The following is a 254,295-nucleotide window of genomic DNA, read 5'->3' as shown; positions in this document are numbered from 1 at the left end:
GAATTGACACAAATAATGCACTATGCTAGAACAGAAGGAAATGTTTTTTAAAGACAAATTATATAGACTATAACAAACTATACAGCTTCTTCAAACCTCAGTCTTTTCATCTGCCAAATGGAAATAATAATAATACACCATCTTCATCAAAGGTTTTATAAAATTATACACACACACACACACAATTTAAGCTTGACAAATGAAAGTGCTATATAATTAGAACTAATATTCCATTTACCTCCTCAGAACATCAGAAACTAGTTACCTATTCTTGCATAATATATAATTAGGATACTTATGAAGAATTTAGTTCTGTTCTGAATTTAGTTCTGTCATTATGCTGAAGAGAATAATGGCTCATAATTTGTTTGTTTATAAAAATAGATGTAGCTAGAGATAACTAATAGGCTTGTTAAAGAGCACCTAGTTACACAGTAGTAGAAGACAATGCATATTAACAAAGTTGCAAGACAACAATCACTTTCTAGAAAGAAAAAAAGGAAAAAGGAAAGAAGGAGTAATAGTTGTTAGCATTTAGCAAAAGCCTGTGATGTACTTAACACTTTGCTGATATATTTCATTTCATTTAACCCTCACAGCTACACTACCTTATCATTAATTTTAGAGAAGAAATTGATGCTTAGAGAAGTTAAGCTACTGGTCCAAGATCACATGATCAATAAGACTTATTCAAACCCAAGAATGTGGACTGCATTGCACTTTGCAACTAAGAAATCAAAGAGATGGGCTGGGTGCGGTGGCTCACGCCTGTAATCCCCGCACTTTGGGAGCCTGAGGCAGGCAGATCACAAGATCAGGAGATCAAGACCATCCTGGCTAACACGGTGAAAGCCCGTCTCTACTAAAAATACAAAAAATTAGCCGGGCGTGGTGGCGGGCGCCTGTAGTCCCAGCTACTCGGGAGGCTGAGGCAGGAGAATTGAGTGAACCCAGGAAGTGGAGCTTGCAGTGAGCCAAGATCACGCCACTGTACTCCAGCCTGGGTGACAGAGTGAGACTCTGTCTCAAAAAAAAAAAAAAAAAAAAAAAAAGAAAAGGAAAGAAAGAAGTGAAAAAGATGGAATAAAAACCAAAACATGTAAATTATTTCCTTCATTGTTATAACCTGGGGTTTATCTGGTGATTTTTAAAAATAGTTTGATTGGAACTCTGAGCCCATTTTACTGGGTTTCTGAACTTTAACATTCTCAAAAGTAACAATTTTTGGCCGGGCCCAGTGGCTCATGCCTGTAATCCCAGCACTTTGGGAGGCCAAGGCAGGTGTATCACGAGGTCAAGAGATTGAGACCACCCTGGCCAACATGGTGAAACCCTGTCTCTACTAAAAATACAAAAATTAGCTGGGCATGGTGGAATGTGCCTGTAGGCCCAGCTACTCAGGAGGCTGAGGCAAGAGAATCGCTTGAACCCAGGAGGCGGAGGTTGCAGTGAGCCGAGATCGTGCCACTGCACTCCAGCCTGGCGACAGAAAGAGATTCTGTCTAAAAAAAAGAAAAGGAACAATTATTTAAATTTTTTGATTAGAAATGGTCTTTAGGAAATCATACATGTATGCCAGGTGTGGTGACTCAGGCCTGTAATCCCAACACTTTGGGAGGCCGAGGCGGGTGGATCACCTTAGGTCAGAAGTTCAAGACCAGCCTGGTCAACATGGTGAAACCCCGTCTCTACTAAATATACAAAAATTAGCCGGGCGTGGTGGCGGGTGCCTGTAATCCCAGCTACTCAGGAGGCTGAGGCAGGAGAATCGCAGTGAGGCAGAGGTTGCAGTGAGCTGAGATCACGCCATTGTGCTCCAGCCTGGGCAACAAGAGCGAAACTTCGTTCCAAAAAAAAAAACAAACAGAAATCATACATGTATGTATTAACTGCTTCTGGAAGTGAAAGAATATGATTTGAAAGTGTTTCTTCAAGCCACATATTTGTTTGCTAAAGAAGATATTACTTTAATTTTTATTTTTACTTATGTAATACATCTATATGGTATAAAAATCAAGTACTATTAAAAATTCTCCCTATCCCACTCCCAATTCTCTTAACCCCCAACCTCTCACCAAACCTCACAGCCCAAGGCAACGACTTTTAGTTCTTTCTTTTAGTAATTAAGTAAATATTTATATATATATATTTGTATATTGTATATATATAACATATAACTGTTATATATATAAATATGTACTTACTTATACATATACATAATTAATACATATATATAAAAGTCATATGTATACACAATATACAAATGTATATTAAGTATATATATACATGCACTGTATATATGTACATGTATATGTATATATGGTACTATATATATATATATCTATATAACCTATTGGTTTTCTCTTATGGATAATGATTGAGCTTTCTTATGCTTTACAAAATAATACACGTTTGTCTCCCCATTCATCCAGTATAGGTATATCAAAATTTTCACTTAAATCAATAATTGGTATTTACTGTGTTATGACTACATAAAAATTGTTTACTCCTGAGCCAAGTGGTATATTTTGATTATGTTTTCTCTCTCACTTATCTTTTTGTTTTTCCTGGAATTGTTCATTTCCTTGATATTACATTGGTTTAGTTTTCTGTGTACCGATAGCTACTTTTTCCCCAAATGGCATAACACATTTGGCAAATGCCTCTCAATTTTTCTAAAGATTTATGCACATCCAATGATCTATTACTTTGTACTTTTTTCTTGAAGTTCTCCCTTCTGTGGAGGGAGAAACAAGAAATCCCTAACTCACATTTTCTTCAGTCTGTTTATATTGAGGTAGCCTTTGTTAATGGGAGTAGACTTGTCTTCACTGATTTTTTTTTTAAAGGCATAGTGACTATAACTGCAATTTAAAATTATTACTACTAGCAGTTAACATCTAAATGGATAGATTATGTATATAATTTGATCATTATGGCTACTTGATATACAGTGATATACTTTCCCAGTGGCCTCCAGTTGGCTGAAGTAAAGACAAAGTATTTCAGGCTATTTTTCAGAGTCTATAAAGAGAATCTAAATATGTTTGGATAAAAGCAAGCTCTAGCTAATTTTTTTCTTTCTGATAGATTTTTTTTTCTTCAATGTCTAAAGCTTTTGTTGCAATCAGTGGCTGTTTTCTTCATTAAAGATATATAGCAGAATCAATCTTCTCATTTAAAATATAGTGCCATATATACTTACAAAATAGTTATAATTTTCGATCAAAAAATTAAGTAGGGATTCAGATATGAAATAAGAATATAAAGAGGTAAAAAAAAATACTAGGCATATCAAGATAAAGCAAAAGATAAGAACCTTCAGTGTAAGAAAAGGCTTTTAGTTTCTAGAGGTAAAGGTTTGGGAGAGAATTATTCTCCCTATGATGAACAGTGAGAAAAATTCAATTTAAGTATTTTCCCACCAAAAATAACATTAGAGTGAGTCCACTGTATATGGGGCAGGAGAGGGGTATGAAGGAAGGAAGCTGAAATAACTACTTTCTAAATAAATCTACCAAGTTCTTATAGGTACATGGAATCATACAAAGAAATAATGTAGATTGTCTTAAGAGTTGACAATCTAAGACTGCAGTAACACACATGGAGTACAGGATATTGAGGTCGTTAAATGAGAAAAGACATTTACACTACAGGTCTTGTAATCCTATTTACTTTGGCCTCATTCTGAATTTTTATAACAATATATTAAAACCAAGTTTTTATTTTTATGTTATTTTTATTTTTTGAGAGGGAGTTTTGCTCTTGTTGCCCAGGCTGGAGTGCAATGGCATGATCTCAACCCACTGCAACCTCCACCTCCTGGGTTCAAGCAATTCTTTTGCCTCAGCCTCCTGAGTAGCTGGGATTACAGGCAGCCACCACCACACCCAGCTAATTTTCGTGTTTTTAGTAGAGACAGGGTTTCACCATGTTGGCCAAACTGGTCTCGAACCCCTGACCTCAGGTGATTCACTTGCCTTGGCCTCTCAAAGTGCTGGGATTATAGGCATGAGCCACTGTGCCTGGCTAAAATCAATTTTTTTTAAATTACGTTATCCATTACATCACATATGAAAAAAACAATCACACAACATGGTATGCCTTTGGCAGTATGATATGTAACTTTAATTAGTAAGGTTAATTTACCATTTAATTTTAAAGCAACCAATGCATAAAGATACATATTTTAGTAGTCATGAAAAGGAGAGAAGGTAAAAAAATATCTATTTGGAAAAAAGATGTAATGTATAGAAGTCTGAGGAGGGAAAACCTTCTCAGCTCTATGATATGTAATAGGGTTTTCTTTTCTTCTTTTCATTCTTCATGATCCAGTATGAGAGAAATCATTAATTCTTCTTTAGCTATAATTTTGCAGTGGTAGAGTATTTCCTTTGGATACAAAGGGAAGAGACCACAAACTTGCCACCAAGTAATGTGTGTTCAGTAATCACTGTAGCTAGCCATAATTACAATTGTTGAGTCAAATACCCATAATCACAGTTGTCCAGTGAACCAGATTATGACTGTGTTTATTGTCTTTCTTGTCAGGGTGTCTCTTTTGTCCATTTTCCGTTGTTTGAAATGACTGCACCAACAAAGTTTTGGGAGTTGTTTTGCCTTTATTTTGTTGACTAGAATGATCTAATTGTGAGATCAGCATTGTGGGTTTTAAATTACTGAAATCCATAACTTAATAAAAGATGCACAATCTATTCTCTGTCTGAATGACCACTTAGAACATCTTCTTGCCAGCTTTATCATAAGTTTTGACCATGCTTCTTCTACCCTATTATGGGTATATTATAAGCAATGTTCAACCCTTATAGTTCTTAGTGCTGAATTGGGTCTGTCATCTAGTGTTGTTGAATAGTCTTTACCTCTTTCCAAGGTTCCTAATATGTATATCCAATAGGAAGGTGTAGTATCCACCACATAAAGACATTGGACTTTTTAAAGTTTTCTTGTGGACTTCTACATTCAGTTAAAATGTGTAAGGGCACAAAAGACCTTCTGTGGTGGACAGAAGGGTACCACACAATCTTTAGGGTAGCCCTTATGATTTGTTCCTCCTGGTATGTATGCCCTTGTATAATCTTCTCTTAAGTGTGAGCATAATCTGTCAATTGCTTCTAACTAAGAGAATATGGCAAGGGTGATGAGATTCACTCCTGAATATAGTTATAGTGCATTATATGAGATTCCATCTTGGTAACCCACTCTAGACACTTTCCTTACTGGCTTGATGAAGTAAGCAAGCACATGGCATGGCACTGTTGGCAGCCTCTGGAAACTGAGGGCAGCCTCCAGCTGACAGAGCAAAAATACAGAGCCTTCAGTCTAATAGTTGCAAGTAAATGAATTCTACTAACAACCTGAGTGATGATCTTAGAAGTAAATTCTTCCCCAGTCAAACCTCCAGATAAGGTTGCAGCCCAGCCAATATGCTAATTTCATCCTGTGCAAACCAGGATGAAATCACATCCAGCCCAGCCAATGTGTTGAGTTCATCCCAGCGACTAAGCCATGCTGGAATAGAAACTGAGATAATAAATGTGGGTTGTTTTAATCTTTTAAATTTGTGATAATTATTACTCAACAATAGAAAACTAATAAACCTTTACTCCAGTAGTGGATGAAACAAAAAACATAAAAAATTGAAATATAAAAATCCTATTTTTTATGGCACTATTGCAAGGTAAGAGTTCAAGGGAGCCTTGATGAACTAGAGTCCAGAGAAAGACAAGCTGTTTGCAGGTGGTGGCCTCCATATTGGTAGTTATACAGTTTGGCTGTTTGTCCCCACCCAAATCTCATGTTGAAATGTAATCCCCAATGTTGAAAGTGTGGCCTGTTGGGAGGCATTTGGGTCATGGAGGTGGATTCCTCATGGCCTGGTGCTCTTAGTGAGTGAGTTCTCATGAGATCTGGTTGTTTAAAGTGTGCAGCACATCCCCAACTCTCCCTTGTTCCTGCTCTGGCCATGTGACATGCCTGCTCCTGCTTCACCTCCTGCCATGAGTAAAAGCTCCCTGAAGCCTCCCCAGAAGGCAGACAGATGACAGTGTGACACATCCCATACAGCCTGCAGAACTGTGAGCCAATTAAACTTCTTTTCTTTATAAATTACCCAGTCTCAGGTATTCCTGAGTCACATGCCACCAAGCCCGGCTAATTTTTTTTGTATTTTTAGTAGAGATGAGGTTTCACCATGTTAGCCAGGATGGTCTCAATCTCCTGACCTTGTGATCCACCTGCCTCAGCCTCCCAAAGTGCTGGGATTACAGATGTGAGCCACTGTGCCCAGCCTCACTGTTTTATTTGGTATTAATTATAGCTAAATTTCTTAACTTCTGTGTGTGTGTGTGGTGTGTGTGTGTGTAGAAATCATATATTCTTCATTCTTTATGTCACTAAGTATCCTGAATTAAGCAGGCTTTTGGAAAAAATAGTCTTAATCTACAAAATAGATTTGAATTTCCAAATTGAAAATATCTTTGAAATTGTTATGTTTCTCCAATAATTTGTGTTTTGGGGTCTTCCTAGGAATCTGGCTTGCTGATTGGTGGCTCTAAAGTCTGTTTCACTGAAAACTGCACCAAATCCACCTGTGGAGTGATCTAAATTTCTGGAGCTCAAAATTACAATTAGTACCTTTCCATCAGGACTATTGAAATAATTAAAGACATATTTTTTTTGTCTTTAAAACACACACACACACACACACACACACACACACACTCAACATAATACCCAGCAAAGATAAAGCCCAGGTGAACTTTGATCTCCACAAATTCCAACTCAAAGATGCAGAGTTTGGCCAGAATCAGCCCAGTCACCAACCAATTGAAAAACCATTTGATTGCTCTACATTCAAGTTTCTGTGAAAGATTCAAGCCATTAATACTAAATTAGTAGAATCTGCTACTTTCAAACACAAAAGATTCTTTGCCTATGTCCACATCCTTTTTGGGAAGCTAACAGTAATTCCTTGTTTGGAAGGAAACCTGAAGGGAACCTCCCGACTAGATCCTCCAGTCCTCTTCCATTTACTAACTGCTTTGGGCTATGCAAATGCACGCATGTGCATGGCCAACATAAATTATGGCTAACGATTTGTCACTATTGTTTTATTAACAAATACAATTCAAAGTAGAATAATTAAATAGGGACCCATAGTAAAATAAACATTCCAGTGACCTTTTAAACTGAAAAGTTCTGCTTTACAAACAAAAGAGAGAACAATACAATTACATGATAGTGCTTGTACAGACTTGCCGAATATGTGATGAAGCCTTGACCAGCCGGCAAGTCATCGCATCTCTTCCATCCCAGAAAAGGTTGAAAAGAACAGGACAGCTGTAGTGTCCTCACTTTGAGACTTATTGGTGAATGGAGTGACAGATGTAGAGCCAGTGCCCCAAAGTGGGCAGGACCTGATCCCCAATAGACAAAAGAGGGTGACAGTCTCAGAGTCCCATTTACTTCAATAAAAAGAAATATTTTAAAGCCAGCTGTCTTTTTTTTATACATAAGATACTGATACAAGGCCATAGTTACTGATTAGGTCTCAGAACACCATCTTGCCTGATAATCCATGCAAAATGCCAACAAACAGTTTTTCCCTAACTTATTAGTATTACCTGTTTGTTCTAGCCATACTAGGTATATATTGTATGCTATTGATCTTTCTATAGCTTTAGTACATATCTCAAATAATAAGGGCTGCTCTAAGTTTGTCTTAGGTTTACTCAACAAAAATCTGAAAAGTTAAAATTTTAGTCTCCAAAATATTTCATATCTGTTACATGTATCTTTTCATAATAAACCAAAGACCCCTAGTTTTATTTAATATTCATTTATTGTAACTCCCTATTGACCCAAAGTAACAAATATGTTTAGTAATAAGTATTCTCTTCTCTACCATAAGTGGTACCTTCCTGCATTTTTGTTCTTCTACCCAGGGACTGTAAATGTCTAGAAATCAGATATCTGTTGCTTATATTTCTCTAAAGGAGGTGCTCCATAAATAGGACAAGTCACATATATTATCTGATTGGGTCCTCAGAGTCCTCTTTTGGAGTTGGCTGAGTGGTAATATCCCTATTTTATAAATAAGCAAACTGAGACTTAGCTAGACTAAGTGATAGATCATCTAACCTAATACAGAAAATTAATGGAATCGAAAGTAGAAACTAGTTTTCCCAATTTATAATTTGGCGATCATTTCATATCACCTAGCTTCTCCTAATGTATGAAAAAACATAGCAATTTTATTTAGAAATATTTTCAGGCCGGGCACGGTGGCTCACGCCTGTAATCCCAGCACTTTGGGAGGCCGAGGTGGGCGGATCACGAGGTCAGGAAATCGAGACCATCCTGGCTAACACGGTGAAACCCCGTCTCTACTAAAAACACAAAAAATTAGCCGGGTGTTGTGGCGGGCGCCTATAGTCCCAGCTGCTCGGGAGGCTGAGGCAGGAGAATTGCGTGAACCCGGGAGCCGGAGCTTGCAGTGAGCCGAGGTCGTGCCACTGCACTCCAGCCTAGACGACAGAGCAAGACTCCATCTCATATAAAAAAAAAAAAAATTTCGTTCTCGGCCAGGTGCAGTGGCTCACGCCTGTAATCCCAGCACTTTGGGAGGCTGAGGCAGATGGATCACTTGAGGTCAGGAGTTTGAGACCTGCTGGGCTAACATAGCGAAACCCCGTCTCTACTAAATATACAAAAATTAGTGGGACGTGGTGGCACACGCCAGTAATCCCAGCTACTCGGGAGGCTGAGGCAGGAGAATCACTTGAACCTGGGAGGCGGAGGTTGCAATGAGCTGAGTGGCGCCACTGCACTCCCACCTGAGCGACAGAGACTCCATCTCAAAAAGAAAAAAAGAAATATTGTCGTTCTTAATTTCTTTCAGTTGATCAGTAATAACAAATTTCTCAGGGACAGAGACAATAACCATTAGCAGTTGTCAAAAACCATGTATTGCAATTTAGATTATATATCTCCAATGCTTAAATTCTGATTAAACCAATTCATGTTGCAGTTCTTATTTGATAAGATTAACAAGGCCAAGTACAATGGCTCACACCCAGCACTTTGAGAGGCCAAGGCAGGAGAATTGCTCGAGCCCAAGAGTTCAAGACCAGCCTGGGCAACATGGCAAAATTCCGTCTCTACCCCAAAAACCACCAAAATTAGCTCGATGTGGTGGCACACATCTGTAATCCCAGCTACTTGGGATGCTGAGGTGAGAGGATGGCTTGAGCCAGGAGGGCCGAGGCTTCAGTGAACCATGATCACACCACTGGACTCCAGCCTGGGTGACAAAACAATACCCTGTCTCAAAAAAAAAAAAAAAAAAAAGTGAACTACATAAGAATAAAAGAAAGCTGGCGGGGCATGGTGGCTCACGCCTGTAATCCCAGCACTTAGGGAGGCTGAGGTGGGCAGATCACAAGGTCAGGAGTTCGAGACCATCCTGGCTAACATGGTGAAACCCCATCTCTACTAAAAGTAAAAAAAAAATTAGCCAGGCGTGGTGGTGGGCGCCTGTAGTCCCAGCTACTCAGGAGGCTGAGGTAGGAGGATTGCTTGAACTGGGGAGGTGGAGGTTGCAGTGAGCCGAGATTGCGCCACTGCACTCCAGCCTGGGCAACAGGGCGAGCCTCCCTCTCAAAAAAAAAAAAAAAAAAGAATAAAAGAAAACATTACATTTATTTATTTATTTATTTTTGTCTTTATTTTCTTTTTTTGAGACGGAGTCTCGCTCTGTCTCCCAGGCTGGAGTGCAGTGGCTTGATCTTGGCTCACTGCAACCTCCGCCTCCTGGGTTCAAGCAATTTTCCTGCCTCAGCCTCCCAAGTAGCTGGGACTACAGGAACGTGCCACCACACCCAGCTAATTTTTGTATTTTTAGTAGAGACGGGGTTTCACCATGTTGGTGAGGATCATCTTGATCTCTTGACCTCATGATCCGCCCGCCTTGGCCTCCCAAAGTGTTGGGATTACTGGCGTGAGCCACCGTGCCAGGCCTAAATTACATTTAAAATAACCAAAATAACAGTGACTCTGACCCAAGGAGGTAATTACATATATAAAATTTAATATTCCCACCAATTTTTACATAAAGCTGTATGAATTTCACACCTAACAAACTGCAAAAATTCATCTACATTTATTTGTAAGATGATTTTAAGCTCCAGGAATTTCATGCAGTTAGAAGTTGGCTTTCTGCAGAAGATAGAATAATGCTAATGAGTGAATATTAAGTATAAGACACTAACACTGTAGAGGTAAATACGTAATTATATACATTTCCAAAAGTGGGACAAATCACACATTAAGTTATGTAATAATTCAAGGACTTGTAAGAGACAAGAAGATGTACTTGATAGTCTTTGGCTAATTACTTTTAATTAATATGTCTATATTATTGAAACATATGAGAATATTTTAAAATTAAGCATGCAAAAATATTCAATCAAGGAAAAATATGGATCATTAAAGCTAGTAGAAAGCCACCATTGGAAAGACAAGAGGTTTTACTTTTTTAACCATAAAAGCTAAGTCCAGACATTCATAATTATATCAATTAATTGGCCATTTTGGCAAAATTATATAAATTGTCTACACACACTTCTCAGAGTACATAACTGCCAGTGCTATTTTCTCTTTGGTCAAGTCTATACTAGCTATCAAAATGAAGTGGATAATTAAGACCATTATTCTGATAACTTAGATCAAATATTAAGGTAAAAATAGAATTTTTTGTTTGTTTGGATTGAAATGTAAATGTTCTGTTTGTGTTCTGTAAGCATGTGCAAATGGTTTTGTTTCTTCAATTGTTTTTAAAATCTGGTTATACAGCAATTTCTTAATTAGAATCTCAGGTTCTAAAATTCCCAAGATGCCTAGGTAATACAACAGTATTTTAGAATTTTGTATACCAGTACTGGCTTAAATCTCATTTCCTAAGTTTGTAGACAACACTGATAAAACTTATGGATATTCTGAATACAAAAATAAAATAAAACCATTGGAATGTATTTAAAAACTCAACAATAAGAATATTCTTTATGGTTATGTAGAATACCCTTTAATCAGGATAGGCACGCTTTAGTACTTAGGAATAAAGTGCAGTGATGTTTACCACTTACTTGAAATAGATAAAAGAGGTAAGTTTATGTATGTGTATGAACAAACAAATAATCATATCTGACATCTACCTATCTATTCAGATATAGTAGATCCATATATGTCTGTCTGTCTAGCTATCCATCTACTTAGAAAAATCTAAGCAATTGTCACAAAATGTTAAAAGCTGATGAACCTAAGTGAAGGGAATATGGGTGTTCTTTGAAATTAAATGTTTCATTGTACCATTATTTTCTGTAGGTTTAAATTTTTTGAAAATAAAAAGTTGGAGAAAATGTACATTTTAACCTTTACATAAAGTAACTAATAAATGTTCAGTAACCACCAAATCCCCATGAATATGATACCCCTGAGACTGAAAATTCTGCAGTACCTCATTTCTTAAAATCATACTGTGAAATCTATACTAAAAGATTCTTTCCAATAGGCCTTAAGTGAGCACTTTAAAATATTCCCAAGGTTTCCCATGCAGGGTATAGTTAAAGAGCATTCCACTTGAGATCCTTGCCTGAAAGGCCCTATAGAATTGCAAAGTATCATTATTAAGCAAATGTTCCTGGGCCCTTGGGTGGTTCACTTAAAACACATTTCCCTGTATTGAATATTCAATGCCAAAAGCACACTGTTCAGTGTTAAGATTTGCAATTTAAACCCAGTTGGGAGAAGTAAAAGGTTCTTGTAATTTGCCTATACTGTATTGCATTGATGTGGTAGCTTTCATTGATAATTAAGTTCCAAAAATATGAGTTAGATTGTGTGAACAATGGAGGAAAGCTAACCTTTCTATTATAGCTTTAGCTCTTGACTTCTCGTATTTAAGATTACAGATGCTCCATTAAATCGATTTTGTGTTTAATCTCCTCTTGAAAAAGAGTGAATGCAAGTCCCCAACGTTCTTCCCTTTGAGAGAACCCAAGTATTCGACAATGAAAACTACAAGGCTCAAACTGGATGATTAACACCGCCCACTGGGGATAAGAAAAGTTTAGTGTGCCTCTTTTTAGGTAGTTTTCCCTTAACTAATTCACTGGATTGGAATGTCAAAATATATTTCTCATTAGATTTTCAAAAATTTTTTGAAAAAAAAAAAACAGATTTGAAAGGACAGGGGTGCATTTTAAATGATTCAATTCATTATATTATTTTAAATACATAGATATGCTTTTTAAAAAACAATTGTAAATTTGTGGCTTTTAAAAATTTTATTTAAATCTCCTCTCTGCCTATCATTTAGTTCTTTTCTCTGCTTTAAAATATTTTAGGTCCTTCAGTAAAATATAAAACAATGGAAACATGCTGAACGTAGGATAGAATATTTCGATCGAAATATCAAAAATTTATAAAGAGAAGGTGGGAGGTTGTCATTGTGTCGAAATGAAACTGTTTGGTTCTTTTTTGAATTTGTGCTGGGAAAGACCCATCGCCCTGGTTCTGGCTCTTCAGGGGAAATGGAAACTGGACTGTGGCTTTCTCTGCCTGGCATCTATCTAAACAGCCTTGCTTTCTCCAGCACCAGCAGCGTGAGGGTTCCACTCTAGCATATGGTCAAACTTCTATCGAGAAGATCCAGTACGTATTCAATGCAGAGCTTACCTTCAAAAGAGATAAAACTACCTTGGCAATGAGAGCACTAGCACTGTCTTTGGGATCCCTGCGGGAGATCCTCTCCCCACTTCTACAGTTAGCGGGTGGTGGGGAATGAATGGCATAGCAGTGATTCTCCTAGTGTGGTACCCGGTTCAGCAGCATGAGCGTCACCTGAGAATTTAGGAATACAAATGACTGGGCCCCACCGCAGTCCTACTGAAGCAGAAACTCTGCGGACGAGCCCAGCCATCTGCGTTTTAACTAGCCCTTTGCGTGATTCTGATGTATAGTCGCTGACATAAAAACGAGAATATAAATTTTCTAAAAGATCTTTAAAGTCCAGTTAAGACCTGAAAGGGGACGCTAGCGAAGCAGTAGGTCACTATTGCCCGGGTGGGGTGGGTCCCAAGCCGCCTGACCTGTCCGCGACCCCCTCCCGAACACACGCCCCTGCGCTGGCGCTTCCCACCCCGCCGCCCGCTGGCCTTCGCCCCAGGCCGCGCAGGCTGCCCAGCAGGTGTCAGGTCGGCGGCCCGGGGCGAGGCGGGCCCTCCCGCGGCCGCGCGTGCCGGCTACAGCCCCTCCCGCCCGGCCTGCCCCTTTGTCCGCCCCGAGGGCGGCACCTTCCCGCCCGCGGGGTGTGCGAGCCCTCGGGGGGTGGGAGAGGAGGAGGGACAGGGAGGGAAGGAGGAGGAGCGGGGCGGGCGGCTGAGTGCAGGGGTGGGGAGCCGCCGTCGCGCACCCGACTCCCGTCCCTCCGGGTCAGCGGAGAGGGGCTTTGTGACCGGCCCAGGAGTCCCAGCAAGACAACCGCCCCGGGGCGGGGTGGCGCCTCCCCCTTGGCGGGAGCCGGCGCAGCCTTCCCGCCCGGGGAGCCGCGGTGGCGAGCGGCGTACGGGCCGGGCAGAGCACGGAGCTGGCGGCGGAGCTCGGCGGGAGAGCACGGCTAAGCGGAGGGGAGGGCCGGAGGGTGGGGCGGGGCGGGGCTGGGCCGGGCTGCCACGGAGCCCGGCGCCTGCGCCTCCGCCTCCCGCGCCCGCGGCCGCCGCAGCCCGGGCCTTGCGGGCCGGCGAGCAGGCGGGGACGCGTGTGTGCCCTGGCCGGCGACCTGCGCCGGGTGCCGGGAGGTGCGCAGAGGCGCGGGCTGGACCTGGGACGGCAGGCTGTCTCTCGGGTGCGGGGTGGGAGGGGTGAGGAGGAAGGAAAGGGAGGGGTTGAAAGGCCAGGAAGAAAGGGGAGTGCAAATATTGTGACTGCTGGGGACTGAGACTGTCTGTGGCGCAGTCGGTGGAGATCTGCACTCCAAGCTGGCGGTAGGCTGCGGAGAAGTCCGACTGCCCCTCGTCTGGAACTGTCGCTCTTCCCTCTGACTGCTGCACAGACAACCGTCACTCATTGCTTTTAGATCCTGCGACTGGTGGGGAAAGCTGCCCACTACTCGCCATTTATTCTAGATTCCCCAAGGGCAGGATCTTAATTAAGCTGACTGTTTTCTGAAGAAGCTTCAGCTCCGAGAATCCCTGGGACGTTGCCAACACTGGGGGTGAAGGTGAAGGGGAACCTGTCCTTTTCCTGCTGTGTTCCCCGCCTTACCCCTCGGCCATTGCCTTTCGTTTACTTCTCCAGTCTCCTGTCCTCGTATCTTAGATGGGTCAAAGCATTAAAACGGGACAAACCTGTATGGCAACGCATCCCAGGTATACGTGAAACCGGAAGCAGGAGCACTTCCGAAGTTCGTTGGACCATCGCGGGGAAGCGCAGCTCCTCAAGGCTCCGTGGGTTGGTGGCAGCCTCGGGGGCCCTGCCCATGAGCCGAGCGTGGTGGATGCCGATGCATTAAGTGATCTGGAGACACTCGGTCCTCGAGGTTCTTCCTCCAACTGAGTTATTATATAGACTGGGACGTGCCAGGCCTTTCAAAAGTCAATCAGCATCGGCTTGTAATTTCCTTCCTCAGACTTCTAAACCTACAATCTTCCCACCCATTTCTAAGCATTTTGGAATTTCTGTTCCCAAATCTTGACTGAGGAAGCTAAAGGGAAGGAAATTCAGATCACCGTAGCTTAAGTTAGAAAAAAGAATAGTTTTTTTTACTTAAATGGTAAATCAACAGCAAATCACCTAATAAAAAATATTTATGAATATCTGCGGCTTATTTTTGAAGTTTTAAATTCTATATATCAATTACCCTGTTTTCAGTTAAATTTGTTAAAGTTGATTAAAACACTGAAATCGAGTCAGTCAATAAAATCAATAGTGCAAGTTTCTTCTAGTAAAAAAGATCCTCTTTTGGTTTGACTATGGCTCGTACTAATTTGCTGCGCACCTATTAGTTTCATTTGGTTAAGTATGTCAAAATTTTTGAAATCACTTTCGTTATCTAGGCTTAGAGGACGTCTTGAAACTAAGCAGAAAAATAATCAAAGTGGATTTATTAGTTTTTCCCTTTTTAGCTATAGTTTCAAATAAACTGACATTGGGTATTACTAGTCAAATCGTTTCACTTTGCAAATGGGTTTCCCCAGTTTCAGAAGAGAGGAAGTTATGCCTAGGTTAGAATACTACTAGAAAACTACTGAAGCACTATCTACAGAAAAACTCAAGAACTTTCTGTCGTTAATAGCTGCCCTTTTGAAGGTAAAGGGCATTCCATTTCAGGGCTGTAAATGCCAAGTGTAGACTCCAAAGTAGTGGGTTTTGGTTTTCCAATGTTTGCTTTCTTCAGTGTTGATCAAAGACCAATATGTTTGCCCTATGAGGCCCCACTGAAAAATGTTTTTAGAGCAATTACAGACATAACAATAATCAATCTGTTCAGCTTATTTCTTTTACCTTAAGAAATCTTGCCCCCTCCCCCCCAAAAAGAAAAGAATGAAAGAAATATTTTAATAAAGGAGAGAGAAAGAGGTACTATATTGGCGATTGAGGGTTAAGTGCAAGCACTCCAAGAGAAAAAAAGGTTGATCTTCACTCCTCGGCTCTTTCTAAGACCAGCACTCGTGGCCCTTGTTTTGAATTAAAATGGGCAGCCTCCTTTAGTAGCCAGCAGGGTCCTTGTTATTTAAGATGGAGAATCTTCAGGGCCATGGTGGGGGGAGGGAGCGATGCAAAGTGTTTAGGGGAAATTAAGCTGCAGGGAAAAAAAATTCAGCAAGTGGGAAGGTTCGGATGAAGATCTTGTGGAAAATTATCTGAACAACCTTTATTACTTTTCCAGAATTCATAAGCAGGAATCAAGATCTTATTTCCTCTTAAAAAATAACCTCTGCTCAGAACAAGAGTTGGTACTCATCAAGTCTTAAATAAAAACATGCCCTCTGTTCCATCTAGAAGGGTGTTTCTGTCTGGGATTGGAAGTGGGGACTTGGCACCTAATAATGTAGACACCCTTGAACCGAGTGATTAGCGCATCAAACCAAGTTTCCGACAGTTGATACGGATATTTTATTTCCAGCACCTTCTAAAGTGGAGCCGGTTTCTCCTCAGTGGGTCCCCCTCCCTGTAGGCCTACACTCAACAGCCCTAAACTCAGGGCAGGGGGAGCCTAAGGCGGCCAATGCCTCTCTATTTAAAGGGGGTGAGGGGCTGCATGGACTTGACACCATAAGCAGGAGTAAACCCATTTGTAGCCAAGGTTGATGAAATAAATAATTCGGGTTCCCAGGCTGGGCGTAGTGGCTCACGCCTGTAATCCCAACACTTTAGGAGGCTGAGGCGGGTGGATCACCTGAGGTCAGGAGTTCAAGACCAGCCTGGCCAACATGGTGTCACCCCGTCTCTACTAAAAACACAAAAAATTAGCCGGACATGGTGGCGGGCGCCTGTAATCCCAGCTACTGGGGAGGCTGAAGCAGAAGAATCTCTTGAACCCAGGAGGCAGAGGTTGCAGTGAGCCGAGATCGTGCCATTGCACTCCAGCCTGGGCAACAAGAGCAAAACTCTGTCTCAAAAATAATAATGATAATAATAATAATTAGGGTTCCTTCAGTTTTCATCTAGAACTCTCCAGTCAGCAGCAAAACCGTCGATGTTTTCTTAGCAGGAGAAAACTGCGAATGTGCGGCCCACTGGGACAAGATCTTTGTGAAGTCCTGCAAAACCCCTGAACTCAGTCGTGAAAAATGTTTCAAAAATGAGCGGGGCCAAAGCTTTCGATGGGTAGGGATGAGCTGGCAGGGGTGGTGGGAGAGTGGCAACCCATGACTCAGACCTCTGTGGGGGGCGGGATTCACCCTGACAGTTGTGATGCACCAAGTAAAACCTGAATTCACAAGGCACCCTTTGCTGTGACCAATACAGACGTCCAGTTTAATTACCACGGAAGCTGTCCTGGCTGATTCAATTTGACATAGACGTATGACCCACCTCGTTTACTAGAGAAAGACGGGCTCAAGAGAGACCCATTTCCCTTGGGCGGCACAGGAAAGCGGTGGAGTTGTGGGCAGGCGACAACTTCACGTGTGTGTGTGTGTGTGTATGTGTGTGTGTGTCTGTCTATATAGGTGTCGGTGCATATATTCTTTTTCCAAACATCTTTGGAAGTTGTTTTCGCACTTGTAATTTACAAACCAAGTAAATTTCAAAGAGCTTATACTGCTTTCAGACACCTAAATGCACCTTCAGCTTTCCTCCCAAATTAGATTGCAGCTTTACTTTTATTTTTCTTTGCTAAGAAATATGAGAACTCACCATCTGAACCCCCGTATAGGGCACAATCACTCAAGAGAAGTGAGTTAGTTAGAAAATATAATTAAGGTAGATTTTAAATAAAAAAGTTAAAGTGAAGCATACACAAAAATATCCCAATGTACTTTGTAAACGCATTCAGGAACTCAAATATCTGCTGGCACTAGCAGGTCCTCACAAGAATTCTTTGCTCTAGTATCCTTCAAAATGGCTCCTGATATCCCCACTTCTTAAGAAAATAAAAGTCAGCAAAAGCCTGCACCCAAATTTTGGTTGGGATTCAATATTCTAAGCAAAATATGCTCAACAGATGATAGTAGAGATGAAGCCAGAAAACAACTCCAGCTATTTAAACTGCCAAATGAGACATAAAGCTGCATTGTAAAAATCATCTGGAAAACAGGTTTTCCCATTGAAGTCGCTATGTGTTAATTACTGTGAGCTGGAAGGCTGGAGATCGAACGCCTGGAAGCCGACTTTCACCCCGCATACGTAAACGGAAAAAGTGCTGAACCGCAGCCAGAGGGCTCCTGCTCGGACTCATTGCCATGCATGCCTAGACATTAATATGTGTTCATGGAGGGCTCTTACAGTACGAGGTGTTATTTCCTTATAAAGAAACACCAGGTCTCGCTTTCCATTCTTCTTACAAAATTATTCGCATTATTTATGCTACATTGAGCGATCTAATTTCTTCGTGATAGTCAGCTAATTGCTCTGGCAGGTAATTAGAAGCGGTTTACAACGCAAAGGGCTTTTGCATTGCCCCTCGGATTATTAAGTTGCGCTGTAAATTATACCACTTTTGCTGGGGAAAAATTCTTTTGAGCAAGTTCTCTTCCTGCGATCCGAGATGAAATCGGCTCCCCCACTCATATACACCCCTCCCTAGCCACCCCCACTGCCACCACACCCCCTGCTTTTCCTGGACTCAGAGTCGAATGATTCTAAAGCACGCGATTTTGTTCGTGTTCACTGGGCCGAAATAACGTGGCCATTATGGCCTGAAATGGGCCAGGTTTGAAGCGAGCTTCCTGCGCGCCTGCAATATCCAGCAGGCATGTGGGAAAAGAACGGCTTAAATGGGGACATCTGTTCAGTGCTGCTCATCTTACTCTTAGAGCCAGGTCAGGTTAAGAGAATAACCTGTTCGCCACCTTTTTTCTTGTTAATAAGACTATTAGAAAAAACCGAGCACACACACACAAACAACACTAATTGAGCTGCCATATAAGCAAAGAATCACACACACACAAAGGTAGCAGCTGAGTTACAAGAGGAACAGTAAAAATTAACCATTGAGCTATTTCAGGGGACATCCACAAAACTTCTGTCAAAATAAAATAAAATTAAAAAAAACTTATGTAGACTCAAAAATATTCTCTACACAAATGGACTTGTGCAAGAGACTTTGAGAACTCAAGAAAGCATGGCTAATTTTCAGATTTTCATTTTAATAAAACTGACCTGAAAGTAAACTCCAATGAACAATTTTTTAGGCTTTCAAGTGCTCGAAGACGCCACACTTTCTGGTCATTGGTGTTATTTTGGGTAGTGTTATCTCTAAGAATCTGTTGACAAACCCAAAGTGGGAGCATGCTAGTTTGTCCCCTGGTTTTAGAAAGTGAATTGTATCCCCTTTCACAAATATCACACATTTGTAAACCTTATACAGTGATTTGAACACATGTGTGGTTAAACCCAGAGACCTGGAGCAGCTCCTAGATTATTTGTAATTAAACACAATTCCCAGAGTAACATTTATCTTCCCAAAACTGCGATTGCAATTGTCAACCGTCTGGAGGAGACCCCGGGGTAATCTGGGAGCATTACCTCCTCTACTAACAGAACAGAATGAAAAGAAATCAATAGTGTTGAGGATAAGCATTTAGTAGTTTTTAACTCTGCATGTTAGCTGTAAGAAAGTGATATATAATACCAAAAGAGAAAATAACAGAAACAAATCCATTCTAGGAAAAAAATCAGAGACACACTCATCTGAATGTCTAAGCTTCTCTTTTGCTCTCTTGCCTTGAACGACAGTCACACACAAACACACACCATTCACACTAAATGAGCAAACTCTTTTCCCTACATGTGTTTCCTTCATTTATATGATGAAGGAGAAATACAAAGTGCTGTAGAATTAATTATCAATTTTATCCATGGGCTGGCAGAGATGAATATAAAAAGTACTGTAGAGTGCAAGCCTGAATGTAGAAGTAGCACGAGGCCACATTAACATAGCATGAAGATATGAACATTATGTGTGTTGACAATAAATAGGGAAAGGTGTTTTGTTTTCTTCCTTTAATACAGGCTGTACACAGAGATGGAGATTTTGAACATCAATTTTGGTAAATATCTTTATACTTTTCCTATCTATGAACTTACCTACTACTAAGATGATTGTTTGATACATGGGGAAAGTCCCGCTTGTCTTCTAACTATGCAATTTGAATATCCCAGCTAAAATAAATCAAAGCTGGTAATATGCTAAGTCAGATAAGTAAATCTCTTTTAATTAAAGTGTCCCTAACTTTTGAACATTTTGAAGTGGCAGAGAAGAAAAAGTAAATATTAAGGAGAATGGAAGAAAAATATCAAGTCAAGAAAAAAATAGGAAATGCTCTCTCAAGTGGTCTCATTTATTTACAGTCATCAAGGCAACGCTTTTCATCACCAAGAAGCTCCTGTGCCAGTAGATCAAGAGTCACTATTGCTTCGTTGTGGTCAACAAATGCATCCAATTAAGCACTACCAGAAAAGTAAGGACTCGGCTATAAATGTGGCCGGACAGTTTGGAACCAAATAACCTCACTAATAGAGGCTATTGTTCAGCGTGGAAGTTCCCATTTTCCAATCAGGAAAATACAGCCCTCTCTGGGCTCTGGCCGACTGATCTCTTCCCACCTACGGCTCAACAATCTGCCACCAGCGAGGGGCTTGTATTACCTCTCTTCCCAGGAAATGTTAGGTAACTTCTTAGTAAAACCACACGAAAGAGAAATGGACTGCTAAGGGGCACCCCTCAGGAATTCACAGGTCCACGCCTAGCCAGGTTTTTTTTTTTTGTTTGTTTTGGTTTTGGTTTGTTTTTTGTTTTTGTTTTTGTTTTCCAGCGGGAAGGAAACTTTGACCAGAGAGCTCTCGACGAGGAAACACCCCCACCCAACCTGGCTCAGCTCGCTGCTCCCGGCGGCCGCCGGCGGCGCTCAGCTACCCAGCGATCCCTCTTCACGCTTTATTTAGTAGCCAACACGTCCGCGTGCGAGGACCCCGCACACTAGTCAAGGGGTTGGGGGTCGTCTTCCCATTCTGGGAGAGGCGCAGGCCAGGGACGCAGTGCCAGCACTGCGTTCGCTCTGTCTCCCGCGGGCACCCGCCGGTCAGCTTCCAGAGCTGCATGTCCCTGCCAACGCTCTAGAAACCGAGATGCTAAGAGCCGGGTTTAAACGTACCCTGCAGAGGTACGCGCTACAGTTTGTGTGCATTTTTTACCATTAGGCTTTTTTCCTTTCCTTTTATTTTCTCTCTCTCTCTCTTTTTTTTTTTTTTTTTTTTTTTTTTTTTTTTTTTTTTTTGACGCTCTGTTTATAGTGGTCCACACTTAACAAGTTCAAAAACCGTATTTGGTGTAGATGAGCTGCCGGACACTTGAAAGCCTAGATAACTTTGATGTTTTCCACTATAAATCCCTAATTGTACTTAATGGTTACAAATGACTTTATTTACTTGTCGCTGTAGCTACACATTTTAATCTATTAATCAAACAGCAGAGGCATCTTTCACTTCCTACTCCCGCAAAAGGAAAAGCAGGAATTGAGGCCTCTAATTTGCTTTTAGGACCTTCTGTTTCTTTGGTTGTGAAAGCTAAGACCTCCAGATCCGAGCATTGATTAGTCTTCAAACCTGCCTGCAAAAAACCTTCCTTTCTCCGTTCCATCTAAGGAGATGTTGATGTATATTGTAGCTGCAAGGTGTTAGATATACTTGAGCAAGTTGTTCCCAGGATGTAAATTAGGTCCCAAAAGCTGTTGTCCAAATCGAAGAAACAGAGAAATTAATCTGGGAGACTATCCATCATCACCGGTAATAAAGAGAGCGACATGGATGAGACAGATGATATGATTAAGGGGCTGTGGTCGTTTTAATTAACTTTTTGCTGTCCTGTAATGATCAAACTGGTCACCAGACCCGGTCAATAAGCATGTTAATATCAAACAAATAAAACCAGGGATGATTAAAAACCTCCTAGTTTATTAAATTTGAAATTCAAATGAAATTTATGCTGCAGATGCATACAGAATGCTAATAGATTTTAGCTTTATTGATAGTGGATCCCACAGGTTTGCAAGAAACAGCAGAATATCCATCTACCCCTCTTCCTGCCAGCACATTAAACTTCATATGGGGTGGAGAAACTTTTAATTAATGTTAGAAAGCCTGTACTTCCTATTTTTCTTCCCCCTCTTTTTCAAACATCTATATTATCACAATATAATACTCAAGAGTAATAATCAATATCGTAAAAGTTAAACCGAAGTGTATGCACCCTGAAATGCTTTGCCAGGCAGGCTATATCAACAATGGATTACAGATGTTCTCTCCTATGGGACAGGATTTAAGAATGATTGGGTCACTTCTCCAAAGTGGAGAAAGAGCTGTCATTAAGTCTAGTTTCAAGCATATTTAGATGCAAAATTATGACTGCTAAAATTTTTGGTCAATTATATAATTCTCTTTGTCTTTTCTTTTTAACACAGCTGCCTTATGCCTCATGTCACAAACACTAGCCATTTCTTTTGGGGAGGGAGTGAAAGAAGGGTGGTACAAGAAAAAAATGCCCTTTGACCAATGCTACTATGAAAGAAATAGCTCACTTTTTATATGAAAGTAAGTGGAATATACATATATTTCTAATAAAAAATATATATACATATATATAATGAAGAAAGTTGCACATACACACCTTTGTGGAAATCCCCAAATGCTGCAAGCCAATCTTACACAAACTGAAGAATCCAGTATTTTCATTAAATCCACACCAACGTTGTGACTTATAGGAAGAATGACATATGATTCTAAAGTTAATTTATACACTTGAAAAATCTTAGAATTAGGTAGCTCAAAACTGCAGTCACATGACGCTGGGTTTTTCTAATTCCTGGCATTTTTGAGGAAACAGTGTTAACGCCTCTGTTTACTCTCAGTATCAGCATTTAACTTTTTAATAGTCCTGCCTCACTTCCTTCCAGAAGATAGGAGGATAAAAAGATAAAATAAATAACTATTCATAGATGGGAGCCTCCCCTCAAAGCTGTTTTTCTCCACCTTTGAGGATGATGGTATTGATTAGAATTAAACCCCAAATCTGAACAACTGTATATTAGGCCCTTAAAATGAATATCATTAAAGAAGGAGACCAAAGCAATGAAGTTAATTCTCTTTTATTTGTTAAACGGAGTACCCTCCTTCCCCCACCCCTTCCTCCTTCTGGGCTGGCCTGTCACGCCTTCTCAACACGCTAAAATCATTCAGAGCGGCTTGCAGGGAGAAACACGACATTTATGGTAAGCGTCAGCCCTCAGAGAAAGAAAGCAGTTCATTAATTTACTTCACACTTACTTCAAAGTATGAGAGTATACCTTACCCCCTTAATCAATAGATATGATGTACAGTCAATATCCCCACAGCGTTTAAAAAAGGGTCAGAAATGTACACTCTCACACCACAAACATCAGTTTCAACTCTGCTCAATGAAATTTACACGATACAACTTGACTTCGAAATTTTGTAAACCCTAGGAAGATTTTTTGACATCCCTAGAAGCTGTGAAATCCTTGAGGGGGGTTCAAACACAACAGTAAAATAAAAATGTTTTCCCAGTCAAAACAAAACAGTTCGCCCAGCTAGTCACATTTTAGTTAATTCCATTTTAAAATTAGACTTCTGAGAGCACTTGTAACTGGTTAAAAATATGAACTGTTTTTATAACTTATGAATATTCAATAGGGCTACAAAGACTGGACTTTTTGCTACACTGGTGTTGTGCTTTCTGCGGTTTAAGTTCCCTTGTGGTGGCAGTGAAATTGTAATGGCATTTCTGAAGGCAACTAATAACACAAATGGCAAGCAAATGACTAAACCCCACCGAATTTGAACTAAGTGTATCTATTAACATGCACACACACTCATAGACAGATCTCTGGCCCAATCGCCATTAGACACTGACGCCTGGATAAATGTCCAAGATTTGTCAAAAGCTCCTCTCTATTCTTAGATAAATAGAACCCATATATTTCGATCAAAGTCCTGATTCTTTTCTCAGAAAGAGGCAGTGAGGTTTTCTGTGAAAATTTCTAAATTCCGTAAAACGCTCTTCAATTTCTTACCCAAAGAAAAAACGACCCTCGCTTACTCTCTTCTCTATCTAATCCTTTTGTATTGAAATTTACTCAACACCACGGGACACACACACCTCCTCCCCTAGAGTGAGACGTGCACTTCTAAAGCAGAATTCCACCTCAGGGAAAAAAAAAAAAAAAAAAAAAAAAAAAGCCACGGCATCAAAGAAACAACTCATGGGCGCGCAGGCGCGCATCCACGTCCCAACGCATCCCTAAAAATAACCCTTAGCCTCTCAACCTTTCTACTATTTCGTTGGAGAGCCGGGAAAGAAAAGGTGGGTTTAAAGATCTTCTTCAAAAATGTAGTGACGCTGTTTACCAAGTTAAGAAAAAAAAATCACTCAAGATTTTAGGTACAAGGAGCCAAAGGAAGTTGGCGACAGGGGCAGCGTTTGTGAATATTTATTCACTCAGCCTCCATCAACTTAGTCGGTTTCTCTCTTCAGCTCGACAGTCTCTCTCTTACAAACACACACTTTATTGCATTGTTCCCATTCCCCACTACCAGCTTTGGTGCGCGCACACAACACAAGCGCCCACACACACCCTTCCCTCTTCTCTGTCGCACAAATACACATGTTCACAGCCCTCCTTCTCCCCCAACACCAAACACACTCACCCCCCACCCAGTTGAGTCCCTCTTCCCTCCCTAGGTTTGTCAGTTACACTACCGTACACTCACACCCTTCCCAACACTTAACTGCTCTGTCCCTCTACCCCGCTTTGTCGCACACGCAGTTATCTTATCACACAACCCTCCCTTTTCTGCACTCTCTCCACTCCCCGCCTTTACCACACTGTCACTGTTACGGTGTCACACCCCCATCCCCCCTCCCTCCAGTCTCCGCACTGTCCTCTCCTACGCCTGGTCACACTCGCACACAGTTACATTGTTACACACACACTCATACACGCGAGCGCGCGCTTTGCGCTTTGTAACACACGCAGCCGCCCCCGCCCCCTCCGCTCCCACTCCCCCTTCCACCACGGCGGCAGGCGGCGGCGCCGATGACCTCACGGCGCGCGCGCCGCGCGGCCCGGCGAGGCCGCAGATTGGCTGGCCGCGCCTCCGCGGCACTTCAAAGCCGGAGAGGGAGCTACAATTGTGGTGGAATGGGCGGAACTGATCATTGTATTGCACACCTCTAAAAAAAACACTGCCTCTGATTTATCAATATAAAAAAGATCCTCTGAGAGGAGGAGGGCACTTTTGTGTGATGGCAACTTCACTTCTAGGGGTGAGTCTCAGGATTTTCTCTTGCTGGTTTAATTAGTTTCCTTTTATTGCCGATTGGAGGGGGTTAAAGTCGCCCCGGCCAGGCCACGGGCTATCAGTCTCTCTATTGAGAGCTTTTTTTTTTTTTCTTTAAATACAAGTGAGTTTGGAGAAAAGAAAAAGGGGGAGAAGGGGGCAGAGTCACTTTTTTTCAGCGCAGGAAAAGGTTCGAAGGGCATTTAGACAAGCCACCGCGCAGCGCCTCGCTGCTCCCTGCCCGGGAGACCTGCGTCCAGCCCATTTTACAGGCACCGATTTCGGGGGTAAAGAGAGCAAGTTTTTCCTTCTGGGCAAAGTGCAGATTCTTCCCCTAACCCTTAAAAAAAAATTCTGCAGCCCGCCTTGTCTCGCAGGTACGTTGAACTCGTCTCGTTTTTACTACTGTAGATATGCTTTTAAAAAAAGAAAGAAAGAAAAGCAGGAAGAAAGAGTGAGCCCTACAGTTTGATTTCTTTTGGCCTGGGAGAAACAACCCAGGATGGGTTTCTGGGGACCCGAACAGGTTTTTCAAAGCTCTCCGGATTACAGGGAAGCGCTCTTAAAAGCAATCCAATGGTTTTCCCCCAGGCTTCTCGGCAAAGAAAACTTCCTTCCTCTCCAATCTGGACTTTTTGCTTGTTTGTTACGAAGTGTCTGGGGCTTTGTGTGCAAGAGAGTGTTGTTTTAGGTGAGAATACTTGTCAAACTCTTCTTTAGCGTGGTGCTTGCTCCCGAATCAGACGCCGGCAGCCAAACTTGTCCCCTCCTGTAGAGTAGGAAGCGGCCGGGCGCCGGGGCTGTTGGGGGTGCCAGGTGAGTTGGTGGCGGCGCGCCGCAGCGAGAGATGGGGTGCAGTGGGGCGCTTTGGAGGCTACCGAAGGACTGATGCACATTTCTTCCTTTCCTCCCCCACCGGCCCTTTGCCCACCTCCCCTCCCCCACTCCTTCTCCTCTCCTCCTCGCAGGAAGAACCGAGGTTGGGATCGACTCCTCTGGCCATGCTTGCCGCTACCTGTAATAAGATAGGCAGCCCCAGCCCGTCTCCCTCCTCCCTCTCGGACAGCTCTTCTTCCTTCGGCAAAGGCTTCCACCCCTGGAAACGCTCCTCGTCCTCTTCTTCCGCCAGCTGCAACGTAGTGGGTTCCAGTCTCTCAAGCTTCGGCGTGTCCGGGGCCTCCAGGAACGGCGGCTCGTCCTCGGCGGCTGCGGCGGCCGCGGCAGCAGCCGCGGCTGCCGCGGCCCTGGTGTCCGACTCGTTCAGCTGCGGCGGCTCGCCTGGCTCCAGCGCCTTCTCCCTCACCTCCAGCAGCGCCGCAGCCGCCGCCGCCGCCGCCGCAGCCGCCGCCTCCAGCTCGCCCTTCGCCAACGACTACTCTGTTTTCCAGGCCCCCGGAGTTTCCGGGGGCAGCGGCGGCGGCGGCGGGGGCGGCGGCGGCGGCTCCTCCGCGCACTCGCAGGACGGCTCCCACCAGCCGGTGTTCATCTCCAAGGTGCACACCTCTGTGGACGGGCTGCAGGGCATCTACCCGCGGGTGGGCATGGCGCACCCGTACGAGTCGTGGTTTAAGCCCTCGCACCCGGGCCTGGGTGCTGCGGGCGAGGTGGGCTCGGCCGGCGCCTCCAGCTGGTGGGACGTGGGGGCCGGCTGGATCGACGTGCAGAACCCGAACAGCGCGGCTGCGCTGCCCGGCTCGCTGCACCCTGCCGCCGGGGGGCTCCAAACCTCGCTGCACTCGCCGCTCGGAGGCTACAACTCGGATTACTCGGGCCTGAGTCACTCGGCCTTCAGCAGCGGCGCCTCCTCGCACCTGCTCAGCCCCGCCGGGCAGCACCTCATGGACGGCTTCAAGCCAGTGCTACCCGGCTCCTACCCGGACTCGGCCCCGTCGCCGCTGGCCGGCGCGGGGGGCTCCATGTTGAGCGCTGGGCCTTCGGCGCCGCTGGGGGGCTCCCCGCGCTCCTCAGCTCGCCGCTACTCCGGCCGCGCCACCTGCGACTGCCCCAACTGCCAGGAGGCAGAGCGGCTGGGCCCTGCCGGGGCGAGCTTGCGGCGCAAGGGCCTGCACAGCTGCCACATCCCGGGCTGCGGCAAGGTGTACGGCAAGACTTCGCACCTCAAGGCGCACCTGCGCTGGCACACGGGCGAGCGGCCCTTCGTGTGCAACTGGCTTTTCTGCGGCAAGCGCTTCACGCGCTCCGACGAGCTGCAGCGGCACCTGCGGACCCACACCGGCGAGAAGCGCTTCGCCTGTCCAGTTTGCAACAAGCGCTTCATGCGCAGCGACCACCTCAGCAAGCACGTGAAGACGCACAGTGGCGGCGGCGGCGGCGGCGGCTCGGCGGGCTCGGGCAGCGGCGGCAAGAAGGGCAGCGACACCGACAGCGAGCACAGCGCCGCGGGCAGCCCGCCCTGCCACTCCCCAGAGCTGCTGCAGCCCCCCGAGCCCGGGCACCGCAACGGCCTAGAGTGACGCCCACCCTGCGCCCGCCCCTCTCCCCGACCTCCTCCCACCAAGTCCTCTTGGGCCCTGTCTGTCCGGACTTCAACTCCAGCCTTTCCCTATTGCATCCGACTCGCTCTCTGTCTCTTTCTGTTTCTGCCCCTCTTCCTTCTTCCTTCTGTGACTTAACTTTGTAAAGGGGATATGGACAAGTAAGTAACACGCATCGCTGTCCCGGGCCCTGGCTTTCCCTTTCCACGGGTAACGCTGCCTGAACCCGTTGCAGCCGGAACCCGCGCCTCGTCGGGCCTTTATTTCTCGTTCTCTCTTCCTTGTCCTCCCCTCCTCCACCCCCCAGGTTGTGAAGGGCGTAACTTTTAGAGGGAACGGCCACTGGAGGTAGAGCTGGACTAATCCAGTGCCTGGTAGACAGCGGGCCTCGCGCGGGCAGGAGCGGCTCGGCTGACAAGCCTGAGCGGAGCGGTGGAGAGGGAGAGGCTGGAGGCCTGGGCAGAACAGCGCCGCCCGGGCAGACGGCTGCTTGGTTCCAGAGCCGCTGTACTGAGCACCTCGGCTTCGGAGCACCCTGCCAGGCCCCTGGGCATCGCCGGACGTCCTACTCAGGCTGTCGGGGCTTGGTGGGGGTGACTTTTGGCAGCCCGAGACCCAGAGTTTGTAGAGTTTAGATCTCCCAATGTCAGTCTGCCTCTTTTTCTTTGTTCCCTGAGGTGGAACCGATGCAAGTTTCAGCAAAGGGCAGTCTTGTCGAATCGCTGCAGCAGCTTTCTTTCATCTTTATAGCATATATTTTATTTTTAAAAAAACTAGGGGGAAAATAGCAACCTTCCATTTGGTTTCCCTTCTATAATAGTTTTTTCCTCTAACGGGGAGCAATCTTTCTCTCGAAACTGCTAATATTGATCCCAAAGTTACTTTGACTGCATTAACTTAACTTACGGGGTGGGGGCGGGGGTGAGGGTAGGTGCTTTTTTCTTATGCAAAAATACTCCTTTCCGGTGAGACCAGATTAACTATCTCCATGTTTGTCCTTTTCTACCTCGTTTTTTCACCACTCCCAAACATAACCTCCCAATCTTTTTTGTTAGTCCGGCCGTCAATTGTATAGTACCAATTTCGTAAATTCTCTCAATTCATGAAGATCGTAGGGTTAAACTTTTTTGTGTGTGATTTAAACTTACAAACAAGTGAAGAAGCTATCGTTTATTTCAGACGAGGCTGTAGTTTAAATACCAAAAGAGGGAAAATAAAAAAGAACCTTTGTAAAATATATCTGAACCTAATGGTTTGTACAACTGGAGAATCGTTCTAGATTAGTTACCAATTAAATATAACTCCGCCAGTGTAAGGGTGTGAGGTGCAGTTGTCCAGGAGACGATTTTGTATAGTATTTTTCTTGTACATTACTTCCAGTAAATATTTGAAAATATATTGAAGTAAACTTGATTTTTTTTTTTTGTCACAAGAAAATATTAAGAGTTATTGTTGCAGTTCTGATGAGCTGCAGGTTTTTTGAACTCACTTCTGGAGGTGCAGAGCCACAAACGCACTTTCGGGGCCTAGTTTTGCTCGAATATGAATTTAGATAGGTATCAAGCTGTAACTAAGACAATATTTGATAAATGTTGGATGACATTTAATTTAATGGAGCATGTACTTATTTGCATTTGCTGGCAGTTCAGGCATAGTTAAAGTGAGAGTTCTCCTATATTTCATAATAAGTGGTCTGCCAAAACCCATGTATTAAATAAATTGTCCAAGTGAAACTCGACTAACTTTGGCCTTTGTGTATTTCCTGAAGGTAATATTGTTAACTGTTAATAAATACTTCTGACACTACATTTAAATGTTTGCAGATTCTGCAAACTAATTGCTCATTGTAATGTTGAAATAATTTGGATATTTCACATTGAAATGAAAAGCCTTTCTCTGGAGCATTTTAGATTTGCATTTTAAATGCATGAAATGTAATTGATTTATTTGTAATATTTTAAATGGTATAATAAACTCAGATAAAAGACTAGGCCAGTTAATTTGTATTTTTTCCCCTTTTTAAACTATGGACGTGCATTTTATCTTCAGTTAATTGTCTAATTTAAACAAAATATATCCTTGTTTGTGGTAATATTTAAATAATTACCTTTAAGATGTTAGATGGAAAGATCTATTTGGCAAAGCTGTGTTTTCTCTGTTTACCAAGATAAAGATTATAGTGTCTAAGGAATGTAATTGATTATTTACCAGTAGATTTAGCTCATAGCATCAGGATTTACTGACCTCTTAAAATTTGTACTAAGTCACAATTCAAAGAAATTTCACCATTCTCTTTCCTTCTCAGTCTCCAGAAGGAGTCAGGTTGTTGGCCATTGATTGCATTAGTATTTAAAAGGCCAAGCCTTACATTGGAAGATCAATACATCTAAAATAAAAACATGGGTTTGGGGATAACTTTTGTTGTTAGGAGGTGGAGGAGGTCAAGCTAACAAAAGCTTGTTTTTGGCATTCCAAGTCTTAGCTAAAGATTATGTAGAGGTAAATATCAGTAGTAGATTCCTGTTGAAATGAGTTATCTGTTCTTTTAAAGTCTCTAAACAGCCACCAAAGAAAAGGAAGGTTAAACCTTAATCTATTTACTAGGCTATTGTTCATAGGTGTCAATGATGCCAATAAAAAATACTGTCTTGTTATGTCTAAGTGCATTTAGCAATGGGTGTTCCTGAGCCATACTTTGAAACATAAAATACTCTAAATGTTGATTGATGTTATATCACTATTTCACTATTAGATTAATATTATTATTTTGAATCAAATTGAATAAAAAGTTAGTGTGTTTGGATTCTTACAAGTTTAGCTTCTTTATTTCTGTTTGCAATCTCCCCACCCTAAGTATAGTCTTGGTATACATCTTGAACTGAAAAATTTTCCATTGAAATCTATATATGGTAATTATAATGCATAGAAGCAAGTGAAAATACAAAGTGCTATGAGCACTGTAAATTGAGAGGAAAAAGCAATTAGGGATAAAAGATGTTTTAGAATAATATAGCTCGTGTCCAAGTAGGTGACACCTTTAATCCTGCTGTCTATGCAGGTATTTGAGGCCTCCAGTCTCTATGGTTCTAGACAAACAAGTTAACTCTGATTCTTTGGTATACTATAGTTCTAAATAATGGATTTTAAAAGTAAAATAGTTTCTTTCTGTCACTTTCTTCCTAGGATAACAAGCAGAACACAGTTTAAGTGTTGTTTCTTTTTTATTGAAAGTTGCAATGCTGAGGGATTCGGAAAGAGCGGTTCTGAAGGAGTTAAATGTAGTGGCAGGTAAGAGGAAAGCTGCTTGGTACATTTATAATATCAGTTGCATTACATGCAGAATCAACATTGATTTAAGAGGTGGGTTATGACAAGGAGAAATATTGTCTGGAAGAAGATTTCTTTGGGGTGATTGAAGGGGGACATTTTTTCTGCTGTACAGATGTGCAAACTTTCCCTTTCTTCCTTCTGGCTCCTCACCCTTCTAGCTTTGCTTGGTTTGTTTTGGTGGTTATGGAACAGTATTTCTAGCTTAATTTTCTGCAGGGTGGGCAGGGTTCTTTTGGGAAAACAGAAGATGAGGTACCAAATTGTGATTTTTTTTTTTTTTTTGTTCCTGTTTTGTCCCTGATAAAGCACTTCCTGGCAGTAGCTGGAGGCTCACTCAAGTGAAGTCAAAGGCCAGGTCTCACTTTGAACCAAGGGACAAGCTTCCAGTCTGGCAGATCAAGATAGAGTTAAACTAGTTGTTGACCCAGAAGTCAGGCCAGCATATATCAGCCCACCCTCCAGAGTCTGGAAAGGGCTGCCAATCCAACCATTTCCATTTCCTACCTCATCTCTTCTACAAACTTGAATGTTTCTTCCCTATCCTGCTTTCTCCTTTTTTGGCTCCTTCCTTCCTCACCTTCTCTCTTTGTGGATGATCTCTTTCACTGAGATATGTGTAACTGTGATTTGTTGAGGCTGGATTACCAACTGAAATATTTTATGTAAGAAACTTAATTTAAACCAATATGATGACTTCCTCTCAGAACAACTGATGCTGGAAAAAGCTCCTGAATGGGTTTGCCTTCCTTCCGCCCTGCTCCTACCGGAATCTTGGCATAACTTCTCAACTGGGCTTCCTTTGGTTAGAGAATACTGAAATTAAAATTTAAAGACAAGCAGGTGATGAGACTGGACTCCTAAGTAGGCAGATCGATAATTTTGCTATCATTTTCATCTTCATGGATCTTTTGGTGAGGTTATTAAATGGAATGCTACAGAAGGCTTGTAGAGGAATTTTTTTAAAAATAAATATTGTAGAGGATTGCTCAAAGGTCAGATGATCTTTTTGGCTGATAAATTAAGGCAGAAAAAGGGGGAAAAAAGTGTGGATTTGATTATTATCTGTTTGCTAAGATGGTAAAGATAAATATTATCATGAAGAATTTAAGAATTTTGCTCAGTGTTTTGTACAAACAGCCTCAAAAAGGGATTGATTTGATGCAGGTATTTTGAATAAACTGTGGTTGTTCATTTTACTACTGATTTTTGCTGCTTCTGTCCAAACAGGCATTATTTCTCTTTACACTCCTAAGAAAAACCCAGATATTACCAACATCTTTATCCTTCTCTCTCTTTTTAAAAGTATGGTTTCTGCAGTTGCTTCCTTCCTTCCTTTCTTCCTCCTTCTCTCCCTCCCAATCTCCCTCCTTTTTAAAAAATGGCGCAGAAGATCAATTCTGTGCCTGTATTTCAAGAAAATGGTGTTAAAGTAAGGAATCGAAATATAGTAATGCTGTACCCATTTTAAAGTCAGGGCTTTGGTTTTGGGTGGCATCTTTTGAAGACTGCTCAATATAAATAGTTGATGTTATTTTAAAAATAAGATTCAGAATTTTCTCCCTGTTTATTCCCTGCTTCCGGATTAAAGGAAAGCCGCTAATTCCTTGCCATCCTGGACCCTAGCCGCTGCGGTTTAAGGGGATGCGCGTCAGTGGCCATGTCTTTAGATTCGCTGCTCTCCCTGTGAGCAGAAATGTTGATTTGCTGCAGCGGCGGGGAGGGGGGATCTATTTTTCCCTAGTCCCTCGGCGCATGTTTAATTTAATTTAATTTTCTGCGGAGTCTCTTGGCGGTGAGGAAAGCAGCCTTATACATTTTGCTTTGGTTCCTAACGAACAGTGGGAGAGCTCTAGGGACAGCGGGGAGGGCTTGAGGTGACCTAGAACTCGGAATAAAGCCCCGCTACAAGCTGTCGCTTTTTCCTGGTATTCTAGTACCGTTTTTGAAAGTCCATCTACCGGAAATGTTGCTTTTTTTTTTTTTTTTTTTTTTTGAGATGGAGTTTCGCTCTTGTCTAGGCTGGAGTGCAACAGCGCAATTTCGGCTCACTGCAACCTCCGCCTTCCGGGTTCAAGCGATTCTCCTGCCTCAGCCTCCCCTGTAGCTGGGATTACAGGCGACCGCCACCACGCCCGGCTAATTGTGCATTTTCAGTAGAGACCGGTTTCACCATGTTGGCCTGGTCTCGAACTCCTGACTTCAGGTGATCCGCCAGCCTCGGCCTCTTAAAGTGCTGGGATTACCGGCGTGAGCCACCGCGCCCGGCCTGGGGCTGCCGCTTTTAAAAAGCCCATTCCTCAACTTTGCTTCTCAGGCACCAATTTCTTGCTGCGCGGGAGGAAACGCTGGCAGCGACCTCTGCTTCTCTCGCAGGGCGCTGAGCCGAGGTCCGGCCTGCCCAAAGTTCCCTTCGTTCTCTTTTCGAATGAATTCTGCGAGAGGTTTTGAGCCTGGGAGGATTTCCCTCCCTTTCTAAACGCTACCCTCCGCTTTCCTCTTCCCAGCTCCTCGAAGTGCCCAGTACATTGAGAAAGACCCCGGGGCCCTCCCGGGGAGGGTTCCGAACTGGCGATCCGCACGGTCCGCTTGCACGTAGCAGCGAAGAGTGAGGTGGTGGTCTGGGGTCTCCCCGCGAGCCCTGGCCCCGGCCCGGGCCCGCCGCTCCCCTCGGGCTGCGGGCCGGAGCAGCCCATCGCCGCGCCCACCGCACACAAAGGCACCGCGGCCGCCTCCGCCCGCTGCACGGACAGCGAGCGCCACCCTGTGCCCTGCTCCCGTTCTGCAGCGCGCTCAGCGCGGGCAATGCCGGCCAGACCCGCCCCGCCAGTCCCGGGCCTCTGACCTTGGGCAAACCCACGGTGGGAATGCGCGGGGAGCCTCCCCCCGCCCCGCTCGCCTGTGGGCTCTCAAAAGACACTCGGGCCGGACGGGGTGAGGGATTCCCCTGCCTTCGCTTCCCTCCCTCGCTTGCTCTGTAGTTTTCCCGCACCAGCCCGCTGCCCTGCGCCATCCTAGGGCCTCGGAGCCCGGGGAATCTGTCCCATCCTGTCACGGGGTGCCGCGCTTGATCTTTCTGCCCGTGCCACCGGAGGCTGCTGCGGCGTGGACAGACTCAGATTCTTCTTCCTGAACTTGTTCAGCTTTCTCTCTGTCCTGGCCCACGACTGCCTGCCTTTCTTCACCTCCTGTGCTCTTTTCTTGGCCAAACTGCTTTGTGTTCACTCGCACCCGCCTCCTCTCCCCAGCGACGTCAAAGTGCAGCGTCCTCCATAGGTGGCAAGATTTATTCTTGTCATTTTATCATGGGGTTGGCAGACTCGACGAGTGAAGGAACTTGCCCACATTTCCCCACACTGTTATCATAAAGAAGGCGCAATTAAGTGTGACTGGCTGTGAAAACTCTGCGCTTTTTAGTTTCAGGATATCAAAAAAGTTTAGCTACCCTGGGACTAACAGAAAAAGTGATGGATAGATAGGTGGATGGACACAGATGTAGAATCACTGAACCTGTTGAACAGAACTCTACTGCATTGCACCCAAAACCCAACAACCTCTCATGGGCTTCCTTCCCAATGCTCTTCTCTCCCGACTCTGGGCCTCTGGGTCTTTGGGGACTGCTACCAACATTCTGAAGGTCCCTATTCTGGTGACATCTGAAAGGAGATCAAGATAGATCAACCCTTCGGAGAAGAGCGTCATGCTCCGCTTAAAGGTCTTTATTTGGAGAATGTACCTGCCTCTCCCCGGGCTGCCTGAGGAAAGGAGCTGGCTCCTGGTAAACCTTTCCCCAGCCCCACCCCCTGACTCTTTTAGGCGCCTCTAGGTCTTAGGCCTTCTGGTCTTGGAAGTCATCGCACAGGTTCGGATCTGTGGGTTCCACTTTGTATTCTCGAGACATGCCAAGGATTAAACTTGGCTTTTATGGGTGGTTAGATACGCACTATGTACATGCATTTAAGGCATCCTGTGATGAGGCTGCAGCATAAATCTTCTCCCGCACTTATATTGAAAGAGCTCTCGGAGACGCACACCTGCGCGTGACAGGGCTCCAGTCATGTCCCCTCGTGGCTAAATCCACGGGCTCCACTGACCCCAATCCCCCACAGTGGGGAAGGAAGGAGGGCCGCCTATCTTCGCTTGCAAGCCCCTGCAGCCGCCGGTAGAAGCAATCTGGCTTCCCGGAGCTCCAGGATATAATTGACACGTCCACCTCCGGAGCCGCCACCACTCTCCTCCCTCAAGCCAGCCGGCGATGTGAGCCCACACCCCCACCCCCTCTCTCCGGGGTCCGGAAAGCTGGGAAGCGCTGGAATGCCGCGTTCTCTCACCCTATTGTGCCTAGGTGTTGCAAACCACTGGAGGACAGAGCTTCGCGCTTTGATCTCATGTCCCAGTCATTCTTTAGCACAGAGGGGTGAGTTTAAATTAAATTTCTTTCTCTGCTGATAAGTCGTAATGGGCCTCAGAAGGTGAATAATTATGCAGTAACATTTCATGGGTTGTTGGAGTGGGAATTCCCACTGCGCTGTCATCAAGAACAGAATTTCCCTCGTACGCTCAATGCTAAAAGAAGCTTTGCAAGTAAGCCACAAGTGTCTTTCAAATCTCGATGCAGATGATCTAGTCCTTCCCTACTCACCTTTCTTGCCCCTACAAATCTGTGTCGTCCTTTATTTTTTCATTCGTAGTTTATAAGTGGTTTACGAATACTTTTAAAATCAGTGCTAAAGGATCTTATATTTGAGGTAAAAAAAATACTTAGCTTTGATGATTATGCATTTCTATCAAGACAAAGCACACACTGATGAAAGCTGGGGCCGCATTTTCCTGGGAAAAGGCAGATGAGCCACCTGAGATTTATGTCCAAATACCTGGATTTAGTCTGGCCAACTATCTTCACTTCTTTTAGTGAAATAGTGCTTTTTGGTTTGATTCCTGAGGAGAGTCCGGACCCGAAGTTGCTGCAGGGATAAGATTTGATCATTAGTGTTCTGAAGGTATCTAGTTGCAGTTGAGAAATTGACTTTCCATGCAGGAAGGTTAAAAGGCAAAATGCCTTGGCTGCTTCACTCAAAATAGCCACCTGCCTATTAGAAAATGTGGACTTAATTCTTGGAGATATCAATTTATATTTAATTTCCCTCCAACCTAGATAAAAAAAACAGCATCAACAGTTTGGATATTGTAAATGGGTCATGACATTTTGATACTCAAAAGAAAATCAGACCCTTAAAGAACTCTCTAAAATTGTAATTTAAAAGCACAATGGACTCTTTATTGTTTTGTTTTTTTAAAAAATCCTCTATACCCCCATTCACTTTAGTGCTTCATCGCATAGCATTTTCATTGTTTACTTTTTGTCCCTTTACATGTCTTCCTTTAAATGAATTGAGCTCCCTCAAGCTTTAAGATTTCCAAATCAACACACAGAAACTGGAGCCTGCTTACCAAGTTTTCACTCCTCTCTTGGCAACTAATTTGAAAGGGCTCAAACAATAAGTTGATTTACATTATGCTCATTTTACCCTGAAATCTGTGCGAATGTTGAAAAACCCTTAATCTTTCACCTTGGGTTATCTTTACATCTTTGGGGGAACCAATCCTTCCAGCTTTAAGTTTTTTAGCTACTCCATTTTAAGCGCTGAAATAGAAGAAAGAAAGTAGATCTTTTTCTTTTTTCCCCTAAAGTTCAAGTGATTGTCTAGTTCAACTGAAAATAAAGGATTTGTACTGCCCAATTTTGCACCCAATTTAATGTCCCTAATTATGTGGCACCCTATCATCAGGTTTCCATCATTTCAGGAAGTTTTGTGCTCATTCTTGTACACTGATCAATGCTTCATTTTTCTCTTACATGCCTATCTCTTATGATTATTATTTTTTTTCTAAGCAGGTCTTTCCCCTTTCAATTTAACAAACAATGGCCTTATTGCAGGGAGGTGGGGAGGGGAGCTAGTACCAGGTGGAAATGTGTTTAAAAGACATTCACGTTATTTAGCTTTAAAAATATTATTGAGTTATATATTCTCTTTAACAGAATTTACACAGACTTTTTCTATAGATAAATGAAACTTTTATTTAGGGCAAAATATTTTTTATAACATTAAATTATATTTCTCCCAAAACTTTAAGAAAAGAAAGTTTTTATAGATGACAATTCAGTGGCTTTTTACTATGAGGCAAAGTAACTTTTGCTGTTTCTCCAGTAAATAACTATTTGACTTAAAACTGCAGTGGTTAAGTTTAAGGTCCATATACATTATACTTCCTGTGTCCTCAGTATTGACATATTTTAGTGAGTTTCACAATTGAATGTTGTCATAGCAATGAACAGAGATCATTAAAACAACCTCGTAAATATTTTGGCTACAAATACTGTATAGTTTTCAGTAGAAAGCATATGATATATTAATAATTCATTTCATATGTAATTATTAAATTTGAAATGCATTGCTTAGTGATGTGTTCACTAAGTGTTTTAGTATGTATATCCAGGAAAATCAGATTTGGTGAACTTTTCATTCTTGAAGTTCTGCTTGTTGTTTTGTAGAGAAAATATTACTTTCACAATAGAGGTATAATAGATCCCTGCTGTAAAGAAATAGTATTAATAATTTATGTCCATGAAGGGGTTTGGAACTACTTTTATTATTTTATGCTGCAAAAGCAGTGGCATATTCTTTTTCCCTTCAGTTTTTAAGTAAACTTTTTATTTTGGAATAATTTTAGATTTACCGAAAAGTTGTAAAAATAATATAGAGATTTCCTGTGGTTTTCCTATTGTTAACATCTTACATTATGATGGTATGCTTGTCAAATGTAAGAAATCAATGTTGATATAGTTGAGTTTTTTTAATGAAGAAATAAAGGCAAAAAAAAAATGCATCACCTATCAGTCAGTGGTAGGTTGTAGTTTAGAAAACTGCTGACCATTTTTTTTTTCAGCTTCTTATGATCACCTGGGATTTGCCTCCAAGACAGACTATGTACTAAATTATTAAGTTAAGTAGAAAGCTTTTCTTCACAGATATGTCTTTAAGATATAGTTTCTTATAATGAAGTTTTGTTTCTTTCATGGTTAACTAAAATCTAAGAAAACATATTTAGTTTCATTTTGCATTTTTATTTTGTGTATGGAAGCATCAGATTAAATTTTAAATGGTCCATATTTTCACTTCAAATTATCCAAAATAGTAATATTCTATTTGTCACTTATACCTATTTTTTATCCTATAATTTAAAATGACTTAATCATTATTATTTTCTTTAATGTAGTTACTACAAAAATATAAATAAATAATCTAATTAAATTAATTTCCCCCCGTATTTTAAAACTTAAACTTTAGGATCACTTTTGCTAAGAAACTGAGTTTGTCAGAGTATAGAAACCTTTAAAACTTGCCAGGCGCAGTGGCTCACACCTGTAATCCCAGCAGTCTGGGAGGCTGAGGTGGGTGGATCGCTTGAGGTCAGGAGTTCAAGACCAGCCTGGCCAAATGGTGAAACCTCTATCTACTAAAAATACAAAAATTAGCCAGGCGTAGTGGCACGTGCCTGTAGTCTCAGCTACTCAGGAGGCTGAGGCAGGAGAATCCTTGAACCCAGGAGGCGGAGGTTGCAGTGAGCCAAGATCACACCACTGCACTCCAGCCTAGGCGACAGAGCGAGACTCTTTTAAAACTCAATAGTTTTGTTGTCAAGTTTAGATAAATGTATCTTCTATACTCCATGGAGTAATATATTTGCATATATTTTTATCTTATTTAAGTAAGATTGTAAGGCATTTCATCAAAAAAGAAAATATTCTTTATTTAAAATACATTCTCACTATACCTGGCATTGCCAGATAAAATACAGGATATTCAGTAAAATTTGAATTTCAAATAAACAATAAATCATTTTTTAATATAAATATGCTTCATGCAATATTTGAGTCATATTATTCTAAACATGATTAGTTGGTTTTTTAAAATCCAAATTTAACTAAACATGCTGATTTTTCATTTTTGCTTCTTTTTAAAAAATAAATTTTACGTATCTATAAGGACAAACCTAAAAAAAAAAAGGATTATGTAAAAACAAAGTAGCCTGTGACTGTTCACGAAAGCTTGTAGTAGCATTCTGTACTATTTTAAAAGGGGCATACAGGACATAAAGAGGGTTTACTTGTTATAATACAGGACATTAAGATTTGCTTGTTACCTGGAGGGTGAAAATATAAATTTTATTTTCCTATTATTCTTTTGCTTTTCTTTTTTTTTTCAACTCATTTGGCTTCATTCTGGACTATCCTTATACATTTAGAACACTAGTACTACTCTACCTTATGAAAAACCTACATTTACCTAGCTTCCAAGAAAAAAATGTTATGCCGATGATTGCTGATCAACCTCTCCACTTTCTTTCTAATATTAATGCTGTAAAAAAGGAGATATCTAAAAAAAAATCTCATATCTGTTTATTATATTTTTGCAGTTGAGACTCTATAATTAAGTTTTGCTCTTACAAATTCTGTTCCTCAGGTACTTTACAGCCACCCCCTAGTTGAATCGCTCTCACTTAACTTGTACAAAATGTGGAATCCTGTATTTCTGGAAGTCATATATAAGTTGTAACACTAGTACTTATGTATCAAATTTATTTACTAAGTATTCCATAAATTGTAGCCAAATAATCAGAAGCTAAGAAGTTCTCTGTTGCAGGAGAGTTTCTTTTTTTTCCTGTTGAAGTATGCTTAGGAAATAAAGTAATAACAGTCATTTTTTCATGCCATTTTCCTCAAGAAACAAGCTATTGTATTTATGTAACAGTTTGTTTTCTGGTTCATTTATGCTATTAGTTTAATTTTTCTAATAGTTTTCTATCTCTTGATAATTATTGTGATTATGCCCAGAAGTAATGAGTAAAAGTCTGTATAGCGTATACAGAATACAGGCTAGTAAGGATGAGAGGGAGAGTGACCCTGGCATCTAAGGTTCCTCTATCTTGCCTTCATATACCTTATACAGAATAAGTGAAAACAATATTAACAGCCCATGTATACCAATCAGATAAATCCTTAAAAACAATACAGGGAATTTTTTTACCCATAAACAGAAGATGTATCAAGGATCCAGGCTCAAAGGACCTCTACTCTTTAGATTTTGCTTTTACCAGGTGATATAGCTATTACCATGAGGGTTCAGGAGAAACTGGAAAGTGGAAAGCTTAGGAAATCTTATTTTGGAGGCTGGCTTGATAGTAGCACTCCCTGGGAAGTTAAATAGTGTACAGGCTCCCACAAATTGCCCTACTTATCTTTCCATTTTACTTTGTTTTATAAAACCAATTAGATACTCGTTTGGGTTAATAAATATTTCTTTAAAAATATAATTGCTTCTGTGAATTATAAGGGAAGCATTCATATATAAGTACAAATTTGTCTAATCATATCACCTCCATCCTAAGCCATAGATTTTCCATTTCAGTAAGTTTTTTTGGAGACAATTGCATGCTCACTGAAAAATATAAGAAATTGTGAAGAAGCAGGGAAAACAAATTACCTTAATCCTACTTCTCAGACACAACAATTGTGTTGTTACCTACAATCTTTTTTCTATGTGGTTTTTTTCTTACATACATGTGCAAGATTGTAACCTGCTTTCCCCTCCCCGCCATAATATTAAAATAAATTTTCCTTACTATTAAAAATTATTGGCCAGGTGTAGTGGCTCACATCTTTAATCCTAGCACTTTGGGAGGGCAAGGCGGGCGGATCACTTGAGGTCAGGAGTTCGAGACCAGCCTGCGCAATATGGTGAAACCTGTCTCTACTAAAAATACAAAAATTAGCTGGGCATGCCAGGCACGGTGGCTCACGCCTGTAATCCCAGCACTTCAGGAGGCCGAGGTGGGCGGATCACAAGGTCAGGGGATCGAGACCATCCTGGCTAACACAGTGAAACCCTGTCTCTACTAAAAATACAAAAAAAAAAAAATTAGCTGGGTATGGTGGCGGGTGCTGTAGTCTCAGCTACTCGGGAGGCTGAGGCAGGAGAATGGCGTGAACCTGGGAGGCAAAGCTTGCAGTGAGCCGAGATCGCGCCACTGTACTGCAGCCTGGGTGACAGAGCGAGACACTGTCTCAAAAAAAAAAAAAAAAAAAAAAAAAAATTTAGCTGGGCATGGTGGTAGGCACCTGTAATCCCAGCTACTTGGGAAGCTGAGGCAGGAGAATCTCTTGAACCTAGGAGGCAGAGGTTGCAGTGAGCCGAGATTGTGCCACTGCACTTCAGTCTGGGCGACAGAGTGAAACTGTCTTAAAAAAAAAAAAAAAAAATTCTCTGCAAGCTTTATCTTAAATGGCTAAAAATACTGTATGGGATGCATGTATTAAATATGCATATATTAAAATTTTACCTACTCCTGTAATACTGAATATTTAGTTTTTTTCCCACATGATCAATATTATACACAAGGCTGCATAGAACATCCTTGTGCATGACTTCTTGTTTTAATATCTGATTGTTTCCAAAGGAAGGAATTCCTGAGGAATAAGAACATTTTAAAGGCTGTAGATAGAGATTAGATCTAGATCTAGGTTACTCCCCAATAAGTATGTAGCAGTTTATATTCCAACAAACAGTGGTTTAGAGAATCAGCCCTGAATTCATAATTTTTTTCCTTTTTTAAAAAATAAATGAATCTCATTATTGTCTAATAAATTTTAGAGCCCTAAACTTTTTTTCATGTTTACTTGCCATTTTAATGTCCTCTTTCATGAATTGTTTCTCTGTGGCTATCCTGCTTTGAGAAAGAGAGTCCCCTTGACCACAAAATGAGGTAGAAGATCTGGCCAAGCAGTATGTTCTGTGGGAAAAGAGTGCTGATTCTGGAAGCAGAAACTCACTTCAAGCCTTTGCACCACATAGTTCCTTTAAACTGGGACTGGAAAGTCATTTTCCCTTTATTAGTCCTAGATTGACTACAGTAAGTAGCAAAATGCAACTTTATGTTATTCACAAAGGAATTTTGCGGGACAACCCATTGTTTCAGTAAAGAGTGGATATTATTTTGCATTGTCATATGATACTAAAATATAGATTCAATTGAACATATCTGAATCTTAAATTCTACTAAGTGTCTTTTATTGTGGCAACCTCTATAAAAGCTGTAACTTTGTGACCAGTTGTAGAAACAAGAAAAGACAGATAAAAAAGCTTTTAACTGATTAAAAAGCAAAGAAAGAAAAACTCAATCAATCAATGAGTCTACAGAATGCCAAAAAAACTTAAGATTTTTATATTTTAAAGCCGGGCGCAGTGACTCACGCCTGTAATCCCAGCACTTTGAGAGGCGGAGGCGGGCGGATCACGAGGTCAGGAGATTGAGACCACGGTGAAACCCCGTCTCTACTAAAAATACAAAAAATTAGCCAGGCGCGGTGGCTGGCGCCTGGAGTCCTAGCTACTCGGGAGGCTGAGGCAGGAGAATGGCGTAAACCCGGGAGGCGGAGCTTGCAGTGAGGTGAGATCGCGCCACTGCACTCCAGCCTGGGTGACAGAGCAGACTCCGTCTCAAAAAAAAAAAAAAAAAAAAAAAAGGGATATTTATATTTTACTTTGTTAACTGATTTAGGTAGATATTTTGGTCTCTGGCTGCATGAAGCTACAAAATTGACCTTTAAATCAAATTCATTCATTTATGGCCACCATAGATAATAACTTTGATTTGAATAAACTATGATAGCTAGAAAAAACGATCTACTTAAAAATTCTGGGCCGGGCACAGTGCTCATGCCTATAATCCCTGCACTTTGGGAGGCCCAGTCAGGAGGATCACTTGAGGTCACGAGTTCAAGACCAGCCTGGCCAACATGATGGAACCCTGTCTCTACTACAAAAATTAGCCAGGTGTGGTGGCGTGTGCCTGTAATCCCAGGTACTGGGAAGGGGTCGGGGGCTGAGGCAGGAGAATCACTTGAACCCAGGAGGTTGCGGTGAGCTGAGATTGCATCACTGCACTCCAGCCTAGACAACAGAGTGAGACTTTGTCTCACAAATTAAAAATAAAAATGAAACTTCTGGTATTTTATGGCCATTGGGGAAATAACATACAACAGTTAAATCAGATCTAGTTAATCATTATTTCTAAGTCAAGTTTCGTATATAATGCTATATAATTGAGTTATTCTTCTGCAAGTATGAAGTTCTGTAATACAAAATGACATATTCATTAGCACTTGAAAGAAATGTTACATATCAACACCAAAAGTCTTCAATCTTGAGTTGTTGAGGGGAGAGAAGGGAAAAGGATGATGAGCTTGGACAATACGATTTCTCTAATACAGCCTCAGCTTGTAGTAGACACAAGCTTATCTTATAGTGATGTTTTAAATAATATTTTTGCTTTTGTTTAAAAATAAAAATTAAATCAACAAATACTGAATGCTTACTTATTGTTCAGTAATTTATTTGGGGTAAAAATAAGCCTTGCACATGATCATGAATCACAGTCATAATTTGAGAACTTATAATTGTAAAACAAAAGTAAAATATTGCTTGTGTTATTTCTTTTTCTTTTTTCTTTTTTTTTTTTTTTTTTGAGATGGAGTCTTGCTCTGTCACCCAGGCTGGAGTGCAGTGGCCCGATCTCGGCTCACTGCAAGCTCTGCCTCCCGGGTTCACGCCATTCTCCTGCCTCAACCTCCCGAGTAGTTGGGACTACAGGCGCATGCCACCACACCCGGCTAATTTTTTGTATTTTTAGTAGAGATGGAGTTTCACCACGTTAGTCAGGATGGTCTCGATCTCCTGACCTCGTGATCCGCCCACCTCGGCCTCCCAAAGTGCTGGGATTACAGGCGTGAGCCACCGAGCCCGGCCTTCTTGTGTTATTTCTTTAAGAAAAAAGTCGTCATTTGAAAAAATAATCACCCCATCATCCTACCCTGACTCTAAAATGAACTATTTAAAAATTTAACAATATGTAGGCATTATAGTTTTATAATTTTAAAATGCTCAAAGTGTGTCACAATAACTTAAACTTTGGTCTGTATGTGTACATGTATTTACCCAGAATTAAATCTTATCTATTTTTGTCTAAAACTATTACAAGAGGGAAGAGGTTAGTTTAGTTTTTCCTTCAAATAGAGTTACTTGATTATTAAGCAAATTTAAATGTTGCATTTTGTATAGCATTCTAAAAGGGTTCACTGATGGTGCTAGATAGACTTTTTAAAAAGTAACAGCTCTTTCTTTTAACTGTACATAAGAAATTCAGAATACACCGAAAAGAAACTAAAAAATGGAGGCAAGAGCCTATGTCTTTTTTTTTTTTTTTTTTTTTTTTTTTTTTTTTTTCCAAGACAGGCTGAAGTGCAGTGGCATGATTGTGGCTCACTGCAGCCTCGACCTGCCAGGCTCAAGCGATCCTCCCACTTCAGTTTCTCAAGTAGCTGGGACTACAAGCACGTGCCACCATGCCTGGCTAATTTTGTTTATTTTTTGTAGAGATGAGATCTCACTATGTTGCCCAGGCTGGTCTCAACTCCCAGGCTCAAGTGATCCTCCTGCCTGGGCCTCCCAAAATGCTGGGATTATAGATGTGAGCCACTGCGCCCCACCTCCTATGTCTTTTTAAAACTATTGTATATTATAAGAGAGAAAATAAGTTAGCATTTATTGAACTTCATTAATTGTTCCATCCATACTCCAGTTTAAAACTCCTACTCATGAATTCTGTATATAAAGTGACTGATTTTATAGACAGGGTTTTGTTTTGTCTAGAACAATGCTTCTCATCCTTTTTTGGATTAACAAACTTTTGAGATTCTGACACCAGCTATGGACATTCTCTTAAAAGTTTGCTCATCACTGTACCTCTTTGATGCCACTCAGTGGACCCCAGACTTAGAACTAGAGGTGAGCTGTTGGGTCCTTAGTTTATATGCTCTACTAAGATGTTAGACATTTTAGAAGAATTTACTTGAATACATCTAACTGTTTTTTATCTTTGGCTCTATAATCTACATAGAAAAGAATAATGTAGGAAAAGGTTAACTCTTGTCTGATAGACTGGATTTTCTGCAAAGGTTCCAATTTTCATTGAAGGAGCAACCTGAAATACAATAGATATAAGAGAAAAACCATGGTGTATTGTCTTTCTATTTCAGAAGTGCATGATCAAAATTTCGTGATATTTGCACTTCTCTTGCTGGTTTGTCTATGCTGGGTTTCTGATATAATTTATTAGTGGTCTCTCCAAATGGTTTTATTTTGTCTAGGCTAATGTCATAAGAACTTCTGGTAATATATGAAAATATATAAAATTTTATAGCCCATCACAAAACATCCCAATTTTAAAACAATGTCATTACTTGTAAATGACAAGAGCGAAACTCCGTCTCAAAAAATAAATACATAAATAAATAATAAATAAATAATAAATAAATAAAATAAATAAATTTAATGTGTAACACTTTTTTTTTAGGTTTTCTGAGGATTTGAAAGTGGAGTATTTTATACTTCCAGTCCTAAGCTGTATTTATTTTACAATATTTAGAAAGTCATTCATATGATTAGGAGCCTCACTATATGTAAGCAAACTGCAACCACTTTTTTTTTTTTCTTTTTGAGATGGAGTCTCACTATGTTGCCCAGGTTGGCCTTGAACTCCTGTGCTCAAGCAATCCTCTTGCCTCAGCCTCCTGAGTAGCTGGGACTATAGGTGCTCACTGCTGTGCACGGCTCCAAACCACTTTTGATGACTCCACCTTAGCCAACACTTCACCCAATGCATGTGTTACTACTTTTTTTTTTTCAGTTCAATATTGTAAGTCTGCCTTGGTTTTAGCACGATAAAGCTATCAAGATTTTTTTAAATCTTAACTAAAGAGAGGAATGATACATCAGCAAGTGGGTTGCAAATGGAACAAAAGAATTTCGATAAATACCCTGAAAGTAAAGATAGCAGGGATGATTCAACAGTGAGAGACAATCTGTGTAGAAGCCAGGGTCTAATCTCCCCGTACACTTTGGAGTATGTTTTTTGGAAGGTAGAGAAAAATGAAGAGTCACAGGGAAAATGTGTTATTGCTGGAGCAGCTGTATTCCTAAGGCTTCCAAGCTGTAATTGCATTATGTACAAGATATTTTTTTTCAGAGTGTAGGTAGGCAGAAAAAATCTAGTTTCGCGTTAAAATAACCAAAGAAGAACTGTGTACCTTTGTATTTTTGCAATGTAAGGAGGAGGCAAACAGCAAGTTACTTCTATATGTACAACTCAAAAGTACCTTACTGTTTCCAATTCCATCTTAGAGAGACAATGAATTAGCTCAGTGTGGCCTATGGAGTCAGATTTTTCTGCATTGAATCCTCATTCTGTCACTTCCTTGCTATTTGACCTTGGTAAGGTTCCTTAACTACCCAGTGCCGCAGAGTTTCTCCATTTGGTAAAATTTGAATAACAATAGAGTGTATCTTCTTGTCAGTAAGTTAATGCCTATAAGGCTCAACCACTTATTAAGCCTGATATATGTGTGTTCAATAAATATGAATTTATTTTAATAGTTCTAGCTTATTTCTTCTTCTTCTTCTTCTTCTTCTTCTTCTTCTTCTTCTTCTTCTTCTTATTATTCTTATTATTATTATTATTATTATTATTATTATTATTATTATTTTGAGACGGAGTCTCGCTCTGTGACCCAGTGCAGTGGTGTGGTCTCAGCTCACTGCAACCTCTGCCTCCCGGGTTCAAGTGATTCCCTTGCCTCAGCCTCCCGAGTTCTTAGGAGTACAGGCGTCCACCACCATGCCCAGCTAATTTTTGTATTTTTAGTAGAGATGGCGTTTCACTATGTTGGCCAGACTGGTCTTGAACTCCTGACCTCAAGTGATCAGCCACCTCGGCCTCCCAAAGTGCTGGAATTACAGGCATGAGCCACCTCGCCTGGCATTTCACATTATCTTATTGTTACTACTTCTAAGTGATAGAAACATTCCATTTGACAATTCTCTCTGCATTTCTCAATATCCACGTGGATTTCCAGAGTTATTAATTGAACAATTTATCTTCTCTTTGTTACTTTGGAAGTTTCTTCTTTGGCATCTTTGGGAACATGTTGACCATGCTCTGATTCTTGGTGACCACCTTCCACTTCTCCTCTTTTCCTTTGGCCTCTTATGAGAGACAGGCTCCCTGCCCTCCCCTTTTTTTGGCTAATTTGTTACTCACTAACCCATCTCTTCTCAGGGGGACATAGCTCTAGGAAATTGGAGATTAAAGGAATTTATGAAACTAATGTGGACTAGGTGTAATTCTGCCTGAACTGGGGGTGTAGGACTAGGAATTTAAATTTACATGTGTAGGCCAGGTGTGGTGGCTCATGCCTGTAATCCCAGCACTTTGGTAGGCCGAGGCAGGCAGATCACCTGAGGTCAGGAGCTCGTGACCAGCCTGACCAATATGATGAAACTCCATCTCTACTAAAAATGCAAAAATTAGCCGGCAGGTGGCATGCACCTGTAATCCAGCTACTTAGGAGGCTGAGACAGGAGAATCGCTTGAACCTGGGAGGCGGAGGTTGCAGTGAGCCGAGATCACACCATTGCACTCCAGCCTGGGCAACAAGAGTGAACTCCATCTAAAAAATTAAATAAATAAATTTAAATGTGTATCACTTTTTTTTTTAGGTTTTCAGAGGATTTGAAGGTGGAGTATTTTATACTTCCAGTCCTAAGCTGATTACTAGTGTGTATTACATTTTTAAAAATTGTTTGAGTGTATTCAAATATTCAGTCTGTCTCCCTTCCTTCCTTCCTGCCTGTCTTCCTGTCTTCCATCCTTTTTTTTGCTTCATTTGTCCAGAATGTTCTGGTAATTTAACAGTTTCAACCATTTTCCTAAAATCTCTTGACTTTCAACTGGGTAGAAAATATTTCAGCCATGCATTGTTTTACTGTGATGTAGTAAAGTTAATTAGATGAAATACCCCCCATTCAGTAGCAAATTTTACCTGGCTCAGAAATAATGGCATTCATCATTTAAATATAAAATACACAGACTGGCTTATTAGACTTTCCCTAAGTCTAACAGTGCAGCAGTCAATGCATGCATTTACAGTTTTAAACACCCAATTGTTCGTCTAACTTTGGCTTTTCTGAAATCTCAGTAAACTAACATCTTCTTTAAGCAGATACTCACACAGTTTAAAAAGAAAAACATTTAGTAGGATTAAACTGAACCTTGATAATTAAGTATAAGTCACTAAGAAAACGTGCCCAGCAAGCTCAATTTCACTGGCGATGCTTTTCAGAATATTTCCACAGACGTTACAGTCAAAGTACTATGCTTTTTTCTAAGAAGTGTGCTGCTTTCTCCATTTTTCTTGGCTTGAAATTCTCATATTTCTGCAATTTTCTCCATACAAAAAGTATCTGAATCCCCAAGACTTATATGTGTAAGTAAACACTAAAGAAAAACAGACTCCTACCTTGAGCTGAGTTCAATCTTGTTTTAGGGATGTGGATACAGAATATTTTCTGGGTGTGCCTGGTTAATTTAATGAGACCATGCAGCTGCTGCCAAAATTTTGGTTTGGTCCTCACATTGATCCAGTGCACTCTGTGAGCCATGACTGCATCAGCTATCTTGCTGAATAAATTGTGGACAGAAGACCTTGGTGCTACAATCAACACTCTAGGCTCTGGTGTTAGAAAGAAAAGTTTCTGAATCAGATTCTAACTCTCAACAAGTTACTTAATTTCCTTAAGCTTTAGTTTTCTTTAAAAATAGATAGTATCAATAATATCTGCCATTATAGAGTCAATGTGAGGACTAACTGAGATAATGTACTGAAAGTGACATGCCATTTCATTTTAAAAAATCGGCCATCATTAGAAGCAGTGGTCTGAAATAGTTTTAGGAAAATTCAAAAGTGTACTGGCTTAATAGTTTGTGAAGCTCATATACTTACAGTGTTAACGATGCCGTTTTAACTTGCTGGCAAATAAAATTATTTAGTAGAAAGAATAATGATGCTAAGACAGTAGAATTTAGTGCCAGGTATAGGGGCTCACGCCTATAATCCCAGCACTTTGGGAGGCTGAGGTGGGTGATCACCTGAGGTCAGGGGTTCAAGACCAGCCTGGCCAACATGGGAAACCCCATCTCTACTAAAAATACAAAAATTAGCTGGGTGTGGTGGTGGGCACCTGTAATTCCAGCTTCTCAGGAGGCTGAGGCAGGAGAATTGCTTGAACCCAAGAGGTGGAGGTTGCAGGGAGCCAAGATCACGCCACTGCACTCCAGCCTGGGTAACAGACCAAAAGCCCGTCTCAAAAAAAAAAAAAAAAAAAAAAGTAGAATTTACTATAAGCTTTTAGTAAATAAATCTAGTCTAGGACAAAAGGAAATAGCAGCAATAGAGGAATTTGTAGCACAAGAGAGAAAGACAAACACCTTCCAAGTCCTGGCCCAGCATCAGTGTAGGGTTAGCATGTTGCAATGGAAAACGCACATGACTTGAAGGCCAGATATGTGAGTTTTTGCTCTTTCTGTGTATAATGATGACGTTGGATTGAACTTTTACTCAGCACAAAGCTGTGAAAAATTTGGCTTGCCTTCTCCATGGAATAAAAATTCAAATAGATAGGCTTTGTGGAAGGCTAAGTAACAGCCTTCTGCAAATGCCTGCATCCTCTTTCCTGGAACCTGTGGACATGTGACGTTACATGGCAAAAGGGACTTTGCAGATGTGATTAAGTTTAAGATCTTTTTTTTTTTTTAAGTTTAAGAATCTTGAGATGGGAAAATTATATTGGATTATCCGTGAGGGCCCAGTGTGATCATAGGGGTCCTTATAAGGGTAAGAGGATGGCAGAGGCAGAGAGAGATGGAGGTTTGATGAAGGAAGCAGAGGTCCAAGGAATGCAGGCCATCTAGAAGCTTCTGGAACTGGGAAAAAGAACAAGGAACAGATTCTTCTCTAGAGACTGTAGAAGGAATGACACCTTTGATTTTAGCCCAAAGGGACGGATTTTAAACTTTTGACTTCCAGAGCTGTAAGATAATAAATTTGTATTCTTTCATCATTATGTTTGTGATAATTTGTTACAGCAGCATTAGGAAGTTAATATGGGCTTCATCAGTGTGGCTTTGCTAAAAGGGGGCAAGTTGAGGTACTATTTATAGACTTGAGGTACTATTTATAGATATTTGGTTGATCCATGCATTTTTTATAATTATGGTTTTTAAATGAGCTTTAAAATTTGTGGTAATTATTACAAATGGCAGAGAAATAAATAAAGGCTTGAAAGCTACTGTATACCCCAAACCCTCTACCCTCATTCCTCCATTTCCAATCTTTCCAGTTTCCTCTCTGGACTATTTCCAATCAATTTATAATTCCACTTCACAAACCCTCTTGGAATAAGAGCTCAGAACCAAAGCAATGAATACATAAGTTGACAATAACCTAGGAAATATTTTCATAGAATAGGTCATGTGTAACGCTATGATATACTCTGCATGCTGTGAAACTGACACATTGAGTAGGCTGCGAATCAGTTTATTAGCTATGACCTAAGTTGATTTAACATGAGAACATACCATAACTTGTTTTAAGGAGTGGTAATATATAAAATAGGTTGGCTGGGTTAGTTTTAAAACAGGTGTGATGTTCTTTTGTTTCTTTTCACTGACATCTGTGTCATACCTTATCCTTGTTAAATTGTTTTTATTCCACTGGTATCCTCATTGGTGTTTCAATTATTTTAAGACTCACTGAGCAGCCTTCCCTCTTACAAAGAAAGGGCAGTTTAACAGATAAGATTTGATTGCTGAGAGCTACTGTAACAGCAGTCCCTAACCTTTTTGGCACCAGGGACCAGTTTCCTGGAAGACAGTTTTTCCACGGACCGGGGAAGTGGGGCAGTGGTTTTGGGATGATTCAAGTGCATTTTTACATTTATTGAGTACTTTATTTCTATTATGATTACATTGTAGCATATAATAAAATAATTATACAAATCACCATAATGTAGGATCAGTGGGAGACCTGAGCTTGTTTTCCTGCAACTAGATGGTCCCATCTGGGGATGATGGGAGACAGTGACAGATCATCAGGCATTAGATTCTCATAAAAAGCACGCAACCCAGCTCTCTCGCATGTGCAGTTCACAATTGGGTTCGCGCTCTTCTGAGAATCTAATGCCACCGCTGATCTGACAGGAGGCAGAGCTTAGGCAGTAATGCTAGCCATGGAGAGCGGCTGCAGCTGTAAATACAGATGAAGCTTCACTTGCTTACCCACTGCTCACCTCCTACCGTGCTTCACTTGCCTACCCACTGCTCACCTCCTGCTCTGCAGCCCGGTTCCTAACAGGCCATGGATTGGTACTGGTCCGTGGTCTGGGGATTGGGGACCCCTGCTGTAACACACTAACATTTACAGATGACTCTGATGGATCTTGATCTCTCTGGACAGCTGCCTTCATTGTATTTAGGATTTTCTAGGCCAGGTGTTTTTTCTTTTTTTTCCTTTCCTTTTCTTTCTTTCTTTTTTTTTTTTTTTTTTGAGGTAGAGTGTTCCTGCGATGCCCAGGCTGGAGTGCGGTGGCGCAATCTTGGCTCACTGCAACCTCCGCCTCCCGGGTTCAAATGATTCTCCTGCCTCAGCTTCCCAAGTAACTGGGATTACAGGCATGCACCATCATGCCCGGGTGATTTTTGTATTTTTAGTAGAGACAGGGTTTCACCATGTTGGTCAGGCTGGTCTTGAACTCCCGACCTCAGGTGATCCGCCCACCTCGGCCTCCCAAAGTGCTGGGATTACAGGTGTGAGCCACCACGTCCGGCCTTGTTATGTTGTTTTAAACTGGTGTTTCATTCTTTCTTCTAGTCTCTTGTTTTATAACTATAAGCAAGCCCAGAGGTAGAGGAGAAGCAAAGGGCAAGGACGCTCAGACAGTTTGGATTGAGGTCAATCCAAGTAAGGAGTAGGCTATGAGTCATGACTGGCAGAGATCAGTGTTTACCTTAGACCAGAAGTCCTTGAAACTAGGGAATATGCCTTAATCTAGACAAAAGCCTTGTGGGAAATTAGACTCACAATGTTCTAAAATAAATCAGGCGATGTATGCTCAAATACCAAATTATTTCAAAATTAAATAAATTAAACCAACACATAAACTATGATAAAAGGCTAAAATTAATTAAAATAAAATTAAAAATTTATTTAACTAAAATTAAAATTGCCATCCGAATGGAAAGAAAAAGTTTTTATGGACTTAAACGAGTCTAGCCTAGAAGTAAACTATCGAGTATGTCACCAATGACTGATAATACCCATGACGGAGAGATTCTAATACATGATTGTTGAGGCAAAACAACTGAAGCCCACCAGGTCATCTTTTCAGTAAGTGTGTGCTCATCTTAGTATCAGTAATGCATACCTGCTATGATTTTTGACTTTTCAAACTGAATCACCTAGTATTTATTGAGTATCTACTATATCCAAGGCACTATAAGAAGACAACATGTCTTAAATTCACTGATTTGGTGCCCTGAATAATCTGGCATTCATTGCTTAAAGCCCTTTAGTAAATACCAAGTTGTAAGCTGTACACCTAAGCATGGTATTATTTAATAATTTATAAAATATTTAATGAGCGATTTAACATGTAAAACTTACATTTAAATCTGCTGAAGTATGGGCATAAAGATGGCAACGATAGACACCAGGGACTACTAGAGTGGGGAGCGAGGGGGCCAAAGGTTGAAAAACTATCTATTGAGTGCTGTGCTCACTACCTGGGTGATGGGATCAATTGTATCCCAAACCTCAGCATCATGCAATATACCTATGTAGAAGGAACTCCACATGCGAATCTAAAATGAAAGTTAAAATTATAAAAATAAATAAATACATCTGCTGAAGTACCATTTTGTTTATTTATTTTAGATAAAAATATCAATTCCTAATGTAGCTTCTTTTTTGGGCTGGGAACGGAAGTGGGAAGTAGGGGTGATAGAATCTCCCTCTGTCATCCAGGCTGGAGTGTATTGCACCATCTCTGCTCACTGCAACCTCCGATTCCCAGGTTCAAATGATTCTCCTGCCTCAGCCTCCTGAGTAGCTGGGACTACAGGCATGCATCACCACACCCCACTAATTTTTGTATGTTTAGTAGAGACAGGATTTCACCATGTTGGCCAGTCTGAAATCAAACTCGTGGCCTCAAGTGATCCGCCTGCCTCGGCTTCCCAAAGTGATGGGATTACAGGAGTGAGCCACCACACCTGGCCTAATTCAGCTTCTTTTTTGGCTACAGAATACCTTGCTTTAAGAAAAGTGTAGGGGCCAGGTGCAGTGGCTCACGCCTGTAATTCCAGCACTTTGGGAGGCTGATGTGGGTGGATCATGAGGTCAGGAGTTCGAAACCAGCCTGACCAACATAGTGAAACCCCATCTCTACTAAAAATACAAAAATTGGCCAGATGTGGTGGCGCATACCTGTAGTTCCAGCTACTTGGGAGGCTGAGGCAGGAGAATCACTTGAACCTGGGAGGCTGAGGTTGCAGTGAGCTGAGATTGCGCCACTGCACTCCAGCCTGGGCAACAGAGTGACTCCATCTCCCAAAAAAAAAAAAAAAAAAAAAGAAAGAAAGAAAAGGAGAGTGTAGGACACAGGGCAAGGTGGCTCACACCTGTAATCCCAGTACGTTTGGGGCCTACTGGGGTGGATCACTTGAGCCCAGTAGTTCCAGACCAGCCTGGGCAACATGGTGAAACCCTGTGTTTAAAAAAACAAAAACAAAAATTAGCCGGGTTTGGTGGTGCAGGCCCGTAGCCCCAGCTACTTGAGAGGCTGAGGTAGGAGGATCTCTAGAGCCTGGGAGGCCAAGGATGCAGTGAACTGAGATTGCACCTCTGCATTCCAGCCTGGGCAACAGAGCTAGAGTCTGTCTCAAAAAAAAAAAAGAAAAGAAAAGAAAGAAAAGAAAAGTGCAAGAATTAAAAAGTCATAAAAAGTCATGCCTATAAAACTGATAACTATTGTTTTAATGAAAATGATATATTTTAAACACAACTTTAAGAACAGTACAGCAATTTTAAACCTTTAAATTGTCGGCCGGGTGTGGTGGCTCATGTCTATAATACTAGCATTTTGGGAGGCCGAGATGGGCGGATCACCTGAGGTCGGGAGTTCGAGACCAGCCTGACCAACATGGACAAACCCCGTCTCTACTAAAAATACAAAATTAGCCGGGTGTGGTGGTGCATGCCTATAATCCCAGCTACTCAGGAGGCTGAGGCAGGAGAATCGCTTGAACCCGGGAGGCGGAAGTTGTGGTGAGCCAAGATTGCGCCATTGCACTCCAGCCTGGGCAACAGGAGCAAAACTCCGTCAAAAAAAAAAAAAAAAAAAAAGAAAAACCTTTAAATTGTGGCAACCCCTAAAAAGTAGTTGATCTCTACCTACTTTCTGCCTTCATCAGCTGATAACCTTACAAATCCTTAAAAACTCTTTGGGACCCCAATTCTCAGCATGATTGCTTGGTCCAGTGCAGGCAGTGGCTTTATTGATGAGAATTCTGCCTGTGAAGCGTTCTTTAAACTCATTAAAAATAAAATGGAAATAAAAACTAGCAGGGTTATACATTAGAAAGGAATGTGTTTTACTGCTATCTATAGGTATGGGACAGATGTTGATAGGTTCAAAGGGTAAGCAGGCATTTCAGGTACCATATTTGCCCCTCTAGGAGGGATTACAGAATTGGAGCCTGTGGTGCTCCTGCTCTGAGGTTCTGAGCATGTCCATACTATATTTTTATTTTCTTCTTGTCTACCCTACCCCGGGAAGAGAAGCTACCAAGAGCTCTATATCCATGAATAGCAAAATAACCACATGGCAGTCAGCACCAATGTGTCTAAGCAATGCATCTGATTCTCAAGTCCCCAATCTTATTTTTATTTTGCATTTTAAAGAAAGCAGCATAATATATAAATGGTTTTAATTTTGTTTAACAAGATTTCAATTATTGGTAGAGTACACTTTAGGGAGGCTAGCTAAATGTGTAAATGGAAGAAAATACACTGAAGAATAAAGATAAAATCACCAGGTGACATTACATATTTAAGTAAGTTGAAAATGTAACTCATTTTACCAATATTGTTATTTACACAGAACTTTAAAATCATTCACACATTATATATGATAAAGTATATATAAAATTTAAGGAAATTATTTTATTATAGAGAAAGACGTTTAAAAATTTTCACCCACAATAAAATTAGCTCTTATTTATTATTTTTTGAGATGGAGTCTCGCTCTGTTGCGCAGGCTGGAGTGCAGTGGTGAGATCTCGGCTCACTGCAACCTCTGCCTCCTAGGTTCAAATGATTCTCCTGCCTCAGCCTCCCAAGTAGCTGGGATTCCAGGTGCCCGCCACCAAGATTGGCTAATTTTTGTGTTTTTAGTAGAGACGGGGTTTCACCATGTTGGCCAGGCTGGTCTCGAACTCCTGACCTCAAGTGATCCGCCCTCCTCGGCCTCCCAAAGTTCTGGGATTACAGGCGTGAGCCACCGCACCCGGCCCAAAAGTAGCTCTTATTTTAAGTAAGTAAGTTTTCATAAACAGGTAGGCCTGTGACTTATACTGCCAAACCCAAGGTTTGGAATAATGAATCTTTGGGATGGCTCATGTGAGGCACTTCACTTACTGGTGAAGTAGGAGATAGCTACCTAATCCTCCCAGAAATTTTACATCGTAATCCTTTCTATTCCCTGCTCAACAAAAAAATAGAATAAAATTTAGAGAAATAGTGAATACTTATTGAGAGAAATCCCTACGGTCTGGAGAAAAGGGACTAGCAAAACTACTGTAATATGTGCTGCAAAACAAAATTCCAAGTGAAAGACACTCTCCCTGCAATGCTACAGGCCCCACTCTATCTTACACTGCCTTTGCTAAAACCTTCAACATGGTTAATTGGATAATATTCCCCCTGGAAACATATTTCCGATTTTATAGCAGAAGTTGATGGGAAATAAATTCACCTTGTAGAAAACTGCTTTACAAGCAAATGTGCTAGAATAGTTTTATAAAGTGAAGGATATAAGCATTATTTCACTTACATGAAATAAGCAAATTTTTGCTTCCTTTTAAAAATCTGAAGGTCAGATGGTGTGTGAATAGAACATGTATGTACTTGAGTAGCATGATTCTAGGTATTGATATATGCAATAAAAGAGATCAAAGCTTGCCAAGTAATTATTAAGTACTCCTTCTTTGCATTACACGAACATCAAAATATGTGCTACCTCAACAGCATCACTGCACTGACTGTGCATTCACTAACTTAAAATATATGTCTCGATTTCTCAGGAGCTCTTGATGAGTTCCTTGTTCCTTTATCTTTCCATTGTGCAGAACCACTATCAAATCTGCGTTCTGAATTGCAGAGAGCCTGTGAGTGACCACTAGGCATGTCCTTCCCGTCCTGGCTTTATCAAGGGCATGCTGAACCACCTGGAAGAGAGAAAGACCTGTGATCACCAGTTTGAGTTAGATGTTAGTAAACTTACCTAAGTCAAATCAATTAAGGTAGTCTAATAACCTTCTTTGCTTTATTTGCTTGTCCCCAAAGGAACTGCCCTACTTGTAAAATAATCACCTTACTCAATAGAAATCTAGAAATATTAACTACAGCTGGGCACATTGGCTCATGCCTGTAATCCCAGCACTTTGGGAGGCCAAGGCAGGCAGATCACCTGAGGTCAGGAGTTCGAGACCAGCCTGATCAACATGGAGAAATCCCATCTCTACTAAAAATACAAAATTAGCTGGGTGTGGTGGCAGGCATCTGTAATCCGAGCTATTTGGGAGGCTGAGGCAGGACAATCGCTTGACCCTGGGAGGTGGAGGTTGCCGTGAGCTGAGATCGTGCCATTGCACTCCAGCCTAAGTGACAAGAGTGAAACTCCGTCTCAAAAAAAAAAAAGAAAGATTAGCTACAGATAAATTATGTAAGACTTTCAGTGGAAAAGCATTTGTGAGAATGAATAAAAATGAAATAGTTGTTTATATGTTAGTGGTTCTAAACTCACAGTCAGGAAGTAGTATTTCTAAGTAGAATTATAGTAGTATTTCTACTACAATTTCTTTGAGTAGTTCTAATACTATTCAAATTTCTACTATCATTTCTTTGAGTAGTTCTAAACTCAAAGTCAGGAAGTAGTATTTCTAAGTAGTATACCTAAGTAGAATTGTCTAATTTATTTATCTAATTTTCTCTCATAGATTTTGTTTTGTTTTTGGTAGGATTTAGCTGTAGAACTGTCCTGTTAACATAGCATTTCAGCCAACAGTGAGGTTATGACGCTATATAGAGAAAGTGGGAGTGGAAGGTGAAAACCCATATTTGTTGAATACATAAAATGTTCCCAAGATGGATATCTCATTTAAATTCTTTCAATAACCTCATAAAATGACAGTATTTTTATTTTTCTGATAACTGAACTGAGGTTAGACCAAGGTCATACTGCTAGTAACTGATGAAGTAAGGATTACAGCCCAGATATGTCTGATCCCAAAAGTTAGTTGTTGTTTATTTTTCATAACACATTGTTGCTTTGAGAATCAAGAATAATAATCATCTTCAAGCAGCAATCATGGGTGGATTAACTGCCTGGGCTCTTAGGTCAGATACCCTCCATTAGAATTTAGAGAAGTTACTTAATCTAAGCCTTAGTGTGCCAATCTGTAAAATGGGCATGCTAATACAAGAAGCTCATTCGTCATGTTGTTGTGAAGACTGAGATAATAGCATGTAATGCATACTCTACAAATATTAATGATAACCATTCATTTAACCAATGTTCATTTACTAAATAAGTGCCTACATGTGCAAGAAACTCCTAAGGGATAAGGACATAGCAAAATCAAACAGCTGGAGAAGCTTGCTGTGCAAGTATTTTCTCATGTGTCACTTTGCCTCCTTGTTTCCCGCTCAAACTAGGCTGAGTCTGTAGAAGGTAGAATAACTCTCAGGCTCTGACCCTGCAGTGTAGATTACTCTTTTACCCATACTAATTACCTTATTAGTTTGTTTGGCATCACTGGAATAATAATAAAATTGAAAAGTTATTTTTCTTGGGCTCTTTCCTTGAATGAAAAAACATTTTGAAAATTGGTCCACTTTTGATAATGAGACAAATTTGAGTGAGAAAACCTTTCTGGAACATGAGATTCCCTCTGTCTCAACTGTCTCCCACCTCCCCACCACCTACTGACCTTTTTGTAAAGGTCCAAAGCCTTAATTGGAACTGGTGACCTTAGAACTACAATTCTTTCCAGGCCTTTGTTTTTCCAAACTTACCTTGGTTTCCTCCATGTTATTGGATGCTTATATTTGGTATTATATTCTGAGATAAAAGAAAATGATGTTACCTTCTCACTGTCATTATCGAGGGCTGAAGTGGCCTCATCCAACAATAAAATTTTGGGTTTTTGGAGAAGAGCCCTTGCAATAGCTAGTCTTTGTTTCTGGCCGCCAGAAAGCTGTGCTCCTTTCAGTCCAACTTGTGTGTTGTATTTCTATCACAGGAGCATGCAATTAAGAAAGCAAGTCTTGGTTATTTAAATTAGCATGGCAACTGTGGGCGAGAACCATCTAAATATTTCAAATTTTGCTACTCTTGAAAATTTGTGTCCCAACAAATGTTGAAATCTATTCTTGGGCTTTGTTGCAAATAAATGCTAAAGCCGCAGTAAACACTACCATCTCATTTACATATCCAATCTGATCAGACAGCAGACCTCTGCCATTATGCTTCCACAAAGAAATTTTTCAAATTAAAGCATAAGAAAAAAATTACTGGCAAGAAACAAGTTCACAGTAAACACAAATCCTTTTCCATTAAGTTATACTACCTACTATTTTCAGGTTAAAATGATTCGCAGTAGTAAAAACAACAAGGAAATTATGAAGTTTCTTCACTTTGGCTCTTGCTGAGCCTCTGTGGGCACATCCTTACAGATGCTGGGATAGGAGTCTCAGTGGTACATGCATCTTCCTGGAAATAAGTTAGGTTGACTTTTTTGTTTTTTTGAGACCGTGTCTCGCTCTGTTACCCAGTCTAGAGTGCAGTGGCGCAATCTTGGCTCACTGCAACCTCCGCCTCCCGGCTTCAAGCGATTCTCTGCCTCAGCCTCCCAAGTAGCTGGGATTACAGGTGCCCACCACCATGCCTGGCTAATTTTTGTATTTTTAGTAGAGATGAGGTTTCACCACGTTGGCCAGGCTGGTCATGAATTCCTGACCTCGTGATCCACCCTCCTCAGCCTCCCAAAGTGTTGGGATTGCAGGCGTGAGCTACCGCGCCTGGCCAGGTTGGCGTCTTGAAACAGTCTATTCACCTTTTCAGGCCACTAAGTAGTAATGGTGACATTTAGCACTTCACAGTGTTTTCTTAGTTCCCCTACTTACTAATAACCCAATTTCTCCAGTGTTTCCCTTCATGGAAGGGTAAAGAAAATTTCACACAAATCTTGAAGCCATCATGGTCCTCTGAATCACAATTGGTCAGTACAGTTGGGGTAAGCAGGTTCTTGCCTGCTTTTTAGATTGTCCCATTGACTTTGCTTCCTTTCAAGGCTTCACATTGCTTTCTAGTGGCCCTTGGCACTTTTGTAAGAAACATAAGCCCTTGGTACCTAGACAAGAATGTGTAGATGGATCAGTTCCATTGAGAAAGCTGGTCCAAGGGTATAGCCAGAAAGATTAATCCTGTAGCAGCATTTCACATGTAGCTTGTGATTCCTAGCTGTTCATTTTGTGTTGGTAATCTAGAGAAGCTTGAGGGAATTGCCTTTCTCTCCACATCTGACTGCCTTCAGGAAGTGCATTTTGGACAGAGTTGGTGTCACGAACCTGTGGTATAACCTTATAACAAAATGTGTCTACGTCATCTCAAAGCTTACTTTTCAATTTAACATGCATAGGTGCATGCTTTGTAGCAAAGGACGGGTGTCTGAATTACTAAAGCCTAGTAAAAATATCTTCTCTGACGTGAATGCTCTACAAAGAATACAGACTTTCGCTGTTTTCTCTGTCATTTATCTGGGACTACTAGCAGGCCTTGGGCCCCTTCCTCCTAAAATGCATTTTGTTAAATTTGGAACCATAGATAAAACTGTGTCTGCCGTTCATTTCCAAACACTGCAAAGTTCATATTTAAATGAGGGGATTCAATCTTAAACTAAAAATTGGGAAGGGAGGTGGGAATGATAATGAGCTCGTAGCCCTTTCTGCCAGCCTAGCTTAAATTGTACATGAATTCTTCTAGGGCAGCTGAAGAACATACAAAACTAGGAATCACTTTGCAGTCTTTGGCCTTCCCTGGATTGTAGGAGAGTGTAAGTTTAAAGAACATATTGGATGAAGGTTTTTTAATTTTTTTAAATTTTATTTATTTATTTATTTTTTTACGGAGTCTCGCTCTGTAGCCCAGGCTGGAGTGCAGTGACGCGATCTCGGCTCACTGCAAGCTCCGCTTCCCGGGTTCACGCCATTCTCCTGCCTCAGCCTCCCAGTAGCTGCAACTACAGGCGCCCGCCACCACGCCTGGCTAATTTTTTGTATTTTCAGTAGAGACGGGGTTTCACCATGTTAGCCAGGATGGTTTTATTTGTTTTTTAACAAAGAACCACAGAGTTTCTCTTTAGCCGAAAATTTGAATCCATTTTCTGGCAATCACTGGGATGGTGAGTGCCCCGAAATCACCTCTTTTATGAGAAACTCAAGGGGTAATGGCTCCTTAATATGAACCGGAGCTAAAAGTCAGTTGTGTCCCAGAGGGAACACCAGAGTCTAATCCTAAAGCAACTGCATTCTGGAGAATCCCTGCAGGCACTGGGTTGGATTTTCAGGGTGGTTACAGTGGTCAAAGTCCTACTTAAGGATGTGGCTCGACTGAGAGCTGCCACTGGGTGATACTGTGAAGATTAGTAGAGAACCACACCTGGTGTGTGTCTCAGAGGATCCTTGAGGTCAAGGCGGTGTTGCTTCCACTTCTGTCCTATGCCCCAGGCCTGTATTTCCAAATGCCTGTGGGATATTTCTATGAGATAAGTGGTAGATGCATTACATTACACTCAGCATGTTCTAATTGACTCCTTGCTCTGCACCCTTCTGGTTTGAGCCGTTACACAGATCCACACTCCCTTACCGAAACCGTTGGAGTTATCTGTATTTAAGAATTCTGATTTTTTTTCAACCTTAGAAGAAAAAAGTCTACGTATTATACATATACGATATGTTATCTATATTTAATAGATAATATATTATTTAACACCCCCAGAAGGATCTGGGGAAGCAATGGTAATCAAATACATGAATTTTGTGCAGATGTATTTGATTATTTATTCTAAGTGGGATAAATATAAATAAAGGACTATATTATATCCTCACATCATTTTGCCACCAAATGAATTTTCATCAAACATACACAATTTGTGTGTGGCTTGTGTGTATATGTGTGTGTGTGTGTGTGTGTGTGTGTGTGTGTGTGTAGGGGGAAGCCTTTGGACTCTCATCACTGCTCCGTGTTTTATTCCATGAGGCTGCTCAGTGCATTGTACATTTCCTTGCTCACTTTCCAGAAACAATCTTGAGCCAAGTCCTGTTGATTCCACTTTTAAAATATCTTTTAAATCAATTTTCTTGTTTTAGTTCACTTTGTAATTGTTATTGTAGGCCTTCAAAACCTATCCCTGGAAATAGCTCTGAACTGATCTCTCAAGCTGCCTGTGTCTTTGTCACTCTCTACCGTCATTTACATTGCTGCTAGATGAGTAATTCCAATATCCAATTCCCAACATGTTCCCTATTTAAAAATCTTCAGTGACTCCTTAGTAACTACCAAACTTAAACATTTCTTTCCTTGTGATTTAAGTGCCAGCTTTTTACCTTTACATGCTTATCAAATACCATAGCTTTATATACTCTATTCTTTGTCAATTGGCTTACAGTTCCATGAAAACATTGCCATAGTTTCTGTCTCCATGTTTTTGCTCAGGCTATGCCCATTGCCTCATTATAGAGAATGCCCTTTTAAAGCCTTGACTACTGAAATTCTACTTGATCAATACTCAGATCACCTCTTAATTCTCCAAAGGTCTCCTCTGAACCCCCAGCCAGAAGTGATTCTACTCCCCTCTAGGCTCAGATGGAAGTTTGTTTACCTTCTGTGCACTATAATTATTTGTATGTGTTGATCTGTGTTCATCTTAACTATTGGGCTTCATATTCCTAAAAGTAGGACTATATTTGTCCTATCTTCCCTAAATAAAAGCCCAGTGGTTTGCAAAGAAATGCTCAGTAGCTGTGTGTTGAGTGACTAAATGCATGGATGTTGGGATAGAGGAATGAAGACATGGGGCTGGACACAGTGTCTTTGGGAAGCCGAGGCGGGTGGATCACTTGAAGCCGGGAGTTTGAGACCAGCCTGGGCAACATGGTGAAACCCCATCTTTGCAAAAAAAAAAAAAAAAAAAAAAATTAGGCAGGCATAGGTGGCAGGCACCTATGGTCGCAGCTCCCGGGGAGGGTGAGGTGGGAGGAACACTTGAGCCCAGGAGGTCAAGGCTGCAGTGAGCTGAGATCCTGCCACTGTATTTCAGCCTAGGCGACAGAGCAAGACCCTGTGAAGAAAGAAAAGAAAGAAAGAGAGAGAGGGGGAGGGAGGGAGGGAGGGGAAGGGAGGAAGGAAGGAAGTAGAGAGGGAAGGAAGGAGAGAGAGAGGGAGGGAGGGAGGAAAAGAAAGGGAAAGAGAGAGAGAAAGGAAGAAAATACAAGAAAAGCAAGCAAGAAAGAAAGAGAAAGAAAGGGAGAGAGAAAGAAAGGGAGAGACAAAGAAAGGAAGGAAGACAGGGAAAGTAAATTTTGAGGAAGCAGGACATGGCAGATTGGTCAATCCACAAAGTTTGTAGTAAAAGTAAAAGAAATCCTCAGAAAGCAAAGTGTGACACAATTCAATTTGCTAAATAATTCTTGGAGAGAATTAAAATGAATAATACATTAATGTGTCTTATGTGAAGCCGACTTTCTTCCTATGCCTGTTTTACATATGGGTATATATTTTATGCTTACTGCATGTTACTGGAAGACCTGAACTCTTTCAGACTTTTGCTTCACCATTTTCACACTGCCACTGTGGCCATGTATTTGGAGGGAGTGCTGGGCTCCACTTATTTGCTCAAGAAAAAATTAATTCCCTTTTTTTTTTTTTTTTTTTTTTTTTTTTGAGATGGAGTCTCACTCTTGTTGCCCAGGCTGGAGTGCAATGGCATGATCTTGGCTCACTGCAACCTCCATCTCCCGGGTTCAAGTGATTCTCCTGCCTCAGCCTCCCAAGTAGCTGGGAATACAGGCGTGTGCCACCATGCCCAGCTAATTTTTGTATTATTAGTAAAGACAGGGTTTCACCATGTTGGCCAGGCTGGTCTTGAACTCCTGACCATAGGTAATCCACCCTCCTTGGCCTCCCAAAGTGCTAGGATTACAGGTGTGAGCCACTACACCTTCAGATAAAATTAATTCTATCTGAAGGAAGTACAACAAATTACAAGATTCATGTTCACTTTTCTTCCCTAAAAACCTACGTGTGAGCTGTAACATGTTTCTAAGTGTCACTCTGAGTATACCAGTGCCATTATCCACAGTTGTGGTGGTTGCTTTGGACTGCTCTTCTGAAGGGAGGAGCAAGGGCACCTTTGTTCCCATCTCTGAAACCCTAGGACCACCATGGTTACGAACCCTTTCCGTCCCTTCAGGATAGCACAAAGAATCCAGGTTCAAATGCTGAGTTTCTATACAACTTTAAGAAAGTTATTGAACTTCTTTATCTGTAAAATGCGGTAGTTACAGCATCCTTGCTGTACTATGGTGGAAATTTAGCTTAGTTCTTGGTTCCCAGAAGGGCTGGGGAATGCGTGGCTGGTTTCCTCTCTTCGTTTTTCCCAGCCAACTGAGCATAAGAGGGCAGCCTTATTCTCCCCAGGGTACTAACCGAAGGCATTTAGTAATATGCAGCTTTTCTAGGAATTATCTGATTTGATTTTTTTTAAACTATTTTATTTTGGTATCAGGTTTCCTTATTTTTCTACGTGTTTTTGGGGGAACAATGACATGAAGGTAAATTAAAGTTAAAATTTAAAACACTGAAAAATAAGCTAGTCTTTTAGAAAAAATGTTAAAGGAAATAACATCTTAGTTTTCAAAGTCTGTTGTAAAAAGTTAGCACAGTGGATTTTTGCAGCATATAGTTTTGAGTAAATGTGAGAACTGGTACAATAAAAAGAATAGAAGATAATAAACAATTTAAGAATAAAAGTTAGGCCAGATGTGGTGGCTTATGCCTGTAATTCCAGAACTTTGGGAGACCGAGGTGGGTGAAATTGCTTGAGCCCAGGAGCTTGAGTCCAGCCTAAGCAACATGATGAAACCCCATCTCTACAAAAAATACAAAAATTAGCCAGGCATGGTGGCATGTGCCTGTGATCCCACCTATTCGGGAGACTCAGGTGAGCCTGGGAGGTCGAGGCTGCAGTGAACCAAGAACACACCACTGCACTGCAGCCTGGGTGACAGAGTGAGGCCTTGTCTCAAAGGAAAAAGAATAAAAGTTAAATGGTACAAATATCAATTGGGCAGCATTTCACAATACATAAAACAAACTATCGAGATTATGCAGATAACAATCTGACCACAAATTAACAATGCAGTGAGTGTCATGGTTAAAAAGGAAGTTGCCATTAAAAGACATTCACAGTGTCTCTATATTTATAAAAAATATGTGAATCCTTCCTATGTCTTTAGTACTGCAAACCCTTACCAGAGTAAGGGAAATCCTGTTTGTACATGTAGGCACTATGTAGTATGGAGAAGAGCTGGTGAGGGAAAGAGTATAAAAGTTAGAGAGTATGATGGCTATTGGCCTTCACCAAAGAACAGGGCTCTAGATTATTAGTTGTTTGATATATTGGTTGTTAAATTTAACTATCTCCCTTTAAAGTGAGATAGAAACTTAGTTTATAAAAATCACATGTAGAAATTCGCCCCTACATGAAAATATCTCTATTTTTATTTCATTTAATTTATTTTATGTGTGTGTATGTGTGTTGCAAACACTCAGATATTATAAACACTTAAAGTTACAATTATCCCTCTCTGTGCACTGTTTTTGGATTTGTATCAATGCTTGCACTACCAAAGGCTTCTCTACAGTTAGCCAAGATTTTTGACTTTTCTGAGATTTTGTGCCAATTGCCACAGCCAATACAGACATCAAGGTGATAAAAAAGGATCTTACACTCTAGTGGGGAAGGGAAACACTAAACAAATAACTAAGTGCTCAGGGTAATTTTCAGACTGTGATACATGCCCTGAAGACAAAGTGATAGGGGATAGGACTGGTGAGGACTTTTAAAAATAGGATGTTTAGGGAAAGCCTCTGCAAAGGTAACATTTGAAAGGGCTTGAAAGTTAAGGTGCTACTTGCCGGGCGCGATGGCTCACGCCTGTAATCCCAGCACTTTGGGAGGCCAAGGCGGTGGATCACCTGAGGTCGGGAGTTTGAGACCAGCCTGTCCAACATGGAGAAACCCCTTCTCTACTAAAAATACAAAAAATTAGCCGGGCGTGATGGCACATGCCTGTAATCCCAGCTACTTGGGAGGCTGAGGCAGGAGAATTGCTTGAACACGGGAGGTGGAGCTGAGTGAGCTGAGATTGCACCATGGAACTCTAGCCTGGGCAACAAGAGCGAAACTCTGTCAAAAAAAAAAAAGAAAGTTAAGGCGCTACTATGCCAAAAGCCAACCTAAGGGAGGTCTAGGCTGGAGAAACAGCAAACGCAAATGTCCTAAGGTGGGGAGCAAGTTGGCATGTTCTTGAGACAGGAGAGACCAGCTCAGCTGCAGCAAAGCGACTGTGTGGTGAGGTTGTTGCTGGGGAAACAGCAGGGCCAGATTACAGAGGCTTCAGCAGCCCCTCCCCATGGGGTGTGTGGGCTTTATTCTAAGCGCACAGGGGAGCCATGAGGCAGTTGTGAGCAGGGGAGGGATAGGATCTAATTTGTTTTTAAAAGATCCCTCTGATTACTGTGAGGAAGAAAAATGATAAAGGAGCAAGACTGGAAGGCAGATGAAGAGGCTACCGCCGTGGCGGGGAGGTCATAGTGTGGACCAGCCACAGTGTAGATGGATGGAAGGCAAATAACAAAATGTGAAAGTTAATCCAGTGAATATTAATACATTTTGGTCGTAGGAAAATCGTCACACGAAAATCTCAAACTTGGTTTTTCGCATCTGACTTCATGTTTTACATCTAACTTTAGATTCTGGCAATAAATACATTGTATAATCCAAGGAATACATAAAAACAACTGCATAGGCCCAGTAGCTACTTAGCCTTACTTGGCAGCTTTATAATTCAAGATTTCAGAAATTTTCTTACCTCAGGGAGACCTTCAATAAAAGAATGGATATTTGCTGCATTTGCGGCTTCTTTGATCTCATCTAATGGCACCACACGGCTGTTGTCACCATAGGCGATGTTCTCAGCAATGCTGCAGTTGAAGAGCACAGGCTCTTGAGGAACGATTGCTATTTGGGAACGGAGCCACTGTACATTCAATTCTTTTGCATCCACACCATCAAACAGCTGCCAAAAGCAGATTGGAGAATGGTGTGTTAAGATCACACAACTGTATCATGTTACAGTTCACTGTATTCAAACACACACAAATCATAACAAGAAGGATAGGAATTCAAGCTATTTCAAAGTATAAAGTTACCCAAGGAAGGCTCATAAATCATACGTTGTATAGAAGCAAACAGCGTGTAACTCACTACTGCCCCCTCCACTGTAACAGGACCTGACTTTCTGAAAGCCCAGTAAAAAGTAGGTGGAGATGATACAGTACTCCACATGTAAAGCTGTGTCATCTTGCACACAGCCATGTTTATTCACATAAATAAATAACAACACTCTTAACAACACCATCTCATATTTGATGAGCATGCTCACTACGTGAGGGGGACTCTTCCAGTACCAGGGAAATAGTGGTCAATAAGAGAAAGCTCTTTCCCTTTTGTAGCTTATATATATATATTTTTTTAATTTTATTATTATTATACTTTAAGTTTTAGGGTACATGTGCACAACGTACAGGTTTGTTACATATGTATACATGTGCCATGTTGGTGTGCTGCACCCATTAACTCATGGTTTAGCATTAGGTATATCTCCTAATGCTGTCCCTCCCCCCTCCCCCCATGGATGTAGCTTATATTTTAGCAGAGAGGCATGCAATAAACACATGAACAAATAACTCAATAAACTCAGGAGAGGAAAGTACCCTAAAGACAGGGTAACAGGGTAGAGCGACTGAGGCAGTGGGGAGGGTATGGAGAGGCATGAGAAGGGGGTTGTACAAGAAGGCCTTAAGGAAAGGACGTTCAGACTAAGACATGAACAGTGAGAAGGAGCCTGCAAAGGGGACATTCTGGTCAGGGCAATAGCAAAAGAAAGGTTCATAGGTGTGTTTAAAGAACATGAGGAGACTGGGAGGCTGAGGTGGGCAGATGACTTGAGGCTAGGAGTTCAAGACCACCCTGGTTAACATGGTGAAACCCCGTTTCTACAAAAAATACAAAAACTAACTGGACATGGTGGCACACCCCTGTAATCTCAGCTACTACTTGGGAGGCTGAGGCATGAGAATCGCATGAACCCTAGAGGCGGGGGTTGCAGTGAGCAGAGATCACGCCACTGTACTCCAGCCTGGGCCACAGAGCAAGACTCTGTCTCAAAAAAACAAAACAAAACAAAAAACGTACAAAAGCCCCCCAAAAAACAGAAAAAGCACAGTGCATGATGACGTGGGGAGTGATATGAGAGGAGCTTGGAGTGGGAGGCAGGGGCCAGGGCATGAAGGACCTGATTGATGGCATAGACTGGTATGTTCTAACTGTGGAAGGTTTAGAAGAGGGAGTGTGCTATGCTATGTGCGAATAGATGAGTGTCTCATAGTTCAAGGGAGCCCTTTAGGACTCCCTTGAGTCCCTAAACTCTGTTTTGCAAACACTCATTGAGAATCTGTAAGGGCGAAAAGACTGTACGTTGCAGGAGAATGAGGACTAACATGGCAGTCTGAGTTTTAGGAACTTTTTTGTACGGGCAGGAGGCAGGACAGGAAGCTTTGTGTGGGTGTGCTGATGTGGTGGTGGGTGGTGGGGGGAGGACAAGGTAATGGAAAAACCACAATATAAGGTATAGTAAGACAAGTGCCAGGTAAGAAAAACAATCCTTAGTTTCGAAGGATGGGGAGATTACATTATTTTAGATATTAGAGGCATGACTTCATGGAGCTGATTCCAATAAGCCTTAACCGTGCATAAAGTTTTGACAGTTGGGAGGTGGGGATGAGTGGTGGGAAAGCAGAAGCCTGAACTAAGGAGGTGGAGGACAGTGTTCTCTCTGTCTTAAACCACAACAGAATACGGAGCCACGATGTGAACATTAGACCAGATCTCCAGCACCCATGTTCTAAAGTAATTCCATGGCTAAGATCAACATTTCTGCTGCCAGAATGGTTGAAGAATCTTTGGACCTTTGTGCTTCACTTCAGAGTCCTAACCATCATTTTTGTGATGGTTTGCTTGTCCTCTTAGTTAAGGGTTGACACAGAGATTTTTTTTCTTTTTAACTTCTGCATTGTTTGCCCCACCCAAACCAGTGGGGATGCTTAAGCCCTAGTGAATGTTTAAGAATAGGACTGCTAACCCCCAGATTAGGTGTGTTTCAGTTCTGTCTTACCACTTGTCCTTGCACGGGGTCATAAAGTCTCTGCAGAAGTTGAACAGAAGTGCTTTTCCCACAGCCGCTGCTCCCCACAAATGCTACTGTCTTTCCTCGCTCAATACTGAGGGATAAGCCACGGAGGATGAAAACATCTGGGCGACATGGATAGAAGAAAGAGACTTCTCGAAACTCTAAATTCCCTTCACATGTGTCCTGTGAAAGGAAGTTGACAGAGTTGAGAAGAATGACTTGGGAAGGTTGTAACACACTGTAGCATACTGGCCAAGTTCATTTTGAAAATTGTGCATGTTTCCAGAGCCCTTTTAATTTTAAACATGTATGCATCTCTGTAGAGCTGTTGACTGCAAGTGGGTTTCTGTCACTTTTGTTTATATTTTTTTGTGTCTGTGTTTCTTGTTATCTTCACTACTGACTTCACTGAGTTTCTAAAAACCACTTGCTTCCTTCAGCTTTGCTGCACAGACAGTTCCATTCCGCAGTTGGTTGTTTGACCAGCTTATCTGGGTAATACGTTTTTCTTTTTAATGTGGTTTGTGCTTTACAAACCTTTATTGCTTAATTCAGAAGAGCTGGGGTTCTCATAAACTATATGTATGAGGGTTATTTCTCTAAATTGGGCCATGTTTTATAGTGAAGGTACAGTATGTTTTGAATTCTGATTTATCTTTCTTATTTTATTTTATTTTATTTTATTTGAGAAAGGGTCTAGCTCTGTCACCCAGGCTGGAAGGCAGTGGTGTGATCTCGGCTCACTGCAACTTCCACTTCCCAGGCTCAAGCCATCCTCCCACCTCAGCCTCCTGAGTAGCTGGGACCACCAGCGTGCGCCACCACACCCAGCCAATTTTTGTATTTTTAGTAGAGATGGGTTTTCACTATGTTGCCCAGGCTGGTTCCAAACTCCTGGACTCAAGCAATCTGCCCACCTTGGCCTCCCGAAGTGCTGGGATTACAGGCGTGAGCCACCACACCCAGCCCTATCTTTATTTTCAATTGACCATTATTTGGCAGTGACAGTTGCCTAAACATTTAGTTTCTCTCTGTGCATCAATCTCTTTACTGGTTAATGATTTCTAAACCAATACTCATCTACACCAGGATGTTTAAAAAAGACTTTCCAGAACTATCACTAAATGATTAACTTTCCCTTTATATATTTGGTTCATAAGATTTTAAGTTCTTTTGATCTTTGTGTTCTTCTCAATTGCATTTTAAGTCTTATTAATTTTTGTTGTTAGACTAAACAACTAAGGAGTAGTGGATTTGTGTGTGTGTGTGCATGTGTGTGTGGTGGTAGTGATGGCTGGATTTTAAAACACATCCTTACAGTCAGGTTTACTAGTCATGTTTGACCCATTCTGAGCCCATCATATTATAGGTAAGAAGCAAGGGCAGGTAGGGGTGAGGAGTAAACAAAAAAAATTTTATGATATTATTTTCTTGTTAAAAGAATTTGATGTTAAGATGTGGTTAAGAGATCTAGAAATAGAAAAAAAAAATCTGGAAGGATATTTGCCAAAATTTAAAAGTAGTGTAGTAGTCGTTTATTTTAGTGTAGTGAGTATTTTCCATTTGCCCCCTACAACCTATGAATATTATTTGTATAAAAAATTTCTTTTTGTTTTATTTTTTAAATTTTTTTTGGTGTACTTCCCTCTCTGCATTTGTATAAAAAAGGTTTTAAAAAAACAGAATACCGCAGAAACATGAAGAATTCAATTATTTTTATGTATGCTCTTGTAAGTATTTTGTATAATAGCTCACAGAGGTATTCTAGAAAACTTCTAAATTTAATACATTTAAAATTTATTCTTACGATTTTTAATTCTATTTAATATGAAAAACTCCAAAAGTATAAAAATAGAGAGAAAAATTTAATAAATGGCCCACATACCTATCACCCAGCTGGAATTTCAATATTTGCCAATTTTGTTTGACCAGACTTTAATTTTTTTTTTTTTTTTTTGAGAAGGAGTCTCGCTCTGTCACCCAGGCTGGAGTACAGTGGTGTGATCTCGGCTCACTGCAATCTCTGCCTCCCAGGTTCAAGCGATCCTCCTGCCTCGGCCTCCCGAGCAGCTGGGGTGACAGGCATTGCCCCCACACCCTAATTTTTGTGTTTTTGTTAGCGATGGGGCTTTGCCATGTTAACCAGGCTGAACTTGAACTCCTGACCTTAGGTGATCCGCCCGTCTCAGCCTCCCAAAGTCCTGGGATTACAGGTGTAAGCCACCACACCCTGCCCAGATTTTAATTTTTAAAAGCGTAGAGTGATATTCAGAAACATTTACATACTAAATAAAATAAGGATTAAATTCATTAATTTTATAGCCTTTATAAGAAACACTTCCATAGTCTATGCCATGCCTATGGTTCTGTAAGGACATAGATCAGTGAGATACTCAATTCCTCTGTTATAATCTGCAGAAAGAAATAGGAGTAGCAATACTGTTATACATATAAATCTTAAAATTAAAAAAAAGCTTCTTACATCCTTTACTTTCCAAAATACAAGAACAAAATCTTATTTTGACTGTGATGTATCTTTGAAGCATTCTATTTTGAGAATTTCCAGATAGTCTTATTTCTGTCACTAACAGGCATTCTTCTTAACCATTGTGTAGCTCTAGTAATGCTGTATTTTAAGCTGTCATACATATAAATCTATTAAAATTCTAGAGGGAAATAATTATAAGTTAAAAACATTTAAGTATATACCTAATGGACTATTTTTATTTTAAAAATTAAAATGTCTAGAAAAGTACTAAAATTGAATGTATATTTAATGTATAAGACTATTATTTATTTTGTATTTATTTATTTATTTTTGAGAGCAAGTCTCGCTCTGTCGCCCAAGCTGGGGTGCAGTGGCGTGATCTCGGCTCACTGCAACCTCCGCCTCCCGGGTTCAAGCGATTCTCCTGTCTCGCCCTCCCGAGTAGCTGGGACTACAGGTGCGTGCCACCACACCCGGCTGAATTTTTTTAATTTTTTTATTTTTAGTAGAGACGGGGTTTCACCATGTTAGCCAGGATGGACTCGATCTCCTGACCTCGTGATCCACCCACCTCGGCCTCCCAAAGTGCTGGGATTACAGGCGTGAGCCACCACGCCCAGCTGTATAAGACTATTATTGAGAGATTTATTTTGAAATTATACACCCTACCTATTATTTCTCTTTTAATATTCACAGTCTTTTAGAGTTTGAGGCTAAATTTGTTTGTGTGCATCAATTTAATAGGTATACTTTCCTTTTTTTCCCCTTTGTTTGTAAATATATTTCCCATGAAAAATGGTGTCTGAAGCAGCAGAATATTATTTACTTTGCATATATTATCAGAGAAAAAAAAACAAATAAACCTTAATACGAATCTTCATCCAAGATCAAAACTTTAGTTTCTCAGTAGAATTCAGTATAAGAATCAATCTTTTTTTTCAAGAACATTCTCATAGCATCAGGCATATAAATTAAAAGCATATATTTTAAAATATGAAATATAAATTTTAGTTGTAGAGGTAAAAATTTGATTAAGACAAGACCCCTTTTCCCCGTTTGCAGCCATAAAATTATTTTGCACAAACTTTTAACTCTTTATGTTACTATGACATTATCTTTTGCAGAGTTTTCCAAAGACAGCCTTCATTTAATAAGTGGACATTTATTTTTTATTTTTATTTTTCATTTATGTTACATTTTATTTTTTCAACTTTTATTTTAGATCCAGGAGTATATGCGCAGGTTTGTTGTCTGGGTATATTGCGTAATGCTGATGTTTGGGGTATGAATGATCTTGTCACACAGGTACTGAGTATAGCACCCAATGGTTAGTTTTTCAGCCCTTGCCCCTCTCTCCCTCCCATCTTCAGTGGCCCCCAGTTCCTACTGTTGCCATCTTTATTTGGACATTTAAGATCACAGTTGTGCTTACTGGCTTTTTCCCTTCTTGACTGCGGCTGTCTATATTTGGTTTCTTTTCCAACAAGGCAAACAGATGCGCAGCCCCCGATTTGGCTTTGGAATATTCAGGAGCCAAAACGAGCGTTTCTCCGATGGCCATAGCTCCATATGCAATTGCAGTAAAAACTCTATCAAAAGATAAAGCATTTGAATCTTAGGTCCATCGATCCTTTGTAAAACAGTAGAACTCTAAAAGTAAAGAAAAAAGCAGGCACAGGAATATAATCTTTTGATGTAGACGGCACCCCTAACGCTGAAGACCCACCAAGTTATCTCTTTAAAAAATTTCTACCATGTAGTAATCATTCCTTGCTCTGTACACCAAAATGAACTTTGGAGCTTGGGTAATCTTAAAAATGTCTCTTCCAATTAGAGCCACAGATCAAAGGTCCCAACTAGTGAATATAAAACTTCTTAGTCATCTTGATATGAGGCTTGCTTGCTTGGAGATTTGACAGAGAATTCAACTGACAATAGGAAGAATGAATCTCCAGTAGTGAGATCTGGATTTACACAGTAGATATGATTTTTTGTTTGTTTGTTTTGCATATAATGTAGTTAGGACAGATAACTGAAGCTAAATGACTGGTTATCTGTCTGATATGCTACATTATTTAGAGAGCAAATCATGGGGATCGTATTTTCCTCAGGTTCCCAAAGCAAAATCTGACTAAAAAGACTGAAAGAAGAACTTTGATCTTTTAGGTTTGTTATTGATTATGATCTCAGTTTCAAAACATGTTAATTATAAAATGGTAAGTGTGCAAATGATGTTTGGAAGCACACAGAATATTTACTCGACTGTGGCACAGGACCTGACCATGGTTAAATATTTTCCTCTCATTTTCGATTTCATTTTAGATATGAAAGTAGTGTACTAGAATGCAAAACAATGCATCTTAGTAACAAACCTAACGGCACAATCAGGCTAAAACTGGACCAGTGTCGCTGGCAATATTTAAACATTAGGCAGTAAAGGGTCATCACAGAACCCAGTTGCTTGTTTGCAGTGCTGGATAACAGCAAAGTAAACACGTCTGGGCTCCTTGTGAATTTCTCCCTCAATGGGGCCTATCAAAGGGTAGATGTAGATGCTGATGCAATCTCTTCAGTGACCTAGACCTCAGATCCTGAATCCTGTTGGCTTTACAAAGATCAAACACAGTATAAAATATAAAAACAAAAATAACACTAAAATAATTGTTATTTAGTTCAGTGATGTCAAGGCATTTTTTAGTACTGATATTTACAGAAAGTGTTTAAAGCTCAAAATGCCATTTGAATTATTTGATACCCAGCTATAAACATCAGAAATGGTCACTGAGTTTAGGTAACCAAATCAGAAGGTTTTTTTTTTTAAATGTGTTTTTAATGCAAGGAAAAATCAGACTGTCAGACTTAAGCCTCAGTCTGATCCAAGAATCAGCAGGTGAGCTGGGAAGATAATTGGATTATGAGTTAGGAGACCTGGTTTCTAGTCCCAAAGGGGTAGAGGCTTCTCTGAAATCAATAACTGAGAAAATAGCTTCTTCCCATGATTTGAGATATGCTAAAATCTCTACCTGTCCTAACATTCCCACTATAACAGTAATGGTAAGCATTAGACATAAATGTCTAGAGGCAGACATCCTTGTTAGGTCCCTCTGAAAATGGAAATATTAATGAGAAAGGGAGAAGGGCCTTCAACTCAGAGCTTGTGTTTGTGGGAGGTAAATGACCCAAAGGATGGAGAATGGAGCCGGAAGAAAGGGTTCAGTTAGAGAAGGGAGAGTACAAGCAAAAGCCCTGATACCGTCTTTAATGAGTGAGTGCTGAGAGAAACGTAAGTGGGATGGGGGCTGATGCCGATGAGGGTTATGTTGAAGACCCTGGAGGGGAAGTGTGGACTTTGAGGTGTTGGACTATCTGGGGTTGAGTGAGGGACACTAATCTTCTTCATCTTTTTTTTTTTTTAAGACAGAGTCTTGCTTTGTCATTCAGGCTGGAGTGCAGTGGCATGATGTCAGCTCACTGCAACCTCCATCTCCTGGGTTCAAGCAATTCTCCTGCCTCCACCTCCTGAAGCTGGGATTACAGGCATGCACCACCATGCCTAGCTAATTTTTGTGTTGACCAGGCTGGTCTCGAACTGCTGACCTAGTGATCCGCCTGCCTCGGCCTCCCAAAGTGCTGGGATTATAGGCATGAGCCACTGCGCCCGGCCTAGGGACAGTAATCTTCTTTACGCTTTTTCTCCAGGTGGATTCTGTATAAAGGTAGGCCAAGGCCCACACATGGAAAAAACTGGTCTGCTACAGAATTTGTCCTTACCTAATCAGACCCAATTAGCTAGGGTGAGCTAAACTGAAATTCAGTTCCACTCAACAAGTATTTATTGTAGAATAACCCGTGCTGTAACTCCGTAACATAGTTAAACCATATCCTTCAAATCTGGTTTAAGCTCCTGGAGGCATTTGAACTGAACACCTAACTGGGAGAAATGTACAGGCCAACAATCTCTCATGTCACTGTTGGTCTTGAGGAGTTTCACCCATTTGGGATATATGAAGAGGAGTAATTTGGTATCATGACAAATATTTTAAAGTCACTAACAGGAGCTGTGTGCAGTGGTTCATGCCTGTAATTCCAGCACTTTGGGAGGCCGAGGTGGGTGGATCACGAGGTCAGGAGTTCAAGACCAGCCTGGCCAACATGGTGAAACTCCATCTCTACTAAAAATACAAAAATTAGCTGGGTGTGTTGGCACACACCTGTAATGCTAGCTACTCAGGAGACTGAGGCAGGAGAATTGCTTGAACCCGGGAGGTGGAGGTTGCAGTGAGCTGAGATCACGTCACTGCACTCCAGCCTGGTGACAGAGTGAGACTCCGTCTCAAGAAAAACAGCAACAACAACAACAAAAAAGAAAAAAAAAGCTCTCACACTTCTGTAGCAATAGATTAGCACGGCAGGTCAAATCACAACTTTCCAAGTCCTTACTCAGTAAGTTTCTTTCTTTGATTAGAAGGCAGAGTATCTTTCCCCATAGAGGTAGTCATTAAAATTATTCCCATGCTCATCTGTATATCATCCATATACAACCCAGAGACCTCTTCCCGCCCTAAATCCTTTTCTCAACAGATAGGAGGAGAAAATAAGCAACTAACATTTATTTGGTTCTTTGGATCTTATAGAATGTTTTCATATACAAGATACCATCTAATCACCTAGGAGATAAGTAGAATGGAAACTTATCAGTCAATGAATGAGGAGACTCTAGCTCAGAAAAATTATGCAATTTGCCCAGAAGACATGAGATTGTAGGGTTGGAACGTGAGCTGCCTTCCTCTCTGTGTTTTCCCCTACATGGTCTTCCTTGCAGTGGAAAGCTGGCTGGAATGGTCTTTTCCTACATGTTGGAGTTTGTTACCACTTGCTTTCCATTTTAGAATCTTCTGAAGGCCCTAGATATCAACTGTCCTTTGATTTCTCTTCTTTAGGTCCCTTCAGTGGTTGATTTAGCCTTCTTATCTTGTCCTTGTCTGTCTCTTCCGGATAATCTCTGGGGAGGAGCCAGGCAAGAGCTAGGTGGCTGCCATGGCAGCCAACATGGAAAGAAGTCTTTCCTGTTTTCTTTGTTTTGTGTAACCAGTGTTGCTTTCCTTAACACAGCAATAACACTCACAGTTCTTCCCTGGCTGCCCAGCCTCCTAGGGCAAAGATGATGGTGCAGGCCTAGCTCCCTTCTGTCCATCCTTTATTATGTTAAGGTATCGACCCACTGTTAATACTCATTGAAAACCCACCTATGTTGCTCTTTTGGCCAATAATCACATTATTATTGGAAATACAATGTGGTTTCTTGTCAAGAACTGCATTTGGTTTTTAAGAGAACTAGGAAACACACCCATAAACTGCCTGGTTCTGCTTCTCAGGCAGTTTTCAAAGCTGTGGCTTTTATTATTACTGTATTGAGGGCTGCCATATCTTGATTCTTTCTTACCTATATGCTCTGCTTAGCTTCTTGATAATATGGATAGAAAATATGGAAGAAACTCACAGAGATAGAGAAAGCTTTGCAGTGGGGAAAGGAAGGCTACAGAAACCTCTCCTGATTAGGAATGGTTCTTGGTCGGTATTGCAAAAGGCAAGTCAGCTGGAAACCAGCCGAAAGGGACTAACACAAAGAGATAGGATAAAATAAACTTATTTTGTACATCTAAATCTACACATTTATAGTGAAATAACAAATAGAATGTGTTACCAGGACTAACAAAGGGAGAGGTGAGTGTTTTACTACACATGGGTGCATGAGAACCTAAACAAGAGATTTTCTAAACGCCCCTATGCCTTGTCTGTAAGGTGGCAGAATGAAAATGTTATCACCTTATTTTAAATGCTCATTTCAGATAAACTTCTAGGATAGTAGAAATAGAGACGGCTTCTACCATAAGACATGCGTGTTGTCTTTTTTTTTCTTTTAGAGGCTTTTTCCTCTAAAAAGCCTTGCTGACAAACTAATATTATGAGCACATTAAAGAATTTTGCTGTTAAAACTCCCTTTGTGTATCTCCCTTTCTGAGACACAATGTCATTTTTGAAAGAGACACAGATAATCCATCCTTGTAGCTATAAATTATGCCTTGGAGTAATCTGGAATGTTTGATAAAATGAAGATTCCTGCCCCATACTAGATCTACAAATCAGATTTTGCAGGATGAGATCTAGGTATCTACAGTTTTAACCAGCTCCTAGATTGCTGAGTTGGAAAACCATTGGTTTAGAGAATGGCTCAAAGTGCTTTTTATCTAAGAAGAATTCTAGTAGGAGGGAGTTTTCTTTGTAAATTTCTTTGGTTTAGCTAGTCGATGAGATTGAAAGCTGTCTGTCATCCTAGATTCTGGAAGGTACAGAGTCTTCTAGGCCAGGTATCATTTAGTGTGTCTAAAGGGAGCTTGTGACACATTCATGGTAGTTGGGGCCACATTTGATCTCTAGGACCAAATCCTCTTTGGTGTTGAAGACAAATCTCATCTATTGACATTATGCATAGTGCTATGTTGCTCTTTTGGGCAATAACCACATTTAATACTGGAGGAGAATCCCTAGAGAATCTCTCTTTTGTCCATACTCCAAAAGTGTGGGTACCCTTATTCTGTCTGTATTCTGACTGGATGAAACTCAAAACGTGAGGCTGGGTGTGGTGGCTTACACCTGTAATCCTAGCACTTTGGGAGGCTAAGGGAGGTGGATCACTTGAGGTCCGGAGTTTGAGACCGGCCTGGCCAACATGGTGAAATCTGGTCTCCACCAAAACATGCAGAAATTAGCCAGGTGTGGTGACATGTGCCTGTAGTCCCAACTACTCAGGAGGCTGAGGTGGGAGAATTGCTTGAATCCAGGAAGCGGAGTTTGCGGCGAGCTGAGATCGTGCCACTGCACTCCAGCATGGGCGACAGAGCGAGACTCGAACTTAAAAAAAAAAAAAAAGAAAAGAAAAGAAAAGAGAAGAAAAGTGATACCAGTGGCTCTAGCTCAGATAGCTCTCTATTTCTTCCTTCCCTTGGGGCACTGGGAAATACCAAGGTGGTACTATTCTTTAATTGTTACTCTTATGTTAACAGTCCTTCATATGTTCTGATAGTTAAAATGCTTATGTATCTAGAAGAGACCCCCTTTTAATGAATTTAATTAAAAGAAATTCAGGAAGTATGGTAGGCCAGCTCAGGGAAGAAATTTTATATTGGGGACTTTTCATTCTCATATTTTAGGGCTATAAAATAGCACTAAGCAGGTCACCTGTTCCATTTATATGTGAGGAATCAGCCCAACTTTGAATACTCGAATGTTTGAAAAACTAAGCAAGAATTATTTAAAAAATAATTTCACAGAAATATTCTATGAATGTTTGGCCACAGAATTTGTAATAATAATAATAATAATAATAATGTACGTTGAGTAAACCAAACCTCTGGAATCTGGAACCATGAACTTGAATCTGTGCTCTGCTACTTACCGATTATGTAACTTTGAGCAAGTTAGGTAACCTCTTTGAGTCTTAATTGTTCTCATCTGTAAAATGGGAACCATAGTATTTCACAGGGTAGTTTAGAGCATTAAACAGATAATATACAGCAAATACTTAAAACTGAGTAAAGATTCAATCAAGATTTGCCGTTATAGCAATTTTCATAAGTAATGGAATGGTTGGCAGTCTTGGAAAGCCCCTTAAAGGAAACATCCTAACGGGTGTCATTTGCAGGCATGAAAGTGACTGGCATGATTTTGAGGTTGTATCATTCTTCGACTGAGAAATTTTTTCTTAGCTTTAATCTAAACAAATCTCAGTAGGTACAGGTAAATTCTCAATTCCACACATCATATTTTATATCAATGGTTGCCCTCGATTTAGATCCAGTCCTCCTGCCAAAGCACCTGGTATTAGACATATGGGTGTAGAAAAGAAGAAAATTAGAAAAATTTGTGAAAAACAGACTCCTGTTTTCAAAGTGTGAAGGTGACTCCGAAGGCACATTTCCAGAAATGACTGTACTGCCTAATTATGTACCATTCCAAATCTCCCCCTTAATTTTGATTCAGTCATTCATTCAATAAATATTTATTGTGTGTCTGTTATGTGCCACCCACTTGTTTTTGGCTTTTGGGAAACATCAGTGAACAAGATAGGTTACAACTTGTGCTCAGTCTATGCACTCATAAATATGGAAACACAAAATATAATTTCATAGAATCATAAGTGTCATAAGTGTTGTAAACAAAATATGGTGATGGGAAAGAGAGTGATGAGGAGGGAGGGTTAGGGGAACTACTTTGGACCATCGGTGAAAGTCCCTCTGAGGAGTGGACTTAGCAGGGGAAGCCTGAGTGGTAAGAAAAAGGTAGCTTAGCAAAGCCCTGGGGAATGACCATTCCAGGCAGAGAATAGCAAGTGTGAAGACCCTGCAATGGGGAGGTCCAGGGACAGACATGGCAAGTGTGGGGCTGATGAGTAGTTAACATGGGAGATAGAGGTGGATGAAATTGGAAAGCAACGCAGCAGCCCCATCATGAAGGTCTTTCAGGTCATGGTAAGGACTTTGGCTTTATTCAAATTTCAGTGGGAAGATCTAGATCTTGCAGAATTTTAATAAACTGGTGCTATTGGATTTGTGCATTAAATGATCAGTCTGGCTGCAGTGTGGAGAATGGATTATAGGGAAGCAAGAGTGGACACAAGGACATTGGTGAGGTTGTTGCAGTGGTCCAGTCAAGACAGGGAGGGGCTTGGATGAGTGTGAAGAGGATGAGAAGAATTTTGGAATTAGAGTCATGAGGAATCAGTGATTTATGTGGTGGACAATGGCAAGAGAAGCAACAGGGATGACTCCAACATTTTTGGGCTGACAACTGTGTGGATGGTGGTTGGTGTTATTAGTTAAGATGGGAAAGTCTTGGGGAAGATAACCTTTGGGGAGAAACACCTTAAATTCTGTTTTGAACACATTGAGATATTAGTCCTCCAAGTGGAGGTGTCTCCTAAGTAATTGGATAAGGGTCTTGTGCTCAGGGCAGGGTCAGAGTTGGAAATATACAGAAGGAAGTTATCAGGACACAGGTGGTATTTAAAACTGACAGATTGGATGAGAACACTAATGAAAGTGTAATAGATGAAAGGTCTGGGAGCTCTAAAGCCCTCCAACACACAGAGTCCTGGCTGAAAAACAGGATCCAGTAAATTTTATATGTATATATATATATATATTTTTTTTTTTTTTTCCTGAGTTGGAGTCTTGCTCTGTTGCCCAGGCTGGAGTGCAGTGGTGTGATCTCGGCTCACTGCAACCTCCACCTCCGGGGTTGAAGCAATTCTTGTCCCTCACCTCCCAAGTAGATGGGATTACAGGCGCCCACCACCATGCCCAGCTAATTTTTGTATTTTTTAGTAGAGACGGGGTTTCACCATGTTGGCCAGGCTAGTCTTGAGCTCCTGACCTTGTGATCCACCCACCTCTGCCTCCCAAAGTGTTGGGACTACAGGCATGAGCCACCGTGCCTGGCCTTCTTATTTTTTTTTATAGGTGTGATTACAAAGCAAAGAAAGAGTAGTGACAGAGAAATTGATGAAAACAGATGAAAATTCTTCTGTGAGAATTTGGAAAATCATCAAACCTCGTACATTAGTATGAATATGTTTAATTGGCTTGCTTTCTACTAATACTCAAAACTAGTTATACAGAAGGAACGGGGCCCTGGGGATTAAAGAAGTCTGTGGAAAGTTTAGAGCAACATGAGGAAAACATGTTTTGAGTTTCAAACTATTGGCTTGCAAACAAACTTTTGGATTACAACCAACTTTCAAGCTTGGGAGTGCCTGGATTATATTAGAACAAAGGAAAAACTGGCTCACGGGGGCTGGTGAGCTGAATTATTTATGTGATTTCAGATTTTGTTTCTTGTTAATCTACCTAAGTAATTAGTCTTATGTAATCAGAATGAAACCCAAGCCTAAATATAATTGTGGTTTATAAATTCACATGGGCAATAGTGCACACTATTTTAGAGGCTAGGAGAACATAGGACAGGGAACTTGCAATTTCTGTTGAAATTTTATTTTAAATTTTTTGAGGCAGAGTCTCACTCTGTCATCCAGGCTAGAGTGCAGTGGTGTGATCTTGGCTCATTGCAACCTCTGCCTCCTCGGGTCAAGTGATTCTCATGCCTCAGCCTCCCAAGTAGCTGGGATTACAGGCATGCACCGCCATACATGGCTAATTTTTGTATTTTGACTACAGACAGCATTTCACAGGTTGTCCAGGCTGGTCTCGAAATCCTGACCTTTGGTGATCCACCTGCCTTGGACTCCCAAAGTGCTGGGATTAGAGGCATGAGCCACCACATCCAGCCCTTCTGTTGAAATTTTAAATACAGATATTCCATTTCCATATTCCATTTTATAAGGAAATCTGCTTCCAGGAAACTTCTAAGTGGCTTTGGTGTCAGGTAAGATTTAGGAATACTGGGTTGGTGAACTCTGGACTGTTTTCTTATCAGTGCCTAACAAAGAAACTTCCTGGGACTTCACTTAATGCTTAATAAATAAATAAATTTTCATGTGAATAGAAACTAAAAATTATTCCAAGTTATTCTGAAATTACTTAGGTTTAAATGTCTTTTGGCCATTTCCTCAAATTGAACCTATCCTGAAAATACAAATATGCCAACAATAAGGATATTCAAAGTAATGTCCTGAGACTTGGGAAACAAAACCCAAAGAGAAGTGCCCAGTGTGTTCTGCCAAATAGCAGCATCCTTGTAACAGGTGTAATCTCCCAATTCATTATTGTGAAGAGGCTGATACTTGCATGGATGTGCATTTTTTGGTGGGCTTGTTAAAAATAACATAATGTTACTTTTTTGAGTCAAGTATTGTATGGATTTCTCCAGTTCTAAATGCTTAGCAATGACGTTTATGATGGATTAGCAACATTTCTGATATTTTAGGCTCTCAGCTCAGAATTAATACTCAAAATTAATTTTTCTAATTTAGCAGTTGCATTAGATGTTCCGGTAAAACAAATAAATTCATAATTATGTGACCAGAACTTCAAAATAGGAGCTCCAACCTAATGCTTTGGGAAGAAGCAGCCTCACTGGGACACCACATTCAATTCCAAATGTGACATTTTTGAAGGGAAACACTCATTTATATGTGTTTCTTCTGGATTATTTGCTTAGCAAATAATTCATCCTCACTGATGTACAGTCTTACTTTAGGAAGCCATCTCCACACTGAGAGTTTCATAATGTCTCACAAATTTCCTAAGGGATGAATGACAAGAAGGCATATTTTGCCCCCACATTCCCATGTTCCAGTAAACTGAAGCAGAGAGCAATTCATCTGGGAATTTAATTCAGATTTTATGCCTTATATCAGTATCAGTATTTTACCAGTTATGCTGTACTTATAGAGACTAAATAACAAAAACACTTAGCTCGATTTAATCATTTCACAGTGTTAACATATATCAGAACATCCCATTGTACCCCATAAATATATAATATGTACAATTATTGTCTGTCAATTAAAAATAAAATTCATCCCAATTACCCTGATTTGATCATTAAACATCATATGAATATATCAAAATATCATGTGTACCCCTAAAATATGTGTAACTATTATATATCAATACAAAATTTAAAAATATGTGTATATTTAAAAAAATTCCAACTTAAAAAAAATTCAAGCATACCTTTTCCACATATGTGATTTAAATGATAACTCACTATAAACTAGACATCTTTCTGGTAAATAAGTACATGACCCCCTTACAAGGTTTATGTATTTCCACAACTTATTAATTAATTTATTTATTTTGAGACAGAGTCTCACTTTGTTGCCCAGGCTGGAGTGCAGTGGCGTGATCTCAGCTCACTGCAGCCTCCATTTCCTGGGTTCAATCGATTCTCCTGCCTCAGCCTCCTGAGTAGGTGGGATTACAGGAGCCTGCCACCACACCCAGCTAATTTTTGTATTTTTAGTAGAGATGGGGTTTTATTATGTTGGTCAGGCTGATCTCAAACTCCTGACCTCAAGTGATCCACCCGCCTCAGCCTCTCAAAGTGTTGGAATTACAGGTGTGAGCTACCAGGTCCGGACTATTTCCACGACTTACATGAACATGCCCTCTGGGGTCATTCGTCCAGCTTGAATTAAATAGGCTCCAAATCGAAACCCTGCCGCATAGGCAAAATATATAAAGGCATGGCTGAATGCATAACAGCTTCCAATAATCTGTGCTTTCTTCGAGGTATTTCTGGAATGTACAAAATTTACCAAATAATGAGGCATGAATTATAGCAAGGTCAATTGAATACATGTAGAGTAATAAATAGAGAGGACTTTGAAATGTTATAATTTGGTGGAAAGGCATTTTTCGAATGATGAAAGAGAAAGTGATTTTTTTTTTTTTACTACTGAGAATTCTTTGAGAAAAGACAGATAATGTTATAATTCTTTTCCCTATAGTCATATACTCTCTAGTTCAGTATAACAAATTTAACTTTATATACTGTTAAATGAATGGGCAAAGCCCGTGAAAGGATGGCTAGTGTAAGAGTTAGAGATTTGGTTTAGGTATTTAGAAGGATTTTCTAAGTCTCCATTACAATCTTTCATTAACAGAATAGAGGAAATTAAAGGGTGGTGCCAACTACAAGTATGAGTCCAAAAGAGTAAAAAGCTATCTTTCTGTTAAAGTAATATAAAAAGCATCACTAAGTCAATGTGATAAGGAGGACTAGTTTAAAATTAAAAGTGTAAGTGCATTTATTATGTATATATTCGTATTTAAAATGTAAACTATTTTAGGGATTTAATGTAAAGGGCCGAGCTCTTTTCTCTTGCTGTGTCGCCTAGGCTGGAGTTGGAGTGTAATGGCATGATCTCAGCTCACTGCAACCTCTGCCTCCCAGGTTCAAGTGATTCTCCTGCCTCAGCCTCCAAGTAGCTGGGACTACAAGTGTGCACCACCACACCCAGCTAATTTTTGCATTTTTAGTAGAGATGGGGTTTCATCATGTTGTCCAGGCTGGTCTCTAACTGTTGACCTTAAGTGATCCGCCCACCTCAGCCTCCCAAAGTGCTGGGATTACAGGTGTGAGACACAGCGCCCTGCCCGCAATTTTATTTTCTTTCTTGCGTATGTTATTTCATTAATATTCTTTCAGGAAAATAAGAAAAATGTGCATACTTAGTAACAGACAGTTAATGGTAATGTGAGAGGACCTAAAATATTTATTCTAATTGTGGTTGCCCTCAATTCCTCTTCTAGTTTCTCTTGGTGAAGTCATATGAGAAATTATGACATGACATTATTAGGAAAGGCTCAAGAGCAAATGAATTAGCAGGCAAACCACTGGAGTCATTTGAGAGTACTGCCTTTACAGAACAAAATTAAGTTTTTGAAGTCAGTATGAATCTATAATCACCTGTGTTGAGTCTGAAGCATCTCTTCATACATTTGCTCGAAGGCTTTTTCCCTTGTTAATGACACTATAGTACGTATATTCTCCAAAGCTTCAGTTGCTATCTTATAAAACAGGACAATACAATATAGAAATAAAATTAGTAATGGTTAATCTTTTCCCATTTGTGAATTCTAGTCACTCACACTGGGGACATATTAAGTATATCAAGTCAGTAAGTTTTCCTGACAAATATTCTTAGCTTCCTTTCCTCCCAGAAAATAAGATAGAAAAATGACACTTTTGGATGATAAGCTTAAGGAAAATGTCTTATTGAGATTTAGTCTACTGATCTAAGTTTAACCCCATTCAAGTTTATACTGAATTTCAATTTAAACTTGTTCCATAGACAGAAGAATAAAACATTAGTAAGCATTATGTTCACATGCAAAGGAGCTTCCTACAAATTATGAAACAATTCAAGTAAAAGATAGCAGATGCTAGGCACAATGGCTTATGATTGTAATCCCAGTACTTTGGGAGGCCAAGGCGGGCCGATTACTTGAGGCCAGGAGTTCGAAACCAGCCTGGCCAACATGGTAAAACCCTGTCTCTACTAAAAATACAAAAATTAACCAGGTATGGTGGCACATGTCTGTAATCCCAGCTACTCAGGAAGCTAAGGCACGAGAATCACTTGAACCTGGGAGGTGGAGGTTGCAGTGAGCTGAGATCATCCACTGCACTCCAGCTTGGGCAACAGAGTGAGACTTCTCTGTCTCAAAAAAAAAAAAAAAAAAAAAAAAGATAGCAGAGATAAAGTAATCACATAATTATTTTATTCTAGCAAAGAATTAAAAATAGCAACTTAAAAGGACTCAGGAACATTACAGGAAAGTAACATGGCATGTGGTTATAAAATTCTTTATGAGATAAAGCCATTTCTCATATTGGCGTCTGTGAATGTAAAAAGACATTTAATTCAAATGTGATGAATACTTCTCCACATTTATATAGTTTATAAAGAGAATGCATAATTACATGGGATTCAAAATGGAAGAGAGTTTTGGTTTAGAATAGCTTTTCGGACATGAGAACATGTGTTGGCTTGAAAGAGAAACTTCCTGTTTTCACATTCTGTTTCCAGATTGGCAGAATGGACTGTGGGACAGAGAAGACCAGGTAGACACTTGGCCTTCTCTGAAGAATAACTTGGGTTGTAGGAGGGAACTAGATTTCTGGACTGTCGTGAGGACACCAGGATTCTGCTCCCAATTTTGATGTTGGTTGTTTTAAATTCTCATTAATTTAAAAATGGACTTAAAGAAACCTCCATTTGTAACATTCCATAGTATATGAAGAAAATGGATAAGAATGCTGAAACCTTGTTTGAGGAAAAACAAAAGGAATGAATATAAAAAAATTTTGAGGAAAAACAAAAGGAATGAAGATAAAAAAAGGAATGAACATTAAAAAAATCTCCAATTTTTCACAATGGAGAAGGGATGAATATTATTACAGACCCTTAGAAAATAGTCATTAAGAAAACTAATTAAGCTATTCAAAGTCTTTTTTTGTTTTCTTTTGAGATGGAGTCTTGCTCTGTTGCCCAGGCTGGAGTGCAGTGGTGCGATCTTGGCTCACTGCAACCTCTGCCTCCTGGCTTCAAGTGATTCTCCTGCCTTAGCCTCCTGAGTAGCTGGGATTGCAGGCGTGTGCCACCATACCTGGTTAATTTTTGTATTTTTAGTAGAGACAGGGTTTCACCATGTTGGTCAGGCTGGTCTCGAACTCCTGACCTTGTGATCCACCTGCCTCGGCCTCCCAAAGTGTTGGGATTACAGGCGTAAGCCAGCGCACCTGGCCCATTCAAAGTCTTAAAAACTAAACGTTTGATAATTTTTCCAAATCTACACATGCAACTGAAGAAGGACCGATACATTTTATTAGTCTATGTTCTAAATTGATGTTTAGTAAATTGACTTATTAAAAGCCATAGGGAAATGCCTCCAATTGACTATTTGATTAGAGTTGTTTGTTGTATAGTCTGAGGTTGCTCTAATGATACATAAAGGAAAAGTCAAAGGGCACATATACAGCAAAAGCTCATGACATAAAAAATAAGATGAGGAAAACATAATTAGGCCTCATTAATTTAGAAATTGTATAAATTATTGCAATGTTTAAATTAGACAAGGAGGTCTAAACAACTGTTTACTGTCTCTGAGGCGAATATTTGCTAGGTAGTTCAGACTATACAGCACAAGCAAACAATCCAAGGGTCCTTATCTTGTGCAAAAAAAGGTGGAAAGGTCTAAGGCTCAGGCAAACGAGATTACAGTGAGTTATGTGCTTGGCATCCCTATTCATGAATATGTATGACATTTATGCTATGCCAATTGTGACACATTCACCGTGATACAGACTATAAAGGATATTAACATCATTTTGCTATTCAGAGGATGTACACCAGTGTAGCCAAGAGCTCTGAAACAGTATTAGGAGAGGAACACCCTTTTTTTTTTTTTTTTTTTTTGAGACAGAGCTGTGCTCTGTCGCCCAAGTTGGAGTGCAGTGGTGCAATCTCAGCTCACTGCAACCTCCACCTCCTGGGTTCAAGTGATTCTCCTGCCTCAGCCTCCCAAGTAACTGGGATTACAGGCACGCACCACCATACCCGGCTAACTTTTTGTATTTTTCGTAGAGATGGGGTTTCATTATGTTGGCCAGGCTGGTTTCAAACTCCTGACCTCAAAAGATCCGCCCATCTCGGCCTCCCAAAGTTCTGGGATTACAGGTGTGAGGAACATCTTAAAGACCTGGATGTAGAGTCAACAGAAGTCTCCTTGTTTACAGCGATTCAGCTGCTAAAGGGCTGTCGTGAAAAACAGATTTTGGACCTCTACCAAGATGAAAGCCAAGAAGAGTAAGATAGAAGTCCACCAATAAATAAATAAATAAATAAGACAAGAAAAAAAGAAAGAAAAGGAAAAGAACTGCCTACCACCCAAGACTATCCAAGTACAGGCAGCCTGGGAAAGTAATGTACTACCTGCCACTGGAGGAAAAGGTGGTAGGAGATGGGGATGGACGCTTGACAGGGATGTTGTGCAAGGGACTCCTACTTCAGGTTAATGGTTGGGTCAGATGATGTCTCTTTCAATTCTTAGGTGTTATGATGCCACCATAATGTTTCCTTCAGTCTCTAATATAATAATTATTTGTATGAATATGGTTGATCCTAAGAAGCTTAAATACCTGTATGTCCAGGCATTTTCCAAATGATTAAATAAATTGGTCATTTATGGTCCTGTCTCTAAAGCCTTGTTTTATATGTTATCAATATCAGTGCATGGCCTTGCATTCAGTAACTGCTGCATTGCCTGTTTGTTTTGAAAAATAAAATATTCAGAAGAATTGCTCAAGAAAATTTGATTATTCAATGACCAGAAAATGGGGAATGATGATGTTTGAAAACTTCCCCAGTAATAATGGCTGACATTAGTACGTGCTTACTGTCTTCCAGACACTGTTCTAAGTGTTTTGCGTATAATAACATTGTGTTTTATGCAATATTCACAAAAATTTGTAAGTGAATACTCGTATTATTCCCACTTTGCAGATGAGAAACCTGAAGTCTACAAAGGTTGACATAACCTGCTCATATCACACGTTTGTTAGCATAGAATCTGGATTCTAACTCAGCTAATTAGACTCCAGAGCCTGTGCTCTAAATCATGTACCCTATTGCTATAACATATCTACCTTCTATCCTAAATTGGTCTGTATGCATTTCTCTCTCTATACATATCACTTTACAGATCCCTAAGAGATGAAGTTAATATATCATAAAGATGGTTAACACATCATATAGTTAACATATCATAAAGTTCTGACTGTTTTTCTCTTTAAATGTTACGATGGTGATAACAGTCTTCATTTTACCTTTCCAGCATGCTTAAGTTCTTGCTTATCTTTGTTGGCAAATCCAGTCATTGCTGCGGTTTCAATCATTCCTGTCACGGCAAGTACTGGAGCAATACTCAGAATCAGGAATGTCATCTCCCATCCATATATAAAGGAAATGATAACTGAAAGTCCCATGTTAGTTGCATTTTGTGTTAAGACGCCAATCCTGGAACCTGTTGCCTATAATCAGACATATTTTGGGGGAAAAAACTCAATTAACTTTACATTTACAAGAGTTCCTATTATAGTTCCTTGCAAAACAAGGTAGACTTTTTAAAAAAAGAATTTATACTTAAATTTATGCCTTGAATTTATACTTTGAGATTAAATAAGATACATATTTTTATTTATTTACTTATTTTATTTTTTTTTCCGGGATGGAGTCCCACTCTGTCACCCAGGCTGGAGTGCAGTGGCGCAATCTCGGCTCACTGCAACCTCCGACTCCTGGGTTCAAGCGATTCTCTTGCCTCAGCCTCTGGAGCAGCTGGGATTACAGGCAACCGCCACCAAGCCCAGCTAATTTTTTTATATTTTTAGTAGAGATGGGGTTTCGCCATGTTGGCCAAGCTGGTCTCAAACTCCTGACCTCAGGTGATCTGCCTGCCTCAAAATGCCCTAAACTAAGGAAATATTATACTTTATTTTTATGTCTTGATGTCCAATATTGAGATGTCCAAATGAACTGGATTTTAGTTTAGTGGAATACCATAGAAGACTGTATAGAAGCATGATAGGAACAGACAATCTGAAATTAAATACTACCTCCTTAAAGGGAGACTTTTATGTGGCTCTGAGACCTCTCCTTAAATAGTTTAGCAGGATTTTACAGCCCAGTGCAAGTTGAGTGTGTTGAAAGCTGAAGTTACAGGATTTCCTTTGTCTTCTCAATGATAGGTACATACCCACATTCTTCTTGTTTCTTTACACCCAAACACCCAGCAATAATACAACAACTCATTTGTGCATAAACATAGATACTAACACCCTGCCATCTCTTCAACCCTAACTTACAGATAAGTTCTTGGTAATAAAGCTGATGTTTGAAAATGACAGAATCATAGTTACTATTAACAAAAAACTAAAGAAAGAGTCTATCTTTAGTTAAGCATTTTTTACTATTTCCTATTTATAAAGTTGTAATCACATTTGCTAGGAATTTTATACAAAATCAATATTTTAATAAATACTAGCATCAAAGTACCAGTTTTACATACATGCATAATTGACATGTACTTAAAATTTAAGTTTTTGGAAAAGATGGCTTGAGTTATGCATATAAATTCTTTTAGAAGGTTTTACATATTCTATTTCACGGAGAGTAAAAAGGAAGAGAATGCTATACTTTAGCTTAGGTATTTACTACAATAGAATCTAAATCACCTTCAAAAATGTTCTAAAGTGAATTCTTAACTCCTATTTGAATGGAAAAAATTTGCATTATGGAACCTGTAAAAATGAGATTTTTGTATATTTTTTGTACATTTACCGTTCACACAAATTATCTCTTTCTATTGGTGAAGATATTATAATCATGCAAGGAATAACCCATGCTGTCTGACTCAGTGCTTTTTGGAGCATGAAGCTTTGTGTTGGAGAGGCAAGAGTTGCTATGGAAAGGAAACCAACATGGACAGGAAACAGTAGGGCAGAAGGGAAGACACACTAAAAGTGGGCCAAAATAGGAGAAAGGTCAAAAATAAATAGTAACCATAATTCTCATATTATAGTTGGAGCTAATATATAAAGGTACTCAAAAACTAGCCAACTTTAACTAGGCACTAAATAACCTCTTTACCTTTACCAACTTATTTAATCTCATAACAATGCAAAGAGATGGATACTATCACTAGTCCCGTACAATAGATGAGGAAACAAAAGTAGTCAGACAAAATAACCTGCCCACAGCCATACGCTTGTAACTGGAGGATAAAGAACTCTTTGTTCCCTGAATCACTTGGGATTAAGTGGCTGACCTGATACTCTATCATCCCTGCATACTTAGAGATGATGTTTCATAAACAAGAACATTCTCTCTCTTATCCAAAATACCATGATCAAAATCAGGAAACTACATAACTATCGTTTAATGCTTAGACTTCCTTCAAGTTTTATCAGTTGTCTCAATAATGTATTTTATAGTGAAAGGATATCTACATTGGAATCACACATTTCATTTAGGTGTCAGGCCTCTTTAGTCTCCTTTAATATGGAATAATTCTTCATTCTTTTTTTTTTTTTTTTTTTTTTTTGAGGCAGAGTTTCGCTCTGTCGCCCAGGCTGGAGTGCAGTGGCGCGATCTCGACTCACTGCAAGCTCCGCCTCCCGGGTTCACGCCATTCTCCTGCCTCAGCCTCCCGTGTAGCTGGGACTACAGGCGCGCACCACCATGCCCGGCTAATTTTTGTATTTTTAGTAGAGACGGGGTTTCACCGTGTTAGCCAGGATGGTCTCGATCTCCTGACCTCGTGATCCGCCCGTCTCGGCCTCCCAAACTGCTGGGATTACAGGCGTGAGCCACCGCGCCTGGCCTCTTCATTCTTAACTTGATGTTCATGACCTTGACTTTTTTGAAGATCGCGAGCCAGATATCTGGTAGAAATTTCTCAATTTTAGCTTATCTGATATTTCCTCACAATTAGATTCAAATTATGCATCTTAGAGAAGTGATGCTGTGTTCTTCTCATTGCATCCTATCAAGTGGCACGCAGTTTTGATTGGTCCCATTCCAGGCATTGTTCACTTGTAATAATTAATTAAGATGGTTTCTTCCAGGTTTCTCCGCTATGAAGTTGTTCTTTCTCCCTTTGTAATTAATAAATGTCTTGAAGCACTTTGAAGCTATGTCAAAATCCAATTTCTCATCAAACTTTCAACTTATTTATTGTAGTATGAACTAATGACTTTTAAATTTCTTCAGTTGTTTATAACCTGTTACTATAATCATTTATTTTGACTCAAATTATCCCAGATGTAGCCAGTGGAAGTCCCTTCACGTTGGCTTTGTCCTTTGACATATACCTATCAGTTTTGGAATATGTCCTTACTTTCTGACACAAAATGATTTTCCAGTTTCATCTTGTACTGTCTCTGCCCTACTTTTGGAATTAGTCATTTCTCCAAAGATCCCTGGGTTCTTTTAGTGGAGAATTTTATTTAGCAGTCAAGATATGGTGCTGGTTGTACTCATTATTACTAGAATTCAGTGGTCAGACTAGAGAATGTGTGTGTGTGTGTGTGTGTGTGTGTGTGTATTGATAGGTACAAACACACATTTACATCTATATTTGTTTCTGTATATTTCTTGAAACTCATGAGTCATATCAATACCTCCAATTCCAAGTCAACATTGTAAGGTTATTTCCAGTTTTCTCCTTTTCCATATTTGTTATACCCCTCTTCACAAGGGAGAAAACTGGCTCCCATTGTCTTTAATAGATTGATCTATGTGATTAATCTCTCCATGGGTAACCCATCTGCTCTCATGTCTCCTGCCTCTTCCCTGCACGAACACCCTCCTCACCCTGCTCTGGCTCTGCTTCCCTGCACGGGGCTGCCACCACACTGGGTGTCATAATATCGGGGCTGCAAACCCCAGCCCTACCCCTTTCCCACACTGACGGAAGGCCAGCACTCTTAGCCACTCTATCATAGTAGTGTTGAGTTGAATGATTATGGATATTCATTAAAGTGTATACTTTGGATACGATTTCTCTCATTCCCATTTTTGCACATTATAAATTGGTTTCACTCAGTAAAGATCTAAGAGGCAATATCAAGATAGAAAAGGAGTCATAGTATGAGGTAAAATAAATTTTTAAAATACCTTCAAATATGTAGAATTATCTTTATAACTTTTATAAGAACTACACATTTTATGGATCATCTTTCAGTGGGATGTATGATACTTAAGCAATAAGCTGAAACATAAAGTTCTTTAGTGCTGGGATTAAAAAAAAATGAGGGCCCCTATTTACCTGGAAAGACAGAATTGACCACAGTTTGAAATATATTTTTTGCTCTGATCATGAAAACAGGATCATTAGAAAAAGCTTAGATAAAGTTAAAATCTACATGCTTCTAGACATAAATACTTATACACATTCAGATTTGGTTTATTACGTGCATGCAGTTTTGTATCCTGATTTATTCCTTGTACATTATACTGCAGTTATTAAATATTCTCCAAAAATATTTGGGTTGCCTTCAATTTGGGTTGCTTTCGTTATTAAAAATAAAGATGTAATGAACATCTTTGTGAAAAATCTTTGTTCTCATTTACACCTACTTACACTCAAATGCCCTATTGTTAAATTTCTAACTGGAATTACACCTTAAAAGGTGTAATTCTCCCAACTTGAAGGGACTTCCACTGGCTGAATCTGGGATAATTTGAGTCAAAATAAATGATTATAGTAACAGGTTATAAACCTCTGAAGAAATTTAAAAAGGTGTATATACTCTTACATTCTTGATGGGTATTGCCAAATTGCTTCCCTAAAAGATTACATCAATTTTCACCAAACTATAAAAAAATTAGCATCTTCATTAAAAAATAACCATAACAAATCCTCCCTCCCCCCCAGGGCTCTGCCTAATTCCTAAAAAACTTTGTGGTTTCAGTTTCAAGACTGTATCTGGTGATGACTCAACCATTTTCCAATTTCTCACTAAAACATCTAAGGAAATTTCAAAAAAGTAAAAACACACAACAGCAAACACTCAAAAAACTATGAAATACTGAAAACTAAGATCGACAAGGTAGCCTGGTTAAGTGTTTAAGGGTATGATACACTAACTCTAAGAACCATGGGCCTAAATGGGGATGCCATTTGGCATATAATGCTGACTTACAGTTCATCCCCTGGAAGTTTAAGGATAAAAGAGATAAATGGTGATGTATGTTATAGGCTACATTGTGTCCCTCCGACCCTACATTTATATGTTTAGGTCTAACCTCCAGTTTATCAGAATGTTACTGTATTTGGGCCAGGCGCCGTGGCTCACGCCTGGAATCCCAGGACTTTGGGAGGCCGAGGCGGGCTGGTCACGAGGTCCGGAGATCAAGACCATCCTGGCTAACACGGTGAAACCCCGTCTCTACTAAAAAAAAAAACCACAAAAAAATTAGCCAGGCGTGGTGGCGGGCGCCTGTAGTCCCAGCTACTCAGGAGGCTGAGGCAGGAGAATGGCGTTAACTCGGGAGGTGGAGCTTGCAATGAGCCGAGATTGCGCCACTGCACTCCAGCCTGGGCGACAGAGCGAGGCTCTGTATCAAAAAAAAAAAAAAAAAAAAAAAAAAAAAAAAAAAAGAATGTTACAAGAATGTTACCGTATTTGGAGATAAGGTAATTATAAATAAATAAATTATAGATACAGGGATAATTAAGTTAAAGTGAAGTTTTTAAGGTAGGCTCTAATCTAACCTGATAGATATTCTTGTAAGAAGAGGAAATTTGGGCCAGGTGCGGTGGCTCGCGCCTGTAATCCCAGCACTTTGGGAGGCCGAGGCGGGCAGATCATGAGGTCAGGAGTCTGAGACCAGCCTTATCAACATGGTGAAACCTCATCTCTACTAAAAATAAATTAGCCGGGCATGGTGGTGCGTGTCTGTAATCCCAGCTACTCAGGACGCTGAGGCAGGAGAATCGCTTGAACCCGGGAGGCGGAGGTTGCAGTGAGCCAACATAACGCCACTGCAGTCCAGCCTGGGAGACAGAGCAAAAGTCTGTCTCAAAAGAAAAAAAAAAAAAAAAAAGAGGAAATCTGGACACAGCAGACACTGCATACACAGAGAAGATCCTGTGAGGACGCATAGAAGACAGCCAACTACAAGCCAAGGCCCTCGGAGTAAAACCCAATCGTGCGGACATCTTGTTCTTGGGCTTCTAGCTTCCAGAACTGTAAGGAAATGAATGTCTGTTGTTGCAGCCTCCTAGTCTGTGGTCCTTTGTTATGGAAGCCCGAGCTGACTAACACACTGTCCTTGCTCCTCTGCCTCCCACCCCCCACCATAAGTTTCAGAGTCATATGGACTAGACAACCGGTGAGATGCTGTGGACCTTAAGTTCTTGGCATTGTTGGAGGCCTTCCATGTCTTTCCTTAAATACTAAATGCTCCTGGTGCGGGGTCATCTCAAGCTCCAGATGGGAAGACCAGTCTGGAGTGTGGCGTTCAGGTCGGGTAAGTGCTTGTAAGCCTGGGCTTTGTCGGTAGGTGTTTGGCCATCTAAGCCTTGGGACTGGAGGAGATCGCTGGGGAATCGAGTAGATGGCGAAAGGAGATTCCCTAAGGCTGCGCTGGGGTTCGGCACGCTTTAGAATTCCTAAGGGAAAGCTGTATTGCTAACAGGCTGTAGGGTTCAGCCCTCACCCACTTTGCTTTTCTGAATGAACTCCTAGATTGTCCAGTTTCTCTTCTAGGGAAATGACAAGGGCTCCTGTTTTCAAATTTTGTTGCTTTTCCTTACTGTAAAGCTGACCTTAAGAATAACTTTTCCTCTTTTCCAGGCCCATTCCTCTCCTTACTATGGTCTTTTGAATTGAATACATGTCCCCACAATTCATCTTTAATGTTTATTAATGCATATAAGTGTGTCCATGAAAACTATATGGTAATGCTTTTGTGTTTATCCCTTAAAATGTCCACTAAAGTACTGTGTTTAAAATCTGGGGTACAATAAAAAAAAAATTGGTCTTTGCCCTTGGTTCCTGGAAAGTGCTCCTAAAAAAATACTAAATGCTCCTATAGCTACATAAAATTTATATATATTGTGATGTGCAATCATTGGAGCTATTTTTTAAAATTATAATTATGTGTTGTTGAGAATAAGATATTCATTGTTCTTTAAATATAAAATTTATTTTATCTAAATATTATCAAGAATTACTTGTCATCAATTACTTGATAGGGGGTTATGTTTTGTAGACCTTGATACATGTATTAATTTCCACTTGGAAGTTTCTTTTAATATTTTGAAGCCAATGATTTTTACTTTTTTGGATTTCAATTCTTGGCACAGTATCTATATTGTCGAAAGGATAAAACATATCCACTGGGGCAGTTATTCTTTTCTGTTTGGATATCTCCTATTAGGTAACCATAATATAGTTCCTGATTCCTCACTACCTTCTGTTGTTTGTGTTCTATTAACTTTAAAGATTATAGTTCAGCTGGGCACGGTGGCTCACACCTGTAATCCCAGCACTTTGGGATTACAGGCCGAGGTGGGAGGATCACCAGAGGTCAGGAGTTCGATACCAGCCTGACCAACGTGGTGAAAGCCCGTCTCTACTAAAAATACAAAAATTAGCTGGGCGTGGTGGTGGGCACCTGTAGTCCCAGCTAATTGAGAGGCTGAGGCAGGAGAGTCGCTTGAACCCGGGAGGCGGAGGTTGCAGTGAGATGAGATACTGCCACTGCACTCCAGCCTGGGTGACAGAGAGACTGTCTCAAAAAAAAAAAAAAAGATTATAGCTCGCTCTAGGCTGGGTGCGGTGGCTCATACTTATAATCCCAGCACTTTGGGAGGCCCAAGTGGGAGGATCACTTGAGCCCAGGAGTTCAAGACCAGCCTAGGCAACCATGCAAGACTCTGTCTCTACATAAAAATGAAAAAATTAGCCAGGCACAGTGGCGTGCACCTGGTTCCAGCTACTTGGGAGGCTGAGGTGGGAGCATCCCTTCAGCCCAAGAGTTTGAGGTTGCAGTGAACTAGGATCATGCAACTGCACTCTAACTTGGGTGACAGAGTGAGACCCTGTTTCACACACACACACGCACACACACACATACACCACGCATTCCAGCTCTAGACATTAAAGCAAAAGGAAATGAAGTAAGTAGTAGAGGCCATGCGCGGCGGCTCACACCTGTAATCCTAGCACTTTGGGAGGCTGAGGCGGGTGGATCACCTGAGGTCAGGAGTTCAAAACCAGCCTGGCCAATGTGGTGAAACTCCATTTCTGCTAAAAATACAAAAAAATTAACTGGGCATGATGGCAGGCACCTGTAATCCAGCAACTTAAGAGGCTGAGGCAGGAGAATTGGGTGAACCCAGGAGGTGAAGGTTGCAGTGAGTTGAGATCATGCCACTGCACTCCAGCTTGGGCAACAGAATGAGACTCTGTCTCATAATAAATAAATAAAAGGGGTAGAAAATAAGAAAAGTAAAGACAAAAAGCATGCTGAGCATTGTAGTTTTCATGTATAAGCTTGGGTAGTGTATTAGGGAAAGAAGTAGAAATACTTCACAGAGCCACGCTAGACAAATATTTGAGAGTCATGTCACTTAAAGTTTGTCTAAGGACTATACACACCAACCTAATTTCTAAAAGTATCCAAGAGTGAACTTGACAGATTTTTGATGAGACAGGCTTCTCTATTTGAGTTTTTTGTTTGGGACACAAGAACTTTCTACGAAGTGGCTTGTACTTGCATATCTTTGCTTGCTTAATAAGCTTGGGTTTTCCATTCTTGTGTTAATCTGCTGCTGGAAAATAGAATTATATCCTTTCTATAGTTCATTTTAGTTTAAATTACCACAAACTTATTGAAATGTTCAGTCAGTGCGACCGAGAACAAGCCACAAACCCTGCTTTTCGGTGTTGGTGGTACAATGAGAAAGATCTGAATATATTTCTTCTGTTCCAAGAAGAATAAACAGAAAATAAGAGACTCTTGGCCTCGAGGAGTACTACAAGAATTGAAGGAAAACGGAATGTGGTCTTAAAGACCCAGAAAAATAGTGTACCTCTGGAAAGAATTTAAAACTGGAATCAGAAGAAATTTAATTAAGCTTTCTTAGATTCTTTAGCAAGAGGCACAAAAATACAGGTTTTTTTTTTGAAATTAAGAACAAAAAGTCTTGTTTAATTCTTGAGATAAGTTATTTATGGAGTGTCTACTATGTCTTAGGTACTACGCTAGATGTGGGGGATATCACTTTGATAAGAAAATTATGAAAGGAAGGAAACTCAGTATGCAATTGTAGAAATAAAATGCCATATGGTAGGATTTCTGCTTCTCACCAAGACAGAGTAACAAGGATTTATCCTCTCATCTAAAACCAAACAAAAAATAGACAAAATACATGAACCAGTGGTTTTCAAGACACTGAACATAAGGCAACCACGGGCAGAGGTGGCAAACAAACAAGGTGACCCCTGTGGTTGCTGTGGCTTACTACCTTAAGAGTTTCCAGGTGGCAGTGCAAAGAGCCCAATAGACTCTGAGTTGAGCAGACAAAGCTGAGAATCTCAGGAATCTAAGTCAGCTAGAGTTTGCAGCATAGAATACTAGAGAAGAGAGAGATTCACAGAATGATAAATCGAGATATCTGCAGAGGGTCCTTCTTGAGTATTCAGCTGAGTAGTGCATACATGTCAGGACTGGGATTAGTGCCTGGTAACAGCAGCCAGACTGGAAAACCTTCTGAGCCACAGGGCGTAGGTAGAGTATGTGGAAGGGTTTTGCCTTTGTAGTAGGCTCCACTCCTGCTTGACAAACCTTAAAACCAAGACCCAAAAAGATCAAACTATTCCCAGGTAACTTAACTGTATTCCACAACAAAACCCAGAATATTTATAGAAATGTAAAAATATCCAGCACCAAAAATTTTAAATTCACAATGTGTAGCATCCAGTCAGAAATTGGCAGGGGGTTAGGCATGGTGGCTCACACCTGTAATCCCAGCACTTTGGGAGGCTAAGGTGGGAGGACCACGTGAACTCAGGAGTTCAAGACCAGCCTGGACAACACAGTGAGACCCTGTCTCTACAAAATTAAAAAAATTAGCTGAGTGTGGTACCATGTACCTCTCATTTCAGCTGCATGGAAAGCTGAGGCAGGAGGATTGCTTGAGCCTGCTCCCAAGTCAAGGATACAGTGAACTGTGTTCATGCCACTGCACTTGAGCCTGGGTAACAAAATGAGACCCTGTCTGGAAAAAAAAAAAAATTCCCAGGCATGCAAAGTGGCAAAATAAGACCTATGATAAGGATAAAAATGAATCCATGGACACCAACCCAGAATTGACAAAATGTTAGATATGCCACATGATCTCACTTATATGTAGAATCTAAAAAAGCCAAACTCATAGAGACAGAGAGTAAAATCATGGTTTCTAGGAGATGGGGATTCAGGGGGTTGAGAAGATGTTGGTAAAAGGACACACAATTTCAATTAGGAGGAATAAGTTTAAGAGATCTGTTGTATATCGTGGTAACTATAGTTAATAATAATGTATTGTAAACTTGAAAATTACCAAGAAAATAGATTTGAAGTGTTCTCACCACACAAAAAATAAGTATGTGAAATAATGCATATGTTAAATAGCTTAATTTATCCATTTCATAATGACTACATATATAAAACATCATTTTTATACCCTAAATATATAAAACTTTTACTTATCAATTTAAAAAGCTACTACCAATGTATATACTACATATTAGAATAGTTAAGAGATAAGGAAGCTATAAAAAAGTCCATATTAAAATTCTAAAAATAAAAAATATAATATCTGAGATGAAAAATATATATGATAGGATCAATAGCAGATTAAATATTGAAGAAGAAAAGATCATTGGTTTTGAAGACATGGCATAGAAACTATTCAAAATAAATGCAGAAAAAAATGAACAAAGCATTGCTGAGATGTGGTAAAACTTCAGGCAGCCTAATATATGTAGAATTAGAGTCCTTGAAGGAGAGGTGAGACTAGAAAGACAGAAAAAAATACTTAGATAAATAATGGTCAATAGAGTTTTAAAATTTGGTGAAAACTATAAGCCCATAAATCTAAGAATTTCAGTGAACTTCAAGCATAAGAAACAAGTAGGAAGCTATTTCAAAACCCATCACAATCACATTTCAAAGTCAGTGATAAAGAGAGCATCTTAAAAGCAAAGGAAGAAATATACATTATGATCAGAGGAAAAAAGATAAGGATAATGACAAATTCTTGGTTGAAAAAATCAAACGAGAAGACAGTAGAGCAATATCTCAATATCTTTTTTTTTTTTTTTTTTTTTTTTGACGGCGTCTTGCTGTGTCACCCAGGCTGGAGTGGGACTACAGGTGCCTGCCAGCATGCCCGGCTAATGTTTTTGTATTTTTTAGTAGAGATGGGGTTTCACTGTGTTAGCCAGGATGGTTTCAATCTCCTGACCTCGTGGTCCACCCGCCTCGGCCTCCCAAAGTGCTGGGATTACAGGCGTAAGCCACTGTGCCCAGCTGAGCAATATCTTGAAAGAAAGAAAGAAAAAGAAAGAGAGAGAAAGAAAGGAAGGAAGGAAGGAAGGAGGGAGGGAGGGAGGGAGGGAGGGAGGAAGGAAAGAAAGAAAGAAAAGAAAGAAAGAAAGAAAGAAAGAAAGAAAGAAAGAAAGAAAGAAAGAAAGAAAGAAAGAAAGAAAGAGAAAGAAGGAAAGGCAGGCAGGCTGGGCTGGGTGCAGTGGCTCACACCCATAATCCCAGCACTTCAGGAGGCTGAGGTGGGCAGCTCACTTGAGCCCAGGAGTTCAAGACTAGCTTGAGCAACATGGTGAAACCCTGTATCTACAAACAATTAACTGGACATGGTGGCATGTGCCCAGAGTCCCAGCTACTCAGGAGGCTGAAGTGGGAGGATCACCTGAGCCTGGTAGGTCAAGGCTGCAATGAGTAGTGATCACACCACTGCACTCCAGCCTGGATAACAGAGTGAGACCGTGTCTCAAAAAAAAAAAAAGAAAGAAAGAATGGAAAGAAAAAACTGTCAACCTCAAATTTCATAACTGGTGGAAATATATTTCAAAAAAATTAAGGTGAAATAAAGACTTTTCAGGCATAAAAAACCTGAAATAATTAGTCACTATCAAGCTTAACGCTTTAAGAAAGGTGAAAAAAAGACCTGGATGCAGAAGGAAAATGATACCAATGGAAATAGGTACCTAGAATAAGGAAGGAAGAGACCAGAAATGTTAGCTACGTGAGTAAATACATAGGACTTTACATATTTATTTAAAATTCTTTAATAAAAGATGATTGTTAAGCAAAAATAATTACAATGTAGTATGGGTTTATTACATATATAGAAGGAGACTGTATGACAACAATAGCAAAAGATTTGGAGGGGAAAATGGAAGTACTGCACTATTTTAAGTTTCTTACGCTGTAAGTTGACATCCATATTGCTTGAAGGTAGACTGTGATAAGTTAAAGATGGGTACTATAAAGCCTAAAGTAACCACTAGAATAACAAAACAAAACATTATACTTAGCAATATCACTTTCCTTACTCCTCCAAAAAGAGATGAAATAGAATACTAAAAAATTTTAATCCAAAAGAAGGCAGAAAAATAGGAAAACTGTGCAAAGAACATATGGAATAAAGAGCAAATTGCAAAATGAGAGACTTAAACCTAATCATTTTGATAACCACATTAAATGAAAATGGTCTGAATATCCCATTCAGATATTCAAAGAGACTTATATGCTGCCTGTGAGAATCACACTCTAAATACAGACACACAAATAGAATAAAAGTACAAGGGCATAGTTCACATGGATTTCTTCTTTTGTAAAATGCCACTTGAAGTTCTTTTGTGGATTTTTTATTGCGTGGGTTGACAAACTATAGATTACAGGCCAAATCTGACCCTCTATCTGCTTTTATATTGTCCATAAGATAAGAATGTTTTTTATATTTTTTTAATGGTTAGGAAAAAATCAAGAGAAGAATAATATTTTGCATCATGTAAAAGTGGTATGCAATTCAAATTTCAGTGTCTGTAAATAAAGTTTTATTGAAACACAGTCATGCCCCCCCCCCACTTTTTTTTTTTTTTGAGGTGGAGTTTCACTCTTGTTGCCCAGGCTGGAGTGCAATGGCACGATCTCAGCTCACCTCAACCTCTGCCTCCCGGGTTCAAACGATTTTCCTGCCTCAGCCTCCCGAGTAGCTGGGATTATAGATGCCCCCCACCACGCCCACCTAATTTTTAGTAGAGAGACGGTCTCACCATGTTGGCCAGGCTGGTCTTGAACTCCCGACCTCAGGTGATCCACCCGCCTCGGTCTCCCAAAGTGCTGGGTGCTGGGATTACAGGCGTGAGCCACCACCCCTGGCTACCTATTTTTTTTCTTTTTTTTTTTTAGAGTCTTGCTCTGTCGCCCAGGATGGAGTGCAGTGGCATGGTCTTGGCCTCCACCTCCCGGGTTCAAGCGATTCTCTTCCTTCAGCCTCCCGAGTGGCTGTGATTACAGGCACCCACCACCACACCCAGCTAATTTTTGTGGTTTGAGTAGAGACAGGGTTTCACCATGTTGGCAGCCTGGTGTCTAACACCTCAGGTGATCCGCCCACCTTGTCCTCCCAGAGTGCTGCGATTACAGGTGTGAGCCACCTTGCCCAGCCTTATCTTAACGAACTGGCTGACTGTCATGTTTACCTATTGTTTAGGCTGTCTTAGGTTATAGTGATGGTAGCTGCTAGAGAAACCATATGTGCCACTCTCATCACTTTACCCTGCTTCTCAGCATGCTACACATCTCAGTGACGTGGTTAGAATTTGAGAGCATGTTGAGTTTTGCTGTACTGTTACACTTTATCCTAGTTTTTAAAAATACCATTGCATACCCATCATCTCAAAACAGAAAATAAGAGAAATGTGGACTTTCAATGCCATGTTTTTAAGGAACGGTGGGCTGTGAGTTATTTTGTATTCAAATTAGATGCCACAGCATTGTGTTTTTTATGCTATGACACTAAATAGTGCTGAAAAATACAAAATATGTCAACATTAGCAGACTGAACACTCATCGCAATATTCCCCACTTACAGGAAAGCAGCATTCAGAAAACTAGAAAATATAAAACAAAATATCTTGTCTTAGCAGAATTTCTTCGCAAAACTAAAATATGAAAATGAGAATGAAACCAAAGTAAATTTTTAAGTGGCTTATTCATTGGCCAAGCAAAGAAAGGCACTTATGGATTGTGAGTTAATTATATCATGTTTGATTGTAGCAGTGGAAGAAATGTGTTCAGACTGCGTAACTTATATAAGGCTGCCATTTGGTGAGAACAGTTGCTCATAGTTACAGACGTTGAGAGTAACATCCACAGTCAATTAAAAAATAAGGTAGATTATTTTGAGTAGTTTTTCCTGGATCTTGATGAGTTGACATATGTTACTGACACTGCTCAGTTGCTGGTTTTTTGAGGAGCCAACGTTGAATTTGAAGTAAGTGAAAAGTTAGGCACTATAAATAGTTTCTGTGGAACAAGTACTGCTGAGAATATTTTCAAAGAAGTTGAGGAAAAAAAATAAGTACAATCCAAAGTAGAATCTACTAAGATACATTACAACTGATGGTTAAAATATTTGTACAGCAGAAAACAAGCCTTGGTTGGACAAATTTACAAAGCTTGTGAAAATGTAAAGTGTTTAAGGCCTACGGTTATTTATTATTATTATTTGTCAGCATATATTTTATGGGAAGTAATTGAATTTATCATGCATTATTGGACCAGTAGTGTAAATGGTTAAGTTCATTTGCTCTTGTAAACGTAACCATCTTCATTTTTGTGAGTTTTTGTCAAGGGAAATTTTTGACTTACCTTACCACTCAGCAGTTTGATGGCTTAGCAGTGGTAAAGTTTTTTGCAATATTATGAATTCAAGGCCAAGATTGAAAAACAATTTTTTTTCAGACAAGATCTCACTTTGTCACCCAGGCTACAGTGCAGTAGGACAATTATGGCTCACTGCAGCCTTGACCTCCCAGGCTCGAGCGATCCTCCTGCCTTGGCCTCCTGAATTACTGGGATTACTGATGTGAGCCACTGCACCTTGCTTGAAAACTTTTTTTAAAAGAGCCGTCCTTAACCACTATTATCAAATACTAAATGCCTCTGGATATTAGCTTCTGCTGTAGATTTGATTATCTTTCTTAATTCAACCTAAAACTGCAAGACAAAACAGCAATTATACGCCAACCTTATGCTGTGGAAAAGTCATTTCCATGGCAACATTGTTTGAATCAAAAGTAATGTCAAGTTGTTTTACACACTTCCCATGTCAAAAAGTTAAATTAAGAAATGAGGTTACCGCCGGGCGCGGTGGCTCACGCCTGTAATCCAGCACTTTGGGAGGCCGAGGCGGGCGGATCACGAGGTCAGGAGATCGAGACCATCCTGGCTAACATGGTGAAAACCCGTCTCTACTAAAAATACAAAAAAAATTAGCTGGGCATAGTAGCAGGCACCTGTAGTCCCAGCTACTCGGGAGGCTGAGGCAGGAGAATGGCGTGAACCTGGGAGGCGGAGCTTGCAGTGAGCCGAGATCGCGCCACTGCATTCCAGCCTGGGCGAGAGCGAGACCCCGTCTCAAAAAAAAAAAAAAAAAAAAAAGAAATGAGGTTACCATTGTCCAGGTAATAATATCTTAGTTCTAACTAGTAAACTCACTGGGTTTTTGGAATTAATACGTGAAATAAATGTTTACGATTTATTTGGGCAACATATTACAGCTCTGATGAGAAGAGTTCTAGGTTCTAGCATTGGATGTGTCTGTGGTATATCAAATGCACACTGTGGTGTCAATAACACACTTTCTTGTGGACAAAAATGAAATAAGACTTTTGGTTGATGAAAAGAGATCGCCAAAATGTACAGAAATAATACCTTGTAATTTTACAGAATTGAGTTTCCAAAATAATCTAAAATGGCTTTTAGCTTTAATTAAAGCACATATTACACAGAAAATAGTCTGTTGACAGATGTACTGGCAATAGGCTATTCCCTTGGGCTAAAACAATATCAGTTAAATTGGTTGTATTCAGACAACTATCTAGGAATCATGTTGTCCTATGACTCTATTTCACTAGCATGTTTTTATCATGACTTTCAAAAATATCAAAGCTTTAAAAAATGGCCAGAGGAATACCTTTACAGTCATGAGTTAAAGGTTTCAAACTAAGATTTGTTATTATTAAGGAGCTATTTTATGAACATTCATTCTAATATATTTGATAGAATAAAATATAACTGAAATTACATGATGAAGAAATTGAGATGAGTATGACTTATTTAAGTCAATATGATAGGAAATATGACCCCCAAATTATTATTTCCTAGCTCATCTTTATGCTACAGTGTCCTTGTGAGGAAGAATTCATTTGTGGACAAATAAGTTTGGTAAACAACTCTTCCTTTTATAGAAAAACTGTCCATTGAAATTGAATATGAATCCATCTTTATATGGCAAAGTAAGAATTTTTATAAATTACATTTTATTAGACACAGTCTCACTCCTGAAATCTTTCTTCGATTGTTTTATTCATTAACTTAATTTTTAAAATTAGATTTTTTAAAATATAGAGATAGAGTCCCACTATGTTGTCCAGGCTGGAGTACAGTGGCTCTTCACAGGTACTATCCCACTACTGATCAGCCTGAGAGTTTTACTGACTCCATTTGCAACCTGGGACAGTTTACCCCTTGTTTTACTTTTTAAATTTGGCAACTTTAAAATCTTTCATCAGGATTCCAACCATTTATTCTCTAGCTACTAGTTCTAATGAAAAAGATTTGACTTGTCTAGAAGTTATTGTGAGACCAGCACTTAATAACTGCAACAATGAAGTTTCAAGTGATGAAATGATATTAGTCAGGTGCTTATAATCAGGTTGACAACTATTCCCCGTAATTTCCCTCAGGGACAATACTATTTATTAGTAACAATTAATAAATGTAAGGACAGTAATGTTGGGTCTTTCAGTATAATTTGGTTTTTCAGTTGAAGCAAATATCTGCTAAAAGAAATGTCTCACATATTAATATAGCTGCTGGTAAGAATGCCTGTTTCACTCAAAAGATTCCGAAAAGATTTGAAATATAAGTAGTAAGAGACAAACATTAACACAGTAAAGAAAAAATAGCAAATTTTGTGGAGTGGGAATTCAAATGGAATTATAGGGATTGATATTTCTGCCTGGAGTAGTATACCATGGAATTCCTAAACTCAGAAGTTAATCAGATAATTATATTGTGCTACGGAGGTTAATGCTATACCCATTATTTGATTATTAAGTGAAATTCTATCCACCATCTTTTCATGTATGCCAATAAAATTGAACTCCTCAGCCCTATTTTAGAATCTAAATACTATCTAACAAAATTCTAGAACCTTGCCTTCAAAATTAACAAAATGAATTTCAGGAAGAGATGAAGATGCCCACTTTCCTCTCGAGCTCTTTCTCCATCATAAAATTAGCTTTGTAAACCAAAATGAATGCTTGTGAATATTCACAACTGTAACCCACTTATTCTATTTTCTGATAATATAAATCCGATCTTGCCGATGTATATTAAACAAAGAGGTCTTGCAAAAGTTAAAAAAAAAAAACAACTTAGAACGGTTGCCATATCCTGTGGAAATAATCTCTAAAAGAAACATACAATTCTGATGGGTTGCTTTAGTTGACAGTTTGTTGCTCTGCTAACAAAGCTTCAAGCAACATCTCAGTATTCCTAAACAGAATAAATACTTGTAAGATTTTTCTGTTATTCAGAAGTGAATTATTGACATTTTCCTTTTCTCCCAAATGCATGATAAGGAAAAAGGAAAGCCTATAACTCTACTAGAATTTTTATTTTAACAGAAATAGAAAGCTTTATTTTACTTCAGTTTAAAGTAGGAAACCTTGTTTTCTGCTGCTTTTCTCAGTTAAGATCCCATTTGTTGTACAAAGGTGAATTTTGTTAAAATAATTAAAAGAAAACTAACAAATTATTACTTACCTCTTCTATACTCCTCTACTCCCCACAGCTGTTTAAGCATGACTTTGATACATATTATGCTGGTCATTCCATCACTAATTATGAATATATACAAATATCTTGGTTATGCATATTACTGGTCATGATTACACAATTCTTTTTAACTTGTATAACAAGTAGTACAGAATCATTTCTGATGCACACATGACTCTGAATTGTTAGACATTATTTTAACTAAAATCTTATTTTCTGGGGGAAGGAAAAACTAAACCTTTTTCTTATATTAAAACTCAAAGTGTGTGTGTTTTCATTTCGTTACTTTTCCTTATCTAACTATTTAATTCTGAGCTCTTTTTTCTAACTTATTCTTGGTCTCTTCTTTAGTCCTCTAGTTATCCTATTACAGGTACTAAATATTCTCTATTTTTGGTTAAAAATATCCAGAACGGAAAGTCTTCCTTTCATCTTTCACTGAGAGTTACCTGTTAACCGTGAGACTTACCTGGCCTCATTAATGATGTGGGTCATCTCAGCACAGCTCACATATATGCACAGACACATGTGTGCATTGCATGTGTGCACACCACATACATACATCATTTACAATAAAAACAATATACATACTCCTTGAATTTGTGCTATATCTATGGCTAATATTGTTGTCAAGCCTCCTGTGCTGTTTTCCTTTTCATCAAACCAGGCAATATCCTAGAGAAAAGGAGAATTAACATATGGTTGTCAAAAATCATTTTTTTTATCTGACTTGTGATTTTTCTGCTGTAAATCAGAAAACATTTACCTGCCTCCTCACTCACAGGTACTTAATTCCTATAAAATACTATGGATTGAATGACTGTTGCTTATTTTTTCATGAAGATCTATATTTATATATAAACTGAAGAACTTAAGCCCAAGAGCTTGGACTCATTACTCATCACCACATATAGTATAATAATCAATGTTGAATTAAAATGGTCATTTTCAACCATCAAGTGATTTGTAATTTTATTCCATAAGTCATTTGTGAAAAGCAGACATAATTCAAAAGTAAGGCGATGAAGGCCAGAGCGGTGGCTCACACCTGTAATTCCAACACTTTGGAAGGCCAAGGTGGGAGGATTGAGTCTAGGGGGTCGAGACCAGCCTGGCCAACATGGCAAAACTCTGTCTTTACAAAAAACACAAACATTAGCTGGGCATGGTGGTGTGCACCTGTGGTCCCAGCTACTTGGGAGGCTGAGGTGGGGAGGATTGCTTGAGCCTGGGAGGCAGAGGTTTCAGTGAGCTGAGATTACACCACTGCACTCCAGCTCGGATGCCAGAGTGAGACCCTGTCTCACAAAAAAAAAAAAAAAAGGAAGGCAATAAACAACACAATTTAGAAATATCTTCAAAACTTTCTACCTAAACTAACTAATGATAAAAAGTCTATCTCTTTCTCTTTAGGGGCCATATAATAAAGATTTTCCCTGATGCTTCACATTACCTCCTAGAACTTACAGCAATGGGCGTTGTGAGAAGCTAAAAGGGCAGAAGGCTGTGAAACTCCTGAAGTTAAGAGGTATGCAATCTAAAGAAGGAGTCACGTCAAAATTACAAGCAATAAAAGTATAATGTAATAACCAATTTTATTTTCAACAGCAAATGGAGACAGCACATCTTAGTGCTTCTCAGCCTGAGGAATTCTGATTTCCTCTTATAGCTATTGAATGTTTCCTCACACTCACTGGAACCACTTGTATCTCTTGTAGATTAAAACCATGTGGAAACTGTCTCTGAAAGATGGTTTATTTTTAGTGAGTAAAGAACAAAAAAATCTTGGCTTACTGCAACCCAGCCAGGGCTCTGAGGCCCAGGTAACAGGCAAAACAAAGGCATAGCAGGTTGAGGGCTGTGCCTTAATCACGCACATCATATGTTAGATGAAAACTTTTATGGAGGAATATGGTAGGAGCCAGGCATGATAGCACCACCCTGAGCCACTGTGTTGGGAAGGTGTCTGCATGAGCTTCGGGTCCTAGATGCCCAAAGAGCATCCTATGGAGATTACAGTCTGCACCGGACAGTAGCCACTTTGAAAGCACAATCCCAGGCAAGAGCCTAACATACTGTGAATACACAGCAGCAACAATAATAAACACAGCACTGCTGAACTGAAAGACATCACCTGCTTTTTATTGTGTTCTCTCTCTCCAAAATTAAGATATTTTATGTATTTTCTAATTGGTTCTAGATTTCAACATGACATGGAATGCACAGATCATTTTTAGATACAGTATAAAGTAAAAAATATGAAAAGAATTTATTATTGAATATTACATTCCTGATTCTATAGTAACTCGCTGTAAAACACCATGAATAGGTACATATGTGATTAATCTTAGTCATTATCTGATGTTCAGTTGGCAAGATGTCTGAAATTGCTTTTTGGCAAGACAGCAATTGTGTACTCCAGGGATTGTTTTCCAGCATAGGCAATATATATGAAAACATTTAGGGAGGCCAAGATGGGTGGATCACGAGGTCAGGAGATCGAGACCATCTTGGCTAACATGGTGAAATCCCATCTCCACTAAAAATACAAAAAAAAAAAAAAAAAAAAATTAGCCAGGCGTGGCGGTGGGCGCCTGTAGTCCCAGCTACTCAGGAGGCTGAGGCATGAGAATGGCGTGAACCCTGGAGGCGGAGCTTGCAGTGAGCCGAGATCACGCCATTGCAGTCCAGCCTGGGCGACAGAGCGAGACTGTGTCTCAGGAAAAAAAAAAAAAAAAAAAAATCCATTATATGTAATACTAATTGTTTAGTTAGCCTCAATGGATATTTTTTGTTAAAAACTTTGTTTTTTAAACTTTCAAGTTGAAGAGTACATGTGTAGGTTTGTGATACAGGTAAACTTGTGTCATGGGGGTTTGTTGTACAGATTATTTAAGTTCTTAATCAATTATTTTGTTCGGCCTGCCATCTGACTGAAGAATTACAGCTGAGTTTCATGACCTGTTTCTCATGCTCCAGGACTCATTACCTCAAAGCCTTTTGGAATTAGCTTAGGTAAATTTTGAAGCCCCTTAGTGATCACCATCAATGCTATCATAATTTAAAGAACCCCAAGAAGCCTTAGCCAATCTAATTTAGAGGGAAATGGGGAAAAATAAACTTCTTACATGTTCAAAAACTCAATAGCTCTATAGGTAATTATTTATCATTAAGAATTGTAAACTTAACTTTGAAACACAATGAACGACGAATTATTCAGTGACTGAAGTCAGCAACACTTAGAACATTCTTTTCAACAGGAAGAATCTAAAGTAATCACATAAAATATGGATTTTATACCTACACACACCTGTTTCTTTACATACCTCTACCTCAAATGAAGTTTCACAATGGTTATAAAAAGCACTGCAAGTCTGAGCACGGTTGTTAAATTTTAAAAAGTCTTATCTTAGGACAAAAATCAGGTAATAAGAGTTAGATAAAACTGCACACTAGGGGCTTCCCTTACTATAGACAAAGCAAAACTGTGAAGATGCTTACAAAGAAAGGGCTAAATATACTAGTCTTCTTTTTCTCCAATTTTAAAAGGTAAAGCTAAGAATCAAAAAGAGTGCTGAAGGATGAAGAAGGAAAACAAACAACTTAACTTATGGGGATATTTAATAACATGTGCTAAGTGGCATAGACTTTCTGTGCAAGTCTTTGTGAGTATGTACATGATATTTTAAAACCCAGAGTTTATGGCTTATAGTTTCAAGCATCCTTATTAGCAGAAGCTACTGTATCTAAAAATGTTACAGTCCTAATATTCACATGGCTAATGCTAGACAGAGGATTAATGTCCAGTATTAACCATCAAAATACTAGATTAACCACAGTTTCTCTCATTAAACGGTCTCATGGCTTTGAAATTCTTCCACTAAAAGCATTCCATGAACAGAAAGGAAGTTCAAAGTATGCTTGGAAAAATTAAAATTTATATTCTTCTGTATAAAAACAAACATCTAGGCATTCAGGAAACCTTTTCAAAAGTTTCTAGAAATTTAAAATAAATTTATTTGAACAGGGAAAAAGATAAATTTAAAGAAAAACAAAAATGAGCAGAAATAGTCAACAAATGTGAAATACAGTATTAGTTAATTAAAGTCTCAACTTATTTCTTGGAATATTTGCAGTAAAGACCTAAAGTATTCATAAATTAAAAAATAATAATGTACAACTTTAACATGAGAGGTATGTGCTGGCATCAAATTGATTTATGATCCTACAAGTAGACTTTTGTTTTTCTGGATTAAGGAGTGTCTCCAAATGTGGAACAAGAAGCAGAAATGGGACCTTTTTGCACAGAAGGTGTAAGGTCACCCATTGCTTTAGACCACGGTGTTGCCGTGGGAAACCTCCGACTTGCTTCTTTCCGTTTTGTATCTTGTAGCTCCCTAAGAGTACAGCTGTTGCACGGCAGCCTTCAGAGCACTGCTCCTAAAAGTCATAAGACTTAAAAATGGGTTTTGACGACTCAGTTGGAGTGACAGTAACTCTATTTCTGAAAAGAAATCACCTTGGCAGGAAGCTATTTGCTCCTGCCTGGTGAGCTTTTGTGACAGAAAGTGAGGTGAAGGGCTACTAATGATTACTGGCTTTCAGGGTAACCCAATACATTTTAGCCTCGTGAAAGAATTTTAGAGGTGCCAGTCTGAGACATTCCTTCCATTTGCCCCCAAGACTCACTTCTCAAGATTACTACTTGATCCACCTATTTTTAGTTATTTCACAGCGGGGACTGATCATCTGCGTGAGGCAGGCAGACCTGGCAGCTAGACCGATGTTATCTGAGTTCAGGACTCTTCTGATAAAGGCAGAGAGATTGGCTGCTTTAAGAAGTGTAGAGTCAAAAAACTTAAGCTATGCACATGAATTAGAACCACAGAAATTAACAACTTCTTTTCAGATACATTCCCAAGATATGGTAGCTCTTACTTCTCCTTTTTAATTTGGCCTTCCGTTCTGATCCCAGAACACTACATCATTCATTAAAAGAAAGATTTGTCAAGATGAATGCAAGGAACAATGAGTAGATCCTACATTCTTTTCTATAAGCTGTATTTTTTTAACGTCACACTTTTGGACTTGCTTCTTTTAGAAAAATATAAGACTTCTGACATCAGATTTTTGCTGCTTAGAACAAAAAGAGTGTGCTTTCAAAGAAAGATTATGTCAAAAATTGACTTGAGACAGAATTAAAGCTAGAATGTTTTACAATAAATTTTAAATAAAATAAAAAAAAAATCAACTTATCACTGACCTGATATAACATGGCTTTGAAGGCCAAGTGTCTTAATCTCATCGTTAAAATTTCCCCTGCTCTGCCGTAAAATAATCCCTGAAAAGCAAACAAACAAAAATCTACGTTCTTTTCCTTTGTAACATTTAGTTGATATATTTTTAACTCAAATAGAAAGAATGGCAACAAAAAGTAATCATGCTCAGGCTTGTTTATTAAAAGCTTACCTGCATGAAATAACTGACAAAGCAAATAACACCCAAAATGACGAATATCATGGAATAAATTTCTGCATCATGCTTTAATGTGGTTTTATCATTATTTCCAAACATCTGAAAAGGAACAGATTTTTATCAGGTGTTTGGGGGAAAATATAAAAGAAACAGAAAAAGTGAAAATTTCTGTATATCAGGAGTTTTAAAATACATTTCTTTTTTTTTTTTCTTTTATGAGACAGAATCTTGCTCTGTCGCCCAGGCTGGAGTGCAGTGTTGCGATCTCAGTCTTGGCTCAATGCAACCTCTGCCTCCCAGGTTCAAGTGATTCTCATGCCTCAGCCTCCCGAGTAGCTGGGATTACAGGCGCGCACCACCACACCCGGCTAATTTTTATGTTTTTAATAGAGATGGGGTTTCACTATACTGGGCAGGCTGGTCTCAAGCTCTTGACCTCAAGTGATCCGGCTGCCTCCGCCTCCCAAAGTGCTGGGATTACAGGCGTGAGCCATTGCACCCAGCTTAAAATAAATTTCAACATAAAAATAAAACTATACACACATTTCTGTGGGAAAAAGTGCACCATGATGCTATCATCTGCATACATTATCTATGATAAAAAATAACTTGCTTTTAATTCTCAAACTATGTAAATATGAGATCTGAATAATGAGTCATCTATCTGCTATTATTATCACAGTATATTTCCCAAGAAACCACCAGTTTGCTTGAATTATTATTTTGAATAATTTTTGATCACTCAAGTTTCTTAGTAGTCTTCTAGTTAAGTAGTACCTGCAAGGTGAGGCTTTTTAATGTGCCCCCAGAATTTTTCTTAAAAATTAGTAACATACATACACAGGCATTTATACTGATAAAGTATAGCTGTGCAAATTAGGGAGACTGAAGTTCCAGGCTAGAACTTTAGTTAACATTGAAGAGTAAGCATGGATCTTGTAAGATCCTTAAACACACCAATTGCCCTGAGTCCTTTAGCAAAATCCCAGACTCTTGTTATTTCTTCTCCCTGAGCTGGCTGGTAAGAAAAGAAATTGCAACTATACCCACTAATTGAAAGGAAAGTAGTTGTATTTGCCTATTTTATTTCTTCAGTGTTTTGGAATGCTGATCCAGCACTGGAGTAAAAATTAGAAAACAAAGCAATTTCTTCACTGATTGCCCAGTCAACAAGGCCCGGCCACACACTTTACAAGAGATGCTGGCTTATCTCCTGGGAACATTAATTAACCTTCCTATCACGGACTCCACACTAGGGGCGGCCCACTAAAAGTCCCAATTTTCCCCTTGTGGTTTAGACTGATACAAGCTTGTTCTCTCAGGTCATACTTTCTTTAAATTGCTGAAAGTATTAGCAAATTTATTTTACTTACGGTTATAATTTTTGCAAAGATGATGGAAAATACTGGATGAACAGTTCCATTTAGAACAGAAGCCAATGTCCCCAGAACCACAAAAGGCCATTCAGGCTTGTTTAACTTTAAAATTTTTAATAGAGAGACTTCAGGAAGACTTATCTAAAAATAAAATATGTTGGTTAAAAATGCCAGTTTGTGTGCATAACAGAATCTAGTGAAGTTAGCCCATCATAAACAGAATTATAATGTATAACATCAAACATAACAGACAGCAGGGTAGAAAATATTTTTCTTAAAAAATTCACTGCCCGTATTATTAACGATGACCCTAAAGCATAAAATAAAAGAAGATTTGCCACAAGTGACTATTTGTGCAATATCACTTTTTGGCATTTCACTCAGTTGCTATTATTTAAAAAGTACAGTTAACTCACATGTAATTGTTAAGGGTCACAAAAGAAATGGCAGGTGTATTTTTCTTTACTCTTGTTAAACTGGATGGAATATTGTACTACAGGATAAGAAAAAAATCTAGGCAGAAGCTAAGAAAAGAAAATGTGGAAGGTAAAAGTTTCATTACGATCTCAAACTTGAAAGTTGGAAAGTTTCAAGATGTATTTACAAAAACATTTTCCTAATACCTTGGCTTGTTTTGGAGTTCTTATTTACAAGCAAAATATTGCAATATCCGAGCACATTATTTAAACTCACCAAGACTGTCTCCTCATTTTTCCAAGGGGAGTGGTATCAGTTCCTATCTTGTAGGATTGTTTATACAATTAAGCTTTATTCAGTACATTTGCAACTCACTGTATTTGCAAACAATAAACACCCAATAAATGCTAGCAGTCATTGCTGTTTCTGATGTTATTACAGAGGAAGGATTATGTTACACAAAATTTCAGGTTTTATACAGAGAAAGCACAATGCAAGTAGTCATTCTGGGTCTGCCAGCCCTTCCTAGGAGACGTGGAAGGTGACAAGGGGAGGTAGTGGTCACAGTGGTCAGAGGATAAATAATACGATAACGATCTCTCTTGGCTCTTGTCTGCAATAAGTAGTGTATTTCAGAATCTTAAAAATTCTTCTGAACAGCTTTGTGGTGAGTAATTATTCTGAGTAGGAAAGTAGACAGTGAATTCTTTGGTATTTCATTCATTAAAACTTCCTCATGGCATTCACTCTTAAAATAATGACATTTATGGACCTAATAACCAGAGAATTCTTCAAGTAAGACTATAAAATAGTTTATAATTCTCGTTCTATTCTCAGTGTGGCCACTATAATGCGGACTGTTGTTTGGACAACAGAACTTTGAAATTCTGATGCCTTTAAAGTCCATTTTCAGGGTGGCTAACCCACATTTATATTGGATTACTTAATAATTTGATTGTATCCATCATTTTTCCTGCTGAAGTTTTCTAAAGCTCATCATCAAAAAGGGCACAACATTTCAGCTAGGTCACTGTTCAAAAGAATGTACAAAAATTTAAAAAGTTGCACGCTAACTATCAGGCACTGAGCATGAAACTAAGTGCATTACAAAATTACCTTATTTGGTAAGGAGATTAAGGTTTAACATGTGCCAGGACACCAGTAAATTACAGAGCCAGGAAATTAGGAGGGCTATCTTCCTCCTATAGAACGATCTACATTACATAGGTAATTTAAAGATGTTCTTTTGCCTCTGGGAAAATACACAATAAAAGATTTAAAATGGTATCATTTAAATAGTGTTGTCAAGATAGAAAAGAAGTAAATAAGATAAAAACAAAACAAAAATTTCAGTAAAATCATAAAATAGGCTGTGTTACTTAAATATGAGACAGGTTGTACATGCGTTAAAATAATCTCATACAAAAACATAAAATTATAGACATAAAGAGATATGACGAGTATTAAAAAGTTAAAAAGTGATATCTAAAATATTCTAAATTTCATTTGATACAGCTTAGAGCTTTCTTGAGTTATAGTTTTCATATAACAAAGTGCACATATTTGAAATGTAAAATTTGATAAATTTGAACACTGCTACAGACTCAGGAAAACATCAAAAAAGTCAAGATAATAAACATATCCATTACCCCTAGAAGTTTTCTCCTGCTTTTTTATCATCCCTCTCTCCACACTTCTTAGTTGCCAGTCCTCTTCCTTCCTTCCTCCTGCAACTACTGATATGCTTTCAGTCACTATAGATTAGTTTGCATTTTTAGAACATTATATAAATGAAATCATACATTATCTACTCCTTTTCAGATAGCTTGTTTTGCTCAACATACTTATTTTGCCATTTATCCATGCTGCGGCATAAATCAGCATATCATTTCCTTTTATTGCTGCATAGCATTTCACTGTATAGCTATCTCACAAATTATTATCCATCCACCTGTTGATATAAATTTGAGTGGTTCCCACTTTTAGACTATTACACATAAAACTGCTATGAACATTCATATACAAGGCTTTGTGTGGACATATACTTTCATTTCTCTTGAGCAAATATCTAGAAATGAAATGGCTGGATCATTTAGTAGGTGAATGTTTCACTTTTTAAGAAACTGACAAATTATTTTCCAAAGTAGCTTTAGCATTTTATACTCCCACCAGCTAAATAAGCTCCAGTTGCACCCCACCATCACCAATATTTGGTACTGTCAGTCTCTTTAGATTTAACCATTCTAACAGGTGTATAGTGATTTCTCATTGTGATTTTTTTTTTGCATTTCTGAAATGACTAACCACGTTGGGCATCTTTTTGTGTGCTTATTTCCAATGTGCTCATCTTGTTTAGCAAAATGCCTTTTCAAATCTTTTGCTGACATTTAATTGGGTTGTTTGTATTTTTATTATTGTGCTTTGGGAGTTCTTTATATTTTTTGGATACAAGTCCTGATCAGATATGTGATTTACAAACATTTTCCCCTAGTTTATGGTCTATCCTTTTCATTTTCTTTGAAGTGTTTTACAAATAATGAAGTTCTTGATTTTGGTAATGTCTGACTTATCAATTTTTTTGTTTATAAATTATGCATTTGTTGTTATATTTAGGAGATCTTTGCTTAACACAAAGTCGTGAAGATTTTTTTATTGCATTTTCTTATAGAAGTTTTATTATTTTAGGTTTTACGTAAGGGCTTTAATCCATTTTGAGTTAATTTTCATCTGTGGTTTGAGGTATGGGTTGTGGCTGATTATTTTGTCTATAGATATATAATTGATCCAGAATCATTTTTTGAAAAAAAAAATTGTTAATTGAGTTGCCTTTGCCCTTGTGTTGAAAAGCAATTGACCATTTATGTGTGGGACTACTTCTCAGCTCTCTTTTCTGTTCCATTGATCTATTTGTCTATTTGTATGCCATTGAAATGTTTTGATTACTATAGTTCTATAGGTAATTGAAATGAGAATTAGTAATTAGCTTTATATAGTAGTTGAAACAGAATTGAAATCAGGTAGTATCCCTCTTCCAACTTTGCTCTTTTTAAAAAAAATTTATTTTGACTATTTTGGCTTTCTGCATTTCCATGTGAATTCAATTGGAGGAGAAAGAACATCTTAACTATACTGAATTTTCTTATTCACTCACATTGAAAATATCTTTTAATTTATTTAGTCTATTTTTCTCAGTAGTTTTTCTCTGTAATATTTTATAGATTGCAGTGTGTGGGTTTTACAATCTCTGATCACATTTATTCCCTATAATTTAATATTTTGGTACTATTGTACATAAAATTATTTTTTTATTTTTAATTTCCCACTTCCCACTTGTAGTATATAGAATTGGGATTGATTTTAGTATATTGTCACATATTCTACAACCTTGCTAAACTTTATTAGTTTTAGTACGTGTATGTGTGTGTATGTGTAGATTCCATAAGATTGTTTGCATAAGTAATCATGCCATCTGTGAATAAAGACACTCCTACATGTTCCTTTCCTACCTGGATGCTTTTATTTTCTTGCCTTATTGAACAGGCCAGAACTTCCAGTACAATGTTCAATAGATGTAGTGTATGCCCTTGCCTTGTTCTCGATCTTAGTCTTTCACCATTTAGTATGATGTTAGCCGTTGTTTTTTGTAGCTGCCTTTTATCAGGTTGAAGGAATTTCTTTTAATTCGTTGCTTGCTGAGAGTTATCAAAAAATGATGGGGTATTTTATCAAATGGGTTTTCTGCATTGATTGAGATAATTGGTTTTTTCTTTTTAATTTTTTTAATTAGGAGAATTACATTAATTTCTGAATGTTAAACCAACTTTTCAGTTTTTAGAACAGTCCTACTTGGTGATGATATATTATTCTTTTTCTATATGGTTGGATTAGATTTGTTACATTTTGTTAAGAATTCTTTCGTCTATGTTCATGGCTGATATTTGTCTATAATTTTATTTTTTTTGTAATCTCATTGTCTAATTTTGATATCAGAGTAATGATGTTGGTCTCATAGAATAAGAACTTCTTCCTTATCACTTTTTTTTTTAATAGAAGTCATCAGTAAAGCCATATGGCTTAAAGTTTTTTTGTTTTTTTGTTTTTTTTTTTAGGGAAAAAAGAATTTAACCACAGATTCAATTTTTTAAAATAAATGTAAGAATATTCAAACTATCAATTTATTCTTGAGTGGGCTTTGGTAGTTTGTAAACTTTAGGGAATTTGCTCATTTCATCTGAGTTGTAGGATTTGTTTGCATAAATGTTTTAATAAGATTATTTTATTAGTCTTTTAATATATGTAGAATCTGTAGTGATGTCAGCTCTTTCATTCTTGATGTTGGCAGTTTGTATCTTCTTTTTTTTCTTGCTCAGTGAGTTCAATATTGATGTTCCCAGAGAACCAGCTTTGTATTTGATTGATTTTTCTTTGTTATTTTCTTCCTTCTGGTATCTTAAGGTGGAAGCTTAGTATATTAATTTGAGATTTTTAGATAGTATAGGTGTTTAGTGGTACAAGTTTCTTTCTCAGTATCACTTTAAGCTTCCTATACATTTTGATATGTTCAGTGTTCATTTTTGTTCAATTCAAAACACTTTTGAGTTTCTCTTTTGATTTTTCCTTTGATTTGTGCATTATTTAGAAGTGAGTTATGTAGTTTATAAATATTTCAAGGTTTCCCAGACCACTTTCTGTTATTGACTTCTGACTTTATTCCATATTGGTCAGGTAATATACTTTGCATTTCTTGATTTTTTTTCTTTTTTTTGAGACAGGGTCTTGTTCTGTTACCCAACATGGGGTACGGTAATGCAATCATAGCTCACTGCAGCCTCAAAGTCTTGGGTTCAAGTAATCCTCCTATATCAGCCTTCCAGTAGCTGGGACTACAGGAACATGCCACTATTCCTGGTTAATTATTATTATTTTTTTTTGTAGAAACAGGGTCTCCCTATGTTACCCAGGCTGGTATTATGTGAATTTTTAAAAGTTTATTGAGACTTGTGTTATAGTCCAGAATATGGTCTATTTTGGTAAATGTTTCAAGTGCATTTGAGAAGAAGACATACTCTGTTGTTAATATGTGAAGTCTTCTACAAATGTTTATTAGGTCAAATTTGTTGATAGTGCTATTAAAGTCATCTATGTTTCTGCCGAATTTCTATTTACTTGTTCTACTAAGATTTAGTAGAAGGGTGTTGAAATCTCTGAATACAATTGGAGATTTGTCTATTTGCAGTTCTGGATAAACTGATTCCTTTTTAATTTTGAAAGAAACTTCTTTATCCCTAGTAATGTTGTTTGCTCTAAGAAAATTACTTTGGCTGTCCTTAACATCACAATCTACCTTCAGACAATGTTATATACCACTTAGGAACCTTAAAATATAATACTTTAGTTTCTTTTTCCCAGTGTTTTGGCTATTGTTTTCAAACATTTTACTAATACTTGTCTTAAAAAAACCCATAATATAATGTTCTTTTTTCTTTGAAAAATAAGTATGCTTTTAAACATATCAAAAATGTAAATATACAAACCATTCTTTTATAGTAACTTGTATATTTACTATTACTGATACTCTTCATTCCTTTGTGTATATTCAGATTTCCATCTAGTATCACTTTCCTTCTGCTCAAAGGACTTCCTTTAATATTTCTTGTAGTGTAGGTGTGCTGGTAGTTAATTATTTTAACCTTTAATTTCTGAAAATGTCTGAACTTTGCCTTCCTTTTTATTGGGCATTTTTCTGTAAATAGCATTCTGATTTGAGGTGTTTTCTTTTTCTTTCAGTGCTTTGAAAATATTGCTCCATTATCTTCTTGTTTGCATTGTTTCTGATGAGAAGTTTGTAGCTTTCTTGTCTTTTTCCTCATCTATATTGTGTCAATTTCTCTGGATGCTTTAGTAGTTTTCTCCTTAACATTGGTTTTAAGCAGTTTGATTATGATATACCTAGGTGTAGGATTTCTTATGTTTCTTATGCTTAGAATTTATTGAGCTTCTTGAATCTGTGGATTTTAAGTTTTCATCAAATTGGCAAATTTTTAAAGCATTATTTCTTCAATGATTTGGACTTCCTTTGGGGACATATGTACATACGGAATATAGATATAATAAATGCTTAATGTCTCTACTAACTCTACTAAGTGTGCCATTTCCGGGTCTATTTCTATTATTGACTGATTTTTCTCTTCATTTTGGGTACATTTTTTTTCTCCTTTTTTGCTTGCCTGGTGATTTTTGAATGGATGCCAGACATTGTAAATTTTAAACTTTTGGGGACTAGGTATTTCTGAATTCTCGTAAATGTTACTGAGCCTTGTTCTGGAACACATTTAAATTACTTGGAAACAGTTTAATCCTTTTGAGTCTTGCTATTAGGATTTGTTAGTTAGGTTTAGTGCAGAGTTTAGTCTAGGACTAATTATCTTCCCCTCTGAGGCAATATCTTTCTTAACACTTTACCCAGTGTCTCACCTGCACGTTGTGCACATGTACCCTAAAACTTCAAGTATAATAATCATAAATAAATAAATAAATAAATAAATAAAAATGAATTTAAAGATTTTCTACTCCAGTTAGTTTAATAAGAACTTTTCCTGGCCCTGTGTGACTTCTAAGAATTGCTCCTTTTAATCTTTTCTGGTAGATATATACCCTGCCTCTGGTAGTTTCCTCAATAAATACACTGATCAGTAGTCGGATGAAGACTCAAAGGAGAACCTCTGCAGATCTCTGGGCTTTTCTCTTTCTGAGAAGTTCTCTCCTCTCCGGTTCTTTGCTCTGAAACCTCTGGCTACTTTGGCCTCCTTCAACTCTTAGCTCTGTCTCCTCAACTCAAAGTCCACTGAGTTTCGGGAGGCGGAGTTTGCGGTGAGCCGAGACTGCGCCATTGCACTCTAGCCTGAGCAACAAGAGTGAAACTCCGTCTCAAAAAAAAAAAAAAAAAAAAAAAAAAAAAAAAAGTCCACTGGGTTTTGTCTGTGTTTTCCCTCTAGGCTCCGAGGCCTGAAAACTACTCAGACCTTAAACTGGGTCAATGACAAGTTTCATCTCATTTATTTCTCCTTCCACAGAGATCACTATCCTACTTTGCATGATGTCCAATGTCAGAAGCCATTATTTCACATATTTTGTTCAGTTTCTTAGTTCTATCAAGCAGGAAAGTAAATCTAGTCCCTGTTAATCTATCTTGGTTGAAAGTGAAAATCTCTAATTTTATGTGATTCTTCACGGCAGTTAACAAAAATGATCTCTTCCTTCTTCTGTACCACATTTCTTTTTTGGTGTCTATGATACAACACTCTCCTGGGTTTCCTCTTATTTTGCCAGCCATTTGTTAGGATCCCTTCACTAGTGACTTTTTCTATCCGAATCTAAATGGTGCAGGGTCCTGACTCTCATTCCCCTGTCCTACTCTTTTATCCATCTATATTTTATTTCTCCGCTGACAGCTTTAGTGAGACCAATCAAGTTCATTATTCAGCCTCCATCACCTCCTCTCCGTTCTGCTTTCCCTCATCTTACTCTGGCCCCCACACACTGTTCTCCAAACTGTAGCCACATGGAGTAGATCAGACCATGTGCCCTTCTGAATAAGACCCTCTAATGCAGCAGTGCTTCACCTGTTTTATTTCGTGGACTCCTTTGGAAGACTGGTGAAGTCTATGGAATCCTTCCCTGAAGAAATGTGTAAATATACTAAATGATACATAGGACTCCAAGAAAGCCAATTCCATTGAAACATCGTATTCAAAATATTTAACAAGTAACCTAAAGTTGTGATACAGTTATGAATGTGGTTCATTATTAGAACATAAGATATAATAATGATGAGTGTAAATATATTGTAAATTATCTATAAGGGCAATGTTATATTAAAATTTCTGTGGTATCCGTTCGTGATGTCACAAATACTGGTAATACTATTGTAGTTTGTTGCTTAGATTCACAAAGTAAATGTTACATTTCTATCAAGGGTTAATGGGGGGAAAAAGTTGTGATTTTTTATTCATTCAGGTTAATGGGCTCTGAAATCTATTCAGAAATTCCCTATAGGTCATGAACCACTGTTTAAAAACTCCTGAAGGTTTTTTGTTAGAGGAAGAATAGAATCCAAACTTGTCATGATGGCCTAAGAGGCCCTGCATGAACCGGTCCCTCAGTGTCCCACACGCCTCTCTGCCTACCCCTGTCGTTAGTCATTGGGACCCCCAAATCCAGGCCCTCATGCTTGCTGTGCCCCTGTCTGAAATATTACCACCCCTGTCCTGGTTATTGACTTATTGCCTCTCTGGTTCAAATTCACTTTTTTGCCTAATAAATATTTCTCCTTTACCAGTGGGCAAGAGGTTAAGCCCTGTCAGTAGAGGGTGCCGCAAAGACATTGCAGGAGGAGGTTTTTCTTCCTTATCTTTCTGGTGCTCCCTGGGAAAGCTCCTGCAGGATGGTTTTTTTTCTCCTCTGTTCTGCCTGCATAGTTTTTCAGAGGCAGGTGCCTGCAGAATGCAGCTTTCTCTTCTGTGTGGCCACTGGGTGCTTTCTCTAGCTCTTGGCTTAGGTTACAGAGGCATAACTATGAGCACAGTCCTATGTCTCAGCCAGGTCACTAATGCCTGCACCCTCCCACATGCAGAACTGCCCTAGACTCCTGCAGATGACAATCTTGGCTAGCTTCTTGTTCCAGTAGTGCTCAGTGGCCAGTAGTTTCCCCAGCACCTGACAGGTTCTGAAGCTCAGCACCGTCCTGTGGAAGGTCTCCCTTGCCACCCTTGAGGGCAGATTTCCAGCAAGCCCCACCAGCAAGGTACCACAGCAACTGCTCTGCCATCCAGTGAACCACAGCTGTGCCCTTTCCATTGAGGCCTGCCTCTCCGCCTTGCTGGGAGAGAAGAAAGGGATCATCGATGGGTGCTGTATTTCACTCCAGCGGTAGTGGGGTGCTACTTTTATCTGCTACTTCTGTATTCTTTAGAGGTGTCTTAACTTTCTTTTATTATTATTATTATTATTTTATTATTATACTTTAAGTTCTAGGGTACATGTGCACAACGTGCAGGTTTGTTACATATGTATACATGTGCCATGTTGGTGTGCTGTACCCATTAACTCGTCATTTACCTTAGGTATATCTCCTAATGCTATCCCTCCCCCCTCTCCCCACCCCACCACAGACCCTGGTGTGTGATGTTCCCCTTCCTGTGTCCAAGTGTTCTCGTTGTTCAATTCCCACCTATGAGTGAGAACATGCCGTGTTTGGTTTTCTGTCCTTGTTAGTTTGCTGAGAAAGATGGTTTCCAGCTTCATCCATGCCCCTACAAAGGACATGAACTCATCCTTTTTTATGGCTGCCTAGTATTCCATGGTGTATATGTGCCACATTTTCTTAATCCAGTCTATCATTGATGGGCATTTGGGTTGGTTCCAAGTCTTTGCTATTGTGAATAGTGCTGCAATAAACATACGTGTGCATGTGTCTTTATAGCAGCATGATTTATAATCCTTGGGGTATATACCCAGTAATGGGATGGCTGGGTCAAATGGTATTTCTAGTTCTTGATCCTTGAGGAATCGCCACACTGACTTCCACAATGGTTGAACTAGTTTACAGTCCCACCAGCAGTGTAAAAGTGTTCCTATTTCTCCACATCCTCTCCAGCACCTGTTGTTTCCTGACTTTTTAATGATCGCCATTCTAACTGGTGTGAGATGGTAGAGATGTCTTAACTTTCGCTACCCAACTCCCCATACTACAATCCCCTCTTAATGATTCATTATACTAAACTTTCTCTTTCATTGTGTGCTTTCTATCTCCTGACTGGACCCAGACTAATAGAACTCCCATTAACTCTGTTCTAAAATACTGCTCCATTTCTTTTTCATTTCATTATTGATCTTTGTTTATTTTATTTTATTTTATTTTGTTTTTTGGTTTGTTTTTTGAGACCGGGTCTCACTCTGTTGCCCAGGCTGGAGTGCAGTGGCATGATCTTAGCTCACTGCAACCTCTGCCTCCCGGATTCAAGCAATTCTCCTGCCTCAGCCTCCCGAGTAGCTAGGATTACAGGCATGTGCCATCACGCCCAGCTAATTTTTTATATTTTTAGTAGAGGCAGGGTTTCACCATGTTGGTCAGGCTGGTGTTGAACTCCTGACCTCGAGTGATCTACCCACCTCAGCCTCCCAAAGTGCTGGGATTATAGGCGTGAACCACTCACCTGGCCTATTTATTTTATTTTTATTTATTTCAGAGATGGGTTCTTGCTCTGTCAGTCAGGCTGGGGTACAGTGGCATGATCATAGCTCACTGCAGCCTTGAACTCCTAAGCTCAAGCAATCCTCCTACCTTAACCTCTCTTGTAGCTATTATTATAGACCTGTCACTGTCCCCAGCTCATTATTGATTATTACAGTCTCTTCACTTCCTTGTTTATTTTTCACTGGATTACCACAGTCTGAAAGAGTCCCTTAAAAATATGGCCATTGAGTCACTCCTTAGCTTATTTCGGTTCTTGGTTGTAGGACACTTTCTCTGTTTCCTGCTTCCCCAGGCTCACGGATTTCTATAAACTTTAGCTCCAGGCATTGGCTAACCAGGTTTTTCAGCCTTCTTTTCAGAGCAGGTCTGTGACTATTGTCCAGCTCACCACTTTGTGCTTTTGCTCTAGTTCTGGTGTGAAGAGATATTCCTCCTGTTTTAGAGCCTAGATACATTTTATTGTTTTTTCTCATTTTATATTTTATCAGTTTCCATGTGTGGAGCACGTAGTTGTATCAGATTGTAAACCAATTATATCATTTTGTCCAGAAATCTGGAAATTCCTTTTTAATTTTCGTTTTTTATCTTTCTTAGGTTTTGAAAATCCACTTCATAAATACGGTGAATTTTTAGACCTAGAGGCAGATTTCCATAGTGTTTTCAGCAGTTGCTGAGGGAGGTCCAGCAGCTATCAATAGATGTTTTAACACAGTGTTTCCTCCACTCTTGCCTAGTGTCTCAGTACAAACTTTCTTGTACTATATTCTTAACATACATTTGTCATATGGTATACCATCTATACCATTATTTTTCTTTGCATGCTTATTTATTTAAATAGACTTAAAAAAATAAAATTAGCAGAAAAGGAAAAATGTCTGAGTGTAAATGGCTATAGAGGACCACATACCTAAAAGGAAAGAGTTGTAGCTAAAATTAAAAGCAATGGATTAGCAATGCCAGAGAAGGGCAAGAGGGGTTTTGGGGCAGATAATCCAGGGGCTTCAGGCAGATAATTGACAGATGAGACCAAGGAAAGTGGGCATGAAGACGGGCTAAGAGGAGATTCAATCTCAAGTCTCTGTCAGTCCCAAGGAGAAGAAGGAAACTCTAGTTTGGGAGGAAACAATGGGCCAAGGATAGGTGTGAGATGGTATGGATGCTGGAGGTTAGGGGACTGAAGCTGAGATACAGGGGCAAGGGTGAGGGATTTCAAGGCATGTGAGGTTACAGAGCACCAGGGGCTAGCAAAGGTCGACTGGGTTTGGGAAGAGGGCTGGAGCTCAGTGAATGCGGAGGCTGGGAGAAGCATGGGTTAAGGTGAGATTAAGATGGAAGGGTGTGTTGTAAAAGGGTGCTGCAGAGAATGTTCAGGATGTGTGGTGGAGGCTCAAAGCAGGTGTCGGGCGTGTTAAGAGAAGGAAAGTGGAATTGAGACAGAAAAGTGAGACTTCAGGTGCAGATGGGAACTGCTGGGAGGTATGAGGGGTATCAGCAGAAGGAGAGTCAAAGCAGGTGATGTGGGGCTCAGGCAGAGCCTGGGGCTTTGGGGGTAGGAGTGGGCACAGTAAGCATGGGAACAAATACTCCCATCCAAGTGAGCAAGGCTTCTCAGGTTGTGCCCTGGGACTGCAAGCCTGGGTGGTGTATGTGCTGGGCCTATCTGCATTCCGGGAGTGGCATGCATTTATGCCTCTGACCTGACCCAAATTAATCTTGAGCATCACCATTGGTATCTGTATCACATTTGCCGAGGCACTGTTTTAACCTATGGTTTGCTTCATAGGAAAAACATCATGTAACAGTCTCACGAGATTTTTTTTTCCCCAATAAAGAAGGGCCTCTGATATAAATGCAGCCTTATTAGGCAGCCTTACCTAGAGTGACACACTGATGCTAGAGTGAAATTTGGGAAAGACATGTTTTGTGAGCTTAGTGCTACAGTAAGTAATATTTTACTATAAATAAATTTTAAATTTTGTAAGGATTAAATCAAAATTAGAAAACATGCAGGAAAAACTGGTTGATCGCTGAGCCATTACCTCTTTAGATTGGGTGGATTCCTCAGCCTTGTCAATGAAGTCTGACTTGATGCTCTTCACAGAGTGCAGAGGAAGTGAGTTGGTCTTTCTTTCAGTAGAATATGTCATTGACTCCATCTGTTCATCAGCTTTTTTAATATCCTTACAGGAAGAATATATAGGTTATCATTATAAGAATGCCTTAAAAATTCAAGGAAACTTATTAAGCATCTCTTTAAAGCTGTTATCGCCTTTGCTATTGAAAGTGGCATATTCTAATGTAGTTCTTGCTGAACAGCTTTCAGGCTTGATAGAGAGCTGATAAGTCTATCTCATACTAAAATGTTAGTGACTGACAATAGCTCATTGTCCTTTCTTTTCCAAAGACATGTATAATCACCTGCAGAAAACAATGCCTTAATCCAAGCAATTATATCACTAACAAGGAGAGATCTTAGTAACAGGAGCTTTTTGAGACAGAAGATACTGTTTCTGACGCCTTCCTCCTAGCCATTTCTGGGGCTTATGACCTTGTAGTATTTAGTTGGGTACTTATATGTGAGGCTGGGCCTGAGAGAGACCTTGGGAGACAATCATGCTTTCCAGGCCTGCCCCTGCTACCCATTCTGAACTGTGAACAAAACACAAAACTAACAGGGCCTACTCCTCAACAATAAGAAATTCCAAAGCAATCAAATTAACATTAAAGACCAGGTGCAGTCGTCACCCCTGTAATCCCAGCACTTTGGGAAACCGAGACGTGCGGATCACTTCAGGCCAGGAGTTTCAGACCAGCCTGGCCAACATGGTAACACCCTGTCTCTACTAAAAAGACCACTTTAGTGAAATAAAGGAGCTACAGATTCTCTGTTCATTTGAATGTGGTTTGAGTAAATCAATGACTTTCCCAGGAGGAGATGGGAGGAGAAGGACAAGAGAAATGAGAAGCCCAGCTAAGTTGCCAGCAGGTCTGGCCAACGTGGGGAAGAGATGGAAAATGTAGGTCGATTTAGGTGCACAAGGAGAATGTGCACATGGAAGAGTTTCCAGGGACACGGTGATTCTTTGATAAGCCTAACAACTGTAATCAGTCATTTAAAGGGACAATGAACTTTAACCAGCCCCGGACTATCCAAACATCTTTAATCAGGCATTCCTTTTTGCTATCATTTTCTCTTTTTTCCTGTAAATGTCTCTGCCATGAAAGAAATATTTTATATGGCTTTGAAATTTTTTATTTTTTGTTTTTATTTATTTATTTACTTATTTAGAGAGTAGGTCTCACTGTGTTGCCCAAGCTAGTGTTAAACTCCTCAGCTCAAGCAGTCCTCCTGCCTCAGCCTTCCAAGTAGCTGGGATTACAGGAACCAGCCGTCATGTCCTGCCTTGTTTGGCTTTTCTCCCCTGCCCCCAGGAGTTTCTCACTTTGTGGCAAGTTTAAAATAGAACTTTGACCTCTCTTCATAATACATTTTCTGAGAAGGTGCTTTAATAAGTCAAGGAAATTTTCTTTTCTTGAGAAGGTCGCTGGACAAAATAATGATGACAGTAAGTTTTGATATGTGTATATCTCTACATGTTTATATTTCATTTTCACATACAAACTCACTAAAGCAATATACATGTATATAACCATGGACAGTCTAAATAAATAATTATAATATTAGTCTCCATAGTTTGAACTTTTCTAAAAAGTTTGATAAAATAATGTTAATGTCAATAACATAATAAAATTTATTACACTAACAATAATTCTAAGTACTTCACATGATTTTGCCTGTTTAATACTCACAATAATTTATTAATAGGTTATTACCATTTCCCTCTTGTTAAAGGTTAGGAAATTGATGCACTGAGAATTTAAATAACTTGCCAAGGACTAAAACTATTAGTGGTAGAGTCAACTTGTAGTGACCAAGAGTTCATCATCTTAACCACATTGCTATATTGCTTCTCGGGATTATTTTAGCAGCATTAACTGTGATATTTGTGATAATCACGAATTATCAAAATTGACACATTTTGATACCGCAGTCAATCTTGGCAAATAAGAATGTGCAGATCTTCACATTTCAAAAGTGTTTGTGTAGATATTATGTATGTTACATTTACTGTACCATGCTTAGAATATTATACTTAGTATTAATATTTAAAACGGTGTTGTTATATCTGATTGGGCATCATTTTAGGTAACCAGAGAATACTAATCCATTTTAAATAAGGTGTTTAAAATTTTTACACACTCATCCCACAAACACACCATTTTTGCTTTTTATACATTGTGAAAGCATTTAACTTAAGACCTATAATGGATTTTTAGTTTAATTACAATAAAAAATAAAGATGTACTACTCCAAAGAAAGATCTGACTATACTAGTATTAATAGTGTTTAAAAAATCTTAAAATAGGCTTAATTCGACCAGTTATTTCCTATTATTCCAACTCATATTAGTTTCAAAATATTAAACCTCGTAAATTATTAGGTCTACTGTGGAATAAAAATTCGATTATCAAATAACACCTCACTTTTATTTTTGAGACACAAAATGTGAACTAATATGAAATAAAATGAGAATCAGACAGTTTTTCAATTAATAAAAACTACATTTTCAAACCTATTTTACTGTTATTGCTTCTTAGGGTATGTTCAGAAATATTTCATTTTAGCACAATGGAGAAAGTTAGGGTTTGAAATTTGAAGTTATAAACTTGATGAGGAGATGGAGGCTCATAACTTTCTAAATTTCCTAATTTATAAAATAATAATATTGACATCAAAGATATTATCAGAAAGCTGAAGAAGACCAAAAAGGGTTGAAATCAGTTATCTGTAGAAGAGCCCTTCGAAAAAAGGATGCCTTCCAGGTCAAGAGAAGAAAGCTGGGCGAGAACAAAGAAGAGAGCTAGAGCCTAATTCCCATGACTCATATTAATGTGCCCTAATGAGAAAGTTATGTGAAATCCAGTAGGGTGGATCCATGACACACGCAAGTATGGATCCTAAAGAAGGGGAATTTGCCGTGTGCCTCCAGCATCATCATGCCCCAGCTTGATTGCCCAGTATGAGCTTTCTGGTCCATCTGTGGTGATGTGGTAGCATGCACATAGTAAGGTTTTACGTGTGCATCCCTTCATTCAGCAAGTGTTTATTGAGTGCCCACTGTGTGCCAGGCATTGTCTTAGGTGCTTCCTACATACGTTAAGTCTCAACCCTTCTGCCTGGCTTCTCAGAACGTCCATGATCTGATGGTTATTTTCCAACTCTTTTCCATTATACCCTCAACACTCATAAGTACTTAAGGAAAGCTACCTCCTTTTTGTTTCAGTCGCACACCAAGTTCCTTCTTACCTCTATGCTGTTGTTCTGCCTACCTGAATTTGTCCTTTATGTTCACCCCCAACTCCCACCTTTTAACCTTAAAGACCTCTTCCATGAAGCCTTTTGTGGGTAATATAGCTCTGTCTCTCCCCATCAATCTTGCTTTTTCTTTTTACAACTAATAATATCTATATGCACAATTTTGCAATTTGCCTCTGTAGCTGAGTTTTAAGTCTTTAAGTAAAGACTGTGTGTTATATTTCTTTGTGTTCTAACCAAACATCACAGTATCTTCCACATACAAGTTTTTGTTTGTTTGTTTGTTCGTTTTTTTGAAATGGAGTCTCGCTCTGTCGGCAGGCTGGAGTGCAGTGGCGCAATCTGGGCTCACTGCAACCTCCGACTCCCTAGTTCAAGCAATTCGCTTGCCTCAGCCTTCTGAGTAGCTGGGATTGCAGGCACACACCACCACACCCAGCTAATTTTTGTGTGTTTTTGAGAGACAAGGTTTCACCATGTTGGCCAGCATGGTCTCGATCTCCTGACCTCATGATCCGCCCGCCTCGACCTCCCAAATTGCTGGGATTGCAGGTGTGAGCCACCCTTTCTGGTCACATACAAGTTTTGAAGCCTATTTGAAGTGTGCCTGGCAGATATTAGGTACCAGGTACCCATTAGTTCTTCAACTTTCATCATATTATTGAGCACAACACTGAGGATTTGAAACACTCCATTTCTTTACTGAGGAACTATAAACCTTGGTTGCTTTTTGAAATTTAAGATTATAATTTGCAACTTTTGTTTTCTAGTGTGGTATGATCTCTGAAACGTTAAACCCTGCTGACATAGCATTATGTCACATAAGCATTACCTGTGACATCACAAGTGAATAATATAGACCTCGTTTTGCCATTAGTTCAGCATGTGCTCCTTTCTCCGCCAGCATTCCATCCTTTAGGGTCACAATCAAATCTGCACTTCGAATAGTAGAAAGTCGGTGTGCTACCACGATTGTAGTCCGACCTTTGCTCGCCTACAGAATAAAATGCATAGAAAATAAATAGACATTAGTAGAAATAACAACCTTTGCACTGTTTAAGAAATCTTTGTTGACCCGGCATGGTGGCTCATGCCTGTAATTCCAGCACTTTGGGAGGCCGAGGAGGGTGGATCACCTGAGGTCACGAGTTAGAGATCAGCCTGGCCAACATGGTAAAACTCCATCTCTACTGAAAATACAAGAATTAGCCAGGCTTGGTTGCGGGCACCTGGAATCCTAGCTACTTGGAAGGGTGAGGCAGGAGAATCGCTTGAACCTAGGAGGCAGAGGTTGCAGTGAGCCAAGGTCATGCCATTTCACTCCAGCCTGGGCAACAGGAAACTCCGTCTCAAAAAAGAAGACAGAAAGAAAAAGAAAGAAAGAAAGAAAGAAAGAAAGAAAGAAAGAAAGAAAGAAAGAAAGAAAGAAAGAAAGAAAGAGAGAGAGAGAGAAAGAAAGAAAGAGAAAGAAAGAAAGAAAGAAAGAAAGAAAGAAAGAAAGAAAGAAAGAAAGAAAGAAAGAAAGAAAAAGAAAGGAGGGAGGGAGGGAAAGAAGAAATCTTTGTTGCAGTATTGTTTTAAATATTCAAGTATCTTATCCTTGGGCAGAGAAATTTGGAAACTTTAATAGAATAAGAAGGCCAATAGAAATTAGAATAAAAAGAAAGTCAGAAAGTTAATTGTTTTCATCTTTAAAATGGGGATATTACTTAACTAGTTGGGTACAAATTAAAAGTAATATATATTTTTAACTTTTTTACAAGTATCATTAATATATGGAAAAATGCACATAAGGGTACATACAGATCAGTGCATTTCAAACGGAATTTGCCCGTATCATGGTATCCAGGTCAAGAATCCCATCATTACCAGCACCCACAAGTCCATCTCATGCTCTTTTCAAGTCAGTCGGTTTTTTTTTTTTTTTTTGAGACGGAGTCTGGCTCTGTCGCCCAGGCTGGAGTGCAGTGGCGCAATCTCGGCTCACTGCAAGCTCCGTCTCCCGGGTTCACGCCATTCTGCCTCAGCCTCCTGAGTAGCTGGGACTACAGGTGCCCACCACCACGCCCGGCTATTTATTTTGTTTTATTTTATTTTCATTTTTAGTAGAGACAGGGTTTCACCGTGTTAGCCAGGATGGTCTCGATCTCCTGACCTTGTGATGCACCCGCCTCGGCCTCCCAAAGTGCTGGGATTACAGGCGTGACCACCGCGCTCGGCCTCAAGTCACTCTTAGCACTCACCTATACCAAGGGTCACCACTATCCCGATTTCTAACAGCATAACTTGTTTTGATTTTCTGGTAATTTATATAAATGAGATTGTGCATTGTATACTCTTCTGTATCTGGGTCTTTTCACTCAACATTATGTTTTTGAGATTCATCCATTTGGTTTTATAGAGTTGCGGATAATTTATTCTTATTGCCACACAGTATTCTATTGCGTGACTATACCACAACTTATTTATCCATTCTATTCCTGATTGACATTTGGATAGTTTTTAAGTTTTTTTTTCCCCCTACTATTTATAGGTTGCTGTAAATGTTTATTTGATGAACATATGTACACAGTTCTAGTGTTACACCTAGGAGAGGAATTGCTGAGTCGTAAAGTGTGTATATGCTCTGCTTCACTAGATTCTGCCAAATAGTTTTTCAAAGTGGTTGCCCTATTTTATAAACCCCCCAATAGTGCAAGAGAGCCATGGTTGCTCTATATTCTGACTAAGACTTGGTTCTTTCTGTCTGATGGGTGAGAACTATCATATTTTTATTTGCATTTTCTCGATGACTAATAAAGTTGAACAACTTTTCAAATGATTAGTGACAATTTGGATATTCTCTCTTGTGAATTGTCCACATTTTTTCTCATTTTTCTATTAGAACTGTATTTTTCTTTTCAATTTTCATGAGTTGTTTATATACTGTAGAAGTGAGAACTTTGTTAAATACCATGTATTACAATGAAAGTTTATGTGATTGTCTTTTCACTCTCTTTCTCTCTCTCTCTCTTTTTTTTTTTTTTTGAGATGGAGTTTAGCTCTTGTTGCCCAGGCGGGAGTGCAATGGCATGATCTCAGCTCACTGCAACAGCTGCCTCCCAGGTTCAAGCAATTCTCTCCTGCCTCAGCCTCCAGAGTAGCTGGCATTACAGGCACCTGCCACCATGCCCAGCTAATTTTTTGTATTTTTAGCAGAGATGGGGTTTTACCATGTTGGCCAGGCTGATCTTGAACTCCTGATCTCAGGTGATCCACCCACCTCAGCATCCCAAAGTGCTGGGATTACAGGCGTGAACCACCGTGCCTGGCTTTCTTTTCACTCTCTTAATGGTGTCTTTTCATGAACAGAATTTCAAAATTTTAATGAAGTCCAATTTATCAATTTTTTTTCTTTTACAATTTATGCTTTTTGTGTAGTTTTAAGAAATCTTTACTCCAAGGTCACACAGATGTTTTCCTATGTTTTACCTTACAATCTTTGTCATTTGCCTTTCATATTTGGATGTGATATGTAACACCTGGGATTAGTTTTTGTATGTGATGCCAAGTAGAAGTCAATGTACATTTTCCCCATAGAGTTAACCAGGTGTCCCGGCAGCGTATTTTGAAGACCATCATTTCCCTACTATACTGCAGAACTGCCTTTACCATAAATCAGGTGACAATTGTTTTGTGTCTGTTTTTGTATTCTATTTGCTATTGGGCTGGTCAGCTTGTCTGTCACTGCACCAATGCTATGCTGTCTTAACTACTAAAGACTTAAAACAGGTATTGAAAACTATTAGTTTACCTCTTCAAGCTTATTCTTCCTCTGAAAGATTTTGTGGACTATTCTTGAGGTAATGTGTTTTTTTTTGTTTTTGTTTTTGTTTTTGTTTTTGTTTTGTAAATGCCTAGCACAATAACTGACACTTCTGGCACTACAGATTTGCCAGGGAATCAACAATCGACAGCTAGTATTGTTACTATTCATACTATTACTGTGTTACTGCTATTTACTTTTCTTATTCTTATCTATTATAGAGCAGGAAAATGGAACTCAGAAAGTTAAGAAGCTTGTTCAGGGCCTCAGCCAGTCACTGGAAGGACTGGTACTAAAACCCAGTGTGGTTTTCCCTCTTCTCTCCACAAGGTCTCTTCATTGCAATAGATAAACTTGATGAAGCAGGTGATAATTTCTTTCAAACTTTTTTCCAAATCTATAAGAGAAGGGAACCTCCCAAAGCATTGGCTATTAAGATTAAATGATAATGTGGAAAAGATGTATGATATAATGCTACCTGTAAAAATGCAGGAAAAATATGTATCCTATTATAATTATGTTTTAAAAAAATTTCCCATAAAAAAGACACCTATGTAGAAATATATCAATATACTAATAGTACCTGTTCTTACTTATTGGATCTATGGATTATATTTTTCTCATCTCAGTTTTCCCAATTTTATTTAATGTGCATGTATTGCACTTTGGTTTAAAAGTAAGAAAGATTTAGAAGGGCATGACTCTTGGCTTAATGCTCTGCTGCTGTCATTCTGGAGTTCTTAATAGTTTTTGAAGAAGAGGCTCTACATTTTCATTTTGTGCTGGACCCCACAAACTATGTAGCTGGTCTTGATCATTGACAGAGGTAAAAAGGATTCAATGTGAGTCTACTTCAGCTGGTTTTTCCCACATAACAGATATTAAGGGAGTCATTTAAACAGCGGGACTAGGTAGAAAGAGGGGCAAAGGGTACTTTTATAAACTAAATTAATTAATTAATTATTGAGACAGAGTCTCGCTCTGTCACACAGGCTGGAGTGCAGTGGTGTGATCTCAGCTCACTGCAACCTCCACCTCCCGGGTTCAAGCGATTCTCCTGCCTCAGCCTCCCGAGTAGCTGGAATTACAGGCGTGCACCACCACACCCGGTTAATTTTTGTATTTTTAGTAGAGACAGGGTTTTGCCATGTTGGCCAAGCTGTTCTTGAACTCCTGACCTCAGGTGATCCACCTGCCTCTGCCTGCCAAAGTGCTGGATTACTGGCAAAGGGCAGTATTTTTTGATGGTTAAACATTTATCCAAGTCAGGACAGATGTCAGGACTTTGATAACTGATTTTTAGTCTGATACTAAAAATCAGACTATAATTATTATTCAGCTTCTAAATCTGTATCCTTAATCCCCATTTCCTGTCACAAAAAGTAGGTAGAATGGACAGTTATGCTCCCCTCTAGCAGCCCTACCTGTGCTTCGGAGCTCTTTTCTAAAAGTATATACTGAGATAATATGACTGGGATCAAATTTCCCTTTATATTTTTAATTTAAAAGCAAATTATCACACTGCATGAATAGCTGAACAAGTTTTATGAACAACAGACTAAGAAGACTAATGATATAGGAGTGAAGTCCACACTGTCTCAATAAAAACTCGTAATACAGTTAATCTGACAAATATCATGATGGATGTAACTATAATAATTAATACATTACAAGGTAATTAACTACAAAACAGCAAGCAGTATATATAGATTATAGTGTATGACTTTTATAATGACAAATCTAGTATTCAATAATTTCATCATTTGTGTTTTCTGGAGTTGCAAGTCCTGGGTTTGGATCTTGTTTCTGCCAATTTCTGTCTTGGAGGACTTAGACAAGTTTTTTAACCCCCTAAGTCTTATATTCTTCATTTGATAATAGGGAAAATTACACTACCTCTATTTTAGAGTTATTGTGCAGATTGATTTTTTGTGGTAAGAACACTTCACATGAGATCTATCCTCTTAAAATTTTAAGTGTACAATACAATACAATATTGCCAACTATAGGCACAATGTTGTAGTGTTAATGTCTAGAACTTATTCGTCTTACATAAATGAAATTTTATTCCCACTGAACAGCAATTCCCTGTTTCTCTCCCTGCTCATTCCCTAGCAGCCACCATCCTATTGTCTGCATCTACAAGTCTGACTGTTTTAGACACCTCATTTAAGAGAAATCATGCAGTATTTGTCCTTCTGCGACTGGCTTATTTCACTTAGCATAATGTCATTCAGATTCATCCATGTTGTTCCATATGGACTTCCTCCTTTTTAAAGGCTTATTAATATTTCCTTGTGTAGGTATCATATTTTTCTTTATCTGTTAATCTGCCAATAAATATTTAAGTTGTTTCCATATCTTGGCTATTAGAAATAATGATGCAATGAGCATGGGAGTGTATATACCTCTTCGAGATACTGACTTCAGTTCTTTTGAATATATATTAATATATCCAGATTATTGGAATTAATGTGCGTATTCTTATACATATGTGTGTGTGTGTGTGTGTGTGTGTGTGTGTGTATGTGTAGTAGAATTGCTGGGTCACATGGTAATTCTATTTTTAATTATTTCTGGAACCTCCATACTGTTTTCCATAGAGACTGCAACTTTTTACTTTCCATCAGTCATATACAAGGGTTCCAATTTTTCCACATCCTCACCAACACTTATTTATTTATTTATTTTTTAACAATAGTCATCCTAATAGGTGTGAGATATCTCATTGTGGTATTGACTTACATTTCCCTGATAACTAGTGATGTCAAGAATCTTTTCACGTACTTGTTGGCCATTTGTATGTCTTTTTTGGAGAAATGTCTTTTCAACTTCCTGGCCTATTTTTAAATCAGGTTATTTATTCTTTATTTTTGTTTTTTACTATTGAGTTATAGGAGTTCCTTATATATTTTAGATATTAATCTCTTACCAGATATATGGTTTCCAATTTTTTTTTCCTTTTTGTAGGCTACCTTTTCATTCTGTTGATTATTTCCCTTGTGGTGCAGAGGCTTTTTGTTTGATGTAGTCCTACCTATTTAATTTTGCTTTTGTTGTTTGTGTTTTTGGCATCATATCCGAGAAATAATTGTCAAACTTAATGTCATGAAGCTTTCCCACTACGTTTACTTCTAAGAGTTTTACAGTTTCATTTTAAGTTTTACAGTTTCTTATACTGATGTCTTTAACCTATTTTGAGTTGATTTTTGTGTATGGTGCAGATAAAAGTCCAGTTTTCATTCTTTTGCATGTGGACATCCAATTTTCCCAATATCATTTGTTGAATAAACCATCCTTTCCCCATTGTGTACTCTTTGCACCCTTGTCAAAGGTCAGTTGATTATATATGCATACATTTATTTCTGGGCTTTCTATTCTGTCCCATTGGCCTCCATGTTTATTTTTAGGCAAGTACTATACTGTTTTAATTACTATAACTTTGTAATGTATTTTGAAATCAGGAAGTGTGATGCCTTCAGCTTTGTTTTTCTTCTCAAGATTGATTTGGATATTTGATATCTTTTGTGGTTTCTTATTAATTTTAGGGTGAGTTCTTTATTTCTGTAAAATATGCCATTGGGATTTTGATCAAGGTTATACTAAATCTGTAGATTGCTTTGGGTAGTATTGACATTTAACAATATCAAGTCTTCCAGTTCAGGATCACGGGATGTATTTTATTTGTGTCTTCTCTAATTTTTTCATCAATGGTTATAGTTTTCAGTGTACAAGTATTTCAGCTTCTTAAGTTTATTTCTAAGTATTTTATTCTTTTGATACTGTTGCAAATGGGATGTTTTAGTTATTTTTTCAGAAGATTTGTTGTGAACAGAAATGCAACTAATTTTTTTATGTTGATTTTATATCCTGCAACCTTACTGAATTCATTTATTAGTTCTAACAGTTTGTGTGTGTGTGTGTGTGTGTGTGTGTGTGTGTGTAGTCTTTAGAGTTTTCAAATTTTAAGATCATATGATCTGCCTACTTTTTTTTTTTCTTATTTGACACTTCTTTTTTCTTTTTCTTGCCTAATTGCCCTGGCTAAGAATTTCAGGACTTTGTTGAATGCAAGTGGTAAGAGGTACTATAGGTGTTTTTGTGTGTTTGTATACCATGAGGCTTATATAAAAACCTTATATTTGTGACAGTCTATTTTAAGCTGATAGCAACTTAACTTCAATCATTACATATATAGGAACAAACATAAAGATGACAGATTTCTCCTCAGAAAAAAATGCAAGAAAGGAGACAGTGAGCAACATCTTTAAGGTATTTAAAGAAGAAAAACCCTATAACTTTCAGGCTAAAACTCTATATCAAGGAAATAAATTTTTCAAAACTAAAGGTGAAACAAAAACATATGACAGCTGAAATTATTCATCAGTAGTGGGACTGTGCTACATTAAAGGTTTCAGGTAAAAGGAATCGATGGAAATATGGATATACACAAAAGAATGAAGAACACTGGAAATTGTAACTCCGTAGTGCATGGAGAAAAATGTAATTTTTTCTTATTACCTATTTAAATTTTTTTAAAAACTAATGATTAATTTTAAAAGTTACAATGTGGCATGGAGTTTATAACATATGTAGAAGTAAGATGTCTAATCGCAATAGCTTAAAGGCCAAAAAGGGAGAAATGGAAGTATGCTAATTCATGCTTTTATACTACACATGAAATAATATAATATCACTTGAAGGTAGATTGTCTTAAGTTAAATGTGTACACCATAAACTCTAAAGCCATCACTGAAATATCAAAGTTCTATAAATAAGCTCACAAAAGAGATAAAACAAAATCATAAAAAGTACTCACTTAATCCAAATGAAGACAGAAAATGAGTAAAGCAGAAACCAAGAATCGATGCAAAAAAGAAAACAAGTAGCAAGGTGACTGATTTAATTTAATAATATACTATCAATCATCAGATTAAATGTAAATGGTCTAAACACTCCAATTAAAAGTCAGAGATTTTCAGTTTGAATACAAAAGCAAGACCCAACTACGTGTCATCTGTCAGTAACACATTTTAAATATAAAGAAACAAAGAGGTTAAGACTAAAAGGATAAAAAACTCATACCATGCTAACACAGAGTAAAAGAAAAATGGAGTGGCTATGTTAATATTAGATAAAGCAGATTAAAGTGAAAAGGATATAACCAAAGTAAATAAGTTTATTTCCTAATGAATAAGGGCTCGATTCATCAAGAGAACATAACAATCCTAAATATTTATGTGTGTAATAACACAGTTCTAAAATACATGACACCAAAATATGTACAATTACAAGAATAAATCTAAAAGTTACAGTAATAGTTGAAGAATTAAATACCCTTCTCTCAGTAACTGATAGAACAAGTAGACCATAAGGACAAGGAAGAGATGAATAATAGTATCAACCAACTCAACACAATTGACATTTATAGAACATTTCATCCAACAATAGCAAAATGCACATTATTTTCAAGTGTACACAAAACATTTACTAAGAGGGACCATAATCTGTGCCATAAAACGACTCTTAATAAACTTACTTGTATTCAAGTCATACATGAATACTCCCTGACCGTAATGCAATTAAATTAGAAATCAATACAGAAAAAATATCTGGAAAATACTCCAATACTGAAACCAAATAAAATTTTTCAAGTAAATGACTTCATATGTAACTTAAGAAACAAGAAAAAGAAGGGCAAGTTAAACTCAAAAGAAAAAGAAAAAATGGAAGAAAAGAAATAAAAATCAAAGCAGAAACCAATTAAATACAAAAGAGAAGAATAAACTCAAAGACAGACAAATACATCAATATGACGCAATGGAGTCAACAGTCTGGAAAACAACTCACACATATATGAACAACTGATTTTTTACAAAGGTGCCAAGAAAAATCAGTGTAGAAAAGATAATTTTTTCAACAAATTGTACAGGACCAACTGGAAGTCTATATGCAAAACAAACAAACAAACAAAAGGAACCTTAAACTGTACCTTATATCACATATAATAATTAACTCAAAATATAAAAACTACAAACTATAATACCTTCAGAAGAAAACAGAGGAAAGTCTTTGTGACCTTAAATTTGGCAAATATTTCTTTCTTTCTCTCTTTTAAAATTTTATTTTACTTTAAGTTCCTGGATACATGTTCAGAACTGGAAGGTTTGTTACATAGATAAATGTGTGCCATGGTGGTTTGCTGCACCTATCAACCTGTCACCTGGGTATTAAGCCCCACACTCATTAGCTATTTGTCCTGATGCTCTCCCTCCCCTCATCCTGCCAACAGGCCACAGTGTGTGTTGTTCAAAGATTTCTTAAATATGACACCAAAACCTTGATTTGTAAAAGAAAAAAAAAAAACTAATAAATTAAACATCAAAATTAAAAATTCCTGGCCTTTGGAAGACACACTTAAGACAATAGAAAGCCAAGCCCTAGAATCAGGAGAAATATTTTCTAATCCTACATCTGATAAAATACTTGTATCCAGAAATATAAAGAATTCTCAAAACCCAGTAATAAGAAAACAAACAACTCAGTATAAAATGGGCTAAAGATTTGAACAGACACTTTAACAAAGAAAAAAATGTGGATGGTTAATATGCACATAAAAATGCTTAACATCATCAGTCATCAGGATAATGCAAATTAAAATGACAATGGGATACTACTATACATTTCTTCAGATGGCTGAAATTAAAATAAATGACCATATGAAGTGTGGGCAAGTTGTGGAGTAGCTGGAATTTTAATATATCTCTTGTAGAAATGTAAAAGAAAAACAGTTTGGCACTTAACTATAAAGTAAAAAGTATACCTACCATAAGATTCAGCCATTTAAATCCCAGGTATTTACTCAAGAGAAATAAAAGCTCATGTCTATACAAAGACTTGCATATGAATGTTTAGAACAGCTTTATCTGTAATATCCCAAAACTGAAAACAAACCTAATAATTCAAATGAGCATCCATACCAATTAGTTTAAATTGTGGCATAGTCATAAGTAGAATACCATTTATCAATAAAAAGAAACAAACTATTGATGCATTCTACAACATGGATGAGTCTCAAAATAATTATGCTGAATGAAAGAAGCTAGACCTAACAGAATACATATGATATTGCTCCCTTTATATAAAGTTCTAGAAAATACAAACTAATCTCTAGTGGCAGTAAGCAAAACAGTGGTTGCCAAGGATCAGGGGAGGAGGGCTGGAGAGGGTCAGGGTGAAATGGTTACAAAAGTCATGTGAAAAGTATGGCTGACTATCTAGATTTTGGTGTACATATACGCCAAAATTTTTCCAATCATATGTTTTAATATGTACAGTTTCTTATATTCAATGAAACCTCAAAAAACTGTTAAAAACAAAAATCAAAGTCAAATAAAAGAAGCAAATACATTCAGCAGCCCAGTTGGTCATTCTAAAGTTCTGCAGGAATCCTGAATGAGACTGAGACATTTTAATGAATGCCCTGCAAAAATAATGACAAAGTAGATTGGGGACAACTGTGATATAGAGTTGCAGACAGGCAGATTTCGGTATTTTTAACTGGAAATTAATTATCAGCATATGTAAGTTTCTATGGGTCATTTTTATGGTATAACCTACTCTACAGTAGAAGAGAGTTATACTAAGCACTAACATGCTTAGTGCTTTCTTTATTTTCTGATATTGTCAAGTTTATGAATATTTTATTAAACTAATGAGTGACTGATACGTGGGGAACAGGTTTTTATTGCTTGCTTCTTGCTTTTCTTTTTTTCTTTTTATTTCAGGTGGAATTTCGCTCTTGTTGCCCGGGCTGGAGTGCAATGGCACGATCTCGGCTCACTGCAACCTCCGCCTCCCAGGTTCAAGCGATTCTCCTGCCTCAGCCTCCCAAGTAGCTGGGATTACAGGCATGTGCCACCACGCCTGCCTAATTTTGTATTTTTATTAGAGACATGGTTTCTCTGTGTTGGTCAGGCTGGTCTCAAACTCCCGACCTCAGGTGATGCGCCCACCTTGGTCTCCCAAAGTGCTGGGATTACAAGCATGAGCCACCGCACCCGGCCAGCTTGCTTCTTGTTTTTCTCAGTCTCGCATTTACTTTGGTGTGGTAATTCTAAGCCTCGCTTATACAGCACACCCTTATGAATGGTATAACAAAATTGGTTAAAAATGTGAGTCTTTTTTTTAAGTAAACACTGAGTTCCCACTCACTGCCTTCCAGAAGGTTGCCTCAGTTGGATTTGGGGCTCATCGGTGACATGTGCTCCATGGTGTAGTGCTGTTAACGTCAACCTTTTTTTTTTCTTTTTCTTTTTTTAGAATAGCTTTAGATTTACAGAAAAATTGCAAAGATAGTGCAGGAAGCTTCCATGTACCCTGCGTTCTAACATCTTACATTTCTATGATGCATTTGCCACAACTACTGAACCACTATTGACACATCATTATCTAAACTCCATATTTTATTCAGATTTCTCTAATTTTCAACTCACGTTCTTTTTCTGTTCTAGGATCCCCATCCCTGAATATCCCAGTACATTTTGTCATCATGTCGCCTTAGGCTCCTCTTGGCTGTTACAGTCTCTCAGATTGTCCTTGTTTTTGATAAACTTGATAGTTTTAAAGAACACTGGTTAGATGTTTTGTAGAATATCTCAATTTGAGTTCGTCTGATTTGTCTTCCTTTTTACAGGTAAGATATTCAGCCTATGCTGATACCACTCCTCTCTTTCACACTTCAAGTTTGAATTCTATTCTGGGTCTTGGAGACCTGGGACTTGCCTACAGCCCTTTAAAAGAGAGTCCCAGAAACTGTTGTTGGGTTGGTATGTATTAGAAACCTGACAACCGCGAAGGCAAAAACACTCAGGCACCTAGCCTACTGGCTCATATTTATTTAATAAATCTCTATTTATTCTGTTTCCTCAAAGTTACGAATGTTATTTTCTTTTTTTTTTTTTTTTTTTTATTGATCATTCTTGGGTGTTTCTCGCAGAGGGGGATTTGGCAGGGTCATAGGACAATAGTGGAGGGAAGGTCAGCAGATAAACAAGTGAACAAAGGTCTCTGGTTTTCCTAGGCAGAGGACCTGCGGCCTTCCGCAGTGTTTGTGTCCCTGGGTACTTGAGATTAGGGAGTGGTGATGACTCTTAACGAGCATGCTGCCTTCAAGCATCTGTTTAACAAAGCACATCTTGCACCGCCCTTAATCCATTTAACCCTGAGTGGACACAGCACATGTTTCAGAGAGCACAGGGTTGGGGATAAGGTCACAGATCAACAGGATCCCAAGGCAGAAGAATTTTTCTTAGTACAGAACAAAATGAAAAGTCTCCCATGTCTACTTCTATCCACACAGACCCGGCAACCATCCGATTTCTCAATTTTTTTCCCCACCCTTCCCGCCTTTCTATTCCACAAAACCGCCATTGTCATCATGGCCCATCCCCAATGAGCCGCTGGGCACACCTCCCAGACGGGGTCGTGGCCGGGCAGAGGGGCTCCTCACTTCCCAGTAGGGGCGGCCGGGCAGAAGCGCCCCTCACCTCCCGGATGGGGCAGCTGGCCGGGTGGGGGGCTGACCCCCCCCACCATCCTCCCGGACGGGGCGGCTGGCCAGGCAGAGGGGCTCCTCACTTCCCAGTAGGGGCGGCCGGGCAGAGGCGCCCCTCACCTCCTGGATAGGGCGGCTGGCCGGGCGGGGGGCTGACCCCCCCACCTCCCTCCCGGACGGGGCGGCTGGCCGGGCAGAGGGGTCCTCACTTCCTAGTAGGGGCGGCCGGGCAGAGGCGCCCCACACCTCCCGGACGGGGCGGCCGGCTGGGCGGGGGGCTGACCCCCCCACCTCCCTCCCGGACGGGGCGGCTGGCCGGGCAGAGGGGCTCCTCACTTCCCAGTAGGGGCGGCCGGGCAGAGGCGCCCCTCACCTCCCGGACTGGGCGGCTGGCCGGGCGGGGGGCTGACCCCCCCACCTCCCTCCTGGACGGGGCGACTGGCCGGGCAGAGGGGCTCCTCACTTCCCAGTAGGGGCGGCCGGGCAGAGGAGTCCCTCACCTCCCGGACGGGGCGGCTGGCCGGGCGGGGGGCTGACCCCCCCCCCCACCTCCCTCCCGGACGGGGTGGCTGCCGGGCGGAGACGCTCCTCATTTCCCAGACGGGGTGGCTGCCGGACGGAGGGGCTCCTCACTTCTCAGACGGGGCGGTTGCCAGGCAGAGGGTTTCCTCGCTTCTCAGACGGGGCGGCCGGGCAGAGACGCTCCTCACCTCCCAGACAGGGTTGCGGCCCAGCAGAGGCGCTCCTCACATCCCAGACAGGGCGGCGGGGCAGAGGTGCTCCCCACATCTCAGACGATGGGCGGCCGGGCAGAGACGCTCCTCACTTCCTAGATGGGATGGCGGCGGGGAAGAGGCGCTCCTCGCTTCCTAGATGGGATGGCGGCCGGGCAGAGACGCTCCTCACTTTCCAGACTGTGCAGCCAGGCAGAGAGGCTCCTCATATCCCAGACGATGGGGGGCCAGGCAGAGACGCTCCTCACTTCCCAGACGGGGTGGCGGCTGGGCAAAGGCTGCAATCTCGGCACTTTGGGAGGCCAAGGCAGGCGGCTGGGAGGTGGAGGTTGTAGCGAGCCGAGATCACGCCACTGCACTCCAGCCTGGGCACCATTGAGCACTGAGTGAACGAACTCCGTCTGCAATCCCGGCACCTCGGGAGGCCGAGGCTGGCGGATCACTCGCGGTTAGGAGCTGGAGACCAGCCCGGCCAACAGAGCAAAACCCCGTCTCCACCAAAAAAAAAACGAAAACCAGTCAGGCGTGGCGGCGTGCGCCTGCAATCGCAGGCACTCGGCAGGCTGAGGCAGGAGAATCAGGCAGGGAGGTTGCAGTGAGCCGAGATGGCAGCAGTACAGTCCAGGTTTGGCTCGGCATCAGAGGGAGACGAGGCAGAGGCAGAGGCAGAGGCAGGGGCAGGGGCAGGGGCAGGGGCAGGGGCAGGGGCAGGGGCAGGGGCAGGGGCAGGGGCAGAGGCGAATGTTATTTTCCAAAAGCAAACAGATCTCAAATCTTATTCATGAAGCCACGTGATGTGACCCATTAGCTCAATGATTTCACAATACTCTCCAACAGTTCTCAAATTAATGTGTATGGAATTTAATTAGAAAATATAAAAGAGAGCATTAACACGTCACAGTCTAAGGAGAATTTGAGAGGACAGAATATAAAGTCAAACAATTAAAAGGTTGCAACTAGAAAAGGTCTGAGAATTCCATGTATCCTTCTGTGCACAGAATCAGAATCACAGGGTTTCCTGATACAGGTTTATATTGTTAGAGACCTTCTTTTCTTCACAGGGGATTCACTTCACAGGTGTTTTAATATATATCTCTTCTCATATTTATTTACTTATCAAGCATTTCATCTGTGTCATCTTTACTTTGCCAGGCTCCTGGCCTAAACTATAAATATTTGATTAAGGTAGATATTATGTTACAATTTAACTTATTATAGCATGAATTTGTATCTGAGTGCATCAAATAAATCACAGAAATATCTAATAACTTAAAAGGGAAAAAACTGTGCCTCAGAGGTCCATAAAATGGGCCTACATGTACTGTACATATTCAAGGTACTATCAAGTGTACTAGAAAAATACATCTCTACTAGATCATTCATGTGACCTAAAACCGATATACTCCTCATAGTGAACAACAACAAAATATTCAACTGTAATTGCTTCAGACTTAAAACACAGAAGAGATTTTGGCAGCCAAAGCCTGCTAAAAAACTGATCAGGAAAATTTGAGCTGATGCTGTCTTTTAGCCAGAATTAGTGTAAAGATTAGGGAGATAGTGCAATTCATACCACTGTGGTTCCAGATACCTCAACGTAGATAGTGTGGTAGATTATCAATACGTCTTTGTTGTATTATTTTTTCTAGAAAATACAATATTGAAAGAATTTCCTAGTATCTCCTATCCTACTTCACAGATTACACAAAGCTAAAAGCCAAACAATTAGGTATTTGACCAAACAAAGGTCACCAGGAAGACAGGTCTCTACTTGACACTTTGCTGACATTTTTCAGATTACTTTACAATTCCATGCACAGCCATACATCACCAGGTCATTATTTTGGACTTTGAAAAAGAGGGTGCTTTAAAACATCCCTCCCAGAATTGCTAGGCAGAGATACGGACCTGAGGAGATCAGCTAGATTCTCACCAGTGATGGTTATGGGACTTGCCGTAAACATAGAGGGCAGCAGGAAAAGAAAGGAAAATAATACAAAGCCTCAAGCATTTGAGAGGGTCCATTACCAGGCATAACACAGTTTCTGGGAAAGCGTGTCAGCACAGAGAGTTCTAGTAACCTGGGGGCAAGTGTGGCATAGAAAACCTACGAGAACACAAGTTCCCACTCACTGCCTTCCAAAAGGTTGCCTCAGTTGGATTTGGGGCTCATCGGTGACATGTACTCCATGATGTAGTGCTGTTATCGTCAACTTTTTTTTTTTTTTTTTTTGAGACAGAGTTTCACTCTTGTTGCCCAGGCTGGAGTGCAATGGCGTGCTCTCGGCTCACCGCAACCTCCACCTCCTGGGTTCAAGCGATTCTCCTGCCACAGCCTCTCAAGTAGCTGGGATTGCACGCATGTGCCACCACGCCCGGCTAATTTTTGTATTTTTAATAGAGACAGGGTTTCTCCATGTTGGTCAGGCTGGTCTCAAACTCCTGACCTTAGGTGATCCGCCTGTCTCTGCCTTCCAAAGTTCTGGGATTACAGGCATGAGCCACCAGGCCCGGCCCAACATTTTTTTTTTTTTTTTAACTGCAAAATCCTTTCAACAAATAGAAGCTCATCTGGAAGCTTGTATATCTATATCTGTATGTATGTATGTATGTATGTATGTATGTATGTATGTATCTCTATCTATCTATCTATCTATCTATCTATCTATCTATCTATCTTTCCATCTCTATCTCATCCAGATAAATGGATCACTGCATTGCTTGAATTGGCAGGGGAGTTGGGGGTACGGCCCTACCTGCTTGTCCACCTCACTTCCCCACCTCTCTCAGTCCTTGAGAGGCTCCTTGGAGACCCTAGTACCCTAGTACTCCAAGAATACAGTCTGAGAACTTCTCACTACTCTTCAGTGTCATTTCTTTTAGGCTATCAAATTTTAGCTGGTCATCTTTTATAATAAGGTCACCATGGTAGTTGAACGGGAAACATAGGCCTTTTGTTTCTTAACTACCTGACTGTGATGTTGAAAGCCAATTGGCTTAATGTTCTTCTGGGTCGACATGGGTTCCAGGGCTCAACAATGTGGGGTTACTGTCAGACCACGTCACTGGTCCGAGAATGCTTTCTTTTTTGTCAAGGGGGATGACAAATAGCAAAATATCAGGAACTTAGAAGTCACTTTTAATGGGTGACTCACCTGCTCGTTGACCCTTCTTTCCAGCTTGCAGAAATCTACTCATGTGAATGCATGAATGCTTGGGTTAAGACCCTTTAGAAAAGAAACACTTTCAAAATGTAAACTCTGCTAAAATGAACCCACGTGTACTACCTAATTAGGAACGTGAAATAATAACATAATAATGGTAAAATGTTTTCTTTTTATGGCCTGGAATCTCTTCATTGTCACTTCTAAATAAGTTAACATGAAGGTTAAGAATTAGAGATAACATAAAATTATTTATCATCATTTAATACCTTTTCTCTTCATTGAACTTTTAAAAAATCATTTTATTATTTTATTTACAGACAAGGTCTTGCTATGTTGCCCAGCTGGTATTGAGCTCCTGGTCTCACGTGATTCTCCCACTGTAGCCTCCCAAGTAGCTGGGATTACAGTGTGAGCCACCACTCCCAGCTTTACTTAACTTTATTAACAAGCTAATCATTTAAGTATTTGTGGAGAAATTTACAATAAAAAATAAATGATGAAGTAAATGGTGGGTAAGAAGAGTAAATGGTGGGTAAGAAGAGAAAATGCTGCAATAATTAGTTTATTTTTTTCCATAAGGGCATAATAGCTTACCTATTTTTATTCTTGGTAAATAATACATTGAGATCACTTATTTGATAGCACTTAGGAAAATCAGTATCTTCTATAGGCATTTTCCTTATTTTGGGAGGAAGGAAAGGCTTAGGAATAATTTTAATTTACAAAAATCACCAAGATGCTTATCCATATCATGGAAAAATATTTTATTATGTCTTAGAAGACCTTTTAGTATATTCTTTAAAACCTTGGAATGTCCTGCTAAGTAACAGTGACCTAAATTTATAAAAGAGAATTCTACTAGTTATTTATACAATAGTATAAAAATAAACAACTTACAGGAACAAAAGTGGTTTTAACCCACATGAGAGCTTCGATTTGGAGTATGGTTTGAATTTCTTTCCCAAGAAGACAGTGTGAGTGTGGTTTTCCAAAAAAGGCTAGTTGTGTTTTGTTTTTAAAATTGTGGAAAAATATGCATAATACAGAATTTACCATTATAGCCATTTTAAAGGGTATGATCCTTCTGACTCTGAGAGGCCAAATTCCTCTTTGTCACTATTCTTTTATTTATTAATTTTTTTTCACTGTTCTTTTGTACTCAGGCTTAGATTACTAATCTCTCTCTCTCTCTCTTTTTGGTAAAAAAAAAAAAAATTGCCTGACTGGGCGCAGTGGCTCATGCCTGTAAACCCAGCACTTTGGGAGGCCGAGGCGCGTGGATCATTTGAGGTCAGGAGTTCGAGACCAGCCTGACCAACATGGTGAAACCCCATTTCTACCAAAAATATAAAAATTAGCCGGGTGTGGTGGTGTGTGCCTGTAATCCCAGCTACTCTGGAGGGTGAGGCAGGAGAATCGCTTGAACCTGAGAGGCGGAGGTTGCAGTGAGCTGAGATCATGCCACTGCACTCCAGCCTGGGTGACAGATCAAGATTCCATCTCAAAAAAAAAAAAAAAAAAAAGCCTAACATAAAATTTGCAATCTTAATCACACTGTTGTGCGACTGTCACCACTACCCATCTCCAGAACTTTCTCATCATCTCATATTCAAATTGTATACCCATTAAACACTAACTCCCCGCTTTCCCATCCCCCAAGCCCCTAGTAACCGCTCTTCTACTTTCCATCTCTGAATTTGACTATTGTATGTATCTCATGTGAGCAGAATTAAGCAATATGGATCCTTTTTTGTCAGTTTTATTTCACTTAGGATAATTCTTCAAGGTTTATTCATGTTTTAGCATCATCAGAATTTCCTTTTAAAAACTGGTAGTATTCCATTGTATGTATATACCACATTTTCTTTATCCATTTATCTGTAAACAGACATTTGGATTGTTTTCACCTTTTGGCTACTGTAGATGATGCTACTATGAACACTAGTATACCAATATCTCTTTGAGACCCTGCTTTCAATTATTTTGGGCATATACTCAGAAGTGAAATTTGATAATTCTATGTTTATTAAGAGGTTTGAAGCCTGATCTGGAATCGGTTTTAGCTCCACCTCCCGGCAGTGTAATCTTGAAGCAATATAGCCTGGTGGTTACAAGAATGAGGCAGAAGGATGAGTGGTCTGGGTTCTGGCTTCACTGTGCCTACCTATTACTTAACCTCCCTGTGCTTCAGTGTATTTTACAGCTCAACTGTAAAACAGGAGAATAAATGTCTTAATCTTATATGGATCTTGTGAGGATTAGCTGTTATCATCCATTTGTTCCTTTGTTACATCTAAAATAAGGACCCACAAATGGCTTCGGGGGTCTATGACTCCCTCAAGAGTACGTGTAAGTCTTTTTGTATAAGTGAATTTGTATACTTCTCTAAAGAGTTATGGTGGTTTATTTTTCCCTTTCTCAATCAGATTCTCAAAGGGGCCCTGATCTATCAAAGGAGAAGGACCATTACTCTGAAAGAAGTTAGTGGCTTAGAATTTAACATCAAGCGCTACAAATGTGAGCTTGATTAAGCAGGTTTATAAAATATCCAATCATGTTTTTTGCATGAGGTAGTCTGTGTGTTACCTTTGATTTTCTGTCTAAATTTCAGCCAAGGAAATTCCCTTGGAGAAATTCCCTTTCTGTTCCCAACTATTACAGTGTTGCTATAAATGATTTTTCAAAATTCCAAATACAGAGTGAGATGTTTAATTGACACAGACATTCAAAATGTGTGTGCATTAGTGTGTGTGTGTTTGTGTGTAAAATTTACTCTGACCTAACTTCGACTTTGGATAATCACTTCTTAGAACTTAATTTAATCCAGTGGCCGGCAGCTTAATGTAATACACCAATTTCCTTATTGTCCAGTCCTCTAAGTAGTATAAATACAACATAAGAGGTCTCCGAGGAAGACCAACGGGGCGCATCATAGGGAGAAAGCACAGTGATGGTTAAGACGTGCCCGTGAGGGCTGCAATAAAGCAACCCTGTGTTTTCAAAGAATAATATTGTGATGATAACTCTTCCTTCATAATTACCAAAGAGGTTCTCCATTGATGTGGTGTGGCCGAAACTCCCTTAATAATAATGATGCCTTAGATTTGCATACCACTTTTAACATTTCACAGAGCTTTCACAGGCTTTATCACAGAATCAGTGTGGGTTTCCTTGGCTTCCCCAGGGGCCTGCAGGTGCTCACTGCCATGTCTCCTACTAGTGGGGCAGCTTGGAAACCTGCTGCATTGGCACACCAGGTCAAAACAAGTAGCAGAGTGAAACTCACACCCTATGACATGAACCTTTATTCACTGACGCTAGAAATTCTTCTTGAACATTAGTGAAACAAAACTAGTTTGTAGTTATTCTAAATCCAGGAGTCCAGAAAAGAACATTTCAGGTCTCGCTGGGCGCGGTGGCTCACCCCTGTAATCCCAGCACTTTGGGAGGCTAGGGCAGGCAGATCACAAGGTCAGGAGGTCAAGACCAGCCTGACCAACATGGTGAAACCCTGTCTCTACTAAAAATACAAAAATTAGCTGGGCGTGGTGGTGCGTGCCTGTAATCCCAGCTACTCAGGAGCCTGAGGCAGGATAACTGCTTATCCCAGGAGGCGGAGGTTGCAGTGAGTGAAGATCATGCCACTGCACTCCAGCCTGGGTGACAGAGTGAGACTCGGTCTCAAAAAAAAAAAAAGAAAAAGAAAAGAAAGAAAGCAAAAAAGAATATTTCTGGTCTTAGAAGTATCCTGGATCACACTCATCGAAGTCCATCCAACAATATCTGTTGGCTGTTTGTTAAGGGCCAGCATTGTTCTAGAGGTGGGGATGCTGCAGTTAATCACTCAAAGCCTTCACCACCAGAGAGTTTACGTTCAAGTGGAGAAAGAGAGACAATAGCAAAATAAACAAACATATACGTTGTGTGTTAGCTAATGAAAAGTGTGAGGGTATGTTTAAGAAGCAGGCATTGTTGGGGCGAATGGTAGGAAGGGAAGTTCCAGAAGGAGCTTGGAGCCCAGCTCCATAGAGCCTTGTGCTTACTGTAAGGAATGTGGCTTTTACTTAGAGTGAGGTGGGGAGTTATTGGATGATTTGAAGTTGAAGTACGATGTCACCAAATTTTCATTTGAATAGCAACACTTGGCTGCTGTGTTGAGAACAGATTGAAGTGGGCATGGGCTGATGCAGAGTTAGCTACTGCAATAGTCCAAGTGAGGAAAAGGGTGTTAGTGCCTTCATGTTGCTGTTTAGTTAGAATTCACCCCTGCCCTAAGAAACTGCTGACCTGATTTTTTAATACCATTGATTGGTTTCACAGGTTCTAGAACTTTGTATAAGTGGAAGATAAATGACTAATGGAGAGGAGGGGATGGAAGGGATATGTGAGGGCAGGTTGTGGAGTGAAGTGGGTATAGATTCTATCACCAGGGAGGAGGGATACACTTCATTATGTCTTCTTTCGTTGGTTAGTGGCTTGCAGGATATTTTGAGCAGCATAAAACTGTTAACTGTGTGGGTTAGGCTGTATGATATAACAGAGTCTGGGGCCTCTTAGACAGCTGATCAGGAATGAGACCTGCTGGATGTCCTACCTTTCTTACCCAGGGCCCCCTCCAAGGGCTTGGTTCCATAACTGCAGTCTATGGTGGTGAGAGGAGAGGGCTGTCATGGTGCTACAGCTTCCATCACCCTGCCTGTATTTGAACTCTCCCCTTCTCCATAAGCCATTTTCCAATAAACTGAAGAGTATATGATTAATCTAGTTTACTGTGCTACTTTTCATCCTATTGGTTACCCTTTATCCTGACCCAGCAAACCATACATAAAGCAGTTTCACACCTATTTCTACATTGATTTAATCTCTTTCTCCTTTAAACAACTGAAAAACAGGGACAGTAAATGAATTTTTGAAATAAGTTAAATTCCCCCATAATTATGCCACATAGCTGTTATTATTTTCATATATTGCCTTCATTTTTTTCACAGTTGCTATTTTGTGTAATTTTGGAATCAGTTTACAAACATTCTGCATTCTTCTTTTTTCACTTTTGATAGATGTTTCATATTAACCAATAAGAATAACATTTATTAGTTTATCATGTCACCAAGCAACTATTTATTTTAAAAGTCTGAACTAGTTTTGATTACCTAAAGTGATTACCAGTGGATGAAAATACTGCGGGCACAACATGAAACCTTCTAAACAATCAGAGAGCCTATTACAATACATTTTTTAAAATCTTATGTAACTGGCCGGGCGCGGAGACGCACACCTGTAATCCCAGCACTTTGGGAGGCCGAGGTGGGCGGATCACCTGAGGTCAGGAGTTTGAGACCAGCCTGGTCAACATGGCAAAACCTTGTCTCTACTAAAAATACAAAAATTAGCTGGGTGTGGTGATGCACGCCTGTACTCCCAGCTACTCAGGAGGCTGAGGCAGGAGAATCGCTTGAACACAGTGGGCAGAGGTTGCACTCAAGCATGGGTGACAGAGCGAGGCTTGAATATAGTCTAAATACAGATCCCTGTCCTAGTTACTAAGTATAAAAAATGAATAAAATATTAGTCCTGTCTTTGTATTTTCTGTACCAAGATGAACCAAATTGCCGAAGTGTCCACAGTAAACAAAGATTATTTATCACACAAGCAACATGTGGCATTGTTATTATGGGAGGGAAACAAGCGTTCAAACTTGCACAATCTGATTTGCTACTAAATAATAGTAACTAAGAGATTTTTCAAGAAGCAGTGGACATTTAGCCTGCCAGTATCCGTTTCTGGTTCCATAAAGTCAGCATTTTAAAAAAAGAAGCCTGCGATTTTCTTAGAGAAAAAAAAACGCTTAACTCACTTCCAAGCAAATGCAAAGTAAAATGTGCCATTAAGCCTTGTAAGGGGTCTGAAGGCTCTGGTTTATAAGGGAGTCAGGCCATCGAGAAAACTGTTCAATGGTTTTTCATACCGCCACTGCCAACTCCCCTCCTAGATTCAGTGTAATTTGGTGCAGGGCCACAACTGCATATGGCCTTGAGGTATGTGCAGTAGCTCATAGGCAGCAGGAGGTCAGGGTGAGGTTTGAGGGGCCAGAGCTGTCGAAGGGCGCTGGTTCAAGGTCAGCGATTCTCCACTTGAGGTGAAATTAGGTCAAAATGAATACCTGGGGGTATCCTAAAGAAGAAAAGTGGTCAGAGAAGAGAATCCCACAGGTGTATGTAGAAGAAGCAAAGGGTGGGCATGGTTATAATAGTGATGATAGTGGTGGGCCACTCTAGGGAGGTGGAAAGTGCAAACCACTTGGAATGGAGGTATAGACTGGATGATTGCTTGTGTATCAGCCTCATGTATATATTTTTACACCAACCAACCACAGCATCTCCTTCTGTCCTCTAAACCACTTCCTATAGCCATCACGTAAGTTCTCAGTGGATTAACATCCTGCCTTTATACCTTAAGAGGGCTCTCAACTTGAGTAATCTATTACAGATCTATACTTTCTTGTACTTCAAAACAATAATGAACCAGGAGTATGGAAATAAGAAACGTTTCTGCTCACTTACCTTCTCCAGTGCAGCTTGAACAGCTGACTTGCTTTCTGAATCCAGGGCAGACGTAGCCTCATCTAAAATCAGAATCTTGGGGTTTCGAACTAAGGCACGAGCAATTGCGATCCTCTGTTTCTGCCCTCCACTCATTTGAGCTCCTTTTTCCCCTACCAATGTATTAAATTTCTAATGAAAAATAGGAAAGAAGCACAGAAACAGAAGGCAGCGTGATCAAATGGTTAGAACAGGAAATGACAATCCCAGTTGTGTTTTAATATCAGCTTAATCAGTACTTCAGCCTCTGGGTGCTTATGTCTTTTGATTTGTTCTTTGTGAAAACAAACCGCTGTAAAAAAAAAAAAAAGAGCCCAAAGAAGAGAGGACATAAGAAAAATTTGGCTAGGACTAAAATAAATTAGACCTCATTATAATCAAATGTATTTAGAAAAATTAATAATAATTTAAACTAATGTCCAAATCTCTTTTAGATATTTTTAGAATGCTTTGAAATCTTTAAAAGAACCACTGTAATACAAATACCTATTTTCTGCAGTGTTTATTAGCAATTTGGTATGTTACCCACAATTTCCTTCCTGGATACTCTGAAAAACAGCATGAAAAAAAATTGCTACCAAAACAAACTTTCCCCTAAAACGTTTTTTCCATCTTGAGATACTTTTTAGGTGTTCTTTTGATTTGTTTTAAAATAAATTTATCTTTAACAAAGTAGATATTTTGTCTTCCATATTTGTGGTAGGGGTAACTTCTAGCGCCCAGGAAACATGGCTAGTAATATTCTACTGGGTTACGTCCCTGATTCAAAGTTTATTTCTTCACGGAGATAAATTTAAATATTCTTTCTAAACCCTTAATTTCTAGAGATTGATCTTCACATTTAAAAAATCAGGCTTTTTGAAGAAATTTACACACAATAAAATGCATCCATTTTAAGGATATAAGTCTATGAGTATTGACAAATGAGTACACCCATGTTACCACCATACCAATAAAGATATAGAACATTTCTGTAGCCCTAGTAAGTTTCCTTATGTCACTTTTTTCAGTCAAAACCCATACCATGCCTGCAGATACCGCTGATTTGATTTTTATCACTATACATGAATTTTCCTGGATCTAGAACTTTATGTAAATGAAATCATACAGTATGTACTTCTTTGGCTTGTTTCTTTTACCTAGCTTAATGTTTTTGATATTCATCCATGTTGTATCAGTTGTTCACTCCTATTTATTGCTAAGTAGTGTTCCACACAATGCGAGTTTACCTTGGGTTGCCAGATTTAGCAAAAACAAACAACACACAAGAAAACACAAAGCTGTTACATTTGAATTCAGAAAAGCAATGAGTTTTTTTTAGTATAAGTATGTTTTATGCAATATTGCTAAAAAATTATTCATTATCTGAAATTCAAATTTAACTGGGAATCCAGTAGTTCATCTGGCAACTCTAGATCTATCACAATTTGTCCGGGTGTGGTGGTTCACACCTGTAATCCCAGCACTTTGGGAGGTTGTGGTGGGTGGATTGGTTGAAGCCAGGAGTTTGACACCAGCCTGGGCAACATGGTGAAACCCTGTCTCTACAAAAAATACAAAAATTAGCCAGGTGTAGTGGCATGAGCTACTCAGGAGGCTGAGGTGGAAGGACTGCCTGAGCCTGGGAGCCTGGGAAGTCGAGGCTGCAGTGAGCTGAGATTGTGCATTGCACTCCACCCTAGGTGACAGAGTGAGACCCCATATCAAAAAAAAAAAAAAAAAAAAGAAAAAGGAAAAAGAAAAATTAGATCTATCACAATTTGTTCATTCAACTGCTGATGAACACTTAAATTGTTTCCTATTTTTGGCTATTATAAATAAAGCTGCTATGAATATTCATGTACAAGATATTTTTGTGGTCATGTTTTCATTTATTTTGAATAAATACCTAGGAATAGAATGCTGAGTCATAAGTGTATGTTTAACATTATAATAAACTGCCAAATTGCTTTCTAGAATGATTATACTGATTTCACTTTTATTTGAATGAATGAGAGATCTAATTGCTTACATCATCACCAAAAGTTACATTTGTTAGTCTTTTTAATTTTGGCCATTCTAAGAGTGTAAAATGGTATCTCATTATCGTTTTATTTTAGAGTTCTCTGGTGACTAATAATGGTGCATATTTTCAATATATGTATTGTTCATTTGATTCTTCTTTTGTAAAATGTCTGTTCAAATTTTTGCCCATTTTTAATTTCTATTTTTTGTCTCCTCATCAAGCTATAGCAGTTCTTTATATATTCTGGATTCATGTCCTTGTCGGACATGTATATTATAAATATTTTCTTGTGCTCTCTGTCTTGCCTTTTTGTTTTCTAAATGATGTCTTTTAAAAAGGAGGTTTTAACTTTAGTACACTCCAGTTTATCTTTTTTTTATAGTAATGCTTTTCAGTCTAAGAAACTTTTGCCTCTCTCAAAGTTACAAAGATTTTTTCGTAAGTTTTAATTTTTGAAGTTTACGCTTTACAATTTTGGTACAAGGTCTATGGCAAATTAATTTTTGTGTGTGATGTAAAGTAAAGGTCACATTTTATTTTTTCCACAAGGATAACCATTTGTTCCAGCACCATTTGTTGAAAAGATATTTCTTTCCCCCACTGAGTTCCATTCGCCTTGTCAAAAATTAACTTAGTAGATATTTGTGAATCTATTTCTGGTCTCTCTGTTCCATTGTACTGATCTATACAACCATCATTATGCCACTACCACGATCTTAATTGCTGTCTTAAAATTAGATATTTAGGTCCTCCAGCTTTGGTCTTTCTTTCAAAATTGTTTTGGCTATTGTTGGTCTTTTGAATTTCCAAATAAATTTTGGAATCAACATGTCAGTTTCTACACATACACATAAAAACTGGTGAGATTTTGATTGATAAAGCACAATATTTATATATCAACTTGGAGAGAATGCAAATCTTTAAAAATATGGAGTTTCTAAATCAATGAATAAGGTACTTTCTATTTCTTTAGATCTTTTCATGTCTATCAGCATAATATAGTTTTTACTAGAAGACTTGCACGTCTTTCATTAAATTTATTCTTAAGCATTTTGTCTGTTGATGCTTTGTGAATACTGCTTTTTATTTTAATTTCATTTGTAACTGTTGCCGTTATTTAGACATCTAGCTTTTTTTGGGGGGCTGGGGGGAGGTGCGGGGGAGCAGAGTCTTGCTCTGTTGCCCAGGCTGGAGTGCAGTGGTGCTATCTCAGCTCACTGCAACCTTTGCCTCCTGAGTTCAAGTGATTCTCCTGTCTCAGCCTTTCGAGTAGCTGGGATTACAGGTGTGCACCACCACACCCAGCTAATTTTTTGTATTTTTAGTAGAGACAGGGTTTTGCCATGTTGTCCAGGCTGGTAACAAACTCCTTTCCTCAAGTGATCCACCTGCCTCAGCCTCCCAAAGTGCTGGGATTACAGGACTTTATGTCAAAAAATGCCCAGCTGTTTATATTTCCTTATTAACCTTTTAATGTCCTTAGAATCAATAGTCATGTACCTTCTTTCATTCCTGATACTGGCCATCTCTTTTCTCTCTCTCTCTCTTTTTTCAGCTTTGCTACAGTTATACTTTTTTTTTTTTTAATCTTTTCAGTGAACCAGCTTTTGGTTTCAGTAATTGATGTTTTTCAGTTTTTGGTTTTACTGATTTCTACTGTAATTTCTATTTACTTAGTCTTGCTTGTTTTGGGTTAATTTGCTCTTCCTTCTCTAGTTTCTGTAGGTGAAAATTAGGTTTGCAGACTGTAGATCTTTTTTCTTTTCCGAAAATAAGCATTAAATACTATAAGTTTCTCTCAGAGCAATACTTTAACTATATCTCACAAATACTAATACATTGCAATTTCATTTTGATTTAGTTCAGAATAGTTTTTCATTTTTCTTGAAATTTCTTTTTTGAGATATATATTCTTTAGAATTGTTTTTTGTGATTTTTCAAATATTTGTGTAGTTTACTTATATTATGGTCTGAGAACATATTTTCTATGTTTTCTATTATTTGAAAGAGCTACAGTTTTGTTTTGTTTGTTTTGATGGCCCAGAATATTGTTTATTTTAGAGAATGTTGCGTGTGCACTTGAGAATGTATTCTGCTGTTGTTGGCTGGAATGTCGTATAAATGCCAGTGAAATCTAGCTGCCTGTTAGTATTGTTCATCTATATTCTTACTGATATTCCACCTGCTTGTTCTATCAAGCACTGAAGGCCTCAACTAAAGTTGTGGATTTGTCTTTCTCCTTTCAGATGTATCAGTTTTTGCTTCATGTATTTTGAAGCCCTTTTCTTAAAGAATAAACTTTTAGGATTATGTTTCTTGCATACAGGCCATATTTTTCTGTTTCTTTGCATGTCTGGTTTTTGTAAATGATGTACTGAGTACTGTAATTGTTGTGTTGAAGAGACTCTAAGTTCTGTTTTCTTCTGAAAACAAAAACAAAAACAAAAAAAAAACAGTGCTGATTTTTGTCTCTAGTAGGCAACTCAAGCACTGACTGATCTTGAACTTGTGCAATCTTCATTTTAGGTTTCCTTGGGGTGAATTTGTAGAAAGCCACATAACTTGGCAGAACACAACCTCCAAAACCTCTCTTCTCTGGGCATCTTGTCATGGCTTGGTCTCAGGGTTTGTTAGGGCAGGTAGATCTTACTCTAAGGTGTGGTCCTGACTCCTAAGGTGTGGCTTTTTTGGTGTTTTAGCTACTTGCCTGGGGGGTTAAAAAGGTGTTAATGTGATCTCTCCATTCCAGCTGCGCTGCACTTTCAACGCCCCCGCAGCACTGCCTGACTTCTATCCAGTGTTCCGCTTGCAGCTTTATGGCTGCCACTCTCTGGTGAGCCTTGGGTAGGTAGTCTTATCCTCAGACAAGGATTCCTGAGGGATGCCCATACAGACTGGGCTTCTGCCCCTGCCTCATCGCCACAGGTGATTTCTTATCACCTTTCCAGCTGCCCAAGCTGCCCTGAAATTTGAGCTTTGCCTTTCAGCTCAGTGTTCCCAGACAGAATTCATGGAGTACCTTTATGAGATTCCTCTCTGTTAGGAATCAGTCTTTCATTACCTCTCATCCAATGCATGGAAATGACTGCCCTTGGCCTCATATGTTTTATCCAATTTCATGGTTGTTTATGAGTGAAAGGCTAACCAGTATCAGCTAATTATTATACATTAATTTTAAAATCTGTGTATATTATAAGGGAAGTAATGTTATACATTTTTTTACAATAGCTTTCCCCAATTTTTTACCTACCTAAATTAGCCACTTCTGGAACTTTCATTCATTATTGTGTTTCCTCATTTTTCTGGTTAGCTATGGCTGTGGAATTTAGGTTTCATCATGATAAGCTACTATCTTTAATTTATTTTGGTTATATCTTCTGAATTTATTATTAGATTTATAGCAAGGGACATCTTTGTGTAGTATTTGGCTTTTGGTAAAAGCAAGTAGTAACTTACAGGGTATGATTTAAGAGGCATCAGAAAGCTCCCTAATTCTAAGTGGGAAATGAGAGCATTGATGTTTTAAGGAAAGGAAGTCATTGAAAGGGGCAAAACATCAACAAAAGGAAATGTGTGTTCCCAAAGATTTAAGAAGCACCTTAAATCTTTAATGATTTTTTTGGCCTAAATATGTCCTAATTATGATCCTAAATAATGGGGACAAGAGACAATTACTGGCATAACAAATTTTTTAAATTAAAAACCAAGAATAAAATTATTACAGTCCGTCAAGTTTGGTTTGTGAAATATGCCCATTAAAATAAACATTTCTGTTATTGTGACCCTCTGGGATGGTGGAATTTTATATGTATTTTAATTGCAAATCTCATCCTTTCATATGTAACAAGGTGCTCCGCACAACAATTTCAGGGGATGCTGAGGATCTAATACTTCAGGAAATATTTTTAAAAAAAGGCTTTACAGCACCCCATTAATTCTAAATACCCATTAAGATCTCGTAAGTCTGGTTAACAATAATTTTAGCTTACTATATTGCTTTCCAAATATGATTTCACTCTTTTGGGGACTATATTGCTTTCCAAATATGATTTCACTTTTTTTTCCCATAAAGTCTCACTCTGTTGCTCAGGTTGGAGCGCAGTGGTGCGATCTCAGCTCACTGCAATCTCCACCTCCCAGGTTCAAGTGATTCTCCTGCCTCAGCCTCCCTAGTAGCTGAGACTATAGGTGTGCGCCACCACACCCAGCTAATTTTTTTGTCTTTTTAGTAGAGATGAATTTTCACCATGTTGGCGAAGCTGGTCTCAAACTCCTAACCTCAGGTGATCTGCCCACCTCGGCCTCCCACAGTGCTGGGATTACACGCGTGAGCCACCGCACCCGGCCTGATTTCACATTTCTTATGCAATGTTAGCTTCCTGTGCTTTAAAAAATGATCATAGTTTTTCTTGTGGTTTGTCACAGAACCAATCTGAACATTGTGTGTATGACTTTCCCACTCTCAGCCACAAGATGGCCTCGCAAATAAACATTTTAGACATAATTTCTCAGCTTGGTCTGATGATTTTGTTTCATATTTCTTTGTTATGCTTTAACATATCTTTCATTTTTTTCTTTTTCAATTGCAGAACAAAATATGATTCTTTTCAATCTGGCCTTTCAATGATGCATTTCTTCTTTTGGTTGTTACTATGCATTCTTCTCTACAGATGTTTCATACAGGAGTGTCCAATTTTTTGGCTTCCCTGGGCCACATTGAAAGAAGAATTGTCTTGGGCCACACATTAAATACACTAAAATTAACAATAGCTGATAAGATTTTAAAAATCACAAAAAAATCTCATAATGTGTTAAGAAAGTTTACAAATTTGTGTTGGACCTCATTCAAAGCCATCTTGTGCCACTGGTTGGACAAGCTTGTTCTAGGACAATCCAGAATTTAATCACACCCCTACTATTCTGCATCAGTTGTTGTTTCATTACCTTATATTGGAATGTCGCAGCGCTGCCACCATAAGCTAAGGACACAGGCTGCACAGTGTACTCACATTAGGAAACTCCATGATAAAATCATACGCATTTGCTTCCCTTGCTGCTCTCTCCATCTCTTCATCAGTCACATCATCTCGTCCATACTTGATATTGTTACTGATGGTGGTCCCGAACAAAACAGGCTCTTGACTAACCACTCCAATATGGTCTCGATAATGCCGCACATTTAAAGCTCTGATGTCATTCTCATCCACCATGATCTGCCAATCCAAAGAATGAACCATGTTGTGATGCCTTTTACTGTATTGATTTTAGGGTTTTTCATACTAGACCAAAATATAAGCTGAGAAGTAGCATATTTTAGAAATCAAAGACTGACTATATTTTGATAAAATATTTCTAACATATATATTGTCCATAGACTTTTTCTGGTAGATGGGCACCAACAAAACTGCAAAAGAATAATTGGCCTAAAACCTTGCCAGATCATCTGATTATCTTTATTCTAAGATCCACAAGTTAGATATTATAAAGATACATACTCTAGGTTCCGCAAATGTTATTATGTAGACACATACAAAAAACTTCAGTTTTGGATGTGACCCTTACATTTCTTCTAGGAAATAGCCGCCATTATTTCAACATCTCACACCTCTGCAAAAGACAAAAGTGTCTCCTATTCATTGCTCTACATGATAATAAGTGACCTCTGGCTTCTCCACGGGTGGTGCCATTGCCAATTACCCCAACATATTCCCGTGACAGAAGCCAGGGTTTGGTAATTCTAACTCATAGAGTCTCTATTTCTTACCAACCCTTGTTTTCTGTCAGGGCATGGATATTCTATGCAACTCTTTTATACACATAACACTCATCTAATAATTTATGTAGTCACATGGGTCTAGGATACTCCAAATGAAAACTATGAAGTAAAATTTAAATAAAGCCAGGCTCTAGGGGAGTAGATTTTCTTTTAAAAATAACTGTTGAAACTTTGAACAGAAGCATTAAGAATTAATCACTTTTGAATATCACTGTCTTATCCTCTATGCCACTTACAAGGCTGAGAAAGTTAAGTGCAACACTGTAAGCTCCAAGAAAAAAAAAAAAGGAAAAGAAAAGTGGAGATGTTTTCTACATCATTCTTCTGGAACAAACTTTGAAATTCTTGATAGGTACTGGGTACAGATGTTAATACGCTATTTTTCTCCACAACATTCCCTCCCTTCTAACATACTATATAATTTACTTATTTTTTTATTGTCTGCCTCTGATTATTAGAATGTAAACTTCATGAGGGCAGATTTTTATCTGTTTTATTCACCTAGGTATTCTCAGAACCTAAAACAGTGCCTGACACATAGTAGGCTCTAAATAAATATTTGCTGAGTGAATGGATACAAAGGAAAGAAAACAATATGGCTTCTCTCCCAGCTCTACTGTTGAAAATGAAAAGTTACAGAGCTGCCAGCCCTGCGGTGTTTCCAGATTCCATTAGGTGGACTGTGCATGGTTTTGCTAGCTGCACTTACAAAGCCATCATCCGGATCATATAACCTCTGCAGAAGCTGGACTACCGTACTCTTCCCACTGCCATTGAGACCGACCAAGGCGACTGTCTCTCCAGACTTAATTCTGAGATTCAGACCTTTCAGAATCTATTGGAATGTATGGAGGGAAAATCATAAAACCACAATAAGAAGATGATGGACACATTTTCAGAAAATGAGTACATAATTATAACCAAAAACAAATTCTTCTAAAAACAAATTTAGATCTTGTTATGTTTGTTTCATGTACATGTGTAGTAATAGCCTGAATAATTTCAGAAAATAGTAGTAAAAGAATCTATCATTATCTCTCTATGTAAAGAGAACTAAATTAAGAGTACTTCAGAATATTAACTAGTAAACTGTTCACATTTTCAACTAAAATATTTTATATGAATTTTGACTATCAAGTTAATGAAAGTCTTAATTTGTAACAAGTAAATGAGATCTTGCCAGATATTTTCACAAGCTATTTAATGAAGCTCCTCCTTAGGACATACTAACATAATTGCAAAGCATATTCTAAAGGAAAACAGCTGGCAAAGTTTCTTAGTGGCTCCCGATAGATGAGAGTTTATCATTAGAAACCTTGGTGGGCTCATGGTGACCCATGAGGGAACACTTTAAACATTTTCTCAATGACTGGGGTTGCTACAGCATTTAGTGTGCCAGGGACCTGCAATGTGATTGAAGCCTCACAATAATTACCCTCTCGAAATGACAACAGTGATCCTGTTGAGAAATTCTCACCTATCTTTGCTTGCATCTGTATGTAGTTAGCCCTAAACAGGGGAATCTCCCTTTGAATTCTCTTGCTTTGATCTCACCATTTGTAAAGCAATGGACCCTTTGCATAAGCCAAACATAAAACCTTCAGAGGGCCAAGCCGAGAAAAGTTCTCTGAAGGAGGTGAGAAATCGGGGACCACCAGTAGGAGTACCTCTTCTCACACCTGCACTTTTACTCTAGATTTGGTTTCTGGTCATTCCTTGAAAGAATTTATTTATTTAAAATAGGTGGACCCCCCCAAAATTTCATTCTTTAGTTTAACAAAAAGGGTTATGTTTCAAAAGTTCATTTTAAAAATAGTTGTTTAAAACCCAAAGAACACTTTCCCATGCAATATAATGGCACAATTGGTGCTGAAGTCCCTAGGAAGCCAATCCAAATACAGTTGCAAAATGTAGTTTGAAATACTGTACAGTTAAGAAAAATGGTGGAAGTCAATACTATACCAATAATGGTAATCGGTAATTAAGTAACAACTTTCAAAACTAAAGAGCTTTGAAAAGAGAATTTCGATCAAAGTTTTAATCAGAAAAAAAATAAGGAAGTAGGAGTAGGTAGGTCTTTATACAAATTCTGTAGCAGACATTAGAAATTGATCACACTAGTAATTTTATCTATTTCACTTAAAATCATGTCTTTTTCTATGAAGCCAGTGTTTTATTAGTAATCGCCTTGTGCAATCTTTAACAACAACTACTTTTTTGGTAAATACACTAATGAAGTGAAAGGGGGAAGACAATAAAAAAGACACACATTTTCACAAGAACTTGTCAAAGACTGAATGATGGAGTACGATAAACTGCGTGTGTGTGTGCGTGTGTGTAAAGGCGATAAAGTACTAGCCGCAATTGCTGCTGCAGTAAAAGCCCCAGGAAAGGAAGAAGGGAAAGGCACATGTGCATAATTCTCCTAGGTTAGAGAGGAGGGGGTTAAAATGAGTATGTTGAGTGGGGTAGCATCTAGGAACCACCAACAGGTGGCAGCGTCAACCCAAGACATTTAGGTGTGTTCCCAAACCCAGAGTAGAAGAATTTCACGGAGCTGAAAATGCTTTAGTCAGTTGAATATAGAAAGAATGCTGCAAAATATAACTAGTTGATCCAGAGTTATTTGTCCATTATTTATCTACCTCCTCAAGTCTCTAAGCAAAGTAGCCAAAATCTTGGAAAAAAGTGATCCTAAGTAATCATGTCAGAGAAGATCTTGGCCAGTAGAAGATAATATCAGAAAACTGCACAATTGCGTAATTTGTTTTAACCTACCTTGATAGATGGTCTTGATGGATAATTGAAAGAAACATTTTTAAATTCCACAGTTCCTTCTATGGATTCAGGTTTATATCCAGCTGTGGAAAAGTTATCTATACTGGGTTTCTTGGAAAAACAAAGGAAATGTTATAAATCTTCAAAGGAGTAAACTGACAGTCTCTACATTTTAAAAATAGTATAAGGATGGTTTTCTTCCATGACAGTTTCCTTTCTGCTTTAGAAGTGCATTGAGTTAGACATGAAGGTTTCAATACAACACAATCTCCTCTTAGAAAAGAATTAAAGGCAGTCTCTCTTTCCCATAAACAACTGGCCAACATTAAATTTGTCCATCCTATTGTTTTAGTGAAAATGAGGGTGTATGTTTTTTTGTCTCCTTCTTGCAGTAATGATAGTTATTCTTCAAAGCAATAAGAGGTCTTACCTTATCAATAACCTGGAAAATATGAAAGGCAGCTCCTCGGGCTATTGCGAAGGTTTCAAAGTGAGGGACTGCTGCTCCAATGCAATAACTGCTATGGATTACACTAAAGAAAACCTACAGGAACAAACAAAGTGATATTTATCTTTCTGCAGTTATATAAGAAAGACAATAGAATGTAATATATAATTATTGGTTTAGGCTCACAGAGAGATATTAGAGGAATTAGGTAAGAAAGAATGGAAGATATGACCAAATAAAAAAGAACACAGATTACACTTGATCTTAGCCAAAAGGCCGAGAAGCAATAGAAACACAGATTAATCCAAGTATCCTTGGCCTTTTCCTAATAAGGAACAACTTTTGATTATCTCATAGTCTTGTGGTTATCACATGCTGGGATGTGTGACCAGAAAAATCTGCTAACTGAAGTGTGCTGACCATGTATAAACCCCATGGTGAGTTGCACTCCCCTCCTTGTTGGGTGACCCCTTGAACTTTAAAAAGAAAAATTCAGTAGATTTTATTGGCTCAGAGACATTGTACTGTTTTCACTCAAACCGTTTTTGAATTTTTGTATTAGGGGACAGCTGTCCATTTTAAGACAGACTCATCTCTGCAAAAAGTCAAATAAGAAAAGAATCCCTCAAGCTAGGAGCTCTTACTCCTATCATATAGATGAGGATGCTTAGGCTTAGTAAGCCAGATACCCAGCCACACATAAATTGAGGAGCAAGGATGAGTGAAAAATCGTTCATGCTCACATTTCACTTTATATGAAATAAATGAATAGCTAAAAGTCTTAATTATGAATGCCTCAAATTCAAAAGATGAATTTAATGGAAAGAAGAGAAATCTGTAAGAATGGAAAGGCCAAACAAGGATCAAAGTATAAAGAGCAGATCATTTTGGTTCCTCAAGACAAATGTTTCTTAATCCTGAACTGATCTGTTTATTGTAACTTAAGAGGATAACTGAATAAATTATTATTTAACACATAACCCATAAGAATTTAAAAGTCTCCAAACTGTGATACTGGACAGAGCTATATGTAGTCTGTTTTTTAAATTACTACATGCTGAAAGGACAGAGGAAGAGGAGGTGAGTGTAAACTCTACAGACCATTTCCAGAGAGAAGACATTTAGCAAGGTGAATGCAGAACTCCGTCTGATCTCAGCCCAGATGAAAGGAAAAGTCTCACAAGAGAATGGCCTTTTTCACTGCTAGATTAACAAAACTCAGTGTATTTCCCAGTGGGGAATTCAATTATGATTCTTCCAAAAGCGGAATGCAGATGCTTGACACAGCGAGGACACTAAAACATGCTGGATGAATAAATGCTGTCAATTCATAACTATAATTTAAAGGTGTATACAGATAATTTGAGGGAAACAAATATTTGTTTAATAAAAACATCCATCTTTGAATATTTATCTTCAAAGAGGAATTTTGGCTAAACTAGGTAAGGAAAGATTATCCAGGCCTGACACCTTGTTCTCAAACAAGACTTACAGCAAGAACAGTCCCGATGGTATATCCAGGTTCTCCATTAAGAATCAAGGAGGTTCCATACCAAAAAGCAAGTCCATAGGTTCCATTCATAAAGAAGTACACAGCACCAAGAGACACTTTTGAAGCTATAGTCCTTTTTATGCCAAAATCCTTTGCATCTTTGAGATTCTGTGTATACCTTACAAAAACAGAACACAACTTAGTAGCCACTGGGGAAAATAAAACCAAGCATATCTTGTTATATTTAAAAGGAAAGACCTTTGAAGTTCTTTCTCCTGGGCCCTAAAGGCTATGACTGTTCGGATTGATGACAAGACTTCTTCTGCCACAGCCCCAGCTTTGGAATAGGCACTTAATTCCTTACTGGTCAATGAGATGACCATCTGTAATAAACCACAACCACAGTTAAAAAATGACTCTGTGTAGTAATAATGTTCTGAACATTTAAGTCAGGCAGAATTTGAATTCTAAGTAGACTAATGGTATTTTTTTAGACTTTATCTCTGTATTTTTAAAAATTTGTCTTCAAATACTAAGAGGTAAGATTTCAGAGAGAAAAGGGAAAATATCACTATTGGTGACTAGACAGGTTTACCTGATTTCACATGCCCTTTTCTCCATTATATGTCCCATTTAATAATCCTTTTACAATTTTGTAATTAACACAACAGTTCCACAAAAGGGAACAGCGGGGATACTGCCTTCAGAGCTGTGAATTCATAACTATTGCCTATTCGCATAGCAAGTCTATCCACCTAAAAAATATATTCCACATAATAGGAGCTGATTTTATATAAGACATGCTTGGATAACTGTTAAAGTGAGAGAGTAGCAGAAGCGGAATAATACTCATTATTTTCTGAATTCACTTACTAAAGATAATTATTCCTATAGTAGATCACTAGAGGGGAAACACCACCTGGCACAAAGCCTTGTACTTAGCAAGTATTTAATAGATAATTGTCAAGTTGAATTGAAGGAAGCTAGAAGCCATCCACTCTGGTATCGCATCCTTTGGATAACTCTGACCTTCACTGGATAACTCTGACCTTCACCTGCTTCCTCTCCATGATCAATGAATACAATAATAGAATTTAGACTACCCACTGCTATTCCTTTACAACTCCTCATTTACTTCTCTTCTGTGGACGTTAAGGTTCTGATCTTACTAACTTACTGCAGGCAATCTTTCTACTGAGATTTCCTTCCTCATTTCAAATAAGTTGAGGATGAAGATTTTGATAAAGGCTACAAAGTCAACACTCGGAGTCACACTAAGTAAAGACATGCTGTCCAAATCTCCAAGCCTATTGTTAAGGGATTAGCCATTATAGAATAGTTTTATTGCTGAAAATTCTTGTTTGGTTGAATTACTATATTGTTAGTAAATAAACTCTGGAAATTTTAGGAACTGGATTTCCATAAAGAATGATTAGTGTTGCCAAATTTAAAGCACTGTGCCTCCTATCTAGAAGATGAGTATATACAATGGTAGAATTTCCAAAAGATATGATTTGAAGAATAATATTACAGATACATTTGTTGTTTTTAGATTTCACAGAGTATCGGTTTCAAAACCAGGCTGTAGATAAGATTACAATTTTGTGTTATACTTACAGCAAAACAGTGCTAAAAATGTAATTTAGAATGCGAGTACATAATTTGTTTAAAAAACTGAAACATATTTGTGTAGTACATAAAAATAGATATTAGCAGAAATCTGAAATGTAATTGAAAGCCTTACTGAAGTATAAACTTGGCTGGGTGCGGTGGCTCACTGGCCTGCAATCCCAGCAGTTTGTGGGGCCGAGGTGGGCGGATAGCTTCAGCCCAAGAATTCGAGATCAGCCTGGGCAACATGGTGAAAATCTGTCTCTACAAAAAATACAAAAGTTAGCTGGGCGTGGTTGCCTGTAGTCCCAGCTACTTGGGATCTGAGATGGGAGGATGACTTGAGCCTGGGAAGTTGAGGCTGCAGTGAACCATGTTTGCACCACTGCACTCCAGCCTGTGTGACACAGTGAGACCTTGCCTCAAAAAAAAAAAAAACTTTACATATATACATAAACTTTAAGAGGATGATATAAAAAGATGTTTATTGTTTTAGGATTTTCTTATTCCATTCTACCCAGTGAAATGAATCGTACCATGTTGATCTGTGAATTTAGAGCAAACAAGTCTGTCCCAACAGCAACAACTAAACATCACATGTATAAGGACATCATACTTTATCCATGCTACCACTTGAAGTTGTGTTAGACTGCTAAATGAAGAGAAATGTTTTCAATGTTAGTAAGCTATTAAAAACATTTCATCTTAGCCAAATAACTTGAAGATAGAAAGGGGATTAATGGTGAACAAAATCAAAAGTATTTGTGGTGTATAATATCCCTTTGTAGTTTGGGACATGGCAAGTGAATAGAAAAGCCATTTTTGAACAAACTCAGTGAGTCATTTAGTCCACACTGCTGCTTCCATTCAATATTGCATTAGCCATCTCACTTACCCTAGAACATGCTGCCGCTGAAGCCATTATAAGAGGAGACGTGGATAGAGTCACTAGGGTGAGTTTCCAGCCCTTCACCAAACCAACTGCCAGGCCAATCGAAAAAGTAGACATGTTTTGAAACAACAGAGCAATCTTATCTCCAATACCATCACTGATTTTGTCAATGTCACTGAAACAAGCAAATAAATGTAGTTAGGTCATTTACATGTCACATATGAAAACAAAGCTAACGTACTACAATATCATCCTCTTACTCTGTCATGCGAGTGTTAAGTTCACCGATGTCACAGCTATCAAACCAGCCGATGTCCTGTGCCAAAACTGAATGAAAAAACTGTTTTCGAATCCTCTTGGTCTGTCGTGCTGCAGTTATAATCCACAAGGAAATCTGTATGTAACCAAAAATCAAGGCAGCAACACCTATTCCAACATAATACAGGGTCAACCTGAAGAAAGAGTATTAGAATGTGAGACTGAAGCACAACATTTTTATCTTGTTACACACATAAAAAATCGATCACAGTATTTGATTGAGGAAATTTATGCTAGAACTAGAAAAAGAACTAAAAATAACATGCCATGAGAGTGAAGTGCATTGAATATAATGATCTAGGTTTCCTGGTAAAACATAGAGTGTATCTTTTACATTATTATCAGAAATTAGTATTTTAAAACATTCTTGCTACTTATATCTTCTTTCAGTATTTTTAATACTTTCATATGAAAAAGTTCCATTGAGTCAATCAAGGTAATTGTAGGTGGAACTGGAGGGTAAAAAAATAATGATAGCAGTCAAAAGCATTTGATAAAAAGCTTAAAAACTATACATAGTCAGCCCCAAATTCAACTTAAGGAATTCACCCTAAGGTAATATATACAAAGATTCATCTATATAACTGGTCTTTGCAGCATTTGTAACAATATAGAAAAGCTGAAAACAATCCAAATATTATACAGGAGGAGATCAGATAAGAAATGTAATTATTTAATAAATGTATACTGAGTGCCCACTATGTGTGAGGGTCTAGAGACACAGCCATGAGCAAGATAATAAGTCCTCCAATTCTGGCAGGAGGCAGACAATACACAAGGAGAAAAAAAAATAGGTTTTTCTAGGAAGGAAGTAAACGGGGGATAGGCCACAGAATAACTGGTGAGTAAACATGGGTTGGGAGAGCTAGTGCAGATAAATAGAGTGGTCAAGAAAAGTTTCTGTGAGGAAGTGATATTATAGCTGGGATCCAAAACGTGAAATTAAGCCAGCCATAAAAAGAGCAGGAAGTGCATTCCAGGGAGAGGAAAAATATTTCTCCCAGGAGAGACTGAGTCAGAAAAAAGTTGTTTAGCACATTCCAGAAACAAAAGAAGTCCAAAGTGGTAAGAAATAATGAGGCTGGAGAATTTGGCATATTCTAGGGTTTTTACAGTGCACTGTTCATGTTTTATTCCAGGAGAAGCAGAAGATCTTTGGAAGATCTGAGCATGGGATGGCATTATCTGTTCAACTTTTTAAAAGACCACTCCAGCTTCTCTGTGGAGAACGGATGAAAGCAGAAATAATGGAAGCAGGAAGTTCTGTTAAGAACCTATCGCCCTGGCCAAGGTGAGAAGAATGGGGGCCTGGAGGAGGATCATGGCGGCCTACATGAAAAGAAGCAGATAGATTTTAGGTGTATTTTGGAAACAAAAACTGCCAGACTAATGGACGCCCTGAACAAGAACAACCAACTTTCTCTGCTAGACACATGACGGGGAAGACTGTCAAAGCAAAAAGCTCCATTCCTGCCTCCAATGACACCTATCTTGAAAAAGAAAAGTACTTTCCATTCAGTCCTCTAGATTATGAGAATTTGACCTGCCTGAAGAGCATCAGACTGTACACCCACCTTGAATTAAGTACCTTTCATGATTCTTGCTGAGAAGAGAGAACTTGAACAGCTGTTACAGGTAAGCCCCCGTTTGCCTATGAAGATGTTCTCTCTACTGTGGGGATCTAATCAGTCACAGTCTCCCTCAAGCATACTATAGACCCAGGATGTTCAATTGCCACCTGTTTGCTCTAGCATGGATATTTAGATTTCTTAGTGCTTTATAGTTTATTTGCTTTTTTAAAAAGACGGGATCTGGGTATGTTGCCCAGGCTGTCCTCAAACTCCTAGGCTTAAGGAATCCTCCTGCCTCAGCCTCCTGAGTAGCTGGCACTGATGGTACATAACGCTGGGACTACAGGTGCACACTAGTGTTTTATAGTTTGTGTGTGTGTGTGTGTGTGTGTGTTTTGCAATAATAAAATAATCTTTGTTTAATAGATTCTTCCTGAAAAAAATGCCAATGTATTGGATATGAGGAATGTAGGAAAGAGAGAAATCAAGAATAACTTCTTAGGTTTTGAGTTGAGCAGCTGGTGATGAGGGTATCACTTATAGATGTGAGAGACTGGGACAAAGACAAGATTTGCAGGACATAGAGTTCACATTTAGACTTGTGAAGTCAGAAATGCCTGTTAAACCTCGAAATGGAGATCAAGTAAGAAGCTGAAAATGAGAAATGGAAGCACGAGAGAGGGGGTCTAGGCTGGGGATGTGGATTTGAAAGCAGTAACTTATAGGCAGGTGGTAATTAAAACAAAGGGACTGGCTGAGAACACCCAGGAAGAGGAAGAATTAAGTATAGGAAAAGAAGAGAAGAGGGCCAAGGACTGTTAGTGACTCTGCAAAGATGTTGCTTGGGATGAAGAGAAAGAATCTGCCAAGAGGCCAGTGAGGTAGTTGGAAATCCAGGAGAGTGAAGTACCAAGCAACACGGGAGAGGAAAATACAATTGATGCTCATTATTTGAAAATCCTGTATTTGCAAATCTGCTTCCTTGCTAAAGTTTTTTTTCTAAGTCCCAAGTCAATACTTGTGGTGTTTTCATGGTTATTTATGGACATGCACAGAGTGGCCAAAAATTTGGTTTGCCTGATGCACACGTACTCTGCCTTCTTGTTTCAGCTCTTGTACTGTAAGCAAGTGTTATTTTCGTGGTTTATTTAGTGCCAAGTTTTTCTCATTTTTGTGCTTTTTGTTGATGATTTTGCTATTTGTAATGATTCCCAAGCATCACACTGAACTGATGGCTAGCGCTCCTTAGTGCAAGAAGGCTGTGACGTGCCCTATCTAGAAAACAGGTGTGTCAGATAAGTTTCATTCAGGAGTGAGATATAGTGCTGTTGACCATGAGTTCAATGTTAAAGAATCACCAACACACATTAAATAAGGTGTCTTTAAAAAAAAGCACACATAAAGTGAGGTTGTGTATTATTTGGTTGACGAAAAGTTTGTCACCAGAGGTTCACAGGATCCTAACACTGTATTTCTCCTAAGAGTAATCTTCAGAATTTGATAATTCAATTTTCACAGAAACTTTAATAGAACATTAACTATCATAAATAATTTACTGTATTTTCTAGTAAGAGGGACTATTCAAGGATAGGATGGAACACTACAGGCTTAATACAAATCATCTTGTTGAATTTTTTTTAATGCTGTAGGGAAAAGGTTTGCAACAACCAAATAAAATAAATGTAAGATGAATACACTGAAAACCACAACACATTATTAGGAGAAGTTAAAGAAGATCTAAATAAATGAAGAGACAATCCATGTTGATGGATTGGGAGACTCAGTGTTGTTAAGATGACAATCTTCCCCAAATTTATCTATAGATTCAATGCAATCCCTGTCAAAATTCTCCTGTGTGCTTTCCTGTAGAAATTGACAAGGTGATCATAAAATACATATAGAAATGTAGAGAACTCAGAATAGCCAAAGTAATTTTTAAAAAGAAGAACAAATTTGGAGAACTTACACTTCCTGAGTTTATTTATTAAAACTATAAAACTACAGTAATCGAAACAGTGCAGTACTGGCATAAAGACAGACATGTCAATAACTGCAACAGAGCCTAGAGAACAGAAACGGACTCCTACATTTATTGGCAGTTGATTTTTAGCAAAGGTGCCAAGGCAATTTAATTGAGAAAAGACTGTTTTTTCAACAAATGGTTCTGGGACAACTGGACAGCCACATGCAAAAAAAATAAATTTAAACCATTACCTCACATCATTCACAGAGATTAACTCAAAATGGATCATAGACCTAAGTTTAAGAGTTAAAACATTGCAATTTGAACAGGAAAATGTAAAGGAAAATCTTCATCATCCTGGGTTAGGCAAAAAATTCCCACACCCAAAAGTGCAATCCATAAAAATAAACTTAGTGAACTGAACTTTACCGAAGTTAAAAACTTTGTCCTTCAAAAGAAACCTCTAAGAAAGTGTACACTCTGACAGATGGGGAAGAAATATTTGCCAATTGTATATCCAACAAAGAACTTGCAATCAGAATTTATAAAGAATTCTTACCACTTAATAATAAGAAGACAAATGGCACAATTTAAAAATATGTAAAATATTTGAATAGACTTTTCACCAAAGAAAATATATGAGTAGATAAAAAGTACATTAAATGCTCATCATTAGTCACTAGGGAAATGCAAGTTAAAGTCATATTATAATACCCCTTCATACCTACTACAATGGCTGTAATAAAAAAGGCAGACAATAACAAGTGTTGATGAGGACATGGAGAAACTGGAACCCTCAGACACTGCTGGTGGACAGTAAAATGGTGTAGCCACTTTGAAAAAACAGTTTGGCAGTGTTTTAAAGAGACAAACCTAAATTTACCATATGACCCAGCAATTCCACTCCTAGGTCTACTCAAGAGTAATAAAAACGTATGTTCACACAAAGAAGTGTACATCAGTGTTCACAGAAGCATTATTTGTAAATAGCCAAAAAGTAGAAACAATCCAACTGTCCATCAGCTGGTGAAGAGATAAACAAAATGTGATACAGCCTTGCAATGGATTACTACTAAGCAATAAAAAGGAATAAACTACTCCTACCTGTTACAACATGGATGAACCTCAAAAACAGTATGCCAAACAAAAGAAGCCAGGTACAAGAACCTTACATATTATATATTTCCATGCATATACAATGTCAGTAATATGCAAATCTTTTGAGATGAAAAGCAGATAAGGAGTTGCCTCAAGCTGGGCATGGGAATAGGGATTGGTTGCAAATGAAGATCTTTGTAGGAGGATAAAAGTGTTCTAAAAATATTGTGATGATGGCTGTACAACTCCATACATTTACTAAAAATCATTAAGTTGCACAATTAAAACTGGTAAATTATATGCTAAATAAATTATACATCAACAAAGATATTAAAAATAATATAAACAGTACAATTGCACTAAAATTATATATGTACCACTATACATGTAAATATACTATAATATAAACAGAAATTAATATTTTTATCTATTAGTGTTGGGATTATGTATAAGTGATTTAATTGTCTTCTTTGTGCATTTGTATCTTTTCACATTTTCTGCAGTGAAAATATGATTTAATCAGAAAAAATAATTTAAATAATTTTATAGAAGCACTGACTCACTTTTTAAAAAACTATTCCTTATAAACAAACAAACAAAACAACACACTCGAGTTTTCCACATGGAAGGACTCTACTTATTAACTCCACATTCATCTAGTAATCAGACTCCCAAACTACCTGGGATGGAGAAGAAGAATTTCAGCAGCCCCAGAGCCCAGGCAATTAATTTTGCATCAAGAAATGAAGCCACCCTTGAGGCCTTAGCTTTCTGATTCCAAAAGTCACCCATATTAAGATTGATTTAATGGCTTCATTTATTGAGCACTTACTATATGCTAATCTAACACGGAGTTGGCTGTCTAGTTTGCCCCTTCTCTTTCAAGTAGGTTATGCTAGATACATTAGAAGTAGCAAAAGAAAAGGATTAAGTTGCTTAGAAGTTCACATAGAATTAAGTAATCAAGGCCTGGCATGGCAGCTCACGCCTATAATCCTAGCACTTTGGGAGTCCGAGGTGGGCAGCTCACCTGAGGTCGGGAGTTCAAGACCAGCCTGACCAACATGGAGAACCCCCATTTCTACTAAAAATACAAAATTAGCCAGGCATGGAGGCTCATGCTTGTATTCCCAGCTACTCACGAGGCTGTGGCAGGAGAATCTCTTGAACCCGGGAGGCAGAGGTTGCAGTGAGCCAAGATCATGCCATTGCACTCCAGCCTGGGAAACAAGAGCAAAAACTCCATCTCAAAAAAAAAAAAAAAATTAAGTAATCAACTTTTGGCAGCAAAAGAGGAGGCATCATATTGACCAGCAGTAGTCCTGGCACTATTTAGTCATTTCAGTCTGGAGTCAGCAAGAAAAGATTCAACTATTTTTAGAAAAATTTTCTGAGAAATTAGACAGGGGCATAGACTTAACATTAAAATTATAAAGCTGAGTCACTTTCTTTGGAAAATAACAGGTAGAATAGAATTCTTTAGTTCCTGATTATTACAGACGGAAGAAGTACTATTACCTTATACTCAAAAAATTATGCAAATCAATGTGTCCCCAAAATATGTTCATTAAAATATTAGTTCCACAGATGCTAATCAATTTTAGCAGAAATAAATTATGTTCCACAATCAAATATTGGTAGGTTTGGAAAACTTGGATTAAATCAAGCTAACTAAATGAAGCCTTTACTATCCGTATTTGTCATGTATGTATCCTATGTATCGGATAGAAGGCTGTCATAGATAATGTTTTCCAAACCAATTTGACTGAAGAGTCTTCTTTAATATGTATCTCAAATATTTCAAAAATATTAACATACTGAATACATTAATAGTTATAATTAATAATAATGTACTGAATATTATAGGTAATTCCTTCCTTCCTTTTTTTTTTTTTTTTTTTTTGATGGAGTCTTGCTCTGTTGCCGAGGCTTGAGTGCAGTGGTGTGATCTCAGCTCACTGCAACCTCTAACTCCCAGGTTCAGGTGATTCTCCTGCCTCAACTTTCCGAGTAGCTGGGACTACAGGTGCCCACCACCATGCCCAGCTAATTTTTGTATTCTTAATAGAGACGGAGTTTCACCATGTTAGCCAGGATGGTCTTGAATTCCTGACCTCAAGTGATCTGCCTGCCTCAGCCTCCTAAAATGTTGGGATTACAGGAGTGAGCCATTGCAGCTGGTCTCAGTAATAAATTTCTTATTATTTAAATGAGTCTTAAAAAAAGAAATAATGGTATAACAAGTACTATAAAAGGTAAGTATGTTTCCTTATAAATTTAGTAGCCCTTACATAACTGTACATAGACATATCTTTTCATCTTATTGTCCCTTTTATTGTCTACTTTTAAATGGATGCTCCTATTAAAAAAATTTTAAACTTTTTGTAAAAAAAAGTATCCTTCGTGACTGTACATCAGAGCCCTGCTTTAATACTGTAAGACCAAAAATTCAGTATGAAACACTACCCTAGATCCTAATCAAGAATTTTCAAAAGATCCAATATAAATAAATTTTATGTAAAATTAGCTAAGAAAAGAACTTTAAGCCAAAGAAAGTTGAGGCTGCAGCAAAACTCAATTCAAGGGAGCATCATTCACATTGTAGCCCAGAACAACACTATCCAATAGAACTTTCCATGATGAAAAAAATGTTCAGTATCTATGCTGTACTGTATGGCAGCCAGCCAGATATAATTATTAATGCTTGACATGTGATTGAGAATGAGAAACTGAATTTTAAATTTTAATTTTAATCAATTCATATTTATAGTCAGAGCAATCAAGCAACAGAAAGAAATAAAAGGCATCCAAATTGGAAAAGAGAAAGTCAAATTATTTATTTGCTGATGATATGGTCTTATACCTAGAAAACCATAACAATTCCACCAAAATACTCCTAGATTTGCTAACAAATTCAGTCAAGACTCAGGTTATAAAATCAATGTGCAAAAATCTGTAACATTTCTATACACCAATAATGATCAAAATGAGAATCAAATCAAGAAATCAATCCCATTTACAATAGCTACAAAAAATATCTAAGAATATATTTAACTAAGGAATTAAAAGATCTTTACAAGGAAAACTACAAAACATCAATGAGAGGAATTGCAGATGATACAAACAAATGGGAAAACATTCCATGCTCATGGATCTGAAGAATCAATATCATTAAAATGACTTTACTGGACAAAGCAATCTATACATTCAATGCAATTTCTATCAAAATGCCAATGTCATTTTTCACAGAATTAGAAAAGACAGTCCTAAAATTCATATGCAACCAAAAAAAAAAAAAGCCTTTATAACCAAAACAACTATAAGCAGAAAGAACAAAGCTGGATGTATCACACTACCTGATTTCAAATTGTACTACAAGGCTATAGTAACGAAAATATCATGGTACTGGTATAATAATAGACACATAGATCAAGGAAAAAGAATAGAGAACCCAGAAATAAAGCCACATACCTACAACTAATTGACCTTCAACAAAGCCAACAAAAACATACACTGGGAAAAGGACATCCTATTTAATAAGTGGTGCTGGGAAAATTGGAAATCTGTAAGCAAAAGAATAAAACTGGACCCTTATCTCTCACCATATACAAACATCAACTAAAGATGGATTAAAGACTTAAATTTAACACCTGAAGTGATAAGAATACTAGAAGAAAACTTAGGACAAACTCTTCCGGACATTGGCCTTGACAAAGTATTCATGACTAAGACTTCAAAAACAAATGCAACAAAACCGAAAATAGACAAATGGAAATTAATTAAAAAGCTTCTGCACAGCAAAAGAAATAATCAACAGAGTGAAAAGACAACCTGCAGAATGGGAGAAAATATTTGCCAACTATGCAACCAACAAAAAACTAATATCTAGAATCTACAAGGAACCCAAACACCTCAACAATGACAATAAAATAAACCTTAATAACTCCATTAAAAAGTGGGCAAAAGACATGAGCAGACACTTTTCAAAAGGAGCCATACAAATGTCCAAAAAGCATATGAAAAAATGCTCAACCTCAGTAATCATCAGAGAAATGCAAATAAAACCACAGTGAAACACTGTCGTACACCAATCAGAATGTCTACTATTAAAGAGCCAAATAATAACAGATGTTGGTGAGAATGCAGAGAAAGGAGAACACTTATACACTATTGGGGGTAACGTAAATTAGTACAGCCTCCATGGAAAACAGTATAGAGATTTCTCAAAGAACTAAAAATTGAAATACCATTCAATTTGGCAGTGTTAATACTGAGTATGTACCCAAAGGAAAAGAAATCATTGTGCCAGAAAGATACCTGCACTTGTATGTTTATTGTAGCCCTATTCACAATAGCAAAGATATGGACTCAACCTAAGTGTTCATCAGTGAATGAATGGATAAAGAAAATGTTTACACACACACACACACACACACACACACACACAACATGGAATACTAGTCAGCCATAAAAATAATGAGATCATGGTTTGTTTTTTTTTTGCAGCAACATGGATGGATCAAGAGGCCATTATCTTAAATGAAATAACTCAGAAACAGTCAAATACCACAAGTTCTCACTTATAAGTGGGAGCTAAATAATGTGTACATATGGACATAGAGAGTGGAATAATAGACATTGGAGACTCAGAGGCTGAAAGGGTAAAAGGGGGTGTAAGAGATGAGAAATTACTTAATGGCTACAAGTTTCACTATTTGGGTCATGGCTACACAAAAAGCCCAGACTTCACCACTATGCAATATATCCATGTAACACAACTGCCCTTGTACCCCCTAAATCTATAAACAAAATTATATAGCCACAAATGGCCATGGCTAAAATATTGGACAGGGCATATTAGGAATTAAAACTAAAGAAGAACAGAGGATACTAGAGACTGGGAAAGGTAGAGAGAAGGAAGGGATAAGGAGATATTTGTTAATGCTAAAGTTATAGGTAGATAGGAGAAATAAGTTCTAATGTCCTATAGTGCTATAGTTAACTATGACTATACTTAACAATAATATATTACATGATTTCAAATAGCTAGAAGAAAGATACTGAACATTCCCAATACGAAGAAACGACAAATGTTTGAGATAATGAATATGCTAATTAATCGGATCTGATCACTATACGTTATATGTATTACAGCATCACTAGGTACCTCATAAATATGTATAATTATTGTGTGTCAATTATAATTTTTTTAATTAAAAAAAGAATTAAGGCCCAGAAGATGTCACTGCAATGTGATGGGTGTCCCTTGACAAGATGGTGTCTTCATTTTGGGGGGAAAAGAATAGGAATCACTTAGGTTTAGAGTAAAGACCCAGAAAGCTTTAGTGAGGCAGTACAGAAATCCAGTCAATATACTGAGAAAGGTAGTGTCTACCTAGGAAACTCAGAACATGTTGAGTAAATAAATCACACTGTTTAATACCTAAAATTACAAAACAGAACATCCTTATAAATTATTTATTATTCATACTTTACAATTTTTTGTTTGGATACAACTTTACCATAATAGTCTGAATAATTAGTCTCCAAATTTAGTGTGAGTAAAACCTTACTATTTTTATGTTAAGAAGTATTTTATTATTTTTACTATTTGTTGATTTTTAATGTTTAAAGAAATAGAATTTTCTTTTTATTTATTTATTTATTTATTATTATTATACTTTAAGTTTTAGGGTACATGTGCACAATGTGCAGGTTAGTTACATATGTATACATGTGCCATGCTGGTGCGCTGCACCCACTAACTCGTCATCTAGCATTAGGTATATCTCCCAATGCTATCCCTCCCCCCTCCCCCAACCCCACAACAGTCCCCAGAGTGTGATGTTCCCCTTCCTGTGTCCATGTGTTCTCATTGTTCCATTCCCACCTATGAGTGAGAATATGCGGTGTTTGTTTTTTTGCTCTTGCGATAGTTTACTGAGAATGATGATTTCCAATTTCATCCATGTCCCTACAAAGGACATGAACTCATCATTTTTTATGGCTGCATAGTATTCCATGGTGTGTATGTGCCACATTCTCTTAATCCAGTCTATCATTGTTGGACATTTGGGTTGGTTCCAAGTCTTTGCTATTGTGAATAGTGCTGCAATAAACATACGTGTGCATGTGTTTTTATAGCAGCATGATTTATAGTCCTTTGGGTATATACCCAGTAATGGGATGGCTGGGTCAAATGGTAAGGAAATAGAATTTTCAATGAGGCTCATAAGAAATATAATTTTTTAGAAGGAAAATCAAGTCCTTTCTTTCCCAGGATATTACTAGGAGGCAAAATTGCTACAAAAATGCAAATCCTTACAATTTTAAAATTGATGACAACTCTGTCAACTACAACTCAAAGCATATGACCTATACACCTTTCAAGTAGAAGAAAAAATATGTACTAATTGTATTTTATATACCTAATGAAAGAAGAGGAAATGTTTGCTTTAATCATTTGTTATGTAATATTAATGGTCATACAAAATTTCAGTTGCTTTTTTCTTGTAAGCTTTAAATAAAGCATCATTCAACGAATGTGATATTAACGTTTCATTTGGACTTACAGAGTCATATCTTCATTCAGCTTCTCTTGAGACTGAGTACAGTTCTGATAATTTGCTGTAAAAAAGGTTATTTAAAATATAGAGGAAATTAATTTATAATTGGTCACACTGTTACACAGATAGCCCTCCAAACCAAATATAGTGCACTCTTAAGACAACAGATTTACTGCCCACACGCAGTTTATTATCATCTCATTTTCTATTCTTTAACCTAGAACTGGAAATAATTATCTCTGCTCTCAAGAAGTACTCATGCGGCTTGGAAAAATGTAAGGAAGCATTAACCATGTAGCTCATAACTGGAAAGAATTATTTGGGACATCTCTGATCAGACAACAATCAGGAAAGTAATAGTTATAAAATTCCCTGCTTCTGCCTGAGATTATACACTTTAAATTAAGTTTGAAACACTCCAGGGAATGATTTCAGAAGTCCAAAAAAAGCAAGAACATGTGTGAAAGTTCTAGAAGAATTAGCCATGGGAAAAATGGAAAGCTCAGTGAAACATGTTGAGTATAAATAACAATGTTTAAAGGTTATAAGTTTTCTCTGTAAACTTTTCTATATATCTTCTAGTAGAAAAAAATATTGTACACTGATTAATATACCAAAGTCCTGATTTCACCAATAACACAAAACCATGGTTGATATCCATGATTATAATTTTATTCCTTAAACTTCTATAATCAACATTTGAAATAACTGCAGACATCATGACTCTTCATCTGTTATAACCATAACATCATCACATATTACAATGCTTATGATCTTTATTTATATGCAAACAATCATTTCTCCCTTATTCTATTTATGGAATTGTGGTAGGAAAAAATACCAAAATTCATGTGGCAGAAATGGAGATTTCAATGAGATTTAACTGAGCAAATAAAGGAAATAAACATTGTTTCTAAAAATGGTTCCTGCAGTCTTATAAAAATGGCATAATCTCAGTGTGTAGATTATATTGATAGAGGTAATATTTTGGAAAGTTCAGGACTCACACAAAAATGGATCCCCAACTAATGATAGCTATTATTCATATTTTTATTTATAGGAACGAATAATCCTGCTCTATTATCCTCCGGAAAACCAATGTTAGAAGGTTGAAGATTTGCCTCTTAATATCCCTACTTCTCTTTAACAATGTGTTATAATATACCAGTAATATCCATGAATTTATGTAAATCATTATTGAACTTCTCTATATGTTTACCACATTCAATAAAACCAGGAAACTGGCGAAGCCTTGAACAACAAGAAAAATTAGAATTCACAGCAATAGCAATTAGATATGTAGTGCCTAGCCTATCCAAAACAGGTAAGGCAATCAATTACAGAATAAACTTAACAAAAAGCATACGCCCAAGCAGATGGCCTTAGGTTGCCAGGTTGCCCATTTACTCACACATTCATTCATTCATTTGTTCATGGAGATGTAGTAGACAATCAATAAATGTTTACTCAGTGAATTGGCTCCATTTGTTTAACAACAAATTATTTAGCATATGCATCAATTTACATCATTAATATATCAGATTTTCACTTATATCCTTAATTTTGTTCATATTATTAAAATATTTAAAAAATCATAACTGTTTAAGCAGGAGATCATGGAAAGACAGAGATGGAAGCAATGGGTTTATCCCACTCAAGATTAGCACACGTAAAAGATTTACTTTTGAGTTTAAAGATTTTTTTTTGCTTTAAAGATTTTTTTTTTTGCTTTAAAGATTTGCTTTTTGGAAAACAAGAAGGTATAATTTAGGTATAAATTAGAATTTAAAGTCAAATAGAGCACAGAGGGAAGTAGACTGAACAAAGAAAGGCTAATGTTGATGAAAAGACAGTCTGGGTTGTAATGAGTTATTTTTCCCAGTTATAATAAGTATTTATAACAATACTTCCAGTGTGGAATTTGGGGAAAAGCATATAAAATCAGGAAATTACTAATATTTATAATATCCACCAGATAAAAAATACTGCATAGTCATTACATCAGTGCATAGGAAAATCACTGGAATTTAACCTAAAGAATAATGTCACCTTGAAAGACATGACCCTGAAATAGGAGGCTACAAACGATACACGAAAGATGCCTACAGATAAGAGCAATATGAAAACACCTTTTCCACACCTAATTGCTAGTTCCTCTCACCACCAATTCAGGGTATCTGTCTCTAGTTGTATAATTTTCTGCTTCTCTTCTGCATTATGTTATATAGTGCCATGCATGGCTAAAAACTACTACCAAAAAACCCCCAAAAACCTAAGTAGCTACTAAACTGAAAGATTTGATCATACTTGATTATTTCTTCTTCTTCTTCTTCTCCTTCTCCTTCTTTTTTTTCTTTGAGATGGAGTTTCGCTCTTGTTGCCCAGGCTGGAGTGCAATGGTGCAATCTTGGCTCAATGCAACCTCTGCCTCCTGGGTTCAAACAATTCTCCTGCCTCAGCCTCCCGAGTAGCTGGGATTACAGGCACCTGCTACCATGGCTGGCTAATTTTTTGTATTTTAATAGAGACGGGGTTTCACCATGTTGGCCAGGCTAGTATCGAACTCCTGACCTCAGGTGATCCACTGGTCTCAGCCTCCCAAAGTGCAGGATTACAGGCATGAGCCACTGCACCCGGCCTTGATTTCTTCTTTTTAAAGGATGTGTTACATCCTAGTGGCCTGGGATGGCCCAAGCGTTTGATTAAATCCTGATGTAATCACCACTTCTGATAAAAAGTTATTTGAATTCTTAGAGAGACAAGCTGAACTATTGTGGGCTTCAGATGATTCCTACGTAACGTCAGCAAATGGCTTTCTGATTTGAACTGCAACATTGGCTCTCTGCTGAGTCCCCAGCATGCCAGCCCACCCTCTTGAACTCACCAGCCTCTATAACCATGTGAGCCAGCCAATTCTTTAAAATCTCACTCTTTACACACACACACACACACACACACACACACACACACACACGCAGTCTCTCTCTCTCTTTGTTTCTAACGCACATCCTATCCATGCTGTTTCTCTGGAGAACCCTGACTAATAGGGGATTTTGTTTCTTATTTATTTATTTATTTATTTTAATTCAATTATAGACCTCTGTGGTCATGAAGATTTTGTTTCTTTAGTGCCCAGCAATATGGCAGAATAAATGACTTAAATACATATTATACAGATACTGTTTTACAATACAATAATCTGCCTTGCTAGCTTAACGTTTGTTTGCTTTATTCAATGCTTTTGTGTCTTAAGTGATACAGAAAAATAATCGTATACTCACTTGTGTTAGTTTGGACTAGACATCCACTAATAAGGTTATCACTCATTTCTCCTAAAACCAGTGGCATTAAAGGAAGGCAGGCTCCATTGACCAGTGATGCCAGTATACCCAGGATCATGAGTGTGATGTCCAGTCCATCAGCAAAGCGGAACTGAGGAAAACAAAGCACGGTAGCACCACAACTGTAAAACAAACAAACACACCAAGCACACACACACACACACAACAGCCTACAGCCTTTGCCACCTAGTAAACATGACTTTATACATTAAGATGGTAAATAAGTGCATAAAATCATAGATATGTATTTATATCTAAAGTAAAAACAAATACCAAAATTAAGAATTTACCATCTCCTTTAAAGGCATTAAAAAACAAAGCAGCTGACTATTCACAATAGCAGACTTGGAACCAACCCAAATATCTATCAATGATAGACTGGATTAAGAAAATATGGCACATATACACCATGGACTACTATGCAGCCATAAAAATGGATGAGTTCATGTCCTTTGCAGGGACATGGATGAAGCTGGAAACCATCATACTCAGCAAACTATTACAAGGACAGAAAACCAAACACCGCATGTTCTCACTCATAGGTGGGAGTTGAACAATGAGAACACATGGACACAGGGTGGGGAACATCACACACCGGGGCCTGTTGTGGGGTGGGAGGCTGGGGGAGGGATAGTATTAGGAGAAATACCTAATGTAAATGTCAAGTTGATAGGTGCAGCAAACCAACATGGCACATGTATACATATGTAACAAACCTGCACGTTGTGAACATGTACCCTAGAACTTAAAGTATAGTAATAATAAAAATAAATAAAGCAGCTAAATCAGTACAAATTGTAGATACCTGACACAAGTCAGGTCAGATGTGGGTATGAATCAGAAACTTTATTCCATTTGGTTGATTTTGGAATAAGTTAAGATATTCTGAAGACTGCAACAACAATATCTTAGTTTATGGAAAGCTGATCTGCACATTTTCAACGCTCTGGCTCACCGGCATCATGGCAATGTCATGGCTAAGTGCAGTGACCAGAGCTAACTAGTAAAAATGTAATGAATTATATTTGTGATTATTTTAAATTCCTTAGATTTTTTTTTCTACACAGAACAATGCCTATCCTGTAAATAGGATATTTAAGGGGGTCAATGATAATTTTAAGGGCTGTTTTGAATAAGAAAGAAATGCCTGAAAGCCATCTATTGAATGCTTTATATTCTATTCTGTAGTAGGTCCCCATAGCATCTGTCCAAAACCAAATCATGAGCAAAATTGAAAATATGGATTGTTTATATTACCGAGAGAGGCCAAAATAAAATTTAAATGGTATTAAAATGTAATTAGATTTTAATAACAGCAAGAGGAACTTACTGCATATTTTATGAATGGAGACCAAAATATTATTTTTCCATTCATCGTTGCAATAGCTAATAAATATTTATAGTGTTACTTCCACAGCATTGCATTCAGCATTACGGACATTAAGAGAGTATCTGCTCCTCTACCTTCCTCCAGAATAATGTTATCTCCTTGATAAAGTTTGTCATGTTCTGCTACTATTCAGTTTTTTTTAAATTGACTTTTGAAAAAGCAGGCTGTTTCATGTATATTTGTAGGGACATAACATTGACAGCCAGGCTGACACAGAGATTAGAGTGGGTGAAGACCATGTCTGGGAACACATGCATGAAACGCTCCTTAAACATGATTTCAAAGAAGTGTACAGACACATTATCTGATACATAGGCTTTAAAAAATTCTTAGATAATTATTTTTGATTTAAAAGGATTTGTAACACTATAAAAATAATAACAACACATAACAATGCAGAATCATTGGAATATACTGAAATGTAAACATAGATAGTAAAAGTCACTGATAATTTCCCACCACTCAGAAATATCCTTTGGTAACATTTATGTATGATACACACACACACACACACACACACACACACACACACACCCCAAAAACACTTTTAAAACACTGAGTCATTATGTGGATGTTATGCTATTTTTCCCTATCCTTTATTGTAAAATTTTGAGATTGTTTATATTTTTTCTATCGAAAATCATACTTTAATGAATTATTTTAGTTCCCTCTTTCCCACAAATAGTGGATGCAATCTAATAAACACAATCTTCTATGCACTACTGACAAGTCTCTAAAATCTTCTAATGCATGTACTTTCTAACTGATTTCACTTACTATCTCAATAGATCCAACTGCTTCCTTTCTCAGTTTTGGCTGTTCTTCTGCAGTTCTGGAAAATAAAAGTTCAAAATGCAGCAGTTACAATGTGAATATAATTTGCAAAATTTTTCCATTAATAGTTTGCAGAAGTGTCAGATATCACCTTGGTAGCAAATTTATACCAACACTGAAATTTTAAAAATAAACTTAATGATAGACAGTTGTCACTGGTTGTCTGTAAACTTGTTAGGGTAGCAACTTGAAGACGTGTCTGGAGGAGAATTTTTTAAAGTTGTGGTAAAATAGATATAATGTAGACTTTATCTTCTTGAATAATTTTAATTGTATAACCAAGGTACTAAGTACAGTCACATTGTTGTGCCACCATTTATTTTGATTTACCCACAGAACTCTTTACTTTGCAAAACTAAGCCTCTGTACACATTAAACATTTTCCCATTGTCCCCATCTCCCAGCCCCTGGCAACCGCGGTTCTATTTTGCCTCTATGAATCTGACTGCTCTGGGCACCTCAGAAAAATAGAATCATATAGCATTTCTCCTTCTGTGTCTGTTTCGTCTGGCTGTCTTCAAAGTTCATCCTTGAATTATTCACTTAGCATAAAGTCTTCATGTTTCATCCACATTGTAGTAGGTGTTGGAATTTTTCTACTCTTTAAGGCTGTATAGTATTCCATTATATGTTTTTGCCACGTTTTGTTGAGCACTTAGACTGCTTCCACATTTTGGCTATTCCTAGTAACGCTGTTAGGAATATGAGTGTACAAATATCTCTTCAACTCACTGGTTTTAATTCTTTTGAGTATATACCCGGAAGTAGAATTGCTGGGTTACATGTTAAACCTATTATTGATTTTTTGAGGAACATTCACACTGCACCATAGCAACTGCACCATTTTACATTCCTGCCAGAACAAGGATTCCAGTTTCTCTATATCCTCACCAACACTTGTTCATTCCTTTTTCTTTTCTTAGTATTAGCCATCATAATGAGTATGAAGTGGTGGATTGCAATTTTTAACCTTTAGTAACAAAATCTGAGCTTTAAATGAAATGAGTTCTATTAGGTACACATTAAGCAAGTGTACTCTTAATTTTGTCTCCCTTTTTGAAAATTTCATTTCTTAGCTTTGTATGCTCACATTTCAAGGAGGTCCAAATGAAAGCTGTACATTGTATCCACTGATTTCACAGCAATCTGTCAGTTACACACACACACACATGCACGCGCAAAATTCTGAAACATTAAGAGAAGACTGTAGGGAACAGTTTAAGTTTTCTATACAGACACAACAGGAAGACAAACATCCGGCTCCTCTCCTGCTTTATAACGCATTGTTCTGTCAGCTTTGATAAATGACAATTCACTTAATTTTATTCCACATGAGGTTAATAATTTACTTGAGTTCCGGTCAATTTGCTCTGGGCTGAGGCATGAGATGACAAAAGAATGCTTTACCATTGCAAAACCCTACAATCCCTTTCCTCACCTCTAGATGCGGATTTTGAAGCTTAACACCCAGTAAACCCTCTTCTCTTGATAAAAGTTGTTTCAGGGAAATAATTTCTAACTCCGATTGACCTTCATGGAAAGGTTTCGAAGGAGGGCTTGGGTCGTTTTGTGAAAGTCTCTTTATCAGCGTTGACATAAGAAAGCAACATGTGGGCAGGTGGGCGGGTTTGGGGGTCTCCTCCCTCTACACAGCTCTTGGGGCCAAGTGTCCTTTGGCAAAGGCCAAGGGCGGAGCCTGAGGCGCCCAGAGGAAACTGATTCCATTGTGCGGGTCACAGCCGCACTAGCTCCTAGTCCTAGCGTGCCCGTTGCTGGTTTTCAAGCTGGAGGGGATCTTAGCGATGTTGGTGGCCCAGTACTTTCATTAGCGCAAATCAGCATGGCCCAGAGCAGCGAAGATTCTGCTCTTAGCTCCAGTTGTGTCACCTCCACCTAATAGGAATCCTTCCTGTATTTCATGGCCAGACCCCACACCTATATCTCACTAATTTCACTTTTCAGGGCCCATCCAACCCCTACCTTCAATTCCTGTTGCTATTTTCTTTCATATTGTTTTCTCCTATTCTCTCCAGTCATGGAAACTAGAAAAATCAACCACCTCCCCATTCTAATTTTCTGTGCGATAGCATATAGATGCAGTTTGCTGTTGGTATTGCTACTGACCTGTTAGTTTTTTTGGTTCACCAATGAGGTCTGTAGTGTATTATTATCATGACCACTTTAAAGATGAAGAAACAGTCACAGGGTAAAACAACCCAAGTTTATGTAGCTAGTGATTGAACTTCAGTCTGACGCCAGAACCCAAACTCTTAACTGTACAGTTACAATGCTTCCTGTGGAATATATGCCGAACACATGATTTAGTCAGTCCACAGGTAATGCTTAAGAGCACAAATGTATTCTAAAATAAACCTGTCCCCTCAGCATCCCCTTACACCAGGATGCTGGGGCATCTTTAGATAATGTTTTGAATTTATGAGGAAAAGGTGCTTAGAAAGGAGAACATTTACTTTGGGAAAATAACAACAAAAACATTAAAGGAGAAGTTTGGAATGCAGTTCTTTTGATTTTCAAAATGTTCCTAAATGGAATTTGCTTTAGCCTAAGGAAGTTTCTGATTCTGACTCACAAGAAAATGGTATCGCTGGAATGCCCTCTCTGGCTATTTTCTGAATTAATAAACTACATGACCTGGAGGGATCTTCTCCAGTTTTATAGATTGTATGTCCAAATATAACACAATTATTATGGTAAAAGTGGAAATAAAATAGATGTAAAACTATTTCCATTTAAAAACTCTCAATTAATGAATTCCACGTGTAGAAACTTGTATAACATACATATTCACAGAGACATCTATTCAGAGAGAAAATAATCGGAATCGAATATTTTCTTTTATTAAAGGTACCACATGGAATGAAGGGTCCACAGAGAATTGAAATTAAAATTTGCAGGTGCCTTTCTTCTGTATAATGGTGGACAAGAAATTAACGATGAGAAATTCAGAAGAGGAGATATCTGAAGCACTAAATCAATAAATCCTGGATAAATAAATCCTATTACAATTAATCCTATTGCAGTTCCTAAAATCACTATTAAATTAATTATAAGACTGCTTATGTTCAAGTTCAGCAAAATGCAAATAGTGTTGCTATTTTTGGGAAAAAATTATAAACATTTTTGCTATAGGTGTGGAAAGGATGAGTTATATTTGAAGTTGTGGAAGCATACTTACAGAACTTAGTGAGAGCTTACCCATTTCTCTGATAATTTTCTTGCATTTCTTCAGCTCTTTCTGAATTTTCCATCTTATTTACAATTTACTTCTTCTGAAATACAATTTTAACAAATGTATTATGGCTATGTGACTTTTATCACTTAGTTGATATACAGCATTCTTTACATCCCACATCTCTCACAGTTTGAAAAAGGAAGCATCTCAGAATTTCGCCCTGCCCAGCCCCCCACTCCAATTGAAGTTTCTGGCTAGGCAGTTCATAGATTCAAATTTTGTCATTGAATTTATAACTTCCTTGCTTCATTCTAGGCTTAGATTTGGAGCTAATGAAAGTGTTAGAATTGGAATAAAAGAAGGAAAGTCAGATTCCACGGAAAATGCACTGTTTGTCAGGATATTAGATATTCCTACTTTGCCATTCATTTGACTGGAATTGGTGAAAATTTTTAATCTATCTCATGCTGTTTTCTCTTTAAAAAACTGATGCAGTAGTTTTTATTAGCCAGCAGTTTGAGGGAATAGGGTTTTCTAGTTTACGAAACAAACAAAGTTTGGAGCTTTCACAAACTGGATTAACAGTTACAAAAAATTAGAATATTTTGAAAATCCATTCATCATTAAAATTGTATTAAGCATAATTTACTCTTCCTTGGGATGATACTTGAGGATCTTACCTTGTCTTAAGATCACAGTTATGTTCATAAATTATAAATTATCATTTTATTATGGATCTATAGAGATGGTTGTGACTCAGTCTCAGTTGTTAGGCCCTATAACATATTACCCTATATAAAGACAATTATAAAGATATGGCTTTAAACTTTAAAGTGGAATTACAAATTAATTAAAGAGTACCTAAGCATCTGAAAAAGCTAATAAGCTTTCAAATAGTAAACTTCTCATTGAAAGTGGATCAGAACTGCTTTTAGCACCAAGGAGGAAGGCATAATACAAATACAGCCATCTGTTGGCTTATTCTTCCTTTTACAGAAGTAAATGGTCATACTTCATATGGGAGATATTTACAACTGCTAAACTGACTTTACACCATCTCCAGTAATCTGACATGTATGTAAGAAAAATAAAATGATTGACAAATCTCAAACATTTGCATTTTATAGAAATTAACAATTATGTAATGAAATGCATCCATCCATAGAAAGAAATCAAAACAATTAAGCCTCGCCTTGGTAAGTGCATGATCTGTCCATTTAAACCAAAATCATGTATGCGTTCTATTCTCAATAAATAATGAGCTGCACTTTCATAACTGTGCTTTACCAAGCTTATCTTCTGATCATGCTGTAACTGATTAGAACACTGGTTAGTATCCAGGTAAAGCACGTTGTGTTCTTCATGTCATACTGCACTTGGGAAACAGTATGAGCAAAGGAAGTCCACTGAGCCAAATAAACACTCTTTTTAAAAAGAGCCATAGTGTCTGTATACCTGGTTTTCTATTGCACAGTCCCATATCTTTTTGGTTAGTTGGTTGAATTCTTAATTATAATAGGTAAAATTTTAACAAGTCAACAGCACATTTGCACAAGAAATATTTATTGAGTAATACTTTACGCAAGGCGTTGATTTTATTACTTTATTATTGCTCCCTAAAAATCACCTCCTTCTCTGATTTCCTTTTGCTCTTTGCTTGTGTCTGTATTATATTCGTGACACATTCTGCATTATATTGCAAATCCTAGTTACCCTATTAGATCATATATTTTTCTCTCTTTCCTCATGAAGAATTGAAAAAAGTATTGAGCTTATATGATGTGCCAGCTACTAGTTTGTAGAATCAAAAGATATGTTTCCTTTTCCTGAGGAACCCCATGTTTTATTCTTTACTCTAGACCGTAGTCTTACTACTCAGAATGGTCCCAAGAGCAGCAGCATAGGCACCAGCCTAGACATGATTAAAAATGCAGAACTTTTTTAAAGTCTTTTAATTTTATCAAAATATACATAACAAAATTTAACATTTTACCATCTGAAGTACACAATTCAGTGGGATTAAGTGCATACTCAATGTTGTATAACCATCACCATATCTATCTTCAGAACTTTTTCATCATCACAAACTGAAATTCTATATCCATTAAACAATAACTTCTGTTATCTCCTACTGGCAGTCTCTGGTAACCTCTGTTTTACTGGGTCTATGAATTTGACTATTGTAGGTGTCTCACATAAATGGAATCATACAATATTTTTTCTTTTGTATCTGGCTTATTTCACTTAACATAATGTTTTCAAGGTTCATCAATGTATCACAATTTTATTCCTTTTTAAGGCTGAATACTATTCTGGTGCACATATATAGTACATTTTTTTAAAGTGACACATCTGTTGATGGACACTTGGATTGTTTTCACCTTTTGGCTATTGTGAATAATGTTTTCTGTGAACATTGGCATAGAAGTATTTGTTTGAGTATCCTCGTTTCAGTTCTTTTGGGTATATACTTAGATGTAGAATTGCTGGATCAAGCGGTTAGTCTATGTTTAACTTTTTGAGAAATATTCATACTGTTTTTCTTAGCAGCTGTATTATTTTACATTCCTACGAGCAATGTACAAGGCTTTCAATTTCTCCATGTCCTCACTAACACTTGTTATTTTCTGATTAATGGACAATAGAAATCCTAGTGGGTGTGATGTGGTATCTCATTGTGGTTGCGATTTGCAATTCCCTAATGACTAGTGATGTTGAGTATCTCATATGCTTACTGCTCATTTGTATATCTTCTGTGAAGAAATGTCTATTCAAATCTGTTGCCCATTTTAAAATTAGGTTTTTGGTTTTTTTTTATAGTAAGTTGTAGGTGTTCTTTATATATTCTGGATATTATTAAGTACGTGATTTGCAAATATTTTGTTTTATTATGTGGATTGTCTTTCTTCTCTCTGGGTAGTTTCCTTTAATAAGCAAAAGTTTTCAATCTTGAAGAAAAAATTATCTACGTTTTTATTGTTTTTGTGTGTGTTTTTGGCATCATATCTAAGAAATCTTTGCCAAATCCAGTGTCAAAAATTTTTTCCCATGTGTTTTTCTGGAGTTGGATAATTTTCACACTTATGATTAGGTCTTTAACCTATTTTTGAGTTGGTTTTTTATATGGTGTAAAGTAAGAGTTCAACTTCATTCTTTTGAATGTGGATATCCAGTTTTACTTGTTAAATAGACTGTCCTTTCTGATATTTTCTAATCTATAAGCAATCCTAAAGAAAAAGAACAAAGCTAAACACATCACATTACCTGACTTCAAAGTATACTATAAGGCTACAGTAACCAAAACAGCATGGTATTGGTGCAAAAAGAGACACACAGATCAATGGAACAGAATTCAGGACCCAGAAATAAAGCAGGGCACCCATAGCCATCTGATCGTTAACAAAGTCAACAAAAATAAACAATGGGGAAATGACTCCAAAAAATGGTGCTGGGATACCTGGCTAGCCATATGCAGAAGAATGAAACTGGACCCCTACATTTCACCATAGATAAAAATTAACTCAAGATTGATTAAAGATTTAAATGTAAAACCTGAAACTATAAAAACCCTGGAAGAAAACTTAAGAAATATCCTTGTTGTCATCGGCCTTGGCAAAGAATATACAGCCTATCCTCAAAGCAATTGTGACAGAAGCAAAAATTGGCAGATGGGACCTAAGTAAACTAAAGAGCTTCTGCACAGCAAGAGAAACTTCAACAAAGTAAACACATAACCTACAAAATGAGAGAAAATATGTGCAAACTCTGCATCCTACAAAGGTCTAATATCTAGAATCTATAAGAAACTTAACTCAAGAAGCAAAAAAACAAATAACCCCATTAAAAATGGGCAAAGGACATGAACAAACACTTCTCAAGAGAAGACATACAAGTGGCCAACAAACATAAAATGCTAATCGTCACTAATCATGAGAAAATTGTAAATCAAAACCACAATGAGATACCACTTCACACCAATCAGAATGGCTATTATCAAAAAGTCAAAAAATAACAGATACTGGCAAGGCTGTGGAGAAGAGGGAACACTTATATAAGGCTGGTGGGAATGTAAATTAGTTCAGCCACTGTGGAAAGCAGTGTGGTGATTTCTCAAAGAACTTAAAACAGAACTACCATTCAACCCAACAATTCCAAAGGAAAATAAATCATGCTACACAACAGACGCATGCACTCTTATGTTTATGACAGCACTATTCACAATAGCAGACACATGGAAGCAACCTGGGTGCCTTCGATGGTGAATTGCATAAAGAAAATGTGGTACGTGGCTGGGCATGGTGGCTCAAGCCTGTAATCCCAGCAGTTTGGGAGGCCGAAGTAGGTGGATCACTTGAGGCCAGGAGTTTGAGAGCAGCCTGGACAACATGGTGAAACCCCGTCTCCACTAAAGGTACAAAAATTAGCCTGCCATGGTGGTACATGCCTGTAGTCTCAGCTACTTGGGTGGCTGAGGCAGGAGAATCTCTTGAACCCGGGAGGTGGAGGTTGCAGTGAGCTGAGATCGTGCCACTGCACTCCAGCCTGGGTGACAGAACAAGATTCCATCTCAAAAAAAAAAAAAAAAAAAAAAAAAAAAGAAAATGCAGCACATATATGCCATGAAATCTTTTGTAGCAACATAAATGCAGCTGGAGGCTATTATCTTAAGTGAATTAACATGGAAACAGAAAACCAAATGTTGTATGTTTTCACTGATAAATGGGAGCTGAACATTGGGTCCACATGGACATAAAGATGAGAAAAATAGCCACTGGAGACTATCAGAGGTGGGAGAGAGGAAGGGGAGAAGGTGCTGAAAAACTACCTACCGAGTACTATGCTCACTACCTGGGCGAAGGGATTATTCACACCTCAATCCTCAGTGTCACACAATGAACTCATGTAACAAACCTGCCTGCACAGGTAAGCTCTAAATCTAAAATAAAAGTTGAAATTATATAAAAGGTGAAGATAGCCATATAAATGAAATACTGATACATGCTACATAAATAAACCTTGAAAGTATTATGGTAAGTACAATAACCCAATCACGAAAGACAACATACTATATAATTCCATTAATATGAAGTGCCTAGAGCAGGCAAATCCATAGAGAAAAAAGTAAGTTAGTAGTTGCTGGGTGGAGGAGAAATAGAGATGACAGCTAATGAGAGGGATACAGGGTTTCTTTTCAAGATGATAAAACCACTATAAATTGAATGTGGTGATGGCTGCTCAACTCTATGAATATACAAAAACTTTTGAATTGTACATCTTAAATGGGTACATTCTATGATATGTGAATTATATCTCAATAAAGCTGTTAGCAAAAAAGGGTAATCTTAAAGTTTCTAACCATTATTACAGAAGTTTTTATTTCTCTCTGCTTCTGTCAGTGTTTATTTAGGAGCTGTGATATTTTGTGGCTGTGTGCTTATAGTTGTTATATCTTCTTGGTGATTTGACTGTTTTATCACTATCTAATGTTCTTTGTTGTCTCTTATAAAAGGTTTTGACTTGAGGTGTAACTTGTCTGGATATTACTATAACCATTCCAGCTCTCTTTTGGTTAATATTTGCAGGATTATCTCTTTTTATCCTTTTGATTTTAACCTATTTGCCTTTAGATCTAAAATGATTCTCTTATTGACAGCATACAGTTAGATTATATATTTTTAATCCATTATAAAAATGCGATTTTTGGGTCTCACTCTAAAACTTCTGAATAGAATCTGCATTTTAACAAGATTGTCGAAGTGGTTTGTAATGCATATCAAATTTTGAGAAACATGACTATATAGTATCTAGCACAAAGCCTTGAGAAACAGAAGGCACTACTTATCTAGAGGAAATTTTATCTTCCTAAATCCAAGATTATAAAAATAAAGTTTAAAATACACCTTAGTGCTGACAACATATTGTTTTTATCTGCTGTTAATAGCACAGTTTTAAAGTATTGTCAAAGGACCTCTGGCATCAGAATCACCTGGAGTGCATGTTAAAGATATCAGACACCTACCTAGGCCTTGCCCCACATGTACTGAATGATAATCTAAAGAAATGCACTGGAAAAAAATCTACATTTTAAACAAGCTCATTAGATGATTTTTTAAAAAAATTTACTCATTCTATAGATATATACTGTGCCAGGTACTGTTTTAAGCACTGAACAGCCTAGACATCTTTGCTGTCATAGAGCTTAGACTCCATTACAGGGAGAGTCACAATTTTAAAAAAAGGCATACATAAATAAGGAAAATTAGAGAGTGGTCAGTTTTTGGTATATAATTAAAACAGGGTAATTTTATGAAGAGTAATGTGGTATTTATATACATCTGGTCAGAGAAAGCCCCTTGTAGAAGATAATGTTTAAGCTGCAATCTGAATTATAAAAGGAGGTTGCTATATAAAGATCAAAAAGACTATCCCAGGCAGAAGGAATACTATTTAGATAGTAGAGAAAAGTGCACTGAGACAAAGCGACACAAGGTCAAAGCAATTTGTGAGCCAGTTGGCAGGTCCTCACTGTATGGAAAGCTACAGGTTGACTATGATGGCTGCCCCCATGTTCCTCTCTGTTACCCAATGTTTCAAAAGGAAGATAAATTTAACTTGAAACTTGTCAAGTTTGAGATATTTGTGAGATAATCAGGTAGTAATATCCAGCACTAAGTAGATAACATGAGAGAAGAACTCTGAACATCTTAATTGCTCTACACAAAATCTATCAGTCAGCCAATTCTTACTTATTGACAGCTGTGTGGATGCTATCATGGCAAGTACTATGGAACATACAAGAAAATGTAAAAATAGACAGAATATTTTATTTATAAGGACTTTTGCCTTAAAAAATATTTCTAGGTTCATGTACCAAGATGGAAATCATAGGACAAAATACCCATGTGAGAAGAAATCATGAGATGCACTTAACGTTCAAGCATCCTTGGTAAGAATAATCTGACAAATAGCTAAGATATACTGGTTGGATGGAAAACATGGGATCTTTGGTTAGATGAAAGAAGATATGGCTGGGCGCAGTGGCTCATGCCTGTAATCCCAGCACTTTGGGAGGCCAAGGCGGCTGGATCATCTGAGGTCAGGAGTTCGAGACCAGCCTGTCCAACAAGGTGAAACCCCATCTCTACTAAAAATAAAAAAATTAGCTGGGCATGGTGCTGGGCACCTGCAATCCCAGCTACTCAGAAGGCTGAGCCAGGAAAATCTCTTGAACCCTGGAGGCGGAGGTTGCAGTGAGCCAACATCGTGCCACTGCACTCCAGCCTGGGTGACAGAGTGAGACCCTGTCACAGGGAAAGAAAGAAAGAAGATATGAATTGTATGGATGCTTTAAAATGACCAAAATAATAGTAGGATGATCATTTCTGACTATGAAAAAGTTTCATACACACACATTTTTGTTTCCATCTTTACCACAAACTATTCTTTCTAAGATGGAGAAGTGTTTTATATTCTTCACAAGCTTCAATTGTTTTCATAATCTCTAATACTTTTGCTTTGACTTACTTTAATTCCTTAGATGCTGTTTTGAGTGGGCCCCATCCAGTCAGTTGAAGTCCTTAAGAGAAAAGACTGAAGTCTTCTGAAGAGGATAGGATAAAGCTTTCAGATACAAGGTATCAATTTTTTGCCAGAATTTCCAGCCTTCTAGTCTGGCTTGTGGATTTTGGAAGTGCCAGTCACCACAATTACATGAGCGTGTTTTCTCTTTCTCTCTCTACATACACACACACACACACACACACACACACACACACACACGGCCTATTGATTCTATTTCTCTAGGGGAACCTAATATACCTGGCAAGACAGACGTTATGTGATGAATAGTACAAAGAGTGACTATTCTAGTATCTAAGAAGACTGAGGAAGAACATTGTGATCTAAAATGGTTTCGCCCACAGATGAGGATGGCCCTGAGGTTAGTTTCTGGAGGAAGGCTAAGGTTTCAGTAAGTAGAAAAATGTGGAGGAGGAACAAGGGCATAGTTTTAGGAATGCAAGGTGAATTATCTCATGGTAGAGAAATGAGAACGGTTTGGATAGGATGGACTGTTCATGCAGAAATGGAGAGAGAGATAAGGTACATACGATTGTAAAAGGCACTGAACCAATTTTTAGGACAACTTTTATAATTTTCTGGAATGAAAGAGACAAAGCCATTGGTATTTGGTACAATTAACCTGATTATTTGACATTACAGCCATGGATATACTGGAAGGACTTGGGGAAACACAAGATTTAAGTAGACTCATTAAAATCTAGTTTGATAGCAGTAAGTAAGACTATTTGAGAGGTATTTTTAAGGCGGTAGGTAGGTAAAGAGGACAAGGAAGAAGAAATAAAAAAAATATAAGTTCAGCGATCAAACTTTTAAAAGTTGTAACAAAAGAGTAGTAAAGATGGTAATAGAGAAGTTATGAGACAGAATTGGTTTTGGGGAAATGGTAACATTCAGTTTAAATATGCAAATTTGGGTTGATATTGGTGTCCAAGTGAAAATATCTGGCAAACAGATGTAAATGTGGCACTAATAATTAGGAAAATTGCCAACCTAGAGATAAACTTGCAATTGTCATATGCACAGAAGGAATAATTAATTTTGCTTTAAAAATCTCATGATGTCATCTAAATGCACAGAAGTGGTGTAATGTAGCTAAAAGTGTTACTTCTAGAGCAGAGCCATCCAACAGAACTTTCTGCAATAATTGAGATATTCTCCACACATCCAATATCCTAGCCGCTACACATATGTGGCTATTGAGCGCTTTTAATGTGCCTAGTGAGGGAGCTGAATTTTGAGTTTTATATAATTTTAATTAATTTATTTTATTTATTCAGCTTTAATATGTATAATTGACAAATACTATTGTCTATATTTAAGGTTTACAACATGATGATGTGATATACATATACATTGTGAAATGATTACTGCAATGAGCACATCCATCACTTCACATATTTACGTGTTTGTGTGTGTGCGTGTCTGGTGAGAACGCTTAAGATCTACTCTCTTAGCAAATTTCAAATATACAATACAGAATTATTAACTGTAGTCACCATCCTGTACCCATCTTATAACTGGAAGTTTGTACCCTTTGACCAACATCTCCCCATTTCCTCCACCTCCTAGTCTCTGGTAACCACCATGCTACTGTCTGCTTCTAGGAGTTTGACTTTTTTTGGATTTCACACATATCTCTGGCTTATTTCACACAACATAATGTCTTCCAGTTCCATCCACGTTGTCACAAATGACAAAGTTCCCTTCTTTTTTATGACTGAATAATATTGCTTTTCTTTATCGATTCATGTGTCAATGGACACTTTGGTTGTTTCCATATATTGGCTGGTGAGAATAATGCCGCAATGGACAGGGGAGTGCAGATACCTCTTTGAAATACTGATTTCATTTCCTTGGGGTATATACCTAGAAGTGAGATTGCTGGATCAGATGGCAATTCTGTTTTTAATTTTTTTAGGAAACTTGATGCTCTTTTCCATAATGGCAGTACCAATTGACATTCCCACCAAAAGTGCACAAGGTTCCCTTTTTCCATACCCCTGTTACCTCTTATCTTTTTTATAATAGCCATTCTAAAGCTAGAAGGTGATATCCCATTGTGTTTTTTATTTGTATTTCTCTGATGATTACTGATGTTGAGCACCTTTTCATGTACCTGTTGGCTGTTTGTATGTCTTATTTGGGAAAAAATATCTATTTGGGTCTTTGCCTACTTTTAAATGGGGTTATTTGTCTTTTTGTTATTGAGTTGTATGAGTTTCTTATATACTTTGGGTGTTAACGCATTATTCAAAATGTGGTTTGCAAATATTTTCTTCCATTGTGTAGATTGTCTTTTATTTTATTTTCTTGAAATGGAGTCTTGCTCTGTTGCCCAGGCAGAATGTCTCACTCTGTAGGGATGGGGTTTCACCATGTTGGCCAGGATGGTCTCGAGCTCCTGACCTCACGTAATCCGCCTGCCTCAGTCTCCCAAAGTACTGGAATTACAGGTGTGAGCCACCACGACTGGCCCTTTTTCATTTTGTTGCTTGTTTTCTTTGCTGTGCAGAGGTTTTAAGTTTGATGTAGTGCCACTTTTTTGCCTTTGTTGCCTGTGCTTTTGGTGTTATGTTCAAAATATCACTGCCAAGATCAATGTCAGGGAGGTTTTCTCTATGTTTTCTCCTAGGACCTTTATAGTTTTAGGTTTTACATTTAAGTCTTAATTCATTTTGAGTTAGTTTCTGTGAGTGGTGTGAAATTGGGGTCTAATTTCATTATTTTGCATGTGAATATCTGTTTTCTCAAAACCATGTATTGAAGAGATTATCTTTCCTCCACTGTGTATTTCTGGCATCTTGTTAAAGATCAGTTGATCATTTACATGTGGATTTATGTGTAGTTGTAGTTTGTTCATTGTAATTGTTGAATAATATTTCATCTTGTGAATATACCACCATTTAATTTTTCATTCTACTACTGTTGGTGGACATTTGGCTCATTTCTGGGCTTGGAGTATTAGGAAGAGTGCTATTATGAATACTATCATGCATGTTTTTTGGTAAACATATTATCTTTGTTGGATATATACAAAGGTGAAATTGCTAGGTCATAGGATATGTATGTGTTTAACTTTAGCTGAAGGAGCCAAATAGTTTGTCAAAGTGCTTGCACCCTCTGTGTGCTCACCAGCAGTGCATGAGAGGTCCACTTGCTCCATATTCTCAACAATGTTTGGCATAATGATTCTTTTCAATAGTCATTATGGTGGGTGCAGTGGTGTATGGTTTTGCTGTGTCCCCACCCAAATCTCATCTTGAATTGTAATCCCCATGTGTCAACGGAGGGACCTGTAATCCCAACATATCGAGGGAGGGAGGTGATGGGATCATGGGGGAGGTTCCCCCATGCTGTTCTCGTGATAGTGAGTCCTCATGAGAACTGATGGTTTTACAACTGTTTGGAAGTTCCTACTTCATCCTTCTCTCTCTCCTGCCACCCTGTGAGGGTGCCTGCTTCCCCTTCCACCATGATTGTAAGTTTCCTGAGGGTTCCCCAGCCAGGTAGAACTGTAAGTCAATTAAACCTCTTTCCTTTATAAATTACCCAGTCTCAGGTAGCTCTTTATAGCAGTGTGAAAATGTACTAACACAAGTGGTATTTACATTGAGGTTTTGTTGCTTTTCTTTGGTAATTTATAAAGCTAAGCGCTCTTTCATATATTTTTTATTGGCTACTTGGATATCTTTTTGTGCAGTGCCTGTTCAAGTCAGTCTTCTGCTCATTACTATATTGTGCTATTTGAAATTTTCTTATTGATTTGTAGGAGTATTTTAAGTGGACCCTATATGATTTCTTTGTTGGGAATATGAATTGCAAATGTTTTTCCAATTCTGTGGGGTACATTATTTTTCTCTTGATGTTTTTATCTTGATGAATGTATATTCTCCAACAATATAGTGCTATATGTTATTTTTTCCCTTACAGTTAGCCTTTTTTTTTTCCTGTTAAAGAAATCTTTGTTTATTCCAAGGTCACAAAGATGTTATCTTACATTTTCTTGTATAAGTTCACATTTGAGCATTCACATTTTGATCTAAAATCCATCTGAAATTAATTTTTGTGTGAGGTAGATACACTTTTTTCCCCAATAAGAATATTCAGTTGACCCAACACCTTTTATGACAGAGGTTCTTCTTTCTTAACTATCTCAATATGTCATCTTTGTTACAAATGATACATATGTGTGGGTCGGCTTTGTTCTATTGCTCTGTTTCTATGTCCTTGTCCTGTCTTCATTACTATAGCTTTGTAATAGGTCTTTCCTTCTGCTGTTTAAGTCCTACAGTTTTGTTCTTTCGGTTGCCTTGATTATGCTTGGTCTCTTTGTTTTCAATATAAATTTTAAGATGAAACACTCCTTTTCCACAAATGAATTACTTCTGGCATTTTAACTGATTTAAACTTGTAGATATGTTTAAAAAATTGATATATGTATAATATAGCATTTTTCAATCCATAAACGTAATGTATCTTTTCATTTATTTAGGTCTTCTGTAGTTTTTCTAAGTAATGCTTTATAGTTTTGACTATAGCTGTCTTACACATACATCATTAGATTTTCCCATAGGTATTTGATATTCTTTGATGTTAGTATATATGGTTTTTTGAAAAATTGTTTTCTGTTTGTGGTTGGCACTCAGAACTAATTGATTTCTATAATACAGAACATTTTAAAATTGATTTTTATGTTAACCTTGCATCTAGTAATTGGGTTACTGAATCTAATGGTTTGCTGTTTTTTTTTATTTTCTATGATGCTAATTTTATTTATTAATTATAGAATCTTGTTTTGATTTTTTTGCATTATTACATTTGGTAGGTCATTCTGTTTAATTTTTAATAGAACAGATTATAGCAAGTATCTTGTCTCAACCTTTTTCTCAGAGAGATAGCTTATAATATTTTATAATTAAATGCAATTTTTACTATAACTTTTGGGAACTATCCTTTCCCAGATTAAGAAAGTTTCCTTTCATTTCTAATTTGCTGAGAGTTTTAAATTATAATTGTATGGTAAAATTCATCCAATTGTTTTTCTGCCTCTATGGAAATAACCACATATTATTTTTCTGCTTTATTCTTTTGATGTGGTAGATTACAACAACTTTATGATATGTTTAGATTTACAAAAGAAATTGTGAAGATAGGATAGAGAGTTCCTATAGGATACAGAATTCTTATATACCCCTTTCCCCACATGCACACAATTTTCCATTATTATTTTTAGCATTGTTTTCCAATCTCATCCTTACTTTTTACAAATTTTATTTTTTGAAAAAATTTTAATTTTTTTGGCAAATTGTAGCTGTATATAATTGTGGGGTACACAGTGATGTTATGATATATGTATACGGTGTGGAGTGATTGAAGCAAGCTAATTAACATAGCCATCACCTTAAATACTTGTCATTTATTCCTCCTATCTAACTGCAACTTTGCATCCTTTGATGAATATCTCCCCATTTCTCCTTATCCCCGTAGCCTCTGATAACCACCATTCTACTCTTTGGTTCTATGAGTTTGGTTGTTTTATAATTCACATGAGATTCCTCATGTAAGGTTTTTCTCTTTCTGTGCCTGGCCTATTTTACTTTGCATAATGTCCTCCAGGTTTCTCCATGTTGTTTTGTTGTTTTAAATGACAGAATTTCTTTTTTAAAAAGACTGAATAGTATTCCCTTGTATACATACCACATATTCCTTATCCATTCATCTGATGATGGATATTTAGGTTGATTTCATCATTTGGCTATTGTGAATAATGCTGCAACGTACATGGGAGTGCAAATATCTGACATACTGATTTCAAGTCCTTGGGATATATCTCCAACAGTGAAATTGCTGGATCATGTGGTAATTCTGTCATTAGTTTTTGTTTTAATCATACCATTTTCCATAATGGTTGTACTAATTTGCATTACCACCAACAGTGTACAGGTGTTCCTTTTTCTCCACCCCACTATTATTAACATCTTACATTAGAGCAGTTGATTTTTGAATGTTAAACATCTCTGCATTTCCGGAATAAACCATGCTTGGCCAAGATATTTATCCTTTTTATATATGGTTAATTTTTAAATATTTTCTTTACATATGTTTTCTTTGTATTTTCTTTATATGTGGTTATGTTTCATATGCTGTTATTTTGTTTATGATTTTTGCACCTATGCTTAAGGGAAATTTGTCTGTAAATTTTTTTTGGTGATGTTTTTATCTAATTATAATGTTTTCATAAAAAGAGTTGGGAAATATTCCCTTTTTATTCCCTGAAAAAGTTTATAGGAAAAACAGTGTTATTTCTTTCTTAAATATTTGGAAGAGTGTAGTAATGAGGTCCTGTGGGTCTGGAGTTGTTTTGTGGAAGTTTTTAACACTGGATTTCAGCTTTTTAGTAAGAATTTAGTTATTCAGATTTTCTGTTTCTTCTTGTGTCCGTTTTTGGTGAGATGCATTTCAAAAGGAATTTCTCCAAATTTTGAATTTTATCTTTTAAATTATTTATAATATCCTGTTTTTATCTTTTTAATGTATAAAGAACACTTTTTTATTTCTAACATTGGTGACTTGTACTATGAGGAGAATCACTTGAATCCAGGAGGCAGAGGCTGCAGTGAGCTGAGATCACACGACTGCACTCCAGCCTGGGCGACAGAGCAAAACTCCATCTGAAAAAAAAAAAAAATTGTTACTTGATTGAAAGATACAGTAAAATACAAACAAAAGGGTATTCTTCTTTTAAATTTTATAAAGTTATTGAATATAAAATTAAGAATGTTAACATCGTTATTATAGAACATACTGAACTTTTAAGTTTTAAACTATATTTGGGCCATGACTTCATTCAAGAAAATGTCCCACTTGGAATTCTTCACAATGCATGAAAAAGAATTAAGAGCAGGGTATGCTTGTGACCTAAAATATATTACTGAAGATTATAAATCCCCAAATCATATATATTTTTAGATGTAATAAAAATAGAAAAGCTATGAAGAAAATAAGAAAGTATTAGAGAAACAAGTTTTTGTCTTCCACTTATCTCAGATAAATATCTGTTTAATAAAGCAGATACGTTGTATACTGACTGCAGGAGCTATTAGCAGCTGGCAGTGTTTGAAAATTGTGATTGTTCACTTTATATTAGACTTTTAAATTTTTACTACCCTGTCAATAACAATATGTAGATACTCTTTGATACTGAAAGCTCATTTTATGGTTTGATATTCAGCAAAACATCTATTTTATCATACAGTATTTTGGCATTGATACAAAGTATGTATATATACACATACAAAGTATATATATGCACACACATACAAAGTATATATATACACACAAAGTGTATATATATAAAACATACTTCGTATAAAGTATACACTATACATTGAAAGTATATATACGCACATACTTTATATAGTGCATATGTATATATACTTTATATATACTATTTTGTGTGTATATAGTATATATACATTATATGTATTTTGAAGTATATATATACACACTATATATTTGAAGCATATGCTATACTATATATACTTTGAATGTATATATAGTATATACTTTATACAAAGTATATGTAGTATATACATTATACAAAGCATATATATATAAATACATTCAAAGTGTGTGTGTATATAAACACTTTGAATGTATGGGTGTGTATGTATATGTGTATATATAGATATAAACTATCCATGTATTAATATATTCAAAACAACTCTAATATTATGGGAACATAAAGGAGTAAAAAGTTTTTAAAAAGTCTTTGTGAGAAAGTTTCTTTTAATGTCACCATAGTCTTGCTACCACTTTATGGCCCACGATATCAACCAAATTCTCAGTAGACTCTGCCTACCACATTTCCTCTGAATTCTAACCCTTGTCTTGCTAAAAATCTATGGGAATAGGATAGTCAGTTTACTTTGGTTTGAGACTAAATAAACTCTTTAAAGAATCCCTTTAAAGAAACCCATTAAAAACCCTCCCACCCACCCTGAAGTGTTCTGCCAAGACTAACTCAAAGCCACAACAGATTTAGGGTTGTTTCTAAATTGGAACCTATAAGAACTGTGTGAGCCTTTAACTCAGCAAAAATCCATCTTTAACAGAAGTGCAGAATATTAAACATAAGAACACAAAGTAATTTTCCAGACTCAAGAGAATCTGGGACAAAACCATGAAACTCTGCAAGGGAATTCCCCAAATGAAAGTTTTTTATTTTACGTGAAATGAAAGAATCATAGTGATCTCTGGAGAAGGGTTGGGTCTTGGACAGGGCAGAAATCCAACGCTGCCACAGAGTCATTTTGTGACCTGAACCTAGCTACGTAGTCTCTTCATGTTTACTCTGTTTCTTAATAAAGTAAGCAAGTATGATGATGAGTAATCATTTATCCATTAGCTATCTGTTTACATTAGGAAAAAATTTATTGCTTTGCTGTTACAGTCAACAATAATAATAATGGTTCCCACTAGAAGCACTTACTCTGAGTTATGTACTGTGAAAAAATTTTATAGATGCTTCAATCAATATTAAATATTATTACTATTATGCCAGTACTCTCATTAATCATTGATTTATTAGCTCCATTGTTACAAGAGGCAATTGAGGGTTAGATGACTTAAGTAGTGTTGCCTAGTTAACACAACTATTAAAGTAGCAGAACCAAATTTGTCTACCCTGGGCCAGGCACAGTGGCTTACGCCTGTAATCCCAGCACTTTGGGAGGGCAAGGAGGGCAGATCACCTGAGGTCAGGAGTTCGAGACCTGCCTGACCAACTTGGCGAAACCTGGTATCTACTAAAAATATAAAAATTAGCCAGGCGTGGTGACGGGTGCCTGTAATCCCAGCTACTCAGGAGGCTAAGGCAGGAGAATTGCTTGAACCCAGGAGACGGAGGTTGCAGTGAGCCAAGATGGTGCCACTGTACTCCAGCCTGGGCGACAGAGCAAGACTCCATCTCAAAATAAATAAATAAATAAATAAATAAATAAATAATAAAATAAAATAACCCAGGGCTTGCTTTAATCAGATATTGTAAGACACACAGAGCTAAAAATGGCTATCACGAAGGAAGAAGTTTATACTCACAGATCCCTGGAAACAGAAGGCATGGCCACCACGTAGGGCCACATGGGCAACCACTGGGGTTTGTCAGGAGGCAGAGGAAATGGGGAAAACTTGAGCAGGAACCTTTACTGTGCTTTCCTCTGGAAAGGCAGGGCAAGGTAAACAGGTTTAGGATTGGCTAGTTTCCTTCGCCCACTTTTTGATGGGTTTTTATCTATTTATTTATTTATTTTTTATTATACTTTAAGTTCTAGGGTACATGTGCACAATGTGCAGGTTAGTTACATAAGTATACCTGTGCCATGTTGGTGTGCTGCACCCATTAACTCGTCATTTGCATTAGGTCTATCTCCTAATGCTATCCCTCCCTCCTCCCCCGACCCCACAACAGGCCCCGGCGTATGATGTTCCCCTTCCTGTGTCCATGTGTTCTCATTGTTCAATTCCCACCTATGAGTGAGAAAATGCGGTGTTTGGTTTTTTGTCCTTGTGATAGTTTGCTGAGAATGATGGTTTCCAGCTTCATCCATGTCCCTATAAAGGATATGAGCTCATCACTTTTTATGGCTGCATAGTATTCCATGATGTATATGTGCCACATTTTCTTAATCTAGTCTGTCATTGTTGGACATTTGGGTTGGTTCCAAGTCTTTGCTATTGTGAATAGTGCCACGATAAACATACGCGTGCATGTGTCTTTATAGCAGCATGATTTATAATCCCCTGGGTATATACCCAGTAATGGGATGGCTGGGTCAAATGGTATTTCTAGTTTTAGATCCCTGAGGAATGGCCACACTGACTTCCACAATGGTTGAACTAGTTTACAGTCCCACCAACAGTGTAAAAGTGTTCCTATTTCTCCACATCCTCTCCAGCACCTGTTGTTTCCTGACTTTTTAATGATCGCCATTCTAACTGGTGTGAGATGGCATCTCGTTGTGGTTTTGATTTGCATTTCTCTGATGGCCAGTGATGATGAGCATTTTTTCATGTGTCTGTTGGCTGCATAAATGTCTTCTTTTGAGAAGTGTCTGTTCATATCCTTCGCCCACTTGTTGATAGGGTTGTTTGTTTTTTTCTTGTAAATTTGTTTGGGTTCATTGTAGATTCTGGATATTAGCCCTTCGTCAGATGAGTAGATTGCAAAAATTTTCTCCCATTCTGTAGGTTGTCTGTTCACTCTGATGGTAGTTTCTTTTGCTGTGCAGAAGCTCTTTAGTTTAATTAGATCCCATTTGTCAATTTTGGCTTGTGTTGCCATTGCTTTTGGTGTTTTAGACATGAAATCCTTGCCCATGCCTATGTCCTGAATGGTATTGCCTAGGTTTTCTTCTAGGGTTTTTATGGTTTTGGGTCTAACATTTAAGTCTTTAATCCATCTTGAATTAATTTTTGTATAAGGTAGAAGGAAGGGATCCAGTTTCAGCTTTCTACATATGGCTAGCCAGTTTCCCCACCACCATTTGTTAAATACGGAATCCTTTCCCCATTTCTTGTTCTTGTCAGGTTTGTCAAAGATCAGATGGTTGTAGATGTGTGGTATTATTTCTGAGATCTTTGTTCTGTTCCATTGGTCTATGTCTCTGTTTGGTACCAGTACCATGAAGGATATGAACAGACACTTCTCAAAAGAAGACATTTATGCAGCCAACAGACACATGAAAAAATGCTCACCATCACTGGCCATCAGAGAAATGCAAATCAAAACCACAATGAGATACCATCTCACACCAGTTAGAATGGCGATCATTAAAAAGTCAGGAAACAACAGGTGCTGGAGAGGATGTGGAGAAATAGGAACACTTTTACACTGTTGGTGGGACTGTAAACTAGTTCAACCATTGTGGAAGACAGTGAGGCGATTCCTCAGGGATCTAGAACTGGAAATACCATTTGACCCAGCCATCCCATTACTAGGTATATACCCAAAGGAATATAAATCATGCTGCTATAAAGACACATGCACACGTATGTTCATTGCGGCACTACTCGCAATAGCAAAGACTTGGAACCAACCCAAATGTCCAACAATGATAGGCTGGATTAAGAAAATGTGGCACATACACAGCATGGAATACTATGCAGCCATAAAAAATGATGAATTCATGTCCTTTGTAGGGACATGGATGAAGCTGGAAACCATCATTCTCAGCAAACTATCGCAAGGACGAAAGACCAAACACTGCATGTTCTCACTCATAGGTGAGTGAGAACACTTGGACACAGGAAGGGGAACATCACACACCGGGGCCTGTTGTGTGGTGGGGGGAGGGGGGAGGGATAGCATTAGGAGATATACCTAACGTAAATGACGAGTTAATGGGTGCAGCACACCAACATGGCACATGTATACATATGTAACAAACCTGCACGTTGTGCACATGTACGCTAGAACTTAAAGTATAATAAAAATATATATATATATAAAGGATCAGCTAGTTTGAATAATGTCTCTAGTTGCCTGGTACCTGGCCCTGCAGTGATTAGGGCAGGGGGATAGTGTGAAAGCCTGATAAAGGACGTGGTTGAGAATACAGGCTCTGGATTTGTTGGCTTCCGTATAAAAGGTATATCCTGGGAAATGAGTTGTTTTCTATCTCTAGGAATTAACTAATCCTGGGAGGGACAGACTTTTTAAGGTCAGCAAGGCCCTAAGATAGCGAAGCATCAGAAAATAAAAACCTGATTAGTACAAGGGGAAGCTCCTGTGCTGTTGCTATAAAACAGGACAAATGCTTGAATTCATACATGAGATGTACTTGTTGCATGTGTGTGTGTGCTGGGGTTGGGGGTTGGTGGTTTCTTATACACTAGCTTTCTTCTGATGTGATATGTTAATATTCTATCACTTTTTTTAGGAATTAAAAGGTACTCTTTAGCAGCTTTAAATTCTTAATAGACTAAGTATTATAAAGGCATTTTTAATTTGGAGCAAGAAAATATTGAACTCTATGGCAACATCTGGCATCCAAGTCCACGTGTTCTGCAATTCTGTGTGTGGCCAAACAGAAGTAATAATTGGTTTTCTTCTTTGGAACACAAAGCACTCAAATATCGTGAGTGGAGACCTGAGAAAATTTATAAATGAAGAACTGTATCTCAACAGTTGCCACTACAGGCATGGAAGCAGGAGGTTAGCTAAGATCTCACTGGTTCCCGATGAAAAGGATAATTTTCCACATAGACCTAATGCTGTCCAGTGAGCCTCTGAGAAAAGTGGATCTGCGTAGAGGCCCCAGGTATTGGGTAGAAGGGATCAGGATACAGACAAAAGAGGAGGGAGGGGTCAGAGAATGGAATGCTAAGAAGGAAGGCTCTTTGAGTACGGCCATTATCCCATTTTTCAAATGGCCTCATCTGATCAGAATGGTGGTTTTCCTTTTACCTCCCCCAACACCTATGATGGATTTTATGCTTCTCGGAAGTCTGGCTTCTAGAACTACAGAAACATGTATAGGTGACTGAAAGTCTCCAACATGAAGGGCGGCAGAGGTATGGCATGACTTGTTTTAGCATTGGTATAAATGAAGTTAACCTATATGTTTTAGGAAGACTTTCTTGACAGATAGGATGGCTAATTGGTGCAGCCACAGGACAAGATGTACCCCCTGTGGATGTGTATCAGCAATATCACTTTTGCCAAGAATCTTAGGAATGTTTGCTTGAAATTATTTTTAAAATATTTTGAGCCATAGAATTGTGATAGTCATCTCACATCTCTAAGCCTTGGTTTGCTCATCAGCAAAATAAGGAAGTTGCCTGGATGTCAGTGGGACCTTAAAAATTCTATGATTCTAAAATTCTATGACATAAAATTCTAAAATTCAATGTTCCATTGCAGTCTCAGGGGTGCAATGGATCACACACCATGTTAGTCATAAGATCTGGGTCAGAACATATTTTCTGCTTGTTTGCTGCATCACTTTATGTCCACAGTTCTTAGCTAGAAGTTACTCTGTCCCCCAGCAGAGGATAGCTGGCAAAGTCTGGAGACATTTTTAGTTGTTACAATTGGCAGGTGCTGAGGAGAAGGTGCACCAGTGGGTAGAATACACAGATGCTGCTAAACACGCCACATTGCACGGTACAGAGCCCACAACAAAGAATTATCCAGCACAATAATGCGAGTTAGGAAATCCTATTTTAGATAAATCAGCTCAATCTTTATTATTCTTGGCTTCTGTATGAAATACTTGTGTTTTTGAGGATAGTAAATGAGATTGCTATGAAAGCACACAGTAAGTGATAAAGTGTGGTGACATTTGTGGTCATTGATCTAGGGTGTTGCCTCTGCAGGGATAATAGCAGAAAGGGAGGTCTGCTGGTGGGGCAGAGCTGGCTGGGACACAGCAATGAGGGGTGTCCACTGACATTTTGCAACTTGGGAGGTGTTACAAAGTGAAATTTATTGCTTCCTTGACACTTTTATCATCATTGGCTTTTCCTCTTTCTTTTCCTATGGTCTTTCAGATGGAATTTCCTGGAAGGCTTAGGGGACACTGATGTCTGTACAGTGTAGTGGCTGAGATCCTGAGCTTTGAAGTTAGGCAGATGTAAGCATGAATCCTGCTTTATCATTTCTGGGCTGTGTAATTTAACGTTTCTGGCACCTACATCTTTCATCATTAAGGTGGATGCAACATTTCCTACTTAATTAGGCTGTCCTGAAGATTCAAAGAGATATTTCGTGTTAAATGTCTCTTTGATCACAGAATAAATGGGAGCCTTAATCATCACCACCGTCATCATTATTGTCTGCAGTTAGTGCTATATAGTCACTTGAAGCACATTTGCTCTTTACTTTTCTGTCACCTAACTCTTTCTCTCGTGGAGAAAATTGTCCTTGGCTTCCTTACGAGCAAGTCAGTACCTACTCCTTTTCCCTGGTAAAATCAGCCATCTAAATTTGTATTAGATTGGGATACAAATAGTAAAGTTTCAAATATAAAGTTGTACAAGCAAAGCAACAAAAATCCCTCTGTGGAGGCTAAAGGGACTCCATCTTGGCTGCTAATCCACCATGTTGACTTCTGGGAATGCCTAAAGATTTCTATTTTCCTGTACTTACTGTAAATGATGCCTTTAGGTCAAAACAACCTTGATATTATCCTAAAGACATACTTACCATAAATTCTGTCCTTAACCAAATTCTTGCCATTCTGTTTCTTGCCAATTGAGATTGACTTTGATTGTCGTACACATTCTTTTGCTATGCTATATAAGCCCTGAGTCTCAGTGCTAACAGTATGGGTGGGAATCCAGCATCTTGTCTCTCAGCTGCCTGTGACGTGGCCTCTGTTCATAAGCCCCCATTAAATGTTTCTTTCTGAGAAACCAGATATGTCAGCCTCTTTCTTTGGCCTCTCAGCTTGGTGGACTTTGTGGTTAAGTTTGCATAGACTTGCTCACCAAAGAACACCCTTCCTCCCTCCAAAAACAACAAAAAGAGCGAGGGAGGGGGGAAGTTACTGATTATAAGTTACAGAATTTTGTTGCTAAAAAGAATCCTATAGCATAGGGAGTCCCTATCTAGTTTTACATCAGAATCTCCTGAGGATCTTTTTTAAAATACAGAATCCGGAATTCTAACCAAGCCCTACTGAATCAGAATCTTTGGGATAAGGCCAAGAAGTATGCATTTTCTAAGAGCTTTCTTGGTTCTGAGTGGCTAGGTTTGGAAACCATTGATCAGAACTTAACCAGAATGCCTCTCAATCCTGGAGCATTTAAACAATACAGACACCAGGGTTCCACATGATACCTATTGGACAGAATCTCTGAAAGTGGTCATCTTTGACATAATCATAGGCTTGACTTTACAGCAAACCTGAGACTAGGCTGGAAAGGATTATTATATCTGATTTTTGGTTGAGTTTGAGGACTAAGTAATCTTAAGCAGTCTGCTTATATTCGATAAATGTGGCATATTTGATTATTTGTCCAAATTATTTGTTGCCCTTCCTTACTATACCCTCTCTGGAGCCCCTTCCATTTCGAGGAGTATACTTACTCTCCCATTGACCTCGGCTTAGCCTTGTAACTTGCTTTGACTGATGAATGTGAGTGGAAGAGGCCTGTGTCATTTCTAAGCAGAAACTTCAAGAGTCATCTCATCTGTCAATTAATTTTTTTCCCTCTGCCATCAGAATAGCATGTCCTTATTAGTAGCTACTTCTTCAGCCTGAATCCCAGAAGGAAGAATTATTAGAATAGAGATGCAGCCAAACTTCAATGGTCATTAACGTGAGCATGAAATAGATCCGGGTTGTTTTCGCCCTTGAGATTTTGGGATGACTAACGCTCCTAATGGCCCCCTGCCCACCGACAATGGAAGAGTGAGAATTAGAGGCAGGTTTCCTGTCCATCTTTCCCCCACCCTCCTGTGGTTTCTGTTACAATACTGAGAAGGAGAGGAAGAAGGTTGAATTTGTCTTAAGTGGGGAGAGGATTATTTGCTCCCACATCAGAGCTGAAACTGGGAGAAGGTGTGTTTTTTATCTACTCACTTAGAATTTAGAATGGAGATCTCAAATTTCTTCCAGCCCAGGAATTCTATTATTCTGTATTCCCAAAGTAACATCACTGTCCATTTTTGCTACCTATACCAGTCCTATTTGTGGAGTTATGTAATTGAAGCCTGTCTTTGGCATTAATCTGTGGGATTGGCTGTGAAATAAACCATTGTATATAATAATACTTAATATAAGAAAAATGTTTGCTACATTCCAAATAATAAGCAAAAAAGTAAACTTTTGAAACAAGCTCTTCCTTTACCTTAGGTTCAGGTAAAGCTTAGAAGGCCAAGATGATGTTTTCTAAGGAAACATTTTATAAGGGTGATTGTGGATTCCCGTGCTGCCCACAGGGAGGCCACACAAATCAGGACTTCACAATATTTTCTTGCGATAATTTGTTTACATATTTATTCCTAGGCCTGTTTTCTCCCTCCACAAAGCCAGGTTCCTTGAGTTAAAAGGGTTACTTTTTCAACTGCTATATATAACAATAATTATAGTCTGCTCCAGTTCTTCTACACCCTTCATTATTATTCAGATTTTGAGGTCTATGGCAGATTAGAATTCCTGGGTCATTTTCAGAGATTTGAGATATTTTCCTCAACCTCATTATTTTCCAGCATAAACATCTGAAATCAGAAGCAACGAGGTAATTTAAATGAAGATCAGAATGAGTTATTGACAATTTCAGATAAAAAAACAGGTTTTTGGTTTTAAAAAATATCAAATTGGAAAGAGGAGGACAATTATTTCCAGTAAAATGTAAAACCATAGGAATAGCTATTATTTATGGGCTACCTACTCCAGGCCGAAATCTTACTATATAGGATTGTATCGAATCCTCCCCAAAGCTGCCCGGTAGGCTGTATATATGTCGCCTTCAATGTTTGGGATGCGAAGATGGCGCCCCAGAGACGTCAGTCTGTCATAACGATCACGTGACTTTATGGGAAGACCTGGCATCCGATCCCAAGTCCCTCAGAAGCCAAAGCCCACAGACTTCCTCTACGCCACACTGACTTTCTCTCATTTGGCTTTCAAGTGCGTTTCTACTCTGGTTATCATATTTATCATCTCAAGTTTCCTACTCAATTACATACTTTCTTTCCAAAATAAATATTTATCCACATAAACCTCTATCTTCACAGGAAGCAGAAAGTTGAAAATCGCATAATCTCCATGAAAATTTCTGGTGATCTTCCTACGGGAAAGGGAAGTTGCGGTTTGCAAGGAGCACAGGCAGGGACCTCTTACCAGTAGTTTGTGGGTCGTTGGACCACAGGAGGATGGGGGAAGCATTTGGGCAGCCAGAACACATAAATCCATATTTGAAATACCTTCATAAGCAGTGTAGTTGGTGGGAATAACTTGGGTTCATTAATTATTCTGTAATATTCTCTTTCTGAATGCCTTGTCCGATTATTAAAGTCAGAAGAAGCTATGCAACCTGTCAGCCACTAGATGTCATTGTTGCTCATGAAATAGAATGGCTCATTCTACAGTGTTTATGTGTAGATCCTTGAATGACTGCTGTCCTCTTCCCTGAAGTTTACCCTTCAACTAAGAGCTATGAGTAATATAGAACATGTGGCTTCTGATAAGAAAAAACTTGTGTCCTTGATAGAAGCACGATAAACCTATCTAAACAGTTACAGAATATCACAAGAGTGTGCATTCATTTATGACCACTTACAAATATGAAGAACAGAGGTAACAAGAGCTCTCAGATCCAGAGAGAGAAATAAATGTAAACTGCACTGGCTGTGGAAGCTTCTAGAGATGTGGGACTCAGGTGCTGTTCTAATGGATGATTAAGACTAGGGTAGGAAGAAAGCAAGATCATTTCAAGAAGGAGGCATGCCATGAGCATTTGTGTGATGGTGGGAAAAAATACTCAATTTGGGTGAAGTAGAAGATTCATTCTGGGAAGAGTAGAGCTGCTGGTGAGGGTGACAGATGGTATAGGAACAGAAAAAACAGAGGAGTGCTTGAATTTACCTTCCATCCTGAATTTGCCTCTGAAAGTTTCTGAGGAGAGTGATGTGATGCAAATTGCACTTTAGGAAGATGAAGTGTCAGCGGTGTATAGATCCAGGAGAAAGGAAGAGTCGTATTAGGGAGAACACATACACTACAGAAAGTGGACAGCCGCTACAGTGTCCAGGTAACAAACTATAGCAGAAGACCAGTAAGGTGAACACAAAAAAATGACTGGGCTACCCTGACATGGCTATCTCTCGTTGAGGAAGACATGCTCCTGAATGGAAGGAATTAAAATATCTGGAGACTTAAACCTTGTGAATGGCCCTTCATTGTTCTCAGGACAAGGGCCCCCCAGGTCATCTAGGGCCACAGGTCCAAGCATCCTGGTGCTATGCCATTTTCTTCTTTCAGTTCCCTGAACTCATCACGCGCCTCCTGCTTCAGGCTCTCGCCTGAGTTGTTCTCTGTCTCCATCCCCTCTTCCTCCCCCTTTTCTCCCCTTACTTGTCTCTCTGTGTGCATCAGTTTCTTTACAATACACTCTCATAGAACCAGGAGCTTCTGCATCACAGCATTTATCCCTTTTCATTTATATTTCATACTTATGTAATTGCGTAACATCTGTCACTCCTTCTAGAATGTAAATTCTGTGGTAAAAGGGCTTATGTCCTCATATGCTCTCCATCATGTCTATTCTCATCACTGTGGGAGACAGAGAAGAATCAATTGCTTCTCTGTTGGGTCTCTGATGAGCCCACAGAGGGGAGAGGCGGTGACTAAGAAGCTGAGGATTTAGAATTAATGACTGTAGAAGAGATGGTTCTAATCATTTTAGTGTCCCTCCAAGTTGCCAGGGTGTAGCAACTTTACAGTTCATTGACATGACCTGCAGTATGGAGCCGTTTGCATTTTGGGCCTTGTAAGATGTAGCATTTTACAATCTGTTACAATTAAATGGCATGGAGCTATGATTGTTGGACGTGGAAATGAAGTAAAAGATTCAAGTCATTTTGAAGATATTTCCACAAATAATAAGGACCTTTACTGAAACGGCTCTGCAAAATCATTAGAAAGTTTTCGTCAAGATTTATTAACACTGCCTTTAGTAAAAGAGGTCCCTGTGGTGGCTGGGACAAATAGCTTGAAATGGTCTTTCAATTGCAAGAATACATTCAAGGCCTTCTGACACAATTTCTAGATTAGTCTTTGTTACAGAAAGTTTATGAATGGTTATTTGCCATGTGGCCAAGAAAACACAACAAGCATTTTGTGCAGTGATGACAGTATTTCCTGTGCTTAGCCTACTGTATGGATAACTCATGCTGATGCCTGGCATATGACTTAAATTCTTTTCTTGGCTTTTAGCTAGTAACCCCCTCTTAGTAAGCAATGAGTCAATCAATGATCTCATGCAGCTAATAGTGTGATTATATCGAGAAAGACACAGTAGCTATGGAAAGTGGCTCTATTTGCTTTTTATATTGTTCTTTTATGTTTAGAGTTATACTATATTGTATATTTGAAAAATGATCACAGCCATATTTCCAGGTCTACATGCTTTTCCAAAACACTGCTATGCCCTCTCGGGATTGAAGGCTTTTCTCTTATCCTTGAAATTGGGTGCATTTTGCAGCTGTTTCAACAAATTGAATATGGTGGAAGTGATACTGCCTAACTTACAAGGCTAAGTCAAAAATGTGTTATGAATGTATTGTACATTTCAAAATAGTTAGAAATGAGGACCTCAAATGTTCTCAGTGCATAGAAATGATAAATGCTTGTGGGATGGATATCCTAAATACCCTGACTTAATCATTACACATTTTATTTGTGTAACAAAATATTGCATGCACCCTATAAATATGTACAAATCTTATGTATCAATAAAAATAAAATAAATTTTAAAATGTGTTATGGCTTCCACATGGTTTATATCTCTCGGGATGCTCATGTTTGCAACCCAGCCGACATGCTGTGAGAAAGCCCAGCCACATGAGCCATCCAGGACTGTGTAGGATTATCAGCCCACAGACCCAGCTTGGGTCTCAGCCTGCTGCCAATGTCAACTTACATGTAAATGAGCCTTCAGTTGATTCAGTCCCAGCCTTTGAGCTATCCCAGATGATGCCAGACAGGGCATAGATGAATTATTCCCACCAGGTCCTGCTAAATTGCAGGTTTAGGAGCATGATAACTATTGTTATAAGGTATGAAATTTTGGGTCACTTGTAGGTAACTGGAGAAATAGCCTAAAACAGGGAGCAAAACATTCTATTTCAGCTTGCCCTTGTGCTTTTGTTCATGTTATTCCTAGGCCCTGAAATACCCTTTCTTTCCCTTCCTCTTTTTTTTTTTTTTTTCACTTGTCTAACTTTTCTGCTTATCCTTCATGAATCAACTCAGGTGTGAATCTCTGTAGGAAGTCTTCCATAACGCTTAGTTAAATGGCCATCCTATGTGTGTAAACCTCAATAATAGTCCCAGCCAAACGTGCTACCAAGATTCATTTACATGTTTGATGCCTACACCAGTTGATGCAGTCATCTTTGTATCGTTAATCTACGTACATTCACGGACTAACACAGTGCCTGGTTCCACCACCTACTACCTTCGTGAACTTCGTCAAGTTAATGAATGTCTCTAGGACTCCCTTTTCTTATCAGTGAAAGAAGATAAAAGCTTCAACTCATAATGTTTCTGTGAGGACTGAAGGTTAAAGTCATGGAAGTTGCTGGCATATACTAAATGCAACATAAATTAGCATAATCTCAAAATAGGAGGAAACAGCATTCCAGAAAGTAGATCTAAGAAAAAATATGTTGAGAACCATTATTCAGAGTTCTCAACACCTCCTTCCTGCTCCTCCACTGGGCAGCTTTGAACCCATTACATTTCTCCCATTGTATAATTTTCTTTGTACATTGCTCTCAAGGGGAGAGCAGGTACTGCTTAGAAAGGGGACGTTAGTTGGATTGATGAATGGGTTTTAAAACTTGTAGCAAAGGCAGAAGTCTTAAAAGCCAAGTGCTTAAGACAGATAACGTGTTTTAAAGTTCAAATGCTTGGCTTTGAATATCAGAATACAAAATCTTGAAGGTAGCACGGCGTGGAGATTATGCCCAAATCAACACAACATATGATGATGTAAGAGTTAGTGGGAGAAACCCAAATCCTGCCCAGTCCTCTCTGTCCTCCCCACTTGCCAAACAGAAAGGAATGGATGTGTTGTATCCTAGAGTATCCTACCTGTTGCATAGCCAGGGGAGACTAGAAGCCTGTTAGAATCCCTTGGTTATCATGGGGTTGGAATAGCAGACCAGCCACGGAATGATGAAGAGCCTGGACTAAAAGCCCCAAGGGCCTCCTCACAGAGCCCTTGTGTACCCCAAGGATGAAAAAAAGCATCCAAGGGGGGTGTAGAGTGTTGAAAGAGATCCAATTGATTTGAAAAAAACCTAGGGCAAGATAAGGAAGACGGTGTGTGTGTGTGTGTGTGTGTGTGTGTGTGTGTGTGTATGTTGGAGGGGGTTGATGGTTCAAGGGCATTATCATCAGTGTCTCCCAGCCCATAACAACAAGCACCTGTTGAAGAGATTTACAGCTCAGCAGACACCAGACGTTGTACTAGCTATATTTTATTTTGGTATGATTGGCGTAAATTCCCAGGTATAGATGAATAATTTGAATACAACTTATTTAGGTAGAGATTCCCTTTTTCTTCAATTACTCCTGCCTTAGAATGGAAGGGGTCTTATAGTCTTCAAGTGAGTAGACAGCATGGCTATGTGCAGACAGAATGGCAGCAATGCCCCTCTGCAAGCTCCACGGGTTTAGGGCAATTTGTTGACCATTTCCTGTTGACAGCCTTTCCAACAGCATGAATCCCATGGATGTGGTTTTCCAGCAGTTTCAGCCAGTTCCTCCCTAAGAAGCCAATGCACAGGATTCAGCGGAGGCCAGCGGAAACGTCCCTCTCCTAGAGAAGTGCTGCTTCATCAGGACTTGCGGCTCTCAGCAACATCAACCTTCTTATCACTGTAATCTGGAAGAGCACATGCTGTTCTCGATGATGTTGGCAACGGGCTTTACGAGAAAATGTCATGGAAGTTGTCCTTTCCAGTTATAGCTAAACCACCAGGGTCAAATTTTATTTTGCACTCAAGATCCACAGATGAATACTCTTGCAAAGCCTGCAATATCCAGAGATAAAGTGCTTTATGCTCTGAATCGTGCAATTCAGAAGGGAAGCACAATGAGGGAGTAGTTCTAAGAGGGGTATTAATCGGACTGCTTAGGTTCTTGTCTTAGCTTCAACATTTACCAGATCTGCAAAAGTATTTTAATCTTCGTTCTTCAGTTTTCCTTTCTGTAACATAGGCAATAATGTGCTTCCCTTGTAGGACTTGGGAATTAAATAAGAAAACATATAAGAAGCACAGTGCCTGGCATTTTCTGAGCTCTTAATGAATGCTGGCTTTGTCATGAAGTTTATTATTGCCAACATTTATGGTGGCAGAAAATGTTGGTTGGCTGCCCTACAGACGTTTCCTGCTGCTCTGTCTTCCTTGTAATCAAAGCGCTAATTTTGTATATTTATCTGGGAACCACATGCTGATGAATTTTGATTGAACTAACTGCTTGCTAATAAGTGGCTCTCCTATTTCTGAGTATTCAGGGCATGGCACAACTTACCTAAAGGGAGACCTGGTCATGTGACTTGCTGTGGCCAGTGAAATATGAGATGCTTGACACCACAAACAATGACATTCATGCTACATGTCTGTAGCATTGCCTTCTGTTGAGACTTTCAATAAAAATCAATGAGCTTTTCACTTCAAATCACAGAAAGACTAAAGTGTGGTTGCTATCTGTTACCATACCATTACTGAGTCCATCTTGGCTGGTATCTAAAAGCAAACTCCATGAAACCTGTTTCACTCTTTAATAACTATTTTGCATGGCATCTTTTTGTCCCTTAATTTTTAAAAATTTTTAATTTTAGTTTTCAGAAGTTGTTTTCACTGCCATCAACTTTTTTGGTGGAAATTACTGGAAATTCTGGCAATTATTAAATCATAGTTCATATCAAACTGTGCTGATTGAGCTTTTGCCATTGTGAGTTTTCTTTTGTGGCTATTATTTCTCTTTTTTAAACTTTTGAGTTCAGGGGTACAAGTGCAGGTTTGTTACATAGGTAAACTGTGTCATGGGGGTTTGTTGTATGGATTATTTCATCACCCAGGTACTAAGCCTAGCACCCAATAGTTATTTTTCCTGATTCTCGCTCTCCTTCCACCCTCTATCCTCCCATAGGCCCCAGTGTGTGTTGTTCCCCTCCCTGTGTCCATGTGTTCTCATCATTCAGCTCCCACCTAAAAGTGAGAACCTGTGGTGTTTGGTTTTCTGCTCCTGTGTTAGTTTGCTAAGATATTGGCCTCCAGCTCCACCCACATCCCTGCAGAAAACATGATCTCATTCTAACACATTTAACTTGATTGTGCTAAACTCTGCAGATCTAAATTCTGATAAGAAGATGTAAATTTGTAATTTTCTAATCAATAATAAAGGATTATTAGAAAGAAGGCAGAGCATCAAACAGACTCTAGAATGAGATTGATAAGTTCTAACTCTGGCTTTGTCACTGCTTACCGTGTCACTTGGGGCAAGTTACTTAACTTCTCTGTTTCCTTTTCATCTGTGAAAAAGGATCATATTAGCGTTAGCATCTAACTCACAAAATATTTTATGAGAGTAATCAGTTACTTTTTTATAAAAGCTCTTAAAACAGTGCCTGGAACAATAAAAGCTATGTAATCTATGTATGTATGTATGTATGTATGTATGTATCTATCTATCTAGATACACACATACATATCTATATCTATATCTATCTCTATATATGTATATACATATTTTTTTGAGATGGAGTTTCACTCTTTGTTGTGCAGACTGGAGTGCAATGGCTCAATCTCAGCTCACTGCAGCCTCTGCCTCCCTGGTTCAAGCAATTCTCCTGCCTCAGCCTCCTGAGTAGCTGGGATTACAGGCACGCGCCACCACGCCCGGCTAATTTTGTGTTTTTAGTAGAGGTGGGGTTTTGCCATGTTGGTCAGGCTGGTCTTGAACTCCCGACCTCAGGTGATCCACCCGCCCTTGGTCTCCCAAAGTGCTGGGATTACAGGCATGAGTCACTGTGCCTGGCCCGTAAATATTTTGAAGTGACTAAAATGTACGGTTTTAACTATTATTTTTTTTGGCTGTTTGTATAAAGTATACTTATTACTTGCTCTACTCTTGTGGGTGTAAATCACATATATATTATTTAATTTAAATATATATATATTTTAAAGAGAAGTTTATTGGTCTTTAAATGGCTCAAATTGCAACTAAACAAATCGGGTAGTGGCATCAGCCTAAGACACATGATGCATCTTTGTCATTTGGCTTCATAGCACCTCAGTACCCAGGAAAGGAGAGGTCTCAAAGCAAAGTCACAATGTTAGTGGTTAGGACCTCTGGTTAAACAAGACTGTAATGAGTACACGTGGAGATTGCTGGGCCCGCTGGCCAGTGTTACACTGGTAACTTGAATTCTGCACATGACATAGCCTATGAGAAATACAAAATGAAAGATGTACCTCTCAAACCCTTTAATGACAAATATTTAACAGAGAAACTGGATGTAATATCTAATGAGTGAGTTCCTAGAAAGTCTATTTTTAACTTTACACACACACCTGTTTCCTGGAATGCCTGAACACATCTTTGACCTGTTTAAATCAGGACTGAGCAAAAGGAAAAAAAATACTCCGTTGAATCAACTGTCCTAGTTCCACTGCAAAGAGGAAAAAAAAATCGGACAGTGGCATATTTCCCACTGAAATTATGTCCCCAAATAGCGTGCTAGAATTCTTCCGGCAGGAACACCACACAACGGTGACACAGCCTGATGTTTGGTCAGTGTGTGCCAAACATGTTTTCTGCACAGTACCCAGGTCTGACTGCTTGATGTTAACTCCTGAAAGTGAAGCTACAGTGTTCTTCATTCAACAGTGCAAAATGCATTAGCATTATTGACATTTTCTTCCTGTGCCCTACTCCCAGGAGATCAAAAACTTAACACTTACATGCTCACCACTGGCAGAAAGTGATTTCCAGGGACCAGCATCTTAAAGAAAAAGAGGGTTCATTCAAACATAACTGGTGCTGAATCCTTGCAGCTGAAAATTATCTTACAAGTATATGCTGGCCCTTCATTTTAAATGAACTTGAAGTTTATTAAAAGTGATCAAAGAGCTCTGGAATCTTATTTTCAAGAACCAGAGTGTGGCACACATTTTAAATTTGGACAGGCTCCTAGCAGGCAGTTACTTCTCAAGAATCTTCTATACCAAAGCTGTACTCCATGCTGGGCATATATTTTCTCACCAGGACACATGAGGCAGTGGACCCCTGGTGTCAGTAAGAACATACCCAGAATGATATAACCGGGTATTTTTCTGTTTCTAAATTAAGGCATATTCAAAAATTTCCATGTACAAGTTTACACTACTTTAATCACCGGGTAATTAAAGCAGATTCACAGATGAATTACTCTCAGTTTAACTATATACAACAACCATGCCAATAACTTTTTCTTCTAAATTTTGCATAACAATGGTTTTAAAAAGTGGTACAGTTTAACTATCATGTTCACAATTGTCATTTTTCAAGACAGTAGAAGACCAAGATATTTTAATATGATATAAAATGTAAGCTTTATAATAAAACACCAGAGGAAGTCCTCTTTCCTCCCTCTCCTCACCCCCATCTCGCTTCTTTAATATTTCAAGAAAGACTGCCTCAGAAACACAAGCTCCCATGCTACATTCAGGACCATGATAATTGTTGGCAATTACTAAATAAGTTGAACTTTGCTCCTTGGTGAAGCCATATTAATTTCTTTTTTAAGTAAATTTGAATTTCATTGCAGTTGCAATTCATGCTTTCAGTGATATACAACAATTTCCAAAATGTTAAAGTAATTTCAGTCAATTGAGCCTTCAGTGGCAATGCTTATAAATTATATTTATTAGTATAGTCGAGATAAGAAAGGAGTTTGGGATTTGATTGTAAAATGCAGCATCTTTCTCTGATTGTCTTGGCTAAACTTTTCCTCTTCTTTTTCCACTCTTTGTCACCTTCCATCTTTCTCACTCGAATTTCTCTCATTAAGTCAAAAAATACCTTGTGAACATTAGCTCATGTTTTAGGAGATGTTTCCACATAGATAACATTCCACTAGTCAGCTCTGTTTTTTGCCTCTTCTATAGAAACCTGCCTTTTATCTTCTAAATCTGATTTGTTACCAACCAGTAGAAATGGAATATTCTCATCTTTTTTTACTCTTAAATCTGCTCCTTGAAGTCAACTGTAGCTGCAAAGGATTCCATTTCTGTAATAGAGAAGACACAGTGGAAGTAGTTGTCTTTAATTGCAGTGTAGTCCTCCTGCCCAGCTGTATTTATGATATAGATCTGTACTTCCTCCCCATCCTGAGCTCCTTCTTCCGATAGCTGTCTGCTTTGGTAGGCTCATATTCCTCCACAAACTCATCGTACATGAACTGTATGTAAGAGGTGAAGCCAGCTAGACTTCCTGGGTCAAGTGGGGATTTGGAGAACTTTTGTGTCTTACAAGAGGTTTGTAAAATGCACCAATCAGTGCTCTGTAAAAATGCACCAATCAGCACTCTGTAGCTAGCTAGATGTTTGTAAAATGCACCAATCAGCCATCTGTAGCTAGATAGAGTTTTGTAAAATGTGCCAATCAGTGTGCTGTAAAATGGACCAATCAGCACTCTGTAAAATGGACCAATCAGCCTTCTGTAAAATGGACCAATCAGCAGGACATGGGAGGGGACAAATAAAGGAATAAAAGCTGGCAATCCAACTGGGTTGTCTTCCATGCTGTGGAAGTTTTGTTCTTTTGTTCTTCATAATAAATCTTGCTGCTGCTCATTCTTCAGGTTTGTGCCACCTTTAAGAGCTGTAACACTCACCAAGAAGGTTGGCAGCTTCATTCTTGAAGTCAGAGATACCAGGAACCCACCGGAAGGAACCAACTCCGGACACATAGAGTCAGAGCGGACTTGCCCACACCACCACTGTCCACCATGATGATTTTGTGTAAGGCCATAGAGTTCTGACCCTTGGGCTTATTTGCGGCCTTCTTGTGTTGCAGTTTTCACCAAAGGATTAGGAAGAATCTGCAGTGCGAGCCAGTCCGCTGCCCCAGAGGGTCTGGAAGTCACTGCTGTGTGGCTCCTGCCGGAGGGTACTTGGCCCTCATCACCTGGGAGGCCCCGGGCTGGGAACGGCTGAAGGAGGACTCTGACGAGTGGCGGAGGAGCTTGGGCGGCTGGAGGAGGACGATGATTCTGGGGCTCCGCCCTGGGGAGATCCACCGTCCTCCACGGTATCTATTATATTGATGAAATATAGGTTTTGACAGTTTTAAACTATAAAAAAATTTCCCATGAGTAGAATATTTGTGTTGATTATTTTTACTAATAATATTAATTATATGTGATTTGTTTATTTAAATAGATTTTAGGGGATACAAGTGCAGTTTGGTTACATGGACATATTGCGTAGTGGTTAAGTCTGAGCTTTCACTGTGACCATCACCCAAATAGTGTACATTGTACCCATTAGGTAATTTCTCATCCCTAAACCCTGTCCCATCCTCCTACCCTTCTGAATTTCCCGTGTCTATTTCACTGTCTATGTCCATGTTTAGCTGTTTAGCTCCCACTTATAAGTGAGAACATGTAGTATTTGACTTTTTGTTTGAGTTATTTCACTTAGAATAATGGCCTCCAGTTCCATCCATGTTGTTGCAAAAGACATATTTTATGGCTGAGTGGTATTTCATGATGTGTATGTATATATATGTGTGTGTGTGTGTGTGTGTACATATATCACTTTTTTTTAATCCAGTCATTCTTTGATGGACACTTAGGTTGATTCCACATCTTTGCTATTATGAATAGTAGTGCTGTGATAAACGTATAAGTGCAGGTATCTTTTTGGAGAAATGATTTTTTATTTCTTTTGTATAGATATGCAGTGGTGGGATTCTGGATTGAATGGTACTTCTATTTTTGGTTCTTTGAGAACTCTCCATATTGCTTTTCATCGGAGTTGTACTATAGTTGTACATGATTTAAAGTGTTATATTTAAATTTTATCAAAACCATAAGAAAACTGGGAATAATCTTCCACAAACATTTTAGGATTACTTTATATCCGGGGTTGGCTTATGGCATTACAAATCTAATCATCTATATATGTTGAATCGCTTTATTGTGGGTCCTGTTGAAGCAAAAAGCAAACAACAGGGTTAAAATGTCAGGCTAAATAGCACTGGGGTCAAAGTGGCAGGGTAGAAAGAGTGAAGTCAAAATTGCCTACTTCCTCTTTCACAAATGTTTCTTCTACACATTGATCTTTGTGATTCGTTCAATAATTCTGAAGTTGTCCAACAGTTGGTAATTGAGGGCCTCCTACATTCTAGGCACTGGAGATGCAGCAGGGAACAAAGGACAAAGCCCTTGCCTCACAGAGCTTACGTCTTCAATGGGAGGAGGTAGACAAAAGCAAACAGACAAATGCATATATTTAGGCAGTAATAAGTGCTCCTGAGAAAAATAAAGCAGAGTAAAGAAGTTTGGCAAGGCATAGGTGTGAATTTAGGAAGTCTTCACTGGTCTTTGCTCAGGAATCTGAAGGAAGAGAGAGGGCGAGACAAATGTATGCATGGAAGATGAGAGTTCTTGGCAGAGGGAAGGATCAAAGACCCTGAGATGGGAGACTGCATGGTCTGTCTAAGGTAGACCAGTGATATGTAGACTCTAGTAAGCCCTTTGGGGACTCGGGCTTTCACTCTTTGTGAGATGTGAAGATGATGGGTGTTCTCAGGCAGGACAATGACATGCTCTGAGTGAATGCAGTCTGGAGCTAAGACTGCCGGGGTTGAGTCCTGGTTTTCTGACCTGTTAGCTGGGTGACTTTGGGCAAATTATTATTATTTTCTCTGTGCCTCTGTTTTCTTTCCTATAAAGTGGGATAATCATGGTCCCTGCTACATAGGATTAGAATAAGTATTAAAATAGTTAATATTTGTAAAGTGTTTTGAGCAGTTCCTGGCACAAACTAATGCCATGGAAGTGTGTGCTACATAAATAAGTAAAGGTATTTTATAGTATCGTTTTGACGGTGGTGTAAATTGTGTGTGTGTGTGTGTGTGTGTGTGTGTGTTGGGAGTGATGGAAGGGTATTCACGGTGGAAGCATGAAGATCTATTAGGAAACTAATCTAACATGGCAGTGATGCTGACTTAGACCCAGATGGGAGTAGTGAAGGTAGTAAACAGTTATTAGATTTGAAGTATATTTGAAAATAAAACTGATGGACCAGAAGTGGAGTATGACTGAAGGAGAAGGGTGGAGGCTATCTCTAAGGTTTTCAGACTGAGCTACTGGGAGAACAACACTGCCATTTTCTGAGGTAAGAAACACTATAGGAAGAGCTGTGGAGAGTTGCTGACCCCATAAAAGTTATATCCTTGGACCAGTGATCAAAAAAGAGATGGTGTAGATTATGAGTGCAGCCATCTGAATGTTTAATGGACTTAAAAATATAAAACTCCTATTAATATATTTTCAAGACAATAAGAGTGCAAGTCAATCCAGTAGGTATGGAACTCAGTGGGGTATAGAAAATCCCAGGGAATTCAAGATACTATACTGTAATCTTTAGGAATTCAGTGATGAGCTTTGAAATACTGAACCAGTGCATTCCTGAGTGTATCTTGAAAACAGATCTTGAAATAATTTCAGAAGGCCATTGGAAGATAGGGCTCATAGAAAATGAAAAATTGGCAAACCCGTGATCTGTGGACAGAGCCAAATAACAACCAACAATAACACAACAGATAAGCTTTCTTTTACTTTCAGTTGCTAAACTTTGTGGAAAATATATCATGACCAAGGATAAAACAGAAGTTACAGTGATTTTTATGGTACATGACTCAAATTTACTAAACATAGAATTTTGTACAGCTGAAATTGTTTAGTTCTGAAGGCCTTAAACTATATATTAAGATACATTGAGAAAAATAAGTTTTGCTAATTTGAGAAGACATACAAAGATAATTCATTGAAGTTGAATTCCTTTGTCAAATCTAGTGTTATTTCCAAAGTTTTCCAAGATAATTTAAAATAGCCAAAGACAGCCCACCTCAAATTCAAATAAAATTAATTCAGCAATATATATTTATGTATAATTTACATGACTATGTACCTACAAAAAAAGAACTTACTTGAAATACAAAGGATCCTTGGTGACTTCTTCTATTTAGAACTTACATCTAATTTGTTCTCTGCTTAAGTACAAAATAAAAACATTATTCTAGTAACCATTTTTATTTCAGAGTGCAGAGGTGCAGAGGCATCATTATTCCTTTGCAGTGAGTAAGCATCTATTTTCATTCATGGTGCTTCTCACTGCTGATGTAATATCCTATCCCTATCTCTAATTCCAGGGTTACTGAACTTAGATCAGTGTGGCTATGACATAGAAAACACCTGTGAATGTCATTTAGCTCCATTGTTAATTAAATATGGATTGGAGTACGATCAAAAAATTAGTAAAGACATGCTTAAGAAGGTACTATAGAAAGAAGGATGAACTTGGGACTGGAAGAGTTAAAATTATGCAGTTATCTTTTCACTCAGGTTCTGACTTATCCAAAATGATGTACCTGGGCTAAGGATTGGGGGCAATATTTGGGTTCTGCAAATTTCCATATTTAGAATCAAAGTTAGATAATACAGTATGTATTTTTAAATAAATGATTTGACGTAGAGAGAATGGTAGTGTCTTTGCTTGTGGCTTTTTTGGGTTGAATATTGTGGCAGTGGAGCTGGGGAGGGGGCTGCCATAGCAAATCCAGATGCATATTGGGAAAGCTGAGGGTGTCAGGGCTGGTGGTCTGCTTTCCCTGGCAGATCCTCCAGAGCAACCTACACATTTACTTGAGTAAGACATCATGATTTAGAGCTGTAATGCAGTATTAGCAGAAGTAGCTTTTGAGGCATAAACTTGAGGTTCCTGGTGCCTCGTGGCCAACCCTGGCATGCAAGGCATTCAGAGATTCCCTCTGCTATCCCAACCCCCATGAGTGTGTGTGTGTATGTGTGTGTGTGTGTTGGGCATGGTGGTGTAGAGATGATGGTAAGGCATGTGAAGTGGTTCAGACCTAAGTTCGGGATGAAGAGTGGAGAGATTTTCCTTCTGGTGGCAAATGGCTGAGGAGGACAACAGGTGCCACCATGAGAGCCCAATGAGCCAGACCAACTAGCAACAACTTAGCAGCACCAAAACAAGTCATCTGAGATGTTGAGAAGTGAAGCTGGCTGCGCTTCTGGGTCTGGTGGGGACTTGGAGAACTTTTGTGTGTAGCTAAAGGATTGTAAATGCACCAATCAGCGCTCTGTGTCTAGCTAAACGATTGTAAACACACCAATCAGCACTCTGTAAAAACGCACCAATCAGCACTCTGTAAAATGTACCAATCAGCACCCTGTAAAATGGACCAATGAGCGCTCTGTAAAATGGACCAATCAGCAGGACATGGGCGGGGCCAAATCAGGGAATAAAAGCTGGCCACCCCCTGCAGCAACCAGCTAGGGTCTCCTTCCCAATGTGGAAACTTTGTTCTTTTGTTTGTCACAATAAATTTTGCTGCTGCTCGCTCTTTGGGTCTGCACTACGTTTATGAGCTGTGACACTCACCGTGAAGGTCTGCAGCTTCACTCCTGAAGTCAGCGAGACCACGAACCCACTGGCGGGGAAAAGAACAACTCTGGACGCGCCACCTTTAAGAGCTGTGACACTCACTGCGAAGGTCTGTCGCTTCACTCTTGAAGTCAGCGAGACTGCGAGACCACCGGGAGGAACAAACAACTCCGGACGTGCCACCTTTAAGAGCTGTAACACTCACTGCGAAGGTCTGTGGCTTCACTCCTGAAGTCAGCGAGACCACGAACCCACAGGGAGGAATGAACAACTCTGGGTGCACCACCTTTAAGAGCTGTAACACCTACTGTGAAGGTCTATGGCTTCACTCCTGAAGTCAGCAAGACCATGATCCCACCAGAAGAAGAAACTTCGGACACATCTGAACATCTGAAGGAACAAACTCTGGACACACCATCTTTAAGAACTGTAACACTCACTGCGAGTGTCCACGGCTTCATTCTTGAAGTCAGTGAGACCAAGAACCCACCGGAAGGAACCAATTCCAAACACAATATGACCCTGGTAGGCCACCTAGCCATGGATATAAGCGAAATCCCCAAATCCCAGAAGGTAGCACACACAGGCCTGAGGGTGTGGAGTGAAAGCCCCTGTCCCTCAGCACAAAAATTTCCCATAAACTCCCTCATATGCCCAGATGCCAGAGGCGGAAAGAACTGTGAAGGACTGAGCATTTTACTTTAAATAAATTATTTTCTGCTTAGACTCTTTTAAAGAAAAATTAATAAAGTTTTCAAACATCAAAACATTAAAGAAAATAGTGTAATGAACTGCCATATATTCTGATTCTAGAATCATCAAGATACTGCCATGGACACATCACCTAACTTTCTGTTTCATTTTGTCCTCATTAAACTTTGCCTTAATGGGTCTCAAAATTCTGTGACAGATTTGTGGTTAAGTTTTTTCTATTAAAATGGAGTGATTTTAAAAACTAATAACTGAAAACTGCCACATGAAAAAAACAAAACAAAACAGTTGGCAAAACATTCTCCTTCTGAAGATTTTACGAGGCATCGTGATCGTTAACGGGTCTTTTACTATTAAATGGCTAGTTGAAAGAAAGTTCTGAGACTGTTCTTCCACCACTGGTAAAGACTGAGGTGTCAGGCAGTAGGGATAATATTTATTTAGCCTTCTGAGCTTTCTGGGCAGACTTGGTGACCTCGCTTCCTCCAGCAGCCCTCTTGTCTACTGCTTTGATGACACCCACAGCAATTGTCTGTTTCATATGACAAACAGCAAAATGACCCAAAGAAGGACAGTCAGAGAAGCTCTCGACCCACCTGGGCTTGACAGAAACAATTTCAGTGACAACAGCTTCACCCTATTTCAAGAATGTAGGGCCATCTTCCAGCTTCTTACCAGAATGGTGATCAATCTTTCCCCTCAACTCAGCAAAACTGCAAGCAATGTGAACTGTGTGACAATCCAGAATAGCGGCATAGCCACCATTGATTTGGTCTGGATGGTGGAGGATAATAACCTGACCAGTGAAGCTAGTTGCTCCCACTGATGGGTCATTTTTGCTGTCACCAGCAACGTTGCCATGACAGACATTTTTGACAGATATGTTCTTGGCGTTGAGTCCCACATTGTCCCCAGGAAGAGCTTCACTCGAAGCTTCATGATGCATTTCAACAGACTTTACTTCAGTTGTAACGTCGACTGGAGCAAAGGTGAGCACTGTGCTGGGTTTGGGAACTCCAGTCTCCACTCAGCCCACAGAAACAGTACCAATACCACAAATTCTGTAGACATCCTGGAGAGGCCGACTTAAGGTCTTGTCAGTTGGATGAGTTGTTGGTAGGATGCATTGCAGAGTTTCAAGCAGCATGGTTCCACTGGCATTGCCATTTTTACTGGTGACTTTTTGTCCCTTGAACCAAAGCATATTAGCACTTGACTCCAGCACATTCTCACCATTCCAACCAGAAAGTGGCGCACATGCTACTGTGTCAGGGTTGTAGCCAATTTTTGTAATGTACATGCTGACTTCCTTAATGATTCCCTCATGTCTTTTCTGGCTGTAGGGTGACTCAGTGGAATCCATTTTGTTAACACCAATAATTCGTTGTTTCACTCATCTAAAATCTGAGATACTTGAAGGAGCTCTCTCCCATCTCAGCAGCCTCCTTCTCAAACTTTTCAATGGTTCTTTTGTTGATCACCCCACACTGGTAGGTCAGATGGCCAGTAGTCGTGGACTTGCCCTAATCTATATATCTAGTAATGACGATGTTGATATGAGTCATTTCTTTCTCGTTTTGGCTTTGATTTAGTGGTGATTTTCACAACACTCGTGTTCTGGCTGAAAAATCGTTATGAAAAACCTCTTTTTGTTTCTATTTCTTTTTCTTTTTTCTCCTATGCCCTCCCCCATTCTGCCTTGCCCTGCCCTCCCTCCCCCACCCCCTCACCTTATCATTCTTGTGAAAATATTTTAAAGCAAATCTGGGTATCATACCACTTTAATTTCTATATATTTCACTCTTCCCTCTAAAAAATGCAGACCTTGTATAACTACTCTCTTAGATCAGAAGAAACTTAACACTTTTACTTGGAAAACTTAATATTTTTTCGTCTTGATATCCAGCAGTGTTTGGCTTGAGAACAACATTAAATCAGTAATAGAAAAAAAGACACTATTTTTTCTTTGCATATTTCCTTTTAAGATAAAAGGTTGTGTGACATCTCCAATATAGCCACCTTATAATATATTCATTTAAGTGAGTAATTTATAAGATTTCACTTCTCTTCCTCATTGAGATAATGATTATACAAGCAAATTTTTTTGTGTGTTTTGAAAGGGAGCTACATATTATTTAACTTGGAAATCTCAAAAAACACTTTCAGCAACTCCATAAAGCACAGACATTTACCATATTTGACGTCTCATAATAGTAAGTACAGAAACATGAACATTTTTTGGAGCATGTAAATTGGTGGCAGAAGATGACTTGTGCATATATTTATACACACATACACACACGCAAACATACACTTTCACCCAAGCATTTCATTTATAATTCCTAGAAAGTGTATCTACCTTAGAAAGCATTGATTCCTAGCATTTCGGGGTCATTCACTTTTTTTTTTTATAATTTTATAAAAGTTAAGGACTCTAGCTCCAAAACTGAACACTCACACACTCACACAATTTTGAATACATTTTTATTGATTCAAATGCAGCTATGTATCTAGGATACCCTTCTAGCAGCCATAATCAAACCATTTTCATCTTACTTTTTGGCCTTGCGTACATTTTGACTTTATGTTAACTGACGTATCTTTGTATCTGTTTTGCTACAAGCTTCAGTGCCAGGGATATCTTTTATCAGTAATGCTGAGAAATGTTCATTTTTCCAGGAAGGTCACTGGGGCCTCCCCCTGCTTGGCACTTATTGCTCCGTATTCTCCTTGCCAATTCAAATGCCGGTCTCTCCTTCTAAACCCTGAACCTCTCAAGGGCAGAGACAAGGTCTCGTTTAGAGGAGTGCAGCCTCCAAGATCATGTCTGGTTTTAATGGCCCCTAAATAATTACTTACTGGATTTTGTGCAAAGTGTTATTCTCATTAAACACTTATGAAGATATGTGAAGTTCAGTGATTTGCCCAGAATCAAACAGTGAATAAGTGGTGTAGTGCATATTACTCTCAAGACAGCTGACTTTCAGTCCAAAGATATTTCCCATACATTACCTGTCAAGGATTAAAAAAAAAAAATAGCTGCAGTGCAAGTCACTACCAATATGTGAACTCTTGTCAGAGGTAAGGTCTCAGTAGCTTGGGGCTGACCCAGAGAATGGAGCATGACTGTTCAGAGCCTCATGATACGGGTCTCAAAGAAGAAAAGAAAGGAAATCTTGAGGTAGAGAGAGGCTTCCAGAGAGCAAGACAATATATATCTTAGGGAAACTCTGTTATAGTCATCAAAATGATGGCACATTTTAGGATTTGTAGAATATTGATTCAAAAAGTGCTTTAATCTCCTTAAAAATGAAAATATTTAAGGATGTGTGATTTTCGGGGGGATACTGTAAGAAACATTCTTGCAACCTAGGATATCAGATTGCAAGCCCGGTTAACTAGTTAACTGGTTGACTGCAGTTCAATATTATTATTGGCTCATGCCTTCCTATCCACTTTTCCCTCCCAGCTGCCAATTTCTACAAAAGAAATCTCATTAATGTCTTTTGTTCATGACATGTCTGTGTTGTTTCTGTAACTCTTTTTGTAGAAAAATAATCTGTTATTTCTTGTTTTATAAGTGAAAAATTTGGATGTTTGTGAAAATATAAGATGAACTTTACTGACGGCTTAGTCATTATCAACTTCTTAATCAACTTGATTAACTTAGAAGGTGACTTTATGGTGAATGGCACAGAAGACCTAAAGTGTCTGGTTTAATAGCTGAAACAACCCTTTGAGTCGCTGATTTATTTTTTCACTTTATTCCAATTCAATTTTTATAATATAGGCTTCCTGAAATTTGCCACATCTCTGAAAGTAGAAAACAAGTCAATAGAAGACGTTTCTAAGAAAAGCCAGCAACCAGAGTGAGCACAATCAATTTGAACATGTTAACTATAAGTTCATACTCAAAGAGTGAACTCATATTTAGTGTGGACAACTTCTAAATGGGAAAGATTGAGGGGATATGTTCAGAGAATAGCCTAACTTTTAGAGAAATTGCAGCCATTTTCTGTTTTGGTGGATACATGAAATATTCAGGAAAGTTATGCTTCTGTTGACTTTGATTGAAAAATAGGTTACAGGGTCTTTTTAGTTTTCTTGGATGATTCATTTTGAAATCTGGCATTAAGACAGCATTAAGAAAATACTGTGGAAAGAGAATCTCACAACATCTAGCCCTAAGGCATTTGAAAATCTTCTCTTTATCCTTTTATGTTAATTTCTTAATTTTTTAAAAAGTCAAGGGCTGATAGTAAATATTCATCCCCCCAAAACAGCATTTGTGAATATTCATCCCCAACAAACAGCATTTGTGAAATATCTCTTATGTATAAGTATGTTCATAGCATGGACTCATGAATAAATTTGTATTTAGGGTTGAACTAAGCCATAGATAATGCAAGTATTTTGGGGGAAGACACCCTTATTAAGGTATGTCACAAGATTTCTTATTGAGAGGCCCATCTCATGCCACCCTCTTCCAATTACCTGAGATTGACACTGTTGCCTTCCTAAAGAAGATACCACCTATTGTTAATGGGTGTAGGAGGTTGCAATGCTCTGTGTGTATGCATGCACGTGCACGCATGCACGCACACACACATACACACGCACTTATTAAGATACCTACAGCAAAGGAAAAAAGGGAAAAAGAAATCACGTGTTATCAAAGACTTAAAGTCATTTCAAGGATGTGTCAAGGTGCTAAGCTTGGCCCAAAATTAACATTTTTTTTTTTGTTTCTTGGAAGGGTGAAAAATTAAGCCATGAGTTTCTATTAGCTGAAGAGCACAACTGGTTTGCAAGACTAGATGACCAATACCAGGTCAGATGAGGGCACTGATGAAAAAGAACACAGAACAGGTAAGTTTATTTATTTATTTATTTTTGGCGAGACCTGGGAGAAGCTGAATGAGAAAGGGTATACATGGCAGCCCAGATTTTACATCTCTGCATGGTGATCGAAGGTTAGAATGAAGGAACAGGAGATTCCAAGAGAGAAGTAGGCAATCACCAACAGGTTTTCTTTGACACTGTGCTGAGCTCTGGCCTGCAGAGAAGGTAGACCTCGACAGGGAGACAAGTGGCACTTGAGTGTGTTTAGCAGGGCTCATTAGAACTATGGAGATCTGGCAGCATCACTGTCACATTCTAATTATTTGCCATGGAGGTGGAAAAAGCATTGCGAAAGAGCAATTTGAACAATAACAAAAATGGAGGAATGCAGATGAACTGAGAGAAAGAGGGCTTTCCATATAAGCCACTGAGAGAACATACTTGAGGAAAAAAGATCTTTTAAGATAGTCACAGGGAGTACTGACAATGTGTTAAGCATTTTTACAAGTTTTTTTTCTCATAAATTCCTTAAGATAACCCTATGAAGTGGATCCTATTATTATCTCCATGTTACAGAGGGAAACACTGAGGCTTAAAGACGTTGAGTAAGTTTCCCAGGATCTCACAGCTAGCAAGTAGCAGAGCTAGGAGTGAAATCTAAGGAAAGGCAAGGCAGTTTAAATTAAATATTCAAAGAGGAAAGTCATATGAAACGGGGATTTTTTTTTAATCAAGTATGGCTCTGGAGGGCAGAACTAATGCGAAGTTAAGGAAAAAAGTAAATTTCACTACATTGTAAGCTTTCTGAATTTTAGAACTAACCCTGGGGGAAGAACTCCTTCATGAAATCATGAGCTGTGTGTACTAGAAACATTCAAGTGCAGCTAAAATGGCCACGTGTCAGAGAAGCTGTAGAGGGATTTCAGATTTGAGTGGGAATGTTAGACCAAGTGACCTTTAAATCCCTGTGGTTTAAAATTACCACGATGTGAGTTAGTTCCTCAACATCTGGATTACATGTATTTTCAGGCCTGAAAAATAAGAGCTCAATCTCAGTTAACTCTGATTTCCCTGGAAGCCAAAACAGAAAGGGAAACTATATTCTGAATTTGATAAAAAGGTAGAAAATTAGTTTATGAGGAATAGCAAACTTTTTCTTTGCTTTCATTTCAGAGGGCAATTGAATACAAAGGTCAGTGTTTATCTGTTAAGCTCCCTCATTAGAGGAAGTATGACATAGCAGGGGCTTTAAGGTGGTTTTAGAATATAAATATTGCCAACTTCATTTGCATTTATATCTCTGTGTCATTGAGCATCACCATCTTTAATTGCCATCCATGGTCTAGTTTTTGACACAGGTCTAGGAATCTAGGAATCTATGGGTCCCATAAAACATTTGTAATCTTTAAAAGCCATGCATTTATCACATATTTATCAATTAATCCAAATCTAATAAAAATAATTATTATTTTTCTTACCACTAAGTATAGTTTTAACAGCAAAGTGATAAAAAGAATTAAAAGCTCTTAACTCAGTTGAGATTTTGATCTCTTTAAAACCCACAGTGGCATAGTAGTCTCCGCAGGTGTAAGACCAAAAATACTTCTTGTCATATTATTACTTGTGAGCTGCTCTCAAAATAGCAGTTTTTTAAAAAATAAGAAACCACTTTCACCCTCTTATAAGAATTGTCTTATTCATACAGTACAGATGTTGGGAAATGAAGACCTATAAAATCAAGGATAGACTAACTTTACAAAACAAAGAAAAGAAAGAATCATATTCAATCCTGCTTGGTTAAGCAAAATACAATAGTGAACATATATCTTATGGGTTATATATCTAAGACCAGGAAGGTTACCTAGTTATTGTAGAAGTAAAGCAAATGGAATACAATGCACATATAAAGACCAGAAACATAATTATAATTCCATTTTTTGGCAATTGAATAGAAAATAAAAAATTTCTTTTTGATAAGATTCCCAAGGAATAGGAATGCTTATAATCAATCAACTTATTGGGAGCAAGACTTACTGATTTAGTTCAACTAGGTGAATTAAAAAGTTATTCTGCATAAAATCCTAAACTTGGTGCTGAAGAAATCATAAAATGAGACACAACCTTTACCTTAAAGAGTTTACCATCGGGCACATATCAGTCAAATGAGCCAGGAACTATAATAAAAGGCAATACATTATGCATATTGTAACTGAGGTATAAACAAAGTACAGTGGATTCAAAGGAGAAATTGCTCACTTCCTATTTGGGGTGGAGAAAAGATAAGGCTTCTTAGGAGAAATGACATTTGAAAAATGGGTGAAATATTTACAGGTTGAAAAAATGGAGGAAGGATGTACCAGGCAGATAGATGATTAAAGCTGTGATGACAGGCAAGTGTGAGTCCTGAGAAAGTTTGCCGGAAGAGTGGAGCAGATGTATGTGAGGAGGTGAGGCATAGGAGCTACTACTGGAGATGCAGGCTGAAGCCAGGTGTGGTGCATCTCCTCACAAGGCTAACGGGTCTGCATTTATTTTCACAGGTGATGAGGGGTCATTTAATGTATGGAGTTGAGGCATGACAGGATCACAGGGCTGCCTGGAGTCTTGTATGCAGATTGTGCACTGCAAAATCTTAGACAGTGTCATTCACCTGGTGACCCTGTTGATACCTATATTTCGTAGGACCGTATTTTAGTCATTATAAGTGTACTATATAATGAGAAGTTTCTTGACACACGGAAGTCAAGTGTCTTGAAGATGGGATGCCTTTCCTGATTTGTACAAATGCACCATGTGGGGCAATGGTAGCTTGTGACAGCTGTGCTCTGGGTAGACACGTCTTAAAACAGAACATAGAACTGATTGCTACAAGGACAGCCTGGAGACTTTGACAATAGTACACAGTAAAACAGGAGCTTCACTTGGAAGGGAGGCTGATAGAGAATCTAGGTGGGAGGCAATGAAAGAAGAACCCATACATGACTTCAGTGATGGGTGACAGATAATGGTGGCCAACAGGAAATAGAAAAGTGAGAAGGGAGATTTATTAAGGCAAGGGAAAGGGAGGCAGGGAGAGGGCAGAGGTGCACACACTTTGGAGCCAGCATTGTTGGCAGAACATCCAGGTGGATGTGTCAAGTGTGAGGCTGAAGTGCTGATCTGGAGGGCAGAGCAGGAGCTGGGCCAGAACCATCCACATAAATGTGTTTGCTGGGTCCCAGGGAATTAATGAGATAATGACAGAGCACAAGAGAGAGGCGAGCAGAGTGTAACTAGTATCAGAAGCAATCCTCGTTCTTATCATATTTTGCTCTCTCACCCCAAAAGAATTAGGAATAAATCTTGTAAAAGGAGCCTGCCTTCTTAGTAATGTGGTTGTTGGATAGCTTGTTTTATTTCCAGTTCCTGCCAACCATCCAATGCAGTCAGAAAGCCAGCTTTTATCCAAAAACATGCCATTTTTTTTCATTATAAGATTAGATAAGAGTGACAGCAGGAGAAGCTTTCTGACCAAAGGCAGAATCGTTGATGACCTGGTAATGTTTCAATGGTGAAATGGAAACACATAAATCAATTATGAATGCAATCAACTCCTCACTCAAGAAAGAAAGCAATGGCAAAAACTACCTAAAAGTATCCTTATTTGATCCTCTGATGCACTATATGTGACTCCATGTTTTCATTTCAGTTTTTCCTAATCTGATACTAAAATTAATTTACATTTCATAAAGCCGTAAAATTAATGATAAGAAAAAAATAGTCAAGAAGTGCATCAGGTGGCAGAGAAGGAATTCTGAGATAAGAATGTCTGCCTTGTGTAAGTCTTACACAGAGAATGAGGGCTTATTCTAGCTGTCCTGAGCTGCTCGTCTCATAGTTTCAGACTGGCTGGAACACTTCCTGGTATCAGTGCGCGCACACTTATCTCGTTATGAAGATCCCAGCAGCCAACAAGGTATCAATGTTCCAAATGTTAGGTAGAAGTTGACTATTAAATAAAACCTATCTCCAACTTGCCTACCCCTTTACTTGCCATTTTAGGCTATTTTAATAGACGTGGGGGGCCAATCTAAGCTGGGAGTCATAAAATATTGGTTCTTCTGGGTCTTCAAGAAAGTTTAAAAAAGAGAGCAACATTTGGGTCAACATCAATATTTCCTTGATGTATCATTTTAAATTCCTACCATGACTATACTTTGTTTACTGCACTTTTCAGAGAAGAAGAAGTGTATTATGTGCCAGTATCTCCAGGATGATGGAGAAGAGTTTGATAGTCTAGTAATCCATTTGAAATTTAACATTCTGATCCCCTCATCTGAATATAACTATTATTGATATTCAATTTGATAGCTGATATTCTCATTGAACTTGAATGGTTTTTAATGTAGTGAGCTATATTTAAAGGATGTCATTGGTGTATCAGAGAGATAATTGTTTATTCAGCACTTTGATCTACAAATAAAAATATGTAATATGTAACTTTTAAAAGAACATTCAGTGTAGATGAATATTTGCAAGATAAATAAAGGCAGAAAAACTTGGGCCTTTACAAAGAGTATTTGCGGTGTACAATTTATGAATTTGATTATACTTTAAAAAGTATAGTTAGAAACATTAAATCTATCTAAACAAAGATGTCCTTAGTATGGGAGACGGTTCTCTCAAATATTATGTAAATTCGAAAATCTTGTTTTCTCCTCCCTTTAGATACTGTTCTAAATTATTATCCCATATTAGTCCATTTTACTGATTAAAAAATGTACCCAATCTCATATTACTGAAAAGCACATATATTAAATACATAGCCCTTCATAGAGAGCTGTGTTTTTTCTCAATACTGTAAATTTTCATTAAAAGAAGCTAAAACAACAAATAAACACACATACTAATACACACTTAAACATACCAATTAGGCCCTTGAATTACGGACAGCTCCTGATCTGTAATTTGTCAGAAATAAAATATGTGTGTATTCAGTTAATACAGCTTATTCAGCTAGTTTGTTGTAAATATTTACTGATGTCAGATGCCAACTGAGAAATTTAATCAGTGCATGCAAGAACATAGTTTTCTTATGAATGTAAATCAGGTAAAAATTCAGAAGGGAAAATGTATGGCTGTTGAAGATCTTACAGAAATGACTTTAAAATGAACCTGGGAAAAAAGAAAACATATCTGGTCCCCAGGGGACAAATTTAATTTCATTTTCATCTAGAATATTTTTTAAACATTATGAAATGTTTGTAACTCTCTTTTATTTTATTTTAAAATACTTAGGGACTTCCCAGTCTAGAGTAAATCTGGAGTCCAGAATATTAAAACTTTTTGAGGAAAAGTTTTGCTTTCAGACTTGCCCCACAGTATTATAAAATCTCTTGGGAATAAACTTCCAGAATTATAAAGATGTTCTTCCAAAGTTTCACTTGGCTTCGACGGCCTGCTTTTTAATTTTTTTTTTCTGCTATTGAATAAAACGTAAAACAGCCCACCAATGAACCAGCCAACCAAATAAAAAAGGCTGGATATCTAGAAAAGTATAATATGTAAAACTGTGAATGTTAATAGTAAATGCCTCAAAAAATATGGTTGGAAGGATAAGTGGATGGTGATGCAAAAACATAAAAGGATTATAGTCTCTTATTTTCTCTGATTGATAGCATGCATAAGTAACTAGGAAAGTCAACTCAACTCAATGTGCGATTGCTGTGGACTGAATTGTTTCCCTCCCAAATTCATATATTGAAGTCCTAACTCCTAGTATGCCTCAGAATATGACTATCTGGAGACAAGAAATTTGAGGTAAAGAAAGTTAGATCAGGCTGTTATGGTGGGATCCTAATCCAATTTGACTGGTGGTCTTATAAAAGAGGGAATTAGGATATACAGAGGCGTAAGAGATGCATGTGTTTAAAGAGATGGTCCTGTGAGGACACGGGGGATGGTGTCCATCTGCAAGCCATGGAGTGAGGATGTAGGAGAACACAAACCAGCTGACACCTTGATCTTGGACTTCTAGCCCCCAGGACTGCCAGAAAATACCAGTCTGTGGTATTTTGCTATGGTAGCCTTGGAAAACTAACACAGTGATAATGAAGTAAGTACTAAGTCTTTGAAGGAAACACATTTTTGAGTCATTTAAATGTCTTATAAGTGTACATATTCTGGCATTTGAACTACAGGCCCCTGTATATATTGGTACTTACTCAACATCTCTCACTTTCTATCACTGTTAACTGTCATTTAACAAATTTACCTATCGAGCTGTCCTTCATCTGCCCACTTCTTTTTTTTGTGATCTTAGCAGTAGTTCTTTTTATTATTATTGTTATTTTTTATTACACTTTAAGTTCTAGGGTACATGTGCATAACGTGCATGTTTGTTACATATGTATACATATGTCATGTTGGTGTGCTGCACCCATTAATTCGTCATTTACATTAGGTATATCTCCTAATGCTATCCCTCCCCACTCCCGCAACCCAACAACAGGCCCCGGTGTGTGATGTTCCCCATCCTGTGTCCAAGTGTTCTCATTGTTCAAGTCCCACCTATGAATGACAACATTCAGTGTTTGGTTTTCTGTCCTTGTGATAGTTTGCCCAGAATGATGGTTTCCAGCTCCATCCATGTCCCTACAAAGGACATGAACTCATCATTTTTTATGGTTGCATAGTATTCCATGGTATATATGTGCCACATTTTCTTAATCCAGTCTATCATTGACGGACATTTGGGTTGGTTCCAAGTCTTTGCTATTGTGAATAGTGCCACGATAAACATATGTGTGCATGTGTCTTCATAGCAGCATGATTTATAATCCTTTGGGTATATACCCAGTAATGGGATGGCTGGGTCAAATGGTATTTCCAGTTCTAGATTCTTGAGGAATCACCACACTGTCTTCCACAATGGTTGAACTAGTTTACAGTCCCACCAACAGTGTAAAAGTGTTCCTATTTCTCCACATCCTCTCCAGCACCTGTTGTTTCCTGACTTTTTAATGATCGCCATTCTAACTGGTGTGAGATGGTATCTCATTGCGGTTTTGATTTGCATTTCTCTGATGGCCAGTGATGATGAGCATTTTTTCATGTGTCTTTTGGCTGCATAAATGTCTTCTTTTGAGAAGTGTCTGTTCATATCCTTTGCCCACTTGTTGATGGGGTTGTTTGATTTTTTCTTGTAAATTTGTTTAAGTTCTTTGTAGATTCTGAATCCTAGCCCTTTGTCAGATGGGTAGATTGTAAAAATTTTCTCCTGTTCTCTAGGTTGTCTGTTCACTCTGATGGTAGTTTCTTTTGCTGTGCAGAAGCTCTTTAGTTTAATTAGATCCCATTTGTCAATTTTGGCTTTTGTTGCCATTGCTTTTGGTGTTTTAGACATGAAGTCGTTGCCCATGCCTATGTCCTGAATGGTATTGCCTAGGTTTTCTTCTAGGGTTTTTATGGTTTTAGGTCTAACATTTCAATCTTTAATCCATCTTGAATTAATTTTTGTATAAGGTGTAAGGAAGGATCCAGTTTCAGCTTTCAACATAAGGCTAGCCATTTTTCCCAACACCATTTATTAAATAGGGAATCCTTCCCCCATTTCTTGTTTTTGTCAGGTTTGTCAAAGATCAGATGGTTGTAGATGTGTGGTATTATTTCTGAGGTCTCTGTTCTGTTCCATTAGTCTATACCTCTGTTTTGGTACCAGTACCATGCTGTTTTGGTTACTGTAGCCTTGTAGTATAGTTTGAAGTCAGGTAGCATGATGCCTCCAGCTTTGTTCTTTTGGCTTAGGATTGACTTGGCAATGCGGGCTCTTTTTTGGTTCCATATGAATTTTAAAGTAGTTTTTTTCCAATTCTGTGAAGAAAGTCATTGGTAGCTTGATGGGGATGGCATTGAATCTATAAATTACCTTGGGCAGTATGGCCATTTTCACGATACTGATTCTTCCTATTCATGAGCATGGAATAGTCTTCCATTTGTTTGTGTCCTCTTTTATTTCGTTGAGCAGTGGTTTGTAGTTCTCCTTGAAGAGGTCCTTCACATCCTTTGTACGTTAGATTCCTAGGTATTTTATTCTCTTTGAAGCAATTGTGAATGGGAGTTCACTCATGATTTGGATCTCTGTTTGTCTGTTATTGGTGTGTAGGAATGCTTGTGATTTTTGCACATTGATTTTGTATCCTGAGACTTTGCTGAAGTTGCTTATCAGCTTAAGGAGATTTTGGGCTGAGACAATGGGGTTTTCTAAATATACAATCATGTCATCTGCAAACAGGGAAAATTGGACTTCCTCTTTTCCTAATTGAATACCCTTTATTTCTTTGTCTTGCCTGATTGCCCTGGCCAGAACTTCCAACACTATGTTGAATAGGAGTGGTGAGAGAGGGCATCCCTGTATTATGCCAGTTTTCAAAGGGAATGTTTCCAGTTTTTGCCCATTCCGTATGATATTGGCTGTGGGTTTGTCATAAATAGCTCTTATTATTTTGAGATATGTCACATCATACCTAGTTTATTGAGAGTTTTTAGCATGAAGGTTGTTGAATTTTGTCAAAGGCCTTTTCTGCATCTATTGAGATAATCATGTGGTTTTTGTCTTTGGTTCTGTTTATATGATGGATTACGTTTATTGATTTGCATATATTGAACCAGCCTTGCATCCCAGGGATGATGCCAACATGATCATGGTGGATAAGCTTTTTGATGTGCTGCTGGATTCGGTTTGCCAGTATTTTACTGAGGATTTTTGCATTGATGTTCATCAAGGATATTGATCTAAAATTCTCTTTTTTTTTGTTATGTCTCTTCCAGGCTTTGGTATCAGGATGATGCTGGCCTCATAAAATGAGTTAGGGAGGATTCCCTCTTTTTCTATTGATTGGAATAGTTTCAGAAGGAAGGGTACCAGCTCCTCTTTGTACCTCTGGTAGAATTCAGCGGTGAATCCTTCTGGTCCTGGACTGTTTTTGGTTGATAGGGTATTAATTATGGATTCAATTTCTGAGCCTGTTATTGGTTTATTCAGGGATTCAACTTCTTCCTGGTTTGGTCTTGTGAGGGTGTATGTGTCCAGGAATTTATCCATTTCTTCTAGATTTTCTAGTTTATTTGCGTAGAGGTGTTTATAATATTCTCTGATGGTAGTTTGTTTGTCTGTGGGATCGGTGGTGATACGCCCTGTATCATTTTTTTGTTGCATCTATTTGATTCTTCTTTCTTTTCTTCTTTATTAGTCTTGCTAGCGGCCTATCAATTTTGTTGATCTTTTCAAAAAACCAGCTCCTGGATTCATTGATTTTGTGAAGGGTTTTTTGTGTCTCTATTTCCTTCAGTACTGCTCTGATCTTAGTTACTTCTTCTAAGCTTTTGAATGTGTTTGCTCTTGCTTCTCTAGTTCTTTTAATTGTGATGTTAGGGTGTCAATTTTAGATCTTTCCTGCTTTCTCTTGTGGGCATTTAGTGCTATAAATTTGCCTCTAAACACTGCTTTCAATGTGTCCCAGAGATTCTGGTATGTTGTGTCTTTGTTCTCGTTGGTTTCAAAGAACATCTTTATTTCTGCCTTCATTTTGTTATGTACCCAGTAGTCATCCAGGAGCAGGTTGTTCAGTTTCCATGTAGTTGAGTGGTTTTGAGTGAGTTTCTTAATCCTGAGTTCTAGTTTGATTGCACTGTGGTCTGAGAGACAGTTTGTTATAATTTCTGTTCCTTTACATTTGCTGAGGAATGCTTTACTTCCAACTATGTGGTCAATTTTGAAGTAAGTGCAATGTGGTGCTGAGAAGAATGTATATTCTGTTGATTTGGGGTGGAGAGTTCTGCAGATGTCTATTAGGTCTGCTTGATGCAGAGCTGAGTTCAATTCCTGGATATGCTTGTTAACTTTCTGTCTCGTTGATCTGTCTAATGTTGACAGTGGGGTGTTAAAATTTTCCATTATTATTGTGTGGGAGTCTAAGTTCTCTTTGTAGGTCTCTAAGGACTTGCTTCATGAATCTGGGTGCTCTCGTATTGGGTGCATATATATATATATAGGATACTTAGCTCTTCTTGTTGAATTGATCCCTTTACCATTATGTAATGGCCTTCTTTGTCTCATTTGATCTTTGTTGGCTTAAAGTCTGTTTTATCAGAGACTATGATCGCAACCCCTGCTTTTTTTGTTTTCCATTGGCTTGGTAGATGTTCCTCCATCCGTTTATTTTGAGCCTATGTGTGTCTCTGCACATAGATGGATCTCCTGAATACAGCACACTGATGGGTCTTGACTCTTTATGCAATTTGCCAGTCTGTGTCTTTTAATTGGAGCATTTATCCCATTTACATTTAAGGTTAATATTGTTATGTGTGAATTTGATCCTGTTGTTATGATGTTAGCTGGTTATTTTGCTCGTTAGTTGATGCAGTTTCTTCCTAGCATCGATGGTCTTTACAATGTAGCATGTTTATGCAGTGGCTGGTACTGGTTGTTCCTTTCCATGTTTAGTGCTTCCCTCAGGAGCTCTTGTAAGGCAGGCCTGGTGGTGACAAAATCTCTCAGCATTTGCTTGTCTGTAAAGGATTTTATTTCTCCTTCGCTTATGAAGCATAGTTTGGCTGGATATGAAATTCTGGGTTGAAAATTCTTTTCTTTAAGAATGTTGAATATTGGCCCCCACTCTCTTCTGGCTTGTAGAGTTTCTGCCGAGAGATCCGCTGTTAGTCTGATAGGCTTCCCTTTGTGGGTAACTCGACCTTTCTCTCTGGCTGCCCTTAACATTTTTTCCTTCATTTCAACTTTGGTGAATCTGACAATTATGTGTCTTGGAGTTGTTCTTCTCGAGGAGTATCTTTGTGGCATTCTCCGTATTTCCCGAATTTGAATGTTAGCCTGCCTTGCTAGGCTGGGGAAGTTCTCCTGGATAATATCCTGAAGTGTGTTTTCCAACTTGGTTGCATTCTCCCTGTCACTTTCAGGTACACCAATCAGAAGTAGATTTGGTCTTTTCACATAGTCCCATGTTTCTTGGAGGCTTTGTTCGTTTCTTTTTACTCTTTTTTCTCTAAACTTCTCTTCTCGCTTCATTTCATTGATTTGTTCTTCAGTCTTCCACTTGATCGAATCGGCTACTGAAGCTTATGCATACATCACATAGTTCTCGTGCCATGGTTTTCAGCTTCATCAGGTCATTTATGGTCTTCTCTACACTGTTTATTCTAGTTAGCCATTCATCTAATCTTTTTTCAAGGTTTTTAGCTTCTTTGCGATGCATCTGCCCACTTCTTTTATTCCACCTGGACTGCTTGTTGTTCCTTTCATTCTCCTTTCAGTGTATGTTGCAGGAAAACATCTATGAACATTGTATTTGAATTCTGTCTCCATGTAAAAAAAAGAAAAGACATAACATAAAATGTAGTATCTTTACCGTTTTTAAGCATTCTGATCAGTTATATTAAGCAACTGCATATTGTACTGGTTCTCCAGAATTTTTCCGTCTTGCAAAACTGAAACTCTATCCTCATTAAAAAACAGCTCCTCTTTTCTTCCCCCTTCTCTCCAAACTCTTGGCAAACACCGTTCTAGTTTCTGTGTCTATGAATTTGACTAACTTAGATTCTTCATGTGAGTGAATTCAGATAGCATTTGTCTTTTTGGGACTGGCTTATTTCACTTAGAATAATGTCGTCAAGGTTCGTGCATGGTGCAGCATTGTGACAGAATTTTTCTCCTTTTTAAGGTTAAATAATATCCCATTATCCATATATACCACATTATCTGTATCTAACCTTTTATCCATAGATGGACATTTGAGTTGATTTCATCTCTTGGCTATGGTGAATAATTCTGCTCTGAGCACCAGTATGTGAATATTTCTATGAAATTCTGCTTTCAATTCTTTTGGATGTATACCCAGAAGTAGAATTGCTAGGTCATATAATAATTCAATTTTTAATTTTTTAAGGAACTGCTATAGTTTCATACAGTGACTGCACCATTTTACATTCCTGTACACAGTACATAAGGGTTCCAGTTTCTCTACATCCTAGCCAACACTTGTTATTTTGTTACTTTTTTATGGTAACCATTCTAATGGGAGTGAGGTGATATCTCATAGTGGTTTTGATGTGCATTTCTCTAATGATTAGTGATATCAAACATCTTTTCATATGCTTGTTGCCCATCTGTATATCATCTTTGGAGAAATGCGTATTCAAGTTCTTTGTTCATTTTAAAATCAAGTTATTTGTTTTTTGTTGTTGGTGGTGTTGCTGAGTTATTTTGTTGTCTTTATCCTTCCTGGATAATAATAACTCCTTATCAGATACATGATTTGCAGATACTTTCTTCCATTCCTATGTTGTCTTTTCACTGTGTTGACTGTGCCCTTTGATGCACAGAAATTGTACTCCCATTTGTCTATTTTTACTTTTGCTGCCTGTCCTTTTGGCATCATATCCAAGAAATCATTGCCAAATCCAACCTCATGAAGCTTTTCTCCTGTGTTCTTTTCTAGTAGTTTTATAGTTTTAGGTCTTACTTTTGGGTCTTTAATTCATTTTGAGCTAATTTTTGTATATGGTACAACGTAAGGGTCTAACTTTATTTTTTTGGTATGTTTATATCTACTTTTCCCATCACCATTTGTTGAATAGACTATTTTTTCCCTATTGAGTGGTCTTGTCACCTTTGTCAAAAATCATCTGACTATATATGCAATGGTTCATTTCTGGAATTTCTATTCTATTGTTCTATATTTCTGTCTTTATGCCAGTACCACACCGCTTTGTGTGTACTGCAGCTTTTACATATGTTTGAAATTAAGAAGTGTGAGACTTCCAACTTTGTTCTTTCTCAAGATGGATTTGGACATTCAATGTCTTTGGTAGTTTCTTCTGAATTTTAGAATTTTTTTTCTATTTCTATAAAAATACCTTTGGGTTTTGATGGGGTTGCATTGAATCTGTAGATCTCTTTGGGTAGTATTTACATCTTCACAATATTAAGTCCTCCAAACCATGAACATGTCATAAACTATGAACAATGGAAAGACACTCCAAATGTCTTTCCATTTGTATGTGTCTTTAATTTTTTAAATCAATGTTTTGTAATTTCCAGAGTAGAAGTCTTTCACCTCCTTATTTTATTCTTAAGTATTGCATTCTTTTGGCATGATTGTAAATGGAATTGTTTTCTTAGTTTTCTTTTTGAATTGTTTATTGTTAGCATGTAGTTTACCTGTTGATTTGATATCCTGTAACTTTGCTGAATTCTTTTATTAGTTCCAACAGTTTTTATTAATATAATCTTTAGAGTTTTCTACATATAAGATCATCTCATCTGAGAATGGAGATACTTCCACTTCTTCATTTCTAATTTGGAAGTCTTTTATTTCGTTTTCTTACCTAATTGCCCTGGATAGGAATTCCAATGCTATGTTGCATAAAAATGATGAGAGCAGGCCACCTCGTCTTGTTCAGGATCTTAGAGAAAAAGATTTGGGTTTTTCTTCACTAATTAGGATGTTAGCTGTGGGCTTTTCGTTTATGGTCTTTGTTATGTTGAGGTAGTTTCCTTTTGTTCTTGGTTTGTTGAGAGTTTTGTTTTTTTAAATCATGAATTGGTGTTGAATTTTGTGACATGCTTTCTCTGCATCACTTGAGATGATAATGTGCTTTGCATCCTTGATTAATGCGGTATATTACATTGGTTGATTTTCGTATGTTGAAATCTGGGAATACATTCCACTTAGTTGTGGCATATAATCCTTTTAATGTTCTGTTGAATTTAATTTGCTAGCACAGTAGTCCCTTGGTATATATGGGAGACTGTTTCCAGAAATTCTGTAGACACCAAAAATTTGCAGATACTCAAATGCCTTAAATAAAATGCTGTATAGTGTTTGCATATGATCTATGCATATCCTCCCATATAATTTAAATCATCTCTATATTATTTACAATACCTAATTCAATGCCTGAACATCATTTCATTCGTGTGAATTCAGTGTAGTACCCAGCATGTGGCAAATACAAGTTTAGTTCTTTTGGAAATCTGCGGAATATTTCTTTTCTGAATATTTTCAACCCATGGTTTGTTGAATCCGTAGGTGTGGAATCCATGGATAAGGTGAGCTGACTGTATTTTGTTGAGCATTTTTGCATTAATATGCAACAGAAATATTGGTTTACAGTTTTCTGTTCTTGTAGTGTGTTTTTCTGGCTTTTGTATCAGAGTAATAGTAGCCTCATAGAATGAGTTTGGGCATATCCCTTCTTTACTTTTTTTTTTTGGAAGAGTTTGAAATGGATTATTGCTAATTATTCTTTAAATGTTTGGTAGAATTCTCTGGTGCAGCCATGGGGTCTTGAGCTTTTCTTTATTAGGAAGCTTTTGATTATTCATCCAGCCTCCTTACTACTTATATGTCTGTTCAGATTTTCTATTTCTTTATGCTTCAGTCATCATAGGGTGTGTATTTCTAGGAACTTATCCATGTCTTCTAAGTTATCCAGTTTGTTGGTATTAATTTGTTTATGCTATTCTCTTATAATCCTTTCTATTTCTGTGACATTGCTTTTACTATCCCTTCTTTCATTTCTGATTTTAGTAGAGTCTTCTCTCTCTCTCCGTCTCTCTCTCTCTCTTTCTCTCTCTCTCTGTCTCTTTCTTTCTGTCTCTCTTCTTAATCTTAATCTGGCTAAGGACTTGTCAATTTTGTTGATTTTTTAAAAATCCACTTTTTAATAGTTGTGAGAACATGTGACTTGAACTCTTAGAGTTTTCCTGTCTTCTTCTATACAAAGGGCATGCCGTGTACTGTGCCAGATAGCTGTGCCCTACTTACATGATTACATTTAACCATTTGCTGTGCTTAATAAATAGTAGTTAATGTTATTTTTAATTATGTAAGAAAAATTTCTCCCATGTGGATCACAAATTCCTTTTTCATGATTTTTCAAAGGAATCACAAACTGTAAGCATCACACTCATTATCAGTATTCAGTTCTTAGAAAATTTTTACCTTCTACTGTTTTGTCTCTTACTGTTTTTATATAATTTTGCTCCTGGTTTTATGGCTCTTTTGTGGGCATGGTTAACTCAGTAAGAACAGATTACTTTCATAAGCCTTTCCTTATTGATTTCCTAGTAGATGGATACCTTACTGGTAGACTTTTCTCTTAAGTGTTTTTCTGACTGTACTTTCTATTAAGTGGAATCATTCCATGGTCATTCCATACATTATGGGACACTGTTTTTGTATAACCGTCCTGTAAATCTAAAGAACTTGAGTAAAGCAAAAGTTTACTCATTCCTTGTGTACCTGGTTTAGCGGATGTGGTTTCAATTTAATTTTTAGGATGAAATAAATATAGCTTTTTTTTCTGGCCTTCTTTTTATGTGTATTGGTAGGAAGGCTCTTGTTTGATTTACAACTTGATTAAGCATAGCTGAGTTTTAATTTTGACCTGATTAAGTGATCTATAAACAATCATAGGCATAGACAATACACATTAAAATTTTTCTCATTAAATCTCAACCCCAAAGTAGTGTCGGCTTTGATTCTCTTGGTGGAAAACTATGTATAATGAATTTTACTGGCATTGTTGTTAACCTCTAATTGTTCTGTGAATCATGGGAAAGTAAAACATTTATCCTTGGAGGGAGAAAAATGATATCTGGGCATAGAGAGAGAAAAGATAATATTATTGAATGTTAAACATAGTTGTATAAGTTAATCACAAAACTTAATAAATTCAGCATCTTCTTTCTTGGATCTTATTTTCTAGTTTAAAGTTATTCAAGGGTAATATTGCAGACCCTTGATTTAGAATTGTAGCCATCAGCTTCTGCTGTCAACAAACAACCCCTAAATTTCAGAGGCTTACAATAAACATTACAATTTTATTACTTTTCTATGTTTATTACAATAAACAATAAACGTTAATTTCTTGCTCATGTTACCAGAAGGCTGTGGATTGACTGTACTTTTGTTGGTCTCACTGGGCTTCACATGTCGTCTAATTCCTGGGCCTTGGATGATGAATACCCACTAGCTGGGGCATGCTTGTCTCATCATGAAGAGAGGTCAACAAAAGCACGTAAGACACTCACATTCCACTGTCCAAAGTGGGTCACAAGGCCAAGCCCCAATCAATGGGGCAAGGAAGTAAATTCTGCCTCCAGGAAAGCACAGCAAGGTTTGGGCAGGAATGAATAATCATGAGCAATAATTCAACCTACTGCAAGAACCGATTGTGCCCTTTCATTTATACATATATCTTATTCGTTCTGTCCCTCCAGAGAACTCTGACTAATACACACTATCTTGGAAACACTGTGGAGCTTTTCTGTGAAATCTCATAAAAATCTCAGCACGATAATTCATACTAGACATAAATCATTTCTAAGTCAGAGAATTTTAGAATATTATATTTTGAGGCCTCAAATAGATTAAAAGAGTTCATTAAATATATTAAAAATCTGTTAAAGATTAAAGGATCTATTATATTGAAAGAATATTATATTTTGAGTACTCAGAGTAAAAAGGTTGAATTGGGGTTTGGGGTCCCAAAGTCCTGCCTGCTGACTGCTTCCTGTCCACCTTCCTGCTCTCCACTTCTTACCACATTTTCTGGCAATCCCTAAAAGGATTCCACAGAGCATAGTTTGAAAATCACCAGTACAGCACTCTCAATGAAGGCTCCACAGAGGGTAAGGGGTGTTAGGTTACAAAAACATGTAAAACATTTTGTGTGGGTTGAACAAAGTTAAGCAGAACTGCAGGAATTCTCAGAAACTTTACTATGTTAATAATGTTCCTTGTGAACCTCCAAGAAGGGGATGTATATCTCAGAATTGCTCAAAATTTTAATGAAACAGTTTAGTGCTTTGAAACACATCTAAGAAAAACCTGCATTAGACAGTGCTTTTTTATTTATAAAATTATATTTAGGGCAGAGGCTCAAGATAGGACAGTTGGCTGAGTTTTTCTCATTTAGTTAGTTAGAAAGACCAGATCAAAATTCAGGTCTTCCGTCCCTCCTCCAGGAGTCTTTGGCCATGTTGTTGAGTTTGTTTCCATGACCTGGACATACTTTGGCAATGACGTAGTCATTCATGGGGTATTTTAACCTTTGAGAACAATAGTCCTGGTCAATGCCTCTGTTAGGATTCAATATGAAGGAAATTGAGTGACCATGAGTAACTAGTTTCACAAACAAAGTGAATGAAGGATTGATTGTATGATCTGAAGCAACTGTTGGAACAAACAGCAACATTAGAAAATACTCAGGAAATTTTTTTTCTCTTCAATGACTTTAAGGCTTCATTCATGAAAGCGATAATGGATGTCGAAATCTGTAATTTTCCACAGTACACAAACTCTGCCTTTTACTTTTCTTTTTTTCACAAGTAAATGATTTCTGTAATCTGTTTAATTTATGTCGTAGGTTACTACTTAAAACGTTTTCTAAGAGTGATGATATATCACTTAGGAGATAAATTTGGGCCCAGTTCTTGCCTAGGACTTCATAGCTGCTACACATTCAAAGGGGAATTAACTACTAATTAAAATATTCATCAATTTTCTGTGTCTCAGGAAAATTCATGGCATCAGTTGGTGGTGGGGGATAAAGTGGAGAAGAGTCTTACTCTTAAATAATTATCTGTGACATGGAAATCCAAAATTTTAAGTGGATTAACATCTTGAAAATGTATTAGTAAATGGAAAATATTCAAAAGAGTAAGAATAGAAGATGAAAGAAGTTGTTTGAAAGAAGTTGTTTCATGTCTGAAAGTATCTGTGAAATACATAAAAAAAAGAGAAAAGAACAGCAAAATGGGTCACAAGAAAGATGAATGCTTTAAAATTTAACTTAGATTGTTTCATAAATATTGAGTAAGTGCAATTTCAGATTTTTCTCCATTGTGCTTGAGGAGTAAGTGTCGGCACCCGCGGCCCATCTGAAATGGCTGCTGCAAAGACACTGTCTGCAGCTGGGGAGGTGGGGCCAGGGCTACGCAGGGCTACACGCTCCGTGGAGCCAGCGGGAGCCAGGAACAGGCAGAAGCCCCACCCCTTCCTAGTTGGAGCGGCGGGAGCCCCTCCCTCCCCGGCGCGGCTGCTGCCACTCAGCTGTGGCTGCGAACCTGGTATTCCTGTGCTCTTGGGGGCCTGGGAAGGCCCCCTGCCCCTGCAAGCTTGGAAATGCCTGCTTCCCCTGCCTGGCTTCTCCCCTTTCTGATTTCAGAGCAAAGTTGAGGCTGAGTGCTGGTGCTGTCATGACTTGGCCGGGTGTGCGCATGCTAGGGGCAGCACTGACATGCCAGTCTCTTGCTTCCTCGGCCCCTTCTGGACTTTGGGTGCAAATGAGCACAAGAGGGAGGCCAGGGGGGACTGAGGGTGGCTTGGTGTGGACCTGCAGGCACCTTGTCACAAACAGCCTGGGTGCTGGTGGCCATAGGTTGAGGGTGGGAGGCAGACAGGCTCCTGGGCAGAAAGGGTCAGGTGCCTGGTGAAGCCCCACCTTCGGGCCTGGGATGGCCCGAAGTCTCAGGGCTGGGCTGCCAGTTCTGCCCACCGAAGTGAGAACTTAAGGTGCTTTTTCCAAGCCTGCCCATGACTACTCATAAACCAATCAGCACACCCTTCCTTCCACCTGAAACCCATAGAATCACCCAGATTCAGCCAGACTTGAGTAGAGCAGATGTCCAGGATGACCTGCCTGTAGAGAGGAGCTACCCGTTGTGGGTCTCCTCTCAGCTGAGGGCTGAGCAAGACATCAGGACAGACTGCCTGTAGAGTGGAGCTACACACTGTGGGTCTCCTCTCAGCTGAGGCCTGAGCAGATTTTGGGACTACCTGCCTGCGGATAAGAGCTACCCGCTTTAGGTCTCCTGAGAGCTGTACTGTCGCTCAATAAACCACCTCCTCACCTTATTCACCCTCCAGTTGTCTGCATACCTCATTCTTCCTGGGCATGGGAGAAGAAGTTGGGATCCGTGGGATGGTGGGACTAAAAGAGCTGTAACACAAACAGGGCTGAAACAGGCCCCTTGCCCACCGCCTTGCAGTGACAAGAAGGAGAGAAGAGAGAAGGAGAGGAGCTGTGGCCCTTCAGGGAGCTCAGATCTAGGAGCTCCCCGAGCCAGGGCTGTGACACCCTCTTTGGGACTCTGCGGTTCCTATAGTCTCCAAGCTTCTGGGCGCCACCACGTTCCCCATTGCCAGCAGCGGGAGCTGCTTGCAGTATGCTTGGTCCAGCCGCAGCTTCACAGGGAGCCGACACCTGTGTTGGCGCCTACAGCTGCGTGTCCCTCGGCAGCCAGTGTGCCTGGCTGTGCACAGTGGCCGGACCCCACGTTTGCTCACCCACACACCCCTCGCCACTCTGCATGTGGCTCACCTTTAGCAGGCATGGGATCCGGGCTGGTAGCATGAGGTGAGCGCAGGCTGCCGGGCAGAGTGGGCAGAATGAGCCCAGCAGGCTCAAGCAAAACTCGGGCAAGGACACCACCGGTTACAGAGCTTTTCCCGCTGGAAAAGAAACACCCTAAGAATCCTGTGACATAAGCATCCGATTACTTTTCTTCTTTATTTATAACTGAAAGAGGCAAGTGCAGTGTTTACAGTTTTATGAGTAGTTGCCGTAGGCATCAGTGATTGAAATTGCAAAAGCACAAATATAAAACTTTCCAGGTGTTGCAAATGAAGACCATATGTGAGATAAAGCTGTAATATGATTAGAATACAGGTTAAAGGATGACACTGATTTTTAAAGGCTGCAGTTACAGTGAAATTTTCTTTTAGGTAAATACAGTGATTTCTGACTTTATTTGCTTTTGTGCACCTCTTGTATATCGCACCTTGTATATTTATTTACAATAAGTAATATACTTGGAACTGTCTTACCAACTAGTTTCCAATTTTGTGAAAGTTACTCCAAGCTTTCCTTTTAGGAGTTTGTTCTAGTGTCCCAGATAAAGTTTCCCTGAACTTGATATTTTTCCCCCTCAAACTAAAAACAAAACAAAAACAACAAATGAGCCACTTTTAATTGATATATAATATACAAACAGAAAAGTTTATGCAAATCATTCACGTACACTGAGTGGATTTTCACAAATTGTACATGATACATAACTAGCAACTTAGAGCACCCCTTTATATTTCCTTCTAGATGCTCACAAACTTTTGTATACAAAAGCAAAATTAGCCCACTAGCCTCCTGTTGCATCATTTCAAAGTTTAGAATTTTTACCCTCTTTTAGGAATTGACTACATTTTAAATTAGACTGTATATTATAGCAGAATGAATTTCTCTGCTTATTCTATAAATAGTTGCAATTACACTGACATTCTTCTCAGAGCTAGGTGCATCCACTAGTGCGCAGAATGTTTTTATCAGCTTGAAAACTCTGCCCTTGAACGTGAAGCCTATCTAAGTTTATTTGGTCAGATTAGCTGTTATATATTAAGATTGCATAAAGATTAACCAAGATTAAGTATTTCTTTTGTAGAAACACATAGGTATAAAAGTATATACATTTAGAAGTAAAATCTGGCAACTTCTTTTCCCTCTTTTTCTCTTGAGTCTTTAAATATTTTTATGAAATATTAACTGTTACTCTATATAAGAAGAAAAGTAAGAGTCCAGTAATGGTGTTTCATATTTCATAGTATAAGCAGTTTTTTTTAACTAGGCTTTAGTTGTCTGTCATTAGCTGTTGTACAATAATCCTGCATCTGTATATATTACTATGTATTACTACACACATAACAATATATAATATTGTATGTATATATAATATATAAATAATAAACTTTGTTTATATTTAAAGCATTTTAAAAGAATTGCTAATGTTTTCTTACTGCGTCTTCTTAGAATACCTTAATATACCTTCCTCCAAAAGGTCATCTTTTAATCTCTTAATCTAAAGTACTTAGTTTCTTGGTTTTATTGTTCTCCCTCAGAGCAAGTATCCAGTTCTTTTCCCATATAGTACTTACCATAATGTGTGAGAAAAAAATCTGAACTTACTACTTAATATCAGGCTTCCTCAGTAGACTCAAGCTTGTAGGTTAGAGACCTGATCGTGTTTGTTTTGCCCATGGGTATATTTGTAGTGCTGAAACTATATTAATCATGTGGTACAGATTCAATGATATTTGTTGCATGAATGAATGCTTGAACAATATGATTATGTTTTCTTTTTAAAGGGAACACTGCAACTGTTGAGCCTAGGTAAAATTATGCAAGCTTAATT

At 38.6% G+C, this 254,295-nt stretch overlaps 2 protein-coding genes and 2 pseudogenes across 6 annotated transcripts, besides 15 other annotated features; 1 reads left to right on the top strand and 3 right to left on the bottom strand.

Annotated features, from left to right (window-relative positions):
- Positions 11,083-12,635: an enhancer, noted in NCBI's record as "VISTA enhancer hs1019". NCBI's record gives its function as "enhancer in: forebrain[4/6]" and the evidence as "EXISTENCE:transgenic organism evidence [ECO:0001131][PMID:17130149]".
- Positions 13,382-13,511: a silencer, noted in NCBI's record as "silent region_17994". NCBI's record gives its function as "represses an Ori minimal core promoter by ATAC-STARR-seq in GM12878 lymphoblastoid cells {active_cell/tissue: GM12878}" and the evidence as "EXISTENCE:reporter gene assay evidence [ECO:0000049][PMID:35858748]".
- Positions 13,602-13,831: a silencer, noted in NCBI's record as "silent region_17993". NCBI's record gives its function as "represses an Ori minimal core promoter by ATAC-STARR-seq in GM12878 lymphoblastoid cells {active_cell/tissue: GM12878}" and the evidence as "EXISTENCE:reporter gene assay evidence [ECO:0000049][PMID:35858748]".
- Positions 13,882-13,941: a silencer, noted in NCBI's record as "silent region_17992". NCBI's record gives its function as "represses an Ori minimal core promoter by ATAC-STARR-seq in GM12878 lymphoblastoid cells {active_cell/tissue: GM12878}" and the evidence as "EXISTENCE:reporter gene assay evidence [ECO:0000049][PMID:35858748]".
- Positions 15,324-16,032: an enhancer, noted in NCBI's record as "OCT4-NANOG hESC enhancer chr7:20835446-20836154 (GRCh37/hg19 assembly coordinates)". NCBI's record gives its function as "activates a minimal SCP1, AML or CMV promoter by ChIP-STARR-seq in naive H9 embryonic stem cells {active_cell/tissue: H9 hESC(naive)}" and the evidence as "EXISTENCE:reporter gene assay evidence [ECO:0000049][PMID:30033119]".
- Positions 17,576-18,850: an enhancer, noted in NCBI's record as "VISTA enhancer hs844". NCBI's record gives its function as "enhancer in: forebrain[5/6] | facial mesenchyme[3/6]" and the evidence as "EXISTENCE:transgenic organism evidence [ECO:0001131][PMID:17130149]".
- On the top strand, positions 24,973-29,580 carry SP8 (Sp8 transcription factor). 2 transcript variants are annotated; one of them, NM_198956.4, is made up of 3 exons: positions 24,973-25,081; positions 25,816-25,911; positions 26,064-29,580. In NM_198956.4, exon 3 carries the CDS (start codon positions 26,097-26,099, stop codon positions 27,567-27,569), a length of 1,473 nt encoding a protein of 490 aa, NP_945194.1. In that variant the 5' UTR covers positions 24,973-25,081; positions 25,816-25,911; positions 26,064-26,096; the 3' UTR covers positions 27,570-29,580. The 2 variants fall into 2 exon arrangements, with proteins under 2 accessions (NP_945194.1, NP_874359.2); NM_182700.6 differs by lacking the exon at positions 25,816-25,911.
- Positions 27,935-28,595: an enhancer, noted in NCBI's record as "H3K27ac hESC enhancer chr7:20822883-20823543 (GRCh37/hg19 assembly coordinates)". NCBI's record gives its function as "activates a minimal SCP1, AML or CMV promoter by ChIP-STARR-seq in primed H9 embryonic stem cells {active_cell/tissue: H9 hESC(primed)}" and the evidence as "EXISTENCE:reporter gene assay evidence [ECO:0000049][PMID:30033119]".
- Positions 34,560-35,140: an enhancer, noted in NCBI's record as "OCT4-NANOG-H3K4me1 hESC enhancer chr7:20816339-20816919 (GRCh37/hg19 assembly coordinates)". NCBI's record gives its function as "activates a minimal SCP1, AML or CMV promoter by ChIP-STARR-seq in primed H9 embryonic stem cells {active_cell/tissue: H9 hESC(primed)}" and the evidence as "EXISTENCE:reporter gene assay evidence [ECO:0000049][PMID:30033119]".
- Positions 35,141-35,723: an enhancer, noted in NCBI's record as "OCT4-NANOG-H3K4me1 hESC enhancer chr7:20815756-20816338 (GRCh37/hg19 assembly coordinates)". NCBI's record gives its function as "activates a minimal SCP1, AML or CMV promoter by ChIP-STARR-seq in primed H9 embryonic stem cells {active_cell/tissue: H9 hESC(primed)}" and the evidence as "EXISTENCE:reporter gene assay evidence [ECO:0000049][PMID:30033119]".
- On the bottom strand, positions 54,851-196,192 carry ABCB5 (ATP binding cassette subfamily B member 5). Of its 4 annotated transcripts, NM_001163941.2 has the most exons (28): positions 196,022-196,192; positions 188,521-188,594; positions 185,248-185,302; positions 183,021-183,171; positions 179,746-179,800; positions 168,484-168,675; positions 168,227-168,398; positions 165,979-166,103; positions 165,721-165,898; positions 164,211-164,324; positions 163,781-163,891; positions 161,712-161,837; positions 160,236-160,439; positions 153,183-153,353; positions 130,193-130,354; positions 126,023-126,163; positions 113,309-113,452; positions 111,930-112,034; positions 111,724-111,801; positions 107,052-107,135; positions 88,640-88,843; positions 84,719-84,819; positions 83,404-83,544; positions 72,720-72,876; positions 68,785-68,982; positions 66,421-66,627; positions 58,353-58,499; positions 54,851-56,432 (listed from the first exon to the last, which is right to left on the bottom strand). In NM_001163941.2, the coding sequence occupies exons 2-28, from the start codon at positions 188,571-188,573 to the stop codon at positions 56,235-56,237; spliced, it is 3,774 nt and encodes a 1,257-aa protein (NP_001157413.1). In that variant the 5' UTR covers positions 188,574-188,594; positions 196,022-196,192; the 3' UTR covers positions 54,851-56,234. The 4 variants fall into 4 exon arrangements, with proteins under 4 accessions (NP_001157413.1, NP_848654.3, NP_001157465.1 ...); NM_178559.6 differs by lacking the exons at positions 165,721-165,898; positions 165,979-166,103; positions 168,227-168,398; ... (4 more) ...; positions 188,521-188,594; positions 196,022-196,192 and having other exon boundaries at positions 164,211-164,529; NM_001163993.3 differs by lacking the exons at positions 54,851-56,432; positions 58,353-58,499; positions 66,421-66,627; ... (18 more) ...; positions 188,521-188,594; positions 196,022-196,192 and adding an exon at positions 144,293-145,100 and having other exon boundaries at positions 164,211-164,529.
- Positions 157,689-158,246: an enhancer, noted in NCBI's record as "NANOG hESC enhancer chr7:20693236-20693793 (GRCh37/hg19 assembly coordinates)". NCBI's record gives its function as "activates a minimal SCP1, AML or CMV promoter by ChIP-STARR-seq in naive H9 embryonic stem cells {active_cell/tissue: H9 hESC(naive)}" and the evidence as "EXISTENCE:reporter gene assay evidence [ECO:0000049][PMID:30033119]".
- Positions 169,175-170,374: an enhancer, noted in NCBI's record as "CDK7 strongly-dependent group 2 enhancer chr7:20681108-20682307 (GRCh37/hg19 assembly coordinates)". NCBI's record gives its function as "activates an origin of replication core promoter dependent on BRD2, BRD4, P300/CBP, MED14 and CDK7 cofactors, with strong dependence on CDK7, by STARR-seq in HCT116 cells {active_cell/tissue: HCT116}" and the evidence as "EXISTENCE:reporter gene assay evidence [ECO:0000049][PMID:35650434]".
- Positions 196,193-221,569: 25,377 nt separating the features above from the next.
- Positions 221,570-223,063, bottom strand: LOC402641 (RAS like proto-oncogene A pseudogene; annotated as a pseudogene).
- Positions 223,064-228,451: 5,388 nt separating this feature from the next.
- Positions 228,452-229,602, bottom strand: EEF1A1P27 (eukaryotic translation elongation factor 1 alpha 1 pseudogene 27; annotated as a pseudogene).
- Positions 250,959-251,253: an enhancer, noted in NCBI's record as "tiled region #1382; HepG2 Activating DNase unmatched - State 4:PromP, and K562 Activating DNase unmatched - State 4:PromP". NCBI's record gives its function as "activates a minimal TATA promoter and a strong SV40 promoter by Sharpr-MPRA in HepG2 and K562 cells {active_cell/tissue: HepG2 | K562}" and the evidence as "EXISTENCE:reporter gene assay evidence [ECO:0000049][PMID:27701403]".
- Positions 250,959-251,656: a biological region, named in NCBI's record as "Sharpr-MPRA regulatory region 1382".
- Positions 251,156-251,656: an enhancer, noted in NCBI's record as "H3K4me1 hESC enhancer chr7:20599826-20600326 (GRCh37/hg19 assembly coordinates)". NCBI's record gives its function as "activates a minimal SCP1, AML or CMV promoter by ChIP-STARR-seq in primed H9 embryonic stem cells {active_cell/tissue: H9 hESC(primed)}" and the evidence as "EXISTENCE:reporter gene assay evidence [ECO:0000049][PMID:30033119]".
- Positions 251,877-252,377: an enhancer, noted in NCBI's record as "H3K4me1 hESC enhancer chr7:20599105-20599605 (GRCh37/hg19 assembly coordinates)". NCBI's record gives its function as "activates a minimal SCP1, AML or CMV promoter by ChIP-STARR-seq in primed H9 embryonic stem cells {active_cell/tissue: H9 hESC(primed)}" and the evidence as "EXISTENCE:reporter gene assay evidence [ECO:0000049][PMID:30033119]".

The sequence above is a fragment of the Homo sapiens genome, chromosome 7, assembly GCF_000001405.40.
Source record: "Homo sapiens chromosome 7, GRCh38.p14 Primary Assembly".
NCBI classification, from domain to species: Eukaryota; Metazoa; Chordata; class Mammalia; order Primates; family Hominidae; genus Homo; species Homo sapiens.
This window is presented reverse-complemented; position numbering and strand designations above follow the sequence as displayed.

Bases quoted from the DNA above. Each gene is read 5' to 3' on its own strand.
- SP8 (NM_182700.6), top strand. From the start codon at position 25,061: ATGGCAACTTCACTTCTAGGG. The intron at 25,082-26,063 runs GTGAGTCTCAGG...TCCTCCTCGCAG, and splicing joins TGGCAACTTCACTTCTAGGG to GAAGAACCGAGGTTGGGATC.
- ABCB5 (NM_001163941.2), bottom strand. From the start codon at position 188,573: ATGGAAAATTCAGAAAGAGCTGAAGAAATGCAAGAAAATTATCAGAGA. The intron at 185,303-188,520 runs GTAAGCTCTCAC...TTTATTTTCCAG, and splicing joins GAAAATTATCAGAGAAATGG to AACTGCAGAAGAACAGCCAA. The intron at 168,676-179,745 runs GTAAGTCCAAAT...CTCTTTCTTCAG, and splicing joins CTGAATGAAGATATGACTCT to GTTGACCCTGTATTATGTTG.